The 218,504-nt window shown below is 37.6% G+C and overlaps 8 protein-coding genes across 15 annotated transcripts in view; 4 read left to right on the top strand and 4 right to left on the bottom strand.

Annotated features, from left to right (window-relative positions):
* Positions 1-17,723: 17,723 nt before the first annotated feature.
* Positions 17,724-56,668, bottom strand: homer1b (homer scaffold protein 1b). Of its 2 annotated transcripts, XM_067438170.1 has the most exons (9): positions 56,271-56,668; positions 48,188-48,344; positions 36,404-36,535; positions 32,271-32,363; positions 31,245-31,402; positions 21,224-21,380; positions 20,903-21,013; positions 20,699-20,779; positions 17,724-18,935 (listed from the first exon to the last, which is right to left on the bottom strand). In XM_067438170.1, the coding sequence occupies exons 1-9, from the start codon at positions 56,273-56,275 to the stop codon at positions 18,747-18,749; spliced, it is 1,083 nt and encodes a 360-aa protein (XP_067294271.1). In that variant the 5' UTR covers positions 56,276-56,668; the 3' UTR covers positions 17,724-18,746. The 2 variants fall into 2 exon arrangements, with proteins under 2 accessions (XP_067294271.1, XP_067294270.1); XM_067438169.1 differs by lacking the exon at positions 56,271-56,668 and having other exon boundaries at positions 48,188-48,580.
* Positions 56,669-57,876: 1,208 nt separating this feature from the next.
* On the top strand, positions 57,877-65,388 carry tent2 (terminal nucleotidyltransferase 2). Of its 4 annotated transcripts, none has more exons than XM_067440041.1 (15): positions 57,877-57,937; positions 58,336-58,485; positions 58,579-58,692; positions 58,821-59,079; positions 59,793-59,907; positions 60,023-60,114; positions 60,235-60,298; positions 60,397-60,463; positions 61,053-61,129; positions 61,216-61,344; positions 63,409-63,452; positions 63,544-63,680; positions 64,193-64,284; positions 64,404-64,483; positions 64,841-65,388. In XM_067440041.1, exons 2-15 carry the CDS (start codon positions 58,364-58,366, stop codon positions 64,913-64,915), a joined length of 1,467 nt encoding a protein of 488 aa, XP_067296142.1. In that variant the 5' UTR covers positions 57,877-57,937; positions 58,336-58,363; the 3' UTR covers positions 64,916-65,388. The 4 variants fall into 4 exon arrangements, with proteins under 4 accessions (XP_067296142.1, XP_067296141.1, XP_067296139.1 ...); XM_067440040.1 differs by having other exon boundaries at positions 57,898-57,937; positions 58,331-58,485; XM_067440038.1 differs by having other exon boundaries at positions 57,916-58,005; positions 58,331-58,485.
* A 716-nt stretch (positions 65,389-66,104) lies between these two features.
* On the top strand, positions 66,105-84,754 carry cmya5 (cardiomyopathy associated 5). The gene is made up of 13 exons (XM_067438168.1): positions 66,105-66,487; positions 67,004-70,625; positions 71,208-71,303; positions 74,760-74,993; positions 75,193-75,215; positions 75,494-75,615; positions 75,695-75,829; positions 77,588-77,734; positions 78,001-78,148; positions 80,836-80,969; positions 81,390-81,504; positions 81,720-81,896; positions 83,405-84,754. Exons 1-13 carry the CDS (start codon positions 66,366-66,368, stop codon positions 83,655-83,657), a joined length of 5,328 nt encoding a protein of 1,775 aa, XP_067294269.1. The 5' UTR covers positions 66,105-66,365; the 3' UTR covers positions 83,658-84,754.
* A 1,324-nt stretch (positions 84,755-86,078) lies between these two features.
* On the bottom strand, positions 86,079-96,993 carry mtx3 (metaxin 3). Of its 2 annotated transcripts, XM_067438166.1 has the most exons (9): positions 96,856-96,993; positions 96,213-96,282; positions 95,956-96,032; positions 95,274-95,366; positions 94,999-95,181; positions 93,661-93,737; positions 89,212-89,384; positions 88,727-88,815; positions 86,083-87,130 (listed from the first exon to the last, which is right to left on the bottom strand). In XM_067438166.1, exons 1-9 carry the CDS (start codon positions 96,946-96,948, stop codon positions 87,050-87,052), a joined length of 936 nt encoding a protein of 311 aa, XP_067294267.1. In that variant the 5' UTR covers positions 96,949-96,993; the 3' UTR covers positions 86,083-87,049. The 2 variants fall into 2 exon arrangements, with proteins under 2 accessions (XP_067294268.1, XP_067294267.1); XM_067438167.1 differs by lacking the exon at positions 88,727-88,815 and having other exon boundaries at positions 86,079-87,130.
* Positions 96,994-99,013: 2,020 nt separating this feature from the next.
* thbs4a (thrombospondin 4a) lies at positions 99,014-121,678 on the top strand. Of its 2 annotated transcripts, none has more exons than XM_067438165.1 (21): positions 99,014-99,295; positions 102,984-103,181; positions 103,272-103,519; positions 103,609-103,723; positions 108,597-108,679; positions 109,262-109,316; positions 109,442-109,611; positions 110,133-110,270; positions 111,377-111,451; positions 111,541-111,720; positions 111,836-111,940; positions 113,517-113,624; positions 113,719-113,878; positions 114,618-114,736; positions 117,070-117,122; positions 117,194-117,375; positions 117,573-117,800; positions 120,240-120,436; positions 120,674-120,846; positions 120,942-121,081; positions 121,164-121,676. In XM_067438165.1, exons 2-21 carry the CDS (start codon positions 103,052-103,054, stop codon positions 121,241-121,243), a joined length of 2,739 nt encoding a protein of 912 aa, XP_067294266.1. In that variant the 5' UTR covers positions 99,014-99,295; positions 102,984-103,051; the 3' UTR covers positions 121,244-121,676. The 2 variants fall into 2 exon arrangements, with proteins under 2 accessions (XP_067294266.1, XP_067294264.1); XM_067438163.1 differs by lacking the exon at positions 99,014-99,295 and adding an exon at positions 100,776-100,992 and having other exon boundaries at positions 121,164-121,678.
* A 1,461-nt stretch (positions 121,679-123,139) lies between these two features.
* Positions 123,140-152,716, bottom strand: serinc5 (serine incorporator 5). Of its 2 annotated transcripts, none has more exons than XM_067438162.1 (12): positions 152,371-152,716; positions 145,911-146,078; positions 141,574-141,752; positions 140,549-140,631; positions 138,382-138,475; positions 129,896-130,107; positions 128,272-128,364; positions 127,935-128,061; positions 126,569-126,638; positions 126,448-126,484; positions 126,100-126,241; positions 123,140-125,251 (listed from the first exon to the last, which is right to left on the bottom strand). In XM_067438162.1, exons 1-12 carry the CDS (start codon positions 152,395-152,397, stop codon positions 125,107-125,109), a joined length of 1,377 nt encoding a protein of 458 aa, XP_067294263.1. In that variant the 5' UTR covers positions 152,398-152,716; the 3' UTR covers positions 123,140-125,106. The 2 variants fall into 2 exon arrangements, with proteins under 2 accessions (XP_067294263.1, XP_067294262.1); XM_067438161.1 differs by having other exon boundaries at positions 126,100-126,244; positions 152,371-152,714.
* Positions 152,717-153,540: 824 nt separating this feature from the next.
* cdk7 (cyclin-dependent kinase 7) lies at positions 153,541-160,711 on the bottom strand. The gene is made up of 12 exons (XM_067440037.1): positions 160,576-160,711; positions 160,371-160,430; positions 159,951-159,984; positions 159,699-159,766; positions 159,536-159,604; positions 159,245-159,355; positions 157,133-157,251; positions 156,147-156,246; positions 155,752-155,838; positions 154,251-154,400; positions 154,017-154,161; positions 153,541-153,698 (listed from the first exon to the last, which is right to left on the bottom strand). The coding sequence occupies exons 1-12, from the start codon at positions 160,639-160,641 to the stop codon at positions 153,670-153,672; spliced, it is 1,038 nt and encodes a 345-aa protein (XP_067296138.1). The 5' UTR covers positions 160,642-160,711; the 3' UTR covers positions 153,541-153,669.
* Positions 160,712-165,628: 4,917 nt separating this feature from the next.
* Positions 165,629-218,504, top strand: part of setbp1 (SET binding protein 1) — a 97,660-nt gene continuing 44,784 nt past the window's right edge. The window contains exons 1-2 of the mRNA XM_067438160.1: positions 165,629-166,186; positions 202,766-203,398. Coding sequence (XP_067294261.1) covers positions 202,928-203,398 — 471 coding nt within the window. The 5' untranslated portion in view covers positions 165,629-166,186; positions 202,766-202,927. The remainder of the gene's footprint in view (positions 166,187-202,765; positions 203,399-218,504) is intronic.

Raw genomic sequence — 218,504 nt, 5'->3', positions numbered from 1 at the left:
CTTTCAGGCTCTGTCTCACGCTCTCACTCCGCCCAACTCAATCTCACGCCATATTGCCAAACCTGCTTTTGATATTAAACAAAGCTATAAGCTTTAATTTTTTTAAATGTGTTTTAATGAAATTCAAACAATAAATAGCGTTTTGGCGCTAATGTGGCATAATGTTAAAGCCAGAGGCGTTGAAAAGCGGAGTTGCAGGCTCTCGTCTCCCTGCAATGCGCGCTGGTCACGTGGCCCATGAGCGCTCAATACTTCTAGCGCCGTGCCAATAAATTAAAATGGCTTAAGCGGATACACAACAGTTTCACCATATAGATGTTTGCTGCAAGTTTTGGTAAACAGTACAGCATAGTGTTAGTGTTTATTGATTATTAAGTCAGCCATATTTACAGGATAGTTTTTTTATGGAGAGTGAATAACATTAATGTTATTCTTGTATTTAGCCCTCAGGTATTCCTTACTAATAGGCATAGACTGTAAAAAAAAACACTAATAGGTCACACTCATACTCATTAAACGATATTTATTGAATATTTTGAGGAGATCTTTTGGTACTAAATACTATTTGTGCAACAATTATTGTCAATAAATGACCACTTAAAATATTTTTCTTCTAATATTTGTATTTCTTCTAAAATTTATATAACAATTAGTGTAGTAATTAATATTAAAATAGAGAATTCCAATTCAAAGAGGCAAATTAGAGTCATTTTGTGGCTAAAAAATATTAATGTTTATTTGTAATGCCATTAGGTGCCTTATGGCTCTTTAATAAATATACATGTATCTAATCTAGTTGCTCAAAAATATATTGCAGTCTTTGCATTCTAATAAATATTTAGATATGATGATCAAACACTAGATTTCTTTAAATGTGAAATTTCAAAACTTAAATAACTTGCATCCTAATCTTTTTAATGAATAATGATACTTATATAAGCAGTCACAAGTGAATATTAAGGAATGGCACATATAATTTGACCCAAGAAATCTTTAAACTAGTGCCAAAACAAACATATTATTATGTACAGTATATATACTAGATATAAACTGATACTGAATCAAGATCAAAAGCATTACCCCCCCCCCCCCCCCCCCCGCCCGGCCCCCCAAAAATCTCACTCCAACCTGAACTTAAAAGTTGGCAACCCTGCATGAGGTATATCAGCAGAGGCTTCTGAGGCCGTTTATATTGAAATCGGTGTGGGGCCCACTATTTTGGGCCCCACAACGTAGTTGGGCCCCACACCGTTGGTGGGCTACTGGTCACTGGGCCCCACAAAGTAAGAAATACAAGTACACACACACACACACACACACACACACACACAGACACAAACTAGTTTAACCTAGTCCAAGATCAAGCCACCAAAAAAACAAATTATGCACTCTGACAAATACCTTCATTGTGTCTCATCCTTACATAATCTGCCCTGCAGCATTCGATTTTGGATGTAGTCCCTATAGGTGTACATGTTGAGAAATGCTGCATTGACTTGCAAGTGAGATAAATATCTATATCAAGCAAATGGGGTGAAATTCATCTTCCAGATGTTTGGCAGAATAACCTTTGTCTACTCTAAGCTCGGTTTGTTCGAAATCTATGTTGAAAATTGTCCAAATATATTATTTTGTAAATTGAATAAAACATAAATAATTGGAATAGCGTGGTTTATAATCACAAATGTTTGTTTTAGAACAGTTTTCACTCTGAAAGACAGCCCAGTTTCTGTGTCTCCATCCTGGTTTGTGCTCAGAAACTGACTGTGACTTTCCATGGCTGTAACATTTTAAAAGACATCTAGATTGATGTGAAGCAGACTGGAGCAGTTTAATCTTCAGGGAAACAGAGGCTAGGACAGGCCAAAGGGCTCATCAGTGTCCTCAAATTGAGCTGGTCAGACATATTGTCAATACCTACAACAGCTCTACTGGAAAGTAATGCATTTCAATCCCAATAGCCTATTTAGAAGAGGAATGAATCCATATCCAATACAAAACAATTCACTCTATATTTTTGGATACATTTCACATCAACAAAAAAGTGGCAAAATATGGTTTAAATAAATAAAACAAATTGGTTTCTGTTTATATGTTTTATCAGTGTAATAAGGCAAGGCAAGGCAAGGCAAGTTTATTTATATAGCACATTTCATACACAATGGCAATTCAAAGTGCTTTACATAGAAAGGAATTAAAATAGGGCTAAAAAATGCATAAGAAAAAGAATACAATGTAAAGAGAATTAAAAGTAATAAAATGATGATAACCAAAGAAAAGAACAGGTAAACTAAAACAGTTATAAAAAATTATTTAAAAAATGATGCATAGATAAGATAAGATGAGATAAGGTGCAATCAGTCGGCCGTACAGTGGCTCAGAGCTCATTCAGTAAATGCACAGCTAAACAGATGTGTTTTGAGTCTGGATTTGAATGTGGCTACTGTTGGAGCACATTTGATCTGTTCAGGAAGCCGGTTCCAACTACGGCTGGCATAATAGCTAAAGGCAGACTCTCCTTGCTTTGAGTGAACTCTTGGTATTTCTAACTGACTTGATCCTGCTGATCTGAGTGATCTGTTGGGTTTGTATTTAATCAGCATATCTGCGATGTATTGAGGTCCTAGGTCATTGAGTGATTTATAAACAAGTAGTAGAACTTTAAAATCGATCCTAGATGTAACTGGAAGCCAGTGTAAAGACCTGAGGACTGGTGTGATATGGTCATATTTTCTGGTTCTGCTCAGAATCCTGGCAGCAGCGTTCTGTATGAGCTGCAGCTGTCTAATGGTCTTTTTGGGAAGGCCAGTGAGAAGTCCATTACAATAGTCCACCCTACTGGTGATGAAAGCGTGAACCAGTTTCTCTAAGTCTTGCCTGGAGACATGTGTAATATGTGTTTTCCCTTTGTGTCAACTATACAGACAAAAGGAATGCCACTATACACACACTATATATATATATATATATATATATATATATATATATATATATATATATATATATATATATATATATATATATATATATATATATATATATATATATAAAATTACTATCATCATTTATTTATTTTGGCAGATATTTGTGTATTATTCTCAGGCCACTAAAGATTTTTTTTTTTTTTTAATCATAAATCTAAAGATTTGATCGTTTTAAGAATCTTACAAAACTCCAGTTCATGTGGATGCAATAATGGAAATTATTCCATATAAAGTAATATATTTTGAAATAATATAAAAATCAGCTGTGTAGATAACCTAAAATATCAGTTAAAACATAGTTGACAATGACAGTAACATAGCTGACAGTGTTGAACACTGTTGACAGGAAACATAGCTGACAATTTTACCACTTTGCATCATAACTTAAATGGCAGGCCTTCATCCTCACCTTCAGTTCTTTGATTTCATACACAGATTGGTCTGCACAGAAGAAATTCAAGTCGAACACATCAACTGTGTGCCAGAATTATTTGAGGGAACAGCCATTAATATGTGGTGTTCGAAATAGTGGGCGTTATCGAGTGCACTCCCTCAATCCCATAATGCACAGCAATAACTAATGTACAACTGATGTAGGCTACACGCAATAGAGAACACCCATAATGCACTGTGAGGGTCATGCTGAATGAATTCCCACATCTCGCCAGAAGATGGGGCCCGCAGTAGAATCATCCATCCATTCATTTTCCAAACTGCTGGTCCAATGTGAGTAAACTAGTCAGGGGGCCAAAACTGATATTAAAACTTTGTCGGACACTTTTTGGTACAAGCATACAACCTATCCAGTATTAATATTTAACCCCACAACATGTGTTTTAGCCAGGTTGTCAGCTTAGAAATGTTTTTGGTTGTTGTCCATTTTAACACTATAATCTTAAAAGTGGTAAAAGCGGATTTTCCCCCCCCAAAGTGCTTCCATTTGCAAAGTTATCTACTGTAACTTTGGGCAAATGTGCAAAATAATCCTATTTATGTGCAAGCATGATCATTAAAAAATAGTAATCAATAAATACCACAAGAGTATCACACCACAAAGGGGACTGTTGTGTCAGTGCTTCTTCATTTGGCATGAGGCAGCAGATCCCTAGGCTAATGGATCTGCTGACAGGCCAATGAAAACAAACCAACATTTACCTTCTGGCGACAACATGTATCTTGTGTCTATTCTTTTGGCATTCACACGGACACTGAGATGTGGTGACTGGAAGCTTTACATGTCAACCTTCAAGAGCATGATGCTGCATATGATCACACAAAATGGGGTGCTGTATTCATAGCAGACCTGGTACATCTGGCACAGACGGCACCACGGGTCTACTAGGGATTCCTAGATGGTGATTTTGTAGCCAAAGAGGCCAAACACAGCTTCAACCAGGTGCCATTTGACCTTTGCCTTGAGCACATCAACAAAACCGAAAAGGTTGCTGGAGGATTGGTAGGCATCACTCGAAAGGAGACAGCTAGAAGCCCTTGGTCCATCACCTACAATGAACGTGCATCTTTATCACAGGACACTAGATCCCTGTTTGGACTGACACATGATGGAGAAGATGATGAAGACAACCAAGACTGGTGGTTGGAGGAGGGACACAATTAATTTCAATTGAACTTGAAAGGCTTTTCATGGTCTTGAAATTGAAATAAGTGGGGGATTTGATGATGCTGAAAAAGTGCAGCATGTGTAAGGTCATTCTTTATATCTTCTGAAGCAACATCACTGGTTGTCAAAGACACCAACCCATTCATATTCTCCAGTTGGAAGACATGGTCTCTCTGTAGTTGGTCTACAAGTCGAATGACATCATCATTATCCCTTCTAAGTCTTGATGGAAGGCAATCTTGGTGGTTGTCTTCATAATCTTCTGCATCATGTGTCAGTCCAAAGAGGGATCTAGTGTCCTGTGATAAAGATGTACGCTCATTGTAGGTGATGGACCAAGGGTTTCTAGCTGTCTCATTTCGAGTGATGCCTACCAATCCTCCAGCAACCTTTCCGGTTTTGTTGATGTGCTCAAGGCAAAGGTCAAATGGCACCTTGTTGAAGCCAGGGGTGGTAAAGTACTCAAAAGTTATACTCGAGTAAAAGTATATATACCTAAATAAAAAAATGACTCCAGTAAACGAAGAAAGTCCTCCATTCAAACATCACTTGAGTAAAAGTACAAAAGTATCCGATTTAAAACGTACTCAAGTACCGAAAGTAAAAAGATAAATTCTTTTGGGAGTGATATGTAATGTTTTAATTGAACAAATTATAAGATTAGATACTGCAAATAAGAATAAGCAGCTTAACACAGTATACTGTCAGAAAAAAAGGTACATTTCTGTCACTGGGGCGGTACCCTAAGGTACAAAACAGAAAAGGTACTAATATGTACCTTTATGGTTCTGCTATGTACCTTTAAGGTACTAAATTGCACTCTTAAAGTACTGATATGTACCTTTTAAGGTACTAATATGTACCATTTAGTGGTGAGTAAGGTACAAAGATGTACCTTTTCACTTTTGTACCTTAGGGTACCGCCCCAGTGACAGAACTGTACCTTTTTTTCTGACAGGGGTTAAACTTGAAATAGACATAACATTAGCTGCATCAAACAGATGATGAGCAAGATACTATTAACTTATTCAAAATGAATTCAAAAGCCATAACCACAATAACATATTACTTAACAATTAGTTAATAGTCATGTGCCTCAACAAGTAAAGTCATAACATAGTAATACCTTGGCAAATTGTTATATATGATTAATGATTATTTAAACAGACAACCGTGAGTCAGAATGCATGGCTTTGAATACATTAATTTACATTATTATTTAATGTAATATATTATTATGGAATCTAATGATGTCATATTTAAATAATAGCAATTCATATATTACTTAATCCATTAACTATGTTGAATGTTCATTAGTTGCTGATGCAGTAATCATTAATAAATGGTTTAGTTCTTCATGAGTCTTACATTAACTCGTGATTATCTGTGCTTTAGTTAGGCATGAATTAATGCATATTAGTACTACTATTTTATAAACTGTTACCAATGTTTTCATAGTAAATAGTGTGCCACGGAATAAAGTTTGGGAAACACTGAGCTACCTGGAGAACACTGACCTGACACTGACTGACCTTTTCCAAGTCTATTCCCGACTGGATAATCCATGACCGACCAGACCGGTTTGGAAAGCAAGTGTAATAAATATTTGGAGTGGGCATGGGGAAATGTATAGGAGTAAAAAGTAAACTTTGCCTTTAATATTGTAGTGGAGTAAGAGTAAAAGTAGATGCAAATAAAATATACTCAAGTAAAGTACAGATCCCCGAAAAAGTATTTTTACTTCATTACTTACCACCCCATTCGCTTTTACCACTTTTAAGATTATAGTGTTAAAATGGACAAAAAAAATTCTAAGCTGACAACCTGGCTAAAACACATGTTGGGAGGTTAAATATTAATACTGGATAGGTTGTATGCTTGTAAAAAAGTATCCGACAAAGTTTTAATATCAGTTTTGGCCTCCTGACAATTTCATAGTTACTAACTAGTTACTAACCCCTAACCCCAAAGAAGTGAGAGAGCAGTTTTTAGGATGGAATTAATAACTACAGTGATATGTCAATTATATATAATTAGTTTTACACCATTGTACATTAATGAAGTCAAATAGCACCATATATCACTATCTACACTTCTACATTTCCGCTTAGACATTAAAGTATTAAAACTTGTGTAACATTGCACTGTCTCTTCCTACAACCTTTAAACTTGGCTTGACTCATTCCCATAGATAGGGGTACTGATTGATAGAGGTTTTGGGATACTATGCAATGTTTCCAAGCTGATATTCACTTTGAAAACTGGTTCTCTTTAGGCGGAGATTGTTTTTTTTGTTTGTTGATGTTCTAGTTCTGTTTTCTCTTATACTGTACAATAAATGTTAATCTTTTCACTTCAACAGACATCCCATGAGTGTTAGCTTTCATTTGATACCATTTTTATGTATATGGTCCTTGTGGTTGTGAATATATTCAACATTTATCGTTGGTATGTCGAGCTGAGCAGGAAACCAAAAAATGTGCCTTAAATTGCTTGTACAAATCACACACAAAAAAATTCAGCTTGACAACCACCCTAATATCTTACCTATGGATGTCTTCTAACAAAAAAAAAAAGGGTGACAGCTTGTACCAAAACATGTCCGCAAAAGTCTTAACGGAAGCCCTTTTCAGAATTGGCCCCCTGACAACCGCATGCAGGTGTAGGCTATATTCCTTTTAATTAATTGATTATTAAATTCTTTAATAAGTTTTATATATGTTAGTTTCCATGACAGAGTTCAAGACAAATCTTGTCATTAGGTTTAGGAGCTGGCAGTCAAGTTTCAAATGATTGTTAAACAGCCAGCACGAACTACAAAAGCGGAAGTAGAGAGAACGTTCTCAGAACGTTGACTAACGTTCTCTGAAAGTTCTCTCAAAAGTTATCAAGAAACGTTCTTGCAGTAACGTTATTAGAACGTTGTGCCAACGTTATTTGCTATTAAAACGTTCTAAAAACGTTAGCTATAAAACGTTATTCTTACATTGTTAGTGGAACGTTTTAAAAACGTTACTACATTAAAAAAGGTATTAGTCATTACAAATTAGTCATACAGCTTTTTTCTCAAACTTCAGATACATAATTTGTATATCCAGAGACAACTTAATGACACTTAAATGCTATTTTCGTGTATATATTTATTTTTTTACAATCAGAAGAAAAATCTAGTAAACTAATTATGTATTAAATATAAATATAAAAGTCAATTATAAAAGTGGTTTTAGATTTTTTAAGAAAGAATAAGATGTCAATAAACAAAAGCAAGTACATTAAAGGAGAAAAAAGAAATATTTTATTTGATCATACTCCACACCCTTATAAGAACGTTATTTAACGTTATTAGAACCTAATGAGAACGTTAATACAACGTTCCACAAACTGGACATTTCAACGTGCCTAGAACATTCAAAAACGTTTTTAGAACTTAATGGGAACGTTAGGGAAACGTTCTTATAACCTAAAATTGTTAGCTGTTCACTTAGGCTACTCGTTTTTACTTTGAGAATAGTGAATGAGAAAGATTATATTCGGTGTGTAAGTGCTGTTGTGCAAAGTTATGTGTATTTGTTTCATAATTCATTCATAATTTCATGTTTTTGATTTATTTCATGTATTCACCTATCTGAGGTACAGTTTACAATTGTGATGTATGTGATAAATACATTCATGGCTCTTTAAGACGTAAGGCTCGCGATAATGCGTCACTATTGCGGAAATGATGAACTGCGTTGCCCCCTGATGGACTGACGATGAGCAGACGCTCACGAGGCTCTGCAAGTTGCATTAAGTTTAAAAGGAGTGTTTTCACAAGTCATACGGACTGTAAAGAGCAAAACGAAAGACTCAAGGATCTCTTTTCATAACAAGCAGCCAACGAGGTATTTGTTTCACTTGTTAAGTGTTTTGTAAGCATAATTTGTATCTCTTTTCCTTTAAGACTATGTATTGTATAATTTTCTGATATGTTTGTGCTATGCTCATTTACAAATACAGTTCTCACGGCGTAAAGATGAGCCAAAGAATTAAAACGCCCGTTTCAAAGAACCAACCTGTGTCTGTGTTGCTGTGGAGAGAGCTACAGTGAGAACTCGACTGCTCGACGACGCGGGTAGGAGAGACAACGAGATCGTCGCGGGTGTCGACCGGATGAAAGGCCATCGTATCAGATAAGCAAAACCCATAACCGATCGTCGTTACAACGATCGCAAGCAACAGCGATTAGACTTTGAAAGTGCAACATATCAAGCTAAAATCAAGAAGTGCTCTGCCACAAGGAAGCTATAGGTGGCATGAGAAGTGATTTAACTTGAAAATTGCGTCAAGGACAAGTCTAATTATTCTGCATACTGTGTTTGGGACAATTTAAAAGATCTGAAAATTTATATCATTACAACTGAAAGCAAGATTTTCCAATTTTGTGCTTATGAGAATGAAACAAGCTTTAAGTGCAATTTAAGTGAATCTTAAAGGGAAAGTGACATTTATTTTGTGGAAAAATATTTACTACGTTTTGAGTTACTTTATCTCCATTTAAAGTTTATAAATTGCCATATACACTGTGAAGAGTAATTTATAATCATTTGGGTTTTTTTTCTCTAGTTCTAAAATTTAATCATTTACAAGTAGAGAGGTTTAAACTGATGCAGTATTGAAGTCTGTATTTAAAATTTCTGAGTTTTCATGCAGTTGTTATCTGTCTGTTAGTTCACATTCAGGCCACTGTAGTTTACATTCACATATAATCAAGCTTAATTCAACTCTAGCTCAGTGGTCACATACATTTTACAGTAATTTCAAGATGTCTGACTCAAATGCCGAAGTCTCCCGTAAAAATGCCAAATCACCTTTTCAAGTTAAAGATACAGATCAAGAATGTGCAGAAGAGGTGGAAAGGCTGCGAAGAAGTGAAAGAACCCAAACTCTCACAGAAAAGGGAAGAGAACTTCAAGAAAAAAGGGTGAAAGGTGTACAACGGCGGTACAGAATCATCTATGAAAAATGGAGGTATAATGCAAGATTAGGCAAGGAACTATTGTCTGATGAAGCCTCCCAAGACGAATTAAATGAGCTAATTGAGAACATTGAAAGCACCAGCTCTGAAGTAAAGTTAATTTACGAAGAAATGCGTCGAGTACAAACTCCTGAACCAGATCTCCGACGTAAGGTTGATACATGCCTATCTCTTTCAGAATTCATAATTCAAAGGGCTCGTAGCCAACTCGAAGGACTTGTAGAAAATGAGGAGGAAGAACCTTGGCCTGATGTTGGATCAATCTTAAACTCAACAGGTTCATTATCAAGACCACTGTCTCCATCAAAATGTGGTTCAACCCACTCTAGCATCCACTCAGCCAAAAGAAATGAAGCTGTGGCTGAAGCTGCTGCATCTCAGGAAGTTTTAGCAGTATTGGAGGAACAAGAAAGGGAAGTAGCAGAACTTCAGAGGCTAGAGGTCGAAAGTAGACAATGTTTGGCACGTTTTGAGTCTGAGGACATGGTTAGACAACAAGCAATGCAGGACAAGCGCAGGAGGCTTGAGCGTTTAGAAGAATTAAAGAAGCTGAATGCTGCAAAGGCTCGAGTGAAGGTATATGATCAAGTTGAAGGAAATTTTGAAGTAATTGATTTGCTGCATACTGAGACAGAAGGAGAACATCAAGTTCCTAACTTCACAAATCCTTCAGCCATTCCCCAATCTCTACCTGTCATAGCCCAAGTCCTCCAAGCCTCAAGCCCTCCATTTATTCCCCAAAATCTGCCAGTCACAACACGAACCCTCCAAGCCTCAAGCCCCTCATTTGTTCCTCAATCTTACCCAGTCGCAAGTCAAGGTCTTAATCTCCAATCTCCGCAATGGTCATCTCAAGCTCCACCACCTTCAATGTATATGCCTCAAATGCAAAACAACTCTGATTTGGTCAGTGCTCTAACAGAAGCTATGAGTGCCAACCGTCTTCCAACGCCAGAACCTGCAGTATTTGTGGGAGACCCTCTGAAATTCAAAGACTGGCAGCTCTCTTTCGAAACATTAATTGACAGGAAAAACATTCCAAAGAACGAAAAGCTGTATTACCTCAGAAAGTACTTGGGTGGTGCTGCAAGGAAAACTGTCGAAGGATTCTTCCTACTAGGCACAGAAGCAGCATATGACTCTGCCTGGCAGCTGTTGGAAAAACGTTTTGGAGACCCATTCATAATTGGAAAGTCCTTCAGAGATAAGCTGCATGCATGGCCAAAGATAAGTTCTAAAGATGGTTGTGAATTAAGAGAGTTTACTGACTTCCTTAAGAGCTGTGAAGCTGCAATGCCCCACCTTAATACATTGGATGTTCTCAATGACTGCAATGAGAATCAAAAAATCCTGCTGAAGTTGCCAGATTGGTTAGTATCCAGGTGGAACCGCAAGGTGATGGAAGCCAGAGAAGCAAATGCTGGTTACCCAAAATTCAAAGAGTTTGTAGACTTTCTATCAAAGGAAGCAGATCTCGCTTGTGATCCTATATCTTCAATACAAGCACTTAAGAGCATGGAAAGTGGGAAACTTAGATATTTACGAAGCCAAACCATTCAAGCAAAGACATTGTACACAAGCACTGCACAGAGTAATGTCTCAACATGCGTTTTTTGTAAAAGGACGGGACATGTCTTGGCTAAGTGCAGAAAGTTTGGAGAGAAGACCGTTCAAGAGCGTGTTAAGTTTGTGCGTTCAGAGAAACTCTGCTTTGGATGTTTGCAGACTGGTCATCATTCAAGAAGATGTGAGAATAAGAGTACATGTGAAAGGTGCCAGAAAAGACATCCTACGTGTTTGCATGACGACAGGTTCAGAGAATATCGAAGGCCTTCTTCTTTGAAGGAAGAAGATTGTTCAAAGGACAAAACTGACAACAAAGAAATAGCTGCGGCAGCAATCACCAATGCAGTCAGACAAGAAGGCTTAAACACACAAACTTCCACAATCATACCAGTTTGGGTCTCCTCTACAAAATGGCCAGATCAAGAAATCCTTGTCTATACGCTCTTAGACACGCAGAGTGACACAACCTTTATCCTAGATGAAGTAGCTCAAGCACTCGATACAAACAAGGAGAGTGTCAGTTTGCAGCTATCTACAATGTCAGCAAGGTCAACAGTCATACCTTGTCAGAAACTGACAAATCTGCAAGTGAGAGGATACAACTCCGAGAAAAGGATTACATTGCCTGTGGTTTTCACACGAGAATTTATTCCGGCGAACAGGTCGCATATCCCAACATCAGAAACTGCTCAAAAATGGCCTCATCTGGAACAATTGGCAGACAAGATTCCACCCCCATTGGATTGCAAAGTAGGCCTTTTGATAGGTTATAATTGTCAACAAGCCCTTCTTCCAAAGGAGATCCTGTCTGGGGAAGAAAATCAGCCATACGCACAACGAACTGACCTTGGCTGGAGTATTGTCGGCTGCTCGTACACATCGAGTGATTTTGATGATGTAATAGGAGTCAGTCACAGAACCTTGGTGCGACGAGTGATGCCAGAAGTGAAGCCATCAGTTGAGCTAAAGAAGGAAGTGCATTTCGTGTGCAGAACTCGCATGAAGGAAATCATTCCAACAGATGTCATAAAGGCACTTGAATTTGACTTCAAAGATCACAGTGCAGATGATAACCCAGTTTCTCAGGAAGACATGCTCTTCTTATCCAAGGTGAGAGAAGGTATAATGCAGAAGGAAGATGGCCACTATGAACTTCCACTTCCTTTCAAGACAGACAAACCTAGTCTCCCGGATAATAAACAATCTGCTGTTCATAGACTAATCTCATTGGAGCGGAGAATGAGAAGAGACAAACAGTATCACAAGGACTATGTCAATTTCATGAATGACATAATAGCCCGAAAGGATGCTGAGAAGGTTCCAAAGTCTGAACTGAATAACCAACCTGCATGGTATATCCCCCACCACGGAGTCTACCACCCCCACAAACCAGGCAAGATCCGGGTGGTTTTCGATTGTTCAGCACGCTTCCAGGAAACCTCTCTGAACGATCACCTCTTGACTGGTCCAGACCTGACCAACACATTAGTTGGAGTGCTTTGTCGATTTAGGAAGGGCCCAATAGCCATAATGTGCGACGTTGAAAGGATGTTCCATCAATTTCATGTTGTGATGGAACACCAAGACTACCTGAGATTCCTCTGGTGGGATGACGGCAATCTGGATTCCAAACCCTCTGTGTATAGGATGAAGGTACACCTGTTTGGAGCCGCTTCATCCCCCGGCTGCTCCAACTTTGGGTTCAAGTATCTGGCATCACAGGGTCATGGAAAGTTCAGTGAAGAGTCCATCAAGTTTATCCAGAGAAGCTTTTACGTCGATGATGGCTTAACAAGTGTATGGTCACCTGCTGAAGCTGTGCATCTTGTGAAGGAGGCAAGAGCCTTATGCAAAACAGGAAATCTCAGACTACACAAATTTGTGTCGAATAACAAGGAAGTAACTGCCACAATACCTCCTGAAGAATGTGCTGAAACTAAAGATCTAGACATGGCTTTAGGAGAACTTCACATCGGGCGAGCACTTGGAGTTCAGTGGTGTGTCGAAGCAGATGAATTCCAGTTCAGGGTTGTAGTCAGGAAAAATCCACTGACAAGGAGAGGAGTTCTCTCAACAGTAGCCTCTGTCTATGATCCACTAGGATTTGTTGCTCCATTCTTGCTAGTTGGCAAACAGATACTTCAGGCGCTATGCAGGGAAAAGGTCAGCTGGGATGAAGATCTACCCGAGCACATTCTGCCACAATGGGAGTCATGGCTCAGAGACTTACCAGCATTGGCAGTCCTGAAGATCCCAAGAAGCTACCATCCATCAAACTTCGACAAGGTTGTGCTGTCCGAGCTTCACAATTTTTCAGATGCAAGTTTCAATGGATATGGTGCATGTTCGTATCTCCGTGCAGTAAGTGAATCAGGGCAGGTTAGTTGCTCACTCGTCATGGGGAAAGCGAGAGTAGCCCCTACCAAGCTAACGACTATCCCTAGGCTCGAATTATCCTCAGCTGTGACTTCAGTCCGTAATGGTGACGTCATCAGAAGGGAACTTGAAGTTGAAAACCTTCAAGAGTATTACTGGACTGATTCGATGGTGGTCATTGGCTATGTGAATAACGATGCCAAAAGATTTCACACGTTTGTGGCCAACCGAATTCAACGTATAAAATCCAGTACACATCCTGAACAATGGCGTCATGTCAGCTCTGAAAACAACCCTGCTGACCATGCCTCAAGGGGGCTGAGTGCCATTCGGCTGAAAGAGTCTAACTGGCTGAAGGGACCCGACTTTCTGTGGCAGATAAATCTCCCACACAAGGAAGAAACGGTGGGAGAAATAGAAATAACTGACCCTGAGCTTCGGAAAGCCCACATTTGCACAGTCAAGACAAAGGAAGTGAATTCAATGGTGAAGCGCTTTATTAAATTCTCAGACTGGTCCAGGGCAGTGAGGGGTGTAGCCAGGCTCAAGAGGTTCATCAGAGAGTTTAAGAGAGTTCAGTTAAGAACGAATAAAGCAACTACTCTTGAAGAAAGAAAAGAAGCAGAAATCACCATCATCAAGCTGGTGCAAGAAGACACCTTCACTGAAGATATCCAAAAGATTAAGCTCCAGAAAGAAAGTACCCTGAACAAGCACAGCAATTTACGTCGGTTAAGTGCCTTCTTGGACCATAATGGTGTCCTCAGGGTGGGAGGACGGCTAGCACAATCATCTTTGCATCATGATGTAAAGTATCCTGTAATACTTCCGAAGAAATCTCACTTGTCAGCCTTGCTCGTCAAACATCATCATGAGCGTGTACACCACCAAGGAAGAGGCATGACAATGAATGAGTTGCGTGCAAACGGAATATGGATCTTAGGATGTGGGAATTTGGTTTCTTCGCACATCTACAAGTGTGTAAAATGCAGAAGGTACAGAAGAGCAACTGAGGTTCAACGAATGGCGGATCTACCGGAAGAGAGAACCGAGACATCACCTCCATTTACTTTCTGTGGCATAGATTGTTTTGGCCCATTCATTGTAAAGGAAGGAAGGAAGGAATTAAAGCGATACGGATTGCTGTTTACCTGCTTGTGCTCCAGAGCTGTACACATAGAGACATTAGATGATCTGACAACAGACGCTTTCATGAATGCGCTTCGTGTGTTCATAGCCATCAGAGGACCTGTACGCCAGCTAAGATGTGATCAGGGAACTAATTTCATGGGCGCTAGAAGAGAGTTTTCTGAGTTGCTCAAGGGGATGGATCAAGAACGTCTACGAGCAATCAGTTGTGAATTTGTAGTGAATGTTCCCTCAGCAAGCCACATGGGCGGAGTCTGGGAGCGCCATATTCGAACGATCCGAAGCATCTTGACTGCCATGCTTGACAAGTCTGCAAGTAGACTTGATACCACAACCTTGAGGACATTCCTTTACGAGACAATGGCCATAATCAACAGCAGACCACTTAGTGTTGAGCATCTTCACGATCCTACCGGTCCAGAACCACTCACTCCCAATCACATATTAACCATGAAATCTGCAGTCATTCTGCCTCCTCCAGGACAGTTTGGCAAAGAAGACCTCTATCTACGTAAAAGATGGAGAAGAGTGCAGTTCTTGGCAAATGAATTCTGGCAAAGGTGGAAACGTGAATATCTGCTGAATCTCCAACAACGTCAAAAATGGCAGAAGACATCTCGAAATTCACAAGTAGACGACATTGTAATTCTACAAGATGACAACGCTCAAAGAAATGAATGGAAGCTCGCCAGAGTTGTTGAAGTTCACCCTAGTTCAGATGGCATTGTGCGAAAGGTGAAGCTACTAGTCAGTGACATTACATTTGTTAAGGGAAAACCACAGACTAGACTAGTTTACCTAGAAAGGCCTATTCACAAGGTAGTTACTTTACTTGAATCCAAATAAGTCACATACACAACACTCACTTAGGGCTAAAGTACATTTATCATATTCTTTTCACATTATTTGTTCTAAGGAAAATCCTACATTTTGAGCAAATTAGTGATTTTGGTGGGAGTGTAAGTGCTGTTGTGCAAAGTTATGTGTATTTGTTTCATAATTCATTCATAATTTCATGTTTTTGATTTATTTCATGTATTCACCTATCTGAGGTACAGTTTACAATTGTGATGTATGTGATAAATACATTCATGGCTCTTTAAGACGTAAGGCTCGCGATAATGCGTCACTATTGCGGAAATGATGAACTGCGTTGCCCCCTGATGGACTGACGATGAGCAGACGCTCACGAGGCTCTGCAAGTTGCATTAAGTTTAAAAGGAGTGTTTTCACAAGTCATACGGACTGTAAAGAGCAAAACGAAAGACTCAAGGATCTCTTTTCATAACAAGCAGCCAACGAGGTATTTGTTTCACTTGTTAAGTGTTTTGTAAGCATAATTTGTATCTCTTTTCCTTTAAGACTATGTATTGTATAATTTTCTGATATGTTTGTGCTATGCTCATTTACAAATACAGTTCTCACGGCGTAAAGATGAGCCAAAGAATTAAAACGCCCGTTTCAAAGAACCAACCTGTGTCTGTGTTGCTGTGGAGAGAGCTACACGGTGATTTCGAACAAAGCTCAAGTGACATCACATGATGTTGGTCACATTTTGGGATAGGCTAAATACTGTTTTAATTTTCAAGCGGTGTTTGCTTATAACATTGTTAACGATTTTTTTTGTTTTTTTTTTGTTTTATGAAATATTTTCTTATTTGAAATCTATTTGTCTAAGGATTTTAAACTGTAGAAATAAATTTAATTATAAATAAATGTAAGACCCACTGACTTAAAAAAGCAGACATTAAAATCGAAATATTATATATTTAAGCAAACTGAAAAAAAACAGGGTACATAAATTTTTGGTGTGACATTATGCAATAGGCTATATCTTAATGGATAAAACATATTTCTGAAGAAAATTGTTAGATCTGCAGGGCCCAACAATACATTTTTTGGTCATGGTCAAGACGATGTTCCTCTCCTTCTCCAGTAGGCCTACATACAGTACTTTAGCCATTATCATCCGAACAGCACTGTCTTTGGGGCACAGGCATACAAGATTCAACTAAATGACATCATTTATATTTAAGTTCTGCTTCCAACCACAAGGTGTCACTCTACCCCAACTGAAGACTTGTATTAAGGGTGTCCGGGGTGCTTGCGCCACTCAGCTGTTTCTGACCGGCACAATGATATTTTAGACCTGTTTACTAGTTGTGAACATTCTAAAAAGGAATTGGAATGACTTCTTTTGTGAAGCTATCCTTTAAACCTAGTGTAAAAAAAAAAGTTTAAGTTTAGGATTAAGTCAATGGTTCTCAGCCAGGGGGACAAATTTAGATAAATACTTTAAATACTTTGTTTTGATAGTCCGCTTTCTTCTAACTATAAGTAACTTGTCAACTACATGTACACTGAGTAGCTATTGGTAGACTGTAGACTGTTAAGGTTACGTGTTTTAGGGTTTGGGTTGGTAGAATAAGTTGAGATGTAGTTGTAAAGTTAATTAGTTAGTATAATGTCTGTTGAGGGACTAGGAGCATTAAAATAAAGCGTTAGATATTAAGCAGACATTCTACTAATTCTCTAATGACAGTTAGTTGGCATGTAGTTGCAAATTTTCTTATAGTCAACTATGTCACATCTCATCCAATGAAGCTTAAAAATAAGTCAATTGTTAATTTTAAAATTAATGGGTCAATGGGTCCTTAAAAGTGTAATTTCTATGACCTCCATGGGCGTATTTAATATAGATTTAGTTTTTTTCCAGTTATGCAAAGCTATTAAATATTTGATTGGGTCAAAAAAATGCAATCCCTATATTAATCCTCAATTATAACGGCGACAGTGGTAAAACCAGGACATAACATTATCATGGGTCCTGGGACGAGAGAGGTCTACTATGGATCTTCTATTGCACAGCTCATTGTTCTGGGCCCTGTGAATTTAAATGACGGCCCTGCCTTGATGCAAATCTCTCACAGACTGTGGGTTTCAACGTTATAAAACCTTGGTGAGTCACACCATCATTCTCTCTCTTTCATTTCTAAAGAACAATGCAGTCAGATATCTTTAAATAGTCTTTATTAACATTGGGAAATTTAAAACAGAATTTTCCCACATATAAATACAATCATACTGACAGTGATCTATGTATCATAATACCCATCAGCAGGATGGACTTTTTAAATATTACAATAATATTGTTATTGAAAATTGTAAGGAATTGAGTACATCATTGCATTTGGTAAGTCAACAAACAAAGGAAGATCCTCGTCTTCAAGAAAATCCTGAAAAATGTATAGATACGGGTTATTATAAGGCCAATACAATCCAAAAGCATTACACTGGTCATTGGAGAAACCCAGAATTGAACTATAACAGGCCATAAATTCATCTTTTCCACTGTTTGAGTACCTGACGGACGCACTGAGGTGGCTCGCACTAATCTGGCATAAAAATGCTCACTAATATTGCTCAGTGTATATTACAGGCCTAAAGCATATGCCACATCTACGTCTCAGAGTCTGCTAAATGTCAAGAGCTTTTTAGGTCAGCGGCTGAGTATCCTGAAACTTTGACTGACCTAACATGAGGCAGTTTCCATGAAGGGGAAGAGGCAAGCCAATAACTTTTGGCTGAAACATATGGCTCTGAATATCCAGTCTTAAAATACGACTGAAGATCCAGTCAGTGTAATTCATGTAGTGTCCTCAGCAGCATAAGAAATGTCCATTAACGCCAACAGCCAGGCACACGAAACCAGCACCTTTAAAGAGTAGGAGCCTATATGCAGCCATGTTCTTTGCAGGCTGCCTATTTGGGGTGGGGGGTGGGGGGAATTCAAGGAAACATCAATAAAAGTACAGGATTATTGTTGACAATAAAACTTGGTAGGTAGCAGTGGCACTGAAGAGAACGAACCCACCTCAAAAATACAAAATCAAGTGCAACCAAAGGTTAATCATTCCATAAGTGAGTGAAGGAGAGACCGACAGTCGAGGTCACCAGACTCTCTCGGACTCTGTGTATTTCATAAAAGGAGGAAAGTGGCATTAAAATCAAGTTTTGAGGCGAGAGGTGGAGGAGTCTAGCTGTCCTCAATGAGCTTAGCTAAGTTGTCTCTAAGCTCTGTCAGCTCGAAGATCTTTCCATCCAGGATCTCCAGCAGAGTTTTGAGGTTCTTGCGGAGGTTCTCTTGATCTACTTGACTTGACTCCAGACGCTGCTCCAGGTCAGCCAACTGTTCCTCAAGCTCCTTGTTCCGCAAATCTGTGTCCTGTAACACATCGTGTGGGCATTTATTACACTACAGCTATAAAACTAATTTCCAGCAGATGGCACAACACCATAGCTGTTGTGGAGACACTCCATTCGTTCCGGTGAAATCACAAAACAAAATGCACACAAACGTCCGTGATGAAACGTGTCCAATCACTGATGAACACCTTTGGATATAATGGGAAAAAACAAACTATACAAGGGCAGATTAGAACCCAAAACCTTTGACATGCTTAACAAAAGTTCTACCATCAGTCCATTAATGGACTAGTTCACCAAAAAAGGAAAATTCTGTCATCATTTTCTCACCCTTATGCTGTTCCAGACCTGTTTAAGTTTCTTTCTTCTGAACACAAAAGAAGATATTTTGAACAATGTTGGTAACCAGACCGTTGACAGTAGCCATTGACATCTATTGTATTTTTTCCAACTATGGAAGTCAATGGCTACCGTCAGCTGTCTGGTTACCAACATTGTTCAAAATGTCTTCTTTTGTGTTCAACAGGTTTAGACCAACATAAGGGTAAGTAAATTATGACATAATTTTCATATTTAGGTGAATCATCTCTTTAAGGCACACAAACATTATCTGTCATAATTGAATCTATGTATATATTCACTGATGTGAAAAATCTCAGGACTAACCCTGTGACCCTGCACACAAAACCAGTCATAAGTTGCACAGGTATATTTGTGGCAATAGCCAACAATACATTGTATGGGTCCAAATTATACATTTTTCTTTTATGCCAAAAGTAAAGTTAATACATGAAGATATTTTCAAAATTTTGTACTGTAAATAAATCTACATTTTATTATTAGTAGTAATATGCATCGCTGAGGACTTCATTTGGACAATTTTAAAGGCCATTTTCTCAATATTTAGATTTTTTTGCAGCCTCGGATTTCAGATGATTTTCAATAGTTGTTTCTCAGCCAAATATTTTCCTATCCTAACAAACCATACATCAACGGAAAGCTTATTTATTCAACTTTCAGAAATCTCCATTTAAACAACTCCATTTAAACTCAATGGAATATTGAAATACATTACCTAACAAACACATTCACACACACACACACACACACACACACACACACACACACACACACACACACACACACACACAAACACACACACACACACACAAACACACACACACACACACACACACACACACACACACACACACACACACACACACACACACACACACACACACACACGTTTGTTTTTGTGGGGACATTCCATGGGCGTAATGGTTTTTATACTGTAAAAAAACGTATTTTCTATGCCCTTACACTGCCCCTGCCCCTAAACCTACCCATCACAGGAAACATTCTGCAAAAAACTCACGCTGTATGATTTATAAGCATTTTGAAAAGTGAGGACATGGCCAATGTCCTCATAAGTCACCCTCTCCTTGTAATACCTGTGTCATACCCATGTCATTATACACATTTGTGTCCTCATGTCACAAAAACATGCCCACACACAAACACACACACACACACACACACACACACACACACACACACACACACACACACACACACACACACACAACCCTGTCCCACTCTCTTTTTTAAAAAGTGTGACGAAAAAAAGAGCAAATGGTCGCCACAAAACCCACAAGCAAGTGCTCACAGATGATGAATTTGAAATGCATGATAATACCAGGTGTAACAGTAATGCATCTTGGCTGACCATTTGTGATCGGTTCACTAAACTCGTGAAACTTCTGGGAGGTCTGTTCTTACCTCTAATTTCTTTGTGAGTTCATCTTTCTGAGTTTGAAGCTGCTTTGCATTTTCTATTTCTTCTTTCAATCGAACCATTTCCTATGAAAAACAAGCAAGAAAGAAGTTTTAAATGGTGTAAGTATCTGGCAAAGCCAACAAAAATGTAAATGAAGGAAGCATATTGGTGATACCAACGTGACCATACAGCATAACAAACAGTACCTCTTCTTTTGCCTTCAGTGTACACTCCAGCTCCTCTATTGTTTGGTTCAGCTCTGTTTTCTGGGATTTGATCACATTGGTTTGACTACTCTGACTTTCCAATTCAGAAACCTGCAGACCAAAAAACAAACAAACAAAAAATTGTTTTACTTGTGACAAATTTAGAAGAGGAGTTCACATTCACAACTTTGTCATAGACATTAGTCACACAAGGAAATGTATCAACAGTTTTAGCTTAGTTCAAGACAAGGTTAGATATTGAACCCCAGGATGTAGTTTGCTCATGATATTGGGTTACAAGGTCAACTCTCCCCTCCTCACCCGTTTGTGTAGCCTTTCGGCCTCCTCCTGATAAGCTGCTAGCTGCTGTTTCCATTGTTTGACGTTGGCTGTGGACTCCAGTAGAGCAGCTGTGAGCTTGGCATTGTTGCTTTTCAGTGTTGCAAGCTCTGCTTCCCAGTGTTTGTTGGTAGTCGGGCTGTAGACAAAAATGAAAAACAACATTAAAATCGACCTTGAATATTATATATCCTTCATTGTTCATGTCCATTTTAGACTGAGGAATCAATCTTTAGACCTGGGGGTTTTTTTTTTTCATGCCAAGGACCTTCAGACCTCCCTGTGAGGGAGTCACATTCTAAAATATAAAGGCAGCTATATATTTTCATGCATAAAAATTAATATACTGTGGTATTAAATACTTTAAATAATTAGCTTTTATATTCTCACTGTACTGAAGCAACACAAATTCCTAAAAAAGTATCATGAGAATATTTGATTTGAAGATATTTGATTGTTAAACAATAGGGCTGTCAACAGAATAAAATAACTGAATTTATGACCAGTTTTTAAAGAGCAGAATGAAACAGTAGTGCAAAAATTTCACACTAGCACTCAAAAGTTTGGGGTCAGTACGGTTTAAAAAAAATATGTTCAGCAAGGGTGCATTAAATGGATCAAAAATGACAGTAAAGACTATTACAAAACTGTTCTTTTGAAAATGTTATTCATCAAGGAATCCTGGAAAAAATGTATCACAGTATCCTTAATGTTATAATGTTTCTTGAGCTCCAAATCAGCATATTAGAATGATTTGAAGATGATTTTCATGATTTGAAAATGACTGGAGTCACTGTAATGCTGCAAATTCAACTTTGACATCACAGAAATGAATGGCATTTTAAAATATATTAAAATAGAAAAGAGTAATTTTTTAATTTTGATGATGTCACAATATTTCTGTTTTACTGTATTTTTGATCAAATAAAGGCAACCTTGGTGAGAATAAGAGACTTCTTTCAATTCTTAATGATTCTTAGACCAGGGGTGTACAAACTTTGGTCCTGTACACTGTAAAAAAAAATGTTTTGTTTTTTGTTGGTTTAACTTAAAAAAGTAATTAACCTGGATGCCTTAAAATTTTGAGTTTATTGAAATTAAAAATTTGAGTTGATGTAATGAAGGAAATTTGTTTAATAAATAGAAACTCAAAATATTATTGTATCTGAACCACATAAAAAAATTGATAAATCATGAAAATAGCACTATTTGGCATGTTTCACTGCGTCATCAAAAATAAAACACACACAATTACCCAATATGCTTACAAAATCTTTTAATAATATTTTAATAAAGGTTGTCGAATCTCAAAACATTTTCATTGTATTAACTCAAAATTTAAATTTCAATGAACTCAAAATTTTATGGCAACCAGGTCACAGTTTTTTCTAAAAATGTTTTTTACAGTGTAGGGCCACTGTCCTGCCTGGAAGTTTGTAGTATGTCTAGTAAGATGCTGAACCATGAGCTGGTTCAGGTGTGTTTAATTGGGGTTGAAGCTAAACTTTGCAGGACCCTCTAGAGCCCCTTTCACACTGCACGTCGGACCCGCAATATTCCCGGAACATTGCCGGGTCGCCTTCTGTGTGAAAGCAACCATGTCCCGGAATTGATTACCGAATTCGACCCGGGTCGGGGACCTAGTAACATTGCGGTATTCGACCCGGGACGAGCGCTGTGTGAACAAAAGCCGAAACTAATGCCGAAACGTGTATGTAGTTATCGTGCGACTCCTAGAGCTTGTTTTTTCAGGTGTTTTAAACGGCGAGAGTGTTCGTATACAAAAGAAACTAAAATTAAACAAGCAGAAATGTGCGCAAACTGGACACAAGTCGACCACGGAGCTCCTTACTATCCGCGCTGAAGCTGAGATCGCTCGCCGTTATACGTCACATCCGGATGTCACGTGTCAACTCGACCCGGGACCGTTACGGGTTGTGTGTGAAAAGTGCACATATTACGGTATTTCACTGGCAGTGAGAATGGACCAAATCTAGCGGCCCGGGAACAAATGCCGGGTCGCATTATCCGTGTATTTGCTGGAATCGCAGTGTGAAAGGGGCTTAGGAGCAGTATTGGACACCCTTGTCTCATAGACTCTAACTTTTGGCAGGTAGTGCAAGTCAAAGAATTAACCTCGACACGATTCTAAAATACATTTTGTAAAATGCCCCCCCCCCCCCCCCCCTTTTCAATGTCCTCATTGTACTGTAAAACAACACTACTGGTATTTATGAACAACGGCAGAGCTTATATCTTTCTTACATTACTTGTAATGTTATTTAAAGTACATTATGATAAATACTTTGCTTGTTAGATGTACATGCAACATTTCAGCTGTAAATAAATTATAAATGTTAGCTAGATTATATTCATTACCTTTCTAGTGATGTATGTTTATGCTGAAATATAATAAAATAATGTCTTGTATTGTCAGGACATATCTAACAGCCCCTCCCCCCTTTTAAAATAGCCAATAGCGTTTTGTTTATATCACAGCTCGGCCAGAGCCGTTGAGCTTGGTGAAGCTGCAGTTTCATCCTAATCTCCTCCATATTGTTTTAAAATACAGTATTCTGTGCAGAATTCAAACGGAGATCAATGCATTTTCTGGTACTCGCTGTCTCGCACATATGATCCGCTCTGTGCTATCGCGTCTCTGGACAGGAGCAGACTGTGTGCATGCTGCAGAGTTTCCGGTGACGTTTACATGAAACCAGACTTCATTCCCCATGGAAAGCATATTTACACTGTCTGAATCGTTCCCTATCCTCTACATAGTATAGTGCACTATGTGCAATTCACCATGTAGAAAATAGTATTAATGCGAAAATGTATAAAACGAGCCGCTTCAGATACTAGAGAGCATTTGATTGGACAGAAAATCTGATCTGAGAAGATGAAGTGCAGAGTAATGTCATCAAAATCATTGTCATCATCTATAATTGATGGAAGTGATAAGACAGTTTTGAAAATTTTTGAACACAAAGCTTCTAAATTAGCATGTTCTCATTGTTTTGGAGCACACTAGCTATATAGGCTAACATATTAATAGACACACAAAAAATTGGTTCTTTAGTGAATCTTTAGGAGTGGTTTTAGGTGCTATGTAGCACCGCTACCATTAAAACCTGTTAAGCCCAGTATGGTTCTTCAGTGGTTCTTTGGAGTGGTTAAGGTGCTATATGGCACCACTGCTGTACAAGAACCTGATAAGCCCCTATAGCTCTCAGTTTAGTTGGGGAAAGGATTAATACAAGATTAAAATACAGTGTATTTCCTGAAGATAACCTGGTTCTCAACCTTTTTGCCCCAAAGGAAATAAGGAAATATTGTAGGGCACTCACACAAGCCTTTTTGACCTCAGCAAAGCATAAAGGTGACTCAAAACCATTTTTTTTTTGCCATTGTTGTAAATTCCCATTCACAGCAAACATATGAGAGTGGAGTAACAGTTCTAAAGTCTGTCTGTAAAGATCTAAAGGTAAATAGGGTGGTTGTTGGATACAACAAGACAGTTTGGATACTAATAGCAGTCAGTCGCAGTTTAAATTATGTGGAAGGAGTAATACAATTGGAGGATAAGAGAAATATCAGACAGGGGGATTGGCTGTATAGTCTTAGAATGAGTGTACCTCTTATTGTTCTACATAGCACCATTTGACAAAGGTTCCCCTTTAAAGACAGATGCTATATAGCACCTTAAGTGGTTCCCCTATATGATTACAAGGCAATTAACCACTTTTAGTGCTATTTAGCACCATTTAACTAAAAGGCAAAAAACTGATTGTACTGATATCATAGAGTTTCACGCTTCAGAACTTCCATTAAAGGAACATTGAGGGAATTGACGCTCCCTGGTTTTCACTGTGCATTGTAGGACTTTTTAGGGAGCGAACATCTCAGTGCCCTGGAAGGATTCTTGAGACAGCCCTTAAAATGGCAGACTCCCTGATCACTGCCCTGCTACTTATCGAGACGGACACAGTGGTCAAACTGAGTTTAACACCACTGGTCTAGACCATGAGAGGACTGTGAAGAGGACACAGGAAAAATGTTCATTTAAACATGACTAATTAAAGGTGTATAGAAGGGTTCTTTAATTCAACCTTTCTGTGTTTCCAAGGCTTGGACGCAGTTCAAGAGAAATTAACAGGGGTTATTGAAAAAATAATAAAAACTCTGTGATCCAGATTCTATGTCATTCGCATAAATATTATAATAAAAAGATTAATGGAACGTGACAAGCTGAAACAGATCAAAGCAGAATGTCACTTAATGATTCTAAAGAGATCTCAAAAGTTTAAATACCAAAGAAGGAAGCTAACTCTTCGGTTATGTAATAAGAAAATATTCCACCATTTCTCAACAGTCCATCTGTGTTCTTTGTAGTGACAAAGAAATGAAGCATAAATTTACAATGTGCTCTGATCATCATGTACTGACAAAAACAAAACAAAAATCAAATGCTGAAACAGTGTCACAGTGCCAGCAAATACATAACCAACCCACATCTCCAAAGGACTGTGAGGAATCCCATCCGCTGTCATCCTGCTTAACATCTCATCACACATCCCACCTCCTCTGACTCCCTCCACGCACTCCACCGCAGCTTAACCACGCAACCGTCGCCCCGGGACACGTGCCGTGCGGAGAACCATGCAGCACAGTGTCCTCAGCATTAACGCCTACGCTACAGAGCGCCGCCAATTCCCTTTCATCTCCCCCAGTGCCACCACCTCTGCTGTGGCTGACGTGATCGCCTCCGCCCCCGACCCCCGCTCTGACAGACAACACCTCAGCCCACACGCTCCGACTCCTACTGAAGCTGTGACACAACAGACTGGAGACCCACATGGCTATAAAGCCCCGCACACAAGGAGAAGAAATGTTCCTCTGCAGGAGAAAGAGAGGAGAGAAGATGAGAGGGAACACTTGCAGCTTCAAGCTAAGAGAAACAGGGACTTCAGCCTGGTAAGTCAACATGAATATGTTGTATATTATATATCATGATTAAATATTTCGACTGAATGGGATTGATTAGAGCCTAAGACACTTGAATTAACTGAGAATTCAATCCTCACGTCTAGATTCAATAACCAAATTAAGCCAAATACATAAAGGAGTCTTTGAATTTGTTGGAAAATTTGTGTAGAACACATAGGAATCAGTTCGAATCAGTTTTTTTTTATCATATTGGAAACAAATGTAGATCTGTATAGATTATCCGCATGTTATTTCATTCTTGGTTTTTTAAAGTGTATTCATGATGCAGTTTTTATGATTTATACACTATGTTTTATGTAATAAATTATTTTGATTTGAAATAAAGTCTTTAAGTCTCTCATTTCATACAAGGTGAACGCTTACGCTATACGCTAACATATGAATGTCATTGCATTGGATATGAAATATCAAACCAAGTGGCATTATTTTAAAGGGCCATTGTTTATATGCAGGTGCACAAAAGCATATGGTTGTCCACATTACATAACTACAAAAGAACATGATAATGTCAGTGTGACTGTCCTTCAAGCCTACTGAATGTGAATCAATAAACAATCTCCATCTGATCGTTCCTCTATTCAGAGCTCCAACAGCCCAGTAATCAACATGCAAATCATTTCAATGGATCCACAATGCACCTCTACAAGGTATACATTTTAAGTCACCAATAAAATTGACTGCTTTCTATACATCACATGAAGAGCAGTCCATAATGAAGTTTAAAAACCATTGATTGCTGTACCACACATTTTGTTGTGTGTGAGTGTATATCATATGAAGCCCCGCTGAAAGTGTGATTCACGACACTGTGGCAACTTCCCAACCAGTTCCTCAACACTTACTTTAATGTACTGCACAAGACTGAGGCTGAGAGAATTAGTGTTTGAAGAAATGCCTTCAATTCACTCACCAAGTAATAAAAGCCAAAGCAGAGCAAATACACTCAACAGGCTAATCTATGATCCATAAACGTGTTTTACGCCTTCATCAAGTGACAGGAACAGTATTTTTTAAGAGGAATTTTGAAGTCAGATCATATTTAAGGGAACTAATTGCATTAAATCAGCCCCCTTGAAGAATTAAATGCTGATTTTTAATATAAATGCCTAATTATTTATATCACTGTGGTATGAATCAGTCTTGGCAAAACTGAAGGGATAGTTTGCATTTTAAAAATATTAGATCTATAATATTAGAATATTAAAATAACATGATCACTTATTCGTGTCAACCAGTTTTACGGTAAATGTATTGTTAAAAAAATTCAAGTTGGAAAACTTCAGCAAACTGATCAATTGAATTGGAATGACATTTAATAAATGTTTTAAATGTGATGTCAGGTTTACAGATATCATCCTTAGAAACACATCTTGATACAAAAAAAAGACCACAAAACAAAGTCACAAAAAGATTCTCCCAAAGAAAATGGCAGGAAATATCAGTTTTCAAAAATGATTTCTCTACAAAGGATTATAAAACATGACTAATAAAACAACATCACGAGAGTTCAGCTGACATAAGTATGCGGTCAAACTTTATATGAGGTGTCTTTAACTACTATGTAATACATGAAACGCTATATATGTAGATTCAATATTGGGTTTCATTGAACTTTACTGTCATTGTTAAAGTGTAATTATATATTTAAGTACTGAGTAATAATAATTAATAACTACATGTACTTACTAGGGTTAGGGTAGGATTAGGGTTGAGGGTTAGCTGCATGTAATTATGCAAAATGTACTGTTATTATATGGTAAGTACATGTAACATATGTAAAAATGGCACTGTAGAATAAATTGTTACCAAAATATTGTGTTCATGTTGTATTTCAAAATGATTTTGCTGCTACTGAGGTGGGATGTGGGTATGGTTAGGGACAGGTTTGATGGTATGGGTAGGTTTAAGGTGTAAGAGAATGGTCAACAATGTATTTATAGATGTAATTAAATGTTTTTTAAGTACAATGTAAAAAGATGTATGAACACAAGTGCATTGTATCATTGTATTTTTAATTTAAATGTTGGTATATGATAGTTAAAGACACGTAATATAAGGTGGGACCAAATATGCATATCTGTCTAAAAGTAATAACAGAACTTCAGATAGAATCAGTTGCATCTACAGTCATTGTTGCATAAGAGTGCATTCATTATAAAACATTGTAGTCATGTCAAACAGCTGTGAAATGGCGCTATCAGTAGGAGCAGACCCGACAAGTTTTAAGCACGTGTCTGAAAAAAAAGACAAAAAAAGACCATATGAATTTGTCCATAATATATGAATTCACATGGACAAAACACAATCCTCTTCGAGGTCACATTTGAAACAAAAAGGTTGTGTTGATTTAACAGTGGGTTTTCTGACTCATTTTGCAAGGCTCAGAGACAGATGACACCGCCTCCATCTTCATAAGTCACATTTGCTCTGGGTTGAAAACGTGCCACTGTATTATATAATTCTGACTTGTTTGGACATATTATTCCAGAGAAACAAAAATACAGTTATTGATGCATGCATCTAAAATTCATGACAATAAGAAAACCATATAACTGTCTGGAAGAGAACTGCAGTGTGGGTGTTGAATGCGGTTTCCACTGTGCATTTGCGTCCAATAATCGGTTAGTATTTTTCAAGTGGCAGGTGAGAGTGAAACATTAACCTGAGATTATGTAAGAAATGCTGGGATGCTATTTTTGAACCTGCAGCACTGGATTGCTCAACTAATTAAAATTCACGCATCTAGAGACCTGGTGAAATGGGCTCAAAATTTTGCCTTTGCAGTCAGACTAAAAAAGCTGTTGAGTACATACTCATATGAACAAGAGTCTGAATGCTCATACTGAAAATAATTTAAGTGCTCGGGAAACGCGCAATGAACTTATGACTGTTAGCGCTAACTTTAAACATCTCTGTTACTTAAAACTTCAAGGCAACAAACAAACTAGGGATTCATTGATGTTAAAATTCTGGCTAATAAGCCAATATAAAATATGTTATGACCACCTCAGCTGATATTAAAATTCAGTATTAATTTGATTAAATAAAAACAAAATATCAAGAGCTAAAAACTCAATTCTGCAAGTGAATTTAGGCATCACAACATTATATGAAAAATGTATATTCATTTTGAGGTTTCCAATAGACTACATTTATGTTGTTATATCATTATTAGTGTTTTTAAAGATTAGCTTTAGTGGTTTAACTTTAAAACAGTGGCAAATCTAAATGTAAAAATGGAGGAAAAGACCAAGCTAAATTAAATATCCTATATTGACATACTTCTAGGGGGAGAAAAAAACTCTGAAAAGGAGAAATTAAAGGCAGAATGATGACAAATTAACCTAGGTTTTAATTTTTTATAGTATAACATTTTCATAGTCAAATTTAGACATTCTAACTAGAAGTAACTTTGCAACTACATGTCAGCTAATTCTCATTCATTTGCAAAACAGGTCAACTAACTCTCATTAGAGTATTAGTTATACTCTATATACTCCGATATACTTCAAACGAAATCGAAGAACGAACTGGTGTGACAAAATTTTGAATAAAACGAAGTGCACTTGGAGTTGATTTCAAGAGTTCGATACAGCTTGCCAAAATGGAAAAGTTTGCTCCGACTGGTAAACACCTCCCAACTACCATTGATCCATGGCGATTATGTAATAGGTGTGTCTCTGAGGCTCCGCCTTCTTTGACGTGGAAATCTTCTCCAATATCATTTCTTCTTTTCTGTCCGTAACTGTCAGACATCGGTGACAACACATTGGAGAGCTGCTGTATAGTAGAAAATTTGTTTGAGACAGCTTGCCAACACGGACAAGTTTGCTCCGGCTGGTAAACATCTCCAAACTAGCACTGATCCATGGCGATTATGTAATAGGTAGGTTTGTATCTGAGGCTCCGCCTTCTCTGAAGCAGAGATCTTCATTTCTTCATTTAATTTCATTCAAAAAGTTCATTTTTTTCTGTTCAGTCCGTCATTGTCGGATATCCGTGAGTAAAACCATGAACACATTGGAGAGCTGCTAGAAAATTAAGTAGTATTTCTATTTTGAAAGCAAGACTGTTATTTTTTTCATGGTTATTACTATTGTATAAATCTGTATGAAGTGCTATATAAATAAATGTGATGCGACTTGACTGGAGTGCCGAATTGCAGAGGCTGTGCAAACATATCCACATCGCTATGATCAGATGCTTTCTTAAGTCTTTCCCTCCAGTGATGGAAATTTCCTTTATTTGTCAGACAACGCTTCCACGGCATTTACGGAAATTTCTGGCTTTCCGCAATTTCAAGTTATTTGGTAGGGGCACTATTACGCATCTTCTAAAAGAGTACTGAATCTCCTGATTAAAAGACATGCGAAGAAGAAGCACAAACAAGCAATATCATATGTAAGCATATGTAAAATAACGCGATCATCAACATTAAACAGCATATAAATCAAAACTGCCTAACATTACTGAATGAATGTCGACCCAGGATGAGGTATAGGACTGTGAAGCTTTGGGGTGTTGATGGACTCCATTTACTCTATGCTTTGATCATCGTTCTGATCCGACCTAGATGTCGTTTTTAACAAAAACACGATTTTCTCAGCTTTTTGCTCAAAATGTCGCTATTTTTTATGAAACGTACCCACATTCAAGTGTTGATAAAAAAAGTAATGTAATAAGATGTTTATCTAAAAGCTGCTCTCAGCAGTGTTGGTTCACTAACAATATATCACTGGTGTACAAGCTTCTTTTAACCCCCTAAGCGAAGAACGGAAAATAACTCCGCCATGAGTATAATCAGGGCTTTTAGTAGAATTAGTTGACATGCAGATATTAAGCAGACCATTTACTAATACTCTAAATGACAGTTAGTTGACATGTAGTTGCAATGTTACTTATAGTTAGTAGAATATCTAAAGTGGGCTATCGAAAAAAAGAGTTATCTCTTGTTGTATCAGGATTCTGAAAAGAATGAATATTAAGCCCCAGTTACCTGTGTGCGAGGGTCGGCGTGGTCGGGGAAAGGTCTGATTGGAGCAAAGAATTCGGTGACACGTCAGACAGGGTGACGTCATCACCAGTGCCGTTGAGTCGACAGAGGTCTGCGGTGACGGGTGGAGTCAGGGGGGAATGAATGTCGGCAGGCGATTCCTGTGAAAAATGATTAACCGCGGATTATGAATTTGTCGTACACTCACATAGTCGTTACATAATCTTCTTTTACATATATCAAGCATCGACGTTAGTTCTGGCAGGCCACGTAGTCAAGCTCCGCTATCAGCTGATTGGGAAAATTCCAACCCCACCCATATCAGCTGATCCAATTCCCATGCACTAAATTGGCAACTCTCAAACAGGGCGCCGTACTTAAGTGTAGCTTTAGTTCAGTCTGTCTGCTTGCTGCTTCCACTGCACGCTGCTTTGCATCCCACCTCCTCCCCAGCTCCTCCTTAACTGTGTTTAACTTAATCAGTGTCAAGTGTGTCATTGAGGCATGGTCTGTTCTAAATATAGGGAATTTAAGATGCCTTCCTAGTTTGGAAATTTGGGAGGTCGTCCCCAGAAGCTGCTGTTCCCTGTCTTGGCTTTTCATGGAGCTCATGAAAAGGATGGGGAATTTAGAACAGAGCCATTCCGCCAAATTCAAATGTATACAAAATACACAATAAAAAGTTAACTAAAATTTCGTCTATTGTATTTTTTGACTCAAGTGAACCTGTCAGAAATAATTGTTAAGCAGCTAATTACAATAGGGGATTTAGGAAAACAACATTTTTTTTAGAGATAAGAAATATCCCTTGGAGACTGAAATGCTGTGACTAGCCATTGTTCTTTACTGTAAGACTGTACTGATAAGAATAAATCATAAATGGAAAATATACTGATTGCAAAAAACAATTACGGATTTGGATTTTTACCATTACTGTGTTAAATAACAAGTTTTCCGAGCAAACTTCATTCCATGCAAACACAATACACTAAAGCAACATGCCAGAGTCCAGGCATTATCAGGACATACCTGAGAGGGCGAACTTGCCAGCTCCATCTTTTCTAGAGATTTCTCCTTGGCCATCCTAGCTGCTTCCTTGTACTCTGCAAATTTATCTGCAAACTGAGAAGAGAAACATGTTTTCAAGCCATTTAGTTATATTGCTAACATTCCCATTATGTTATAAAAACGTTCATTCTGAATATTTGCAACATTTAAAATACATTAGGCCAACATCCAACTATTTTTTTTATTTTTTAATTTTTTAAGAAAGGGGGAACAATGCATATTAATGAACATTAAAACAAATGTAAATATGCCAGATTATAGCCTTAGGCTAATTTCCATCGGCAGACCCCTGGCAGGTAGATGTTATACATAAAAGAAAAAAGAAAAAAAGAAAAAAGAAATAAGAAACTATATATAACTCAATAAGACAAAGACAGACACAATAATACAACAATCAATACCAGAATACACAACAAAACCGCAACAAGTTAATTAGAAGAAAAAAAAGAACAAAAAGTCTAAGAAAGAAGTTGAATGAATTATGGATATTGCACAGGCCCATCTCACAACTAAACATTTCAGGTAAAAGCATTATTCAAGAGGAAGAACATTACTGGAAGAATGTTTGTTCATAACTTTGAGAGAACCTTGCCACAACATTAGCTAAAGTGCTGAGAACGTTCCTTGTCAGCTGGGTTAGTGCTAGTTTGGTCAAGCTGATGAAGCAGATCAACCAGCATGATCTTTCTGGGTAAATCATTTGACCGAAAAAGAAAAAAAAAAGTCTTTATGGTGTAGCTAGCAAAAAAATTAAAAATAATAAACTTGATGAGGCACACCGAGCTGGAGACTGGCATACAAAACGCATTTTTTATTTCAATGTTGGTGTGTTGAATAGAGAGACAGAAATAAGAAGATCATGTTTATGTGTTTAAATAGATAAACTGTTTTAGAGTGGATATGTGGTGTCTCTTCTAAAGAGGGAGCGATGGTCACAGCTCCCAATATAGACTACTCCCATTAAAGCTTCCCGGGCCCTGGAAGGACACAAACATTTTCCTCTGAATATCCAGCAGGGAGATTTATTTACACTTTTGGAACATACCAATAAAAACAGAATGAATGAATTAAACACATGCAATGTTTAATTAAAGTCAATTTTGCTTATTCGAATGGTTTGCTTATGCAGCATATTTTGAATAATTATGACGTATGCAAATTTGGACCCAAATGTGGGGCACAGAGCTGAAGTGGTTACAAGTCAGCAGAACAGACACTTGTTGTGTAAGTGCGATTAAATACATAAAGGCTCAGTTTAACAGACATGGCTTAGACTAATATAGGATTACTTCAATCAGGGCATTTAAATAACTTTTTAAAGCTGTGTGATATTGAAGAATGCGATATGCAATACCTTGTTAAATAATGCGATATTCGATATGCAATATGATATTGCTATTAGTGTGTAAAATCTATTTAAACTATATTTAAAAAATGTATTTAAAAAATAAGAATGATACCATTTATGAGTTTTACATTCTTTCTGGGAAAAGAAAGCATCGCTACAACAAAAGTTTGTCACAAATCTGACAATATAATTTTAACATCAATGTAAGCAAACAAAAAATGTAATGCGAATATTTAAATACCAAAAACAAGTTTGTGTCAATTAACATATTCAATTATTGCAGGTTTCCGTTATATTCAGAGTTTGCAATTAACTACTTTTATTTCTTTTAAGGAATAATTCATCTGCTTTTGTGAAAGCAAAACAAATGCCCCATGCGGGGGGACAAAAACATGTCAATCAAAGAATGGAAAATACATGGAAAATAACTCATATTTTGTATTGTATATTTAAAAGTATTGCGTTACATTACTAGTTATTTGAAAAAAGTTATCCGATTATGTAACTTCTAACTTATGTTACTTGTAATGCATTACTGCCAACAATGTTTAAGGTTAGTTAATGCATTAACTAAAACTACTAACAATGAGAAATTCATTTGTTAGAGTATTCATTAAAGCTGCAGTCCATAAATTTTGACTCTGTCGCCATCTCTGTTTAAAACCTGCAATTGCAGTTATTTTTTGAGTTATCATCTGCATGTAAGTTGTGCATGTGCGGCACCTCAGTGCGGATGAATCTAATGTTTTGAGGAGTATGTGTGGTTTGCTGTCAGTCACCACACCGGTGTGGATACTGTAATTCAGAATCACAGATTCTACATCTTGGAGTATAACCTAAATAAGATTTTTCACCGGAAAATGTCATCTGAACATGTCTGCATCTTTTGGGAACAAAACTTGGGAACAAAACTCATTTCAACTCTGTTCTCAAATTGTTAATGTATTATCTTGACTACGTTTATTTAGTGTTTATAAGTGTTACCGGTAGATTTCAATTTCCATTCAGTGTAATCTTTGCTTTTGACTATGGGTGAACCTCCAGTTGTTACTAGTGATGCCATTTGGGTCTTTTCTGGATTACAATCCACCATCAAAAAGTCTATCTGCTATGAAAAAAAGGCTATAAATGATCATCTGAAGAAGTGCTAACCAGATTTTTTCCATACCACTCAAAGAATGGTATGGAACTATCCCTCAAAGAATAACACAGTATTACAAGCTTAACGTTGTGAATTGGGCTAAGGTAAGGAGATAGTTTTGAAAACTGGCTTGTTGTGTACTTGCTCAAAAAATTATAATTTATAACCAAAAAAAGTTACAGACTGCAGCTTTAATCTGTGTTAATGTTGCTTTACAAAAATAAAACTGTTCATTGTCAGCTCAAGCCCATTAAATTATATTAACAAAATACAACTTTTCTTTTAAATAATGTTTTAAATGTTGAAATTAACATTAAAGGAAGTGTATGTAAGATTGTGGCCAAAACTGGTACTGCAATCACTTTGCCATCTCCCCCTTCCCCTGACTCGAGGTTGCCAGATATGCTGCAGGATCAGCAGGAATGTTTGTAGCTGCAGCTGTGGTAACTAGAGCAGATCTGGCAACCAGGATGGCGAAACACTACTGACTTTGTGATTGGTCGATAGGTGGAGGGCGGAGCTTCAGGCCAAAACACAACATGTCAACATCAACATCAGTTGAGGGCTGCAACAACAACTTTTAAATGACAATGTCCTGCCTGGACCACTGTTGTCAGTGATATAAGTATTTGAAATTAACATGATTTAATAATGTCTAGTGACATATCAGGGCCATTATATGATTAATTAAAATACATTTCTTACATAGTTCCTGAACAAGAAAAAACTTTAGACTTAGACTTTATTCTGGGGAACATAATGGGAATTCAATTGTGCAAAAATCATTAATGAAGTATATTATGGAATTAAAATCAACTAGACTTTTATTTATTTATTTATTTATTTATTTATTTATTTATTTATTTATTTATTTATTTATATTCAATTAAGTAGAAATAAGTAGAAATAAACTGTACCGTGCTATTTTATGATACTGTTATGGTCTGTGTGTCTGTGTGTGTGTGCGTGTGTGTGTGTGTGTGCGTGTGTGTGTGTGTGTGTGTGTGTGTGTGTGTGTGTGTGTGTGTGTGTGTGTGTGTGTGTGTGTGTGTGTGTGTGTGTGTGTGTGTGTGTGTGTGTGTGTGTGTGTGTGTGTGTGTGTGTGTGTGTGTGTGTGTGTGTGTGTGTGTGTGTGTGTTCCACAGAATAAAGTGAGAAGGATCAGAACAACATGAGCATGAGCAAACGAACGCCACATTTACAAAATGATAAATAAAATATATAATAGTGAAAACACTGCTATATAAATAACTTTGTATGACGCAGATACAGCATATGTAAAAGCAAATAAAACAGAGAAAGAGGAGATTGAGAGGGAATGAAAATGGAGGGAAGAGGTAGACAAGATGAGGTGGTGAGCTCCTGGCAGTGCATCATCATAATGCAGAGGAGCGAGAGATAGAGGGAGCGAAAGAGAGGAAAGCACTGCACAGAAGAAGCCTCCCACGCAGCGATGACTGTACAGCTCCTCATTAGGGCACAGTGTGTAGGTGTTCCCCAGCTCAGAAACACAGGGGGTGGAAGAGAACGAAAGAAAGGGAGAGCAAGACCTCCAGAGACACAGGGAAGAAAATGAGAGATAGGAAAAGAAAGAATTCCACCCACCTTGGCCAGATGATGCTCAGAGGAGAAACCCAGCCCATACACTGTGTTGGCACGGCTGTCAGCCCACTGCCCAAACTTCTGAGACGTCTTTGTGAAGGTCATGTTCGGGGTGATAGTGCTGTTTATTATTGCCTGTAACATGAAAAGGAAAACAACTCCTCAGAAAAGAATGTGAAAACATGAGTACGCATTTTCAATCTGGCCTTGAAGCATTTTAGACGAAGGCCTTTTGAGAGAGCAAAAAAATCTGCAAAAACAGGGTCAATAACATGGACTGAGTGAAATATTGGTTTAGCAGCCAGCATAAAAGAGTGTGTGAAAGAGTGATCCATCAGTGTATCCCCATCATGCTCGTACAGATCTGTTGTCGGAGATGTGGCCTTGGATTTAGTTCAAATAATAGTGTTGTCATTGTTGCTAACTATAACTAAACCTATGAAAAATAAAGCTGAAATAATATACACGCAAATAGACTCATTTTATTATTCATATTAATATTAAAATTCCATCAAATTTAATTGAATTTTACATCTTTAATGTAATAATTGATTACGGATTGTTCAGTTATTAATTTCAAATATGCAACATTTATTCAATTCAATTTGATGGAATTGTACTATTAATCAAAATGCATAAATCTTATATCTAAATATACAAATTAATATAACTATATGAAAAACTTGAAAAAAATGATTTTAAGTTGAGTTGAGTTTAAGTTGAAGTACTAAAATGACTAAAACTGAAATAAAATTAAAGTAAAATAGAAATCTTAAAAATAAATTAAAAAAAATTACTACAAAATCACTAAATCTTAATAAAATATAAAAGCTATTTCAAAATTAATAAATACAGTAATAATATATAAACAATACTAAAATAAAGAATTCTAAAGAAAGAATTTTAGATTTTTTTCAGACATTATCGAATTACCTATTAATATAATATAATTTAATGATATAATATAATATAATATAATATAATATAATATAATATAATATAATTAATAATAATATAATATAATATAATATAATACAATACAATACAATACAATACAATACAATATAATATAATATAATATAATATAATATAATATAATATAATATAATATAATATAATATAATATAATTTCCAGAGAGGATTTAAAGTTAATCATTTATGAAGTAAATAAACAGCTCATATGCTGTTTAATGAGAGATCTTAAAAATCTTAAAAATCAAAATGTCTAAATGAGATGTTTAGGACATGATAAGAAATGAATGCTCACAAACACTTCCCTTCAGTACATCTCAAGATATTTCCTGCGTTATAAGCCTGTGAAATGTTATTGATGAAATGACGACAGTCACTGCCAGTGAATGTGTTTGTGTGGGTGTGAAACCGAGAGCAAATAAGGAGGGAGGAAAGAGCGAGAAGGAGAAGGAGAAGGAGAGAGAGGAAAGAAGAGCACTGTGAATGTTGCGCATATTCTGTGGATCTCACAATCATAATTTGAGCATTCAGAGATTTAAGTCATTAAAATCCGGTATCATCTTCACAGAAATCGCATTCTTCATAAGTGTCAGATTTCTAGTATAAATATCAAACATCCATAAAAATAAATAAAAAATGTATTTACCAACAAAATTACATAGCTTCATATCATGGAGTTTATCCTGTTCTATGTCTTAAGCATTAACCTCATATTTTCATCCTTTTTTGCACTATAGTTCTTCAAGATGGGGAATGTAAAACATGGAATGGATGGATGCACAAAGCAGAGCGATCCACGAAGGCTGCGTGGATAAAAGGCCTCGAGCGCACTCATACTCCCACACACTTCCAGAACAAGGCCAATTGGCCACACACAAACGTGTAGTTTCAAGCGAGAAAATCGACAGTGGGCTACCACTGTCAGCTTCCTGTGTCTGTGTGTGTTTGTGTGTATGTGTGTGTGTGTGTGTTACACGTTATACAATCATTCCCTCAGAGAGGTTGGAAAGATGCATGCTGTTCCCTCTATTCTACTTACAGTGTTCAGCATTTCCACAGATATTTAAGGTTAACCTAAAGAGCATAACAGCTCTGATGTTGTTAAGTGATGGTATACACTTCTGTGGAAACCAGAAATCGGTTTTAAGCAATGAATATCTGGTGAATTACTACACATAATACTGAAGAGAGATCTACCTATCATGAAGTTGCTGTTACCATAGTAATGGTAATCACAGCAACAGAGCTGAAAAGAGATAGTCCACATGCCCATAGTTAATTTTATTTCTTGGTGGTTTGAAACAAGCTTCCTTTTAGCCAAAGACTTAATGCTCATTAACTGTAAAACAAGTTTCAAAAATGGCCTAATTTCTCTATATATATTCAGAGATGACAATTAGGCCTAGAATTAAATGATCACAATTTGGTGGGGAAAAAGTCTTGTAGGTGAAATGTTTCTTGAGCAGCAAATCATCATATTCAAATGATTTTTGAAGGATCATATTACACTGAAGATGGAGTAATATATATATTTGTTAAATATAAAGTGCATTATGAATAAAATGTATTATTATTATTATTATTATTATTATATAGTTAGCGGATACAACATTAGCCAACTAATTTGGTTATCATGAATTAAGAATTAACAATAGCATTTATTACTGTTATTTCATCATTCACTAGTGCAATATTAAAATGTAAAGTTGTATTTGTTAAAGGGATCCTATTATGCCCCTTTTTACAATATGTAAAAAAGTATCTGATGTCCCCAGAGTGTGTATGTGAAATTTTAGCTCAAAAAACCCAAGGATAATTTTTATAGCATGTTAAAATTGTCACTTTTTGTGGTGGAACAAAAATGCGGTTTTGTGTGTGTCCCTTTAAATGCAAATGGCTTGGTGTCTCCGGCCCCCTTTCAAAAAGAGGGCAGAGCTTCAAGAGCTCAAGTTAGCAGCTCTGATTACCTCATGCAAACATGCACTTAAATGTCAGAAACTGTTCAACCTTTTATGTTCAAACCGAAGTCGAACAATGATGGAGAGACTAACCGTGTGTTCACACCGCCGCCGGCGAGAGTGTCAAAAAACGTTCTTGCCGCCCTGCCAACAACGCTGTAGAAAGCTTCGTGGACGCGCTGCCGCTCTGACGTAGATCTGTATTTAAAGAGGCGGCAAATCAAACAAGCATGTTGATTGATAGACTGACCACAAGTAGGGTATAAATTAACTTCATGAAATCGTTTAAATGTGAAAGTACGAATGAATTGCATACCCGCTGAACAACGAGCGTTTTAGCGCCTGTAAGTGTTGCGTGACTTCTTAACAAATTACTATGAATGATCTTGTCTTAAATGATAGGGAAACCCCCACAGCAATGATCAACTTCTCCTACATTTTGCTTGGGAACTAACGTGGTCGGAACCAAAGTTTACAGGCCTGCGTTCTCTGGATTTCTCTCAAGCGGAGCACTTCTACATTCTGACTGGTTGCCGCCAGTTGCCGCCGAACCGCATCATAGCTCACTAACATAAAGTTGAGCTGATTTCAACTCTCCTCGACGCCCAAATCGTCCAAGACGTGCCGCGCCGCTCTCGTCTGGAGCTCGCCGCCCGGCTCCCATTGAAAATGAATGACTTCCGGCCACCTTGCCGCTCTCGCCGCCAGCCGTGTGAGCGCACAGCAAAGAAGACGTGACAACATGCAGAATGCAATAGGGCGTTTCTGAGTGGTTAGTTGATGACTTTATGTAGCTGATGTGTGGAGTTCACTATATCTTCAAGTCATTGATTAGCATGTTCTGTCATGATAATCTATAAATGGCTTGTGCGGGAACTGTTGTAATATGCCTTCAGAGCCAGAGGATATATGCTGCATGAAGATAGAACAGTATAGTTTAGTTTAATTATGGTCATAGCTTATGTTGTAATCTTGCTTTTATGACATGCTATTACATTTGTGTTATATACTGTATTGCAATAAATGTGAAAAGACGGATGCTACAGCTTGAGCAGACTCCCAATTGTGTTCTACTACAACAACTCTTCCTCTTCTAAACATGGCCTCACCCCCTTTGTTGCATGTTCCTGGGAGCAGGGATTATGTAAAAAAAATGTGCATCATTAACCAAGAAAGAAGCTCGTATTAATCCCTACCAGCCATTTGTTGTAGTCCTTAGAAAGTGTTAATAGCAAGATGCAAATAGCTGTAGATGCTATTTACTGAGTGAAATGGCATACTAAGTGAAAATAGTAATATAGGTCTATTCTATTCACACCATAAAAGTAGCAGTTATTTGCAATGTGTGCTATAGATAGTAACATGTAATTTATATTTTATTTTAAAAGATACATACTATTTGCACCTCAGTATTGTTGTAGATTAACAGGATGCAATAATAATATAGAGTGTGAATTATTAATTTTATTTAAATTATTAAATGGATGCCACTGTAAAGGGACACTAAAAGCCCTCCCTACACCTACCCCTAACTCTACCCAATAAATGCTTTTATTATTAAACATTTTGTTAGGCAGTTTATTTCTACACATAACATTTCCTTAATTTTTATTGAAAGTAAATGTTCTCATGAAATTTATTTGTTTCATGTGAAGTAAATCTTCACATGAAAGTTCTGATATGATACGTAATGAGAAAAGAGAGAAGAGCGAGCTCTGAAAAGGCAGATTCGAACCTCTGTTGATCGCGTCAAAACAATAACCTATTAGCTATACGCTTTACTGATTGTGCCACTAAAGACAATAAATCACAAGCGTTTTTTTATTTTTTATATCTTGTTTGGCACAGCCAGGCATTGTTAGGCGGAGCTAGTGCAAATAGCATTTGCCAAAAAGGCACGCTATTTGTACTTAGTGTGAATTAAAGGAACTGTATGTAAGAAATGTATTTAAATTAATCATAAAATGGCCCTGATATGTCACTAGGCATTAATAAATCATGTTAATTTCAAATACTTATATCACTGACAACAGTAGTCCAGCCAGGATATTGTCATTTAAAAGTTGTTGCAGCCCTCAACTGATGTTGATGTTGACATGTTGTGTTTTGGCCTGAAGCTCCACCCTCCACCTATCGACCAATCACAAAGTCAGTAGTGTTTCGGCATCCGGGTTGCCAGATCTGCTCTAGTTACCACAGCTGCAGCTACAAATGTTCCTGCTGGATCCTGCAGCATATCTGGCAACCTCGAGTCAGGGGGAAGGGGGAGAGGGGATAGTGATTGCAGTGCCAGTTTTGGCCACAATCTTACATAGACTTCCTTTAACTAACAATGAACAACCTGTATTTTTATTAACAAACTTTAACAAAGATTAATAAATATTAGTTAATACATTAACTCTAATGTTAACAAATTAAACCTTATTGTAAAGTGTTACCGACACCTCTAAGTGGATCTCTCAAGGCACATAATCAGTGGTGAAGCTGAGCTTTTAACATACAATAAAAAAATAATAATAAATTTAAGTAAAAAAAAAAAACACCCCTTCCAGAACACCCCAGTGGGAAGCTACCAGACACACCACCCTATAGCAGGCAGTTTTGCATGCAATAGCAACTAAACTGAATGTTTTCAAATCCAAGCTATCTGCTAATCTGCATCAGCACGACTGATGTTTACGCTGTGCCTAATTTACACATTAAGTGGGTTAAAACTAACGTGTATGTGTGGAAGATCAGCTCAGGAACAGTTTTAGCTTTTGTGTACGAGCTGCTCAGCTAGCAGAACGCTAAGTACGCTGGAGCTGGTATTTGCCTTTATTTTCAGATGCAGACGGATTGGCTCGGCAAGAGCCCTAATCAGAGTCCACGCAGCCTCCTGTATAATCACTCACTTCAGGCTTGTAATTGCATGTGAACAGCTGAAAGCTGTGCAGTGGGTGGACAGCAGCGAAGAACAACGCTGAGTTTAACGTTTCTGTTGCTGGAAGAAACTGTCCGTTTCATGCCATTTTTGCAATCTGTCGGAGGTTAAAAGAGGGCAGGATGTCACAATAATAGCCTAGCTATTAGCAACGCAAGTTGTTTCCGGCACATGGCATTTGCTCTATTCTGATCATTTAATGTCACATCCTAAGCAACAAGAGACTTTGAGTTATCTTCATTCCAAACTAACCAATCGTGTGCTTTGAACAAAATGTTTTTAGTGTTTCAGCGTTTAAAGAAAACAATAAAAGTGATGGAAAACGCATCAACTGTAGGTAAGAAGAGTTTTATTCTGACCTCAGTCCCCAAAAGTCCATTCAGGAAAAAAATTGTATAATACAGTCGGCAATTGAGTGTGCGCAATGCAGCTTTTATGTAAATCGGTCACTTACTGCTTTTGTCCAATCAATGATACTGGCTGGCGCACCACAAATATTCAACTAAGAATGTTAACACAGGTTTAGAAATGTAGTGTGTGAAATGTCAGCTTAAGAATAGCAAAGATTAATTGTTTTTGTGATTCTTTTCTATTGCAGAACTGAACATGGTCAACATGTGTGACACAAATTACACTATATACAAAACCAGGGTTGCAAGGATTAATTGTAAACCACAAAATAAATTACGTAAAAGATGACCCAGGAATCCATTTAGTTTAGATTGACCCAGGGTTAACTATATCAAGTGTGAAAAGCCCTATAAGTACATAAAAACAACTAATCTACTTAGTTAAGCTGTAGTTACACAATACGCTACATGCAAAAAGTAGACTAATGCCCGGTTTACATGGTGCATTGAAGTCCTCTTGGGAAGTTCTTATTTACGAGTTTTCGAAGTTGTGTTTACAACATCAGGTTTATTCAAGTCACTTTTGTCTGGTGTACCTTCTCTTAATTAACCACACAAGGTTTTCAAACTACTTCTAGAAAATAAAGAATGGACATCAAGTGTGTTTTGGTAAAAAATAAATAAAATAAAAAACATTTATGAAGCCACTGTAAGCTTTATTGTAACATTGTAACATATATTCTTATATGACAATGCTATTATATTTTGTGCAGGGAATTAGCTTATTTTGTTGTAAATGACAATGTCACTGCTAAATACCTACACTGTAAAAAAATGTTGTTTTTTTTTGTTTAACTTAAAAAGGTAAGTAACCTGGTTGCCTTAAAATTTTGAGTTTATTGAAATAAAAAATTTGAGTTGATACAATGAAGGAAATTTGTTTAATAAATAGAAACTCAAAATATTATTGTACCTGAACCACATAAAAAAATTGGATCATGAAAATAGCACTATTTGACTGCGTCATCAGAAATAAAACACACAATTACCCAATATGCTTATAAAATCTTTTAATAATATTTTAATAAAGGTTGTTGAATCGCTAAAAATGTTCATTGTTTTAACTCAAAATTTTAATTTCAATGAACTAAAAATTAAGGCAACCAGGTAACTTTTTTTCTAAATAATTTTTTACAGTGTATAAATAATGTAGTATTTCACCACATTTCTCACTGACACACCCCTAACTTGTAAAGACCAGGACTTAAAGAAAGCTTCCCACTCGTATCTATGACTTTGTGGTGGGGTTCATGTGTGTTCAACTCGTAAAGGCGATCTTTTCAACGTGACTTGAATGCACCAACCGACAAGGCTCAAGCATATTCTTAAATGCTTGTTTGAGCTGTTTTAACTCAAGATTCACACCAGTAATGTTTTTAAGGCACATTTATAAAAGCTACTTAAAAGTCCTTGTCCTGGCTTGAGGCCCTGATATATAATTCAAGGAAGAAAAAACTGGTGTGAGGTCATTTTAAACAAAATCAGGCCAAGACGAACTTCAAAGTTTGAAACAGCTTGCCAAAGCAAACTTTCCATAAAATATATGGAATAATATATGGAATACCATTGTTCCGTGGCGATTACGTAATAGGAGACTTTAGGTGTGCTTCTTTCAGGTGGAAATCTTTCCAGCTTCATTTCTCCTCATGAGTCCATGGAAGTCAGAAGTCCATAAGTAAAATATGAACACACTGGAGAGCCGCTTTATAGTAGAAAATTAAGTTCTACTTTTGATTAAACGAGACAGTGACACTGTTTTTCATGTTTAATATGTTAAAGCTGCTTGAATTTAATCTATTGTATAAAGTGCTATATACAGTAAAAAAAAAAACGTGACGTGACTTTAGAGTGCCGAATTGCAGAGCTTGTGCAAACAGATCCAAATTGTTATGATCAGATGCTCTCAGCAGTTGGCAGCATCAGATGTCCGATAGCAATATATTGCTGGACACTTATGTAAAACATAGTTTTAGCTCTAAAAAAAAGAACGAAAAAGAACTTCGCTGTGAGTATTGGGGCCTTTAGTCTAAGCCCTAAGTCTGTGAAACCAGGCTTACATTTAATACATTGAATACAAAATTGAAATATATACTTCCCAAAGTATAATTTACTTTAACACACTAATTTATATAAATAAAGTCACACATACGCTGTAAAAAAAAATAAAAAAAATAATTCAGGCCCCATTGAAAATGTTCTAGTGACTGATCACATCTAAATTTTTTAGGTGACAAAATTGCTTTTATGTGAATTAAATTGCATCAATTCAAATAAATTAAATTTAGCCAACTGAAAAATCTAGATGTGGTCACTAGAAATTTTTCAGTTGGGTCCTACATTTTTTTTTACAGTGTATGCTGCCATGATGATTTGGTTAACCTTTAAGAGGTTAACCTTTTAAGAGGTTAACCCTCAGCAATCACTTTCGAACCTGTACATTTATAGGAAACATTCAAACAAATCCTATCACTAACAAAATGAACTTAGGAAAACGCATTTGATTTGAAAAGTGATGTAGTGTGAAAAGACATCCTAAACTACTACTGAAAAGAAAAACTTCACTATTTTGAAAATGGTTGAGCTATGTAATGGCAGTCAATTTTTCTCAAACAAGAAAAAATGTAGAGCGGGACTAGATTTAGCCCATCGGGAGCTGACTGGATCGTTGTGGTTTGCTATTGCTGTGATCTCATGTGGGTTGTCCCGCCCTCACGCCATGGCAACTTTAAGAAATTGGCAAAAATGTAAGAAGAAAATGGACTGAAAGGAAACTGCATTAGATCGGATACCATCAAGAGAAGTTCTATCCAAGATAACGTGAATAGCACTCAGCGAATAGAGACCTTACTGCTGGCTCTGCTATTGCCTATTATAGGTCAACGGTGGTTCAGATAAAGACAAGGCTTAAGTGGCAAGGCTCTGTCATTCAGAGTGACAGGACCACAATCAGTTGAGCCACATAAAAGCAAGGGCAGAATAAATTGCATAGGGGAAGAGGGAGAAAACACAGGCATGGTCAGAGCTTAAATATGATGTCAGGCTTAACATGAGCTCTTCAATCAATGTAGCATCCTGCTAATACCTTCAGCCACTGTGAGCATGACTTAAATTCCCTGCAGGGCTCAGACTGGACTTAAGACCAGACTCTAATTACAGCTGCTGGGTTGACCCCATTCCCTGTCCCAGTCTCATAAGGAACAGTAGCATTTCAATACATAATAATGCAACCGTGGATCTCTATATTTTGTAATACCACCACCTAAGCTCTTAAAGGGGTACTTCAGTGCTGGAAAGATGAATCTGTATTTAAACTGGGTCATTAATGTAGTAGAAATGTGAAATTATTTTTGAATTTGGTGCCTTCTAGACTGAGAAAAGACAGAAAATGTATTTGTCTCATGGGGATGAAAGACTACAATTCCCAGAATGCTTCACTGCCCTGTTAGGCCATTCCCAAAGCCACCTACTGGATTACTGTGACTGAGTTGGAGAAGACACTACAATTAAAAACTGAACGTGTCTGTTCAATATAATGATCGAGTTGCCGCGTAAGTCTCACAGCACAAACGCTGCAGGAGTCAGATTACATTTAACGTCATAAATGAGCTGATAAGCTCTCATGATGAGAGCTGAGGTAATCGCGACTACACTCGCGGCATACATTCTCAGCGTGCGTTCAGTCTGGAGCATTTTCAGTTCATGCCTTTGGAAGCTTAACTTTCATAGGAATTAATTTGAGAAGTTAAAACACTTACATTGCTCAGCATTGAATGCCTGCAGCTGCGAGCTGAGCTGTGAGTGCGATCTCCCATCCCCCATGTGCGGGTTGAAAACATGAGGAAATGGCTTCCTTTGCTGGCTGTAGTCTTTAGCCTCTGGCCAAACATTCCAAAGATGACGCAAATATCGTCAATTTGCGTCATCGGAGGAATTTTTCTAGAAATAAAATGCATAAATCTCTTGTCTCAGGGGGATATGAGGGGGGAAAGCACAATCATTTGAATAACTCCAGGGTTTCTACTGATACAAAGCCATGCTGAAGTAACCCTTTAACCAAGAAATTACGGTGGCCGCACCACGGGACAGAGATCACATCAGAAGTTAGCATTTTATGTACCTTAGTATTTAGTTGCTACGTCAAAGGATCTGTTTTTAGGACTAATCGGCACACAGTCATGAGGGTTCGCAGGGGTCCTCTCAATTTTATTGTTTTCTTGAGACATTATTTTCTCTTTTTCTTTTCTTTTTTTACTTTTTGTGCCCCACAACATAAGAATTATGGGTCACATTTTATTTTACAGTGTGTACTTTCAATGTACTTACAGTGTACTTACCCACAAAAGTGCTAAATAATGTATAACTACATGGGTTCATTTAAGGTTTAGGGGTAGGTTAAGGGCTAGCACCTAGTTATACCACCCAGTTAGTGTCATTTCTGCAATAAGTAGTATGTTCATGTGAAACAGGGATGTAAAATAAAGTGCCAAATTATGCCCGTCATAGAAGCGGTGTATTCAAGTCATTGTACTTAAGACATTTAATGTATTTTTTGAACAAATGTATCGATCGTTGACCCTGTATGTTTACGGTCTACACAAAACTCAACATCAAGCAGGATCAACTGCTCAACAAACAGTGTGTGCCTGTGTAGGTGTCAACAGTCACAGTGCAAAGTGCATTGGTTCACATGTTATTTCTGTCTCGGAAACCAAAAGCTAAGGGGAGGGCTGAGCATCCCAACTCACAAGAACATTCAAACACGCTGCGGGAGCTATTTTAAATCCTCCTCTGCTAAAGTAGAGGAACCATTGGGATAGGGTTATGACTGCACATGAAACATTCCATACAATGTTCATATCATGTTTTTGAAAGCATTATTTTGCAGTGTGTCCTCTCCTGCAGAAGCAATACTTGTAAAATAGGCTAATTGTATCTAAGGTTTGTAATTTGACATACAAAACCACATGACTGATTTCTACAGTGAAATTTCAGGAGGATGGTGGAAATACATGGTCTGCATTAGAAGTATGGTGGACAATTACACCATCTAGATTAAAATAAATGGGTGAAACTATGAAAGCCTTAAAGTAAATAGCCAATGCTAAGATGGATGAACTTACTCTAGCGGATGTAGAGTCGCTTATACTGACATATTGGGCCATTACCTCCACTGTATAAGTTTGCACAGCAGTGACCAATTCAAGTGCATCCTGCTCTCCACAGGGAAAGTGAAATAATCCACTTCTATCCGAGAGAATATGTTTGATAGCAATCTCAAGCAGGTCGATCCTGTGCTCCCTCAAATCTCTTGAGCACAAAAGGGTCCTGCTTATTCAACTGAATGCGTCAAAAACACACATTTTTGAGATTTCATTATAAAATGCTTTTCCTGCACCAAAGACAATCTTTTAATCTCCACCATACTGAGAAGAACATATTATAGGACCTATTTCCCAATCACAATAAATGCTTTCTTACAGTATACCAACGAACATTAATCCACATCAGAAACACAGCACATTACCTTTGATCCGTCCAAGCTGATGATCCTGTACACGTTCCTGGTACTGTCATAGAAGTAAGATACAGTGACTGCATGTTTGCTGGTGGGCATCCAGTTCTTCTTAGTGTTGGGGTCTATCTGGAAGACATGTGCCCGGGTGCTGTAAATGGGCTGCTCCCTGAAAGGTAGGAAAAAAAAGTGGTGAACCTCTTTGTGCCTGAGCACCGTCGTCTCTCCGATTCCGGCAGGCGCGCTGGAACGTCCCGGTAGACGGATCACCATTTCTTCAGCCTCCATCTTGCTGCTGATCACCACTGCTTGAACCCAGGTAGAAACCTGGGTCTTGCCTAAGCAGTCAGACACATTGGTACCCTGCTACCAGTGCAAGGCAACCATTCAACGCCCTGCTGATATGGAAATGCCAAACAGGCTGGGGCAGTGTGGGACGGACACTAAATATAGTCAGGGACGCAGTAATCTGTGCAGTCCCACCCCTACTGACCCGATCTTTGCTGTTGGAAGTATGTCCTCGGTCCTCGCACACATGTTGGACCACACTAAGAGCGTATCAGGGCTCCCAGACACCCTTAATTTGATAATCGCACATAGACAAAGGTTACATAAATGCCAGATCAACTAATTTTCATTTATTCTTGTATGGGCAGAATTTCATAAACACCCCAAGCCAAGTTTTCCAATGCTGCATTTCTAGGTTCAGATAATGACACAAGTCGACAATACACTCGCAAAAAGATAGTTTCGAGAAGAAGAAAAGCATAATTTTTGTCATCATTTACTCACCCTCATGATGTTTTAAAGGTTTCAAGCAAGGTTTCAAAAGTCTTTGTCCATGCAATGAAAGTCAATGGAGTCGACAACAACGCTGGATGCCTTTGGCTTTCATTATATGAACAAAAACAACACTGAGATATTACTTAAAATATCTTATTTTATGTTCCACAGAAGAAACAGAGTCATACAAGCGCAGGTTTTTGGTGGACTATCCCATTAAAGGAGGGGTGAAACACTCAGTTTCAGTCAATCTCATGTCAATCTTGAGTACCTGTATTGCATCCTTCATATCTCCGAAAAGTCTTTAGTTTAATTATATTTATAAAAGAAAGATAGGCTGTACAGAGTCTTTCAGGAAAAAAACGAGCGGCCGGAGGCGTACACTGTGGGCGGAGCTAAAGAATGACGAGCGCGCAACTGTTGCATTGAGGTCGTCTGAAAGCTGGCATTGTCATGCGATGAAAAGAAAACATTACCCTAAATAAACCATGGCTATCAATCAGATTCAACTAATACATATATGATCCAGAATCAGATCCGGAGGCTAAAATAAACTGAACAGGAGAAGCAGCAACATCAGGACGTCCGTCTCTGTGGTATGTACAGTATTTAGTGGCCTGTCAACATTTGTGTGCGTTTACTCACAGTTTATGAGGACATGATTCGGGTTTATGGACTATTGTATGTGACTAAACCTTAGCAGTAGCAAGCAAAACGGTTTTGCACGTCAGATAGTGTATAAAAAAAACAATGGAGTAGCGCATTTGAATGACGAAGCACGCTTTGTGTGAACGTCCCCTAGGTTTATGTTTGGGAGGTTTTTCAATAAACAAACTGACACCTATATTGTTCAGCTAAACAAATGTATTTAAACACACACCATAGATCGCATGCTCCATTGATAATTTAACTATATATGATTGTGTTGTTTACTGATGTTTACTTACGCGACGATAGCCAAAAACAGACATTTGAAGCAGTTTTACTCACTGCCTGCTTCCAAAGCACGACCGTGACCCTTTATCGCTGGGACCGCTCCGTCAAAAACACACTTCTTTGGTAACACTGTTGATTTCGTGAAGTCCTGAGACAGCAAGTGACCGTGGAGATCCACTTTTGCGACACGATTGAAGCGATGTTGTGACGCTTCTCGTCATTTCTGCGTTCAAATCGGTTCAAATGCAGCGCTGCCTTCCCGGAATGTTATGCGGGCGTGTTAAAGCCGCTTGATGTCACCCAAAGGAATAAAGTGGAGCGCGGCGCGACAGAATCTGCACCTTGAGAGCAGTGTTTAGGGCGTGCATTTCCTCTCTCGCTCTGGTCACGCACGCGCGCACCCTACCGGGAGAAGAGCCCGTACGGCCCATATAAGGACATTCCGCTCTTATTAACGTCAAGCGGACCCATACTCGGAAAAAAACTCTCCGAAACTTGTGAGAAACCGGAAGGAGCATTTTTGACACAGAAATACTCCATCAAACGTCGAACTTTTTGAAACGTTGTCTATGTTTAGGATGGGAATCCAAGTCTTTAACAGTGTAAAAAGCTCAGTATGCATGAAACAGCATTTCACCCCCCCTTTAAGGAATGAATCATCTTGGAGGTCATGTACAGTGAAAAACGAAGTTCAGTTTTTTTGAACGTTATAATTTTATGCAACAAAAAACAGAAAAGCATGTGGACTACAGGAAGGAAGGAATAATCACTCTAGAATAATAGGAAATCACCGCTGAAGAGAACAAAAGAAAACTGGAGTCCGAGTCAGATGAGCTGTCTCACTCTGAACTTTTCTCATTCTTCTTAACATAATTACACATTTATCCTGATACATACATGTCATCAGCAATTAGCATTCACATGGCAAAACTTCTCAGTAAGGTTCCAATTGTTAATAGTTAATGCATGAGGGATCATAAACTAACAATGAACAACCATTTTTACAGCATTTATTAATATCATTTAAAGGTGCAATACGGAACATTTTAAAACAAAAATTCCTTAAGAGTACATAAAAAAAAATCAGTGTTCAAAATGTTATTGCCATACCCTGATTCACTATGGTAAGTTTACAATGATGATTTGGTTTAGTGGTGGATACAGATTCATCAAGCAGTAGCGAAGCAAAAACAAAACAAAGCATCAACTTGCATACAGTTTTATATTTTAACATAGAGATAGAGGTCAGATACTGCACAAACATGGTTTTATGTTAAAACGTCACAATGAACTAATATGAGATAGAGAGAGAGAGAGAGAGAGAGAGAGAGAGAGAGAGGGAGAGAGAGAGAGAGAGAGAGAGAGACAACTGCATCAGCGTCAAATCACTGACAATCTCAGCTTTATCTCTGAATACATAGATCAGATACAACTAGGATGGTTACATGGGAAGTTTCGCTAATGCCCTTCAAGTTTTAGGTCATTGCAAAGAGAAAAGCTTTGCTTCAAAATCCAAATACAAACATGGATAGAAGCCCACTACTGTATAACCTGCTCATTGGCTCTTACCCAACACACTACTGAATAAAGCTAAACGCAATTGCCCTCAAATCAATGTCAAAGGGTATATCTCCACTTCTGCATGCTCAATCATCGGCAGATGGAGCTTTTCCATACCATTCCCATACCTTGCACTCCTCTGACCTAATTCCACAGATAACACCCTTCAAATCCCAGAAAAAAATCCCATTCAATCCTAATATACTCTAATATTTCATCCAGCTTATTAAAATATAGGATCTGAAGTATAATGGTGGAAAGGAGGCAATATCGCAAACACAGACGGTTTGTTGCTCGTATTCCCAGGATAATTAATCACCATATTGAATTACATTAGCGTGCTTCTAATCAGCTGCTGCTGGGCTGATGTGCAGGAACAAGAGAAACTGAGAAGGAAGTGAAAGGAAAAGAGAAGGAAGAAGAGCAGGAATAGCTTAAGTAAGGTGAAGGAGAGAGAGAGAGAGCTGCGGAGTACGGAGAAGTGCTTACGCTGCACCGTGGAGGCGGAAGATCTCCGAAGAGCTTCAAAGGCTTGTTGCATAATTAGTATTTAAATTCCATTAACATGCAGTTGCAGTCACCATACATGGGTGGTTCACATGACATCACACGCTTCCTTTTCCATAGGGTCAATGTAGTCAAATAAAATATGTTTATAAAGGGACTGCAGTCCGATAGCCGAGTATATATGAACATTTCCATCCAAATTGTTTGCGTGTAAATAAAGCAAACATACTTTTCACTATTCTCACTCAAATAAAACAGACTTATGAAGTAATGAATTAAAGGAACCCTTAGGGAAAGAATGAAACAGTAAATAGACTGGAACCAGTCATATTGCTACATTATTGCAGCTGACTTGAAAATTGTCTGGATGTTTTATTTCTTATTATTGTTTAAATGTATTTGTTTATGTACAGGTTTCATGAATTTCATTTTCTATAATACGTTTTCTCATATTTTTATAATAGTGTGACAAGCATACTTGGTGTAAATTAATCTAATACATTAACAAAAATGTCTTGCATCGTAATAGCATTCTGTTATGCTAAAACAAAATACGAAATGCATTAAATAAATAATGTACTTCATAATACTGTTATCATTTCCAGTAATGACTAGAAAAAATGCTTTTGATATATTTGACCAGTGTGCAATCTGTCACACTATATGACAGAACACCTAAAGAAATAAAAACTCTTCCAGCATTCTTTGTTTTCTTTTTTCAGTAGCCAACAGAATAAACATCATCTTGATTTTCCTATTCGTTTTTCATCAATTCATGGTTAAATGTCAACCGCCCACGTGAGAAAAATAAAATAAGATCAGCCTGAATTTGGAAAAGGAACATAAAAACGTGATTTCATACTTAAATGTTTCTGAAAACACAAACCCTCAAAGCAATCTGAGAAAATGTGAATGTTACAAGCCATTATTAAAGTATGAGATTGATCATAAAATCCACTGGATTCAACAGTCAAATGTATCTCGAAGCTGAGACTGTCCAATGTTAAATCAAATGCAGCCCGCTCTGTATTAACATCAACACCGATGATTTCACACCACCCACCTTCAACAACCCACCACCATCCAGAGCTAGCAGACATTTTCATTCTCAACATCTGTCTTTCTGACAAAATCATAGAGCAACAATAAAGATGACCAAACTTCAAAGCTTGAGTGATGTGGAATAGCAGGTACAGGTAGTGGACATAAGAAGATACTTTGTTAGTCACATAACTTGGTTGCATGCTCACGGTTGACTTTGAAAAGGTGACATTGCTTAAATCATTCAAATTATATTTTCTAATAAGCAAAATATGCAAACTGGATAACTTTTCATTGTACAACAAAGCACTGCTTATGAGAAATGTCAAATGTATTAATTGATCAAGTTTTTTGGCTTTTAGTATGAATTAGAGCTGCATGATCCTGGATAAATTGAGAATCGTGATTTTTTTTCCGTTTGTTTCAAACAGAGATTACGATTCTCCCACCATTCTGAACAGACATGTAACAACATGTCATTTACTAGAGATTCTGACAAAAATTGCTGCTGTCTATTTAAAAGCTGAATTAATCGGAATCAATTATTTTGATATAAATCCATTTGAATGAATGATTCAATGAATTACTCATTGGATTTTTACTCAAAGGATTTTTGAATGAATCTCTTGATTGAATGATTCAATGACAAATACATTTGTTTAGAATATATTGTCGCCACCTGGCGTAATGATGTGTTAGATAAAATGGTTGACGAGTCATATTGTTTTCAAAAGGTGATTTACTCTATTTTGATCGCTATATAGACATCAGTGTTTATATCCAAACTGTAATCTTTTATCCTATATTACTTCTGTGATAATACGAATATTTGTAACAGGAATTTGTCATTTAGAAATGAGAGAAATGAGATTGTGTGGGTGTTTGAATCGAGATCACAATCTTTTAACGATTAATTGTGCAGCTCTAGTATGAATATGTTAGTCTTACTGTTATCTATAAGCTAGTGTGCTCCAAAATTCACATTAAGAAGTTATAAGTGTTCAAAACTTACAGTCTCTCATTTCCGCCAATATGGATCAATGATTTTGATGACATTACTCTGCACTTCAGCTTCTCATTAGATTTTCTGTCCAATCAAATCCGCTCTAGAATCTGAAGCATCCCGCTGAAGCTGTGGCTGAAATCGGTCACTTGTTCACATATTTACTATTTTCTACATGGTGAATGGTACAAAGCGCACTATATAGGGGATAGGGAACGATTCAGACAGTGTAAATATGCTTTCCATTGGAGCGAATGAAGTCTGGTTTCACATTAGTGTCACACGAACCGTTGCAGCGCGTGCAGTCTTCTCCGGTCCAGAGACACGATAGCACGGATCGGATCAAATGTGCGAGTCAGCACAGCAGACAACAAAACATATCGGACCCATCTGAAATCTGCACAGAATGCTGTGTTTAAGCTATATGGAGGAGAAACGGATAGAAATTAGGAGGAAACTGCAGCTTTACTGAGTTCAACAGCTTTGGCCGAGCTATTATATAAACCGAATGATATTGGTTATTTTTAAAAAGGGGATGAGTTGTTCGATATGTCGCAACTTGCTTTTTCTGTTTTAATGGAAATTATGCCAACATGTTTAATAATGCTGCGCATTTCAAGTGGACCTTTTACAACGGCTGTTCATTAATGTTAGCAAGCTACACAACAGCCAAACACTTTATAGTATGTAATAAATTGAATTGTGTGCCACTGAAGTGTGTAAGTGAGAGTGAGTTTCTCCAGAGTCATATACTTCCTAAACGGTTATAATTTAATTAAGAACGAAGAAGAGGGGTCTTAAAGCAATTCAAGTTTTTTTTAGTTTTTTTATGTATTTATTAAAAGGAAAATGCTTTGCCACCATGATAAGATCTACCTTTATGTAATAACACATTTAAAATGAAAGAATGATCACTTCCAGACACTGATCAAAGACAACTCTGGGAAAGTCTTTGAGAGTCTTTGAGAATATCTAGATGTGGGCTACCAATGATAGGGTTCATGTACCAATATGAACATTTTGGCCAATACCGAAAGCCAATAACCAATATTTTCGTCAATAAATCCAAATCCAAATTTTTATATCATTATTGAGAACCTGACTACAAAAACTAAAGTCTCACCATTAATGTGCCAAGACCAAATAAATAATGTTCTCATTGTAATTTTATGTGGCCTTTATGACAAACTTGCGCTGCAGATGTTGCACACTTAACTGCATTTTCCTTTTTTAAGATATTCCAGTCATATTTCCAGGAATTCAAAACCATCATGGCGAACAGTGCACATCTAAAGTGTCTCAGCTAAAGGAAACAATCCACTATTTATCACCTTTAATATATTGGCCAAATTTCGAATTTCGGGGCGATAATGATAATATTAAAAATGAGTATCAGATACTGATATGGTGGCCGATACATGCATCCTTAACAGATGGAGAAGATTTGAGGTCATAGAGACCGGGGGGGAAAACTGTAAGCAGAAGACCCTTTAAGATTGAATAGCAATGTATAGGGTCACCTTTATTTAAAAATCTATATTTCAGGTCAATCTCCCGCCGAGCTTTGGAAATTCCACTATGTACAGATATATCAGATGTCATTGCCAATATTGGCTCCAAAATTGTATTGATGAGACTGTGCCATGCAGCGGTGCTCTGTTGAAATGTAGATTACATAAGCACGACGAGATTAAAGGCCTTTGGCTCTGCAGCACATCAATATATGAAATTAGCTAATGTTCATTCTCATTCAGAGTACATGCTTGTTATTCACATAAAAACAATAATACACAGCTGACCAAAAAAACTGTGGTCTTACTGGTCAAAAAGGTCCCCCCAGTGAATGAACAATGAATTATCAATTAAAAAGTATGCAGAATATATGAGTGAACACCCACATTGTGTGTGTGTGTGTGTGTGTGTGTGTGTGTGTGTGTGTGTGTGTGTGTGTGTGTGTGTGTGTGTGTGTGTGTGTGTGTGTGTGTGTGTGTGGGTGGGTGGGTCGGTGGGTCGGTGGGTGTGTAAAAAAAACTGTCTCACAACATATCTTAATACATAAAGCACATAAATATGTTCAGCATTATATTAGTGTTTTATAATTCAGTATACATTCCTATGCACGCTATAAAGGGCACTAAAGGCGTTCATGAACATGAATAACTGCCCTTATATTCTGCCCTGTCCTCATAAGACCGCAGATAAAACGACTAGGCTCGGCGTTGACAATTCCTACACTATACGTTTTGCTATTTACAAGCAACTTACCCCATGTTGATGTTTTTCTCTCCTGAGACGAGATGCGATTTGTTGATCACCGAGTTTCTTCTTCAGACTCAATGTAGCGGCTTTGGATGCGGTGCGCGCGGTCAGTCACATTATGAGCAGCGGCATTCTGCGTCTCTCGTTACGCGCTCTGCATGTAGGCTGTCAGATGCACTGATTGAATCCCACAACGAATAGCCCACTAATACTGCCCAATTTCAGCTAGTTTGGCAAACGACGGGCTCACCTCGCATCTCTGCGGTTAGAATATGGTGATTTTGAAGAGCGTGAGATAACGGTAGCGCTGGGGTGGATGAGCCGCTGCCTCTCTCTCAGTGGGCGTGTGGCTCTAAAGATGAATCTGCTGTCAGTCGATGGTCATAACACATACCACACAATATCCCACAACAACGCCCCCTGGCACGCTCTTCTCCCATTAAAAAACACTTGCCACTTTTTCATCATAGGATACGACAATCCGCATAATTCATATTCATTAGCCAATTCATGTCATCGTTTTTTTAAAATGTAAATAAAATGCAATCCTTATTACTGGATTTTAGTATAGCCTTCGTTTAATTCTGAGAATCTCTTCAGTAGCCTTAGCAGGTTAAAACTATCAAAACATCTTATGAGAAATGAAGTTAAAGTGATAGCTCAGCCAAATATGACATATTTATGTAATCATTTGGCCAGATAGAAAAAGACGTCCTGAATCAAGAACACCAGATAAAAAGGTGTAAAATCCCTTGTTACACTTGGAGTAAACAAGAAATAAAATTTAAAGGGGTTAGGAAATAAAAGTTTAAAGGGATATTTCACCCACATATATTTGTCTGCATTTATTGCCCTGTAGCTGCATGGGTTGCTTTCTTCTGTTGAACAAAAAAGAAGATATTTTAATGGGTAACCAAGTTTTGTGGCATATATATATATGGAAGTTAATGGTGCCACGTATATATATATATATATATATATATATATATATATATATATATATATATATATATATATATATATATATATATATATATATATATATATATATATATAAATCCTTGCTCCAGGCAAATTCACTCCACTTTAATTTCCGCTTGCATAGTCTGGAACACAGTGAACAAAGAGTACAGTTAAAAGTGGAATGCTGTGAACAAAGGACACAGTGAAGCGTACAATACTGTGAACATAGAACACAGCGAAAACCAACAATGCTATAACATTACTGGGGGAAATGCAATGCGAATGTAGCCTACAAATATTTGTCACAACCTTGTGAGTTTAATGCTTTTCGAACTGAACAACTGCTGAAGATTTTATAAAGAAAATAGTTAGCACGTTTAAAAAAAAAAATACAATAAAAAAAAACTATAAAGAAAATAGGAACGAATGAAAATACAGTGTTGTCAGCTTTGATATATGAATTTTGACATTTATGCTTTGGAGCAAAAGCCAATTCAAGCACAGGCCCATATTTAATCATAAATTGAAAAACACCAAAATCCATACAACATTCCCAAGGAAACCAAGGGCAATTAGAACATATATTTTACTAATTATATTTTAGGTTCTCATGAAAGACATTTATCATACCACATATGTTGTCACGGTTGTCACGCGGGACTTTTATTCTGAAAACACGGGCTTTCGCGCATATTACCCCGGAAGCAGAGGTATGGTGTTTTGATAATTTTATACACGCTTGTTCTTCTCTCTCTCACCAAACCTGCCTGTCACACTGGTTAGTTTCTTCAGTTATTATATAGAATAATCAAAAGCAGTTATTATAAACGTTTTACAGCTGGTCGGACTCTTAATTTAAACAGTTAGGCTATTCTAAGCTAGCAAAGTGCTAACGCTCGTCGGGTAATCCGCTGCCTTATGATTAAATTTGTGTTATTTATTAGATACAAATGTAATTAATAATTTTATAATGCTGTTAAATCCTTTAATTAAAATGGTATCACTAATCACTGTAATTGCAGTAACACAGATAAGGGTTAGAATAGCATATAATATAATCGGACTGCTCACACGTTTATTTGTTGTGATATTGTTTTCGAAAGTGCAGGCAGTAGATGCTGCTCTAGCTGAGGAGGATGTTCCCTACAGCTTATGTCTTCTCCCATAAAGATGGGCCATCTGAACATATATTCCAGCACATTCTACCTCACACTGTGTCCCAGCAACAGAGAATTGAAGCCCACCTGAATGTAACAAAGTAAGTGAATATGACATTGAGTGAAATGACCATGGTTGTGCGCTTGATATTCTGCGTATGTTCTGTGAATTAATTGAATGTCTATCACCGTAGTTTCATGGGTCCACCAATGAATGTTCCTCGTTTGATTCCAACTTACCAATGGACGCCAGTGGAACTCCCAGATGTTTGTTCCAGTCCAAATGGAGTAACAGGAAGCAGCAGAAAGTGAGCAGCACTTTGGCATCTTGAACACGTGACCACAAACCACTGGAATACTTGTTGCTAAACTGTATTTCAATCAATGGAAAATTTTAAGTTCTCTGCCTTAAGAAGCATGTCTTTTACTGTGCCAGGAGAAGGAGACACATTCACAGTCAGAATGACCTGAAGAAACAGCGCTTCAGTTCACCAGGTCCTAGCAACCAGCCTGCCAGAAATGACAACTTTACCTCCCAACCAGTGGCTAGACCAGTGACAGGCAGAGAAGCATGTAATTCTTATTCCAGTGTCCCCGCATGTTCATCTCCCACCTCTAAACCAGGAGGTTGTGTGCCATCTTTGACAGGGGGATCCCATCAGAGCACCTTTAACCCATCAACAGTCAATGATAAGGTGAACATGCAGATTAAAACTCGCAAACTTATAAATAAAGGTCTTTATTGGAATTGATGGTTCCGTTAAGAATGTTTAAAGGGTTAGTTCACCCCCAAAATTAAAATTCTGTCATCATTTACTTGAATAGGTGTCTATATGGGTCAAATTGACCCACAAACAGCAAGATCATACAATTTTTGTATGCACATTTCATGACACATCAGCATCTTGAAACTTTGCATGCATGTTCATGACCCTAAATGAGAAAGTCACAACATTTCAAGAAAAACAACATACCGTAGGTTTGTATTTCAGATCAATTGAAAAAATAAATGATAACTAATTTTTTACTGTATGTGACTGAAAAAATATGTTCCTGTAATGAAATAAGCTTCATAGGGTAGTAAAATAACAAAATATAACCAAGCGGTGTTATTTTTGGGGTCTGTACAGTTGCTTTTGAACATTAAAATATGCGTGTCATTTTTGACCTGCGGACATCATAAATGTAACAGTAATTTTGTGTGCATGTCAAAACACATCAGCAGGTTAAAATTTTGCATGCATGCTCATGACCTTAAATGAGAAAAAAATAACATATTTCGGACAACTCAAAAATCAAAACAGAACAAATTGACCCGCAACAGTACATAAGGGTTGAGGCAAAGTGTAGAGAAGTAAATCTGTATTTTACAGTTTTAAGTTTTATATTTATTATTCTTTGCCCACAGCTAAGTCAGCAGATTCTCAACCTGTTTCATGATTGTGAGCAACAGAATGATGATCTGGAGAAGAAGGAAAACTGCAGAGCAGTGTTGCAGAGGGACATCCAGACAATCTTCCCAGGTACATTACGCTCATATTTGCAGAAATTGGGTGGGGTCTTCTCTAGCCATAGCGTTATAAAACCGCCTTCATGAAATTGTTCTCCATTTCAATCTTTTCTCTGTTTTTGGCGAAGGTGCACGAGTCTTCTTGGCCGGGTCATCTCTAAATGGCTTTGGTAGTCGCACCAGTGATGCTGATCTTTGTCTCGTCTTTGAAGAGGGATTGGTAAGTGTGTTCTTAAAGACGAATGCTTTGAGTTTGTGTTCTGTCCAAATGGTTTCTATACTGCTGTAATTGTTCAGGCGTTGCTGTCTTGGATTTAACTCTCTACATACTCCTCCGTAGGTAAACCACAGAACAGATGCTGTATATGTTCTTAGTCTTGTGAGGAAATTGTTTTACAGTCTGTGTAAGTGTTTTGTCATGAATTTTTCTGCAGTTTTTTCACATTATATAACACAATGGCTCTGTTACGTTTACTAATATGACATGATTGCTTTTTCACAGCTTACATTGAGAGGCCTCAGCTCATCAGAGCCAAAGTGCCCATTCTAAAGTTCAGGGACAGAGTCAGGTAAGTCCTTTGACAATTTGAGCACTACCATTTCATTTAAAAAAGAAATGTATACTTTCTTTTAGCAAGGATACATATAATAGATACAAAGTGACAGTAAAAACTTTTATATTTACAAATGATTTCTTTTTCTAGTAAATGCTGTTCTTTTAAAATTTGTATTCATCAAAGAATACTGAAAATATCCCCAAAAAATAAGTATTTTAAGCAAAAATATAAATAGATACTAATAAGAACAGTTTGAACAACAAATCAGCATGTTAGAAGGATTTCTGTTGGATCAAGTGATCATTTTTTAATATATTCAAATAGAAAATGGTTAAATTGTAATATTTCTCCGTATTACTGTTCTATTGTATTTTTGATCAAATAAATGCAGCCTTGGTGAGCATAATAGACTTTGATTTAAAAAGTCTTACCAAATCCAAACTTTTGAACAGTAGTGCACTTTATGTACAAAGAACGACAAAGCCAAATGTAGCAGGCAAACAGGTTTGGTTGTTTACTAGGAAGTGACAATGTCATCTGAAAACAAAAGATCAATACAACAGCTAACCACAGTTGTTCTGGAATTCTTTTTACATACCAGTGGTGTGGAGTTTGACTTGAACTTCAACAACACTGTTGGTATTAGAAACACCTTCTTACTGCGGACATATGCCTATGGTAAGATCCGAAAAGTTCAGAATTGTGTGCCTAATTGAGATCTGTGTGAAAAGATTTTATTGAATCTTGTTTTGTATTTATTTCAGTCGAAAAACGTGTTCGTCCTATCATCCTTGTAATAAAGAAATGGGCCAATCATCACCAAATCAATGATGCCAGCCGAGGAACACTGAGCAGCTACACACTGGTTCTTATGGTTTTGCACTACCTTCAGAGTAAGTCTCTTTTTTTTTTTTTTGCTTAAAGTGTAAATCTTAGCGGCGAGGTTGTGAACCGTTCACCCCTCCCTTTCGAAGTACTTAAAGGTGGCCGACACAGTCAAGTCAACTTTATTTATATAGCGCTCTTACAGTGACTGTTGTTTCAAAGCAAAATATTAAATATTTGGGAAAATATTGCTAAAAAAATTGATTCAGTTGTATATTTCTGGAGAAAATGGTGATTTTTATCAGCTCATTTCAATTTATCATATAGGGACAATGTGGGCATATCAGTGATATAGTTGACATAGTTCATTTAGTAATTACATTTTCGATCTAAGATTTCAACTAAATATCTAAATAAAATTAGTGTCCCCAACTGAGCAAGCCAAGGCAGAGGTGACAGTGGCAAGGAACCAAAACTCCATCAGGGCATAATGGAGAAAAATAAACATTGGGACACATGGTTTAAGAACAAGGTTGGACACCACAGGACCAACTTAAAAACCAAGCATTTCTATGAAAAATGTGAAGATTTAAGCCTACATTTCAAAAATTTGTGTCAGAAAATGTATTGTTTTTGAGCCTTTCGCACACGATCACACAGGTGTAATCAGTTTAGGCTGGTCCCTGGAGCGAATGATCAAGTGCATCACATGATCAACTGCTAATTCCAAATGTTGAATTTAGCCAAAGACAGGCACGCTCAGAGCTGTCATATATCACAACTTTTCAGTGTTTTCAACCACATACTGTTTATTTTAGGATTCAAACATATAAATTCACATAAGTAGGCCTACTAAAAAAAACAATACATTTAGAGTTTGTAAAATACATATTGATGTCTATGGAAGAGGTAATAATAATTCTTTCCATTATAATTCGACACGTTTTATTCATATCAGATATACATTGTGTAAAGAACTTCAATGATTACTCTATTATATTCCCAGTTCACCAGCCACTTACTTTTAAGTATTCCAGGAGAAGTGTATGAATTCACGTGTTGTTAACATAGAGGTTGTAAATCCAACAGATCTGATTCTCTGAACTGCGTCTGCGGCACAAACTAACACGGCGGCGCCCATCGCGCATACAGCTCAACTAGCGCGATCGTTATAAGTGTGTTTAAACAACAATATACTTCAACTTGCATGTATTTAACAATCGGAATATCAGATATTTCATGCCATAGCTAACACATTTGTGAATATTCTGAATAAAAAAGGAAATATTACATAAAAGCAGATCGTCATTCATTCAGCGCTGTTACTGGGGTGTGTCACGTGACAAGCAATGATGCGTCACCATGGAAATCCCCCCCCCCTCTCTCACACACAATATAGTTCCCACGTCCCTGGTAGTGTATGTGCGCTGGCTTTAGCGGTGTATTCAAGGGCACTCGTAAAACGGATGTTTGTTGTGACTGCCAGAGTTGTATGCAGGGCGATCGCAGAGAGAGGAAATCTATATTGTTGCTTTTTTCGATATTAATATCTTGAAAGTTCATATCTAGATATAGATATGATAACGATATATCGTTCAGCCCTAGTGTGAGACGGCAGAGAGTAGCTAGCAGTTTGTCCATTTAGGGCTACTGCAGAAACATTCCGACGTAAAATGGTGACTTAAAACTGTAAGAGGCCCCGCGGTGTATGGAGATAGAAATGGCTCATTCTAACAGTTCATTATGTAAGGCAGGGCTATTCAAATCTTACCCTGGAGGGCCAATGCACTGCAGACTTTAGCTCCAACCCTGATCAAACACACCCACCTGGGATTTTCTAATGATCCTAAAGACATTGATTAGCATGTTCAGGTGTGTTTGATCAGGGTTGGAGCTTAACTCTGCACCGCATTGGCCCTCCAGGGTAAGATTTGAATAGCCCTGATGTAAGGTCTTACTTATTGCATTTCTGTCAATAGATCCTCATACATATTACACACTGCACCTTTAAGTTAAGATCTAATGCACTAAACTATTATGAGTTTTTTCTTACCAAATCTGCCGGCTTTGAAGCTTACTTATGTTATGCTTTTCTGCTTTTGTTCTTTTCTAAATACTTCAACCTCATATAGCCCTTCCCGAACCTGTCATCCCATGCCTTCAAATGGATTATCCAGTAAGCAAATTGTCTAATAAATGTATGAATGAATTATGCTTAAACGTTTTTTTTTCTGCTGTTAAATTTTTGCTGAAACCACTTCTTGCAGGAGTGTTTCAACCCTAAGATGGACATTCATCTCGTGCCAAGTGGACCGAGCAATATTCCGGCCTTTGTGTCTAAAAACCAATCATCACTGGGGGACTTGTTCTTGGGTTTCCTGAAGTACTATGCCACTGTTTTCAAGTAAGTAACAATAATGATTTCATAGCAAGTCAAACCTATATTTATGGTAAAACAAGAAAAATTCAAAAAATATATACGACTAATACTAATATATACTAGTAAGCTATTAAATAAATGCATGTGAACTAGTTCTAGTTCAGGTATTTTCTATCCTACCTGATTTTCTTTGTTGCCTCTGAATTGTTAGTGCGAAAACATAATAGTTGTCAATATATGAAATACATCAAATATGTATTTTTTTCTTCAAGTTTACATAGCAGGTTAAATTCACCTGTGCTAGACAGGGGCCAGTGCTGCTAACAAAAACTAACTTAAATCTAAGCCACCTGCAAGGCTCCGGTTTCATGTCACTTTGCTAGATTGACAACAGCAGGTGAACCATTGCCTTTCCCTGGTCCAGATGGCCTGCTCTAATGTTCATAACACTTGATATGTGCATGTGCTTCTTTGACTAAACAAGTCTGAAGGCACTGACAAGCATGTCTTTAGGGTTCATTGTTATATTTCCACAGATGGGAGAAGTATGTGATCTCTGTGCGTGAGGCAAAAACTCTCCCCAAGACCAGCTGCCGAGAATGGAGAGAGAAGTTTATCTGTGTAGAAGGTAAACATTCACAGAAGCTTTGTACATAATGCACTGAAAGAATAGGCAACAATAACAGTGGTTTATTGTAATTAACGTTTACTTATCCCTTAGATCATGAATATTTATATTTATTTCAGAACCATTTGATCGTACGAACACGGCCAGAGCAGTTCATGAGAAAATTAAGTTTGAAGCCATTAAAGCAGAATTTATGGAGGTAAGCATCTTTGTCAGTATTAAAATATTATATTTATATTTATATATATATATATATATATATATATATATATATATATATATATATATATATATATATATATATATATATATATATATACACACACACACACTGTACATGCATGCATACATATACACAGTCCTCTGCATTTATGCTCCATTATGCAAGTTCCTCTGTAAAGGAAGCAAAAAATGCCTAAAGGAATGGGGAAATAATGTCTACAGAATAACCAGAATATGTAGTTACATTTGCAAAATATCTTATTAATGAACAAGGCCTTTTGCAGCAGTACTAGGTTCATGTTTGGTAATGACCTCTTTTATTGATCATTTACAGTCCTACCAGGTTCTGCAGCTGCGAAAAGATCTCAACTTCATCCTGCCCCTCAAAAACACAAGACCAAAAAGATAGCGAGACTTGAGACTGTGCCCAGATAAGTATGAATAAACAGAATGGATTAAACCTGGAATATTCAAATACCATCTGGACTTTGTGAGAAGAAATGCTTTACTCTTTTACAAGGGCTTTTGGGTATACTGGACCTTTTGGAATGTGTTGAGCCAAATCCATTGAGCTGATGTGGAAATAACCGGGTCGTCCCTGAGCATTAGTGTCTATGTTTGAGATGTACATGTAACGTCAGACACTGAGCAATATCTTTAGTCCATATGGTATACAGTTTGTTTAAAGGAAATAAATTTACAGTTGCAAAAACATTTATTCTGTGAGTAATTTTTGGTTTGTTAGTCAATATAATAATTTTTCAGCTCACTGAAATCTATTAAGCAAAACAGCAACAAAAAAAAAATCTAATCTTGTTTTGTGCGCACAACTTTTCTGTGATCTTTGTTTTCCTCAACCCAAAATTGTTATATATATATATATATATATATATATATATATATATATATATATATATATATATATATATAAAAAGCAACACAACTTTTTTTCTGGCAAAAAAACAAACAAAAAACTTACCTGAGCATTTTGGTGATTGTTTTTCGATTTGTTTATGTTCTGTCATGTTTTGTATAGTTTGTACAGTCTTTTAAATGTTTATTTAAATGATTAAAATGTCACTATGAATTTGTATTTTGCCTTTTGTCTTATTTTTTGTCTTGTCTCTTTTGCTTACATGTTAAATACAAGAGAAACGAGAGAGAAATTTTATGTAGAACTGGTTAAACCCTACATTTCCTATTTTAAGGTACATTTTTTAATATCATCAAATCATAATACTTGTTAAATGTGTTCAGGGATTGATTCATGGCAATGGAGTGCTTTTGAACTGGTTAGTTTCCTGCATGGAACAGTCTGCTAGCTTATTGAAGGTAAATATGGTTTATGTTTTGACTGTTTGTACAGTATCCATTAATGGGTTGTTATTGCCGATTGCTACTATAATATGAGTTTGGGAACGTTGATATGGCTGCATGGGGGTTCGAGTGTAAAATTAGCACAGCCAAAGGAAACTGACACTACGGTGGCCTAAGTCCTCCACTCCTGTCCCTCATGGACATGGCGGTGTTCTCTGCGTGTCATATTACAGGGGACACCGTCGCTGTAGTTTCATGCAAGCTTTTCTGTTCAAGACATGGTTAACGATGTGCTACTGTTTAAAAGTGGACAGAGGAAATTAAATTTATTGGGTAATATCCTTAACTCGGGCGTCAAAGAACGGGACCACGGTGACTTTTTCCAAGTGCGCAGCCTTGAGCTCAAGAATATTTGTAATCTATTTACAGCAGCCGCTGAGTAAGGCGAACAGCACTCAGCGAGACATGATCCCAACACGAAGCTGTGCTCTCAAAGACCGTTTATTATTTTAAAATAACACCACCCTATTTCAAATATCAATATGGATCCTGCTTTGAAAGGGGAATGTGAGGGGGCAGAGCCAGAGATGGACGTATTGCAGGACATGGGACCAGGAATAATCGAAATCGACGACGAAAATGAGATTGAGGAACTTCACAGAAGGTACTTTTCCCACGGGTGCTTTTTGGGATTAATGTTTTCTGTAGGTCTTTTTTAAATACGAATGTTCACTCCTTCATTGTCCACCACCTTTTTAAATTAATTTTACCGAAGTGATTAACCCACCAAGGTTTTGAACTAAAAGTTACAAAAACACACTTTTTGTATAGGCATGCATTAAATATATATATATTTACAAAAATATATACATGTAATGTATATGCAAACACAGTTTAACCACAAAGTTTTCAACAGTGCTTTAAAAATAAATAAATAATAATTATTATTTAAAAAACATTTTTTTTACTTTGTCCAATGTTTAATTAACTTGCAAGTCTGTAATGAGCAGATATTCTGACACCTGCTTCCACTAATTGTTTCTTCTTGTAAAAACTTTTTAAGGTTTTAACTTCAAACATAAAAAAATAATAATTAGTTAAGCACTAAACATACAGTTATGAAATAGACTGCATTATACATTGCTTTATTGATTCATACCTGTTTATAAACTCTTTTTAGTTTAAAAGAAGCTGTCCAGGATCCATCAGTAAAGCCTAAACTGCAGTGTTTGATGGTGGACCCATCCTTCTCTATGGTGACGGTACAGAGCGAGGACAGTGGTATAGTATGGGAGACTGCTTCCAGTAGATGCTCAACTCCATGGGCTTCAGAAGGAAGCTCGCCGTCTGAACAATACAGCATGGAAGGTTCTGGAACACAGGGGAATATTGTGATCATAATGGATGAAGACAGAATAAAGAGGAAAAAAACTAGCAGCAGAGGCAAGCTGGGTGACAGGTTTAAAAAGCCAAGCTCCAGACTGCCAAAAAGTCGGATAGGTGAGGAAAGACCCGCAATGATTGAGGTGTCCGTGCCAAATATCAGGTCTGAAAGCAATGAGGATAGTGTGTCTGCTGGAAGCAAGGATCAAAATCTTTTTAGTTTGATATCTGAGGGTTTTGAAATACTGAATATTGTTGTACCGTCAAAGCTTGCTACAGTAGATGAGGAAGATAGCACTGAGCTGGTGGATAATTTGGCCTACTTAGATAATACCCCAAAGATAAAATCCAGGCACAAACATGAACCTGTAGCTACAAAAAGTGTTCCTGTAAACATAGAGATAGACATTGAGGAAATAAAGCAAAATGAAAGCTTGAAGGATTCATCCCAGATCTATGCTGACAAACAACCCAAAAAGGATGAAACTCATATGGACTACCTGGAAAAATTCACACTGTTAGATGAGCAGGCACCTAGTGATGGCACTACATTGATGGAACAACTTGAACCAGAACTGACTGTCCAACCAGACGCACATCAAGTGACTCAGAAAGAGCCAAGAGCAGATGAAGCCGTTGATGAGGATTCCTTTGTAATTATCGGTGATGTTGAAATTGCGGATGAACATCTTGACGAAGTGTTTTATGGAAATAAATTGAATGCAGAACCTGTGGTTCCCCAAGAGCATGAGGGCCGAGTTGGAGGAACAGCAAGCTCTAAAGCTCTTAAAGAGTGTGGATCAGCCTTATTTGGAAGTCAGGAATGTATCCTCACACCTGTATACCTCCCTACTGGACCAGCAAAGATCATAGATCTTGTCCTTCTTGAGGAACCACGAGCAATGTCCTTCCATTACTCAGACCTTTATGAGGACGCAGTAGGAGACCGGAAGAAAGAAGATGAATTCTCAGATACAGAGAGTGTCATTTCAGAACGATCCTTCAAAAGGCGATACTCTGATTCTGATGATGCAGATGGATATCTGGAGAAATTCCTATTGAAGGATGAAACACCAGTGGTTTCTAATGTACATGAGGCCAAAGAAAAGGAAGATGGGGGGAAACTTGCTTGGTCACCAAGTAAATTTGAACTCACTGGATGTTTAGAAAGAGCACAAGAAGAAAATGATGAAGTAACCGACAATGAACAATGTGTGCAAGAGAAAAACGAAGGTGAAGCACAATGTGAGTCCACAGGGTGTTGTTCAGATGGACACTGTGCTCCAGTAATCCAGCCAGAGGTGGAAATGATCATTAGAGAAATGGTCACTTCAGCGGATTTGTTTGCGAAGCATAATAGGGAAAATGAAAAGCAATGTGATGTCACTGCCATTATCAAGGACAGTATCACAACAAATAATTACCCCGATGACACACAACTTCAAATGGATCAAGTCCTTGAGCCAGAAAGCAAAACCACCAATAAAGACGATCACAGTGGACACGAACAAATAAGTCTGACTGCTCATATTCAATTGCCTGGGGGTTTAGTGCATGAAGATATTAAATCTAAAGATGAATTTGAAATTCTGTCTGTAACAAATAGCTCTGAGAAATTCCAGTCTGATATACCACATGCTGTTGAAAACATTGGTGTTTCTGAGGCCAATGTGAATAAACGTCAAGAAGTAGCTGATGTCATTGCTGACATTCAGGAAACAAGTATTATTACTGAAAATGGCAAAGGAGAGAAAAAGCAAACCGAGACACAAGGCAACATTTTAACGCAAAATATTTCCCCAGAGGTTGATAAAGGCATTACTGAAATATTACTAATAGAAGAACCAGAAAAAAATGGTCAGAAGGTTGTCAGTCTCGATGAACCTATGTTGGATGAAACAGAACCTCCAAAAATTGAAGAACCTTCAAAAGTAGAGAAAGAAGTCAAGCCTTCAGAAGAGACTAAAACAATTACAACAGATGCTGCTAAAGTTGAACATTCTGCAAAATCCTTAGAAAATGACTCACAAGTCCATGAAAATGGAGAAATACTTGCTTTAGCTGAGAATAACATGAGTGAAGGATTAATACCCAAGAAGAAGAAACAAGAGCAAGTCATTGTCAAAATTGGTGCAGTGCAAGAGGTTGAGGCCCATATCAATACAACAGAAGTGTTAACAGAAATTGAAATGAAGCCAGAGTCTGAAATTACTTCAGGTCAGACCTCACTAGAACAGTCAGATCTAAGTGAAACAGATACAGCAAACATTGAACTTCAGACTAAACCTGAGATTACAAGCCAGGAGAAAATGTATCCAGAACAACATATTGAATTCAGTGCAACAAACAAGAAAGCCAAAGAGCACACAGGTGCAGATAAGCCAACAAATGAGGCACAAGTGATTGTACAAAGTCTGGAAAAGCAAAAAGAACATGTTGACATAAAGACTGAATGTGGGGTTACAGAAAAAGATGGAAAAGTAGAGGAAACCAAGATGGATGTTATAGAGGAAGCAAATGAGACGGTTGACACCACAAGTGAGCCTGTTCAGGATGGCATACCTTCTGAGAATGGAGTGACAACAGAGATGAATCAAATGATTGTTGATTCAAGGCAAGAATATAGCTTATTGCTAGTTAATGACAATGAGGCATTTGCTCAAGAAAGTACTGAAGAGATAAGAGTAACAGATGATGTAGAGGACTTATCAAAAGTAAGATTATCACCTGTTGTACCAACAAAGGAGGAACAGGAATTAAAAGAAATCCCAGAGAAAGAATCATCTATTAATAGGAAAGATATTGAGAATAAGATCTTGCCTCTAACATCAACAGAAACATTAGAGGAAGGAAATAAAACACATATGAATGATGCACAGATTGAAGATATAACAGACCTACAAGAGTCCATTTTGCCTCTTCCGCCAGTTGATGAAGTTGACCCCTCAGCAATGAGAGTCTCACCTTTAGAGCCAGAAGATAGTGACACAATTTATGAAGATATACATAGAGGAGGAAGCCTAAGTAGGAATAAAGGTGTCTTTTCACAATTGCGAAGTTTTACCCCTCAGGAGGATCTGTCAGCCTTGAGCTGCAGCCCAGATGTGCAGCAGGAAATTGCAGAGGAACTTGATTATGAGATTGTCACCGAACAAGAGGTGAGACAGTCTGAACAAGCTATAGCTGAGGAAGGGCACTGTGAACAAGTTCGACTGTCAGATCAAACTCTGGAAAAAGGCTTTGAATTTGTTGAGGATTTGGATAGTGCACAGATGGCGGAATATGAACATCAAGAGGAACTTGAAATTCAGCCAATGGATGCGTTCTGCCTTGTTTGTCGTTGCCCAGTACTGCTGAGTGAGGCTGAGCATCAACACCATGAGATGGCCTCTTTGGATGAGGCCTATGACAGTATTAAGGTAAGTTAAGTTCCCTGTGCTTTGAAAGAATGCTAAGGCATGATTTCCTGACATCAGCTTGATATCTGATCTTTCTCAGCTAGCCTGTTTGGAGAGCTTACATTATGAAGTCACTGATTACTCAAGTGTTTAATACAGAAGGACTCGTCCAGTGTCTAATATTTCCAAATGATAAAAACACACAATCGGCTGTAAAACTAACTTGTATATGTTGACTTGACAAGAATATTTGAGTATAAATCAGGTAGAGACAGTGAGAGATTGTTTACTTTATTGGCCTTTGACAACATTCATAGCACATGAGTCAGAACTGACTGACTCATAGCCAGCCCTGAAATGTCCATCTCTGAAAGTAGACGGCTGTTTCCATGATTCATCTGTAGTTTATTCCAAAGGACTGCACCAATGTGATTTGATATTTGCAAGTGTGAAATAAATAGAACCATTGAATATAAATTTTTATTTTATAAATTAATATATTAATTTATTTATAAATTAATATTAAATATTTTGTGTAATTTGTTCAGCACCTCTGAAAATTTCTTGTTGCCTGTCTAATTTTCCATGTGATATTTTTTTCAGAATCAGTTGAGGGAACTGATATCAGTTTTACAAGAAAGATCGGAGAACATTGAAGACTTTGTATCTGAGCTTGAACTGGCATACAATACAGTGGAGGTATTTGCGTTATTCATGTACACATATGCAACACATCCTGTATCAGTTGTTGTTTTTGACTCTAAAAACAAACCCATAGACTTACATTTGAGTCATTTGATGAGCATATTTTTGTGTCCAAGTGCATTATTTCCTTTTAAAATAATTTGATAAATGAATGACATGTATCACTTTATTCTGTGAAACCTGTTTAGTTTGAATTCATTATTAGTACATTCAAATAATTATTATTATTTAAGTTTTGGTATCTTAAATCCCAAAATGTCAGGTGGTGCAACCATTCGCAAAAATGAACAGACTAAGGAAACTATTTAAAATGGTGTTTTAATAATATGAAATTTTTAAATAATAATTAAAATAAATTTTAAATAAATAAATACTATGGTATAATTTTATGTTTGAAACTAATTTTTATAAATATCAATAAGCTTTTTAAGATAATTGAAAAACTTTTGTCCGGCGAATTGTATACTCAAATGTCAGGGTGGCACAACTGCAAATATGGGTCTTTTATTTTTAATAAAATCCACAATGAGCCAATATTTGGCATAACATTTCAAAATGTCTCACTTTCAACATTTGATATGTTATCTATATTCTATTGTAAATAAAATATAAGTTTATGTGATTTGTATATTAATGCATTCCTTTTTTTATTCACAATTTGCACAGTGTCCCAACCTTTTAGGAATCGGATTTGTTTTTGTTCATGTTGTTTTGCAAAACACTTGCGCTGCTATTAGTGGGATATGGTTAACATCAGGGACAGGTTTGGTGGTATGGGTAGGTATAAGTGTGGGTTGATGGATTGAGGGGGAAGAGATGGGTCAACAGTGTAATTATAAATGTCCTTACAGAAATGAATTACAGATGTAATATGCAGTTTTTTTTTTAAATATATAAGTACGATGGAAAACATGTCTTTGTACATGATAATGCATTGTATAAAATTAATTATTCAACTGTTAGTTCAGTAGTTAAAGACACTTATTATAAAGTGGGACCAAAAACTCAGCAAGGCCCAGGGAGTACATTAAAAATTATCCGGCTGCACAAGAAGCATATCTTGCAAAAAGAAAAACGAGGTAATGAATCATTTAGCAGACGCTTTTATCCAAAGTGACTAACAAAAGAGGAGAGCAATAGAAGCCACTAAACAAACAAGGGCAACAGCATGCAAGTGCTGTAAGGAAGTCTCAGTTAAACGAACAGTACACAAACGTTTTTGTTTTGTTTTTTGAATAAACAAACAACTAAAGAGAAAATTGAATTGGATAGTTAAGTGCTGGTCTTTATTAATCAAATGTAACTGGAAGAGATGTGTCTTAAGATGTTTTTTAAAAATGGCTACAGACTCAGCTGCTCGAATTGAGATAGGCAGGTCGTTCCACCAGGTTGGAACAGTCCAGGAAAAGGTCAGAGAGAGTGGTTTTATGTCTCTTTGGGATGGAACCATAAGGCGTCGTTCACTTGCAGAACGTAAGCTTCTGGAGGGTGTGTAAGTCTGAACAAGTGAGTTTAGGTATATTTGTGCAGAGTCAGTGGTTGCTTTGTAGGCGAGCACCAGTGCCTTGAATTTGATGCAAGGGGCCATTTGCAGCCAGTGCAGAACTGATGAAGTGATGCGTGATGTTCGCTTTCTTCAGCTTGTTAAAGACCACTCTCGCTGCTGCAGTCTGGATCAGCTACAATGGTTTGATAGTGCATGCTGGAAGGCCAACTAGAAGAGCATTACAATAGTCCAGTCTAGAGAGAACAAGAATTTGGACCAGCCTGTTCTGGTAGGAAGGGTCTAATCTTCCTAGTGTTGTATAAGACAAATCTGCAGGACCGGGCTGTTGCAGTAATGTGGTCTGTGAAGTTTAACTGGTCATCAATCACAACTCCAAGGTTCCTGGCTGTACTGCATGGAGTTATGGTTGATGAACCGAGCTGAATGGAGAACTGAGCCCTGGGGAACTCCAGTATCTAGATGATGAGACTTAGACACTTCACCTTTCCAAGACACCCTGCAGGACCTACCTGAGAGGTATGACCTAAACCACTGAAGAGTAGTTCCTGAGATACCCATCTTCTTAAGAGTTGACAGGAGGATCTGGTGGTTAATTCTGTCAAAAGCAGCAGACAGATCCAGCAAGATGAGTACTGAGGATTTGGAAGCTGCTTTTACCAGTCTCAGAGCTTATTATAGTGTTCTTTTCCGGTTGCTATGGATTTAATGTTTTAAACATTTTGATAAGTGCAACCCTGTCATTATTAATGTTGTCAGGTGACACAACTGATATTCATTATGTGGTACAACCATGCAAATTCTTGATTTAAACCAACAAATAATAGGTCAAAGTGAACACATGGCTGAAAGCTAGATTGTCAATAGTTATTTACATTTAATTACTGGTATACTTGTAGGACTATTTTGATTATTATTTTAGTGATCCGTCTTTAAAATTAAAATTGGATGCTAAAGATACAAAATAGATAATGAAAGCAACTTACAACATGCAGTATCTAGGCTTTTGACTGGGACCAAGAAGCAGGTCAGTATTTCCCCAGTTCTAGCTTCACTGCATTGGCTCCCAGTTAATTTCCAGGTGCAGTTCAATGTTTTAATGTTTAAAATAAAATCATGATATATACCCCAGTCTGTGTTTCCCAAAACCATCATTCCAACAAACATTCGCAAACAGCATCGCAAACTACAACCACTAGAAGCAGAGTTTCTTGTTTGCATGACATGTATGTGGACTTAATAAATCCTAATCTTGATTAAAATAAGCAAGCTGACATTTAGTACAATCTATATCTTTTATTTCGAATACATACAAATGTCATGTCTTTTAAGTTTGTCAAGAGATTTATATCAGCTTTTCTAAGAGTGCGCATGTGCGAATGTGCTCTACTATAAGAACAAGCCTATGATTGAATCTGGAAATAAACCAAAATAACTGAGAAAAATAAGAATTAGTCCACAGGTGACATAATTTATAACAAAAAATCGAGTTTGATTTCTATCTCAAAATAATGAATTAAAAACAGTTAATACTCCACCACCTGTGTGACATCATTAACCGACGTGGTTGAACAACAGGTTTGTTTCTTCAATGATGCAACCTACTATGGTAGCTCAGCAGTGAGTTATTGTTGTATGGAAACACACCCCAGAACAGTATAATGTGTAAACATATATAGCATAACTCATATTATTATTGATATATTAAAACATAACTAAAAACTACACATCAGGTCAAAATGGTTGTGACTGCCCTCGAAAATGAGTAGCAATATTCTGGCAACCACCCACAGCATCTTACCATCATGAAGGTGAATTTTGCACTCCCAAAAAGCTGGAGTGAGAGTTTTGTAGTGCTTACGTTTATGCACTGTGAGCTTGGGGATGCTAAGGCGAGAAAGGTTACTGAGAACTTATGTGCAGCTTTTATTGTGCTGTTCCCACAGGAGAACTTTAATGAATGTGAGAAGATCATAAAGGAGCACAATGAGGAGGTGGTGAAGCTGGTGATGGATCAGTATAATGAGATGTCTCAGGCCATGGAGGAGGAGAAAAAGGTCAAACTGGAGCAGCTGTACGACCAGATTGTGTCGTTTCAGGAGAATATGGACAAGGCCAAGGAGACTATGGAGATGACAGCTAAGGAGGAGGAAGAGAAGGACCCACTCAAGTTTCTTTCTGTGAGGCTTTCCTCATTTGTGTGTTAGTTACTCGCTTAAAGTAGGTCACGCATTTAGATTAGTATTAATGTATTGATTTTGTCCAAGGCTATAGTTGCTTTGGAAGCATTTTTAAAGTGCTTAGCTTTGTTAAGAGAGATGAACTGTATCTAGAACTTATACTTTAGTCTAATCAAACCATTTTTTCACCCCTTTTCAGTCGTCAAAAGATATCAATATGAGGTAACTGAATGGTCTGAATTTATGTTGTGTCAGTGGCTTGCTAACATTGCTCAAAAATTATCTGCATATAAAATTAATCCAAACAGCTTGATTTAATTGCCTTGAATTTGGTGTGTTCAAACTATGTTTAAATCAAGTGTCTGTAGCCTTTAAATGAATAGAAATCAAATCATTTAACGGTGCATTGGGTTTTTACACACTATGACAATATTGTGATAAGCTGGGGTTTTTTCCAGTCTCCTTCCAATGACCCTTCCATTCATTTTTTTTAAAAATAGGTTGAATACAGCTTTGGAATCCACCATGTCACTTGAACTTGGTCCACGAGGGCTGCTGGTTTTTGAGGATTATGCCAAGGGCAAACCAGGCAATGAGAAGAAAAACAGACAAGCCATTCCAGGTGCGCCTTAGATAAGATTTCCATTGAGAAAAAACACCCTCTAACGTTTTGCTGACTTGTACTATCACTCATTTTGTAGTGCCACAAAAACCCCATCTTCAGCCTCAAGAGGCCAATTCTGCAACCAGCACTTCCGTCACTGTTTATTGGAGAGTCAATGAGGATGACATTATTGACTGCTTCCAAGTCTACTGCATGGAAGAGCCACAAGGAGGTTAGACTAGACTAGCAGGGTTTTAACATCCATACTGAAAACAAAAAAAATACGCTATACACCATTTAAAAGTTTTGGGTTTGTTACAAATGTTTAATGCAATTTGTTACGTTACTAACTAGAATTTGTATCATGTCATTTGTACAGTATTTAGTAATGGATTACAGTTTGTAAGTAATATACCCAGCATTGTATATAGTTTAGAATGCAATATATATCACGTATATTCTTAATACTGTTTTTATTTAGTTTTTTATTTAAAAATACATCAATTAGGCATAACATTATTACTTTATATTATTTACATTATATTGCGTTGATCCCCCTTTTACTGACCCCATGTACTCAAGGCATGGATGTGTGCTTTGTTATCTGGCACCAAAATGTTAGCAACAGATGCTTTACATCCTGTAAGTTGCGAGGTGGGGCTTCCATGAATCTGACTTTGTTCAGCCCATCCCACAGATGCTCGATTGGATTGACATCTGGGGAATTTTGAGGCAGAGTCAACATCTCAAACTCATTGTTGTGCTCCTCAAACCATTCCTGAACCATTTTTGCTTTGTGGCAGTGCAAGTACATTATCCTGCTGAAAGAGGCCATAGCCACCAGGGTATACCATTTCCCTGAAAGGGTGTACATGGTCTGCTCTGCACCAATGCTTAGGTAAGTAGTTTGTGTCAAAGTAACATCCACATGGATGGCAGGACCCAAGGTTTCCCAGCAGAACATTGCCCAAAGCATCACACTGCCTCCGCCAGCTGGCCTTCCATCCATAGTGCATCCTGATACCATGTGTTCCCCAGGTAAACCTCAACGGGATGTAAAATAAAGTGTGATTCATCAGACCAGGTCACCTTCTTTCATTTCTCTGTGGTCCAGTTCTGAAGCTCACATGCCCACTGTTAACGCTTTCGGGGGTGGACAGGGATCATCATGACCACCCTGACTGGTCATACACAACAAACTGCAATGCTCTGTGTATTCTGAAACCTTTCTATCAGAACCAGCATTAACTTCTTGAGCAATTTGAGCTACAGTAGCTCGTCTGTTTGATCGGACAACACGGGCCAGCCTTCGCTCCCCCTGTGCATCAATGAGCCTTGGCCATCCAAGCTTCTGTCACCGGTTCACCACTGTTCCTTCCTTGGACCACTTTGATAGATACTGACCACTGCAGACTGGGAACAACCCGCAAGAGCTACAGTTTTGGAGATGCTCTGACCCTTGTCAAACTTGCTCCGATCTTTACACTTGCCCATTTTACCTGCTTCTAACACATCAAATTTAAGGACAAAATGTTCACTTCCTGCCTAATATATCCCACCCACTAACAGGTGCCGTGATGAAGAGATAATCAATGTTATTCACTTCACCTGTTAGTGGTCGTAATGTTATGCCTGATCGGTGTAGATTATCAGTATAACATATCCTTGCAATTGTGGGTTAAATGCTTAAACAAATAATTTACTCCCCCTTATGTCACCAAACCTATATTACTTACTTCTGTGGAAAATATTTTGAAATAGTCAGTGGGTCCAATAATGTTTTGGACGACACTGACTTTCAATATATAGATGAAATCAGTTGAAACATTTTTCTAAATATATTTTTAAGCATAAACTATCCCTTTAACATTCACATAAATGTTGTTGATCCGACAGTACTAAAAGCACTAATTAGTATGTTAAATATGTCAATGGGATGCTCAACTGAGCCACTTCAGTAAAAGTGTGTTAAATGTAATTGAATCTGCAGCTATCTCAGAGGAGTACAGGGTGACTGTGAAGGAGAGCTACTGTAATCTAGAAGAGCTGGAACCGGATAAGTGTTATAAAGTGTGGGTGATGGCGGTGAACTACACAGGCTGCAGCATGCCAAGTGAGAGACTGCCCTTCAGAACCGGTTAGTTACACACTGTGTAAATCCCCTCTGACTCGCATAATGTTTGTGAGAGCAAGAGATCATGCTGTATGTCATAATATATCAATATATAATGAGATGACCATGTGGAGCCTCTTTACGAGATCATTGATATGGAATGCAAATTCCAAAGTGTACGTGTTATCAATCCATATCAAATCTGCAGTGTTCACATTTAGCAAAACAAACTTGAGCTTATGTGTTAGTCAATGTCTGAAAAGTAACTCCGCTCACTGTGTTCTATCTAGCCCCCTCTGTCCCGGTGATCCAGACAGAACAGTGCACAGTGCTGTGGGACACAGCCACGCTGCGTTGGAGCTCCGTTCAGCCCAGTGCTGTAGACTTCTTTACACTGGAGTATTGCCGCCAGTATGCATGTGAGAGAGAGGGACTCAGGTAAAGTTAACCAGCCCTCTGTACATGCAGAAACAGCACTAGGGGTCAAGAGAAAAGATGGCAAATATGTCTTTTTTTCATGTTTTGGCAAATAGTGATCTAACATTTTTATTTTAAAGGTGCAGTGTGTAGTATTTATGATGATCTGCTGACAGAAATGCAATATAATATACATAACTATGTTTTTAGTGGTGCATAAAGACCTTACTTAATGTACCGTTATGTTTTTATTACTTTAAAATTAGCCATTTCTATCTTCACGCATTCTACAGTGAAATGGCCATTTTGCACCATAATGTTTTTACAGTAGCCCTAAACGGACAAATATATTTTTGTCCTGTGTCGGCCACCGTAGCTTCTCTAGTGCTTTGAAAGCGAGGGATGAGCTGTGTTTGATCGTAATTCACAAACTCATTGCTAGATGTTTTATTATATTATATTATATTATATTATATTATATTATATTATATTATATTATATTATATTATTAATGTTTAAAAAACACATTATTTTTGACATATTTTACATTGTTACAGCACCTCTTTCCCCATTCTGTCAGTAACGCTCTGCTCAGATCCGGTCTCTATGAAGCTCCTCCTACCGAAAAGCACAATGTGATCTGTTTGGTCGGCGAACCACTGTATTGTGATTGGTCAACCATTTTGAGCTGGTTTTGGAAATATCACACCCCTTACCCCTTAGTTTTAAACCCACTACTAATGCTGCATTCCAGGCAGGGATTTGAGCCCGTAAGTTACGACCTCAAACCACGACTCACAACTTTGTAGTGTTCCTGGGAATATCACACCAAACTGCCTGAGCACCAGGAAATGTGGTAGCTATATGTAAACAAAGCATGGCGGACTGTAAGGGTCTTATGCTCATTTACAATCATTAAAGGGGGGGTGAAACACTCAGTTTCAGTCAGTGTCATGTCAATCTTGAGTACCTATAGAGTAGCATTGCATCCTGCATATCTCCGAAAAGTCTTTATTTTTTTAATAATTATATAAGAAAGATGCGCTGTTCCGAGTCTTTCCGAAAAAAGCCGAGCGGGTGGGGGCGCGTCGTGTGAGTGGAGCTAAATAATGACGTGTGCAGCAGCGCGCTGCTATTGTGTTGAGTCGAGTGCGTCATCCCTAACAGCGGGAAAAAAACTTTATTCAAAATAAAAATATGGCTTTTAATCAGATACAGCCATACATCTATGATCCGGAATCAGACCCAGAGGCTGCAGTTGAACAGGAGCAGCAGCAAAAACGACTAGAGCAGGACGTCTCTATGTGGTTCAAGTTATACACTAACTATATAATATGCTTAGCGACTTGTGTTATTTACATATTTATACTTGAATTATATCGTCGTATTTTTGTCTTTGAAGGTGTACATGTGGGAAGTGCAGTTGTGCACGTGTGTTTGTGTGTTTACACGTGGTTTGTGTAGACAGTAAGCGGACTAAAAAAAACACAGACATTTGAAGCAGTCTCACTCACCCTTCTAACGTTGGGACTGCTCCATCCTTCAGCATTAGGCGATTGGGAAAAGCCGGCGTCGAGCTGGGCCTTGTTTATGAAACAGTCGGCACCGAAATGCAGCGAACAGATATAAACATTCGCGCAACTCAGTTGCTGATCCGGAAAAGCAAATTACATCCACTGTTGCCTTAACGCGGGGTTTTGGCGAATCTGTGCAGGACTGTCTTGGTCTGGCAACCAAAAACGCACTTTTTTGGTGACATTGTTATGTGCACATCACCTGTGCAGCGCAGCCTACAAGCCAGCGCTTTGAAGGGCGTAGCCTGTTACTTTCGCTCTCTCTCTCTCTCTCTCTCTCTCTCTCTCTCTCTCTCTCTCTCTCTCTCTCTCGCTCTCTCTCACGCGCTTCCGGTAGAATTGTCCGTAAGGCCCATACAAGGAAATTCCGCCCCCATTAACGTCAAAGGGGACGCATGATCTCAAAAAACTTGCCGAAACTTATGACTAACCGGAAGTAGTATTTTTGACAAAGAAATACTCCCATCAAACGTCCACCTTAACTTTTGAAACTTTGTCTATGTTTAGTATGGGATTCCAAGTCTTTAACAGTGTAAAAAGATCAGTATGCATGAAACAGCATTTCACCCCCCCTTTAATATCGCCAATAATTTCTACACCTTGCTTATTTGAGGGAAACAGAGGAGAAAAAATGGCGCATAGGGCAAGGGAAGCTGTTATACCTTTTATTTTACATTATTTATATATTTGGAAATGTATTTGGTATTAATTTACTCTTGCACGCTACTACTTTGTAACTTTACAAACCGTTTTTATGCTCAAACAGCAATAAACTTAAAAATGTAAAAGAAAAAATAGGGGGATAAGACGATCCACACTACTTTTTTTTTTTTCTTGTTCGAGCAACCGTTTTTCATATATTGTCACATTAGGAAGAAAAATTGGTTGCAATTTCCAGACTTGGAAATGTATATTTTAACATTGTTTACACAAAAAAAATCTTCTTTATGGTATTGAATACACTCTTTATTTTCCATCGGCAGCATTTAATATTAATATTTCATGTGAGAGCTTGTACACTGAATCCATTGAACACTCATGAACATGAAGTTTCCCATGATTCCTCAAGAGTGCACATTGGAGCATTACAGAGTGTAAAGCTGCCCTCATTGAAAACAGTCTCTCCATACACAGATCCATATCAGGGATAAAAGGCTATGAGCAGAGGGTCCTTCTTCAGCCCAATGAAAATTACCTCTTCTACATCAAATCGGTAAATGCCGGAGGGGCCAGTGAGCAGAGCGAGGCGGCCCTTATCTCCACCAGAGGTCAGATTCGCCACTATTACATCATCAGTCTGACACATATCCCTGTTGTACGGCAAGTTTTCATGGGCAAAATCCAGCCATAGCAATAGGAATCAATGCAAATATTGTGCGAGGGCAAAAGATTCCCTGACGCAAATTTCACAGCAGGTTAAAGTTGGTCGCATGGATTCATCGTGTTAATCAACAGAAAGCTGCTTGGTTTGAAAGTGACTTCTGTGTGAGCCGTGCGTCATCCATCACTACTTTCCTTTCTTTTTCTTTCTTTCTTTTTCTAATTTCACTAATGTGACAAATATCTTCAGTTAGTGATTTAGGACATACCTAGTTCAAAGCTACTTTTAACAGCGTCATAATTGTAACACAATTCTTGTATTAAGTTTGTGTTGTTTTTTGGTGACTAGTGAATGTTTTTATTTTAAGGCACAAGGTTCCGTTTCCTCAGCGAAACAGCCAACTCAGTGCTAAAGGTTTCAGTGGACAAGAACTCGGTAGAATACCCACATGACACCTACAGTAAAATGTCCTCAATCATAGAGTAAGTACATCACCATTTCAAATCTATCACTGTAAATACATAGTTGTTATGCAGGAAAACAAACTACAAATTGTCAAAATGCACTGTTAATGTTTTATTTTCATATTTGTGATCCATTATCCTGTTCCAGGATAGAAATATCTTATAGTTATTTAAATATCTTTAGTTGCAGCAAATGCATGCATTTGTTATTTTATTTTTGTACTTGTTCTCAGATGTCCAGCTGTATTGGGTGAGCTTTTGCCTTCTCTTGGATATTACTACTGGGAGACAGAAGTGTCAAAGTGCAAAGCCTACCGCATCGGTGTCGCATATCAAACTGTATCACGAACCAGCACACTGGGGGAGAGCAGCGCCTCCTGGTGTCTGCACTGTGTACCTACATCTATAAGGTATATTGTTCATGTGATGAAGTTGCATTTGTTCTTGTGTTTTTTATTATTCCAAAGAGGATATCCATTAGACGCAAAGGTCATGGAATATTTTAGTAACATTTAAAAGTCTTTCCAGCAGAAAAGAGTATTATTTTTTAATCTGCTCTTTTCAGTTTAAATAAACAACCTGGTACGACATTTGGAGCAGTACTCTAAACTGTGGAAACTGTGTAATTAAGGCTTTTTGGCAATCAGGGAGGTAAATTAACTGAAGCCTTCAAAAAGAATCAGAACGCACATTTGGTATAAAAAGAAAAAGAACAAAAAAGAAAACGTGTTTTCTCATTAAATCTGTTCTTTCGTGTCTTCCATAAAATACGTATTTAAAAAAAAAAAAAAAGTCTTGTCAGATCTACTACAATGAAAGTATATTGTCTATGATGTTAGAGTTTGCAAATCAGCAACTAGGGTCCTGTCTAATCCCAGCCAACAATTTTATTAGTACAAAATGTGATCACAAAGAATGCTCTTTTAAAGGAACTGTATGTAAGAAATGTATATTTCTCATAAAATGGCCCTGATATGTTACTAGAAATTAAGAAATCATGTTAGTTTCAAATAGGATATTGTCATTTAAAAGTTGTTGTTGCAGCCCTCAACTGATGTTGATGTTGACATTTACTTGATACAGTAAAAACTGTAATGTTGTGTTACTGTTCTTTAACTGTTTTCTATTGAAATATCATTTTTAATGTAATTTATCATATGTAATGACAAAACAACATTTTCAGCATCATTACTCCAGTCTTCAGTGTAACATGATCCTTCAGAAATCATTCTAATCATTCTAAAGATTTGATTGTCAAGATTTTTGTATTATTATTATTATCAATGTTAAAAACAGATTTGCTGCTTACTATTTTTGCGGAAACCATGGCTGCGTCCGAAAACCTAGGCAGCTGACTCGTTGCCTTATCAGACAATGTCTTGTAAAGCAGCGCTTGTGACTGAAGGCACCTCACGAAAATAATTTGGGACAGATTTCTAAGGCAGTGTAACAGTTTAATGATCTACAGCAAAACAGAGAGAACGTTGCTGAGAACTAAAAAATATTTAATCGCATACATTATTTCTCACTGGTATTGACATCAGAAGTGGAAAATGTTGGTAAAAAAAACGTACATTTACACACAAACTGACCAGCAAACGCAACTTTCGGACGCCATCTTTTTCCCCCAGCTCAACTGTCACTAAACGGAAAGCACAGGATTGTGGGATATCAAAGGCAGCGAAGGATACATGTACGCTGCCTTCAAAAATCGATCAGATGAAGGTATCTCAGGAGACAGGAAGTGAAGCAAACATTAGATTTGGACGTGCCTTGATGCCTTCCTGCCTTGAAATGTGTTTTCTGAAGGCAGCATTTTCCAGGTTTCGGATGTAGTCCTAGATGCATTTTTTTTTTTTTTTTTTTAAGATTCTATTTAATATATTTATTGTGCTGTATTAACCCCTCTTCTCTTCAGCTGCAGATTTGAACTACTTCATGACTGTGTGGAGTCTGACATCTTTGTTATGGACATACCTGTGCGGATCGGCACTTTGTTGGACTACAGCCAGGGTCGGCTCTTCTTCTTCAATGCTCAAAACGGGCAGCTCTTGGGCACTTTTCAGCACACATTCAATCAGCCCTGCCACCCTGTGTTTGTCCTTGAGCAGCCCGGGAATCTAGAGCTGAAAATGACCATGGAGGTGCCAGAGTTTGTTAAGCACTGCTAGTTGACACGACTCAAATTTCCAAGGCTTGTTTGCGCAACAGTATATGAATCAAGTGAATCTTTCTCAATAGGAAATTGTGCTGTCACATGAGAAATTGCTCCGTTTTATGAAATGGCATGACTGAAGAGATTATGAGTAATATTACGTTTTGTGAAAGAAGGATTGTTTTTGAAGCTGTGCTTTTAAATCCCTCCAGAAACTAGTTTTGTGGAGCTGTTGCGTTGTTTTTGTATATATGAAACAGAAAGTGCATGCAACCAGTCTTGTTGCTTATCATACAGTATATGATGCACCCCTGGATCCCATGATGTGCAGACATTTATATTCAGTGTCAGTGTATTTATTTTTCAGATTGTTTGAATAAAACAGATTACATTTGGCAAAGCTAATAACAGACTTTCATAGCTGATGTCTCCCTCATCAGAGACATGCTTTGAGATCATAGGCATGGCATTACATATGAGTGAGAATATATACACTGTGTTGCCAAAAGTTTTGGGATGTCTGACTTTACATGCACATGAACTTTATCCCATCCCAACAGCTTCACCTGTTCTGGGAAGGCTTTCCACAAAGTTTAAGAGTGTGTTTATGGGAATTTTTGACCATTCTTCTAGAAGCACATTTGTGAGGTCAGGCCTGGCTTCCAGTCTCCGCTCTAATTCATCCCAAAGGTGTTCTATCGGGTTGAGGTCAGGAATCTGTGCAGGCCAGTCAAGTTCCTCCACACCAAACTCCCTCATCCATGTCTTTATGGACCTTGCTTTGTGCACTGGTGTGCAGTCATTTTGGAACAGGAAGGGGCCATCCCCAAATTGTTCCCACAAAGTTGGGAGCATGAAATTGTCCAAATGTCCTTGGTATGCTGAAGCATTAAGAGTTAATTTTACTGGAACTAAGCGGCCAAGCCCAAGCTGTGAAAAACAACCCCACACCATAATCCCCCCTCCACCAAACTTTACACTTGTACCAATGCAGTCAGGTAAGTACCGTACTCTTTGGCAACCGGCTAAGCCAAATAGTAAGTAGCAAGGAAATTTCATGAATGGACTTATTGCACAGGTGGCAAAGCTGCATGCCTAGATGCTTGATTTTATACACCTTGATTAGCTGAATTCAATGATTTGGAGTGGTGTCCCAATACTTTTGGCAGTATAGTGTATATGTAAGGTTATTTCACAGTTTCTATTTAAAATTGTTGCTGGAACTCACTTAATCACAAACTATTCAAAGGTAAATTTGCAGTAAAGTAAATAAACTGATTTTAGTTTTCACTTACAACAGATCATTGGAGTATTGGGTGTATTTTTATTTTATTTTTCTTGCATTTTATCTTCTGAAAGTTCCACAATATGACTTTCACTTGCATAAGAGAAAATATATTGCAACCATATGTGTTATCTCTAATGGCTGCATACTGTAGGGATTGCTCTTAAGTTGTTTGGTATTCATTTTGTAAAATTATTATTTAAACATTTTCAATTTCAGTGCTCTGTAGAATAATTTAGTAGCAGTATACATTAATCTACTTGTATGTTTATTTGTATTTCTGAGAATGATTGGATTGAATTAAACGTTTTACCGTTAATGTTTTAATAAACAAAGAATTAAGCTCATAGATAAATTAAGAATTATGTTTGGGGTCTGTAAGATTATTTTAATATTTTTGAATGGTCTCTTATGGTGCATTTATTCAATCAAAAAATACAGTTTTTCAAAACTATTAAAAAACTGTTTTACACTTTAGTATTTTAAAATGGCAAAGCAGTCATTACTTAAGTCTTCAGTTTCACATGATCCTTCAGAAATCATTCTAATATGCTGATTTGCTGCTCAAGAAATTATTCTTTTTTTCTTTTTTTTATCAGTGTTGAAAACAGTTGGGCTTCTAATTTTTTAGGAAAGTGCCCCCCCCCCCCCCCCCAGATTGTGTTGTTGTTGATGAAAACAAAATCCAGAAGAACAGCATTTATTTGATTGTAAAGATTTTTAAATAAAAGTCTAAAAGATATTACTGACCCTAAAATATACGCGTGTGTGTGTGTGCGCATTGTATTCTAAACTCCCATCTCCAGCTGTATGTTATGGATTAAATTTAATTTCTTAAATTAAAAACTCTCCTGTCCTTTCCATTTTGTTGATGGAACGTGAATATTTGGGGAGTGGTGAGTTGTAATAGCTTCCATGTGACATCCAAACAGCAGCCCTACAGCTGTATCTCTATTACTGCCACATTTAAATGATGAATGAATGGAAAGTTGTGCAATATGTTAGTATTGTTCATTCAAAGAGCATTTCTACATTTCTTAAGTAGATCAGGATGTACTTTCCCGTGTACAAATAGTTTTTGTGTACATTACATTTGATGTAAACTAAATAAATATATCAAGTAAACATGCATTAACTTGTCTATTTCAAAGAATTTCACTTTATTGCATATATATACATATTTGAACATTGCTGTACACTAATATATTTCGAAATATACAATTTATTGAGACACAATGGATAATGAGTACATAAAAAAAACAGTAAGGTGAGATAGCATGGCACAACACTGGACTTTTAAGGCATTCCTTGCATGTATGAAACCTCCCGAGGAATATGAAGAGCAATAAATGTATACACAGTACACAAAATCTGATTTTAAGATCCCTTTGCACCAAAAGTCAACAATGTGAAAGTTACATAATCAAGGGAGAGAAATGGAAAGATCAGTTCAAATAAGAGAAAGTTATGCTGTAATGAGGCACAATGCAGAAACATGCATGCATGCTATTTCACTTGACATATGCACTAAAGTAACTGTTATGAACCTTAAAGATGTACACATTTTACCACCATGATGTTAATAAAAGCTGAAAGACCTTGTCTATAAACTGTAAAGCTTATAATACACCTGTAATTTTGTTTGGGCGGGACTGAAAAAATAAATAATAATAATAAAAAACACCATAACCTTGTACATAAAAGCTTTTGCGTTTAGAAAGCCAGCTTGTGCATTCAAAGTTCCCAATACAATTTTTATTTTAAGAGAAAGCCAGACAGCCAGCAAAACGTTGAAGAGCAATGCAATTGAAATAAAAGCTACATCTCTTTTAAACAATAATTTAATAATTTATTACTTTTACTCTGTAAGTAGTTGCAACGTGCTAATGATTCTTACATACAACAGATGGAAACTGACCATTGAACAAGCCCTTTATGGTGTCGTGTTACAAAATCCGACACTCAAACCAACATTTCAGCAACGTCATTATGAAAAACTAGCATTCATTTATTATGACCCCATCAGAGTTTTAGACTTTAAATATGATTTTGAAATTATTTCCATTGGAAAAAAAAAATCTAATTATGGCAAAGTCGGTGGAGCATAGATAGAAGGGGATTTATCAGGTTGCGCTCCTCTCGCTGCACAGGGTGGAGGGTCTGTGCGGTCTGTGCTGTGGACTGCTGCGAAGATTGTCATCCATCTGTAGCATACAGACACATGAAGATAAGACTAACAGGACAAATGTCAAAAAACGTGTAAGATGTTTATAGGTTATGAGATTCACTACATGGCCAAAAGTATGTGGATACACACACACACGGTACTGTACTATTTACGGTAAACAAATAGTTGGCAAAACTTTACTGAAAAAACATTTGAAGTTTTATAGACTAAACATACAGTGCATCCAGAAAGTATTCACAGCACTTCATTTTTTCCACATGTTATATTACAATCACTACAGTACTCCACCAATCAGGGCTGTGGTAGAGTGGCTAGATGGAAGGCACTCCTCAGTAAATGGCTGCCTGGAGTTTGCCAAAAGGCACCCGAAGAACTTTCAAAACATGAGAAACAAAATTCTCTGGTCTGATTAAACATAGATTGAACTCTTTGGCCTGAATGGCAAGCATCATGTCTGGAGGAAAGCAGGCACCTGGCCTATACCATCCCTACAGTTAAGCATTGTGGTGGCAGCATCATGCTGTGGGGATGTTTTTCAGCAGCAGGAACTGAGAAACTAGTCAGGATTGAGGGAAAGATGAATGCAGCGATGTAATCGGTGCCAAAGTTTCTTCAACAAAGTATCAAGCAAAGCATGTGAACACTTAAGTACGTGATTTTTTTTACATTTTATTATTATAAATTTGCAAAAAATTTAAACAAACTTCTTTCATGCTGTCATTATAGAGTATTATTTGTAGAATTGAGGCTGGGATAAGGCTACACCATAACATAAAATGTGGAAGTATAAAAATATATAAATGTCCTACACTTTTCATATAAACCCTGCACCCCCAGTATGTTTTCTCAGTCCCAGGGCCTTCTATGTGGAGTGTAAAGAGTGTAAAGAAATCAGATCTAACCTTTTCATATTCATATCCAGATGGGAGAAAAAAAAAAAATATATATATAAGACCACTGCTTTGGATCTCGGGACCTAAGATTCTCATCCTTGACGACTATTTTGAGTGTTTAGGATTATTATTTTGTCTTTTACAAAGTACTATGGCTGCCCCGATGGAAATGTATACCTTTAAAAAAGTATTGTCCAGACCTCCGTTAGGAAGGAAATATAGTGACCGGACCTCTTGGAACTTTATTTGAATACCTCTGGTATAAAGAAAGGGTACTTACAGTTAAAATGTAATCAATTTATCCCATATAGATGTTTTAGTCTTTTTCTGTCAAATTGTGAATATGTTTTACACAATCTTCTCATCACGAACATTTTCAGCAGAATGCTGCATGACTTTTCTGTTTTAGCATGATATAGCAAGTGAATAAATGGCTTAGTAGGACACTTTATTGACTGGCCTTAACCAGCCCAGACCTGAACCTCATTGAACACCTTTGGGATGAACTTGGATATCGACTGTGAGCCAGATCACATCATTCATTATCAGTGTCTGACGTCCCTTATTCTCTTGTTTATTAAATCCGAAATAAGAGAAAATACCAACATGTATATTTTAATATATAGTGGAAAAACTGTTTGGGCCACATACTTTTGACCATGTATTGTAATTCCTAATGACATTAAATTTAGAAGGGAAAGAGCAGATCTTGCCAAGACCTTTTCAATAAGGTTGGACTCTTTATTAACAAGTTGTGTCAGTTTCTGGAGGTTTGCATCGACAGGATCATGGGCAGCCGTCGGCGAGCCTAGCGAGAGGGCAGAGATAAAGAAAAGAAAAGACGATAGGACACTGATTGTGGAGAAAAGCAGATGTTTTTACGCACATGGGAGAAAGGTTAGTAGAATCAGAGTGCAGCCAAAGAGACATAGCAAATCACTTAAAATAATCACGAGGCCCAAGTCCATGCTGTTATTAAACTGTCTTTTATCATCTGCTATGAGCCAAATGTCTCTGGTTGAAAGCGATGGAAAGTTAAGGAATCATGAATGTCTGGTTAAATGATTGAATTCTATATGATTCAACAGCAAACAAACAGAAGTTGAGATAAACTACTTAAAAGAAGAAAGAGAGCAGAGCAGGACCAATACTATGTTTTTGGTGGTTGTATTATTATTGTACTATAGGGGCTGTGACTACTTACAATCCATTCTCTTCTCAGCGGTGGCATCGGTAAAGTAGTTGTTAAGGATGGTGTTGCAGAACTGGCAGAGGTTATCAAGTTGGTTCAGGTGCTTCTGAAGCTGCCCACTGGGCAGAGGGGCTTTAACGAGAGGGGCGATATGGCCAAACACAAAGGCGTCCAGGCTCGTAGGCCTAGAAGATAGAAAAACATGGGGAACTTCAGGCTGCCACACAAAGATAACTACATTTGACTCAGTTATACACTACTGTTTAAAAGTTTGGGGTCAGTAGGATTTTTTATGTTTTCAAAATCAAAGATACAGTAAAAAATTATTATATTGTGAAATATTATTATTACAATTTAAAATTGTTTTGAAGCCCATTGACTTCCAACACAATAACACTGAAGGCCCCAATATACTTTAAATGTAACAGAAGAATGAACTTGGTGCGACGTAATTTAGGAACAAAATCAGGGGAAAAAAACAAAGTTCAATTTGGAGGCAGGGCCAATCCTCCCCACAGGCCCCCTTGGTCTCAAGAATGATTTAGGTTTCTTTTTTGATTTTGTCTTCCAAAGATTATGAAAACATGATGCAGCTTTCCGTTCGTTTCATTTAGAGCAGTGCACTGTCACCATAAGTAACATCCAAATCAGTCGAATCATGTAACGCCACGTGTAAAAGCGTACTGAGCTGTGAAAGAGCACAGCGGCTTCAACAGACGGCTTTCTGTCCACGCTATCCGAGATGGAGAGAGTACAGGCTACTTTGGGCACACAAAAATGTCAAAATGTCCATCTTTCAGTCAAGTCTTCAGTGAACATAAACAGCTGGGAATGTAATCAAATGCTTGTCAACGTATTAAGTCTTAAAGTGACAGCAGCCTAATAAACCCACTGCTCTCTCTGTCATGTAATGTTAATCAAACAACAACAGAAAACCAGAGAATCATTCACTGCTCTTCACTGAATAACATTAGTAACTTGAAGAAACAATGTTTATTTTATTCATGCATACAGTAAAGACTATACAATGTTTTATTTATTTAATTGTTTTACATTTTATTATTACATTTCTGTATAATAGGCTATTAGTAGTAGTAAGCTATACTGTTTATTATTTCATGCATTTCTTTTTTTCTGTTGTATTCGTTCTACTGTTTGTATTGTACTACTGAATGTTTCAACTCAGTGTTGTTTGTTGACAGTCAAACTGCTCTGAAAGAACAGATTAGGGAGGTTAGGGGTCATTTTGGGGATTTTATGAACGCAGCGGCCCAGGACAAAGTTTTACTTTAGGCCCCCAGAGGTCTAGGACTGGCACTGGTTTGGAGTTTGTTTCAGAAGTTCATAACAGCTTGCCAAAGCTGATGAACATCTTTAGGGTGCGTTCAAACTTGGCATGTTTGGTTAAATTAAAAAAAAAAACCCTGGTGTGATTTCTCTGTTAGTGAGGTTATTTTGAATGAAACTAAATGCTGTCACCACAACCCTGGTTTGCACAAAACAAGCAGACAAAAACCATTGGAAAGCTGTGGCTAGGCTACGCTTACAAACAAAATCTGGTGTGGTTCAAATGAAATATGAAAGCAACACGGACCGAAGACATGTAAACGAACCAAAAAACGGAAGATGAGCCCCTAAAAATTTCTCATCATAGTCGTGATGTTGCACATCACAGTTTGGTACGGCTTCAGAACTGGGTCTCCTTGCAGCAGATCTTTCTTTATATGTGATGGTGGGATTCATGCTGCTCTTTTGAATACTTTACACATTTTATAAGCTCTTTTTGAGTTCTCTGCTGGTCAAAATGCCATCATATAGGTTAAACACATACAAACGGCCGAATTTATCCCAACACAAAATTGGGATCTCAACGTGATGTTTTATTAACAAATTTCGGGAGGAGCATGTGCAAATAATTAAACACAAATGGACATCACTCCGATAATTAAACCTAATTAAACACGAATGGAGCACATGAAGCTAATCAATTCAATCAACGATAAGAGGTGTATATACACAGCAGATTTACCTTCTTCCGTTGGCCATTTTTAGTTTAGCATCCCTCCACTACCCCATCCTCACTTTGATTCTAATAAACTCTTATTAGATGTAAACACAATCAATCCATAATACATTACAGTCTAGTTCTAGATTATCTCTATCATGGGGGGGTACTCTGGGTTTGGGCCAAAATTCTGAGCCCGTAGTAGGGATGGAGAAAACTTAACATTTTCTTGTCCGACCCTCATTAGCCGGTTGAAACCAGTTAACCGATTAGTTTAAAATATGCTGCACGATTTGAAATAACAGCCGCGCTCCCGCTCTCACACACACACACACACACACACACACACACACACACACACACACACACACACACACACACACACACACACACACACACAGTCCTGGCACCGCCGCCTCCCTTCCACTCACGTCACTTTTTAGAAGCTCATTTGAAACATTGCCGCAGCTTATTTAAGAAAATGACAGCTCCGAAGAGACGCTGCTTTAGTTCGAGGTAGTGCTAACAATAATAAAGAAAGAGGATCAACACCCTATGTGTTATCACTGAAATGTAGATGTACCGTAATATATTTCAAAATGTAAGTCCATTTTATGCGGAATGACGCTTCATACTGTCGTCTGCCCTGACTCTAACCTCGAGTGTTTTAGCCTGTTTACTTTTTGCAAACCTTGTGAGCGCGCAAACCCAAACGCTGTGACCTCGCGCCAAATGTTTTTCTTGGTTTACAAGTACAAACAGCCGAGTTATGAAAAATTGAGTGTGAGGGATTTGTTCACTTCACACAAAAAGGTTTTGGAATGAGATGGCTAATTTTAGTAGCGTTTAGTCAACTGTCTATAATAGCCTAATTTAGTAATTTATTTATTTAGCCTAATTTATTATTATTTTTTTTACCGACAACCGACAACTTTGATCGGTTAATGTTGATACGGTCAACCATCGGTCAAACTGTCATCGGTGAACATCCCTACCGGACAGCATGCCAAATACGCATACTCTTTGCTCTATTTAATTTGATGTAAGTGTGAACTCGTGAAATAGGTAATACGTCATAAAAGTTAAACAATCAGATTGTAAATGTATCCCTTTGCATTCAAGTTCGGTGTCTTTATGTTTGGTGACAAAAATGCCAATGCAAAGCAGACTAAATAACGAACCAAACAATCCGAACTACAAGTGTGAACACACCCTTAAACTAGCATTGGTCCATGGGGATTACATGGTAGATGTGGCTCTGAGGCTCCACCTACTTTTGTGTGGAAATCTCCTCTGCCTGGTTCATTTCTTCTGTTCAGTCTGTCACGGTTGGACGCGAGATAAAAAATGAACACACTGAAGAGCTGCTTTATTGTACAAATTAAAGTAGTATTTCTAATTGAAAGCAAAACGGACATTTTTCACATTTAATATTGTTAAGTTGCTTGCTTTAAAGCAAACTATTGTATAAAATTCTATATAAATTAGTGACAACCATAGACTGTAAAAAAAAATATGGGCATAGTGTCCAGGGGGTCACTCGTAGGTTTCTGAAAAGCACTTCTGAAACCCAAAACCCAGCCGTTGCTGTCGTGGCAGCGCTCCACCGCACGTCACTCCCGGATAACAGAAAATGGGGAAAGAGGAGGGCAATTGAACTCTCACTCAAGTGGCCACGGCCTTAATTATGCAGAACATTAAGGCTTAATATAATTTAAACAGATGAGTTATAAAACAAATTCACCCTCCTCAAGACAGTTGTCATGAAGTGCAAAATTAGCTATGTAGACCAAGACCACTTAGGCTGTAAACATATTTCTTTATGCTGAAAAGTTGGGCATTTAGGGATATATGGAATTGACTCCCTTTTGGAGCCCGCCTCTAATCAGCCAGTCGATTAATTGCAGTTTAAGTCACTTCCGTGTTGGCTTCAATAGAGAGACGAGAAGGTTGCCACTCGGACACGATTTTCAAATATATAGCTATAATCAGATGCTTTATTAACAGCTTTCTTCTGACCACTGTGATTTCTGTCATGTGTTGTTGTTGTTATTAAGAGAAAAGGGTGTGTTATTAACATATTAACATATTCATCTAATAGCTGCTCTAAGCAGTGTTGGGATATTCACTGAGGGTGCTTTCCTTTCACACTTGGTTCGATTGCCTGCAGTGCAAACTAACCAAATTTTTCCTCAATTGAACCGGGGTGTGCACCAAAAGCGCTACTGTGAAAGTATCCGAACAGTATACCACTGTTCAGGAATTTTGACTTTCTTTTTTTACCTCTAACCGAAGATTGAAAAGATCTTAACTGTATATATACCTAAAAACATTTCTCAAAATATATTTATGTTCCATGAAAGTCATACAGTAAATGACAGAATTTTCATTTTTGGGTTAACTGTCCTTTTAAAGAGCTGAAAAATATTATGTGATAAAAGAACTGAGCAACTCACGTGTCTCCAAAGAAGAAGCGGAAGTTCCCAAGTCTGTGGGAGAGCAAATTCAGGCACTCTTTGGCTTCGCTGTAGATCTAAAAGAAATTCTATTACTAACCATACAATTTTATACTCATTATTATGAAGGATGGTATAACTACAATAGCACATTCATTGTGTAACATTTCATGATCCTCTGGTTTCTACACTCCACAGATTTGCTCATGAGGTCTGAGAGGTAAATGGTTTTCCATCTCACAACACAGAACCACAGACATTTCCATTTCATCATGGCATTAAAGGAACAGTTCACTTTAAAATGAAAATTAGCCCATGATTTACTCACCCTCAAACATCCTAGGTGTATATAACTTTCTTCTTTCTGATGAACATAATCAGAGTTATATTAGTAAATATCCTGATGCTTCCAAGCTTAATAATGCCAGTGACGGGTTTGAGCTTGAAGCTCAAAAAAGTGCATTTATCCATCAAAGACTTACTCCACCTTCTAAAGCGAATCGAGGGGGCTTTGTGAGAAAAATATCCATATTTAAAACGTTATAAAGTAAAATATCTGGCTTTCGCCACACTGCCTTCCGTATTCAACTTATAAAAAAAGCATAATGGGCTAGTGTTGTCAAAAGTACCGACCGCGATATCAAATCAGTACTGAAATGTTAACGCTTTGAGCACTGTTGAGCTGTAATCGTAATCGTAAGCGTCATTGATGTATTTTTTTACAACATGTTTGTGAAGCGCTGATCGTAGTAGCCAATCACGTGTTTACGATTCCGCTCAACAGCGCTCAAAGCGTCACATTTTTTACATTTCAGTACCGATTTGGTATCGCGGTCGGTACTTTTGAAAACACTATTATGTATTATTTGAACGTAGCATAAGCACTTTGAACTGCTTCAATGCTTTTGAGAGGCATTACACTTTCTGTTAGTTCAATACGGAAGGCAGTCTGGCGGGAGCTAGATATTTTACTTTATGAAGTTTTAAATATTGATATTTTTCTTAAATAAAATCCCACCGATTCGCTTCAGCAGGCCTTTATTAACGCCCCGGAGCCGTGTGGAGTGTGTTTATTATAGCTTTTTTGAGCTTCAAACTCAATGGACCCCGACACTGCCATTATATAGCTTATATTATTATATAGCAGAATATTTATTCATATAACTTGAGAAAACGATTGTATTCGTCTGAAAGTATTTCAATCATGAAGTAATTTTCATTTTAAAGTGAACTACATCCTTTAAAGTGAAGGACAGATGATTTCAATGCTATGTATGAGATTCAATAACTGAGGTAAGAATTATGATCATACATAATTATGGATCTGTTTCCCCATACCTTTCCCTCCACCTCTGTGATGTTGAGCAATGGCGACTCTGCTTTGGTCAGTAAGATGCGAGACAGAGCCAAACTGGCCTGTCGACCCGGTACAAAAAAGTTGAGGGGGAACGGGGAATGTGACGTAAACCAGGGCCGGGTCAGGTTCGCATAGTTCTCTGCATCCACCCAGAATGTGTGCAGCTACAAATTAACAACACAAATCAACACTTAATACAATCATCATTATGAGGATCAGAAATTTTAAATCAGCTTATAAATTACAGATGAAATACCAGTGCGGGCAGCAGCTTTTCCTCCAGTAGTGCGATGTAAGCCATTGTATCTGCTCCTTGCTTAGCTGTCAGCTCATAGTCGGCATTGAAACTCTGTGTGGGTTACGTGACACAAATTCTATTGACACTTTTATTTATCACTATTTTTTTTTATTGCTGGAATTTATTATTATTATTATCACTTGCTGTTTATATTTTATTGTTGTATGTATACCTTTATTAAAATATTTAGAATGATGTACAATATCATGCATGCATACATTTTTTTTCTTTTGTACTTTTTATGTTTTTGTTCATTGTTATAAGGAGAAAAAAGGAATATGCTAATACTTTTCAAATTTCACACTTGTAAGTATATACATATATCTTTCTGATTAGTCAATTGTGAAATTCTGTAGTCAAATATTTTTGCCCAAATAATGAATAATGCCTAATTATAGACAACAACTTGTGGCTAATCACATATAATACATATAAATATTTAATGTTCATGTATGAATGTATTGGGTAAAGCTGTGTAATAAGTGGAATAATGAACATTTAGCTTGTCAAAATTAACCACTTCGCATCAGGGTCCTGGAGTCATCAGGGTTCTTCTGCAACAATGACTGGCAAATTGTAAAATATCCCCATATATGTTACACAAAAAGGAGCAAATCAGTAAACAGATATGAATTTCTACCTGTTTTCGTAGGAAGTTTAGGATTTGTGTTGGTTCTGTGACTGTGGATCCCTCATAATGTAGTTGTGGCACAGATGCTGTGGAGGGAGGAACGTGACAGCTGCAGCTTAACCACTAGAAAAAGCCTCACTTCAGCAATGTTTGACATTCACAATATTACGTTTGGAAAACTACATGGATGCGTGTGGCTACATTTCAAACTTTCACTACAACATGCACTCACACCAGGACTATTACAAACAATCCATTCTTCTGACCTGTAATAGTCCTCCACGTCCAGTCAACAGACTTCACCTCAAGCTTTGCGCCTGCAAACTTTGCATAAGCCTATAAAAGGACATTAAAAAATATGCAAGATCAATAGTTCATTGATTTATGATTAAAGTGCTGATAATAATCTTTAAAGCGATATTGTAATTAGGACTTTTATTATGCATTTTTGCCAATGTGTTATCTGAACACTGGTTTTAAGCAGCTGCAAAAACAAAGAAAAGCTGTACTCCTGCACAAAACACAAGCACTGTGTATAATCTGTAATCTAAGTGAAAAGCGTGTAAAAAGAGCCCATACCCTCAGATCCTATCAGCATTATTCCTCTGACCTTCAAGAAATAAAAACCGGAGCTGTGCGACATATTAACGTTAGCTTACTATTACCAAGCAGCCAAAGCAATGCAATGAGATTCAGTAACTGTTAGAGCTCCTTTCTGCTACTGTAAAGGGGTGCATCAGTTGACAACTGGACCGGTGTATAGTGTAGTAAAACACTTTCATTTATCAAAGTGACTCTGACACTGCTGAAAGCTATCCGGAATCTAGGACAGGGCATCGACATTCTTGATTAAATATTACATTGTGAATATGTATTCAAAACAAGCGTTAAAATAACCCGTGTATTTACCAGCACGACGAGGGAGTCTGTGTGCACTGATGGCAGATCCCAGTCGCCTCCCCAGCAGAGCAGCTCCATGGGTTCCGCCATGTTTGTGTGCATGACAAACGAACAGCATCTCAGGGTGCTAGGTGACAACTTAACCCCAGCAAATGTTTATTCAAATACAAATGGATCGTGGACACCGAGAAAGTTGGGTTGACTTCCTTACAAGTAAAATAAATATTTTTTATTTTATTATTTTTTACAACAAAAATATTATTAAAACTTATAGCCTAAATAAATAAATAAATAAATAAATAAATAAATAAATAAATAAATAGAGAAAAATACAAAAAAAAAACTAAAGTAGGCATACTGTGTAGCATGAACCAGAACGTAAGAAAAGTGTCATATGATAAATAGTGCAAAATCTAGGTAAATACTTTGATATGGTTTAATATATAGCGTTATATTTTATAATATATATTTTAATATTTTTTTCATTTTGAAAAAGCCCTTAAAATCAAAATGTTATTTTGTCAAATTATAACGCACAAAAAACACATAAATGTAGTATATTAGTACCTATAGAATAATAAATAATAATAATATAGATTTTATTTATATTGCACTTTTCATTCCGAAGAATTTCAAAGTGCAACAAAGGAAAAAAAAGAATAACAAGTAAAATAATACAAAACAATCAACCAACACATAACAGTAAAAAGCTTTTCTGAACAGAAAACAGAGCTGATGGTGGAAGACTCTGTAAGCTCCGCAGTAGCCTACTCACTCCATGTATTACATGAATGTTAGTAGCCTATACCTATAGGCTAAGCTAAATAGGAGAAGAGAGAAGTTGGACAATTCTGTCACTGTTAATGGACAAATTAAATATATTAACGAGAGTAAAATGTATTTTTTAAAGTCAGCATGAAACTTTAAAAGAAGTTGTGCAAAGAAGTCAAGTTGCGTAGGGCCTCCCCCTTGCTCTCAAGAAGTTTTAGGTTTGGTTTTTGATTTTCGCTTGCAAAGATTATGAAAAGATGATGAAGTTTTCCATTCTTTTCCTTTAAAGTGGTGCATTGTCACCCCATTCATAAAATTCAAATGAGTCTAATCATTTAACGTCACATGTAAAATGTGTATTGAGCTGTGAAAGAGCTGTTCAACAGGCAACTTTCAGAGCGCACTATTCAAGATGGATAAAACACGGACAAGTACAGGCTATTTTGGCCTTCAGGAGTGCTTAAATGGACAAATACATGCAAAAAATATGTCAAAATGTCCATCTTGGGGACTATTCAGTCCATTCAATCATGTCTTCAGCGGGGAAAGTAATCAAATGTCAGTGTATTATAGGTCAAAGTGACAGCAGCCTAATAAACCCACTGCTTTCTCTGGCATGTAATGTTATTCAAACAACAAAAGAAAACCAGAGAATAATTTAGGCTACTTCTCTTCACTGAATAACAGAAGTGAATTTAATATGGCCCCCAGAAGTCTAGGACTTGCACTGAGTGTAACCAAATGCATAATTCCCAGTCCAAGAAAGTGAATAGCTCTGAATATAACGTCATATGTTATATTGTAGTCTCAAAATGTTGTCATCTTGAGACTACGATAATTGCAACATGGTGTGAATGCAGTGAAATGGCTGCTTGAACAGAAAAATGACTTGATTTTCTCCATTTGGAATTGATTGGATCGTTGTGGTTTGCTCTTGCTGTGATCTCATGTCAGTTACAGATTGTCCCTCCCTCGTGCCAGTAAATACGCATCATCAGAGAACAGAAGAGATGTCATTGCAGGTGGGATGAGAAATGATTAGGTTAATAAGAGGGCACATTGTTTATTTGTATGTACACGCACGCACACACGCACAAAATTATATATAAATACCCGGTAATAAATAAATAATAAATAATTTAATTATATATATATATATATATATATATATATATATATATATATATATATATATATATATATATATATATATATATATATATATATATATATTACACGGCTCTGTGAAATACTTGATTCTGATTGGTCAATCGCGCATTCCAGCGGTATGTTATTTACATAGACTGTAAAAGTTTCCTTCTGTTTCCAGATAACACACCGCTCATACGGGTACTACTTCTATGCTTAACGCTGGCGCCATCTTGTGGCTTAACAGCCGTGGGTTACAATGGAAGACTTCAAGGCAGGTTTCCTTTATAACGTTTTTAATATAGATATTTTTCCTATACAAACGCATCGATTCGAATCAGAAGGCTCTATTAACCCATCGGAGTCGTGTGGAGCACGTTATTTGACGGACAGCTGCATTTTTTATAGACTTAAAACACCACTACAACTACTGCTTGGATTAACGTTAGCCTGGACTTTCTAAATATAACGTTAACTCCGATTGTATTTGTCAGAAAGAAGAATGTCGTACACCTATGATAACTTGAGGGTGAGTAAATCATAGGCTTGGTTTCATTTTTGGGTGAACTAACGTTAACCCTTTCAGCATTAATTTTCAACATTTAGCAAGGGCATATGGCAAATCTTCAGCAATAGATAAAGGCTTAAAGCAGGTTGGAACCTATTTTTTTACGGTCTATGGTCGGAACTGTTTTTCTTCGCGAACGCTTTGCGTAAGAGCTAATAAAATATTTAATCTCAAGACAATATTTTGTGTCTAATAATTATTTATTTTTTATTTGAGACTAGTAGACGTGTAATAAGCGGGATAATGTACCCAGCCGGTTGTTATCGCAGAACGCTGTTGGGGTTTATTCTGTGATATATATCTATATATATATATATATATATATATATATATATATATATATATATATATATATATATATATATATATATATATATATATATATATATATATCATATATGTGCACGGATTAAATATAATACTGCAATATTCTATATATATTGTCCATTTTGATTTTATAGGGACTTTAAGAGAGTGTATTTTCTAAAATTCCACAGGACCAAAGTTCCTATTAAAGCTGGTAATTAGCTGGTCCAGCTGGTTTAGAAAGCTGGCAGAGCAATTGTCAGCTTGTTTGTTGGATGTTGGGCTAAAGTCAACTAGCTACCAGCAACAAACCAGCTGTCATGTTCCAAACACCAGCTGGAGCACTGGTGTGAGCGTTTTTTTTGTAAATTTAATTTTGTTCTTGTTTTACACTTTTAAAAATATGAATTCAATCCAACCTGTGCTTACAGATTTTGAGAGGCTGCAGGATAGATACAGGGAGTTGTCGAGTTAATGTGGTAAACTTTTTCATTCATTCAAACCTAAAGTTTAATTGATTTTCCATAACTCATCTGCCATAACACTCAAACTGGCAAGACTCAGCAGGGACATGTCAAGCCAAGATAATTCCTGTAAATGTGTTTTTTTTTTTTTTTTTTTTGGCAGGACAGATTGTTTGGTTAAATGCAATCGGATTGTTAAAGGGATAGTTCACCCAAAAGTTGAAGTTCACTTCCCCATTGACTTCCATTGTATGGGGAAGAAAATTGATGGGTCCCATCAATCTTTTGTGTTCAGCATAAAAAGGAAATGCATACAGGTTTGGAATTACTTGAGGGTGAGTAAATGATGACAGAATTTACATTTTTGAGTGAACTATCCCTTTAAGGTATGCCATTGTTTGTTAGCATCCTTGGTTGTCACTTTCAATTAAAGTTTAAATGAAAAAAGGAAAAACAATGAAGAAAAAAACATTTAGGGTTTCATTCAAAAGCACATGTTCATTGCTACCACAGGGACTGAACATTATTAACAAAGAGCTCTTTGGGACATCCTTACAGTAATACATGGCTACATTCTGGTAAAAGCACAGAAGCATTCTGGAGGAGGTGCTTGGTCACACATTATATAGAGACATCTGAAAAGCTTAAATCACTTGAACACCAGTCTGGTTCTCGCCGATCTGCAGGGAACAGACAGTTCTGTTTTGACGGCTACTGGTCAAGCCTGAATTAGGGGTCAGAGCTGAAACATTTTTTCCTGGAATAAGAGTGAAACACTTTAACTGGATTTGTGACAAAATAAACCCACAATGGGTATTTGGACAAGATTCATATTCAGTTTACAGTTAATTTTACATCTCCTTGATACAGTGAAAACTCAAGGAATTGGTAAGTACTTAAAGCTTATAATATATATATTTGCCATTTCACTTTTTGCATTATTAATGTTAAGTGTCAAGTGTGTACATGCCTTACTTTTCTAAATGTGAAATAAATGGGGGAGGGGTGATATACATTTTTAGGGCAGAAGTCAATCACACCAAGTCATTTTTTGTAAGGTTTCACTTAGAAATTGCTAGTAAATGTCACAAATAATAATAACAACAACAAAAAAACATCATGTAGAACATTGAATCAAATAGCAGACGACTGAAATAGTATTTTCTTGTAAAACATACTCCAGTATTCTTTTTTTTTTTTTTTTTACAGTTTGGAAAAATAATTGTTACATTGTAACACTCCATAAATGTCATAAACTGTCTGGAATTCCCCCAGCATGCAGTGGGATTAACAAATGTAGATCTGAACACTAAAAATGTCCATTAGTTAAGGCCAAATCTGCCAATGACCTCATCGGTTGCTTTCCTGCAAACTGCTAAATAGTTCAAGTACATGTACGACAGTCTTAAAAATAAAGGTTCCATAAGGATGTTGTTTTCTCAGTTATGCCATAGCAGAACTGAAAAAATAACTTAAAAGAACCATTTTCTTTCTTAAAGCTACACTGTGTGATATTTTCCCCCATCTAGTGGTGAAAAGGTATATGACCATCCAGTGAATAATAGTTTCTGTTCCTCTCAATTTCGATTTCGTTTCAACTCCTACGGTGGCCGATTTAGTTATGGCTTCCAGTTCGACCTCTTCTGTGAGTGTTATTGCTTCAAGTGATGAGGTTACTTTTGAAAACTATTATAATTTGCAGTTATTTAATTTGCCAAATTATCTATGATCAAATTAATCTATGTAAAATGAATAATAGTTTTACGTTTTCATTATTTTTTACCATTTCATTGCTAACATCAGCTATCAGGTTCCCAGACGAATGCAAGCTAATCTTAGTAAAGTAACTTTTATCAGTGCTATCGTTATTCTGTATATTGTACGACATCACTAGTGTAAGGCAAACAAATTATAATGCAATTAAAATATTAATCTCATGTTATCCGTCATAGAACACGGATTTATGTTATAAGGTAACCAATACTTTTTCATCATTGGCGCGAGGAAAACTATCCTAGACGTCGTTCTTGTGTTATGCACAGCACACCATGATATAATTAGCCAAGCAACAATAAAACTTCCAATATACACAAATAGGCTGAATTAATATTACCTGTCGAGAAGAAAGCAGGCAACGTCGGCGTTCTTTTTAAAATCGTTGCTCCTCATGAGCTCTTTCCATCTTGGAAAGGCCACTCCAATATTTATTTTGTCTTGTTGATTTGCCCATTGCATTGCCGTCTTAATTCTCTTTTCCGCTTCCTTGGCGACTCTGATACATATCCCGCAATGTTACTAGGTCCCCGACCCGGGTTGAATTCGGTAATCAATTCCGGGACGTGGTTGCTTTCACACAGAAAGCGACCGGGCAATGTTCCGGGAATATTGCGGGTCCGACGTGCAGTGTGAAAGGGGCTTAAGAGTGATCCTCCATCATCATATAGCAGCCTCAAGCAATCCTCCTCTTCACAATCGACACAGTGCCATCGAGTGTAAAAACGCGAAAGGCGAAGCTTGAATTTACGGGTATGTCTCTCTTTGGCAAATGTACTTTCAAGATGGAGGAGCAACATGGCGACCGCCATCCGAACCCTCACCCGTATGTATTTTCAATGGTATATTATAAAATTACGAGAATACTTTATTACTTGAAAGAAGTAAATATACATTAATGAGCACATGTATTTTTGAAAGAACTAAATGATTTTAGCTAAGAATAAACTAAAAAAGTTACACAGTGTAGCTTTAATGTAAACCTTTTGTGCAATTGAAAGTTTCTGTGGATGTTAATGCAACCATATTTTTAAGAGTGTACGGAAATCAATCAAAAAGCATCAGTTCCCGATGCAAATCTGTTGACAAAAATGCAAATTTTGCAGTTTATGATCTCCTGGTGTCAGCGGAGTGCTTACCTGACCTTCTGCAAGGAGGAATAAGGGCAAAGAATATGGACAACGCTTTTATCCTCGCAACCCTGCAGATGCAGAATAAAGCTCCAACACGTGTCTTCCGCATCTTCAATGCTGCAGAAAACACAGATTATTTGGATTTCACTGTTCAGGGGAAACTCAACAAAGGTTTGTCTGATCAGAGCTCACCAATGTGCTTTATGATCAATGGCTCCATAAATACATGACATGTTCACTAATTACTCTTTCTGTTGACAGTCGTTTTGAAATATCTAAAAAGCAATGGAAAGGTTGGAACAACACATTTCGGGAAAGTGCCACTGACGGATGGTAAACGACATCATATACTGCTGCACTTCAGTGGGCTGCAGCAGGGCAACCCCGCCACGGCTCTTTATGTGGACTGCAGGCTGGTGGAGAGAGTGCAGGACGTGCCACTGGCATTTAAATCACTACCGCAGGGCCAAAAACGAGTCACGCTGAAGACCCTCCCAACCTCATCGCAGGTAAACCAAGACTGAACAAATATCATTGTTCTGATGAGGTTATATATGCGCACTGCAAGTGAAATCTGTGAATGATACCTGTGTCACAGGATAAGCTGTCAGACCTCAGACTCGTGCTCGATGAATCTATTGATAATGTCGTGGAGCTTCAGGACTGCAGTGGTCCAGAGCTGAGTGAAGAGAAAGAAACTCTGCAACTACTAGGTGCAAATACTAGTTGTTTCTCTGTTTTAGTCAGCTATAATTTTGTTAAAGGGTTAGTTCTCACAACAACAAAAAAAGAAGAAGACAATTCTGTCATTAATTTCTCAACTTCATGATTTTCCAAACTCTGTAGACTTTCTTTCACCTTGAAATCTGAGTGCTTTCTGTTAGGGGTGTAACCATAGGCGTCATTTGCGAGTTGGACAAGGTGGGACATGTCCCCGACACTTTTTGCTAGCAAGGGACAATATTGTCCCCACCACTTTTAAACCCTCAGCATGGATAAAACTACCTCATTCAAACAAAACATCTCCAGTTAGGAGATGTTAGACTTTGTATTTGTTCCGGTTGTAAGGCAGATGTCTGGCCTGAGAAACAAAGGACTTTCTAGGGATTAACATTTGAACTCTCTCCCACTACACCATATCGATACACTCACACCTCACCCTCACCCTCTGCATATCACCCTCTGTACTTGCATTTTCTCCCCGTCCAGGGGCCTATTGCACAAAACTAGGATAAGGGCTTAAGCCGGGATATCTTGGTGATCCTGGCTCAATTTATCTGCTTATATACAGTTATCTTTCAATATCGTTCTTGGTGTGAGTGTGCTTTCAGGGTACGTTTACACGACAGCGGTGTACTAAATTTTCCATACAGATGACAAGATCACCAAGATATACCGGATTAATCCCTTATCCTAGTTTTGTGCAATAGGCCCCCTCACACAAAACCTATATACCGTTAAGTGTATACAATGAAAAACTATATGTTTAGTATAATTTGAAATGTTTCAGTGCGTCTGGTAAATGGTCTCATTCTCCTAACCAATCATAATAAGTTGAGAAAATATTGTATGACATTTAAGAGGTGACCTCCCACAGATCTATAATCCAGGATGCCTCCTGTATGTAAATAAGTGCCCTCTTTCACAGACGTTGGGAACTCATTCAGACACAAATTCTGATTTCACATTTGTGACCCCCTGAATAAGGGGCCAACATCTAATTCTAATTACAGTGACCACCATTTGGTGAGTCGGTTGAATTATCTGGGTATTTAAGGAGATGTTTCAGGAGGATCAGGGCCAAATCTTTAAATGGGTCAGCCCGTAACGTTGGGTGTTTCCAGACACTGCGTTATTTAATTTTTAGAAGTCAGGTATCCATACTTTATTTTGTACTTCAGGGTATTTGATGCTATGTATGGATTATCTTTGAATTGATTGTGTAATTGGCGATATACATTTACCTGGCTGTTAATAAATTGTTACATTTTGATTTATTCTGACTTATTCTGGAATGATTAACTATCTCTAGTAGATTATAACCGGGTATAATTTCAACAAAGGGTTAAACAGAATAATTAAATGTGTAGTCAAAGGAAGTGTATGTGAGATTGTGGCCAAAACTGGTACTGCACTCACTTTCAAATGACTGTAGAGCGGTGTATCCCCTCCCCCCTGACTCGAGGTTGCCAGATATGCTGCAGGATCCAGGAGGAACGTTTGTAGCTGCAGCTGTGGTAACTAGAGAAGAGCTAGAAAAAAACACTCCTGCCGAAACACTACTGACTTCGTGATTGGTCGATAGGTGGAGAGTGGAGCTTCAGGCCAAAACACATGTTTTGGCCTGACATGTGATGTTACATATCAACATCAGTTGAGGACTGCAACAACAACTTTTAAATGACAATATCCTGGCCCCGACTACTGTTGTCATTCATATAAGTATTTATAATTAACATGACTTGATTAATGACTTGACCATTTTATGATTAATTGAAATACATTTCTTACATACAGTTCCTTTAAACTATTAAATATAAAATGACCAAATAACCAAATGGCATTTTAACCTAAATGATAAAATGGAGTCAGATAAAGAGGAATTTTAATTAAATCCTGTTGCCCAGCTGAAAACAGTGAACATGCACCAACCTCCACCCATCAATCGTTAGTGTCACAAATCAGGCCTCTGGGGCTCCCTCTGATCGCCACCAGAGGGCTCCCTCACCTCAATATTTTTCCCCACTCTGGACTTCATTACCCATAATCCTTTGCCCTGACTCATCAGCCATCATTGTTTACACCTGTGTGCCATTAGCCTCATCACCTTACGGTGTGTTCACACGGGGCGTAGGCGTTAACGCTTGACGGAGGGCGTGGCTGAAGCTTGGTGCTGACGCGATCGTCATAGTGACAACAGCCAATCACATTAACTTACTTGCTGCTTGGACCACAACACAACACAAAAAAGCGCCTTTTTTGACAGCTAGTCTGTGAGACGAACTGGATGCCGATTTGGATGAATGTGCGAATGCGATTGCCCGTGTAGGTGTTGTCAGTGCAGTGCACAGGTGTTCGACGCTGTTGGGTATATTCAATCCTCAAAAAGCGCCGACAGCGGGGAGAATGTCACGTACTGGTCCGGAAGCTGCGCCTGGATGGTTCACGAGCAGTAATGAACGCAATTGGCTAGCGCCTGCTCAAGGATATTTGCATACGGTGATCTGATTGGATGCCGCCTGCGCTGGCGCTTGAAAAGTTGAGAAATCTTCAACTTCTGCCGCTTGCAAGGCGAGTGAAGCGACGCGACGCGACGGAACCCACAATTCAGTTCGGCAACGGATGATGTCACCCATTCAAAGTAAATGGGAAGCGTTAACTCCTACGCCCTGTGTGAATGCGGCGTAAGTCTATATAAACCTTGTTCACTCTGCCATTCACTGCGAATTCTTGTAAAGTGTAACTACTTTACAAGGTGGTCGTCATTCTGAGCGTTCTATCATGTTTTCATGTCTCTTGGTTTTGGATCACCTGCCTGTTTCTGGACTACTCTCTTGCCTACATTCCTTGCCTTATTGTGTTTGTCTGCTCGGACTGCCTGCATGTATTTTGACCTTGCCTGTAACTCTAGACTTCGGTTGTGGACTGTTGTCTTAATAAAATTGCATTTGGATCCCCAATCTGTTGACTCATCGTTACAGTTAGCCTCCATTGGGACGCTTTAGCGGGCTTACATGGTGAAATCACGAAACAAAATGCACAAAAACTGTCCCTGCTCTTGATATACAATCATTGATGATATTCGGTTTTGATGAGAAAAAAATCTATACAAGGGCAGATTGGAGCCCAGAACCTCTGACATGCTAAACAAAAATTCTACCACCATAAGGTAATACAAGCAGATTAATAATCTCATCCATGAAAATGATTTCTGCCATGAACACGAGTCTCGTCCTGATTCTTTTTCACTGGCTGTGAGGTGAAGACGGCTCCCAAGTTTTCACGCTCAATCTTGGCATCATCAAGCTACACCTTCTATTTGAATATGTGACCTCTTTTGCAGTGAAAAATGACATTGTGCCTTTAAACACAGATAGCAACATCACGAGTGCTGTTCAGGTCTCCCCTGCCTTTGTGCGCTATCAATACCTGAGGGATGACAGCATAATGACCTTAGGTGTGTTCCACATCAGCTGTAGCTGGATGTAACCAATTGGCGAGAGTAGCTGCGTGCAGGCCGGGAGGACCTGCATTCGGAGATGTGAAGTCGGACAATTTCTGCTTCCTGTAGTGATGCTCTGCATGCATATGAATGCAATTTTGTCAAATACACAGATGTTTCAGAAACATTAGTGTTTCTGTGTTTCATCCAACGCTTTATGCACTGCTTAATGCAGCATATGTTTGTACAAGAATAAAGTTCAACATACAGTTTTTATGCAAAGGTTTGGGCACCCCTGATAATTATCATAATTTCAGTTTATAATCCGCTAGGCTTTCAACTTCATTTGGATATAATTTATATGCACCAGCCGGCTGTTCTCGAATCGCTTTTGCGGCACTTTGTTGACATACATGGCCTGCGTCCGAAACCTAGAAAATGCTGCCTCTGGAGGACACATTTGAAGGCAGGAAGGCATCAAGGCATGTCTGAATCTAATGTTCGCTTCACTTCCTGTCTGCTGAGAGACCTTCATCTGATCGATTTTTGAAGGCAGCGTACATGTATCCTTCACTGCCTTTGATATCCCACAATCCTGTGCTTTCCATTCTGTGACAGTTGAGCTTGGAAATTAGATGGCGTCCGAAAGTTGCGTTTGCAAGTCAGTTTGTGTGTAAATGTATGTTTTTTACCAATATTTTCCACTTCTGATGTCATTTTAGCGAGAAATTACTAATGTAATAATTTAATATGTGTTTAGTTCTCACCAAAGCTCGTTCTATTGCTGTAGATCATTAAACTGTTACACTGACTTAAGTCTATCTGAAATCAGTTTTGTGAGGTGCCTTCATGCACAAAACACTGCCTTACAAGTCATTGTCTGATAAGGCAGCGAGGCAACAATTCAGCTTGCCTGGGTTTTCGGTCGCAGCCATGGTGACGGCGCTGCCTCAAATTCAAGTGGTACTCGATGCAGAGTCAAATGACGTCTAGCTCCTCCTCTCTGGATGTTGACAGGGTGGAGGGATAGAGTTGTTGTGGGTAGGGTTAGGGTGTGGTTGGAAATTCTAGTTCCACCCATTAGGCCCAAACTGCATTTACTTCTTGCTGGAGGTCTAGAGGAGCTAGATTTAAGCCCCACCCATTCTCTGTGTTTTGATTTTCGCTAAAGTGGTAAATAATATGGTCCATTGAGGTTAAACCACCGGAGTCAAGTGGATTGCTTTAATGACGTCTTATACATTTCTGGGGCTAGAAAGTGGTTGTTGCGTAGTCTGTCGATGGAGGGACAGAAAGCTCTCAGATTTACGGGTTTGAAACATCATCAAGTAATAAATGACAGAATTAAAAAAAAAAATTCTGTAAACCACCTTCAATTATTGTTTTCTTCTAATACAGAAAATACCATTGTTACATTTCTGCAGGAACAACCTCAAAGATGGAAGCTGGCCCAATGTTTGAGCTCATGCGAATGATCCAAGAGTTGAAACAGAAGGTGGAGCAGCAGGTAACTTGAAATTGTGTGGGAAAATAGTTTCTAAAAGGGATAGTTCACTTAAAAAATCTATAATCATGTAATCACGTCATGTTGTTCTAAACCTGAATGTCTATTTTTCTCTATAGGAGAAATATTGATGTGTGTCAGATTCAGGAACAAATAGATTTTTGAGTCCTTTCACTGACTTAGCTGACAAGCTTAGCTTAGCTTAAAGCAGCTGACAGAACCTGAATGAATGATTTATTCATCATTTGGGCTTCAACTCACCGATTCAATGATAGAGGGATATTTTTCCCTCAAAATCCACTTAAATTTCAATCTGGTCCACACAAAAGCTAACGAAAATTTGCAACCGCATAAAAGTATGGACTTCTTTTATGTGTTTTTGCGTGCTTTTTAAAGCCTAAAAACTCATAGAATTAGTGACCAGAACAATTTATAAAAATGAAAAATGTTATCTAGAATTCACACTGGTTTGTAACAACGTAATGATGCTAAATAATTGATGTCAGACTTTTCATTTTTATGTGAACTATCCCTTCTTTAGTTTCTTCAGAACTTCAGCATAATAACCATGTGTTTTCATAACAGATCAAAGAAACTGCTGACCTGAAAAAGACTATCTTGGAGTGTGTTCCTTGCAATGGTAAGATTTTTGCTAGTGCTATTATTTTTGCTAATATGTCTGTGCTCAGTCAAGCAGAAGTCAATTATAATGAAGATGTTGAAGTAGTCAGACAAGGTGAACTCAAGTGTTATGCTAATATTCAGGTGCATTAGGACCGGATCAGGCAGCACCACATAATAAAAAGCCGTCCAAGTGTGGACCGGGGGTCTGTTTTACGCCAGCCATGTGTATCGAAAAAGACGGAAATGTGAGCTGTGCACCCTGTCCTGAGGGCTACACTGGAGATGGAGTCCAATGTGATGATATAGATGAGGTGAGATTTAAGATTCAGACTTTTTTTGTTCATGTTATTGGTATGCCCAAACATTAGTCAACCTATAAAAAACTTGTTTGTTATATACTATTGTTTATAACTTTCTGTCGTTTGAAGCGAGTTTCGCTGTTTATATTGTTTATCTATGCACTCAGTCATTTCCTATTTAGTTGGGTAATTATGAGAAAACAGGAACACTATCGGACTTGTTTTATGAGATTTTTTCTCTTTCCATTACTCACTGCAGTATCTCCACTAGCTCAGACTGTTCAACACATCTGACATGGTTTTCTACTTAATTGATGAACAATAAAACTCAGTCAGGAACACATAATGATTTATTAACACTTCATCAGGGTTTCAATTGGGGCTAATTATTGTTTAAACTGTTAAGTAAGGAAATGTTCCTGTGGTTTTATAGAACTTTTCACAGATCACTGTGCAACTATCATCATTATATTACTGAGCATTGTTTGTTGAACGTCATAAATCCAGCTAACCTATACGCTGTTCAATTTCAGTGTCAATTCAACCCATGTTTCTCTGGTGTGCGGTGTATTAACACTGTGCCAGGGTTCAGATGTGAGAAGTGTCCGCGAGGTTTCTCTGGCCCAGAGATCCAGGGTGTGGGCGTTCACTATGCTCAGACAAACAAACAAGTGCGTATTTGGAGCAATGCAAAGCATTCATTTAATAAAAAAATGATTTACCACTGTGTGCAAATGTATATTTGTATACTACCAATCAAAAGTTTGGGGTCAGTAAGAATTTTTAATTTTTTTAATTTTTTATAAATAAATATTGTTAGATAGCAGGGATTTGTTGATACAATTAACAGTAAAGACATTTATGAACGTAAATTCTGGTCTTTTGAACCTTTATTCACCAAGGAATCCTAAAAAATGTATCACGGTTTCCACAAAATAATAAGCAGCACAACTGTTTTCAACATTGATAATAACAGGAAATGTTTCTCGAGCAGCAAATCATAATATTAAACAAATTGGTAACACTTTATATTAAGGTTCAGTTATTAACTATTAACTAGCTGCTTATTAGCATGCATATTACTAGGATATTGGCTCTTTAGTACTTATAAAGCAAATATTATTGCCTTATTCTGCATGACCTTATTCTACATCTCTTAATCCTACCCAATACCTAAACTTAAATGCTACAAAAACTACCTTACTAACTATTAATAAGCAGTAAATTAGGAGTTTATTGAGTCAAAAGTCGTAGTTAATAGTGAATATGTGTTCCCTGTACTAAAGTGTTACCGAAAAATGTACGAAGGATCGTGTGACACTGAAGACTGGAGTAATGATGCTGAAAATTCTGCTTTACCATCACAAGAATGAATGAAATATATTAAAATAGAAAAAAAGTTATTTCAAATTATTACTGTATTACTTTATTTTTGATCAAATCAATGCAGCATTGGTGAGCATAAGAGACTTCTTTCAAAAACTTAAAAAAATCGTATTGACCCAAAATGTATATGAATATATATGGATGTCCATTCTTTAATATTGTGAGAGAACAAATATAATAATATATTTTAAAGCACCCCATATGTAAAACTGTGATACATGTCATGATACTGAGTGATTACCGTATTATAAACCATGATATTTACATGGTACTTCAAGTGAATGTCCAAAAAACATAGTATTATGATACACACATATATCATTGTATTGTTTGTTTTTTTGTGATGTTAGTGCCATACAGTGATTAACACCAGATTTATCCTTTTTATCAGTTTTGTAATGATATTGATGAGTGCCAGGTGGATAACGGTGGCTGCACACCCAATTCATACTGCTATAATACAGTGGTAAGATACTAATATCCTATATTATACTAATGTGGCCGGTAGAAAGCACAGTAAATATAGTTAAATGTGAAAATTGTGCTTTCTCGTAGGGTGCGTTTCACTGTGGGAACTGCAAGACCGGATTCACGGGTGACCAGAATTCTGGCTGCAAAAGTGCTGGCCCGGGCCCCGCTCCTATATCTGACAGGCTGTGCGGGAACGGCCAGCCAAATCCATGTGACATCAACGCAGAGTGTGTTGTGGAGAGAGATGGGAGCATCAGCTGTGTGGTGAGACATCATTCACAGATGTTTGCTGCACTATCATTCTTGAGCAGTTTGAGTAAACTTTGTGCTTGTGACTTCCATGCTTTTGAGCCACCTGACAATATTTTGTTGCTTTTAGTGCACGATTGGCTGGGCAGGAAATGGCTATGTCTGTGGAAAAGACACAGACATTGACGCCTATCCAGATAGCAAACTTCAATGCAGAGATGGAACCTGCAAGAAGGTGATATTCATGGAATCTGTTATAAGTTTGCATTAGTTAGTGCTTCAGTGATCACAAATTGACGATGAACAACATTTGGTAACACTTTAGAATACTGTTCGTCATTAATAATAACTACACAGGAACAAGTGAGTATAATGCAGTAGGCCTATTAATACTCTACAGTGCAAAAAAGTTACATGGTTGCTTTAAAATGTTGAGTTTATTGAAAATAAACATTTAAGTTAATACGATGAACATTTTTTGAGATTCGACAACCTTTATTAAAATATTCTTAAAAGATTTTGTGAGCATATTGGGTAATTGTGTGTGTTTTATTTCTGATGATGCAGTGAAACATGCCAAATAGTGTTTTGTTCATGATTTATCAAATTTTTATGTGGTTCAGATACAATAATAATATGGTGTTTCTATTTATTAAACAAATTTCCTTCATTGTATCAACTCAAAGTTTTCATTTCAATGAACTCAAAATTTTAAGGCAACCAGGTTACTTACTTTTTTAAGTTAAACCAACAAACATTTTTCACAGTGTATATTTAAATATTATTTAAAGATTTTGTAAGCATGTTGGGTAATTATGTGTGTTTTATTTCTGATGACGCAGTGAAACATGCCAAATAGTGCTATTTTCATGATTTATCACTTTTTTTGTGGTTCAGATACAGTAATATTTTGGTACAGTAATATTTTCACCTGGTTTAAGTTTCTATTAAACCAATTTCCTTCATTGTATCAACTAAACATTTTTATTTCAATAAACTCACAATTTTAAGGCAACCAGGTTGCTTACTTTTTTAAGTTAAACCAACAAAAAATGTTTACAGTGTAGTAACCATTAAGAACTACTCTATACACGTTCATAATTAACATGAATAATGCATAATTAATTCTAAAGTGAAGGTAAGGGTAACCCACTTGAGTAAGTGTAACTATTTTTCAGAAGGAAGTATTAATTATTATCACTATTCTAAAGTGAATAAACATTATAACTCTCTACACTGTAAAACATTAATTAGAAAAAAATTACCTGGTTTCCTTAAAATTTTGAGTTCATTAAAATTAAAATTTTGAGTTAATACAATAGAATTTTTTTTGAGAATCGACAACCTTTATTAAAATATTATTAAACGATTTTGTAAGCATATTGGGTAATTGTGTGTTTTATTTCTGATGACGCAGCCAAATTGTGCTATTATCATGATTTATCAAATCTTTTATGTGGTTCAGATACAATAATATTTTCTATTTATTAAACCAATTTCCTTCATTGTATCAACTCAAATTTTTAATTTCAATAAACTCAAAATTTTAAGGCAACCAGGTTACTTACTTTTTTAAGTTGAACCAACAAAATCCAACCAAATTTTTAATTTTTACAGTGTACTCTAGTAATGCATTTAATTGCATTTCATTATGCATAATTTAAACATTTAAACTTTTATTTTCATTACAATACTGCATCGTTCAATTAACAGTAACCAAGATTAAGAAATGCTGAAATTTATTGTATTAAGCTATCTTATAGAACTCAACCTGTAAAGTGTTACCACCAGTATTTACTTTTCATTTGCAGGATAACTGCGTGTTTGTTCCAAATTCGGGCCAAGAAGATGCAGACAGAGATGGGAAGGGAGACGCCTGTGATGACGATGCAGATAGTGATGGCATCGTTAATAATCAGGTACAGATTAAACATCATTTCATTATGATCAATCTTTTTCTTGAACTGATAAGCTCCTATCAGTTTCAATCCCTGCATGAATCTGTACCTACAGGACAACTGCTGGTTGGTACCCAACATAGACCAGAAGAACAGTGATAAAGATCTCCATGGTGACGCTTGTGATAATTGTATAAAAGTGGAGAACGCGGACCAGCGGGACACAGACAAGGATGGACTGGGAGATGCCTGTGATGATGACATAGATGGGGATGGTAATTTAATTCAGATCTTATTTTGTCAAAGATCGACTTCTCCATACTTTTTGCTCACATTTGTACGTGCCATATGTGACCAGATGCATTTTTTTTGTGGTACTTATTATTTGCCAAAATGGGGTGTTATGTTTCGAATATCTTTTTTGCCCTCCGGGCCTGTTTTTTATCTATATTTTCCTGTGCTCAGGTTATTTTTATGAGGAAAAACAGAAGCTTTTAATTTGAAATAAGCTGTGTTTAATTAGAGAGCTCTTTAGCTTGCTCGGGTCATGTCAAACTGAAGTGACCTGTAGCAGTATTAACAGAGTCTATACGGCACCACACTCGTAATATTCTTTTAAATGAACAATTATTTGTTCCAGTCTGAAAAGTGTAAAATCGAGTCCAGGCAGAGTTTGACATTTACGGTCTGCTCATCAAGGCAGAAATCCAGACACTTGACTTGATACTTTAGAGCTTGGTCATGTCTCCTTTGAGCAACCACATTTCCCCCAAGAATCTGAGCCAAGAGCTGCTGACATGTGGAAACAATTCCACCGAAACCTTTCCGAAACACTGCCACCTTGTGACATTACTCAACAAACCGCACACAAAGACATCACTGTACCCAACTCTATAACACCGCAATGCATTTCTCCTGATGGATTCTGCTCCATTTCATGACATTTTCGACAGTATACCTCTGAATGAATGTGAATCACTGAACGCGTCCTTGTACATTCTGTACTCCTGATAGGTTTGAAGAACATCTTGGATAACTGTCAGAAGGTTCCAAACCCTGACCAGAAGGACAAAGATAATGACGGCGTTGGTGATGCATGTGACAGCTGCCCGGAGATGCCAAACCCCAACCAGGTGCCAAACAACTTAATTACTAACTGTCTGTTTTATTTTTGTTCTATTGTATTTTAATTTTGGACATATGGGCCATTCTACAGAATCTGTGAAAATAGCTGTCCAACCAATAAACACAATTAAAAAAATAATTGAATTATTTAAATTCTTAGATGTTTACTAAGATCCTTCTAATATCTATTGTGGTGGTTCCCAGCCACATTCCTGGAGGCCCACCAACAGAGCACATTTTGCATATCACCTTTGTCTGATACACCCCACATCAGATTTTGGAGTCACTAATGAGCTTGACTTGAATAAGGTGTGTTTGACTGAGGAGACATGCAAAATGTGCACTGTTGGTGGGGCGCCAGGAACGCACCCTAGCGGCAGCAAATCTAATCTGCTCGCAAGTGTCGTCTAACAACTCTCAATACCCTTCTAAGCTGTAATCGCCTAACTCTTGCCGGGCCAATCACATCGTGTATAGAGTCGGTGGGCGGGGCCATAATGACGACGGCCGAGTTGCGTTTGCGTGCTTCTAGTAAACACAGAAACTGGCGAACGGCGGTCTTTTGAATCAGCTTTGACTGCGACTCTGGAAGACTTGGAGTTAAGCTTTTCTCTGAGAAAAGAACAAAGAACGGCACTGAAGTCATTCTTAAAAAGGGAAGATGTGTTCGGAGTTTTGCCCGACCGGATACGGCGAATGTTTAATCTATCAACAAGCTCTGTTTCACCTTCGTTGCTCTGGTTGGTTGTAGCGCTATCCTATCGCGTGCAGAGGGAGTTTGAAAGACAACCGTTTATCCCGCCCCTCGGATTGAGCCCTGTCAATGGTGAGTTTCCAGGCCAAACATCTTGATGTGGGTCTGGCTTGCCAGGCTAATTGAATCCCACATTATTATTTAAAATAACAGTTTCATAAATAATTGGGTACTTTCAGTTGGGAGGTGGCTCCGAAACGTGTCCCACTTTTTCATGTCACTACTGATACAGGGTGTGTTTTAGTCTATTGTCTGAGACTTTAAGATTTGAACTACAACCCTATATTTTTTATCAGGAAATATTCCTGTGTCCCTCTCTCTCATAGCTACAGGTTGAGCAGATAGGTCCCATAATTTTGAGGTAAATGTGTTCAGAAGTCTGAAAATCTGTGCGGAACTTGAAGGAATTTCACAAACAAAGACCTTTTTTTCTGCAATTAAGCAAACTTTTTGGGGTGTTATTCTATTAAATGTAGTTTTTGTGTGTGTACGACTGTTCAGAACTGTGCTAGCGAAACATGTGCTGTTTAGCATCTTTGAGCTAGGCTGAAAAGTATCAAAAATGTCACTAATGAAACCATTGCTGCACTACACTGCCAAAGTAACTGGAGTGTGAGATCAGGGCATGAATGAGGAGATACTTTTTGACAGATTGAGCCACAAGCGTCTCTCCATAACCACCATCGCTGCCATAGAACGACCAATGGCCACAGCAGTCTGCTTGCTGGCCTGGAGAGCCGGATCTGTGGTACGGCGCAGTTATGCGGAGACAGAACATGTCCCTGGTCCATGTCCTTGAGCAGATCGGCCTGGTTTGCTTGTAACGCTGCCATGGCGTGGCCTGACCTGCTGCCGCATATGCTTTGCACACGAGCCATGAGGTGGCATGGCTTCAAAGTGCTGGAGCCTGTAGTGAAGATGCCTCGACCTGCAAAAGATAACTAGCTAGTGGATAGGAGCTAGCCTCCACCTCCCCATCTCCTCCTCTATTTCTCCCATTCTTCCTTTATATAGTACCATTATAGTTGGGTTGAGCTCTAGCCAATCCTTGTGTTTCAGCCCCCTTGGAGGACAGCAAACCATGTTCATTCACCATTAACAATTTAGATGGGTGGGGAGGCAAACTTGTGAATTTAATATTGTGAGTAATTTAAACTCAAATTTCTGCGTTCTTATTTGTTCTGTAAAGTTACAGTTCAAGTTATCTGATTCAGTTAAAGTCCAAAGTGCTTATGGAATATGCTAAATGTACCTTATGTAGCACATGCCATAAGACTTTGGACTTTAACTAAATCAGATACGATTCATTTTTTCCAGAGTCACAACTCAAGTAGTTTTGGAGTAATCAACTTTTAAAAAAATTGTGTTGCGAATTATGAAGTTCCTGTAGTTTGTTGGTTGAAGAGAATGACAATTCAAATAGTTACTATGGTTACATCTAGTGGTGTTAAATAGGTTCAAACAGGGTGAATACATGACAGAATGAAGCACTGCCAATGCAATTTGGGCAAGCAACTTAATGTGCATTTTTCTATTTTTCATATTTAATATTATTTTAATCCTGTCTTCTGTTTTCTTTCAAATCAGTCTGATGTTGACGATGATCTTGTTGGAGACACTTGTGACACAAACATTGACAGGTAGAGTCTGGTTTACCTTTTACCTTGATGGTCAATATAAAACTATTTTAAAACTGAGGTCTTTGTTCCAGTGATGGAGATGGTCATCAGAACACCAAAGACAACTGCCCCAACGTCATTAACAGCTCACAGCTGGACACTGATAAGGATGGGCTTGGAGACGAGTGCGATGATGACGATGATAATGATGGCATCTTGGATGATAAAGATAACTGTAGACTGGTGGCAAACCCAGACCAGTTGGATGAAAACAGTATGCACAATAAAATTTGATAAGTGGGATACTTTAAAGTAATGACAGTAGTAGTGTTTTTAAGTTTGACTTAAGTGTGACATATAACTTTTGGGGCCTCTGCATTATATAGTTCTTCACAAATCTATACTGGACTTAATCAGACCACTAATAAAAATATAAAAATAAAACATATTTTTGCTCTTCCACTTTGACAGATGATGGGGTGGGTGACGCCTGCACTGGAGACCTTGACAAAGATCACGTGATAGACATTATCGACATCTGCCCTGAAAATGCAGAGATCACTCTGACCGACTTCAGAGAATATCAGACCGTGGTTCTGGATCCAGAAGGAGAGGCTCAGATTGACCCCAACTGGGTTGTTCTTAATCAGGGGATGGAGATTGTTCAAACCATGAACAGTGACCCAGGACTAGCTGTTGGTGAGCTTATTTGACCCAAACAATTCAAATACAAGAAAGAAAGCATTTCCATAGTGAGAAGACCAGCTAGACCAGGGACGGGCAACTTCAGTCCTGGAGGCCCATTGTCCTATTTAGCGCCAACCCTAATTAAACACACCTGAATTAGCTAATCTAGGTCAAGAAGTCTACAGTTTTTCTCATCCCTGAGCTAGACCGATACCAGTCCAGTCCACCAATCTTAATGGTCATCATTTATTTACGTTTATGCCTTCTCAGATGTATACAACTTTCCTTCGTCTGTGGAACACAAAAAAAGATTTAAAAAAAAAACCATCTATGTGAGTCCATATAATAGGAAGAGGAGACGCTCAAAGCCAACGCTTCAAAAACCAAACAAAACGAACACAATGGTAACCCATGCGACCCCAGTGGTCTTCTGATAGGTGTCTGCATGGTAAAGTACATTGCACATTGCCAGCACATTGTGAAGGATGATGTAAGGATGTATTGTAAAGATCACTTGAGGACCATTACAAGTTACCTACTTTTACTTCATGCTAATTAATGAACGAACATAAAGTGCATTCGGAAAGTATTCAGAGCGCTTCTTTTTTCCACATTTTATGTTACGACCTTATTCCAAAATGGATTAAATTCACTATTTTCCTCAAAACTGTAAAAGCAATACCCCATAATGGCAACGTGAAAGAAGTTTGTTTAAAATCTTTGCAAATGTATTAAAAATTCAAACATGTAATCACATGTACATAAGTATTCACAGCCTTTGCTCAATACTTTGTTGAAATCTTTTTGAGTATGATGCTACAAGCTTGGCAAACCTATTTTTGGGCAGTTTCCCCCATTCTTTTTTGCAGGACCTCTCAAGTTCCATGAGGTTGGATTAGGAGCACCAGTGCACAGCCATTTTCAGATCTCTCCAGAGATGTTTAACAGGGTTTTGGCTGGGCCACTCAAGGAGATTCACAGAGTTGTCTCGTAGCCACTCCTTTGTTATTTTGGCTGTGTGCTTAGGGTCGTTGTCCTGTTGGAAGATGAACCTTTGCCCCAGTTTGAGGTCCAGAGCTCTCTGGAGCAGGTTTTCATCAAGGATGTCTCTGTACATTGCTGCATTCATTTTCCTCTCTATCCTGACTAGTCTCTCAGTTCCTTTAGCTGAAAAACATCCCCACAGCATGATGCTGCCACCACCATGATTCACTGTAGGGATGTATTTGCCAGGTGATGACCGGTGCCTGGTTTCCACCAGACATGACACTTGCCATTCAGGCCAAAGAGTTTCATTAGACCAGATAATTTTGTTTCTCATGGTCTGAGAGTCCTTCAGGTGCCTTTTGGCAAACTCCAGGTGGGCTGTCATGTGCCTTTTACTGAGGAGTGGCTTCCATATGGCCACACTACCATATAGGCCTGATTGGTAGAGTACTGTAGTGATGGTTGTTCTTTTGTAAGGTTCTCCTCTCTCCTCAGAGAAACGCTGGAGCTCAATCAGAGTGACCATCGGGTTCTTGGTCACCTCCCTGACTAAGGCCCTTCTCCCCCGATCGCTCAGTTTAGCCGGGGTTCCAGCTCATCATTATGGAGGATGGAGGCCACTGTGTAAAGCAAACGTTTCCTATCGCAAATATAGTGTACTATGTGCCTTTCACCATGTAGAAATTGTAAATGTGTGAATAAATTACCGATTTCAGCCGCAGCTTCAGCAGTGTAGGGGGCGGGCTTTAGATTCTAGAGAGCATTTTGATTGGACAGAAGATTTGATGAGAAAGTGAAGTCTGCGTCTCTTGATGACGTCATCAAAATCGTGATTCGTTTTAACGGAAGTAAGAGACTGTACATTTTGAATGCTTATATCTCCTAAATGCAAATGTTGTCATTGTTTTGGAACACACCAGCTTATACATAACTTTAAGGCTAACAGTCATACTAAAAGCTAAACAAATTCGATTTTGATTTCAGTGGACCTTTAAGGATGATCAGTGGAAACAGGATACATCTGAGCTCAATTTTAAATGTGTCATGGCAAAGGCTGGGAATACTTATGTACATTATTTTCTTTATAAATTTGAAAAGATTTCAAACAAACTTCTTTCACGTCATTATGGGGTACTGTTTGTAGATTTTTTGGTAAAAATAATTTTTTATCGATTTTGGAATAAGGGTGTAACATAAAATGTGGCAAAAGTGAAGCGCTGTAAACACTTTGTGAATGCACTTTGACAGTTGGCAGGAAGCAATGGTTAATAGTTAAAATATTAGTTTTTCTCTCAAACACAGAAAATCTCTTTGCTCCAGGAAATATTGTATCATCCACTGGGGGTCATATATGGATTTCCGTCATGTTCGTTTTCTTTGTGTGTTCCACAGAAGAAAGCTGTTCAAATTTTGTATTTTTAAAAACTGCGTCAGAACATGACACAATCTTAACACCCAATACAGGATACACAGCATTTAGTGGCGTGGACTTTGAGGGCACCTTCCACGTGAATACAGTGACCGATGACGACTATGCAGGCTTCATCTTTGGCTACCAGGATTCCTCCAGCTTCTATGTGGTGATGTGGAAGCAGACGGAGCAGACATACTGGCAGGCGGTGCCCTTTAGAGCCGTGGCTGAGCCTGGCATTCAGCTTAAGGTCCCGGCGCTCTTCATCTCTATTACTGTCTGAACGCTCAGCGTGTGCTTTTATCATTACTGCTGCTCCGCTGAGGCCCTCGGCTAATCTAGAAAAGTGGTTTTGGCTAAACTCTGAAGTGTGCAAAAATACTTAACTGATGTTCAATCTGTAACCAAATAGTTATTTTGCACTTTAAGTAAGTCACATTTTGATTATTCAACTGAAGACATTAATCAATATATTGTGCAATTTTAGGCTGTAAAGTCTAAAACCGGGCCTGGAGAGTTCCTGAGGAATTCTCTGTGGCACACTGGAGATACAAACGACCAGGTGCGTTTGCTGTGGAAAGACCCTCGAAATGTGGGCTGGAAGGACAAGGTGTCCTACCGTTGGAATCTGAAGCACAGACCCCAAGTGGGATACATCAGGTTAGATGCTGTAAATATTGGAGACTTCAGACTTTACTGAAGAAAAAATGCACTGAAGCAAAACATGTTTATGATTTTTCTCTGTTTTGGCACAGAGTAAAGTTCTATGAAGGCACCGAATTGGTTGCAGACTCTGGAGTTGTTCTTGACACCAGCATGAGAGGAGGCCGTCTCGGTGTATTCTGCTTTTCACAGGAAAATATCATCTGGTCCAACCTGAGATATCGCTGTAACGGTGAGTGCGGTGTTTAAACAATATTAGAGGAACAATTTGCATTTTTGTGTTCATCTTAATGTACGTCTTTTGACATTTACAGACACAATCCCTGAAGACTATACAGAGGAACATGTAAGAGGCCATGATGAAACTAAGCTTGGAAGAAATAGAGAGCACTAGTGGTAAAACACATCACAGAAGCGGTTCCAGCACCAAAGCAGATGAGACTGAAGTTCAGGGTACTCTTATTTCCCTTAAAACATGGACTATTTACTGATTTTTGCATTCAAGACAAAATATAGTTTTTTATAGTTATGCCAAATGTACACCTGCTGTAGTGTTTACTACACAATAATGCTTTTCAGCCAGAAAGACACGTGCTTCCACACTAAACACTCACTTTAATATTAATAAAGTGAATAAATAAATGTAAATTGTCAAGATTTGTGCTTGGACTTTCTGATGATTGTCACTGACTAGAAGTAGAAGTGATAGTTTACCCAGAACTGACAATTTTGTTGTGTTTCTCCAAAACACTATCGTTCAAATGTTTGGAGTCAGCAAGGATGCATTAAATGAATCAAAATTGACATTTCAGATTCAATATTCATCAACTTCATATTCATCAAAGAATCCTGACAAAAAAAAAAATCTAATATTAATAATATTAAGCAGTACAACGGTTTTCAGCAATGTTTCTTGAGCAGCAAATCAGCACATTTAGAATGATTTTAGAAGGATCATGTGACACTGAAGACTGGAGTAATGATGATAAAGTAATAAATCCAGCTTTGACATCACAACAAAAAGTCAGTCGTTTTAAATTATTTTACATTTTAAAAATCCTACTTTCATATAGTACATGTCTTAAAGATGCACTGTGTAGTATTTTTGCAGTAAAATATCCAAAAACCACTAGGCCAGTGTTATATATTTTGTTCAGTTGAGTACTTTCAATATCCCAAATGTTTCCAGCTGTTTGTAAATTGTGAGAAAATTGCTATTTTAACCAATGAACCGGGACGTGTCAGCATAGCGTTTGAGGGAGTTGCCTGTCAATTGCGTCATATCTGCGTTTCCCGCAGTTTTATTTGGTAGAAGCGCTTTTCTTTTAGCAGTGTGAACATGTCAGCAGCGCCGAGTGAACACACAGAGTAACGTCATAACATCATTTTAAACACACTTACGCATCTAATATGATAAACAGAGCTGCTTTACCTTATAATCATGACCGGAAAAGTAGAAATGGTGTGCCCGCGACCGGCGACTGTGTCCCGTCCCGTCATAATAAAAGTCCCGGTGTTCGCGAGGCGGGTGTTTGTATAACAATCGCTCCAGCGGCCATGCTCAGCTCTACAACACTCGGTCCCGCTCTGCTTCATACTACAGTAACGTTAATAACCGCATCCATGAACATGATTTCTGTCTGTGTCCTATTTTCCACCGGCTGTGAGGTAAAGACCACATGTCCCAAGATACTGCGCTCAAACTTGGCGCCATCTACGCCTTTGAATAGGCGCCAATTTTTTGAATAGGGCCCTCTAGTGGACAGAAAGTTGCATAGTGCACCTTTAAAGGAAGTGTATGTAAGATTGTGGCCAAAACTGGTAGTGCAATCACTTTCAAGAGTGGTGTATCCCCCTCTCCCCCTCCCCTTGACTCCAGGTTGCCAGATATGCTGCAGGATCAGCAGGAACGTTTGTAGCTGCAGCTGTGGTAACTAGAGCAGATCTGGCAACCCGGATGCCGACACACTACTGACTTCGTGATTGATCGATAGGTGGAGGGCGGAGCTTCAGGCCAAAACACATGTCAACATCAATATCAGTTGAGGGCTGCAACAACTTTTAAATGACAATATCCTGGCCGGACTAATGTTGTCAGTGATAGAAGTATTTGAAATGAACATGATTTATTACTGCCTAGTGACATATCAGGGCCATTTTATGATTAATTGAAATACATTTCTTACATAGTTCCTTTGAATTAGATTTTATTTTATCCACCTGCAAATGACACATTTCTGCTTTTCATATATGAAAACATCAAATAAAGTGACAGACTACAGTATTTTATTAATTTGTCTTTTTATTGAAAGACCTGGAAATACCAATAAAAACACTAAAAAGAATATTGGTTTGATCCTAAGTAACAACAGTTTGACCCTTTATAAAATATTGAAATGATGAGGAAAAGTAAATAATAATAAAAATCAAGGCATATAAATGAGGAAAAGAGTTGTTTTTAAACTTACTGTACATATTTTTGGATTATAATGTCTTCATGCAAAATTAGTGAGGACAGCACAAAGCGCAGGATTACTTTTGTTTGCAATACTATGAGTACATCTAGTGGTCATCTTTACAAAAGACTATTTACATAAAGCACATATTGCAATTAAATGTCACGTTTATGTTCAGCATATTTGTAAATAAAAGAAAGCATAATGTTTAATCCAGACAAACACTTGTTAAACCAAATACTGAGCACCAAATTATTCACAGGTTACATAAATGTATATTCTTATAGCTTGATGCAGATGTAACATGTAGTGTTTAAGGCAATCATTTTCTCGATTTACTCAACTTACAAAAACATCATCAGACAGATTTCTTTAGGGCATTTGAGAGAAGTTATTCAGAAAGCGAGAGACTCAGACATCTTGAAGAGATTTTGGTTTGTCTGTTTGGTCAAAACATTTAGGGCAGCTACACTGCTACACAGGAAATAACCATAAAATGTCAAATAATTCCAGTTCTAGATTGTATTTCCTTCATCGACGGCAACGCTAACCACTTTTTTCCTACCAGGGCGCATCAGGAATGCTACAGTACGTCTAATATGGGCAGCTCCTGTATCTATGTAAACCAAACTCCACAATCAATAAACACAAACATGCACTTATAGCAACAAAAACCTCTGAAAGATTAAATACAATAGCTGTACAGAGCTGTAACAATGCTTTATAAGTACAAAATATGGCATAAACGTGTTCTTTGACAAATGGCATGCTTGTTAGCCTAGTGCATGAGCTGAGATAGAATATTATAGGACATCCATGGTCTAAAAGCACCATTTAAAAGGTAACAAAAATGGGAAAGAACAATTTATAGATTCAATGTTGTTGTGGGCCATGCATATAACAATCTGCGTGGCAGTTTAGGTTTTTGGTGCATAATCTTGTGGCCTTGGCTTTCCCTGTCCATTTCAAATCATCGTACGAACCTTTACTGGGAATGGCAGTCACATGCTTTACTTAGGTATGGTATGATTCACAGGAAATACCATATGCTAAAAATGTAGCATTCATCACTACCTGAGATTGAAGATGAAACCGAAAGATAGGAAACTAGGAATGTTGCAGACTTATTTGGAAACATGGGTGCGGTTTTAAAATGAAGCTATGAGGGTGTTTTAATAAACACAGTAACAAGACGTCTCATATGAGTAAATCTATTTACATACATATACAGGAGTAACCTTGCACAGTCATTTCTCAGCTGGTTTGTTCCCACGAGTGCAAACATCTGATAGACTGCGTAGTCTTGTGGTCTTGCAAGGCAGCAGTGTCCTACCTAATCAGGTGAGATATTTTTCTATTAAATAAATAGATACATTTACTCAAATGAAAAGTCTTGTAACCTTAGTAAAAAATACTACACAAAATTACATAAAAAAAAATCACCTCAAAAACACAGACAAGCTCTTGAATGAAAATCACAGATGGGTTTTGGATTTGCATAGAATTCTTCAGCTACCAAAAGAAAAGCGTAACAAGCAAGACACTTACAGGTGATGTGTGAGCCTGAGCAATGCTTTGTTTTTACACCTTCATGTTATGAGGTAAACAAGAGCCCTACACCAGCGTGGGAGCAACCATAACATGATTTCTGTAACAAATCTCAATGGAAATGAATTTAAAACAAAACATAAGCAGCCTTTGAGCCTTAAAAAAAAGGAATTCACTAACTTTCTCTCTCTCACACACACACACAGTAGTTGTAAATGGACAGTGGTGATACTGGATCATGGGTGAAGGGTGTCTAGGCTTGGAATCTCTTTGGGAAGAGCATGGGAACCACCAGGGTCCACATGTACAAGAATAAACAGACCCAACATGACACCATCTTGATCCAGAACACTGACCAGCTCCCCTCCAGCAGCCTCTCGATCTTTGCGTTGTCATAACTGCAAAAAGAGAAGATCGTATAAATATTAATAATGCACTGTGACCTCTGACCTTCTGGCTTTAACCCTCATGTGCTGCATACTGGGGTTTAATTAGGTCAAAGGAATTTGATGGTAAAATAACTTTGAAGGTAAATAATACTGTAGTAATACAATTAGGTAAGACTTTATTTTAAGGTGGCATTGTTACAGTGTAATTATATATTTGAGTACTGAGTAATATTGATTAGCTACATGTACTTACTATAGGATTAGGGTTTGGTTGAGGGTTAGCTGCATGTAATTATGCATAATTCACTGTTATTACTATCGTAAGTACATGTAAAATATGTAAGAAGGACACTAAAATAAAGGGTTACCCAAAATTATAATTAAAATGAAGGTTACATTTTATTTTAAGGTGATGTAGTAACTTAAATAAGTACTGAGTAATATTCTCTATATGTACTATAGAGTTACAGTTAAGGTTTGGTTTAAGGTTAGTTGCTTGTAAAAATGTATCATTGACTGTAATTACTATAGTAAGTACTATGTAGTAAGTACCATGTAGTAACATGTAATTACGTCAGCTTAAAATAGTTTTCCAAATGCCCTAGTTTTTAACTATTTTATACAACAAGATCTATGATGATTTTAAATAGTACAATTTAAACTCAAAAATATTGAAGTTTGTATTGAGTTACCACTTAAAAACAATTCAACCCACTGAACATAATTCACTTCCTAATTATTCAACTTTCTTTGAGGAGTAGAAACCGTCCTTACTAAAAATAACTCAAGATAGGCAAATGACACAGCTGGTCTGAAAAATTTAGAGATAAAAAAAAAAAATTATATAATATACTTACTGAAACCAGTTGGTGACAGTCATCATGACGTAGAGGGAGCCGAGAAAGAAAACAAAATGGAAGTACCAGTAGCTGTAGATTGTGCCATCTCTCTCATCATACTTCACACTCTGCCCTCCTGCAGTCTTCTCATCATCATAGTCTTCTGGAAAAATATAGATTTATATATATATAAAATACCTGTTTTATGAACCCTGTAGTACTACTTCTAAACCACCTGGAGGCTCCATCTACCCTTTTCATCTGTGTAAACCATCCAAATGAATATATCGAAAATAGGTTATTTTTAAAATCTTCCAAGTGATGTCCTAAAATACTCAGAGGTGTTGGTTGAAAAAAGCATCTTGCCTGTATCATCAGCACAGCAGAAGCAGCAGCGTGCTCTCTGAAAAAAAGAGAGAAGGCATGATTGATGATTTAGTTTGATGTAATGTATAAACGCAGCAGACAGGACTCAGCAAATGTTCACCTCGTTTTCAGGCATATCGTTCCTGTACACCTGCAAGGCTGCTGTACTCCTCTTGGTGGTGGAGATCAAACTGGAGGGAAAGAGTATTTTTATGTCAACTCAAATGGCATCAGACACATGGGGGCAGTGTTCTTTTGTAACCGTCAAATGTAAAAGCAGAACATTCCCTAGACTAGAACTCATCCAGACAGAACCCGATCATTTTTCTGCTTTAAAGCTTTGTTTGCCTCACGAAAACTGGAAATATGGCAAAAACATTTTAACTGGAGACACACGATGAATCACTGTGCTGATAACTAACACGTATCGCTGTGAATCATGGCTTTGGTGGAGAGGAGTGGCTCTAAAGAGAGAGCTTCAGCAGACATGTCTGCAGTTAATGAGAAACACATGTGAGTTCACGTCTTTGACAGTATGAGAGCTTCTAATCTTCACTCCCTTCCTGCCAGACTACCTGCTTTTAAATCTAAATGAATATGGCCAGATAATTATGTGTTTTTGGTCCTCCAGGGATCGTTTTTGGGATCACCCATTTAAATAACATGTTAAGGGGATTTGCATCCAGGCTAAGAACATCTGGTCTTATTTAAAGGGACAGTTACATACATACAACATGCTGTAAAATATGCATCTTAATGTCTTTCAAAACTGTATTATATTTTTCTTCAGCGGAACACAAGAGATGGCCTGATTATGAAAGAACAAGATTTTGGAATCTTTTTTTTTTTTTTTTTGAGTTTACGGTCAAGGGGGAAGATTCCCAGGAAATTACTTTTTCTATTACTACTGCTACTCCTTTTTTTCAGACAAAATTTGGCAAGAATTGGCTTAATTTATATAGAACATTTAGGAGTTCCCATCATGGGATAATTTTATGCATTTAGTTCATTCATTAATTCATAAATCATCTTTGATTAAATGTTATGAATAAACAGCTTGTAAACATACTTTCTGTTAAACATGAAAGCATTATGCAATCCTTTTAGGCATTTCTTCTTATATAGAACCTTTTTGGCATAAAGGGTTCTTAAAGTGGTCAAAAGAATATTTCAACATGGAATATGCAGAGCAAGTCAGACTAAGGGTGTTCAGGTCAAAGATCATGTATATCTATATACATCACATGACCAAAGAATCTAGACTTCCCCAACGGTTTAGCTTAGGTCATTACAAACCAAGACTTGAGTGACACAGGTTTCAGTTTTTAAATAACACAGTAAAACCCCTAGTTTGGACAGATCTCTATTTTTGTTTCACAAAAGAATGAAAATCACATTTGTCTCAAAAACACAGGCAAAATATAAATGTTTGAGTGAATTATTGCTTTGAGATGAAACACAGAAAACAAAATTGACATTGCTCATACCAAGAGTACAGAATGCAGCCGAACAGTATGACCGTTCCGATGCCCGTCACTATGTTCGTGTCGTTCTTCAGTCCCGATTTAAAAGGAAGAACGCAGACAGTGACATTCTCACCGTTTTCCTCCACCGCTGAAAGAGACAGAGCACACAACTGATTTTAATAAGGGTGTGGGAAATAACTGTCTGAGAATGGTGATTGAAATACATTTATTGGAGCAACTGCAGCCTATGTTTGCTGCTCTGTCTGCACACAAACTGTAAGACACCACAGACCACAGAGACACACCCAGGACAGACTGAGAGACTGTGTTTAAGTGTGAACCTGAGCGACACACTCACTTTCAATGGGTTTGCTGGCGAGCGCTGAGAAAGTGAGGTACATGACGTAGACGGTGATGATTGCGGGCTGCAGCAGACCTGAGGTGGGCTGGACTGTTTGGAGAATCAAGCAAAACATCAGATTTATTGGTAAATAGCAGAACATACATACAGATTTGGCTGTTTGAGGGCTTTTTCATACATCATGCTCTATGTACACTACCTCCCGTCCAAAGGTTAGGGTTGGTAAGATTTTGTAATGTTTTGAAAGGTTAATATGTTCACCAAGACTGCATTTATTTGATCAAAAACACTGTGAAAACAGCTGTTTTCTGTTTACATATATATAAAATTATTTATTTCTGTGACGGTAAAGCTGAATTTTCAGCATCATTACTCATACATTTCTTCAGAAATATATCTTAAATGCTGATTTGATGCTCAAGAAACATTTCTTATTATTATCAATGTTGAAAACAGTTGTACTGCTTCCTGTTTTTGTGGAAATACATCCTTGCTGAGTCAAAGTATTAATTAAAAAAATAAAATAATTGATAGTAGAGATTGTTTCATATACATAGGATATAAGGGCCAATATTATACATTTAATTGTTCATGCTCTTTTCCCCTATCTTTACATTTAGATCACCTTCACTCACTTAAACTTAATATTTAACAACACTAATAATTTAATGACACTCTTACATGTAATCTTTATAAAAAATCTCAATATATGAATATCCAATAGCCTATACTCTCAATTATCATACTGTACATTATAATGCTGTGATGTCTAAACTTGGTTAACATGGAGCTGAGCTCTGCAAACTCCATCCACAGGAATTTGTCTGTGGTAACTGACAAATACCAACTTTAAACACTATTTTACTGAAAGGTTGAGCATTGAAACTTTTAGTTTAAAATTAACATTTAAATAATAATACATCAGTCCTTCTTCTAAAACGTGTTTTATTTTGGTAAGTGCTTAAGTTTACACCTGACGGGATGGTTTTCGTGGGAAATTGTGTACATGCATCACTCACCAGTGCGAGTCTCATCATATCTATAAATAGAGAAAAGATGCTCCAGCTAATGTGACGTGTGTATTGTGAGGAGGTGGCATAGGTTAGCTGTCACAACAAGCGAGAAAGGTTGACATGGAGCATGATACATCTCAAACATCAAACAGAGGAGACTCTTTGGCAAAAATAATGTGACAGAGCTCGTAATAAAACAAGAATCAACATTAACTTCATTTTCCGGAGACAGTGATAACTGAGTGATTTGAAATGTTGTAAAAGCAATGCTTTCCCATCTAAACCTGTTATATCTCTTCAGCCTAGAAGTGAATGTTTTATGAGCAGTAGGATAACCATATTCATCTGCACAGTCACACACAGCTGAAGCGGAAGTAATATAGTTTACCTTTTAAATTACTTAAATTACTTAAGTTTAAATTACTACAAGTTTCACCTTTAACTTTGGTCTGTTTAGTTGGAATCCATGATTATTGATTGTATAAAACTCTCAGGCATGGGAAAAGCTCCAGGCACTATGAATAAACTTGTTTGCCTGACATCAAACAAACATCTGCTTGTTAGTACAAAAGTAGGTCACTGAAGTCCAAGCATCTTGGTAAACTTACAGGTCTGAATGCAGGGTGAGATGGCCAGCAGGGACACGATGAAGCACAGGCCACAATTGACTCCCAAGAAGATCTTGTTGAGGAAGCAAGCCTCTGCGTGCGTGTAGAACCTGATCATAAACACCATGGCTCCCACCGCCACGGAGAACAGCACCAGTGTGACAAAAGCTAGCGCTGCATACCACATTTTATTATATTTGGCTCCTGAGCTCCTGTGGAGGGACACAGTGGAGACGGTTCAAAGGAATGCTCTGGGTACAATACAACTTCAGCTTTTGTGACACGATGAAAAATAAAACATAATAATAATAACAGCAATAACTGAAAAATTGCAGTTAAACTTTTTAAGGTGTCCTTGTTACAGTGTATTTACATATTTATGCACCGAGTAAAATTAATTAACAACATACACTTATTATAGGGTTAGAGTTAAGAATAGGGTTAGGTTTATGGTAAGTAGCATGTAATATTTTATGCATAATTTAATATTACTATAGTGAGTATGTGTAACATATGAAACCAGGAATCTGTAAAATAAAGTGTTACCAAAACTGCAATTATGATAAAGTACCTAAAATGGAGGTACAAATAAACATTATAAATAATGTTATTTATATAATGTTGTTTATTTGGAGGTATACCATTATACATATTGAAAGTCTCAAACATAAAGAACATTCAATGTTGAAAACAGATGTACTGCTTAATCTTTTTGAGGAAACTGATACATATTTAAGTATTCTTTGATGAATAGAAAGTTAATAAATAAAAAGGTTTTGTAACAATATAAATGTCATTACTGTCACTTTATTTAATACATTCTTAAAATGATACTGTGTATAAATCAACATGAATCAACATTATTAAATGCAGTAAAAGCATTTATTTTTTCAAAAAGTAAAAGTAATATTGTAAAATATTATTACAATTTAGAAACAGTTTTTGATGTTTTTAAGTAATTTTTTCCTGTGATCGCAAAGCTGAATTTTCAGCAACCATTGCTTCACTCTTCAGTGCCACATGACATTTTTGTAACTTTTATACTTTATACAATGAACTTCTGTTCTTTACTGTCACTATTGATAAATTTGATGTTTCCTTGCTGAATAAAAATATGAATTACTTACTAAAATCTTACTGAACCCTACATAGATTGTTACTAAGTATCTTAAACAAAAAATTATTGCCCCATGGGTGTACCAGGCTGAGACTAAGGTAGGAGTGACCAGTGACTAAATAGAGATCCTGAAGTTCTCCTTAATGGTCAGTAACTCTTGTGTTCCTCAGTGTTAGACCAAGATAAGACTATCACTTAAATTCATTCATCAACCGTAAGTCACTTTGGATAAAGAGACACTGTTAAATGACAAGTTGTTCTCAGTGGTAGATTGCTTTTATCATAAATGGACCATATCAACGCATGATAATAACCATGACTGAGCGAGCAGTGAAAAGACGTGAATGCGTGGGGTGAGGGAATGTTTCAGTAATGCACATGAGAAGTGCTGACAGCAGTGACTTCCATCTGCTGGGCAGCCCTTCTGTGTCTGCATATCTATGAGGAAATATTGTATTTGTTTCATATTTCTACAGCCTAAACTTAAACTAAAAAAACAGATTTTTTTCTGTTTTCTGAATTTACACAGCCCAAAACAAAAATTTTTTTGGTAATGATGAGAATAATGGTGATGAAATATTATTTTATTACTAATAGTACACACTTCAGGGTCAGTTCGATTAAAAAAAAAGATATTAATACTTTATTCACCAAAGAAACATGAAATTTATCAAAAGTAAAGACAAATATAGCTGCAAGCAGCCATTACCGGGGCCAAGTGCAACAGAAGCAAACAAAGAAGCTAACAAAAAACACATAAAAATGACTGACACATGACTTTGATTGGATTTTACTACCCCTTACTATCAATATTTTGAGATTTGGGCATTGGCGTATAGCTATCGACCTATGTTTCCGATTTTCTGACGCTGGTTTCGTCTCGATTGGACTAGCGGTTTCAAAGATATCAGCTAATGTTTTATAAGCACTTAATTAACGCGCTGCACAAACAATACATTGAAACCTCACAAATTTGGTATCGTTGGACTCAGCAAGGATTCAGGAGACAAAAAAAGTTACTCACATCAAAATATGTCAACCACACCCAAATGTTATAAGCGTTTGAAAATAAGATTTATCCACTAGGTGGCGCTGTTTTGAAACTTCTCAGGCTACTTCAGGGCATCGTGGTGATGACCCATACCAAGTTTCGTAACGATCCGTTCATGCATTCGTAAAATACAGCATTTTAGCACATTATTCAAAATGGCCGACGGCCAAAATGGCTGACATCGTAAAAACTGATATCATTCGACTCGACATGGTGCCCTGAATCTATTGAGACCAATTTTATGATTTTATGACATGATTTTTTGGATAAACGGTTCAGAAGTTATAAGCCAAAATAGCCATTTTTGCTATCTCCGGACCAGTTGGTGGCGCTGCGCCGAAACGCTGCATGTTGCCTCAAGTCAAGCTTACGATGACGCGTACCAAGTTTGGTTTGAATATGATAAAGTGTTGCGGAGATATAGCCTTTAGTGTGTTTTTGCAAGCGCTACTTAAAATTAGTTTGCACGTTTATCGAAAACGATTTGACGAATCAACTTGAATTCCAAAAAAAATTTGACAGCATGGTCAGAAGATGATCTGGTTCAATTTTCGTGTAAATCGGAGCAACGGCCTAGGAGGAGTTTGAAAAAGTTGATTTTCGGGTGATAAAAAATGGCGGGAATTTACATAACGGAAAATTATGTCATAGGGTGCAATCGGATCGGCTTGAGCCAAGGAATCAGAGCAAAGAATAATTTTGTTTCTAGCCCTTATGGTTCAAAAGTTATTAGCATAAACATGAGTGAAATTTTGGACAGTTGGTGGCGCTAGAAGGAATGGTTTAGAGACTCCAAATTTGGTGTGGTTACTATTGGTACTGACCTCTATCAGTGTACCAAATTTCATAACTTTCCTGCATGCGGTTCTATGGGCTGCCTTAGACTCAAAAGCGGAAGAAGAAGAAGAAGAAGCGGAAGAAGAATAACAATAAGAAGAACGCTAACGATTTCAAGAGGGGCTCCGCACCTTCAGTGCTTGGCCCCTAATTATAATATTGCATATTTTATAAAAATACTATTCTTTTAAACATTCTATGTAATAATGTATCCCTTATAATCATAGATTCAATGATTGTATTTCTTATTTATTTTTTTATAAAATAAGAAGCATGTGCAGTAAAACTTTCCCTAAATGTTTCAGCATTTCTACATACTGTATTTGTTTCTTACATATACACTAATCAGGCATAACATTATGATCACTGACAGGAGAAGTGCAGTAAAACTTTCCCTAAATGTTTCAGCATTTCTACATACTGTATTTGTTTCTTACATATACACTAATCAGGCATAACATTATGATCACTGACAGGAGAAGTAAATAATACTGATTATCTCTTCATTACAGCACCTGTTAGTTGGTGGGATATACTAGGCAGCAAACAAACATTTTGTTCTCAAATTTGATGTGTTAGAAGCAGGAAAATGGGCAAGCTTAAGGATTTGAGTGAGTTTGACAAGTGCAAAATTGTGATGGCTAGACGACTGGGTCAGAGCATTTCTAAAACTACCCTTGTGGGGTGTTTTAGGTTGGCAGTTGTCACTATCTATCAAAAGTGGTACAAGAAACAGTGGTGAACCAGCAACAGAGTCTTGGGTGGCCAAGGATCATTGATGCATGTGGGGAGTAAAGGCTTGCCCCTGTGGTCCGATCAAACAGACGAGCTACTGTAGATCAAATTGCTCAAGAAGTTAACACTGGTTCTGATAGAAAGGCTTCCGAATACACAGAGCATTGCAGTTTGTTGTGTCTGACCAGTCAGGGTGCTCATGATGATCCCTGTCCACCGCCGAAAGCCCCAACAGTGGGCACGTGAGCTTCAGAACTGGAATACGGAGCAATGAAAGAAGGTGGCCTGGTCTGATGAATCACGTTTTTACACCACGTTGATCGCTGGGAACTAGGATTGCTCATATTGACAGCTTAACCGTTAACCGATAGTAAGAATTTCTACCGGTTAACACTATCAGTAAAACGGTTTAAAGGTTTTTTTGTTTTTTGTTTGCTGCATGGTTAAAAAAAACTGTATTTGTTAACTCACGGGGCACGCCGATACATGCGACCACACAGACATATTTTGCAAAATGAAGGAATGGGAAAGAAGAAGCCTACTGTGTGGGACTATTTCAGCAGAAAGGGTGACGAAGTTATGTGCAAAATTAGCTACGCGGTATTACAATACAGCAGTAGTACAAGCTCCTGACTGGTGGAGGAAAGCAAATGAAAGGCGCTTCCTGAGGCTGGCCACTCTAGCGAGGCGTCTCTGTATTCCCGGGCACCAGGCATGCCATCGGAAGCCTTTAATACTTTTCGTAGTGTGTTTTTGGTCACATTTACTAAAGTAAACATTGTCACGTATATGTTCTTTTCACCGCTGTTAGTTTATAGAAAAATTACTCCGAGTAGCCCTCTCTGTCGTTTCAAAGAACAGCACAACTGTGGACGGGTCGAGTACACTTCCCCAAACAGACGAGATGTGCACGCAGTCAGCAGATCCGCAGAGCCTCAAGGCTCGCGCTGCGGAGATAGACGAAAGTAAACAAGGCTTTCTTCCACAGGTCTAACTGTCAAGGACTGAGCACAGGCTGTGCTCCAGACTAACACACATCACTTAGACATGTAACTTTTTAACAATTAAAAAACAGTCAATGTGTGGATTGAGGTAAGCCTGCTATTTTTATTTGACTAAAAACTATTCCGGTTGTTCTAACATTAAGCTTCAAACGGATTCAGTGTATTTTCGTTTTTTCATCTCAATTTGGTAATTATTTTATTTTAATTTGATTTTAATGCTTTTTATTTAAATGATTTTATTGTTTTTCTCTGTCTGTTTTTCATAAACAAGTTACATATGAAGGAGGAAATAATGGTGTTTGAGACTAACTGTATGTGATGTCCATGTACTGAACTCTTGTTAATAAACTATGCCATGTTTAATTCAATTTTTCATTCTAGGGCACCTTTAAATGATTTTAGCATGATTTTTTAAATTATTACATACTCTAGTCTATACTCACCTAAAGAATTGTTAGGAACACTATACTAATTCTGTGTATGAACCCCTTTCGCCTTCAGAACTGCCTTAAATCTACGTGGCATTGATTCAACAAGGTGCTGAAAGCATTCTTTAGAAATGGTGGCCCAAATTGATAGGATAGCATCTTGCAGTTGATGGAGATTTGTGGGATGCACATCCAGGGCACGAAGCTCCCGTTCCACCACATCCCAAAGATGCACTATTGGGTTGAGATCTGGTGATCTGGTGTGGGGGCCATTTTAGTACAGTGAACTCATTGTCATGCTCAAGAAACCAATTTGAAATGATTTGAGCTTTGCGACATGGTGCATTATCCTGCTGGAAGTAGCCATCAGGGGATGGGTACATGGTGGTCATAAAGGGATAGACATGGTCAGAAACAATGCTCAGGTAGGCTGTGGCATTTAAGCGTTGCCCAATTGGCACTAAGGGGCCTAAAGTGTGCCAAGAAAACATCCCCCACACCATTACACCACCACCACCACCACCAGCCTGCACAGTGGTAACAAGGCATGATGGATCCATGTTCTCATTCTGTTTACGCCAAATTCTGACTCTACCATCTGAATGTCTCATCAGACCAGGCGACATTTTTCCAGTATTCAACTGTCCAATTTTGGTAAGCTTGTGCAGATTTTAGCCTCTTTTTCCTATTGGTAGTGGAGATGGGTGGTACCCGTCTTCTGCTGTTGTAGCCCATCCGCAGGGCCGGCGTTTGCTATAGGCGAGCTAGGCGGTTGCCTAGGGCGACAATTGTGTTAGGGGCGCGAGCGCGCTCTAGTGCCACCCATTACTACCCATTGAATCGGAACAAGCGAAATACAACATAATGTTCATTAAACATGATCATCATAGGGCGCCCCCTCAGCCACACGTTTTATTACTAATCAACCTGATTATTAGATTGAATTGATGGTGATTATTGATTATTAGTTCAGGCGTAAGGTCAGGCAAGTGCTCATCTTGCGCGTTCATCAAAAATGAGGCGTCTAAACCCCGCGGATGCACAGGGGCGGAAAAAGAGAAAAAAAGAAAGGAAAAAAATCGAAAGAGAGCCCAGTATAGAGGATAGTCTTCTTATCTCAGCCAATAAGTTGTCAAACAAAATAAAATTACTTAGTATCAATCTTATCAACTAATATTTATTGTCTAAATATTATTAATATTGTCACTAAGCTATCACTTGCTAGTTTTCTACATAATTACTATACGTATTGCAAACATAACTTCACTGACAATAATCTACAATGACCTACATGGATGTCATTTAAATATCAAAAGTCCAGTTCGTTATGAATATGGATAACGTATGCATGTTATTTATGAAAAGTACAAACGCTCTCTACGTGGGCGTCGGAAGAAAATAAATACGGCCTCTCGTTTTTTTTTGTTTTTTTTTTACTGGAGCAGCCTAATGAAAGATGCCATATTATTTACATTAAACACAAATATGCTGTGTTCACCTAATTCTTTACAGAGGCTGTAGTGTAGTGGTAAGACGCATGGCATCAAGATTTGATGCAGATCGATCAGAGGTTCGATCCTGCCTTTTGCCACACTCGCTCTATTCCCTTTTCCCATCACATATCAAATTGGAAAGGCATATATTTTTAATTAAAAGTGAGAAAATGTTTGAAAAGTGGAAATAAAGCGTCGAACGTGTTTAATAGTAAGTGCTTCTCGGTTAGGGGTAGGCCTAGGAAAACAGACATGTGCTGAATTAGAATAGAGACGATAAAAGTGAGTGGAGTGGGGAGGGGAGGGGTGGGGGGCGCAAAACTCCATCTCGCCTAGGGCAACCAAAGAGCTAGAGCCGGCCCTGCCCATCCGCCTCAAGTTTGTGCGTGTTGTGGCTTCACAAATGCTTTGCTGCATACCTCGGTTATAATGAGTGGTTATTTCAGTCAAAGTTGCTCTTCTATCAGCTTGAATCAGTTGGCCCATTCTCCATTGACCTCTAGCATCAACAAGGCATTTTTGCCCCAGGACTGCCGCATACTGGATGTTTTTCCCTTTTCACACCATTCTTTGTAAACCCTAGAAATGGTTGTGCGTGAAAATCCCAGTAACTGAGCAGATTGTGAAATACTCAGATCGGCCTGCCTGGCGCCAACAAACGTGCCATGCTCAAAATTGCTTAAATCACCTTTCTTTCCCATTCTGACATTCAGTTTGGGGTTCAGGAGATTGTCTTGACCAGGACCACACCCCTAAATGCATTGAAGCAACTGCCATGTGATTAGTTGACTAGATAATTGCATTAATAAAACATTTAACAGGTGTTCCTAATAATCCTTTAGGTGAGTGTGTATAAACCTATATATTGTATATAAACCAAACCTATATTAAAGTTTTTTCAGAAGTTTTCAGAAAGAAAGAAAAAAATATTATAAAATATATGGTAATTTTTTTAAATCTGCATTTCAAATCATCAAAACTGTCCCCTAAGGGAGGTTTTGTCCAATGTAAGTTAGTTTGTGGGACATATTTGATGTAACAGTATCAGATGTTTCTTCCCTTTTGTGCTGAGGTTTCCATTTGTTGAGCAGAGAGGAAACTATGATGTGTGTTGAGCTCAGCCATGAGTTTCCTGTCAACAGACTGGAGAGCAGCCAAGAACGTCTTACTTATTCTCTTTCTCCTCCCAATAATGTAAATAGCAAGCCATACTCTACAGCCACAACACACATTATTTATGAACACACCCAGAGAGAGCTCTGCTAAAAAAAAAAAACCTCCCTCTGTAACAAAATTCTCTTGTTCTTAGAATGAAAATAAAACTCTTACTGGTATGAAACCTGCTCTGCTTGTTGTTGAAACTGGAGGTTTGGGGAGTGAATCAGCTCGCCAAATGCCCCAACCATTCATGTGTTTCACACTTTGTCCTCCACCTAAATAAGTGACTAAAATAAGAAGTGAGTGCAGTAAAACTTGGTAAAAAAAAAAAAAAAACCTTCCCCTCAATCTTTCAACCTGGTGTTAAAAAGTCCCCATTTGCTATAGCAGCACAATGTTAGGACCACCCTGGCTGGCAACTAACTATGCAACCTATCTGACAGTGGAAATGAAATGCCGCCAGATTACACTATAGTCTCCATTCCCAGACCTAATGATTTCCAGTTGCGGGGGTTCAAATTACATACCAAAGAAACATTTGGATATGATGATGGAAAGTACTGGAGAAGTTCTTCATGAGCCTAATAAGTTTTCCACTTGGTGAATGAAAAGAGCAAATAAAGGAAAAACAGACAGCTATTTGGACACTAAACTTCAGCTCACCAGTTTTGATTCCATCTGTGGGCAAACTGAACGAGAAGCATCAACTGGATGATGAGGAAGAGAAAACCTCCAGCGGCCCCGACATAACGCCAGACTGAGAGAGAGAGAGAAAAAGAGAGAGAGAGATGAGTCAAAGGTCTTTCCCTCTGGTTGATACTGTATGACAAAACAAACATTGCTTTCTGCTAAGAGCCAGAAACTTACACATTAGGAAGCACGAATCATTTCATGAGACACAAAAGAGCGATCATTTTTAGGACTTAGCTAATATACAGTGAAAGCATAAATTTTTTTCTTGCACACTGACCTTTGGGGTTACAAGTAACCAGGGATGGAAATTAACTTTTTTGTTTCCACAGTGGCCGGTGGATTTCAAAATCTACCAGCCACTCAATATTTTTACCAGCCACTTTCTTGCTTTTAACCAACAATGTGTAACTGCATGTGAAAATTAATACTTGATAATTGATTAAGTTCTACAATACTTAAGCAGTTTATTTAATCTCAAGTCTCAATGAAATACTGACATTTTCTCTTTCACACAAACCATGAACTGATATACATTTCATTAAATGAGTAGGGCTCTGTGCGCTCTTTTTTTTTTGTTACCTGAATGTGGCATTTGGATGATTCGTGGTCTTTTAATGCTTCTAGTTATAGGCTTTTAGTCCCAACAATGAAACTATTCGTTTTCACATCTTCTGAAGCTTACTGATGACATACCGAGCATAACATTGTCAGTAGGGATGCACTAAAATCAAAATTCTTAGCCGAAACCGAAAAAGAGGAAACCAAGTCCGAAAACTGAAACACCGAAAGAAATTATGACAATTATTAGTACCATTGCATTTATGGCTAATGCTATGATTGTGTAAGTTTACTAAAAATCAAGGCATTGCAATTGCATAAATTAATATTAAGGTTTCAAATAATAAATCAATTACAAATTATGCAAATATATATTTAGCACATTGCGACAATGCACAGTATAAAATAAAATTAAAACTAAAAAATGTAATTGACTCACTCGTGTGTACATTAAATAATAATGTAAAGGCCTACTGGCCTGCAGAAAGGTACAGAAATTGAATAAAGTAATCCAATGTTATAATAACTGCATATTTAACTGTTTAAATTAAAGATTAATCCTTAATAAACTTACAAAAGCTGTTCAATCAAGAGCAGTGAGTGATGTCTATCTTTTGTTTGACATTAAACAGAGCAGTAAAGGCTACTGCCGCTTTAAGACCTTGTGCAGGGATGCTCGTCTTTCTCAACTGTATACAGTTCTCTTAAGGCATATTCAGACTGTCTGCTTGGATACTCATCAAGATGGACATGTTGACATACTTCTTGTGTGAGTTTGTCCGTTTAAGCGCAAGACTTGAAAGAGAACTCAATATTAGCGCTCTGTGAGACGAGTTGTCATTCGCATCTTCTGACTCTACATGCGGGTGATGGCGGCGAAAATGACTGGTTATATTCGAACATACGGCAGCACTCGCATACATTACACAAAGTTTACAAAGAGGTGAAACAGTATGCTTTATGTAACCGCCACCGTGGTAGGTAGGTGAAGCGAGTTTACTAGCCACAACTCAAAATCACCCGCATTTGGCTGGTGCTAATTTTCATCCCTGCAAGTAACGTATGCTATGCAATAATTTAATATAATGGTTTATAATAAATATACTGCATTAAAATGTTGTTTTTAAATATAACATATAAGGTAAAAAGTAAATCTATGAAACTCATTCAGTGATATGATATTAGCATCTGTGCCGTCTGATTACAATACTATGGGTACTGCCTCCGTATGTTTAGGATTTGAGATACACTTCTTAATACCACTAAAAGGATAACATCTATTCTATTCCTCTAAATATTTCTGTAGTCATGAGTTCATTGATACATGTAGCGGAAGACTCTGTTTGAGTTACTAGAGTTTATGAACCACAAACAGATGCTCACTGTAGATCAAACTGTTGCTCTTGGACATTCAACAGTAGATATCTCAACACTACTGCAGGCTCAAAGTAGAAATAATAAAACTTTCCAGGAACGACTCGATTCCTTTCAGTAAAATGTTTCAATCAAATTTAACGAGACTCTTTAGGGTGCACCGAAACAATAGCAGCAAATGTTATGAAAAGAGAACATATGAAACCTTCTAGAAACTTGTCTTGATTTGGGAGAAAGAATCCTCCAGCACAGCAGCCCAGCAAAGCCACAAACTTAAAGAACCAGAACCTACAAAGAAACAGGAGAAATGGTTGATTTAAGACATAATATGTTGAATAAAGGGAAAATATTTATGAGGGTTTTCAAAATTGTTTTGGGAACAACAGTAAGTGCGATAGCATTAAGAAAGCAGATCTAAAACGGATATACTTGTACTAAAGTTAAAAATATATTATTACGATTATCAAAATAATACTAATAATTCAAAAGAACGGTTAATAATTCAGTATCAGTACATTCATTTTTCACAATAAACAACTTTTTACACTCTAAAATCCAGAACCCCGTTTAGAGATAAACTGCTGTTCAAAATGTTGGGGCCAGTAAGATTTTTTATTTTAACATAAATGACATTGATGAGAAAAATACAAATTTTACTTCCTAAAGTATGTCTTTCTGGGATTTTGATTCCTTTCCATCTACTATATCATCATCTAGTATACAATTTCCTGTTTACCCTTGTTAGTATGTCATCATAGGGTGGTTTCAGGAAGATCTAAATTAGGTTTTTATTAAAGGATTTGGGCCTGTTTTTTTCTAAACGCTTGCATGAATGTGCTGAGCAGGATGGAGCTGTATAAAACACTGAGTTCAGCCATATACTTCCTCACTCTGCATTTGCATACAACACAAAGATCTGATTATTGCAACATGAATTGCTCTCATGTGGGGCTAAACCATCCTATTCATAGGGGTAAAGCTCGTCTCCAAGCGTCATTTCCTCTGGTCAGAGTTTTAAATTATTACCTCTATTCAGGGCTTTGGATGTGGGTGAATAATGGAGCATTAGGAGTGGAGTACAGATGGAGGCATAAGGCCAAACAATACACGTTGGGTCCCTATAGTTCCTGTGAACCTGGGCTGAGAGGGGCCATGGAGCAAAGCAGAGAAGGAACAAGCACTGTTTCCAGTGTAAATACCACTTCAAAAGTGTTTGGGTGGACCCCTTACCCGTTGTGAACAGCTGCCCGGCATCCTGTGCTGGTTCGCACACGAATGGTGAACACAGAGAAGAAGAAGAAAAAGCAGGCCATGCCGAAACAGACTTTATACACGGCTGAATAGCCCACTAGGGTACTGCAGTTCTCCCCCGCATTGAGCTGATGACACATTTCTGTGTAGAATGGAATCTGAGAAAAGCACAAAACAATAGAGGAATAAAATTACATTTTGAGTTACAGAATAGATGCAGTCGCCTCAGGGCAAGGCTTAAGTTAAACAGAATCCGATCTGTGTGTACACACCCATTCATGCTGGCTGTGGAAAGTTCAGCTTATATACACACCCTAAATAGTAAACAACGAAATAACATTGCTTTCCATACAAGACTGGTTATGTTTTAAATCTTTGAGTACTTATTTACTTAGTTAATCCTTTACACATTTTTTACTTACATTTTTTTAAACGAAATGTATACTTTAAGCAAGGATGCATTCAATGAATTAAAAGTGGTAGAAAAACATTTATAATGCTACAAAAGATTTATATTTCAAATAAATATTTCAAACTTAGTATTGAAAGAATCATGAAAACAATTACCAGTTTAAGCATTACATCACAGGATTTTTTTTTTAAAACATATATTTAAAAAAAATATACGCAAGTGTATTAAAAGTGGGGTAAGTCTTATTTCAAAATCGTTTTAGAAAAAAGACGGGCCAAGTGGAATAACAAACTTGTAGCCAATCAGCAGGTAAGGGGCGTGTCTACTATTGATGGTGAGAAGAGTGCTTGCTCTCGCTATGCACGTCATTATTCAAAACACAGTCACACATGACGGACATTAGCCGACAACTAGCCTAATATATGCTGCTTGACTATGCTTGTGTGTCATGTTCGCTTGTTAGTCCATATGTGATCGTATCATGTCTCACTTCAGCGATGATAAAGACCCGTTCATTTCCAAACCATATGGAGCATCTAAACCTCCTCACTGTGTGCTTCAAGCATCAGCTCACACAATGTCTCCGACAAGTAAGATACTATACTCCTAATATATGTTGAGGCGGAGCTATCAAAACAGGGGCGAGACCCTTTTCGGGGTAGGGGCGTGTTTGTTTTGGTGATTTGAAATATCAACAACGGTTACCAGATAGTACTTACCCCACCTTTAATATGTTCTCACACACACACACACACACACACACACACACACACACACACACACACACACACACACACACACACACACACACACACACACACACACACACACACACACACACAATAAATATGATAATACACACACGTATATTTTTTCAAATATATATATTTAAAAAAATCCTGTGATGGTAAAGCTGAAACTGGTAATTGTTTTCACGATTTTTTTTTAATCGTATATCTTTTTAAATATATATTTAAAAAATAGTCAATCTGTTTTCAATATTGATAATAAGAAGAAATGTTATTATGCAAATCTGCATATTAGAATAAATTTTTAAACATGTGACACTAAATACATGAGAAATGCCTGCTGAAAATTCATCCTTACCATCACAGGAATAAATTACATTTTATGATACATTAAAATAGAAAACGGTTATTTTACACGGTATAATTACTGTTATTATTTACTGTATTTTGATCAAATAAAGGCAGCTTTATTGAACATTAGAGACTGCTTTCAAACTAAATGTAAAAATATTTTATTTTACCGACCCTAAATGTTTGAACGGTAGAGTATAAACAGCCACACACACTAAATAAATGTCTTGAAAATGTTACTTTTCCTACAGTATTTCTTTCTGGGATTTTGACTCCTTGCCATCTAGTATAAAATTCCCTGTTTACCCTGGTTAGTATGTAATCATAGGGTGCTTTGAGGAAGATCTAAATGAGGTTTTTATTAAGGGATTTGAGCCTGTTTTCAAAAATACAGGTAAAACATTAATATTGTATATATATATATATATATATATATATATATATATATATATATATATATATATATATATATTTCACAATATTAATGTTTTACCTGTATTTTTGATTAAATAAAGGCAGCCTTGGTGAGCAAAACAGACTTCACAATTTTTTTTTTTTTTTTTTACAAATTTCCTAATTAAAAAAAAATCCTATTTATTATAATATTCAAATTCATACTCCAAGAACTGAAAACTATATATTACTATTGTACATGTCCAATGTGGAATTACCATGGTTTGTCTGTAAGTGTATTAACTTGTACAGTTCACAGATCAGCTAAGAAGTCGGTCAGATTCAAACCCGTATTTATGGTTCTCTTTTATGGTTTTCAAGAGAACGCTGGCACAAACTACAGGGCACTGGTCAATTCTTAAAATACATTTATGTTCCCAACAGTCTACAATTTGTAGACCTGCTATAATGCTGGGAGGCACTGCTATTATTATAACATGGACCATCATATAATATAAGGTTGTTAAGGTGTTCCTGTCAGCAATGAACCATTTACTATCCCATTTGCTCTGTCCGTGTGTTGTAACCACGAAAGACCACCAGGAGGGGATTTTATGTGCTCTTATATTTGAAACTACTATTTGTGAAAAAGCTTCAACAGCTGTAAATCTTTGTGTCTTGGCACCTCAGTGGCAGTTCTTTTGTGCCTCACTGAGAGGCAGTGTTTTTTATACTTGCACTGGTCTTTTTTAGTGTCTGGGTTTTTATACTCATGACATTTACCCAGTAAGCACTCATTGTGGTGCTGAGAACAAAAAGAGAGCTTGAGCTCATGTTACACACCCAGCCTGTAAGTGCATTTCAATAGCTTTCAGTTACCTTTTTAGAATAGTTATAGAAAAATCTACATACAGAAAGAATTATGCTGTTTTAGATACTATGATGAATCATTGATACTCAGTCTTGCATTCCTTTCATGCTTTGAAGCAGAAGCGTCATGTAGCTCTCCTTTGTGTTTGTTTGAGTAACATGGGCTAGCTGCCTGCAAATAAACCCTTGATCCCTCTATTGACCTTTTCTTTAATGAATGAATGAATTAATGCATACATGCTGTCCCTACAAATGCTGTAAATGTCCCCTTTGGCAGCTGCCTATCTGCAGTCTAATAGCTGCTGTCTGTTTTTTTTTTTTTTTCAAAAATATTTTTATTAAGATTTTCTTCCTGTAAATACAATCACAATCTTGTTAATACATTTTTTTTCCATGAAAACATAGTGACTTCATTACATGAATTAAACCCCATTAAAAGGCAAAAATGAACTGTCTGTGTTTTTTAGTTTAATCAAGCAAAAGAAAAAAAAAATGTATTTACTCTTGACTGAATAACTTTAATAAGTGCTAATCTATATTTAATTTATACAGTGAAGATTTATTTAACATTTGATTACTTAAAGGGTTAGTTCACCCAAAAATGAAACTGATGTCATTAATGACTCACCCTAATGGCGTTCCACACCCGTAAGACCTCTGTTCAACTTCGGAACACAGTTTAAGAAATTTTAAATTTAGTTTTTATATTTTAAAAAGATTTGAATGGTTATGAATCAGCGTATTGATTCATGATTCAGTTCGCCAATGTCACATGATTTCAGCAGTTTGGCAAACAAATTTTTGGGTGAACCTTTAATTCAATTTCTGTACCTAATCTTTATCTAACTACTGTAAGAGATTTCCCCCGCATAATACCACAGATTTTTAATGCCTGTCATTCACAAAGTTAGAAAAATCCCTGGCCCTATTGTGTGCTCATTTATTAAAGGGATAGTTCACCCGAAAAAATGATCATTTTTTTATTATTTACGTACCCTCGTGTTGTTTCAAACCTGTATGAGTTTCTTTGATCTGCTGAACACAAAAGAAGATATTTGGAAGAATGTAACCAAGCAGATAGAGCAACCATTCACTACCATAGTAGGGGGGGAAATACTATAGTAGTGAATGGTTGCTTTATCTGCTTGGTTACAAACATTCTTCCAAATATCTTCTTTTGTGTTCAGCAGAACAAAGAAACTCATACAGGTTTGAAACAACATGAAGGTAAGTTAATAATGAAAGACATTTTCATTTTTGGGTGAACTATCCCTTTAATATTTTGGCTTTGAAGTAACTTATTATTACTATTATTTTAGTTACCAATAACAGTCCAGCACTCTCAGCTCTGATTAGCACATTTAAAACCAATTTAAACAATATTCTGCAGATTTTATCCCCAAAAAAGCCCAGACAGTATGTTTATGACTTGCCAGTTGCCACCCACTGCTTCTGACCTGAGACCAGATTTAATGGTCTTTATATATGAGGGAACCTGATACTAAAAAATGCAAACTGAGAAGCTCTGAACAAAGACTCACATGTTCTCGCATTGCCGTCTCCACAGTGGGGGACATCATGATGACACAGGTCACCGTGACCAGCATGAAGAATAGGGCGTACATGAAGCGTGTAGAGGTGGACTGTTTGATCTTGGGACAGCAGCCGCAGCACAGGGAGCAGGCAGCCGATCCACAGCAGCAGGCCAGCTGCAGAAAAACATCAGATGAGTGAGCGCGACACATGCAAGTGCTTAATAGTAACCGTTCACAAGCCATTAGAGTGATTTACAATTAAACATTGGATTTTAAAGCACATTTAAAGGTATAAAATAAGGCAGTGTGTTACTATAAAACCAAGGTCAAAGACAAAATATTTTTAAGATTAAGTCAAATTCAAATTGCAGCTAAAATAAACATACTGTTTAAAAAAGAATGGGGGGACTATGAACATCTTATTGGCTGGTTTCCCCTTTAGCAACACAAATGCCTCATTCCTATTGGCTGTAAGCAGTTGTAGAGCTGGGCTGTTACTATGAAGCAGCTTGAATCACATGACGCAAGATACAGACATAACATTTAAGATCAGATTGAGTGAATACAGGATCAGAACAAACATCCCTGGAAATCCTATAATCTCTTCAGTCTCATTTAGTCTACAGTTTGCAGACAAGTTAAGGCAAGCGGAGAAAGAGAAAAAGAGGGATGGAAAATATGATGCTTTTTATGTCCAATAGGATGTGATAATTACAAAAAGGTCATAAGATATATTTATAATATTATTAAAGTAGCTCAAATAATTTGGCGCTCAATCATTTCACATCTTGAAAATATTATTTACAGTAACATATAGTAAAAGTATAAAAAGTATGATTATTATTTAGATCTTATTCTTTTGAATAGTTTTATAATAATAATATTATGTGATGTTATATAATTTTATAAAGTACAAAATCATATACCCAGAAGTTATATTATTTTTTTATACAAACAAATGCATTGCATGATGTCAATATTATAGAGACCATATTAATATATGTTGTTTTCCAAAAACACACACTGATTTATATACTTGTTGGGAATGGGATTGTTATTTTTAAAACCTAAAAGTTAAGAAATCATGCAATAATGCTGATAAAGCTCCAGAAAGCACTAGACATCAAAGGTTCATGGATTTGACAGTAAACCGCACATCATTTTAACTATGTGATGAGACAGACAGCAGAAATAACAGCAAAGGCACACGATCTCCAACAATCAGGAGGACACATCCCCCTCTCCAGACAACAGGTGGTCAGCACGTACGACCCCGACCAACGACAGCCCCATTCCTCCACAGCACCATGGAGTCCCACTCACCGGTCAACACCGGTCGAGTCAGTGGGACAGCACTCCACATCCTCTCGCAAACAAACCATCCCCCACATCTCCTGCCCCGGAGACAGTTCTCAGCCCCCTACAAAGAGCCCTTCTCTTACCCTCTCCCGCAACCAGCAGGGGTCTGGGTGAAAGGTGGCGTAAGGACAATAACCTATGGACATTGTTTTCCTTACAATTCAGGCTGGGAATTTCTCCAGCTCCGTCCTCAGAGGTGTGTGGAGAAGCTTTTTGAAATTGCATCTAAAAGCTAAAAGAGAGTTGTGTTGCAGCAAAAAGATTCTAGGATTGTTTGTAATCCCGCTGTGTTTACACCCTGTAAAAAAGCTGACCATAAAACAAATATTTAAAGCTATTAGAGAACTGCTAGCAGCTAAAAACAGAAGGAAGGCAGTCAAACATGCACAATGAGTTTGGACTCTACAAAGAGGTAATAGAATGATTTTTTGGGGGAAAAGCTTACTTAAACTGGCTACATCAAGGCCCTATGATTTCCACCGTGAAGAAAAATATAATAATCATGCTATTTTAAAAATAATAATAAAAATACACCATAACTCATTTAAATATGTTGATTATTTGCTGCCGTTTCATTAATTGTCAAATAAAATTGTGAGCACAGAACCATTTTCCCACTTTTCCCACCATTGACAGAAATTTCCCTTATTATTATAAATTCACGATAGCACGTGAAGGCAGGATAAGACATACTTATTTCACTGAGCTATCAAGTAATGTCGAAACTCAGCGGACAATTCATCTATAGTCTCCATGTCATGAATAGCTGCTTTGTGGGTCTGTTAGCCAGGCAATTGTACAGCTGAGGCAAAAATGTATTACTTCACTGTTTGAAGTGTACACAAAAAAGTGCTCTTTTTTCCAGTGTTAAGAGTACCCATAGTAACACTGGAGTCAAACTTTTCCAACTAGAATTGCATGGCACCACGTTGATGGATGGGTGCCGATTGCTTGACAGCTTTTTCAGTTGCAAATACAGAGTAATCCAAAGGCTCATGGGACATGAGTAAACACCCTCTAATATGGTAATGGAGGGAAAGCGATAGAGATGCATAAAGGCTGTGTGGAAGGGTGAGAATGTCTCACTGCTACTCAAAAAGTCAAGACAGATAGTCCTGCCACAAACGCCACCTTTCAGTTCACTAGAAGAAGAAAAAAACTCGCTAGCTAACATTTGAAGAATGTGTAAAAATCCACATAAAGTTCCTATATGATAATGCGTATATGTTTTTTTGGCCAATTATAGTGATTTTTTTATGTGACTGGTGTTATTTTCAAGGTGTTTCATCAGTAAAAACCAAGGAGCACACTTGAGATGCTATACAGTCATTGGAGTTCTCATGTGGGAGTTCAGACAAAACAGATCATACAAAGTTACCTCAAGGCCTGATCAAGAACAGTGTGCCATTGAATTCATTACAAACAGAAAACGAGATAATGACCTTTCCGGTACAGAGCTGCAACAGTATATGAACACAGCACAATGTTACTGGGCAATAAAACACAGACATCTGAAGGAGAAAACACAATTAGATTTCCATAACATTTCCCAGCAGGACAGGGCAAAAAGACAAATTTGTAAGAACTGAGAAGCTTTTCAGATGCTTGAACACAACGAAATGCCACAAAACATCATGATATTCTGCTTCACACCATAACATTAATTCGTTTAGATTTCATCAAACTGTTATTAGATGTCTGACACTTCACCCAAAATGTTTAATTCCATTTTGCTGTCCCAGATTTATATGACCTTCTTCCTTCAGATGAACACAAACCAAGATTCTTAGAAATATAATAATCCATCCCTGTGTTTTGTTCAATCGGATCACAAGTGGACAACGCTAATGTAAACAGGGTCTAAATTCAGGATTGCTTTCGTTGTGTAAATGCTCACGTGGTCAAATGCGTTCAAACAGCCACAAAAGCCCACTGACCTAAAGCGTAAACATTATGGGAAGAGCGCTAGCTAGACATGATTTAAACTTTAGCGGCTAAAGACCTGAATTCCAAGCACGATGTTCTCACCATTCATAATTTCTAACACGCATTCAGCGTGATCTTGTGGCCAACAGAGCAGAAACACAACAAAACGCAACTTAGAGAAAGAGCTGCGTAGGTAAACCTAATTCCCCTTGCCTCAAGAGATGCGCTAGCAACTAACACTAGAGGCTAGCGTCTTTGTTAGGTTATTTATCGCCACTTCTCACTCGGAGACCCTCTACATTCGAATCCTTCTCAGAGCGGGTCAAGTAGGACCAGTTACATTTGGTGCCGTTGACCTGGAAGTGAGGTTTGGGGGGTGAGTGTAACAGATGTAGACTATACCAAGAGCTGTGCATGTAAACCTCACTCCCCTGCAAGAGGCTCATGAACCGTATGTTTGCCGATGCGACAGGTCTGTTAAAGGGGAAAATAAAAGCTATAAATGAGTGCCTCAAATAAAAGAAGTGTAAAAGAGTTTTGAAGTAACTAGTGCACAATGCAAGTCAACAGAAAAAAAAACAGGCTTTGACTGTTTTTGTCAATAAAATGAAAGTAAATGGGGTCCAAAAATAACATTGGGGCCTACTGATTTTTTTAACTGTAATAGACTAAAAAGAAAGTCAGTTTGGATCAACATGAGTGAACAGAGACAGAGATCTAATTTTTGCATGAACTAAAAATATATACATATTTAAAACTTTATAATGGAAAGTTCCGGCCGATTGCCTTCCAGTCTTCTATCGTCACTCGTGGTGGTTAAGTGTTGTTCAGTCAAAAGATGGCACCAGGCAGACAATGACAGTGGAGTCACATGTTAAAGGGTTAGTTCACCCAAAAATGAAAATTATCTCATTAATTACTCACCCTCATGTCGTTGGACACCCGTAACACCTTCGTTCATCTTCAGAACACAAATGAAGATATTTTTGTTGAAAGCTGATGGCTGAGAAAGGCTTCAGAAAGGCCTCCATTGGCATTCAGTAAATTCCCACTCACAAGACCCATAAAGGCACTAAAGACGTCGATACAAAGTCCATCTCACTACAGTGGCTGTACAATCATTTTACAATGCGACGAAAATAGTTATTGTGCGCACAAAAATCAAAATAACGACTTTATCCACCAAGTTATTGACGTGAACTTGACGCATGCGCGAGAATATGACTGCCATTCGGATACATGACCCGGAAGAGGAGGAGCGCCGCTATCGCGTGAGTTCACGTCTGAGACCTACACGGAAGACAATAACTTGGCGGATAAAGTCATTATTTCAATGCCTTTCTCAGCCATCAGCTTTCAACAAAAATATCTTCATTTGTCTTCCGAAGATGAACGAAGGTGTTACGGGTATCCAACGACATGAGGGTGAGTAATTAATGAAATCATTTTTGGGTGAAATAACCCTTTAAGCATATTAGTAGTACCGGTCAAGATAACTCGTAGTACCCTGATGAGTGGTGTTATTAATTTTGACAGTTATCTGGGAATAACATACCGCTGGAATGTGCAATTGACCAATCAGAATCAAGTATTCAACAGAGCCGTGTAATAAAATACTTTAATTGCTTTGATATTAGAACAGTATCTTGATGAAAAACTGAGCTAATGGAAAAGTGGTTAGCGCATTGGCGCATAGTGCAACTGCATCTCTGGCAAGTGGCGACCTGAGTTTGAATCCTGACTCAAGGTTGTTGCCGATCCCACTCCCCGTTCCACACCCCACGCGTTCCTGTCGGTCTCGTCTCTACTGTCCTGACCGATACAGCATGAAAAAGGCACAAAGAACAGTATCATGATTTCAACCATATAAGGCTCATTGAATATGGTCTCTCCTTGTTGTGAGGTTACTCAGTGCTCATTGGGATACGGAATCTACAAATGATAATAAACGCTGCTGTTGGCGATGGCGAAAAGAGGGAATCAATTACTGTCAAAGTTGAATCAACAGTTAAACTAAGCGGGTTATCTAATGATAGCAATTAGTCAACAAACACAGAGTACGTGCCACCCCCCCCCTTCCTCCACACCATTTGTGGGGCCACTGGCTCCTGACAAGCTTAGTACTAATGAGACAACACTATTGATGCTAAACACTGACTGCTAGCTCTCGCTTTCCACTGCTAATCTTATGCAAACAAGCAGCCACATGGATCCAACCAGGAAATGAAAAGACCACCCGCGGACACCACCATGTACAAAGGGGCTACAAGACCCTCAAAAAAATTAGTACACTGAGAAAGTAGATAATTACATTATCAGTATAACTCCATATTTAGAACTGAAGGGTTTCCTGGTGGAACGTCCAATAACATATTTTGATCAAATTTCATTTACAAAAAATATAGCTCATTTGAAAACAAAGACATATTTGTCAAAATGTTAAATGAGAACAAAAGGAACATAAAAACAGTGATGACAATTTGCTGACCCTTAGAAGATAAAATTCTTAATGGATAACACTTGCACAACCGTTAATGGGAAGATATATTTTAAAGCCAGTGGAAACATTACCCTGCAGAAGATAGATTAAACATATATATATTTAAATAAAAAAATAAACCAGCCCAAGATGGTTTTGCTCATTTTATGTGCATTTTATGTTATGCTGGTCTTTCAGCCAAGCCAAACTGGTGTTTAGCTTAATTCAGCCAGACACAAGCTGAAAAATGGGACTAAAACCTGGAAATTAAAAACAGGACCAAAAACAGGCTGGTTTAAGCTCCCACCACCCCCCACAGTAACATTACATGATGAGCTTCATAGTCATAAGGGCTTCACATAAATAAATAACTGATAAATAAATACTGGACTAAAATAAGGAGTTTAAACATCTATATACGAAATATCTATGCAATAATGAAGTAAAGCAAATGTACTATCAAGAACGCATGAAATACAGGGAACAAACAAGGATGACAATATATATAAACTACGTGTATACTTAAAACTGACACATTAACAAATACAACAATTAAATATTTAAAAAGAATGAAAGTTTTATTATTGAACTTTTTCAGAATTAAATGCTACAGAAAATAATTTGAAATGGGAGAAACGGAGTGCATCGCGCTGTTCACGACGGTGATGTATCTACGGCATGTACAGTCAATGCATCACTTACCTGAGACACACAACACGGGGTACACATTCTGGCAGCGAGGCAAATCCTCCTTTACACGCACTAATCCAGTTCAAATGATGTGCTCGTGGGATTCTAAATAACGCGACCGTGGTTCGTGTCTTCTGCTCTCGTGCTCTCGCGACCAGTCCTGCACGCGCGTCGCTGCTGTTCACAATAGGCTGTGACGTGTGCGAGGCTGCGAGCAAGAGCCGTCTGGGTCTGCGTGCGGAAGTACTCTGCGAAATGATGGCCTCGATAAATCGGAAATCAGAGCAGTTTGGGGTTTCAGTCGTGCTTTGTTGTTTAAGCCCATTTGGTATTGATCTTGCATCAAAATCAAATAAAAATCCTCAGTGTATATCACTTCCGCTATCGTCATAATGTGAGGTTTCCAATTTCCCTTGACCACAATGACAATGGAAAACATGTATTTAAAGCTCTACTGCAGCTTCAAATCTTACTAGGGAACAGAAGCGAGTTTTAGCTATGTATCTGTTATTCTAATTTGGCTATCGCTGTTTTAGATTATGCCAAAAATGTGGTTTTACTTGTTTTGTTTACATGCTGTATGGCTGATGGTTGGGAGTTTTGTTTGGATTTCTCTCCAGTTGGCTGACAGTGGCAGCAAAAAGAATGCCTTTCCCTCATTGTGTTTGACACCATATGCAAGTTGCACAGAACATCTGTTTTCAACAGTAGGTGATTGGTTTCAATAAACTACCTTTAGGTTGAGACAAAGTATTTGTGTAATACTAATGGGTTTTAGATGGTCTTTGGTTATAGATATGCCATCTGTACATTTTCAAACTCTCATCATAATCACAAAGTGGATATTGGTAAAGGGTAGCCAGTTCAGGGCTGAGACAACAGCACCTCCCTCAGGACTACTGATGCAGTTTCAAAACAAATCAAACTGCCTTAAACTACACTGGACAGAGCAATCTGTAAACTATTAACAAGGTTTTGAAAAAAAGAACTATACATTAAATCCTTACAAGCATAATTTATAATAATTAAAACTATTGTATTATTTTAAATGATTACTTAAAATGTATTGTATATGTTCTTTGTAAATTATAAAATGATTACTAAATGTACTCATGACAAATGTGGGTGATGTGCATAACTAATTAAAACAGACAAAAGGCAAAACTATTTTTTTTTTATAATTTAATATTTATAGTACATAAAAAAATAATAGAAAAAACTGACTGACACATAAATACGTTCATTCAGCAACTGTTTCCATTCATGCAGGACCACAGCAGCACCAGTGGAAGAAAACAGCATCCAAATCACTCAGAACACCAGTTTCTTTTTAAGGGTACCTACAAAAAAATGGAATAGGAATAATAATAATAAAAAAAAAAATAAACATTCAAATTTCAAACTTCATTACCATCTGTGACACCATTTTCATTACACATCCATTATAAATCGGTGTAATCTAAACAGAGTGACAAATCCATTAGTCTCACAAAACACACGAAATCATTGAAGAATGCAGTTAAGCAGCACTGGAATTGATTATTCTCAACAAATAAGCATTTCCCTAGGAACACTGTGTAATAAACAACATTGATAAAATTAAAGAAAGAAAAGTGCTATCGGACGCATTTATCAAGTGTTTGTGCATGTTTATTCACCCTGTTCAATACTGTCACGTTTTCTCTTGATTCCAATCATCAGGTTTTCTTTCTCTTTCAGGGCTTCTGTTGAGGAGTTTGGTCTGGGAAGCTGAGGTCCTGGGGTTGGTCCTGGTCTATTGCTGAAATACCTCATCTTCAAAGCCTGAAACGAGAGTATCCATTCCCTTCATTCAGTCCCTCTAATGTAGATTAAGCTTTAAGCAGTAAGATTAAGTTGATTAAACTGCGCACCTGTGAAGCTGTAGTGCGTGTGCAGGGGTTAAAGGTGAATAACCCCTTCAGGAGCTCCAGAAGGTCATCGCCAGCTGCGCTGAAGATGTGCTCCAGTGGTGTGCCAGGAAATAGTTTAAATGACACATAGTCTGGGAGACTGGACATCCCCTGAAAAACCAACCAGCACAAATCGCTTATTCTAACTCTAATAAATATACAGATTTCTCAAAGATGGTACATATGCAACATTATTGATGTGTCCTTTAGAGCATCTCAAGTAAAGGCCCAGTCACACTAAGAGCGATAAAGATATAGGTAAAAAAAAAATTTTACAGTCATGTTCCCCATGTACATAGGTATAACTAGGTACTAACCTTGAACCTACCCCTAAACCTAACCTTAACCTTAATATTAGCTACCTTATATTAACCAGTACTTTCTTAGGCAAGTACACTGTAAGTACATGCAAGTCTGCGACTGCGCGTACTGTAAAACCATAAATCGTTCTAAATTTGAAAGAACAGCAGAGTCTAGACCACAACAATAATTAAAGCTACAAGCAGCAATGAAAGAGCCCTCACATCCATGGCTATGACCATTCGGTGGCCTCAGGAAACCAGTGAATGGTGGGGGACATGCATATAAGTGAGTATATATATAGGAGAAATATGGCCAAGTCACTTCGATGTGCCACACTCTCTTCTGCCAGCAGGTAGCACTTTGTCTATAACCGAATATTGGCATGTAGATTGATAGGCCGAGCAATTCCAATAGGGTCCTCACACCATCTGTGCTCGGGGGACTAATGAATGACGCGATAAAGAACAATATCATTTAAATCACTTTCAGATTTGTTTTTCCTGATGACAATAAAATATTGACAGCCAATCATAATCTTTCTTTAAAGAGCTTGAGCATTTAAAGTGACTGACAACACTGCATCTTAAAATAAAAAAAATGCTAAAATAGTTAATTTTATAGTTATCATTCTTTGTGTGAACGGGCCTTTATTATTTGCTTTCTTATGGAAATTAAGCTTAAAGCTACACTGTATGATATTTTCCCCCATCTAGCGGTGAAAAGGTATATGACCATCCAGTGAATAATAGTTTCTGTTCCTCTCAATTCTGATTTCGTTTGAACTCCTACGGTGGCTGATTTAGTCCAAGATTAACATGGCAATCCCCCTCTTCACATTCGACACGGTGCCATCGAGTGTTAAAACGCGAAAGGCGAAGCTTGAATTTACGGGTATGTCCCTCTTTGGCTAATGTACTTTCAAGATGGAGGGGCAACATGGCGACCAGCATTCGAACCCCTCACCCGTATGTATTTTCAATGGCATATTATAAACTTATGAGAATACTTTATTACTTGAAAGAAGTAAATATACGTTAATGAGCACATATATTTTTGAAAGAACTAAGTGTTTCTAGCTAAGAATAAACTAAAAAAGTTACACAGTGTAGATTTAAGTAAAACTCTCTCAATTACAAATAATTAGATAACTACAACTTACAGGCCATGTGTCCTCTGTTGGTGTTCCCAAAGCTTCAAATATCTTTGTCAGCTGGTCCAAGTCGGAATCTCCCGCTAAAAATGGCAACTAAAAAACAAGAACAAATCATTCTTGAAGTCACCACAAAGTCAAACTGGAAAGTGCTAGTTTATGGAATATTGCAGTATTTAATTTTCATAAGCCCTAATAGTCTAAGCCCTTCATAAGCCCTTAGTTTGAGTAGCTATTTCACATATACATAACAATAGAAAAGACGATCACCACTTCCATTTCCATGACGAACTTCCATTTCCATGACGAACTTCCATTTCCATGACTTTAAAATACACATTAATGGTCTGACAGGTTTTCAAAAGAGCCAGATGCCTTTACAAACACTGAACGAAGACACTTACCCTGAGTAAAAGTTCAGCAAGAATGCAGCCAACTGCCCACATGTCCACACCCACACCGTACATCCTGGCCCCGAAGAGCAGCTCTGGGGCACGATACCATCTGAGATCACGCAGTGTAAAAAAAATTAAAAATAGAATTAATAATAATTAAAAAAATAGATATATTTATTAATACATACATTATTAATGAAACCATACATGGACATGAAGACTAGACATGTATCAAAGGTCACAGATGTTTTTTAAGAACTTGTTCATGTCTCTTAAGCCTAAGCTTAAAAAATCAGAATCAGAACAGGGCACAGTTCGTATGAAAAATTGGTAATGTGAAAGCTGTCATGTGGACATGTGAGCACACCAGTACCACACCATACCTGGAGGAGGTCCATATTCCACCAGTAGGAATATAGTGTGGCCCCTTTAAGAGATGTGCGTTCACTATTGAACTGCCGGTAGTTTGTGTGTGCCGAGATTCATGCGGGAGCACTCTTGTTCAGAAAAGTAACCTGCACATTTGTTTTAGCTGATTGTAATGTATTTAGTTCAAAAAAACACATGTAGTGCAAGCGGCGATGGTGTTAATGATTTACCGGACATGAACGAGAGAGAGCTTGCAGTGCATCCAGCTCAGACTGCAGAGAAAATGCTCAGTAAAAAAAACAACATACTTTTCTTTCGACCTGGAGTTTACTAAAAGTTAACCCTTTTCTTTCCCTATTAATGTTTGCTGATCTCAATTTCTCCAACTACAGGCCATGGATCAAACAGAAAATGTGCGCTGCATTAATAAAATTAGGGCCATTAAAATTAATTTGCATTAATTTAGTTGAGCTATTAACGCGTTAATTTTGACAGCCCTAATATTATATATATATATATATATATATATATATATATATATATATATATATATATATATATATCAATTGCATAATAAACAAGAACCAACTAATATAACATCAGAATTATAAGAGACTTCTACAAACCTTGTAACAACTTGATGTGTATACACTCTATTCGGGCTTCCAAATGCTTTGGCTAAGCCAAAATCAGCAAGCTTTAAGACTCCATTCTCATCTAGTAGCAAATTATTGGGTTTCAGGTCCTAAAAAAGGGAAGAAAAAATAATCATGATGACTGAAGGTGCCCTTATTATTCAGGAACTCCCAATTTGGGAATCAAGTAGTAAACTACAATGCAAAAGTTTGGGCTTGGTAAGATTTTTTTGTTTTTGAGAGTAGTCTCTTATGCTCACTAATGTATGAACGCTTGTTTTCCTCCTGTGATAAAAAAAAAAATATTTGTGACTTTGTATCCCACAATCCTGAATTTTGGTTCTCAGAATTGTGATATAAACTCGCAACAGCGAGATATAAAGTCGGTGTTATTCTAAAAAATAATGTCAAAATTGCAACATATACACCCGTAATTGCGAGAACTTTTGAAAGGGGGATTCTGAAATCCACTGCCGCCTTTAATTTACCTGCATATATCCTAATTAAAATTAATAAAGCCTAAAATCATATTTATCTTCCTATATTATTATAATTATTCTTTCCAGTTATGATTTTACTTAATTAATTGAACTACTGATTGTTTGTTCTTCCTTTATTTTTTCTAAAGTTTGTGTTTGGTCTCTGGGTGGTGACTAAGGGTCTGTCCTAGGGATGTGTGATGTGTCACTAAACAGTTGATTTCCGCTTCACATTTCCTTTCACTTAAGAAAACACTAAAGAGAGATTAAGGCCCTGTCCACACGAACACGGGTATTTTCAAAACCGCAGCTTTTTCTACGCGGTTTGGCTGTTCGTCCACACGCAAACGCTGTATCCAGTTACTGAAACCGGACTTTTTTGAAAACTCCGGCCAGGGTGAAGATTTTTAGAAACTCTGGTTACAGTGTTGTCGTGTAGATGGTGAAACCGGAGATTTCGGCTTTTTAAGTCGAAGTGCGCACCGCTCTCTCCTATGTTTGACGTCAGATTTTCCACATTATCTCCTTTTGATTTACGTGTGTCGAGTCTATGCGGTGGATTCTAACGCTTGTCACATACGCTATAGCCTACAGATACATGTTCAGTTATTTCATTGTATTGCAGAAAAAAGTCGCCAGAATGCAATAATACAAAATAGTAAAGCAAGTGTGTGAAGCTATTACAGTCCACTTCGGCCCTGCACCTGTACAGTTACCTGTCACTAAGTCCAAAGTAAAGGAACTTGTAGAAGGGTTTCACTTGAGCTCATGGCATCCCTCAGTCAGTGCAATGTGCATCGGTGCCGTGGATGGGACCCATGTGGAAATCAGGCAGCCAATCATAGTGTAGTTTTGCGTTCTCATGTGGACAGATTTTTTTTTAAAACCGTGCTCGTGTGGACGCGATTGTTTTTTAAAACGGAGGAGGAAAAACTCCGGTAATAAAAATACCCGTGTACGTGTGGACTAGGCCTAATATTGCCTATACAAATGTCTGTCCCTCTCACTGAGAGCAAGCACACGTTATCAGTATATTTTCGGAAACTTTCGCGTCTAATTGAAGTGAACACACGTACACGTCTTCCCCTTTTCACTACTGTTCTTGGGTCATAAACTGTTAATCCCTAACAATTGGCTCATACCAGGGCAACATTTATTTGATCAAAAACGTTAATATTCTATTATTAATTAATATTTGACAGTATTAGTGCAGTAAGACTACTGTTTGTCAGGCTTTTAGTGGGTGCGCGCAGCTCATGTTAAAACTGTGTGCAAGCACGCAAATTAAATGATTTTAATGGCAAGGCTTTAAAACGCATACAAATAATGAACTTTGGTGATTGCGAATAACTGTAGTGCCCTGTGACACTACAGAGAACTCTCTGACACCAGCTTTTCAGGTGTGGCTAAACAACCCCCTACTTTAGAGCATATGATTGGATATTTGCTCATATCAGCGCGTAGACTCACAGGCAACCTCAAACAGAGCTGAAATAAACTGAGAGAAATATTTCAATTTCAAACAAAGATTATTATTTTCTTTTTTTTAATCTTACTGACCGCAAACCTTTGACCAGCAGTGTAAATAATTAAAAACACACATGCAGATATCGCTTTGCCTCACCCTGTGCAGGATCCAGTGATTGTGCATGTATTCCAGACCTTGTAAGGTCATTAGAATGTACGCCTTTATATTGGCAGGTGTCAACACGAGACTGGTGTCCTTTATGATCACCTGAAACAGACCATAATGCAACATTATTCATTGTCAAAGCACTGACCAAACAAATTAAAGGGCTGACAAACAACATGCTTATTTTGTGTTGACATTGACTTTTATTCTTAATGGTTAAGGTTTGTTGTTGAAGTTACTGAAAAGAACAATCAACTTCCAAGAGCATTACTCTGCCGTCACCTCGAGATCTGTCTCCATAAAGTCAAAGACAAGACTGATATTGGATTTGTGTCCAAAAGCATCCAGGAGCTGAAAGCAAAAACAGGTTCAATAATGTAAGTATTATGTCATAATTAAGAACAACAAATAAAAAAAGATTTACACGCATATAGATATGACTTACACCAATAATGTTCGGATGACTGAGCTCTTGCAACAACTTAATCTCTCTAAGAGCTGTTCTGTTGATGCCTGGAAGAGAAGAGAGTAACAGAAGAAATATGCATTATACCAATGTATGTGTATTATATATATATATATATATATATATATATATATATATATATATATATATATATATATATATATATATATATATATATATATATATATATATATATATATAATTAAAATTTAAGATCGTTCTAAAGCGCACCATCTTTAGCCTCGGTTCTGTGTCCCACTTTTATCTGCAAACAAGAAATTCACATTTTGACATGATGGTACTACAGAATGATAAAAACAAAATAACAAATCTTTACAATAAGGTCTCAAACATGATTTAATAATATAATTTTAAAGCATTCACTAATCTTTGTTAGTAAAAATAGAATTGCTCATTGTGTTAATGTTAGTTTGACAGTGCATTAATTATTAGTAATTAATGTATTAGTAAATGTTACACTTAACATCAGCTAAGATAAATAAATGCAGTATTGTTTATCGTTAGTTCATCTATAACAAACTATTCAACTGAGTTAGCAAAATAACAAGCAAATATGATCAAAAGTGATTCTTGCAACTGTTAGTCAATAAAGGGATTGATTCACTTATTGTGTTAACTTAAGTGCCTTACCTTTTTAATAGCAACAATGGTGTTTGTGGTTTTGTCTCTTGCCTTGTAAACAGTTGCAAACTGCAAAATAATGGTACAACATGATCTGTGTACAACGCATTGATAAAACTGAAGATTAACATACAGCTGCAAGAGCTGCAAGCGGTTCTATTTTATCCTATTCGATCGAACAACAGCTCGGAAATATCAAAGTTACGTTGTTTACCTGTCCTTCACCCAGAAAGTCCAGCTTTTCATAGCGCTTCGCTCTAGACTTTACATCTAATGCCATGATATCAACTGTAAAACTTCTCTTTGTGAAAGCACACTTGTGTTAAAGAGCACTTTATACTTCCGGGTCAAATAAAAGTCCCAAATAAAAGTGGAAATATGGTGGAAACGGAAAATTCAAATGTTCAACAGGATGTGTATTGGGTCGGATGTCTATTTGCCTATTTTAAATAAATGATTTTATCATATTTTATTATTCATATTCATAATTTGATTTAGTTTTTGAATCAACAAACAATATTACAAAATATAAAATTAACGCACACAGATTTTAGGGGCACAGCCAGTATTTTAATTGAGGCACAGAATTATATTTTAAATGTAGGCTAAGCCATTTTGCAGTTTATTGAGGGCCCCGACCCTCAGAATCGCTGATATAAAGACCTCTGTTAGAATATGAGTTCATGACGAATTTTTTCATAAGAAAATCCATAATTATACATATTATCTTGCGTGCCTTAATGAGTCATCTCATTTCAAATAGTTGCTTTCATCATTTAATCAGAAATCGATGTTGCGCATTCCGACATTAATAGATTAATTCCTGCAGAGGGCGCTGTTGTCAATGCAAGAACACGCACCACACATGCCTGTTTAACTAGAAACTAAATATTAACAAATAATTATTATACAATAGAATTTAAAAGCATAATCCAACCTAAGCCCATTATGGTTCCACAAGTCCTATTATGTGTAAATATCAAGTGAAAGATGATCTAATTATCTATACTCTATCTCCTGTTTTACAATCTTATTTATTTCTCCGCCAATGTTTATAGGATAATTTTAGCTGATTCAGCCGATGAAAAAAGTTTTTATTTTATTTTATTTTTTTAGATTAATTTAAGGAGTCTGTCAGTGGTCGTTCAATTTTTCTATTCAGTGTTCTGTTTAGCCTATTCTTTTCAGGCACAAATATGTGCACACTATATTTCGATTTTAGCTCACGTGCATATTCAACCAGGAGTGGGAGCATTATTCTTTTATTGACACAATCATGGGTCTTCACACAAGAATTTTGATTGATCGTAGGCTAGTACACTTAGGTGACTTAACAGTCTGTCTGTAAAGTGTAATTATTACACAATTGTTCTTTTAAAACATATTTGTCCTTTATATACCTTTTTGTTTGACTTGTTTACTGTACGCCTTATATCTCCATCAGAAGTTTCCCATCTCAACAGGAAGTGGTTAGAGCAAGCTCTGTTCTTATGAAGACGCCCACTTCCTTTGACTTTGATAAACACATTTGTGGTTTTGTGCACTAACCCCATCAGATAAATTTTCTTAACTGCTGCTAAACCCAATGTCCCCAAATTACAGAATTACTTCTGACTGGTTTAAAATAAAGATACCTATAGCATCAGTTTGGTGAAGTAGTGAGTTTGTTTGATTGGTGAGAATACAATCATAGTTAAATTATGTGGTCATTCATTTGCTTTAGAAACACCAGAGACTCTTTTGGTATCAGCTGCATCAGACTGGCCTCATTTGAAATGAGTGGTGCAGCTCCTTTGTTTTCTGTAGGTGCTTTGAATATAAATCAGAATATCTGTAACAAAACAAAAAGTCATTAGAATCAAATAGGTTTTTTTTTTCACACTTGTATTTAAATGTACATACATTTATTGAAAGCAGCAATGAACGACAGAGGTCCATTGTCAACACAAGTTTCAGTCATCGTCTTCTGGAGTTTGTTCATTTTAGAACTTCTAGATTTAATGGTGCGAATCTACAATGACTTTGAGACAGTCATTCTGAAGAACAGGTGAGCAACGTTAGATAATTGTGAAACTGTGCAAATTAAAACAATTAAAAACGTATTAAGAACGTTTTGTTTGTTATTGTCATGGACTGATATTGACATATTTTTGTCTGTAGATCTGTACATTTCTAAAACCCTCTCATCTGTTAACAAGTCTCATCTGAAAATGAAATTATGATAACTTATTTATTGTCAAGTTGTCCATTTGCTTAGAATATCAAAACTCATTTTAAATAGGTAAAACTAATTCTCAAAAGCATAAAATGAGCTGCATGGTAACTTGCTCACAGTCTTATAAAGGTTTCAATCTTTAAATTATTTATTTTTGCTACAACACTTCAGCCACAATCCGGGACCTGTTCTGCAACCAGCAGCTGTTGCTTCTTGAGACTCTGCATGTAACTTGTTTGCTCATGCTGCGGAAGGACTTACAATAAAACCACATATTAGTGTGAGAAACAAACTGCTTATGAAAACCGCTCTCTTCACACATCTGAGGACTAACTCAACATTCGGTCTCACTTTGTGTCTTTAAGACAAATACTTCTTGATGCAGAGATACCACTTTTTCCAGAACAAATCCGATACTGATACTTTCATTTTGTAGTGATACCGAGTACCGTATTACCTGTATTTTCATTGCAGTTTTAAAAATACTGGGCAGAGAAACCAAAATACGAATCATATTAGTTGGTTTAGCAAATATATATTTCCCTCAGTTATTTTCGTGCAATTATGTCTGTTAAAATTTTTATAAGAGCTACTGTTACTTTATTGCTCTCATATTTTATCTTTAATTTAAAGGTGCAGTGTGTGATTTTTAGCGACATCTAGCGGTGAGGTTGTGAATTGCATCCCACCCACCTTTCGGGATTATTACTAACCTACAGAGACATAGAGAAGCTATGGTGGCCGACGCAGGACAAAAATGTCATCGGAGCGCCGAGAGTGACTAGCGTGATGAGAGCAGTTTGTCCGCTTAGGGCTACTATAGAAACATGACGGCGATTTCACTGTGAGGAATACAAATTTTCTTTTATTTTTTGCGCACAAAAAGTATTCTCGTTGTTTCATTAAATTAAGGTTGAACCACTGGAGTCACATGGACAATTTTAACAATGTTTTTAATACATTTCTAGTACGTATAATACACCATAAAGTGCGAATCATATGCATGTGAAAAACTGCGTACCATATACACGCCAAAACTCATTTTGGCGTATACATTCCACAAGATTGCACACTCGTACTATTTATACGCATTTTCGTGAGATCAAGCTTAAACATCTCATTATGTACCTCAAACTGAGCAGCATCAATGTTCTGGTTTAATCTTGCAAGGTTTCATCTGACTCACGCTGGAATTGATGAATTGGTGTGAATAGACTCTCCGTTACGGGCTAAGCATGCCTTACTGTTAAACTTAGCTGTTAATGGAGGGGACAGAAATTCAGATTTCAGCAAAAAGATAAACAAAGAAAATAAACAAAACTCTTAGGGGTTTGGAACGACATGAGGGTGAATAATTAATGACAGAATTTTTATTCTATTGTTACTATCCCTTTAACGTTTTCTCAGACAAGCAGATGCAATCAGACCTGTTTTCCTGTTCGTTCATGTGATGTTATTAAACGAGTGCATGCACATCACACAAACCTCGAAACTCTCTACTCGTGGTATCCATGGCAACTTTTTCACAAGGAAAATCATTAAACCTCTTTGAATAATCGGCAGCATCATTGATTTTCAAGGTTGACCAATGAGAACTATTTACTAACACAGTCGAGACATTGATTGGCCGTCAAGGGAGCAGATGCTGACCTCTATATTGAAGAGGTCTCAGAGTGTCATTACATTCTCTCTCAATCAATACACAGCTCAGATATAAACACCCATCCTGTCTAAAGGCCAAAAGAGGTGAATAATGTGGAGGATGAGTGATGACAGTTCACTGTTAAATATGCCTTCTTTAAATCAAATATAGCCTTAAGCTGCATGTGCCAATTGAAAGAATATTTTGGTCTGACAATAGTCACTTAGAGAGAGAAGAATAAAACAAAAAAGGGTTAATGTGAGCCGCTTAATCTATAACAATTTGGATTGTATGATAATATAGCCTAATGAATTTGCTCATTGATTATAAAGATGAACAAGTTATAAATGGACGGATATGAAAATCAATTAGGCTAGCATTTGCTTAAAGATGAAGAAACCAACAATGATTATGAAAATCTTAAAGACAGATTTATATGATAGAAGCTAAAGATAAATATGGAGGATGGAAACTGCATTAAACAAACAAACAAACAAACAAACAAACAAACAAACAAACAAACAAACAAAACAAACAAACAAAATAAATGAATAAATTAATTAATAATGCGTTTTATGTTACAAACTATCAAATAAAAGTATACATATTTTAAGATAGAAGAAAAAAGAAAAAGACAAGTATAATTAATTAATTCAGTAAACATTTTACACTACAAATATATAAATATAGATACATAAATATTTTGTGCTAAAAGCATAAATAAATAAATCCATATTTTCAGCAACAAGCAAACAGAAAAACAAACAAACAAATAAATGAACAAATAAAGATTTTATGGTACAAGCAAACAGATACAATTATACATGTTTTAAGATAGAAGCAAATAGATTTTTTAAAATAATAAACCTTTTACAGTACAAATAAATAAACATAAATAAAAATGTTGCACTACAATGAAATATAAATGAATGAATTAATTTTAAAATAAATAAATCGTTTGCACTACAAGCAAACAGATAAAAGTAAATAAATCCAATTGAGCTATAACTAAAAAGTAAAATAGATATAGGCTACAAAAAATAAATAATTAATAAACTTTTTACACTACACTACAATAAATAAATAAATAAATAAATATTATGCTCTACAAACAAACATAAAAATAAATAAATGCACATTTTGCAGTTCAAGCAAACAGGTAAATAAAAATAAATGAGTAAATAAATATACATATTTTAAGCTAAGCAAACAGAAAAATAATACATAATAATTAATTCATAGAGAGATCGCTAGATTGAAATAAATAAAAAAATAAAAAAATAAAATAATAAATAAATAAATAAATAAATAAATAAATAAATAAATAAATAAAAAATAAAAAATAAAAAATGCTGTTCTCTACAGGTAGAGGGCGCTGGAGAGCAGTCATTAGCAGGGCAAGTCAGCGCATTTGCTGAGAGCAGAGCACACCGATCATTATCAAAAACTACTGCGGGAGTCTAACAAGAGTCACATCACACTCGCTGAACTCCGATCAAACACGTCCAGAAACGGGAACGCCAGAGTCTGCATATCCCTGGATATTTGCCCTGCACGACCGCTCGGGTCCGGCGTGTCATCTAAAGCAGGACTTTGGATATTATTAAGGATCGTAAGAGCAGATTTGTTTTCTCCGCAGTGGGAAGGCTCGATCCACCCCCGAGTCTGATGATTTGAGAGGGAAGCATTGCAGCGCTGTGACTGTGACTGTACACCATATTCCCGCTTCAATCCACACTTCATCTGAATCTGCAGACGCACTCCGCTGATCGAGCGCTCTCTCACTCCATGTATGCTTTTCTTTTTCAAAAAAATAAATCTCACCCGAGATTTCGACTGACGCCATTTTAAAGCGATAAAAAGCCGTTTACTTGAGTTTGAGGGATTGTAAAGTGCTTGTCATAATCTAGTAGTGTACGGATTTACTCTCGTAGACCTCGGCAGCAGCAGCAGCAGCTTCAGAAATGGGTGAGTTTACCTCTACACTCCTTGACCACATTTAAGCGTGCAGTTTTCATTATAATGCCATTTATGCGTGTTACCGAGGAATTAGAGCTGCAATTGAACTGAAACGAGTGAAACCATTGGGTTGTTTTGAATTTGGTAAAGCGCTTAAAAACTGCAGAGCTCCATTTTAACCAGAAGGAAAAAAAAGTGGACTATCGCCTGTCTGCCTTTACATGGCATACTTCGGTATAACGTTAATTGTTTCATGTGACCTCAGTAAGCAACATATCCATCAGTACTTATGGAAAATAACGTACAGAAGAAGGTGAATGTTTCTCTAACTCACCCTATGAGGACAGCAGCATTTGCGACAATGGGGGAGAATACCCTCTGCTGCAAAATCTAAGCTTTCTAAATAACTATTGGTACATTCAAACGAAGAAGAGGCATTATTCAGCGTAATTTACTGTAATCGTGGCCATGCATCAGTTTCCCGCTGATAGAGAGTAGGCGTGTGTTTGCACTGTCAAGCGCCTATAGTAATTTCCACTATAAGCCACCGTGTAGGCTTGCTTTCCATGTCACTTGCGTTCTTACTCATTAAAGACCGCATGTGTCACAAAACCTAGTGAGCCTCCTACCTAGACAGCACTGGAACGTCATGTGCTGCCTAAAATGCTGTCAAGTAGGGGGTTCCACTAGGTTTAGAGACACATCAGCGTTTTGTGTGTAGTGGGTAGCAATGGTGATGAAACTGTTGACCTAAGTGTTTGGTTTCCTATCTGATATCTGTCATAAGATTGGTCAAATTAACCTTTGCTGACATTTACCAAGATCAGGCATTATTCAGAACATAAGAACATTTAGAACATTCAGTTTATAAGGATTGCAGTGTTTGTTGATGTTCTTCATGCTTAGCCTATCTGATCTTTGATTAGCATCATACCCCCTTATTTGATTGGGTGACATCCTTGCCTAAATGCAGAAAGGGGAGGAGCTTTGACAAGGAGCTCTGGTTTTCTCAGCATCTTTGGCTTGAAACAGAGGCTGAATCTGAAGTTGCGCCCTATACCCTTAAATTGGGTATTATTTAAGGGGACAGCCGTTTAGTGGTGTCCGAAACCATAGTGGGCTTTATTGAGTGCACTAATCGTATCCCACATTGCACCGCAATAACGATAACGCTCGCTCGCTTTCATTTACTCCTTCAAGTGAAGTGTATTAGCCACAGTGGACTGACATAGGGAATATTGTTTAGAGGGGGATTTCAGATTCAGCCAGAATTTTCAGGGGAACTTAGTCACCATTTTATCAAAATGGACAAATCTTTTTTTTAATGGAATATTGCAGTGTTTATTATAAATGATTTATATGTGCATATCATTATTTTATGGGGCAATAATCCACCCCCTCCATAAGCCGGTCACCTGCATGACATCGCAGTAATAGAGTGGTGCATGTATGTAGGACTTCACTTTGTGGGCCAATCAGCAGTTAGCATCACACTGGTTCCCTTGACAAAACCACAATAGGATTTGTCCATAGGTTTTTGGAGATTGCACACGAAAAACAGCTCTGTGATAATAATAAAAAGTTTGATACTTTTTGACACATCTTGTCCATCACAATAATTTTTACAGATGGACACATCTTTATTATTTTTGCCAGAAATAAAAAGCTATAGCTAAACAAACTACACCACGGTCCCACGACTTCAACATCACCACTACCAAGCTTCCGTTTTTATCCCAGAAAGTTTAAGTTAGACTAGTTTATAAGAGCAAAATTATAAGCATAACAAGGCTGTAAAAGCGGACTGAGCCTACCTGTTTGGTGCGATTATGTTTAATGTCCCTGACTGCCTCTGCAGTCCCATTTCTAAATGGCTAAAGCCACTTGTTAGCAAACGCTTTTTTCAAGACACGTAACTGCTTAAAAAAATCACGAGTGGGCTATTACTGATGTATTTAAAGGGTTAGTTCACCCCAAAATGAAAATTCTGACATTAATTACTCACCCTCATGTTGTTCGACAACCGTAAGTCTTCCGTTCCATCTTTGGAACACAAATGAAGATATTTATGTTGAAATCTGATGGCTCAGAAAGGCCTCCATTAGGCACAATGTTATTTCCTCTCTCAAGACCCATAAAAGGCACTAAAGACGTCGTTACAAAGCCCATCTCACTACAGTGGTTCTTCAATAATTTTACGAAGCGATGAGAATAGTTTCTGTGCGCAAAAAAATGAAATAACGACTTATAGTGATGGCCGTATAGTGTACCTATAGTGATGGCCAATTCCAAAACAAAGCTTTCTGAAGCCTCGGAGCTTAATGAATCAGTGTATTGATTCATGATTCGATCCAAACTGCTGATTCGATACACTGATTCGTTAAGCTCCGAGGCTTCAGGAAGCAGTGTTTTGAAATCGACCCATCACTATATAAGTCTTTTTTTAATTTATTTGTATTTTTTTTGCACACAAAAACTATTTTTGTTGCTTCATAAAATTATTGTAGAACCACTGCAGTGAGATGGGCTTTGCCACAACATCTTTAGTGCCTTTTATGGGTCATATCTTCATTTGTGTTCTAACGATGAACGGAGGTCTTTGACATGGTTGTCGAATGACATGAGGGGAAGTAATTAATGACAGAATTAAAATTTTTGGGTGAACTAACGTTTTAATGTTGTAGAAAAAAATGTGGAAGTGCCTTGTGTTCACCACAGACCTTATTTCAGCCATTTAACCAAATTCTTATATAAAAAAACAAAAACCATTGACTTCCGGATGATGGAACTGCAAGTGCTAAAATGCTAACTCGTTTCTGTGTTATGGCCTACAAATTTACGTCATACATGCGGCACTCTATTAGCAGAATCAACAACGGTGCAATCAATTCCCACTGTTTTTTTATTGTTCGAACAGCGGTTTCACTCAGATATATTTCACAATAAGGAACTTCTGAAGACCATTTGAGGATGCGAGACAAATTGTGTTTTGAATATCACACCTTAAAGGGTTGGTATGCCCTACAATTAAAATGTCGATCTGTCAAAATTTACAAAAGATATCTGTGTTTTATAACAACGGAAATCATTGGTAAACTGCTTGGTTACCATAATGTCTCTTTTTTTTCACAGCAGAAAGTCAGAACTAGTTAATGATGACAGAATTTGCAATTGCATAGAGACACGTTTTCCATATTTATGCTTGAATATTGAACTTCTGAAGAGGAAAATGAATGCAATTCTGGCATTTAGCCTAATTCAAGGGCTAAATCAATTTTTTGGCTCCTTCAGAGTTTGGTCAGAAGCACTGGTTAAACCTTTATCCTCTCTGAGGTCTTATGAAATGGTTGATTTGAATTCAAGGTCTGTGGTCAGAAATGGAGGTTGTATAGAGTTGTTGTGGATTTTTTTGGACAATGCAAAATCTTGATTTGAGTACAGTAGTTTTGGCTATGAGTATATCACTTTATAGTTGTTTCAAAATGGAAGAGAAACTGTCTTCATCGTTTCATAGAAAGCCAATGGAAAAACCCAGGTCAATTGAGGAGACTGATCGCGTTTATCAAAACACAAACATATCTACTTATGGAGCGCTTGCCTACAAAAAGATTCCAGAAAACCTATTGTATACGATTACACAAAAGAACCACAGTATTTGAGCAAAGGATAAATCCAAAGTGATGTTTATGTGTGTGAATGGAGCTCCCTCTGTTCCTGGCTATGGCTAGTTGCATTGGAGGACAGCCAAGTCCTGACAGGAGACAAAGGAAAGAGGGAGATATCCAAGGACATATCTAATTTTTGGCAGCCGTTCTAAACCAAATATCAGAACAAGAACACCTTTTGGCAGTGAGCTACAGGGGGAGGAGGGATGTTTCATTTTTACATTTTTTTTTCTACTGCCACTTTGTTTTCACTGCGGTCAAAATTCCGATCTCTCCTTGGTTTAAAATTGACATTTTGGCATAAATCCATTTGCTTTTGTCATCGTAGAAAACAAGACAAGGGCGACTGGTTTTCTACGAATTCAAGTGGGATTGGCCGCACATTTGGAAACTTTGCTGAAGTAGGATGGTGTTCAGAATCAGATGTGTCTCAGTTACACTGGATGGCCGGCACTAGGGATGGTGATGGCAGAGAATTTGCCAATATTCTCAGCAGTTTAATTCAGTGTATGTTTACTCCACGATTATGGCCAAAATGGTAATCACAATTATTTTGATAAGTATTGCGATCACGATTAATTATCTTGATTATTTGTTGATTTTAATTATTTATTGATTTAAAATTGTAATGATTTATTGTTGATTTTATTTGTATTTTTTTTTTGTTAAGGTAGTTTAAAGCCTTATTGGCTATAAAGACTGTTATCTGTAAGATCGCGTAGGGCCCTGGGGCTACAACAAACCCAAGTGCCCCTATTGTAGCCAATCTTAGTTCAACAGCATTTTCTACCACAGAAATAATTAGCATTTTTAAAAAACTAAATCTTCAAAGCACAGAGATACAATGAGTATATACTGTCTAAATATAACATTTTAATATTAAGTAGGCCTATATACAAATATTCCAGGCTACAACACAGCATAAATGCACTACAGCATAAATGCACTAACTTCCGGTCAAAGTAAACAGGTTTCCAGAAACAGCAACAACTTTTGAGCATATACAATTAATGCTCGTATAATGCATGGGGTCTAATTCTAATTAGACCCCAAGACATGCATTATATGGCAACGGTTGAAGTTCAAGGGTTACTTCAGCGATTAGCATATGGCTTTGTATCAAACCCTGGAGTATATTCAAATGATTGTGATTTCCCTCCTCATATCCCCCTGAGACGACAGATTTATGCATTTTATTTCTGGAAAAATTCCTCCTATGACGCAAATTGACGATTTTTGCGGGTTGGACGTGGTCCCCCAAGAAAATTTTTCTCTGATAGAATTTCTCTGATCTACATATGTGCATTTTAAGATGTTTGAAGGCTAAATAATATAATAAATGGCATTCAAAAACATGTTATTGGGCAGTAGATTACCTGTCATACTTGCAGCTTACATTACCTCAAAACTTCACGTTACATGGTTGGAGTTATTCAGTCTGGTTCAGTTCGTTTCAAATGTTCATATGTTGCCGTATGCCACGGCTTGATGGGGTTTGGGGAGCGGCCCACCAGGAAAAGTTCAGGTGTCCGAATTTTCAGGTGTCCATTACTCTATCCTCTGTGACTGTCTACATTTAGAAACTAAGCTGCGCGGTGCAGGGAACAACTCTGATTGGCTCGTGGATAAGGCTGCAACAAACGATTATTTTGATTAGAATGATTAATCGACTAATCATCGATTATTGCCATCACCGTTGACAACTAATCAGTACGTTTTGAACGATTATTCAATTCGTTAAAACATTGAGGTATACATATTCTAACTATAATATAAACGTTTTTTTTTCATCAAAGTTTTAATGAACTTTGAACCAACTAAACAGGTCATTCTCTTTAAGTTCTCAGATTTCTGTCCAACTCAAATCACACACAAATGCTTTCTATGCATTTTTTAAATATTCTGTTCTCTTCCAGTTGAAAAATAAAAAATCAGCTGCCATTCCTCTGATGAAAAAAGTGATCAATAATAGGTGCTGCTTAAATGGGACATTTACTTCAGGACACAAAGAACGGTAAAATATTAATCTGCAAACAATTACTACAAGTATACAAATTACAATCTTTTTTACATACCAATTGAGCTGACAGATTCTCATTCACCTTTTAATTAACAGTGTGAAACTGTAACTGACATGAATGATCATATCTCCTTTTGTAAGTCTTTATGCATATGGAACAAAATACAGGCAAGTGATAAGACTATAATACCTAATAGTGTTACAATAAGGACTCCTAAACTCGATCGAGCTTTATTCTATCCAAAATAAATCACATTACTGTAATTATACTTTAATCATTATTATTAATATTATTATTAGTAGTAGTATTGCCTTCTCCAATAAAGAGATTTTCCGCTAATTAGTTAGCTTCAGCTGGAGAACTCTCCTCTCACCTGCTCCTCTTGTGCTGGGATTTCAAGTGCTACAACATGCACGTTGTGCTCCCATTAAAAGCAAGTTGCCCCTTGCGTATTGCACACGCCAACATTCTTGATTTGAAGTTTTGTGAAACTTTCCCACACTTTGTCAGATCGGATTCGTTTGCATTCTGTCATAATATACACTGTTGTTTTCTACCGCAATAGCATTTGTAAGGGCTGCATTACACTCTAGCGCCACAGCACCGTAGTGGTCAAATCGCGATATTGCAGGTCCTTACATTAGGTCACGTGAAATCAAATGACTACTCGACAATTAAGATATTTGTTGACAATTTTTTATTGTCGACAATGTCGACTAATCATTTCAGTCCTATTCGTGGAGGCGCATGATCAGACAATTGTTTATGGAGTGGCACTAGATTTGCTTTGCAAATAAATAAAAAAAAACAGCATAGACCCTGAGCATTCTATGAACGGAATGACGAGTTTGAAATATAGCTGGATCACGCGAATTTGATTGTGGGAAGCCAAAATCATGATTGTGATTAAAATTTGATTAATTGTGCAGCCCTAGCCAGTTGGTGGCGATGTCTCTTAGGCAAGAAACACCGGGCAAACATGTAATACACGCATGACGTCACAATTTTCACAAATTTACACATTTGGAGATGGTAATCTCGTTTTCAGGGCCCCAAATTGTTGTTGTCTTGTAAATAAATGGCAAAAATGCAATAAAAGCTTCAGTGTCTTACACTTTACATTTAACTTAAAATATTGAATATTGTACTACAAAACAGCCCTTATTATTAATGAATTATAAGTAGCCTATTGTATTAGTGTCTCAGGAAATCTTGCTCATTGTTACATAGCTCTTCTGTGGCTACTGCATTTCAGCGGTAGTTTAAGATGGGCCCAGGACTTCAGTGAATGTCATAACTTTTGTCTGGTTAATACTTTTAAAGGTTAACTAAACCCCTGTTCACAGCCTAACTCCGCCCACTGGCAATATTTTAAAAATGCTGAAAAAGTGGGCAGAGCCCAGCAGAGACAGAGGGGACAAGACGAGGGCGGGGCTGAGCGGGGGGGGCGTGCACCTGAGTCCCACAGTGACGGATTGTTTGACAGCTGTCAGACTCGCAAAAATGGATAGTGACTGGAGTGGCGATAGTAGCTTTGCAACAGAGCGGCCATTTAAAGTATAGGACTTTTCTCCACCACCCTCACCTTATCGAGCCGCAGGCTCAAACTGCGTTAACTCCCGATGCCAAAGATACTCATTCATTCATTCATGCTAGCAAAGCAGCAGCACAAGAGAGAATGAGACCACTAACTAATCTATGAACACTGAAAAGTCAAATCCTTATACTGAATGTCACTAAAAAAAGCGCAGGACCAATAAGTTCAAACCTAATAGCCTATTTAAAACAGCTGAAAGCATCAGAAGTATGAAAATTATTTTTAGACATGACGGGCGGCAAAAATATCACAAGAAAAGCTTAACATGTACTTACAACTGCATTATTTATCTGTATTTTCTTCATTAGGATGTTCAAAGCAAGTGACGAGAGTTTAATTCATAGGGCCCTATCTTGCACCCAGCGCAATTGACTTTGTACACCAACGCATGTGTCATTCCTATTTTGCACCCGCGCAAAGCGCGCTTTTCGTCGCTAGACTAGTGAATGAACTTGCACTCCCTGGGCGGTTCAGCGCAAAAAAGGAGGTGTGTTCCGGCGCAAACAATCCCTGGTGCTATTTTGCTGTTCCATTAAACAATTGCGCCACTGACCAGAAAAAACCTAGTTTAAAGTCAGTGGCGCGTTGCGCCCACAAAGTTACTTGCGCTTCACACTTTGACACTTGCGTTTCAGATCCTTAAAATAGAGCCTATAATGTTTCTACTTCATGTAACATGAGCGCTCATACTGGACTGAAGCCGCTCTCATCATGTGATCACGGGAAAACATTTCTTAGGGCGTGGTGAGCTCGTGCCAGGGGCGTGGATAGTGAACAGTTGAAAGTACCATCCTACGTCACGATGCACCACAACGTCCAATAGGAAAATTCGACTGTAGTAGCCACTGTTCAACCTTAAGAGGGCAGCACTAAGACGTTTACACCATATATTATAAAATTAAAACACTTTATACCCAAATGTCAAAACATTTACATGAATCAATAAACAGCATTAATAAAGCCCCAGTCTTGCAGATCATTAACAAAAAAAAAGTTGGTTTAGAGTTTAGTTACCCTTAAAGACAATTTGCCTTGGCTTGGCCATAATGTCAAATCAAATGAAAGAATGAAGGTGGTTCTGATAACACACATTTAACACAGAAAAACCACAAATCAAGAACAAGAAAACGGGAACAACACTCAGACCGAAACTCTGGATTTACATTTCACTTATAATTAGCAGCAGAATTAACTTTTTGTCTGCAAAGCATAGCATAGGCTACAAAATAAATAGTTTGAAAAATGGTAATGAAATATTGTAAATTGGACAAATGAAATAAATTATTGAGCGTTTAAAAAATATGAAAAATCAAAACTGAATAGCTCCGTAACGAATTGTGAAAAGCGTGTAAATAAGTTTTACGTCTTTCACAATAGACCATGTTTAAATTTTGATGTTTCTTCGATGGAAAGCCCGGATGAGTAATTATTTGGGTTAGTAAAATAACGAAATTATAGTTTTTAAGTAGAAAATAATATTATGTAAAGAGATATAGTAAAATAAAAAGTGTGCATTCTTCTTAACTGGAAGAAAGCTACTTTTCTTTTTCCTCATCCTAGGAAAGTTTTTAAGTAGAAGTTTTTAAGTAGAAAATGCCAATTGCCAACAAAACACTGCAAAACACTTGTGGTGTTGACTTGTGACCAGAAACAAACAAACAAACAAACAAACAAACACACTTGCAAAAATACCTGGCTGCTCTGAAAAAAAAAGAAAAAGAAAAAAAAACTGCATCTACTGTTTCCTCAACTCTGGGTTATTTGTGAGGCTGGGTTATCTTTCCCTCATAACCAAAAATACACTTATTTTCTGACATTGCTGATTTTGGGATCTAAAATCAAAATGACAGCACTGCCGACGGCTTCATGGGTCATACCTTAATAAACTTTCTGAAACTTGTTTGAATTAGTGCTGCAACGACGCGTCGACGTCATCGATGACGTCGACTACGGAAATACGTCGACGTTCGTAAAATGCGTTGACGCGTCGTGTCAGACGTTCATCTCGCGTAATGTTGGCTTCTGCTCCTGGTTCTATCACAAAAACCTAGACCGCGAATATCAAAAGTATGGGAATACTTTAAACAGAGGCCAAACAGTGTTTCCCACACATAGACTAATTTGTGGCGGACTGCCACATAATCAATAACGGCCGCCACATTCGTCATTCATTCATTTTTACGCTATTTAAAAGACGCACGCATATTCGTTTAGCTGCATTTCCTTAAGTTCTCTCTCCGCCCTTTTGCGCGTCTCTTACTCACTCACACACACGCGTTGCATTCGACCGTAAAACAAGTTTTATTGCATTTTGGCTGATTTAGTATGACATAGCTTTTAAAACCAGAGCAGTTGAATAACAGAGTTGCGACACGCCTTCATCACGCGGCAGCGCGCGGTCACGGCGCTCATATAATTCTAAACAAACCAGCGCGGTGTATGTATGTATGTTTCTGTCGATGGATACACGTGCTGACTCCTTAGGTATGCACTACAACAACAGCGATAATAAAAGAAAAACGTGGGCAAAACAGTATCTCTTTGTAAACTTTATAAAACGCATGCGAGTGCCGCCGTACGTCCGAATATGAGCAGTCATTTTCACAGTCATTACCCCCGTGTAGCCAGAAGACCCGAATGAGAAGATCTGTCTTTGTGCACTCGTCCCAAAGCGCACAAATATTGAGTTATCTTTCAAATCCTGTGCTTAAACGGACAAACTCACAAAAAGTATGTCAAAATGGTTTTGCCAATTGGTAAAACCACAAAAGGGCATAAGATCACATTTTAAGTGCAGCCCTCATCTGTTGTAGGGCATAAAAAACACTGCAAACTAGCAGCAACCAACGGAGAGCTGCAGTGATGAAGTATTTGTGTAGGCCAATTGCCAGAAAGGAGTTAGCATGTTAGCACTTATGGTTCTATCGTCCTGAGGTCAATGCTTTTTGTTTTGTTAAATGCCTTAAATAGGTCTGTGTTTAACACAAGTACAATATATTTTCACTTTGTGGCATAAAATACATCAGTTAATACCACCTTTTACTTGTCTTGTAAAAGGTAAACCAAGGCAAATGGGACAACAAAAGTTGCCTGGGACATTAAAGCAGCACTAGGTAACTTTTCAACCTTCATAATATATTTTTTAAGACTCTTGTGATGATAAATCGACTTACAATAGGTTGAATGACACGTCTGCCATAGCCTGATGGGGTCTGTATCGTTTTTAATCGTACTTTTAAACTTCGGGTTTCGGGTAGTAACCCGAGAACAAAAAGAACTACAAAATTTGACTGCTTTACGGCATATACGTCACATCCACCAACACCCACACTTCCTTACATTCAGACGTGCGAGCCCAACTTTGTTCGTCGGATAATATATAGTCATGTCCGAAGCAGCAGAGACACATAAGAAAGAAAAGGTTTTGTTGGAGGAAAGCAATAAGAGGAAACGAAAAAGTGATGGGATTAAAGGCAGGACAAGGATCAAAATGTGACCAGCGTTTTCTCGTCGGCGTGAGCTGAAGGAGGCGTGCCCGACCGATGCTGTCATGCTTGTTACGGTGAGCTACCACTCAAACATTGAACTGAAGTATCATACACTGTAAACCCTAATAAGTTGAGAATACTCAAATGATTTGAGGAAAGTGATTCCCTCAATTCAATTGAGTAATGGAGTCTCCTAAAACTTGAATATTTAAGTTTACTTAACTTGGTGCTCACTTTCACTGTACTTAAATTGTTAAGTTCACCAAACTTGCTACACCAGTTCAGTACACCATGCTGGGTACAACCAATCAAAACTTCCCCATTGGTCCCAACATGCATTGCAGCATGAATAAATTATGCGTCTGAATTGTGACAAATTTTCTTTGAATTCTTACTATTTGCTGTTACTTTTGCTGTTTTGTTCTGATGTTTTTGTAGCTTGTTTTATGTTCAGAGTTGATCTGTTTATCAGATTTTTTCACCATTGTAAAAAGTTTTGTCACCATTGTAGAGATTCATACGCAGATTAGTGATGTGTGTATGTGTCTAACTAATGCCATAGATTTAAACATTTTGTGCACATTAAAAAAATAAAATAATTAAAATAATTATATTAGCACAATAGTGAAGATTCTAGTATTATTAATATTTCAAAACTATTAATAACTGCTTTGACATCCAAAGCATTGGACTCTGCACAAGATCAGGAATTCTGCCTATACTTGTTGATGTTATTATCATCATCATCATCATCAATGAATAAACAACACCACTTGATGATATTTTCTCTTGGCTTTTTGTTACTTAACATATGTGTCTCACAAACACAAAACAGCCAGAGAAACACTAATATTACATTATCATTTGTCAAGAGCCCAACTAAAGCAAACACTTATCTCCATCATGGTGACTTCCAACAAAACTATTATTTTCATTAAAACAGAAATAAAGTCAATCTGGTTATAAGTTAGTTCACGTATTATTGTTAGGTTTAGTAACTTACAAATTTTTACTTAACGAATTTAAGATTGCACACAATGAAAAAGTCTCCATCTTAATTTGAATCAGCAACAAGCAACAGGTGAGGCGAAAAGGACCGCCTTTTGGAAATGTCCTCCAATCAGTGAATTCGTTCTCTTGTTGCTAGACAGAACTCCTTGCATGGCCAATCACATCAAAGCAAGACCAGAGTGAGCTATTTTAATTACTTATGATTTTGAGTTCATACAACTTGAAATCTTAAGTTTATGCATTTTGTAGGTTAATAAGTTATACTAACTTATATGACTGAGTTTTTAGACTAAACTAGTAATATTTAGTCAAGTTTACTCGATTTGTTTAAGTAAAGACAACATTAGGGTTTACAGTGTACAGATTCTGTAAAACGGTAACCAATAGACTACTATAATGACGCTGGCTTGTAAACGTGAGCATCGTGATTATTTGGCGTTTGAAAAAAAATAAAACCCATGAAATTATATTCATATGACATGCTGAAGCATATGCCACTGACTGTAACGTTACCTGGGATGAAGACATTTCACACGCGACGCCAGAAGAACTCGAAATCCTCTTGCAGTGTTCAGGGGAACTGTTAGTGCTGCACCGACCCGCGGGACGCTTTTATGAAGTTATTTGGCCCGCACCGCACCACTGTATATATTTTTACAACCCACCCCGCACCCGCGACCATTAAATAGACATACGGGGTCCGCGGGTTATGAGACGAGCCACGCATCACTAGTTCAGGGCTATCAGGGTTGTCATGTCAACAAATGCACGCGCGATGGCATGCCCTGTTGTAGGATTACAGAGCTTACGACAGTAGTTGAGGACATTATTTTTTCCAAACTGTAGGGGGACCCCGAGAGGAAAAGTAGCCAAGTGGGACATTAAATGCCTTTACGCTTAACGGGTAAACTCATCTAGACACTAATTGGCTTGCCACTAATCGCGCTCTTGCAAACTCTTATATCTCAAACTTTCAGACAAAATATTTGTCTAAATATAGACTAAAAGAAATGTCTGAAGCTTTATGGTGGTGACGTTGAAGTCTTGGGTGATGCTAACATCTAGGTTGGACTACAAATATACGTCATCACTGCAGCGCTCTAAAACGAATACCTCCAGACTTACCCTTCGCTAAGCCCTGCCCACCTTTCTTACTGCTGACACTCAGGCAAGCCACACACAGCATTCCATGGGAATAAACATTTCTGTGTGATTTTCAGTAAAATATGCTCATGAAGTAATTGTATATTATTCTAATGAGGGCTAGAATGAAGTGCGACATTGGATTTTTATCTGCTGTTTTTCACCCAAAAATGAGAATCAATTACTTACTCTCATGCTGTTGCCAATCTGTTTGACTTATGTTCATCTTTGAAACACAAATGAAACCTTTAATTAAAAATGTGAGCTTTCTGTCCCTCCATTGAAAGTCCATTCCCTCAAAACTTTAACTCTTCAAAAAGGTCAAAAAATGTTGTCTAAGGAAGTTTTTTTTTTTTTTTTTGCTCTCATAGATTTGTTACCCATTCACATCATTATATAACTGGCACACAGCAACGGTTGGAGTTAAAAATCTTAATTTGTGTTCTACTGAAGAAACAAACACACCTACATGATATGTTGGAAGTACTGGGTGTAAGCAGACAAACATAACATTTTCATTTTTGGTTGAACTATCCCTTTAATGCAAGTCTTCTGAATTTCTTTATATGATGATTTACTGAAGTTTTTCAGAAAACAGAAAACCATTCATTCACACACACACACACACACACACACACACACACACACACACACACACACACACACACACACACACACACACACACACACACACACACACACACACACACACACACACACACACACACATATAATATGCTTTATATATATATATATATAAAGCATATTTTAACAGCAACCCATAGATTATTATACATAGCAACAGCAACACATAGATTAATATAAATAAAGCACATAATGAACAGAACCTCAAACCTGCTTTTGACACGAGCACCAAAAGAATTGTTCATGGCATTAATCAAGTATGGTTGAGTTTCTGTTCATCATATTTGATGTGCTCTATTTATGTGCATTGGTCAGTGTTTACATAAAAACTTAAATGGAATATGTTCATCATAAGAGATTGCGTCTCTTCAGAAGACTTGGATTAAACTGCTTGCTTCATATGGATTTATTTTATGATTTACGTATAAGCAACTTAACTTATGATTGTTTGGACTTTCAAAGGAGGAACATAAAGGATGAGTGCATATTAAAACTGACTTAATTTGTGTTTCGAAGATGAACGAAAGTCATTAAGGTTTGGAATGACATGAGGGTGAATAAATTATGACAGAATTTTTTACTTTAACAAGTCTCGAGAACTCTTTCTGTCATGTTGTGTTTTGTTGTTCTATAAATTATTAAATTATCCAGACACTGCAAATCAGAATTTAGGCACTTCTCAGTCGACTGACAAAAGAAAAGCTTTATTTTAAAGTAAAACGTTCTGTTTCTTACTTTTACACATGTAATCATAGTGAACATGTTCACTATGGTACTGGGAACTCTTTACAGCCTATAAAAACTGTAATATTTTGTGCTGCACGATATATTGTTTTATCATCAATCGATGTTGTGATGAGTGCATCTGTGATAGTCACATTAGAGCATGTGCAAGGTCAAGTATAGGGATCATAATTTATCTGTGATCCGTATGGACCAGGCCCCAGAGCTTGAAATGCACATGATTTGTGGATTAATCTTAAAGTTTAACCATCATAGAGTGAAAGTTTATCAATTGCACATGTGTCCTGTCAGTTTAAACATTCAAGCACACAGAGCCGCACAGACAGCACATGGACACCAAAGTCCGTTCTCTTTCACATCTGTTTGTACCTAAGCGAACACGTACGTGCAAAATTATTTAAAAATTCTAGTGAGCATCCTCCTTGTAAAGTATGTCTTAAGGAAACGTAATTAGTATGTGTAAGTATATTGGATCTGTGTATTCAGTCTTAAAGAGTAACAATTACAGAAAAATAAAATAAAGCATATTTTGTTCCTTTTGGACCTTGGAAGGGTTCAGTTTGAGCAGATGTTTTATACAATCATCACTGTCCTCGTCAGAGCTCGTTTCCCAGTACATTCAGCATCTGGATCATATTCAGGATCTCAAACATATTCTGAAAACTATCATTTTCAACATCTTCAGAATCAATATTTTGATCGCTGACAGCTTCTTCACCATCATAAAGTGACATATTTGATTGTGTTCAGTACTTGCTCTGCACTAAATCACTGAGCCATTTCAAGTTTTGCTGATAATACTTTCTATTAATTTTTTTCACCTGTGGTAACTATGAGAGAAATGTCATTCATCATTGTGTATCAGACATTGCCACATTGTGGAATAAAGGGGATTCACTTAGTCATTAAAGATTCAATTAATGTTGCGCATAATAAATACACTGTTACAGACCTTGGGTCGTTAGTGACCCTATACAATTTTTACAAAAAATGAATGCAATTCTTTTATAATATAACTCTGGTTTTATTTGTTTTTATGTGGGTTTTAAATGCCACAGCAGCCGCCGAGCAAACGCACAGAGTAATGTCATAACATTCTTTTAAACGCACTTATATGTATCTAATATGATAAACAGATCTGCGTTACCTCATACTCATGACTGGAAAAGAGGAAATGCCGCCCGCGACTGTCCCGTCATAATAAAAGTCTTGTTGTTCACGAACTGTGTGCTCTGGACAATCGCTCCAGCGGCCTTGCTCAGCTTCCTCGATACTCGGTTCTGCTCTGCTTCATATTACAGTAACGTTAATAATCGCATCCATGAGCATGATTTCTGCCCGACTCCTAGGCCGATTCTTTCCCACCGGCTGTGAGGTAAAGACCACATGCTCCAAGATTCTGAGCTCAAACTTGGCATCATCAAACTACGCCTTGGTTTTGAATAGGCGCCCTCTAGGATGGTAAAAATTACATAGTGCAGCTTTAAATAAAGGCTTAATCAACTGACCAGAAAATATATTCATCTTAAAAATCTGCAAATCTATCGGCTAACAATCAACAATTAACAATAAAAAAAATCGACAGATTAATCGATCGTCAAAAATAATCGCTAGTTATGCTTGAAAGAACTTTTGGACAGGGCAGTCAAACTGTCCACACTAATACGTTTTTGTTTGAAAACGCATCTTTTTCTCTCCGTTTTGGCCTTTCGTCCACACCGAGACGGCGTTGTAAGTCAACGAAAACGTCGCTTTTTGAAAATGCTCTCCTAAGCGAATAAATATGAAGACGCTGTCTGCGCGTGGTAGTGTGGTGGACTATGAAGACGGAGGTATTTGAAAACGATGATGCATGTTTAGTCATGTCATGTGATGCATATTGTACCAATAGATATGTATGTTTATACTGCTATTATACCAGTTATGTACTATTCACCTTCACACGGTTGCTAGAATATGTTACTTTGGATGCCATATATCACAGTCCTGCAAGGATGACTGAAAATATACTTGCATTTGCTGTCCTGTGGAAAAACACGAGTCGAGTGGAGTTGCGTTTTAGACCAAACATAATAATGTTTGACCGAGTGCGACCTGGTGAATAGTGAGATATATTGCTAAATAAAATGATCCTGCCAGAAGAATTTTGTGATAACTTTATGATGTCTCTATCAGGGATGGAAATTAACTTTTTTGTCCACCGGCCACTGTGGCTGGTGGATTTCAAAATCTACCAGCCACTCAATGTTTTAACCAGCCACTTTCTTGTTTTTAACCGACAATGTGTAACTGCATGAGAAAAATTAATACTACAAGCTCTACAATACTTAAGCAGTTTATTTAATCTCAAGTCTCAATGAAATACTGGCATTTTCTCTTTCTCTCTTATACACACACAAACCATGAACTGATATACATTTCATTAAATGAGTAGGGCTCTGTGCGCTTTTTTTTTTTTAACCTGGATGTGGCATTTGGATGATTCATGGTCTTTTATGGCTTCCAGTTTTAGGTTTTTAGTACCAACAATGAAATTTTGGCATCTTCTGAAGCGTGTTGACGACATACCGAGCAGAACATTGTCAGTAGGGATGCACCGAAATAAAAATTATTGGCTGAAACCGAAACACTAAAAGAAATTATGCCAATTATTAGTACCATTGCATTTATGGCTAATGCTATGACTGTGTAACTTTACTAAAAATCAAGGCATTGCAATTGCATTAATTAATATTAAAGTTTCAAATAGTAAATCAATTACAAATTATGCAAATATTTATTTAGCACATTGCAACAACCAACAGTATAAAATAAAATTTTACTCTCGGCTGCACTCGCATGCATTGAACAAAGTTTACAAAGAGGTGAAACAGTATGCTATTTTTATTTACCCGCCACAGTGGCCGGCGGTAGGTGAAGCGAGTTTACCCGCCACAACTCAAAATCACCCACATTTGGCTGGTGGCGGGTGCTAATTTCCATCCCTGGTCTGTATCATCTCCGTGAGCTTTTATGAGGTTTTACGCATGCGCAGTAAGTTGAATTCGGTTTATTTACGTGTCAGTGTGGATGAGAAACTTTTGAAAAAAGTTAGTGTGACGGAGAAAGTTTTCTCCATTTTCAAATCATAGCCTATAAAAGATTAATATAGGCTATATGTAGCCTCAGTTACTGTCCTGCAGAGTTCAGCTCCAACCCTCATAATCAAGGTCTTTATAGCTGTGTAATTCGCCCCCTATATACCCTCATTCACTATTCCCTACATTGCTCTAATGTAGTTCACTTGAAGGGGTGAATGAAAACCAGTGAGTGAATTCGGACACCTAGTGTGGCGGAAGGACTGCTGCTTTTGCAAAGTTTCTGCTCGCTGTTTAATAATCATTTGAAATGTAGCGAACTGGCAGCCCCAGTAGTAATGAAAAGATTTATCTTGAACTGCCATGGAAATTAGCATGCATAAACTTTAATTAAACAATGTAATAATAAATTACAAAGGAATTTATATCTGTGTGATATTACGCTGGACCAGCGCGGTTTCGAATGGATGATTGATTCCTGCTGCAGGCGCCATCTTCTGGTGAGATACTTGAATTAATTCAGCACACAAATACCACAGTGCATTATGGGTATTCTCTAGCCGTTGAGTGTACATCTGTTGTACACTCGTTATTGTGGGATTGAATGAGTGCACTCAATAACGTCCACTATGGTTTTGGACACCACTACAAATGGCTGTCCCTTTTTATATAGGGGGCGATTTTGGTACACAACCTAGGATTACTAGAAACTTTTTAGGCAAGTGTTCAAGAAAGCATCTGTGGGTAGTCCAAAGCACGTGTCAAACTCTGCTACCGGAGGACCACTGTCCTGCAGAATGTAGCTTCAACCAGCTCCAAAGGTGACAAATTCAGTAGTGAAACGTAGACTCAACTCTACTGTGTTTAATGTACTAGCAATAAAATGAACGGAATAGTGGGAATTTGCACAGAGCATGTTTGTAGCGGGAGTTTGCCAGAGAGATGGTGTGTATGTGAGAGGGTTTTTTCACAGTGTGTGTGAGAGAGGCTACATCTAAACTAATCTGGATGGATGCTTTTGAAAACGCATCTTTTTTCTTTTTGGCCTTCTTTCCACTGAGTCCTGAGAAAATGTAGCTTGAAGTGAATACACAAGTGAATACATTTGACACAGCATTTTCACGTGATGCATATGCCATTTGAACCAATAGATATTTATGTGTATACTTGGCTGTATGTGATATTTACTTTCACAGTGTTGCTGAAGATGCATGTTCCTCTAAATGTTCTATCTATATCCTCTAAAGATGACTGAAAATGTTTTCGCAATTGCTGGAGCAAAGTATGAGGGTGATTGTTTTAAGACCGTACAATGAATGATGTTTTAAGACTGTACAATGAATGGTGATTGAGTTTCCTCTGAAAGCATCAGTAAGTTGTGAGAAGTGTTGCTAATAAAATGATCATGCAAAGAATAACATGACACATTTGTTATGTCTGGTTTCTCGGTATCATCTCTTTGAGCTTTTATAAGACTTAATGCATGCGTAGTAAAATGATTTGAAAATGCATCTTCCGACATTTCAGTGTGGACAAGAAACCTCTGGAAAATGCTTGAAAACATTACGTGTAGACAGAAAGCTTTTTTAAATGAAAACGCCATTATCAAATGTGTTTAGATTAGTGTAGACGAGACGCAGCCTGAGAGAGTGTTTCATAACTGATTTGATGTATGTAATTATTACTGCTTTGCAAGAACTCCAGCATTGCTCCTTGTCCTGCTGGGTATGAGAATTTCAGGCAGTTGTAGGACATCAACCTAACAGCATCACTGAGGATGGTGATGTGGCTATGATTTATGATTTGGGTATTGAAACGGAGAACTTCCTGTTAAATATATACACGAGAAGGGATCTGTTACTTTGTGTGGAAAACTGAACCTAAAGAACATCAATTTCAGCGAAAATGTTTATAATATGTTATCTTTAAATGATGCCTTTTTTTTATATTGCCCTTGATATCAGCTACTCACAGCAACTTATCGAGAGAGAGAGAGAGAGAGAGAGAGAGAGAGAGAGAGAGAGAGAGAGAGAGAGAGAGAGAGAGAGAGAGAGAGAGAGAGAGAGAGAGAGAGAGAGAGAGAGAGAGAGACAGAGAGAGAGACAGAGAGAGAGACAGAGAGAGAGACAGAGAGAGAGACAGACAGACAGACAGAGAGAGACAGACAGACAGACAGACAGACAGACAGACAGACAGACAGACAGACAGAGACAAGGGCTAGAAAGATCACTCAAAGTGTGAGTGCAGGGGGCATGTTAATTCAGAAATCTGCAAAATTCCAAAGAAAAGTGTACTGAACCATGTCAGTTTCTGTGCTCCTGTTTCTGTGTGTGTGCTAAAATGAAGAAAGAGCATTAATTTAGGATGGTGATTAAACTACCGGTGCATTCAACTGTTTGAACGCACACCTTCCCACCAAGGCGATATATGATATAAGCTAAAATGTAAAACATTATTTATATTCAAACATACTGAATAAGGATACATAGAAATAGTGAATGACACACGTCCACACAGCATGCATATTGAATATACTGTACTGTAATGTAAATGAGTCATGTCATTCCAAGGGTTAATTATTAATAATCCACACTACTTTTCCCTCAGGTGGAAAAATGGCAGTTATTTGGCATCAAATGCCAGGGAACGGCTAAAAACAACTCAATTAGGGAGCAGGACTTGGCTTATGTCGATCAAAAAATAAAAAAATACACATTACCGTCAACTGACACCTCAATTTTAAACATCATAAACCGTTTGAATTCTTAACGGTCCGCACCCAAAGTTTAAAACACACACACACACACACACACACACACACACACACACACACACACACACACACACACACACACACACACACACACACACTCAACATCAGTTTAGCAGCTTATTTTCGTTCCAAATCCACAAAAAGACTGCAATGTTGATGGTCGAATGATTCCTGATGCACCGACTTGCGCAGCTGCTCCAATGTGTGCTTAGAAGAGACCGTATTCTTGCTCCGGCACGGGAAGTCGGACAAAATCTTCATAGTTGTCAATTAAATGCCTGCGTATTTCGACATTGAACACAGCAGAGCTACTTTGAAAAGTGGAGCAAGAGGTGGTCAGTCAGTGTAGTGACGGGAAATCTTTTGGATAGCTCATGAGAAACCATAAAGAAATTTGCATTTTGCTCCTCATTCAAGTCAAATGCCTGTTTCACACAAAGTAACGAGCGCTGCTTAGAATGATTTGGCAAAAAAACAAACAAACATACAGAATAATATATTCCATATTATTGGCTCACAGTTTTGTGTTTTGTTATTTTACACTGGGCATGCGAACTTAAAAAAATATAGTGTAATTTTATACTGAAAATTTCAAAATTATACAGATCATTTTTTTTACAGTGTTCTATGACCTCAGTAAATAAAATTCACATTGTATATTTTTTGGGATAATTTACAACTGCAATGCACAGATCCTTAAAGCCTTGCATTAGAAAAGTGAAAACTGGTGGGAATAGAGAATGGCAGTAGTTACTGATCAGGATTGTTCAGTAGCATGCTCAAGGCTATGAGTCATGGTTTGCCCACAGTCTGCCGCCAAAAAAAAACAGTAATCTGTCTAGTAACTAACAACAAAGAGGGCAAGTAAACAGTACATTTAAAAAAGTATATTTGTTTAATTACGAGCTTTTTGTTGATTATAATACACTCACCTAAAGCATTATTAGAAACACCATACTAATACTGTGTTTCACCCCCTTTTCACCTTCAGAACTGCCTTAATTCTATGTGGCATTGATTCAACAAGTTGCTAAAAGCATTCTTTAGAAATGGTGGCCCATATTGATAGGATAGCATCTTGCAGTTGATGAAGATTTGTGGGATGCACATCCAGGGCATGAAGCTCCCGTTCCATCACATCCCAAAGATGCACTATTGGGTTGAGATCTGGTGACTTTGAGGGTCATTTTAGTACAGTGAACTCGTTGTCATGTTCAAGAAACCAATTTGAAATGATTCGAGCTTTGTGACATGGTGCATTATCCTGCTGGAAATAGCCATCAGACTAGAGAAAAGCAGAGGTTACTTTAACTGTAATGAAGAAAACAAAAAAGCTAATCGCGGACTGAAAGCAAGATGGCCAGAGCTGAAGGGACGAGTCCACAGATTCTTGAACTCTCTGCCGGGAGAGGCTCAGCAGCCGCACGAGTCAAACGCTGTGTGAATCATTCTCGGCTGCATATTTTACTACATGCCCTAATCATGCAGGCGCCCTCACCTCGTGGCCACTCGCATTGCTCGTGAACTGGAGCGCATCTCATCCTAATTTAACGAAACTCAGCGTACGCCTCGCAGACATGAAATAGATCTTAAGAAACTTAAAATGTCTTTTAACAATTTAAAACGAAAAGAAATAGGCTACTCTCTGATTATGTAATCCATGATGTGCATTTCTCTATATAGGCGCGTTCACTACGGAGATGGTGGTCGTCAAATTAATAAGCTAAAAATAACCCTGACGCACACTATGGTTAACCGAGTATTAACTGCTAAGGGCCTTGGTTAACGGTTAATGAAAAACTTGAAAACGTGCAGCCCTAATTGGCACTAAGGGGTGCCAAGAAAACATCCCCCACACCATTACACCACCACCACCAGCCTGCACAGTGGTAACAATGCATGATGGATCCATGTTCTCATTCTGTTTACGCCAAATTCTCTACCAAAGACTCTACCATCTGAATGTGTCAACAGAAATCGAGACTCATCAGGCCAGGCAACATTTTTCCAGTCTTCAACTGTCCAATTTTGGTGAGCTTGTGCAAATTGTAGCCTTTTTTCTATTTGTAGTGGAGATGAGTAGTACCCGGTGGGGTTTTCTGCTGTTTTAGCCCATCCGCCTCAAGGTTGTGCGTGTTGTGACTTCACAAATGCTTTGCTGCATACCTCGGTTGTAACGAGTGTTTTTTTCAGTCAAAGTTGCTCTTCTGTCAGCTTGAATCAGTCGGCCCATTCTCCTCTGACCTCCAGCATCAACAAGGCATTTTTGCCCCAGGACTGCCGCATACTGGATGTTTTTCCCTTTTCACACCATTCTTTGTAAACCCTAGAAATGGTTGTGCGTTCCAGTAACTGAGCAGATATACTCAGACCGGCCCGTCTGGCACCAACAACCATGCCACGCTCAAAACTGCTTAAATCACCTTTCTTTCCCATTCTTCAGGAGTTCAGGAGATTGTCTTGACCAGGACCACATCCCTTAATGCATTGAAGCAACTGCCATGTGATTGGTTTATTAGATAATTGTGTTAATGAGAAATTGAACAGGTGTTCCTAATAATCCTTTAGGTGAGTGTATAAGACAATTGATATTGCCTACTTGTATCATTGTTTTTGATGTTATTGGATTGTACAATTGTTTCAGCCATGCCCCTAATGTCTTTAGCACCTTGTCCCAGTAGTGTTGTCTGTTGTAGCAGCTCAGCCATTCAAGAAACTAGATTTCCTAACTGGCCTTGAAATTAACTTCATGGTCAGTCTCTTCTTTCACTGTGTGACTGTGTCTGGTAAAGGCGCTGGAATAGAAAGGATGGTTTTTCGACAGCAGATACATTTGGTTTAATTCTGTTCCAGTCTTGGCAACCTCACGCTAGCAGCGAGTGTTTATTTACGTCCCACCACTGATGTACAATATACTTTGTGTAGCCGCCCAAAGCTACGGCACATAGAGTGGGTAATTCAGCCGTGTCATGACAATCGATGTCTGCCTTGAACAAACATGGCCGGGATTGTGAAGTTTTCCTCCGTTTGTAGAACTGTGCCACTTCTGAGGGGTCTATTGATGTTAGCCAGAGTAGACGCCTTATTTGATTTAACAAAAACGAAAATCTGCTTGTGAGGGAGGAGTACAGTCTGTTCAATATGGTGTGCTGCTGTGTGCATGGGTGTTCGCTTGTTCAAGCTGACAAAACACACAAAATATGTCTTTCCGAATTTTTTTTTCTCCAGTTGATAGAAACTCCATTGAAGAGACTGTACTTCGGTCCCGCTCTCTTCTTGGCAAAAACAATTAGGCTGGGATTATATCCAGTATTTGCCATATTTAATTTCAATAATTTTAAATTAAAATAAATATTGCAATGATTTTAATGTGCTTTTTTTGGTTTGCAATAAAACAAACGTAGTGCTAGATCTGTGATACATCTGAATGTAATGGATTGTGGACCTAAAGTAGGGTGGGGACTTCTTTATCTATGGGTTGGTGATTGGATTTTGACATGTGGGCATTGTATAAAAAATGAATGCAAGCTTGCAGTCGATTGTGGATGGTTGGTCTCAGCATCAGACATCACGCCCACGGACCGCTGGCTGAACGTCTGATGCATATGGCACTCTTATCTGAAAACACTTCAGAAGTTTTAAAGTCATCATCTGATTGGTTGATTTCTACAGGATGTCCACAAAATGTGTTTTATGTACTTTAACGGTCCACCAAGAATGAAATGCAGTGACGCTAAACTCCCTTGTGCAAGAACAACTGTCACAATGAGCGCTTACCAGGAACAACTGAACGCTAGATTTTTAAAAGAATGTGAGATTAATAGACGGTGGTCAGTCTGTTATTGCAGGGACATCGACTTTTCATTTTCATGCCCATCTTCATGATATGGAACAAAACAAACTGTGATTGGTTCCTTTACATATCAGACAAATGTCCTCGACCGGCCCACAACCAATGAAAGCTGCGAAAGAGGCTACTCGAGACTATGGAGGGGTGGGATTTTTTAACAGCCTAAATGATTGGCAAAGTTTTGCGGTTGTCACAGTGAGAAGTTTTCTCCACAAGATCCAGTTACGACATTTTGATTGAAAATTACAATGTCAAAAAAAGAAAGATGTGCATGAAGGAATTGTTCATTATCCTTCCTTGCGTTGATTAGTAACAAAAACACAGTCAGTTTAAATCATTTCTTTTGCAAACTGTTTATTTCTGTATTCAACAAATAATATGGGTCATTAATTTGTTGCACGGCCCTATACACCCCAATAAATAGAGCATAATAAAAAATGCACTAAAGGCATCTATGTGACCATTTAATGGACACAAATACTCATTGGATATAGGATAAGAATGAAGACCGATTGCCTCCAGGGATAGGAGATAGGAAACTTATTGAACAATTATTGTAAACAATTGCGAATGAAAATATGTTTATTTCACAGGAGGTGTAGTAACTGCATCCCGTTGGTATCTTATCAAAAAGATGATGATAAAGCTACTTAGAGTTTCCTCTGTGTTTTCCACTGGACCTCAACAAAGTGTGAGCACATGGTTGTTTGGCAAGGCTATTTGTGAGTCTACCTCAAGCCTGCTCTCTGTTCATGACCTTAAAAGGGACGGGGATAGAGAGGAATCCTCTCACCACCGCACACAGTCTTGACGCCCGACTTCAGATTGTGTCAGTTCAAAAAACAAGTTGTTAGAGCACAGGCTTACTGTACAACTCACTTGTTAAAGGGTTAGTTCACCCAAAAATGAAAATTCTCTCATTAATTACCCTAATGTCGTTCGACACATGTAAGACCTCCGTTAATCTTCAGAACAGAAATAGATAAAAGATAGAAAAATATAGAAAAAGATAATTTTGTTGAAATCCGATGGCTCAGAAAGGCCTTCATTGGTACCAATGTTATTTCCTCTCTCAAGACCCATAAAAGGCACTAACGACGTCGTTACAAAGCCCATCTCACTACAGTGGCTTTGTTTTGCTTTTGTTTTGCTTAACGTTTTTGTACGCAAAAAAAAATTAATAACGACTTATGGGCCGATTTCATAACAAAGTTTTGAACGATTCAATATTGAACTGTTTTCAGTTTTGAACTGATATCTACATAGAGGGTATGTGGCTTATTTAAGGGCAAAAATTGTCCAGATACAGTTTTACAGGTCGATTTACAAACCTATAAATTGTCCCTGGGATGTAATGCTCTGTTTTTGCCTTTTTTGGAAGAGTCATGAATATTAATGTTGAGCTCTGCTCTGATTGGCTTATTTCAGCAGCTCACAGCACAGTATTTCCGCTGTTCAGCGAAGTGGCTCATGAGTCCTGACTAGGGCTGTGCGATTAATCGAAATCGTAATAAAATCGCGATTTGAGCATGTGCGATTTCTAAATCGCTTCATAGCACGATTTTTTTCTGCTCCTGGCCCCAACCTCCTAGTATGCTATCTGAACCAATCAGAATGCAGCGTGCCTAAATTGAGTGCGAGAACGGAACAGACCGGGCATAACACATCAACATATGAAATAAAAAAAAGATTATAGGCTAATATTTAAACAAACCCTAATTAAATACGCTAGGTTTTCTTTAACCCATGGCCGATGAAGTCGATGCATTCTGATGGACATTGTCCTTTAGCCTATGGCAGCGGATATAACTCGCAGTACAATAGATATTTTTAGCCAGATATGTTAGCAAGACATTATTATAAACTATAAACTGTCTACTTTTATTTGTGTAGCTTACACTCACAAGGCCGTTGATTCAGAGAGCGGATTATTTTGCATGCACTCACCCCAAACGCCCTCTTCATTTCAATAATATATATATTTTTTTCCTTCTAAATTCAGTTCATATTTCTATAAAAAAAGAAACAAAAATTAACGAAATCTAACGAATTTCAATGCCAAAATAACGAAAAAGAAAAAAACCTTTGAGTTACCCCCATGCAAAATCAAACATTTCGTTCTTCTAATTTTAATTAATATGTGGATAACAGGCCTATCCTTCCATTAAAAATAATGTCTATTGTGGTGCTGGGAAACTAATCAATTTTGTAGACTTTAGTCTGGGTTGTTGTTTGTTTTTGTTGTTTTGATTACTCACATTAATCAGTGATGCAGGTTGATCCAAAATGAGCGAGTGCCTGCAGTCATCACCCGTGGTGATGAAATATTTTTAATGATATTCGGGTCGCAGTCGGTCGGGTCGTTTGAAATAAAGATGCCAATTAAACCTTTGTAATTTATATAGTAGCCTACTAGACACAATTTACTATGAAATCCATTGATAAGGAGGATCCTCTGCGTTCCAGCATAAGTGCAGCCAGTGACGCACATTCAGCTCCGCAGGTCGAGTCATAGAGGCGAGAATTAAACCAGCTCAACCCAGGGATGGTCGATTCAATATTATTTCTACACAGCGCAAGGAAAGCTAAAAATAAGTAGGCTAATCTTCTGTTTTAGGCCACCAATGGCACCTGATAGCCCTTTTAACCCCTTTTCTGACGCAGGACAAAATGCCCGTTTGGCGATATCCCACGTTGCAATGCCATTGTACCATTTTAATAGGCTACTTTTAAACGCAGAGCTCAGTAATGTCAGATTTATGTATTTTCTGAGAGGGGGGTGGGATAAGATCCCTGCACGAGCCTCATATCTAGGCCCTAGCCCGGCCTGTGTCCGACAGCTTATCAAAGTTCACGGCCCGAGTCCGACTGAAGCCCTTGTTTTTTTTTGTTTTTTTTACATTGTTGCCGCCATTAAAATAGTTCAGTTTTGTTTTAAATGTCAAAGTAGTTATATTTCGTTTCATTTCTTTATTAAGTTAATTTAGAACAATGTTTAGAGCAATTTTTTGTTTGTTAAATTAAAGTTGTAATTTTTTTAAGTGACGGCCAGCAACCGACAGTGAGTTAACCGCATGTTTAATCAATTTAGCCTCTTGAATCAGCTCTTGACTTGTCTTGCCTATGATAAGATCCATAGATATAACACTTCAAGCATCACAATGTTAGTTAATTTAGCCTACTATTACCACCACAGTAAAAGGCTTTTTTTTGACGAGCTGGGGCAGGCTGATGCTGCTCACGGCTCTCGCAAACGAAACAAGCTAAATAAAAATCTCTTCATTTAACGTAGTTCACATCAATGAAAGCAAAAGTTTCATGATGCATTTTATTCAGCAGCTCATTTCAAATTCAAAGACCGCAATATGAGAGAGCGACCGAAGCACTGGTAAGATAATTTAGTCTAATTAATAAATATATTTATATATTTTATTTATTAATTTAGGCCATTTGTCTGTTTTAGAGACGTGTTAACTTTTCGATAAAGCTCTAATTTGTTTCCTTTGGAAATATGTTTCAATTTCACACAGAATAACTGTAAAGCATATTTGTTTGTGTCAAAATCGTGATTAAAATCGAAATCGGGAAAAAAAATAAAAAAATTGTGATACGTTTTTTTTGTCCATATTACACAGCCCTAGTCCTGACGGAACACAGACCGACTGAATGACACTTTAAGCAGAACATCTCAAATGGAGATTGATAAAATGCATCCTACTTGTTTATTGGTGTTTTCATATCATCCACGAGCGAGAAAGAGCTTGCGTAGTTGCGGTTGTCAGATTTCAGTTATTTAAATCCTCCAAACAGAGCTTTTCTGTAAAAATAACACGTATACTATCCGGTGTTTACCTAAACATGTCCAATCTGGCAACCATATGCACGCGAGCTCTCTTGCGCACAGATGATCTGAAAACACCAATAAACAAGTAAGCTGCATTTCAGCAATCTCCATTTAAGATGTTCTGCTTAAAGTGTCATTCAGTCTACATTTTAAACTTGTCTTTTTTTGTCAACGATATTGCATGTTTATATAACGTTAGTCACAATGTAGGCTACGCAGTGACTGTGATGTACTCGGAAATACAAGCATGCAAAAACATCGTAGTCAGTTCTCAAAAATATAAATATATAACTTATATTTTTACAAAATGAATGTCATTTGAACTTATATGAGGGGGAAAAGGTGACGTTTCCTAGAAGGATCGAGTGAATCAGTACTTACTGCTTGCAGGAATATAGTTGCCCCTTTCTTCAGTTAAGGATGCTAAGTGAAGCTTGTTTGAAATGGGGCGAACAAACGAACGATTTTGAATTAAATTGTTGTGGTATCCAATAATAAACCTCAACCATTTTGACATATGAAAAGTCCTCACGTCTCCTGCACAGCCTGAACATGGCGTATGTTATAAGAGCTGCCGTTTTTGCTATCCTCAAGTGTCGTTTGTTTATCTGCAGTTCCGAAGATTCCATCAGTTCCGCCTGACAATGAACATGTTTGGACGGATGCAAATGTTGAGGGCATGCATATAAATGATCCCCAACGCTTGCGTCACGGTTGGCCTTATGTTGAGAAGCACTTATTTTTCTGTGGTGTTTTTGATTTACGAGATTAACATAAGTAGGAGGCAATGGTGTTTGAGACTCACAGTATGTGATGTCCATGTACTGAACTCTCATTATTTCACTATGGCAAGGTTAATTCAATTTTTCATTCTAGGGCACCTTTAACAATATAAACTCATATTAATCATCAGGGACCAATTGTCAGGTTTTTTAGGTCAGATTTCGCTTGCCCTGCCAACATCTTCACAGATAAATGTGTATTTTCTAAAAAAATATTTTAAATAAAATATACATTCATGGGCTAATGGTATTTATATATATATATATATATATATATATATATATATATATATATATATATATATATATATATATATATATATATATATAATGAGGAATTAATATATTAACTCCATAAAGGTAGTTATAGATGCTCTTTTGATGAAAAACAATTATTATATCAATTATAATTACTATCAACTTTACTTTTCTACAGTTATGTTCAGTACATCACACAAACCTGTTTTTAAGGCATCAACATGTATGTATAAGATTTAGTGACACCACTGCACTGGCCTGAGAGGCCATGTGGCAGTTCTTTCATCCAGCTCCATGTCAGCTAGGTTGTTAAGCTCTGATTACAGTTTATTTGTGTACTTTTCAGCAACTGTTGTAACATTTGATTGATATAGTCGTAAGCCAGTTGTGCTGAAGAAGATGAATTCGTTCAGATAATTGCCCCCTGATGCTCTGATCATCTTAATTGAGATGCATCAGAAAGGAGGGCAGATCAGTATGTAAAGCCCCTTGAGTATGAGCGTCTGAATATAACCCCCCATTGAGTCTGCCACAGGCAGTGCTGCTGACACAGAACTGCTTTATGTGTTATAGTTACCCACGGTCTGCCCGGGGCATATTTGTGATAATAATAAACCTGTTTATGAGCCGACTGTTTTCTTACACAATTAGAGTGCAGTTAGCATGCCCACTTGACAGGGCTTTCTGTTACATAAACTGGGTGCTGGGGTTTAGTATCGTGCCAGGCGCATTATTTTGTGTGTATGGGTTAGACTTACACAACCAGGAATCACACTGAATCAAGAAAATCTCCAGCCTTGATTATTGACTGGCTATGTGAACAATTACAGGTCCTTCTAAAAAAATTAGCATATTGTGATAAAAGTTCATTATTTTCCATAATGTAATGATAAAAATTTAACTTTCATATATTTTAGATTCATTACACACCAACTAAAATATTTCAGGTCTTTTATTGTTTTAATACTGATGATGTTGGCATACAGCTCATGAAAACCCAAAATTCATATCTCAAAAAATTAGCATATCATGAAAAGGTTCTCTAAACGAGCTATTAACCTAATCATCTGAATCAACTTATTAACTCTAAACACCTGCAAAAGATTCCTGAGGCTTTTAAAAACTCCCAGCCTGGTTCATTACTCAAAACCGCAATCATGGGTAAGACTGCCGACCTGACTCCTGTCCAGAAGGCCATCATTGACACCCTCAAGCGAGAGGGTAAGACACAGAAAGAAATTTCTGAACGAATAGGCTGTTCCCAGAGTGCTGTATCAAGGCACCTCAGTGGGAAGTCTGTGGGAAGGAAAAAGTGTGGCAAAAAACGCTGCACAACAAGAAGAGGTGACCGGACACTGAGGAAGATTGTGGAGAAGGACCGATTCCAGACCTTGGGGGACATGCGGATAGGGATGGCTCGATACCATAGTTTTGGCTTCGGTACGGTACCACAATCTAATACCGAAGTACCGATATTAAATCGATACCACACGGTCTGATATTAGCGCGGGTATATTGCACGCGAATGAGTACAATTAGGCAAGTTTTGAGTTTATAAAGTGGGAAATTACCACAAATGTTTATTAGTAAATTAATCAGCAAAGCTTATCACATCAAATCAGTCATTTGAAAACTTTCTTGCGAGAAATAATTTCAGGAAAATATCTCTCAAAATGAGCAAATTGCTTCTGGTTTCAAAAGACGTCGCACTACACTAAAGCAATCTGCACAATTCGATTTAACATTTCACACTCGTCTCGGGATGGAGAACGGAAATCATTTAAGTGATTTTATAGCATTTCACAATAACAGTTACAGGCGTTATGAGCTCATAACAATGACACACACACACACACACACACACACACCTGTAACTTAAAGCTCGCATGTTACACATTAAGTTTCCTTAAACAGTCAAATACACAGAATTATGTACAAATGTCCGTCTTTAGTGAGTATTCACATAAACACAGGCGGTTGTGTCTAACGCGGATGTAAATAGTGTAATAGTACGCATGCAAATATTATGAGATCTAAATGTCATTGGTTGAAACGAAAGCTGGAGATTGTGATATTCAATCTTATGTTAGGCTGTGTGTGTGTGTTGATCAGTGTTAAAAGAAAATAAATGTCTAAATGAGATGGTTTGAATGATCACTGACCTGTCGATCTCTTCAGAAGTCTTAAAGTCAGGATAGTGACAGATGCTTGGCTAGGTTTGATGGCTCTTCATCAGTTTTATAAGCAAAGTAATTACAAATTACACTTCTACTCCTCTCTTTATTAATTCGTTTTGGGCATCTTGAGTGAGATTCGAATGCTTTATCCATTTTGTTCGTCTGTTGTTGTCACATTTGGCGGTTGTTTCGGGTCAGTTTGTGTAGCGCGCTGCCATCTAGCGGTGAACTTCGGAACAGCAGCATATACCGAAATGTGCAAAATCATGATATCGTACCGTTTTAAATAAAATATATACCGGTATTTTTCCAGTACCGGTATACCGCGCATCCCTACCTGCGGAAGCAGTGGACTGAGTCTGGAGTAGAAACATCCAGAGCCACCGTGCACAGGCGTGTGCAGGAAATGGGCTACAGGTGCCGAGGTCAAGCCACTTTTGAACCAGAAACATCAGCAGAAGCGCCTGACCTGGGTTACAGAGAAGCAGCACTGGACTGTTGCTCAGTGGTCCAAAGTACTTTTTTTGGATGAAAGCAAATTTTGCATGTCATTCGGAAATCAAGGTGCCAGAGTCTGGAGGAAGACTGAGGAGAAGAAAATGCCAAAATGCCTGAAGTCCAGTGTCAAGTACCCACAGTCAGTGATGGTCTGGGGTGCCATGTCAGCTGCTGGTGTTGGTCCACTGGGTTTTATCAAGGGCAGGGTCAATGCAGCTAGCTATCAGGAGATTTTGGAGCACTTCATGCTTCCATCTGCTGAAAAGCTTTATGGAGATGAAGATTTGGTTTTTCAGCACGACCTGGCACCTGCTCACAGTGCCAAAACCACTGGTAAATGGTTTACTGACCATGGTATTACTGTGTTCAATTGGCCTCCCAACTCTCCTGACCTGAACCCCATAGAGAATCTGTGGGATATTGTGAAGAGAAAGTTGAAAGACACAAGACCCAACACTCTGGATGAGCTTAAGGCCGCTATCGAAGCATCCTGGGCCTCCATAACACCTCAGCAGTGCCACAGGCTGATTCCCTCATGCCACGCCACACTGAAGCAATCATTTCTGCAAAAGGATTCCCGACCAACTATTGAGTGCATAACTGAACATAGTTATTTGAAGGTTGACTTTTTTTGTATTAAAAACTTTCTTTTATTGGTCGGATAAAAACGTTTCTTTTATTGGTCGGATGAAATATGCAAATTTTTAGAGATATGAATTTTGGGTTTTCATGAGCTGTATGCCAAAATCATCAGTATTAAAACAATAAAAGACCTGAAATATTTCAGTTGGTGTGCAATGAATCAAAAATATGTGAACGTTTAATTTTAATCATTACATTATGGAAAATAATGAATTTTTATCACAATATGCTAATTTTTTTTAGAAAGACCTGTATACTTGCAGAAGTGAATGCCAACCGTCTGAAACGAATGCACAGGTTACTCGTCTGAACAAGAACGCTCCCGAGTCCGTGTTCTTCACACTGTTCATGTGAATCGAGGCATAGTTTGGCGCGCACACGCAAAATACCGGCAGTTCAATAGAGAGCGCGCCTCTCTTAAAGGGGCCACACTATATTCCTTCTCATGGAATATGGACCTCCTCCGGGCATGGTGTGGTACTGGTGTGCTCACAGGTCCGCATGACAGCTTTCACATTACCAATTTTTCATACGAACTGTGCCCTGTTCTGAACTAAACTGCCAGTAATACTACCTTTATTTATAATGAGAGAAATCCCTGCTTATTCTGAATTTTTACACTAGGCTTAAGAGACATGAACAAGTTCTTTGATAAACATCTATGACCTTTGATACATGTCTAGTCTTCATACTGTTTTATTGATTATTATTGAATAAGTATTATATGGTTTCGCTAATAATAAACATTTGCATAAAGCATGCATATTTGTCCATATACCCATGTTGATTAGAGTATTATAAACTTAATTCAAACATAATTTAAGATACATTTACAACAAATAAAAATGTGCGGTTAAATTGCGATTAATCGCGAGTTAACTCATGACAATCATGCGATTAATCACGATTAAAAATGTAATCGTTTGACAGCCCTACTATTTTTATCATGTCAGATACATTTAAGGGGACAAGGGCTTCAGCCATCCGTCCACTCTCTTCCGTGAACTGAAATGAAGTAGTGGGCTGTACTTTCCACACGACTGACATCAGGTTCAAGTACGCCAGGTTGGCTGGTGATTTTGTTGCCCACATACCGCTTCCCATGGCCGAGACTGGTATTACGATACCTGACGGGCCGGGGCTAGTAATGCTACTAAGTAATGCTAGCTAATTAAGGTTGATATTTCTGCAGCACTATAACTTGACATTTTTTAATGACATCATCACCCTTATTTCTTCTCATTCTTTTGATGCGTGTAGGTCATTTTTTGGATATTTTGACCTCAATTTTTACACATGGCACCTTTTAAGGAACCATATCATTACTGATTAAAATGTATAGAAATGTATATTGTCAGATCTAGTGTCCGCACAGCTGACATGCCTAACTGTTGTAGCACGAAATAGACGTTGAACACAGTCAAAACATGTCATCGGTGAAGCGCTAATTAAAAAAGTCTATTTTGGTCACTGATGTTGTTGGCCCTCAAAAAACATTTTGGCCTGAAAAATGCTACTGGTAGTCGACTTGGAAATAGTCATTTAATTGTGCAAATTTTATGTTTTGCTTTATATTTTTAAATTACCGTCATGTTAAAGGCACAGTATGTAAGTTTCGCCGCTAGAGGTCAATTATTCAAAACAAAGGTGTAGTTGATGACGGCGTGAATGAGTGTGGAATCATGGGGGCTATTAAAATATATACTATATTAAATCATCTCTGGTGTTTCCATGGTTTCTACAAAAAACATCAGTGACAGGCGACGCAAGGACACGGTCTAACACTGGTTTAAATGGATGATTTCACTGGATTTAAACATTGTCGGAAACATTTGGGATAATGTATACACAGGTCAGCAAAATATATAACATTGTTCTAGTGGTCTTTTGATATTTTAATTAAAAAAATCTTACATATTGTACCTTTTTTTTCTCTGTGGCACTCGCAGCGGGTTCAGAGAAATTTCCACTGGGAAGATGAGCAAGGTCAGGGAGTATTTTGACAGCCTACTCAGAACTTTTCTTCTCTGTCATGTCAAACTAATAACAATTAAGCTTGCTTTTAAGCCTGGAAGCCCTGTTTCTGCCCCCGAGTGAAAAAATGAAACGAGTTATTGACAGATAAAAATTATATTTTCAATTTCAATTAAGGCTTGGTTACTCAGACAGGGTTTAGTTTAAGCTGGTATTAGGCCTTAGTTCAATTAGGACATTTTAGTAGCTTTTTATAAACGTGCCTTAGTAAAAACATTGCTGGTGTGCATCTTGAGACAAAACAATGACTGACATATTTTAAGGTGGTAGTGCAAGTTGCTTTCAGTTCAGAGAACTTAACAAGTTTGTTGGTGAAATTGTGAAGCATGTAAATGGCAATAAACTTAAAAATAAAATAACTTGTTTTAATGACAGATTTATTCAAACATACATTAAATAATGAAGACATACGTATTAACAGGTTAACAAAATTAATGAATATGTAATATAGTGCATATATTAAGAAAAAATGCTCTTTTCTAGCGGGGTTTTTTTCTGGCTAACTATGAGTTTATAGACATTAAGCTTTCTTAAGTAAATGTAATGTTAAGTGACATTGTATAGCCTACTAGCTTTTTTATTGACGTTTAACAGTAAAATACTGTATTATCTAAACTGTAAGGAGAGGCTTCCATAGTTAACCATGTTTGTACAGAATAACATTAAGGCCTTAAAGAGACCGTTGTCAAATGTTTTTAGCCGCAGTGTGTACGTGGCCATAGTGATTTATATCACATTTTTAGTTGGTTAGCCAAATACCTAGAACACCCAAGATGCATCTGGACACTGCTCAGAGGTATATACAAGTGAGATAAACAACTTGGTTTCATTGAGAATTTGTGAATGGCTGTGTTTGAGTCGGCACAGGCTGGAATGAGAAACATGCCATTTTGACTGTCATGATATGATGGATAGATAAAGCTGTTTAGTCTAGCGTGGATCCCGGCCGTCTTGCGATAGCGGCCGTTGTTTTCAGTAGCCTCTCATCTGTCACCTGTCTGGCAGTTGAAAGGGTAAATGACACTGAGCTCTGTCTGACAACAAGCCAAGAGCAGATGAGAGACCGAGTTCGATGCTCTGAACCCTCAGTCGATATACATCAGTACTGACATCATGCGGCTGATGCATGGAGAATGGAAAGTTTGTGTTGATCTCCTCTCCAAAATAGAAACTGCTTATTTCAAGGATTAGTGTTAAATTTACCACTGTCCACCATTCTGGCTATTGTCAACTTTGTTTTGTCAGGCTTTACTGTGTGTGTCTTTGGGCCTTGACATAGGTATGACATAACATTCACATGCCATCAGTCTGAGCCAGTCGGAACGCTTTTTAGAATTATTTTTAGACCTAATTGTGCTGTCAACGGATTGCCTCATTTCATTTGTTAACCGTGGTTTGTTTGGACTGAAATAATTGATATGTTGAAATGATGCTAACTTCATTCAATGCCCAATTTGATGTGTGCTGTGGAGGTGTTATATTCAACCCTAATTGGGCTTTTCCAGGTCTGTGGTCGCTCAGGTTGTGGTTTGTTTGATGTCTGGAAAGTGTTTATCACTGGGCCAGAGGCCTCATTTGTTGACTTTCACACCGTGACTAGGCTTACTCAACTGACCACTAAAGCAAATGAGCTGGTCAGCAATGTAATTATGGTGTCAGGGAGTTTGCCTGGAGCCAGCAGTACAACTGTTTCAGGTTGAAGACTGTGTGCTTAAACCCCAATCCTGATTAATTGGCGGTTTAACAAAGACACATTTGTCTTGTTCAGTAATTCGCCTCGCCCACTTAAAGAGGAATTACAGTACTGAGGAGGTATTTCATCACTACTTACAGGTTCTGATTCCATGATTAAGTGAGCATTAGATGATGGTAGAATGTAATGTAAAAACATGGTTAAAATTAAAGACGACCAATAAAACAAAATCTTTAATATCATCCAATATCTTATATGGTTGAGATAAATCACGTATCTCTACCAAAAGTCTGTTTAATTATTTAATACACATCTATGTTTACCTCACTGGAGTTATGAGATTTGTCTGGAGCGGGGCTACCCTAGCACTGTGTAACAGAAACAGAAACAAGTCCTAACAATACATCTTGTCACTTGTTGCTACTGGTTAGAGCAACAGAAACTCGGATTGACCCTGAAACAATGGGATTTAGTCTTGTCGCTTTATCTTTCTGGTTAGGACATGTAAGTGAGAATGTGATGTAAAAAAATGATTTGAGACCGACATTTTTCTTGTTGTTTTACCATCTCATATTTGTCTCATATTTGAATGTGTTTAATGTTTTAATCAGCTAATAATTTGCCCTTTTTTATACTCTACTTTCAGTTTCACCTGGGAAAAACTCCAACTTAGCGAGCTTTATAAGATTCCGGAAGCAGTAGAGCCAAAAGCCATCCCTCTCTGATTCAACTCAATCACCCGGACTGTGCCCAACTGTCCTTTTGGGTCCCTGTTCCCTGATTCTTGGACCAAGATTTGAGATTGTCAATGGAGCAAAGAGACCTTAATCGGACGGCTCGGCCCAAAGGAAACGAGGAGTTCTTCTCCACTGTGACCACCATCAACAGAGCAGACCTCAGTGAGGTTGGTCTCCTCGCCACTCCGATGAAGAGCCTCCCTTTACCCGGAGAGCAACAGGAACATGAAGAGGACGAAGACCTCGGTCTGGGGAAGGACATGGAGGTCACTTCCAATGCGGACAGTGAGAGGTGGGGGCAAGGAGATGTGCTGGAGGAGCAGGAGTTCTCCATCAAAGAGGCCAGTTTCTCAGAAGGCAGCCTGAAGTTGAAGATCCAAACGACCAAGCGGGCAAAGAAGCCTCCAAAGAACCTGGAGAACTATATCTGTCCTCCTGAGATCCGCATTACCATCAAGCAGCCAGGAGAACAGAAGGCCGCCAAGCAAGCCAAGAGCGGCAAGGGAGGGAAGGAGGAAGATAAAGGACCGCCCAGAAAAAGGGTTAGTTTCGTCATCGCTGTTTAGAAATACTGTTGTTTTCTTGTGTCATGTGATCACTCTTTTGTGTTGATGTGATATGGCATTACAGCAATAGCCAGCACGGACCATAGTCAGATTAGATGCCATATTGAATTTGACTGCAGTCTATCGAACCATGGTACGCTGATAAAACATAGAAAATGTATTTCCTATGGAAACCTGTTTATATTTTTTATAGCTTTTTTCATTAACACAATATTTATTTTGTGAATTTCAGGGATGCAAACAGCGCGCTTTTCGACGCCTCTCGCTTTTTTCACGTCAGTTTGGGTGACTTGTGTGAATTGTGCAGATCCAAGTTTTTTAAGGGTGGGGGGGTTACCTCTCTCTTTTCTGACCATACATGTGTTTGCATCCCTGGAATTTATAATGTGATTTTGTGCATCATTTATGAATCTGCAATAATTAATATGAACACCTCACAATTTTAATAAAAAAGTGTGAATGGCAAAAATTATTTTGTAATAACTTTTTCTTAAGCCTTCCATGAAAGGAAAGGCTAACGAATAATTTACACAGAAAAATGATCATTAGAAAAGCTAATTTCTGTATAAATAATTTATGTGTAAATTTGCTTTGAGCTACATATCCCTTCTCTCTCTCCCATCCGTGCCTGTCAAATTAACTATGGCATCTGACTTAGGTTGTTAAGCTAGCTATATAATAACTAACCACTTAGACCACTTAGGTACTTCTGTACATTCTATCATGCCAATTACAGCTTTCAAGCTCATATTCTAAATTTTGTGAAAATTGTGTTTGACATGGCCTTTTTGTTGAATAATCCACACACTATTTGAAGTCTCTGCTCTTCTCTTTAATGAAGAAAAATCTGATTTGTGCTGGGCATAGATGATTTCCTGGGCTTTCAGCTTTTTGGCTGCTTGTCAAATGAAGTGTGTCCAGCGTGTGCCATAGAGTAACGTAACAGCTAGTCATTAACCTTTTGTGGCATTTAGACTCAGCGAGTTCATTGACTTACATGTAATCCAGATTGCTTGAGTGTAAAGGGCCTTTTTTGAATATTTCAGACTGTTTTTTTTATTTGGGATAACCAAATGAAATTAGATTTTTGGATGATATAGCAGTACATAACTATTCTTTGATGTCTCTTGGACTACCATGCAAATACTAGGATGTCCTAAATGACTGTTTTCAAGGTCACAAGATAGATCTGTATAATTAGGCTGGTTCTGAATTAATTTGATCCTGATCAGGTGCATTTGAGATGATGGGTTAGTTCACCCAAAAATGAGATTTCTCTCATGTTGCCTCAAACCCATAAGACTTTGAGCCACAAATGAAAAATATTTCAATGAAACCTGAGAGAATTTTCATTTTTGGATGATCTAACCTTTTAAAGCTCCCCGTGGTGAAAATCAAGTTTGTAATTTTGTTTATATGTCTATTGCCCTAAAAGGACGGTAATTTTCTAATGTGGACGTCTGTAAAAATACATTTGCATGTCACCTCAGTGATAAAACTTGTGGATTCGGATGGTGGTTTATTCACGTGGAGGAGCGAGTTTTGTGATCCTGCGCACCAGGGAGCACTGGTCTAATGATCGTCTGCTGTGAAAATGTCATATGCTTGGAATAATTCAAATAAAATCATATTTAATTTAATAATAGGAAATTAGGAATTATTTAATTATTTAAATCTGTTTAAAAAAAGAAAGATGTCATTTTAAAATGTGGAAATGAGTGGATAAGTTAAGTTAATAGAATGCTGCAGATTGAACCTATATAACGTTAATTACTGCCATAATAACGGCTCATTTCAGATGTTTACGTGATTTTCTTCTTTTTCTCTTTTGAGCGGTGATGAAAAATGATTCTTCTAAATACTTTCCAGCTTTTCAGTAATAAAAGTGTAGGCTAGATCTTTAAAATGCATCCAAATTATACGGTGCTCTACAGGAACCAAAAAGTATATAATCAGTTCATTTCGAAGCAATCTCTTCTTGAAAACTCAGAGCTGTGGATTCGGACGGCAATTAAATCACCACACAACCTTAGTTTTTGTCGAAAAACACTAGGTAATTCAGCCAGGGATTTTTACTCTGGTGATGGGAGAAATATACTGACATTCTAGATTCGGAAGGCAATAAAATCACAGACTAGCCACTGTAAATTATACAAATTCCTTACGACCCCACGAGAAACAATTACCGCTGAATAGGGCTTATGTGTTGTTTTTAATATGCTTTAAGACAAGCCATATGCAAATTCATTAGTCAACACCGTTGCTGAGTATTTTCTCCTTATAATTGCTGTGAGCCAAAAGCCCTTTTCGCACAGGATTAGTATTATCTAGGGACCTCTGTGATTTAGAAATTACTCCCCCACATCTGAGTTTTGCGTGGCGCATTCGCACGGGATAAGCAAAGCCTGTGATTTTACTCAAATTTACTGACTTCTCCCGGATATGATGTCAAGACTTTTAAATGTTTTTTCGTTATAGATATAGCTGTATGAAATCATAAACAGTCATGTGTATCAATATCGTTTTGATTGTTTTATAGTAGCCTTATAAAAATTGAATTCAGTTAGAGAACATACGCTACAATTAAAAAGACCAGTGGCAGGTTTCAGATTTCATTTATCATGAGTGAGAAGCTGACAACATACGGCAGAAGATTCAGGTTCAGAGCTAAATGTAAAAGCACCCATTTAAGCGAGCTTGTCTTTGTACTGTTCTGTTCTGTTTTTCATTAACAGTATTGATATTAATATTAAACACACTATTCAATCAGTTTGCTCCCAAATTGGTACTTATTCTAAAGTGAAAGTAATCCGTACGGCCGCATGGGAATTCATAACGGTGTGCATTATGAATGCACTCGCCATTCTTCATGAAAGATAAAGATAGAAATGCTCACAGGAAAAAAAAACTTTGAAAAAAAATTATATGATCCACCTAATCCTGCCCAAATCACAGAGATGTCGATGCGCACGGGACTACTATCACAGGACCTCGGTGTGTGGCGAAATATGGTAGGTCATTTGCGGGGGAATTTTTACTTTACAAATTACAGACATGGCCGATTCGCACGGGATTAAGATCACCGACATTCTCTGCAATTATTACACATCACCAGAGATCCTCAGATAATACTAGTCCCGTTTGAATATGATGAAAGACAGTCTCAAAAGTGCGGTTTGAAATCGCCCTTGTTCTCTACGTCACAAATATGTTAACCAATCAGGTCAACTTGCTGGCGGGCCGTAGCATATCATTAACTATCCTGCAATGCAGGGTGTCTCAAGAAAATCCAGGATATCCCGGTATATTTTTCTGTTGATATGAAAAATCGAGTACTTTGTTTAATATATAGCGGGTGAATTGTGTATATGACGTATATTACGATGTTATGATGAATGCCTTCCTCCATTGACGTTCTATGATGTTCAAAGCATTTCTAAGGATACTGATTTTTAGAAGGCAGACTAAGATGGAGAATGGGAACACCGTTTGTGTAACATTAGCATCACATTATTGGCTGTTTGATAAGGTAGTCAAGCAAAAGGCTGTTCATATTAATTACTGTTATGTGTTTGACGTTGTAGAGAGCAATTCATAAAACGCATTGCCATTCTGATACATTGACTTGTATACGAGGCTGCATAATTCACTTTTCCACTTCTTTTGAATCAGTTTCTGGTACATATATAGCTGATTTAAACCAGTATTTCCACTTGCCGTTGTGTAGCGTTTACTACTGTAAAGTTGACAGAGTGGATCAGGTATCTTGAGCTGGTGTGAGTGAGTGGAGGCGGGGATAATTTGCATATTCATGGCATATTCAAGCTATTTTAAGGCATGAAAAACATTTAAATATGTCGTTTTGGTGATCAACGATTAGTTTTAAGGGATAAAATTATTAACTACTGGTGGACTTATCATGGTGAACTCAACAATGGAGCGAGATGCTCTAAAAACAGCACTGCGTTGACCAATGTCTGTCTGTGGAGTATGACCATAGTGCATGAATTCAGAAAACAGTGCAAAACATAGCATCTTACCAATGTGACACATCCGTAAAGACCATAGTACCATAGATAATGGTAATAGTTCAGTACGATTGAATTTATTAGCCGTTGGATAACATTACTGTACCATGATCCTGTTACAATCAGCTACTTTTTTTTCAAGAAGAACTACAGAGGTTTGCCAAATTGTGTGAGTTCATGAAAATGTGAGACTCTAAAATGGCTCCTTTTAGTAAACACTGTCAGCTCACCACAGCGAGCTCCATCAAGTTTTTAAAACAGATTTGTCGCATTTTCCCCGTCTTCGCAGAAGAATGAAGGATTGTGGGAGAGAATGGGAGGAGAGGCTGGTGATCCCACAGCCAGAGTCTGTAATTTGACCATAATTAGGGAGAAAAATCTGTGCTTACTGAATCAGAGAAGGAACTGCCAGCATCAGCATCTTTCACCAAACGCACCGCAGGCTCAAATTGATCGCGTTTCGTGTGGAATCTCTGGCGTTGAAACACGCTCATATCTTTTAATCTTTACAGTAATCTCCCAGGGTATGAATTATTTGTACTGTAATGGAAGACCAGCTCCTGCTGCTTCGTGTGATGTGCATTTAAAAGCCCATCCACGTCTGCCAAACGCATTTGACTTGATCCCAACAATTGATGGTTTGATTATTGGCCTTGAATTTTGTATGTGGCTGCATGTTATCTGATTTCCCAAGGGATTTCTCTTCGCCTGGAGAGGAAGGACTTTGTTGCCACACAGCCAAAGCCAAGGGTCTCGAATTTCTCTTATTTTCGGGCTGGGAAACTTAGCCTTCGTCCACCCCACAGAGATGAAATTTTCTAAAGGGGCAGATACACACCGTGGAGAGGGTGATGGAGAAATCAATGGAAAACCGAGAAAGGCTCAAAGAGTAACAGGGAACTGAGGCGGGAAGCCTGGAGTGCAGCTGTCTCTCTCTGGCAATCTCCACATTGACCACAGACAGAGGGTCAAAAGGGGCAGAAGGAAGAACAGAAGAGGTGGCCTCACTCCACCGTCTAAAGTGTAGCTGTGTCTATAGAAAACCGCTCCAAAAAGGCAAAGAAAAGCGACCGCCCATCCCCCAAACACACACTACAGATGGAATCCCATTCACTTGGAGAAGGGACAGTGCCACAAACTCCCTCATTTAGAGCCACCAAATCCCATTCTGTCCTTGCCGTTTGGAGCTTAGGCGTCAAGCCCACCACCTCTTCTCATCTCTCGGTTACAAGCAGCGTGGGGTCAGGGGTTAGTGCGTAATTGAAACCGGCACGGACTCGCTGAGAATAGGGGCTTACATCAGCCCTCTCGGACTGCGACAGCTGCTCGCTGCGTCTTCCATTCGTAGCTACAACCTTTTTTCCCCCTGCTAATGTAATCAGAACGGCAGGGCAATGGCAGTTTAGACAAACCAGCACTCTGATGAATTAACTCGAGCTCCTCACATGGATTAGACGTCCTTTTCCACTCACTCCACTTGATGACCTGTTTTGCACTTTAAGTGTTGTCGTGGGCTGCCGTGCTGGAAAATTAGTTTAATGCAGCACAATTTTCTGCACCCACACAATAGTGTGACCACACAGCCAGAAATAGATCGCAGCCTTTTCGCTGGCATTGTAAAAGCACAGAGTCTGGATGTGCAATTAGGCGGTCTGAATATGCAGAGGTCAGGACACGCTGTGTTTGGCGTCTCCATTAAGACTTAACCCACGGGTTGCGCAAATGGCATCTTTTTTATTTTCTTTCCGTTTGACCAAACTCTGAAGAGAAACATTCAGTTTGAAATCACATTTTGTTAAAATGCTCTGAACAGATTTAAAAGGCCAGCACAAATGTTTCTGGATGGTAATAGTGATCGCCCACTCTTTTTGTAGTTTGTATTTTTCCTGTTCGTTTTCTCCCATGGGATGCCAAAAAGTCCTCAATAAAGAATATTCAAAGCCATGAATTGATAATTATGAATAATTATACCTATGAAATGTCATTTATACTGTACTTTATTGTACTGTAAATATATATTTTTTCCTCATTGCTTAATAAACGTCCGATAGATCAGTATATGAATAAATATTTTATGAGTGTGGCAAGTTTGACGCCTATTTTTGGTTTTCATTTCTTGGTAACAGTGACTTCTCAGATTGATGGATTTGAGGCGCTGCTCATTTTAGAATTGAGGATAATGTAGTGCTTCACAGGCGATTTGGCAGTTACGCTGAATATTTTAAAGATGTCACTGAAAATCACACTGACCTTTGGCTTCTACCGAAGCAAAAATGATCACCTGCTTACCTCAGTGCTAATGATAGGTTTGTCTTAAACCTTTTATACATTTTTGTTAAAATCTTTTTTACATAGGTTTATATATGCTAGTGGATGTTAGGTTGTCCACTGAAGCACAGTTGACTTTAAGTCTATAATGTATTTGTATCCAGTATCACCCCTGTGGTTTAACACAGTAGTGAGTTCATTGTGATGACAAGCCCGATAGAAGGTGGATCAATGTATGAGCGTGCGCTCTCTTAGGGCCAGACGGTAGCGATCTTTGCCCCGTCATTGCTCCATGTTTGACGACAACACTTTGATTGTCAGCCATTTCCGCCGGAGCGGGCATGCTCATTGGTGCGTGTGCGTCAGGGGAGAGAGCGAGCGGCTCGAGCCCTGACTTGACAAGGGAGCTGAGAGGATCGTTTTTCCCTGTCAAGATGAACTTGGGAGGCCGAACACAGCCGCGCTTTCTTCGCGTCTTTACCTTGTATTGTCCCCTGATTGTTCATATTTGGTTCACATTTGCTCGAAGAAAACGCATCCATAATCAGGTTGAGGGATGACTTCCTCTCCGAGCAACGATAGTGGAGGGGATAAGAGGTTTAAAAACGGTGGATTGTGTAGCAGGGTAAATGCAGCTTTTGTGTAGTAATGATTGGGGAGTCTGGCAGGGAGCAGATGGGCTAGCTCTCTGTCTCATTGTGTCTGGCTCTTTCTTTTTTTCATTTTGGCTGAACTAATATGCCAGATGGTGGCAAAGAGGAAAGGCCAACAAGTGAGCCGGGGCATATGGGGAGCCTGGTTAAAATGGGACCCTACTGTGGCGGGGGATGGGCAGGAGACGTGTGATACAATAGCAGGTAATTAAGGGAAGGACTTGACTTCGCCACCGAGCCTTTGTGCGCGGCAAAATATTTTTCAGAGAACCTGCCGTCAGCATCAGACAACACTGTTGTCCGTCAAATTATTCCACTGATTTCACTCAATCAGCCGTGATTATTTTTTTCCGAGTTCACATCTGTGTTTGGGCCTTCATTAGGTGCTGCAGTCTTTTGGATAATCGTCCATTCACACGGGCATAATATTCTCAATATTTTTTCAGAATGGTCCATCCGTGATATATATATAGTATTGGTCAGAAGTTTTGAATAATTACGTTTTTTTTTTTTTTTTTTTTTTTGGCATCTTCACCAAGACGGTAAGCTTTTCTTTTTTGCGCTCGCGATCTTCTAACATTACACTCTTAAACACTGTGTATTTCTTGGCACACTAGTTTTTCACATATTTGGTGCCACCTATACGGTTGTTCTATCTTATACCACAAGAAAAACTACAAACGGTGCTAATATACACACACAATGTGGTGTGATACTACAAAAAAAGCAATAATCATAACCTTTTTCTCCATACCAAAATTCTAGATGGCCAGACAGTGATTCAGCTTTTTTAAATCGTTAAAATATTAATTTATGTGACGCTGTGAGCACAGAGACTGTTGTGTAGACTGTAAGTATTTAAAATGTTAAACTTTTTTAAACGTTTGATGTTTAATATGAATAAATAGCGCTCATAAACGGGCTTCAATGGCATTCTCAAGTGAAACGAGTTGAGGCTTGGACCCAGAAACGGCGTTCCTTACGTCACAACTTAACAAGCGGATAGGGTGGTGGAGGTATGACGTCACTTTGTAGGCCAACCGGTAGTTAGCATCACACTGGTTCCCTCGAGAAAAAACCAATATAATTTTTTCATGGGCTTTTGTATTAACGGAAGCTCTGTGTTCAACAACAGTTTATGATACTTATACATTTTGTCCATCAAGATAATTCTCACAGATGAACACTTATTAATTTTGAAGCATAAATGCATTTGCCAGAAGTAAAAAGCTAAAGGTAGGCAATAAACAGACTACACCACGGTCCCGCGATTTCAGCGCCACCACTACTAAGCTTCCGACAACTGTTTCAGTTTTTATCTAAATTTCCCTAGAACTTTTGAGTTAGACTAGTTTATAAGAGCACAATTATAAGCTTGTTGTCTAGACCCTGAATATAAGACAAACCCGTTTTTATGTATTTCTAAGGAGAACACAAAAACCTGGTCTTATATTCAGAACAATACAGTATTTGATCAAAAACGGAAATATTATTACAATAAAAAAAAAAAAAACTATTTTTGATTTACATATTTAATAGAAAATAAATTATGCTTCTAATGCCAAAGGTGAATTTTCTGTCCTAATATCCTAATATGCTGATTTGGTAAAAAAAAATGTATCCATTTATTATTGGTGCTCAATTATAATCAATGTTTTTTTAATTATTATTAATGTTGAAAACATTTATCCAGCTTGATACCTTTGTAGAAAACTTGATGACCAAATCAGCATATTTTAAAATATTTCTGAATGATCATGTAAATGACAACTGGAAAACAGTTACTTTAAATAATTGTATTAATATTGAACAATATTAATGTTTTTACTGTATTTTTGCTCAAATTAATGCAGCCTTGGAATAAAAGACTTATTTTAAAAACATAAATAAGAACTAATTATTCCAAGCATTTGAACAGTAGTGTGTGTACGTTCGTTAATCAGTTTGTCTGTTGTGTGGTCAATTATAGTGTCTGGACATCCAGTAATAGCCTTATAAGGCTCAAAGGATGTGTGTGTTAGACCTATATTAAACTCTGGGTTAAACCGTCTGTTTGAGTTCCTCTCACTCGGTTCAATATGCATCACTTCAACACCTCAATGTCCACACACCCATGCACAGAGGCTCATCACTCAGGGTTTCAGCCCATCAACTCTGTCTGTGTACACAAGCTAGCGCTCGTCCACCCGCCAAAAATCCGGCATTTATTCCCAAATGCATAGCTCACCCAAGTGATCTACTGCCACGAACTGGTCCAACTGACATATGTATCATATTTTCTTTTGGCCCGTGTGTCCTAACCATAGTTGCCAGTGAAGTAGAGTCAGCAGCAATCACATCAAAAGAAATATAAACTGGCGTGTTGTTTGGTTTTCCTTGGTTTACTGCCAGCATCACCTTTCAGATAAGTTTGTCTATCTCGCCATCGGCAGGAGCTGAATTCAGGTTTAAATCCATTTAAGTATCTGTGAGGTGTGATAAGGAAGCCCCTTTTAAGGATGTCCAAACCCTGGCCCTCCTGTTGGCTGGCGGTTTTTATGTACTAATGACATTGGCCACTCTCTTATCTGTCTGTCACACAAGCCCTGCTCCGAAAGCTTCATTACCCAGCGCCCGTGGAGTCATCCTTTAATATGGGACTGTAATCATTAGGAGCCAGTCCAGTGTATTCACCGGAAAATTAATTCGGCATCTCTCGCTGAAGTCGATAGGTGAATCCCTCAGCCTCATGATGTGAGGTATTTATAACAAGCTGTTTGTCATTGAGGGAGTGTCGATGGTGACCCGGGAGGAAATTGTGGGCAGTTGAGCAGTCAAATAAAAGTGACCTTTGTGTGTAGGAGTCTGTCAGAACAAGAAAAAGTCCCTGAATGTGGTTTAGCTTCCTTTAGTACATTAGCTACTGTTGTTCATTTCAGGGACTGTTTAATCGGTGTGTGAGTATGAGTGGGATGCAGTTGTGTTGAGAGTTTACTGGGACAAAAATTACTACCGCTATTGCAAGTACTTTTCTAAAACCATAATCTGAGGTATTAGGGCTTTCAATTGATTTACTAAAAATACAATTACATTAATTATGTGGTTTATCAATTATTTAATCAAACGAATCACATTTAATTGCATATTTCAAGATCTGCTAAGAAACGCCTTCTAATAATGATAATTCAAAGACTTACTCTGCATTTAGAAGTCAAAATATTGCTTGTTTTATTTGCATGTCATTGGACATAAGCTGGTTGCTGGCCTACAGTTTACACAGCAATCCATATTGCGGTGGAGTTTGTCAATCTGTTTTCACACAATGAATTCATGCACTATTTGTCTCTATTTTTGTTGCTTTTTATACGCATGTATGGATATTTTTGGCCAGTGCATAATGCCTTGCTGATTTTTTTTAATCTAAATTTCCCCAGAACTTTTAAGTTAGACTAGTTTATAAGAGCACATTTATAAGCATAGCTAGGCTGTAAAAGCAGACTGAGCTTGACTTTTCAGCATGAGGACGTTTAATCGCCGTGAGTAGTCGCATAGTACTCTGTAGTCCCATTTAGCCACTTTGTTAGCAACCGCCTATTTCAAGACACGTAACAGCTTAAATTTTTTTGAAAATATGGAAGTTATTTATGATTTACAAAAAATAAATAATTAAATATATGTATGTATATGTATACTGTATATGTATAACTGTACAGGCCAAAAGTGTGGACATATTAATATTTGTAATGTTTTTGAAAGAAGTTTGTTCTGCTCATCAAGCCTGCATTTATTTGATCAAAAATGCAGAAAAAAATGTAATATTGTGATTAGGGCTGTCAACGAATATTTTAAATTCGAATATATATTCGAATAGTTTTTTAAAAACGAATTTTGAAGATGAAAATTTATATTCAAATGAAAAAAAAAAAAAAAAAGCGGAAAAAATCCACCGCCGCGGTAGTAGAGGCGTAGGCTGTCTGCTCTGCGAGTGAGCACGTGCATGGAGGTTCAGGGACAGGTCACAGGGTAGGAGTCGCTGTCTGTCACTGCTGAAAGTGGACGCGTCTTGCAGTGAAGATGGCAGAAAGGTGCAAAGCCCAACTCGACCGCAGCAGAGAAATAGATTTTAACTCCATAATCTAAAAAGCCATGTTTGGAAGCACGTTGGATTTTGGTCGGTAGGAGGTAAAATTGTTGAGCCGAGAGATAAACAAGGGTGTAATCTAGCGCTCGGAAAGCGTTCCACCCCTAGGGCTGCCATTGCTAACCAAGCCATCACCTGCTGTTAGCATCCCATTGACTCCCATTCATTTTTGAGTCACTTTGACAGTGAATAACTTTACATCAGAGACGTTTAAAGACTCAATTTGTCCATTGTTTATTTCTAAAGAAACACGACAATGCATAAAAGGCTCCGTTACCTTGTATCTTACACTATCGCCCCGCAGAAGCTGTTTTTGTAAAAATAGGCTAACAATTGCGTCATAACCAAGCGACTCTGTCGCACAGTTGAGAAATTACCGTATAGACCTGAGGAGACGCTCGCAGGCAATCTTCTACTGTCTATGAGACAGTCGGGGGGACGTGGAGACATAAAGTCTGATAAAGTCAAGGGGAAGAATGGGGAGAAGCCCATAGTGAGCCAAAAGCAACGGGAGAAAATATTTAAACAACGTGATTCAGCTTTCACTTTCCACATCTACAAGAAGACCTACAGCTGTCCGACAGGAGGCTCACGTCACATCTACGTCGTCAAGCTCAGTCTGAGCCTGCGCAGTTCGCTCAGCCATCAGGAAGTGAGTGCCCCTATACTGACATCACTTAACGCCGTAGAAGGCAATGGGATCGCTCCGTCCATTTCTTTTACTGTCTATGGAGATAAAGGTTATATGCAAGCTATGATACAGTTAGCATACCATGCCTCATTTTATTTAACGTTAAACAGAAACATTACTAAAATGTAGGCTACTGTACTGACAGAAGAGATATTGCATGAATAAAGGATAAATGCACTGCTTGCACTGGTGTGATTATTTACCATGTCAAGAGAAAAGCTCCATGTTTAGCACAGCACAGCTCGCTTGGAGCGCTCAATATGCTGTTAAACTTCAATTAATATTAATAATATTTGTTTCAATCACTGAATGAAGCCTGCTATATTTGGGACAAGAGTCGCGAGTCTGGCGACCTTAAATTGCTTGCACAAAACTCTTGATCAGCACTCAAAGTTTGTTTTAAACCGTTTCATTTAAACCGAGAGAGAGAGAGAGAGAGAGAGAGAGAGAGAGAGAGAGAGAGAGAGAGAGAGAGAGAGAGAGAGAGAGAGAGAGAGAGAGAGAGAGAGAGAGAGAGAGAGAGAGAGAGAGAGAGAGAGAGAGAGAGAGAGAGAGAGAGAGAGAGAGAGAGAGAGGTCTACGCTCTGCGGTCTTGGCCATTAGTTAATTTATATATAATAATAATTCTATTATTTATAATAACAATCTAAGTAAGTAATACGTTGTCAAATATGCATAAACTTAAATAGACAAACTATACAAGTAGTTATGTCTCTTTGTATTCATTTGTCCTATTATTGACGTAATGCGCGTTCATTGACAAAATGTGCGCCCAGTTCGAATAGTTCGAATATTCGTGTTTGTTTTAGAGGGGATATTCGAACGTCATTTTTGAGCAGTTTTGACAGCCATAATTGTGATATATTATTACAATTTAAAATATTTTGTTTTCAATTTATTATACTTTAAATGATCATTTATTTCTGTGATGCAAAGCTGAATTTTCAGGATCAATCCTCCAGTCTTCAGTGTCACATGACCCTTCAGAAATCATTCTAATATGATGATTCATTTTCAAAGTTGGAAACAGTTCTGCTGCGTAATATTTTTTCATAACCTGTGATACTTTATTATAATACTTTGATCTTTTTTTTTTTTTTTTTTAAACTTTTTTTTTAAATAAAAAAAGAAGCAAATGTTTTAAAAATAGAAATCTTTTGTTACAACAATACACTACTGGTCAGTAATTTGGGGTCAGTCATTTTTTTTCTTTCTTTTTTTAAAATAAATCAATATTTTTATTCAGCAAGGATGTTTTAAATTGATTTAAAAAAAAAGGAATATAAAGGAGATTTATTTTATTTGAAAATGTTTATTCTGAATAAATGCAGTTCTTTTGAACCTTTCATTAATTAAATATATTAGGCAGCAGAACTGTTTCCAACACTCATAATAAATCAGAATATTAGAATGATTTCTGAAGGATCATGTGATAGACTGGATGTCACGTGACACTGAAGACTGGAGGATTGATCTTGAAAATACAGCTTTGAATCACAGAAATAAATGATAATTTAAAGTATAATAAATTAAATAAAAACTAATATTTTAAATTGTTATAATATATCACTATAAAAAAAAAATAAAAAAAACTGTATTTTGTATCAAATAAATGCAGGCTTGATGAGCAGAAGAAACTTCTTTCAAAAACATTACAAATAGTAATGTGTCCAAACTTTTGGCCTGGACCAGATCATCATAGAGATTTAGAGGTCAGATAGTTTTACTTAGGTCAGTAAGTAACCGTCCACAACACTCTAGCAATCACCTAGCGATGCCCTAGCAAGCAACCACGCTGAACACCACATTTTCCACAACGATTTAAGATCCAGTTTTAACTATACAGTCATTTGATAACTAAATCGATGAGTTTAGTATGTTGTTTTTGTGGGAAAAATTCAGTCAATTTTCTATTTTCTATAGAAATCTGCCACTTCAGGAATTCTGCGTGAAGGTGAAAGAATTTCACACACAAATTTTGCATCAGGTACAGCTGGTTATGTGACCTCGCCACGTTGACCAACAGAAAGCTGTTTGGTTTGAAAGTGACTTCTAAGTTGTGCATCATACATCGCTACACTATTAACAGTAATCATGTGTCCCCTTTTCATGTAATTTTTTTTAGAAAATGTGCATTTGACAGCACCTTTAGTAATTTACTAAGCTTATTTCTCACTGTGGCGGTTTGATCCCAGGTGAGATTACTCTTCTTACCAGCTGCTTGCTAGTGGTCCCTGTCTTTGTTTTTTGGGCCATTGGGATGGAAGGGCTGGGTTTTTTTCTCTTTGGAGAGGTGTGGGGGTTGGGTTTGGGCTGAGTCTATATGATTTACTGCAGCTGAAAGACCAGCTGCCCCTCTGTGTCTGTTCAAGCTAACCCTCCTCCTCCTCAGCCAGCTCAGGCACTCTGCCATCGCATGTGTTCCCCCCCAGACCTGAGGGCAGTGGACATCGCTACCGGTCTTTAATAAAGCTATCAGCATCAGGACTGCTGTTCAGACAAATGACATTCATGTATTATGAGTGCAGTTTTGGTAATGAAATCTGTGTCTTTAACAAGACATACATTTGAGTAGATAACGCTATTTTAACCTGGGGTGAACTGTTGGGTCGGTGGGCCACTCTGGGGGATGGGTTGAGTTTGTGTGAGGGGGAGAGAAAAAGACCAATTTCAGCCTGGTGCAAATGATTTGACAGCATGAATCAGCCAGCAGCCTTGTACGGAAATGAAATTAGAGGCCCATTTAGCTAACTAAGCTACACCAATTTGGACAAGGACCAAAACTGACCTTTTTCTTGATCAATCTGTTTCAGTCCACTTGGAGCCCAAACCAATTCAGTTGATGAATGAATAAAACTTTGCTACTTTTGATATTAAGCAAAAGGCCCATATATATATATATATATACACACACATATTCCACTGTTGGACCAAACAGTTCTCTTTGCCTAACCATTGCATTCTGTGCCGACCCCGTCCATTCTTTAAGACTTTAGATTTATTTGGGCACTGTGAGACTGATAACAGGGATCTTGGGAATGCAATACAAATGAGTCAGTTGTTGCCTTTTGTAACGCAAGCGTTTACAGAATTTGAGGTGTAAATAAGACCGCATTATAGAGGTTGATTGGATATTTCCGTTATTAACTTCGCTAACGGAATTATTTGCTCAAATTTATACACCCAAACCAGTAGCCAGGCAACAGACAGACAAGTGACCAATAATGATTGCCGACGTCACTACACAAATTTAAGTGGCACCTGAACTGATCATCTTTTCCACTTTCCTTCTTCTTACAACACAAGATAAACATAAATTAAC

The sequence above is a fragment of the Pseudorasbora parva genome, chromosome 3 (genome assembly GCF_024679245.1).
Source record: "Pseudorasbora parva isolate DD20220531a chromosome 3, ASM2467924v1, whole genome shotgun sequence".
NCBI lineage: Eukaryota > Metazoa > Chordata > Actinopteri > Cypriniformes > Gobionidae > Pseudorasbora > Pseudorasbora parva.
Note: the sequence above shows the minus strand (reverse complement) of the source record. Positions and strands in the feature narration are given on the sequence as shown.

Coding starts and splice junctions, on each gene's coding strand:
- tent2 (XM_067440041.1), top strand. CDS start 58,364: ATGTTCCCTACAGCTTATGTCTTCTCCCATAAAGATGGGCCATCTGAA. Junction 63,453..63,543: donor GCCTTCAAATGGATTATCCA/GTAAGCAAATTG, acceptor CACTTCTTGCAG/GAGTGTTTCAACCCTAAGAT. Junction 64,285..64,403: donor GAAGTTTATCTGTGTAGAAG/GTAAACATTCAC, acceptor TATTTATTTCAG/AACCATTTGATCGTACGAAC.
- mtx3 (XM_067438166.1), bottom strand. CDS start 96,948: ATGCACACAAACATGGCGGAACCCATGGAGCTGCTCTGCTGGGGAGGC. Junction 96,283..96,855: donor CAGACTCCCTCGTCGTGCTG/GTAAATACACGG, acceptor GTCCTTTTATAG/GCTTATGCAAAGTTTGCAGG. Junction 93,738..94,998: donor TCACAGAGGTGGAGGGAAAG/GTATGGGGAAAC, acceptor AATTTCTTTTAG/ATCTACAGCGAAGCCAAAGA.
- cmya5 (XM_067438168.1), top strand. CDS start 66,366: ATGGATCCTGCTTTGAAAGGGGAATGTGAGGGGGCAGAGCCAGAGATG. Junction 75,830..77,587: donor CATGGAAGAGCCACAAGGAG/GTTAGACTAGAC, acceptor TTGAATCTGCAG/CTATCTCAGAGGAGTACAGG. Junction 77,735..78,000: donor GAGACTGCCCTTCAGAACCG/GTTAGTTACACA, acceptor TGTTCTATCTAG/CCCCCTCTGTCCCGGTGATC.
- thbs4a (XM_067438163.1), top strand. CDS start 100,914: ATGGGTATTTGGACAAGATTCATATTCAGTTTACAGTTAATTTTACAT. Junction 108,680..109,261: donor AACAGAAGGTGGAGCAGCAG/GTAACTTGAAAT, acceptor TTTTCATAACAG/ATCAAAGAAACTGCTGACCT. Junction 111,941..113,516: donor GAGATGGAACCTGCAAGAAG/GTGATATTCATG, acceptor TTTCATTTGCAG/GATAACTGCGTGTTTGTTCC.
- serinc5 (XM_067438161.1), bottom strand. CDS start 152,397: ATGTGTACCCCGTGTTGTGTGTCTCAG. Junction 146,079..152,370: donor CCCCGTGTTGTGTGTCTCAG/GTAAGTGATGCA, acceptor GTTTTTCTGCAG/CTGGCCTGCTGCTGTGGATC. Junction 126,245..126,447: donor CTGCTGTGCTGATGATACAG/GCAAGATGCTTT, acceptor ATATTTTTCCAG/AAGACTATGATGATGAGAAG.
- homer1b (XM_067438169.1), bottom strand. CDS start 48,463: ATGGAGGCTGAAGAAATGGTGATCCGTCTACCGGGACGTTCCAGCGCG. Junction 32,364..36,403: donor CTGAGCATCATCTGGCCAAG/GTGGGTGGAATT, acceptor TTCTCTTCTCAG/TTTGCAGATAAATTTGCAGA. Junction 21,381..31,244: donor ACGCCGACCCTCGCACACAG/GTAACTGGGGCT, acceptor TTTTGTCTACAG/CCCGACTACCAACAAACACT.
- cdk7 (XM_067440037.1), bottom strand. CDS start 160,641: ATGGCATTAGATGTAAAGTCTAGAGCGAAGCGCTATGAAAAGCTGGAC. Junction 159,605..159,698: donor GTCATCCGAACATTATTGGT/GTAAGTCATATC, acceptor TTTTGCTTTCAG/CTCCTGGATGCTTTTGGACA. Junction 157,252..159,244: donor ATCACTGGATCCTGCACAGG/GTGAGGCAAAGC, acceptor TCCCTTTTTTAG/GACCTGAAACCCAATAATTT.